At 47.1% G+C, this 286,320-nt stretch overlaps 5 protein-coding genes, 1 long non-coding RNA gene and 2 pseudogenes across 14 annotated transcripts; 3 read left to right on the forward strand and 5 right to left on the reverse strand.

Annotated features, from left to right (window-relative positions):
* Positions 1–214: 214 nt before the first annotated feature.
* Positions 215–41,534, forward strand: LMO1 (LIM domain only 1). 2 transcript variants are annotated; one of them, XM_086678049.1, is made up of 5 exons: positions 216–331; positions 4,819–5,078; positions 36,452–36,665; positions 39,555–39,680; positions 41,150–41,534. In XM_086678049.1, the coding sequence occupies exons 2-5, from the start codon at positions 5,054–5,056 to the stop codon at positions 41,253–41,255; spliced, it is 471 nt and encodes a 156-aa protein (XP_086534175.1). In that variant the 5' UTR covers positions 216–331; positions 4,819–5,053; the 3' UTR covers positions 41,256–41,534. The 2 variants fall into 2 exon arrangements, with proteins under 2 accessions (XP_086534176.1, XP_086534175.1); XM_086678050.1 differs by lacking the exon at positions 4,819–5,078 and having other exon boundaries at positions 215–331.
* Positions 28,318–62,363, reverse strand: LOC112866062 (uncharacterized). Of its 2 annotated transcripts, XR_003224042.2 has the most exons (4): positions 62,278–62,363; positions 52,852–52,990; positions 47,651–47,818; positions 45,349–47,532 (listed from the first exon to the last, which is right to left on the reverse strand). It is a non-coding gene; the product is annotated as an uncharacterized LOC112866062 (long non-coding RNA). The 2 variants fall into 2 exon arrangements; XR_015241030.1 differs by lacking the exons at positions 45,349–47,532; positions 47,651–47,818 and adding an exon at positions 28,318–28,877.
* Positions 62,364–84,627: 22,264 nt separating this feature from the next.
* Positions 84,628–149,837, forward strand: RIC3 (RIC3 acetylcholine receptor chaperone). 3 transcript variants are annotated; one of them, XM_025928585.2, is made up of 6 exons: positions 84,628–84,912; positions 115,692–115,918; positions 117,037–117,112; positions 119,127–119,220; positions 131,068–131,216; positions 147,576–149,837. In XM_025928585.2, the coding sequence occupies exons 1-6, from the start codon at positions 84,789–84,791 to the stop codon at positions 148,046–148,048; spliced, it is 1,143 nt and encodes a 380-aa protein (XP_025784370.1). In that variant the 5' UTR covers positions 84,628–84,788; the 3' UTR covers positions 148,049–149,837. The 3 variants fall into 3 exon arrangements, with proteins under 3 accessions (XP_025784370.1, XP_086534182.1, XP_086534181.1); XM_086678056.1 differs by having other exon boundaries at positions 84,714–84,912; positions 147,615–149,837; XM_086678055.1 differs by having other exon boundaries at positions 84,718–84,912; positions 131,071–131,216.
* Positions 149,838–151,762: 1,925 nt separating this feature from the next.
* On the reverse strand, positions 151,763–238,838 carry TUB (TUB bipartite transcription factor). 5 transcript variants are annotated; one of them, XM_086678051.1, is made up of 13 exons: positions 217,727–217,951; positions 217,152–217,199; positions 166,003–166,054; positions 165,369–165,531; positions 163,269–163,412; positions 161,771–161,938; positions 160,628–160,749; positions 159,970–160,167; positions 159,574–159,686; positions 158,584–158,701; positions 156,949–157,047; positions 156,557–156,728; positions 151,763–156,112 (listed from the first exon to the last, which is right to left on the reverse strand). In XM_086678051.1, exons 1-13 carry the CDS (start codon positions 217,792–217,794, stop codon positions 155,979–155,981), a joined length of 1,599 nt encoding a protein of 532 aa, XP_086534177.1. In that variant the 5' UTR covers positions 217,795–217,951; the 3' UTR covers positions 151,763–155,978. The 5 variants fall into 5 exon arrangements, with proteins under 5 accessions (XP_086534177.1, XP_025784253.1, XP_086534179.1 ...); XM_025928468.2 differs by lacking the exons at positions 217,152–217,199; positions 217,727–217,951 and adding an exon at positions 238,701–238,838; XM_086678053.1 differs by lacking the exon at positions 161,771–161,938.
* A 16,530-nt stretch (positions 238,839–255,368) lies between these two features.
* On the reverse strand, positions 255,369–263,098 carry EIF3F (eukaryotic translation initiation factor 3 subunit F). Its single transcript, XM_025927870.2, has 8 exons — positions 262,663–263,098; positions 259,096–259,166; positions 258,776–258,855; positions 258,234–258,371; positions 256,975–257,066; positions 256,419–256,555; positions 256,170–256,283; positions 255,369–255,595 (listed from the first exon to the last, which is right to left on the reverse strand). Exons 1-8 carry the CDS (start codon positions 263,060–263,062, stop codon positions 255,518–255,520), a joined length of 1,110 nt encoding a protein of 369 aa, XP_025783655.1. The 5' UTR covers positions 263,063–263,098; the 3' UTR covers positions 255,369–255,517.
* An 8,726-nt stretch (positions 263,099–271,824) lies between these two features.
* LOC112865355 (large ribosomal subunit protein eL34 pseudogene) lies at positions 271,825–272,249 on the reverse strand (annotated as a pseudogene).
* Positions 272,250–273,826: 1,577 nt separating this feature from the next.
* Positions 273,827–274,052, reverse strand: LOC147576673 (cytochrome c oxidase subunit 6C pseudogene; annotated as a pseudogene).
* A 5,973-nt stretch (positions 274,053–280,025) lies between these two features.
* On the forward strand, positions 280,026–284,183 carry NLRP10 (NLR family pyrin domain containing 10). Its single transcript, XM_025929150.2, has 2 exons — positions 280,026–280,472; positions 282,115–284,183. Exons 1-2 carry the CDS (start codon positions 280,190–280,192, stop codon positions 283,749–283,751), a joined length of 1,920 nt encoding a protein of 639 aa, XP_025784935.1. The 5' UTR covers positions 280,026–280,189; the 3' UTR covers positions 283,752–284,183.
* Positions 284,184–286,320: the final 2,137 nt, after the last annotated feature.

Genomic DNA, 286,320 nt, shown 5'->3' on the forward strand with positions numbered 1-286,320 from the left:
GGACGGAGAACGGGCGCGCGGCGGCGGCGGCTCCGGCCCGGCCCGGGCAGCGGCTGCTCGCGCGGCTCCGGCGACCCCGCGGCGGACCGACGCGCCCCCGCCCCCGGGACGCGCACGCCCTCCCGCCCTCCCTGCCCGCGGGGCTAAGCTGCCGGCGCCGGTCCGCCCGCCCCCGTCCCCGGCCGCCGCTCGCGGGGCGCGGAGCCCGCGCGGGGCCGGCGGGAGCAGCGCAGGCGGACGGCCGCGGAGTCCGAGCCGCGCGCCCCTCCGCGTCCTCGGCCCACGCCGGGCTGGAGCCATCGCGGGACCATGGTGTTGGACCAGGAGGACGGTAGGTGCCCGGGGCCGAGGGCCGCGGCGGGCGCGGGGCGGGGGCGGCGGCGCGGGCCCTGCGGAGGCCACCCCGCTCGCCTCGCGGAGGCAGCGTCCCCCCGCGCCGGCCTCGGCCGGCTCGGGCCGCCTGGCCGCTTCCCGGAAGCGCGGCGCTGGGTGTGCGCGCGGGCGAGTGTGCCGGGGTGCCGGGCTCAGCCCCCGGGGTTTCTCAGCGGGGTTGGGAAGTCCCCCGGGCCGCCCCGGACTCGCCAGCCCCGCACGCTCTGGCCCGGAACTTTCTCTCTGGCTCCTGCCGCCTCGCAGACACAGGGAGCGCCTCTGCGACCCGCGCCGCGGGCTTCCCCGCAGTGCCCACTGCCCCCAGGTCTCCCAGGCTCCCTGGGTGGGTGTTTGCACGTCCCCCCTTCCGCACCCGACTGCGGAACGGCTCCCCCAGGGGGATGCCCTGAGAACCTACAGTCAAACCGGCATGCTCCTGGGGTCGCTCAGATCTGGAACTTCATAGCTGCGGGATGGGTGACATTGCTTCACCCCTGGCAGGGTTCCCCCAGCCAAGCGTGTCGGGAGGTGCTCTGCTGGCTAGGGTAGGGCTCCAGATCCAGAATATCAGGGGCGGCTTTACCTTGAAGCTAACGAAGTTTAAGCTTCATAGTCCTTCAGTGGTCATTTGGCGTTAGTAATCTTGTATTCCTTTTCTTAAAGAGCACCCCAGCCCCCAAACTGCATAAGTAAGCTTGGCTCTCAAAAAATCTGGATCCACCCCTGAGTCCAACTCACAGCTTTCCCATTGTAGCTGCCAGTCTGGCGGGAGCACGCACAGCCACGCTGCCACGCTGCCCCCATGGGATCATTCCCCAGGGGCTAGGGCAGTTCCTTAGTGCCTGGGAGATGAAGCTCTGAAGCGTGAGGCAGGAAAATTTGAGGCTGGGAGGCAGCTGCTGGTCTGCAGGGAAGGGTCTGGCTGCCTGGCCTTTCTCTCTGGCCTCACTAGTCCCTTGTCCCAGCCTACCATCTTACCCTGGGGTAATCAACTGTCCTGGTTTACCCAGAACCATCTGGTTTTAGCACTGAAAGCCCTGTATCCTAGAAACCCCTCAGTCCTGGGACAAACCAAGACAGTTGGTCAGCCTACATCCACAACCTTCTCAGTGCTGTTGTGCAGGGGTGGATTGGCCTTCATTAAGAGGGTGGGAGAGACCTGCTTTCTGGTGTGCAAAATTGGCTTAGGCTTCCACAAGGCCTAACAAATTATAACTGCAGCTTCCTAGAGGGGTTTCCAGAAACCAAAAGAGGAAAGTTTGTCAACTGTGTACTTCTCCACTCTAGCTGGTTGCAAATTCCTGTGTTTGGACTGCTTTTTAGGGGGCAGGGCAGGGCATCTGAACTTGGCCAATAGGCATCCTGATTGTGCTGCAAAATCTGTAGGGTCACTCTGTCCTGTCAGCTGTGGCGGCCACAGGGAAGGGGCCCTTCTCACTCCAAATACCTTTCTGAGCGCCACCTGTGAAGCCAGCTTGTAACCCCACCTTGGAGACAGCTGCACTGTGTTGGAAGCAGGGCCCTTGGGCTGAGGCACATCTGACAGCCTCCACTGAGTTCTGGAATATCTGGTCTGCCCAGGCCCTCAGGCAGAGAGTCTCCTCCACTGCTCACGCGCACACACGCGCGCGCACACACACACACACACCCCGACCCAGTGCACGAACCCTTCCTTAGGACTTTCATTCCAGGTGCAGTGACAAACTGCTAGGACCTGCCCAAAACTTTGAAAGGCAGCCAGTAGAAACCCCTTTCTCCTCACCATAACCTGGGGGTTAATCAACTGGTCTCCCTCTGCTGCCCTCAGAAGCATTTCAAGGACATCCTGGAACACTCTTGGCAATGTTGGCTTGAGAGTACATGCTCATCAGCTGTGGACTGTGTTGGATTCCCACTACCTCCCCCAAGGGATTGAGGATTCCACTCTGGTGTTGCAGGTGTGCCTCTGGACCTGGAGGCGGCTTAGGTGGGGGAGGCCTGGGCACAGGAGTTACCTGCACATCCAGCAATTCCCCATGCACCGAGAGGGTGGCTGGCTGCTGGATGAGGGTGAGGCTCATGTCTGACTATGTCAGCCCAGCAGGCCCCTTCCTGGCTAGAAGCTCAAGTCACCTAAACCTTACTCCAAGGCTTGCTGGGTAGCTCTATAAAGTGGGAAGGTCTCTGCAGAGGCCCTTCTCCAGATCACTGTGGAAGCTCAGTGCTGACAACAGAGCGTGCAGAGAGAGCTGTGTATGGACATGAGCAGCCCTTCACACACAGCACCGGTTTGCTGATCTATCCTACCTGCTTCTTTAGCTCAGCACCCCAGGCCTGCTCCAGTCCCTGAGTTGGGGCACAGGGCCCCTGACTCCCCAGAGGGATGCTGGTTGGGTGGCTGCTAATTGGGCACGTTGGAGTCTTGGGGGAGCTGTGTTGGGACAGAGTCACCAGCACACCACATGAACAAGAGTGGGAAAGTGCCTCCAGCTAGTCAAGTCCTGGTTTGTGGGTCAGGGCCAGACCCTGAGAGTGAGGAGAAGCGGGCCCTGGAACTGGAGAGTAAAGCCACGGCGTTGGTGGAGCGAATGCCTCCAGGTAGCACAGAGGCATCTACAGCAAGAACCTAGCCCTTGCTGGCCTGTCAGGCCCATTGCTTGTGACACTGTCTGGCCCCCAGCTCAGGCTGGGGTGAGGGGTTGTTACTAAATGGGCCAGTGGCAGCAGTGCCAAAGCCTCCCTCAGACCCTCGGGATATAGCTCTGGCTGCGGTGGCAGGGGAGAGATCAAGCTCGCAGTCCTGAGGGACAGTGAGGCTGAGCAAAATGATATATTTAACATCAAATATACTCAAGGACTATTAGGATTAAGTATTCAAGATGAAGGGGAAAGTGAAACCCTCGGAGCTGTGGATGAGGCATCTCATTAGAAGCAGCCTCTTCTGTTTTCTCAAAGCCTGACTTCCCTGCCTAGGATGGAGGAAGATGGGCCTCTGTACTGCTCCCGCATTCCCCACCCCGGTCAAGCACCTTGCATTGCGGTCTGCCAAGGCTTAAGGGGCACAGCCTGGCCTCCAGGTCTCATTTATACCCAATGGGTCCCCCCACTGTTGGGGCGCCACAGTTTACAAAGCACATTCACATGCATTAACTCATCCCCACAGCAACGTGGGATAGCAGAACATGTCTCCCACTACACAAACAGGGAAACTGAGGCCCAGATAAAGTGATTTTCTAAGATCCACCATTTGCAATAGGCAGAGATGGGATGAAATCCCAACTGGCAGTCCTTTGATCCTCCAGGGACTTCGGCTTCCTTCTCCTTGCCTGGGTCTAGTCCTCAGAAGTGTCTGCCAGGGATGAGCCTCTGACACATCTATCCGAAGCCATCTTTGGGTTAGAAAAAAATCCGTTAAGATTTCCATCCCCTCCTGGAATTTGGTACTGTCGAGACAAAAAAAAACCAAAAAAACAAAAAAAAAACCCTCTTGGTATTTAAGAGTGGCCTTCCTAGAGTAGGCAGTCTGGACACTAGCAGAGAAGAAGGGTTCCGGAGAGAGGAGATGGGCACTGTATTCCCTCCTGCCTCGTGAATTACAGAGGAAGAATTTTCAATTCCTAAATAGCAGGAATCTTTTGTTCACTGCTGTATCACCAGTGTCTTATAATAATACATGCTCAATAAATAGTTGTGCAATGAGAAAAACCTTCAAGGCCGTGCTGCGCTTGTTCAGAGAGAAGCCGAGACAGGATACCACTTCCTATGGAATTAGGATGCTCTTGCTGGTAGGGGAGGGGGGTGCTGGGGTCAGGGGGGTGCCCTAAGACTCAAAGTGGGAGAATTTGTACCCTGCAGAGGGTTAACTTTGCCAAAAATCCAGGAAGCAACCAGAAGCCTCTGGCAGAGCAGGTAGGAAGCGAGGGCACGAGGTCAGAGAAAGATCTGCCCGGGGCAGAAACCAAGGCTGAGGGGGTGTGAGTGACAGACAAGAGTGGTACACCTGACCAAGGGTCTGGGATGAGGACCCTGGGTGCTGCGCGGAGCCACGCGCCGAGCTGGGGCCGAGCTACCTCCAGGTGGCGCTGCGGAGCCGGGCACCCGCGCGTCTCCACTCCCCATTAACCCAGGAGGGAGGGGGGCCTCGGGAAATGTGTGCATTTATTCAGTAGCAGGAGTGCAAACCTCATACATTGAGGGAGAAAGGCAGCGGGAGACGGCCGCCGAGATTCCCCCATCTCTTTGAATATAATTTTAGATTGAGATTCAGATTAAATCCGAGGGGAAAACACTTTATGAGGCTGAAAGCTGTGTCGTTGCCAGAGCCAGGGTTATGAGCTATCAAATGCAATTACATTAAGACAGATTATACTGGGCAAATTGAGCCATTTAGAAGGTGAGAATCAAAGAAACGGCTCTGATCCTCTCTTCCCTGTTCTCTCTCCCTCTCCCCCCCTCTTTAAATTGCAGTTCGTAGTTCCTTGCAATTCTGAGGCACAAAAGTAGGTGAGACTGCTTTTGTATCTGCGAAGTGCTTCACTCCTGAATGTAATTCTAGCTGAGTGCAATCTAGGTTAAGAGCCGGACAAGCGGGTAATTAGAGCCCGCTCGCTGCCCGAGGACCGGCCGCCCCGCCGAAGCGCGCCCGGAGTCGGCGCACTTCTCCCGGCCGAGCCGAGCTGCGGCTGGACACGGAGCGCCCGAGATGATGGTGCTGGACAAGGAGGACGGTAGGTGGCGGGCGGGGGGCCGACGCCCCGCACCCCTTGGCCCCCCGCCGCGGCGCGCGGGAGCACACGCCGGGACGCTGGCTCACACACGCCGGGCGGTGCAGGGCTTCCCGGGCGGGCGGCGCGCGGGGGGAGAGGGGCGGGGGCGGCCAGGTGGGGCCGGGGGAGGGGTGAGTGAGCCCGGGGCGGGCGGGCTGTGCGCCGGCCGCGTGCTGCTCTGCGGGGCCGCGTGCAGGCTCGGGTCCCCTCGGATCTCGGCGCAGTGGCGCTCCGCGCGCGGCGTTTCGTCTTTGCGGCCGCTCCTCTCACCGCAGCCATCGCCCTCGCGCCGGCCGCATAACCCGAGAGGGGAGAAGCGGCGGGCAAATCAGGGGCTTCGGGAGAATCGGACGCCAGAGCTTGCGGCCAGCGGGCGCGCGGGAAGACCCTGCTTGCCCCTGGGTGCCCGGCGGGCGAAGGGAAGGCCGGCTGGACCCTCGGGGAGACAGACGTCTCAAGTAGTGGCCCACTGTCTCCCCATCCCCGGGCGCGGAGGCGGGAGTTTGGCCCAGAGGAAGCAAGTGTCCCGCCACCGGCCAGTAGCACTCTTGCAGGAGCGGCCCGCAACAGTGCCATGACCTGCTGTGGTCGAGAGTCCCAGTGCGCCCTAGAGGTCAGAACAGAGGGGGCCAGGGTTGCTGGAAGCCTCTAGAAGGTGGTCCCACATACCCCAAAGCCTTCCTGACTGGTAGTGCCCTGCAGTGTGTGTCCTGGTATGTTTAGGAGAGGTTGGAGAACCCGTTGCGCTTGAGGGTAAAACCAAGCGGGTGCCCTGTGACCCAAACAGAGTACCCAGTGTCCAAAGAGTAGCAGTTCCCCGGCTGGCCCAGGCCCCCCTGCCCTATAGGTGAGGGTTGCCTGGTGTGTTGGTGTTGTAGGGAGATTAGTATGTAATTTTTGGCACCCCTGCTGTCACCTGACTTATGGTAAGGAACTGAGAAGGTGGCTTTGCTATGTGTCAGCAGGAATCCTCTTTGATTGACCATGGTGGCCATTCTCTGACCTTCTGCTAGTGAGTCTTTACTGGCCTGGGCCCTCTGCCCACCAGGTCAGTGGTGGTGTTGACATGGTCACTTAGTAAAAATTCCAAGTTCAGTGACTTGCTCAAGGTCACACTCACACAGGGTGTGCCCTTTGCTGCTACCACATGCTGATGCTCCTAGCCTCCCCACCGCCTCTAAGACCTTCATCAGGGAGGGGCATTTAAAGGGTCTGGTCTGGGAGTCGCGTGTGGAGGAGCCTTGTGGCCAATAAGCCCACGAAGGCTATTTCTCAGCATGTATGTAGTAAGAGAGGCAAGGGGGAACTAAGTGTTTCTGGCCAAAAGAATGTATTTGCCAGGGTCTGGCTGGGATGGATGTAACCTCCATCTCTAGTATGCTCTACTTCTCTCCAGGATCCCCATGTGGGCCGTCATAGGACTAGGCTTCTACAGGTCTGTGTAACGAAACGGAGAAGGGACCCGGTCAGGGCAGGCCAGGAGGGAGGAGGCTTTTTGTCGTGTCCATATCTAGCCTTCACTTTCCCTCTTGGTAAAATGAGGGGCTTGCAGAAGATAGTGCAGAGGATCATTCCTTGGTGTCTGGAGGTACTCTCATGATGGAAAGCATGTGGAAATCAAGGTATGTCTTCAGCCATGGTTATTTGGCATGCTTGGCTCCTCAGGCCCAAGCCAGAAATTGAAAACACCCAGGCCCTATCCTTGGGAGGGCTTAGGGAGATTGTTCTCGTGGGACAAGATGACCTCCACCACTGCCACCTAGGTAGTGCCCTGTGCAGGCATCCCAGATTTCCTTTGAGCTCTGTGATACTCAAGATTTTCAGATGAGCCCTGAATGGGAATAGATATCTGGAGGTCATTTTAGCCAGTCTCCTGCCTCCAGACTGCAGTGCACCTCAACCACCTTGGGCATATGTGTTTCCCCTAGTCTCCACCAGATCTGCAGAGGGGAGCTCAGGATGCCCCTTGGTCCCCTTCTCTGTCCAGTCTAAGCAGTGTGGTGCCCACTACAGTTCATACCACTGAGCTCTGGGGGCCCATAACAGCACAAGGAAAGTAGACAGCTGGGGCCCTGAGGAGCCATTTGATTCTTGTCCTGCCCAGCCCAGAGGTGTCCTCCAAAAGCAATCTTCCTGCTCGTAAATCTCCCCTCCACTTCATATTAGAGTCTGGCCTCCTCCAATTCCAAGAACCCCTGCGGGTGGCACCGTCAGTAGGGGAAGGGAGAAAGACTCTAGATCCGCTCACCTGCCCCTCTGTGCCTGCTGCCTAATTTCTTCCTGGCACTTACCCCTTTCAGCAGGTGGCCCTGTGAGCTGGGTGGCAGCACTGGCCCCCAGGGCCCCCAAGAAGCATGTCCCTCAGGGATGCAGCACTGCACCCTTTGTCTGGCTGCAGCAGGGACTCGGGCCCTTATTAACCACCCCCAATGCCTTTTCTCCACCTGACAGCATCTTGTTGGAAGGGGCTGGGGCTCCTCTGGTTGAAGTCAGGTCTGCCAGCTACCGAGGACCAAAGCTCTTGCTCTGCTGGGCTGCGGGGCTTTCATGTTGCACTTCTGAAAGATAATAAAATATCAATCGCTTTGCCGTAGCAACGGGTTTAAGAGACTTTCTGAACTATTGAATCGTCAGAAAAAAAAAATTTTTTTTTTTTTTTTTTTGCTTTTAAGCACAGTGCATTATTAATAAAGTAATCCATTAGGTCGAGCAGTGAAGGGCCACCACAGAGAGGAAAGATCTGTTTTGCAAATGGTTAAACTTCTGGTTTTAAGATTAATTGCTTTCATTTGGATGCTTGCTCTTGGCCTAGCCATCTCCACTTTACTGGAACTCAGGGTCCAGGCTTTCTAAATGCCGTCGGGCCTGCCTGTCAGCAAAGGAAGCCCTGCTCCAACTTTCCCGGAGAAACAGCCCTTCTTTCCCTGGCACCTGTGCCTGAGCTGGCACTAGGCTGCGGGCCTTCTGGAGAGGCTTGCAATCTAGGAGAGCAAAGGGAGCTCTGAGCACAGAGAGCCAGATTAGCCCTCAGGCCATTGGAGAAGAGACCCTTGAGTAGAGGCAGGCAGCAGAGGGTCCAGCAGCCCCAGGAGCAGTGAGAGCCTTGGATTGTGGGGGACTGGGCAGGAGAGGATGCAGAGGGCACCCTCTCAGGGGTGTTGGACCAAGTACATGCTAGAGAAGGGCAGGTAAGCTGCCTCTGCAAAGGCCCAGCCAGAAGACTGGAGTGACCACAGGGCACAGCAGGCAAATTGGAGAACTAAACACCAGACATGATCCTTAGAGCATTTTTAATAAGTGAAATTGCCTAAGGACAGCGGAGCTGGACTGAGGAGGGCCAGACAGCGAGTCTTCAATTGTTAATGACCACTATGAGTGTGACCTCCACAGTGGACCTGGTTGATCCACCAGGGCAGTCTCTTGGCTATTCTTGGGTACTGACCAGCTTTTGCTCAGCCATTGGCAAGGCCTCCTGGGATAGCCCATCATGCTCTGGACTGAGAAGAGTCCTTGGGGGTCTCTTCTAGCAGAGTGTGGCCAGGACCTTCCTGGTCCCAGAGATGGAGGCAGGGAGTGGGCCCTGGTGCTGTTCCATGCCAGAGACCCCAGTGGGTCAGCAGGAAGTCAGAGTCCAGGAGATACTGGTGCCTACTGAGGACTGGTAAAGGCCTTGTGAGGCCAGTAGCATGGGGCCCAGGCCTGACACTTGCCTGGTGCCTAGAAGAGAAGGGTCTCCATCTGTAGCTCCCATGCCAGCTCCGGCCGCAGCTACCTCCTCGCTGCTGAAAACAAGGCTTCACAGATCTTGAGCAGCATGTACAGCTGCTTACCCTTCCTGCCCCAATTCAGCCAGGCAGAGAGCCTGTAAAGATGGGTCTCCCTCACCCCCTCCCAGAGCCTTGGGTAAAGAAGCAGGTGCATTTCTCTGTTCCCTGCTCTTCCGTTCATTTGCCCACATGGAGCACTAAGGGGGGGGGGGGGTGGGGGACAGGGAAACAACATAAATTGGTCTGTCGTCCAGAATCCATGTCTCGCTAATGTACCCAGATTAACTCAACTGTAAATTGTCTCCTTGGATGGCAGTGTCTTGCTAAAAGTTTCCCATATGATTCATGATTTGGATTGCTTTTAACGGCTATTGGCTAAGCAAGCCGGTGACTGTACAAGGTGATGCAATTGGCATTAGTGAGGGGAGGCACGGGAGCGTGTAATGCAGTCAATACTGCATTAACTACTGATGCCCAATTACAGGGAGTGGGAGAGAGCCTTTCAGGAGCATTAGGACTGGGGGAAGCTGAGATCACTGGCCGCTGCTCGCCTAAAAGCTTCACCCTTTGCGTGCCGGGGCTTGGCGCTGACGTAGCCGCTCACTTGGCCTCTGTCGCTGCAGGAGCTGCCTGTCTCTCTTACGGTCTCTCTCTCTCCCTTTCTGAACATGTCCCACAAAGATGCTTTTAGCACATGGAAGTGCGCATTTTCCTAGAACCTGGGCCTGCCTTTCATCCCTCAGAGAATTGATTCCCCACCCCAGCCAGTGTCCCAGAGTCAGACCAGGTGGCTGCCCCACCCACTTCCATTTAAGGAGCCTCCCAGCAGGCCCCATTTGTGAGCAGGACCAAGAGGAGATCTATTTTGGTCTCTCTCCCTTGGAACAGATGAATGATTGCCAGCAAGCATTGGCGGCTACCCCTCTGTGGTCGTGGGCAGAGGAACATGAGGTTCGGCCTCAGAGCAGTGGGCCGCGGGCACCTGGCTGCCAGAGTTGAGAAGTGGCCATGGTTGGACAGACCAGGCCTTCTCTGAGCAGGAGACGGAGCTGGAGAGCCTCCCAGGGACACGACCCAAGCCATGTTGGGGTCCCCACCAAATGCGGGCCCCCTCCAGAGCTATATCCACCCAGGGCAGACCTGCCCATAAGTAGCCAGCAGGCCAAGGCTCTTGTTCAGATCCACCTCCAGGGACCAGAGGAACTCCTTATCAGGGGTGCTAGGAGATTGGAAGGAGTTAGGGAGGAAGGTAGAGGAAAAGGGCACTGGTTCCCCAGTGTGCCAGGCACCACTGGGCTCATTGCTGCCTCCACCATTCTGCTAAGCTGTGCAGGTCCAACGTGCCCACTGTGGTTTTGTGTTCCATGCCCACCTGATGTTGAGGTTGCTTTGCCTCCATACCATCTCATCTCCACAACGAGAACAACCATGTCTAAATGGTTGGGTTGTTAATGAGGATTAAATAAGATAATATCCGTGTATACGTTTGATAAACCAGGAGGCCTCATGCCTGTGGGAAGTGTTCTCCACACAGCTGGAGTATGATCAAATAATCTGGCACCCAATTTGGTGCCTTGTTCACTCACTCTCCCTCTTCCAGTTTACCCATCATGGCCATTGATCACTGCCATCCAGGAGGCAGGCTGTCTTCACTACTTACCACTGTCCAGATCTCCAAGGCAGGTAGCATTGTAGGAAGAAGCCTTCAAGACCACTCTTTGCAAGCCCATCCACTTATAGGGGGACGGTTGAGGAAAATGGGCAGGAGAGTTGCCCAGGGTTCTGTAGGGAGCGCAGAGCTTCAGCACCTTTCTGAGCTCTGTGCCCAGCTTCCATGACCTCTGACCCTCTCTCCAAGGCATGATGAGGTGGTAGAAAACTCTGACTAGGCGAGACATCAGCTATACCGGCACCGGGTGCCTGAGCATCCCAGTCGTGGCCCCAGCCAGCCTGCCGACAGCCCACAGGACACGATTCTGTCCTCAAATGGAAGTCCTCCTGGCATGTGCTGATGGGCTCTAACCTGGCCTGGGCCTTCATGGACCAGAGCACCCCAAAGGTGCATATGGCATGTACCCCATCCTACCTGCCCTGTCTATAATTGAAGGACACGGAGGCATGCAGGACATCCTCCCACCCTCACGTTTAAGTCTTCATGGTATTGCTAGGGTGAGTTTTCCTGACAGGTCTGCACTCAGGATAGGACCACACCAGTGGAGCCAACTTGCACTGGCCTACACATCTCTTCCCAACTCTGAGTTCTGTGGCATCAGGTTGATAGCTTGAAATCAGCCATGGTGGGAGTACTAACACCGTGGAAATCGGCAAACCATACAAATAAGGGCTTTTTCTCAGAGAGCCAATTGTTAAGTATTTATCAGCACACCCCTGGATTGCATTCATCGGGGGCTCTGGACCCACCTGTTTCTTTTCTGCCACTGCCATTCTTCCATCCCACCTAGCATCCTTCTCCTGGTTCTTGCTACAACCAGGAACCCAGCCTCTGCTATCCTGACATGATGCCTGAGACCCTCTGCCACGCTAGCTATCCAATGCGGGGCTAACGTATTCGCTCTGCTTTTGTGTTGCAGGCGGACTCCGGCATGTACCACTGTGTTCTTGTTCATGTTGTTCCCCTCGCCTGGCATGCCCTTTCCCCTGTAGATGACCTTGCAGGAGCCTGCAGGTGGTCAGAGCCTCTTACAGACCATTCCAAGCCATGCTCAGAGTCGCATCCACCCTACCTAGCAACAAGCTGGTCTCTTGTTGGAGTGTGTTCATTTTGTGTTTTGTCTAAGGCAGGAGTCCACGGTGGCTGACACAACTTGAGGCAAATTAAAGGCAGGTGATGTGACAGGAGTGAGCAGGCTGGTCTAGGTTGCAGGGACAGATGCCTCAGAGTGCAGACCTGCCGGGTCAGAGTGGGTCACTGGCTCCTAACTCCTGCCTCTTCCCAACTGAGCTGTCTTGAGTGGCCTGCTGTCTTCGAGTACAGCCTGATTCAGGAGACCTGTGTGCTAGGTCCCAGCTGACTGCTATGTGACTTCAGACAATTTACTGGGCTTCAGTTTTCATGTCTCTAGAATGGGAACGATAACGTCCACGTACACACTTGATAAACCAGGAAGCCTCATGCCTCTGGAGCAACATTGCTTTGTGCAGAGCTTACAGTCTGATCTCTTTGGCTGCAGCTTCTCAGTCTTCAGGAGTCATAGAAACACACTTGCTATTGTTTTACTGAACCCTTACTTGAAAGTGAGGCATTGTGCACTGTGTGTGTGTTAGTAAGTCATTGCTGCGTAACCAACCACCCCCAACTCAGAGGTTCAAAACAACAAGTATCCATTTGGCTCTTGAATCTGTAGGTCAGTGATTTGGGCTGGGCTTGGCTGAGCAGTTTCTCGGGTCTCAACTGAACTCTCTCATGCCTGGCAGATGGCCGATCCACTGGACACCAGGGATACAAGTCCCTCATCATCCAGCAAGCCCTTCCAGCCTGTTTTCATGGCAGAGACAGGTCAGGAGGTAGAGTGGAAGTCTACAAGGTTTCTTGAGGCCAAGGTTTGGTTCCGACAGGTTTCGCTTTTGCCACATTCTGTCGGCCAAAATAAATCACAAGGCCAGCCCAAGTTCAGGGACTGGGTTGGGGTGGTCAGATTCTGCCCTTAAAGGAAAGAGGTAGAGACTCACATTACAAAGGGTGTGCATACATACCAGCAGGAGGAGTAGAGAATTGGGGTCATTTCTGTACTCAGTCCACCAAAGCATCTCCCACGTAAGATCTCACATAATACCCTGAACCACCCTAGAAAGAGCTGCTCGTATTATCCTCATTTCACAGATGAGAAAACCGCCATCCAAAAAGGCTGTGTAGCTGGTCGCAGGTCCCCCACCTGCAAGTGCCTGAGTTCAGGCCATCTGACTACAGAGTGTGCCATCCTTCTCTGCGCTCGGCTCCCTCCCTGTTCCAACTGACAGACTTGGAGCTGGGGGAGAAGGACACCCAGGGAGGGTTCAGAGGGGGGAAGAGGTGGAGCCAGCTGGTGTTCCAGCCAGCCAGGATGCCTGGGGACAAGGTGAGGGAAGCTGGCTGTCTGGGTGGTTTTTTGGGGCTGCCATTGGAGGCGGCAAGCCTGGAGGGGAACCACAATGAGGTCAGCCCCCCTCTGGCTTCTCTGGCTTTTCCACTCTGCCCTGCAGTGCCCCTGGATGGTTGGAAGGGGTGAGAAGCTCCGTGGTTACCAGGGCTGACTCCAGCCTGGGCGTGTATGCAGATGCAGTCAGGCAGGAATCAATTCATTGGTTAGCCCTTCACCTCAAAACGGGGCGGTAAGTGGGCTGGTGAGAGGCCTGTGTACATTCATAAACCAGCTGATTGAAAAGCAATATTTCAGATAAATACAAGCCAGCGATCTATCAGTGGTTGTAATAAAACCCAGGCTTCAGGCTGTGATTTTATTTTGAAATAATAAGAATTGCTTGATTCTTTTTACTTGAGTTACCATGGTAATTCCGGCGTGGAGCAGTGTTATATTGATTTAGAAAGTGGACAGTAATATTTCTTTTGTGTTATTCTGTTTCTAGGCCTTGATTTCTAATTTCCACTTGGAGATTACTTTTATAAATTTCTTAAGTCCTTCCACTTTTTTTCCTCTCACAGTATAATTTTCCTCTCACACGCCACTATGTTCTGAGCTTATTGGTTTGCTCTTATTTTAAATTAAACTTGCTGGTTTCAAATATTGAAATGACATCTTTGTCTGTGTCTGTACTTTGGTTTAGCAAAATATTACAGTCTGACGCTTTCTGCTTAATAATTTAAGGGAGGCATTCTGTCGGCCCTCACTGGGTGCTGATAACTTATGACTCAACCAGCGCAGGCCTTAAACTCCTGACATTTTAATATTGTGTGGCGGGAGCAGCCACCCCTCCGCTCTGAGTCTCAGTGGAGAAAACCTGTGTGGCACCCCAGAAGGGAGGTTTAATAACTCAGCCTCACCCGTTAGTGTGATGACTTGATAGAGAGGGGACGGAGACCCAGTCTTCCCACGTAAGTGGCCGCCGCTCGGGCCCAAGCACCTGCTTTGTCCTGTCTCTCCCTTCCCTGAATCTTTACAAGGCCCAATTCCTGATCCCTGGTGTCTGGGAAGGACTATGCGGGGGACTGCCTGCGGGTGCCATCCGGATGCTGGAGCGCCCTGTTTCTCAGCTTTCCCTTTTGTAAAGCAAGGGGAGCTCACGTGGGCTTTGAGTCACACAGACTGGGTTCAGATCCTGCCTCTGCCGTGTGGTGATTCTGAATGATAAATGGTAATCGTAATTCCGACTCATCAAACAGGTGTGATTAAGACCGTCTGCTAGGTCCGTCGAGGCTTCAGTTGGCCAGGCTCCTGATGGTCTTGTAGATGACTGGTACGGTTCCCTAGCCTTCCTTAGGTTTTAGTGAGGAACAGGGGAGAAAGTGGAAGTGATTGTGCTTTGAAATACTGACTCTGCTCCAGACATGCGTGGGGTTCAGAGACCCAGGAGAATTGCTGTTCGGAAAGGACCTAGGGCTATAGCGTGGTGAGGTGGGTCAGCTCCGCCCGCTTTCCTGGTCGGCCCAGCAGAAAGCAAGGGGGCTCTGTCCTCTGGGCTCCCCCGAGTACTCCACAGCAAGGACTGGACTCCATAGGGAAACTCACAGCAACGTGGATTATAGGGCTGGGATGGATCTTCAGGGTCCCCTCTCTCTGGCCTGAGGAGAGGTCCCTGCCCTGTGTGGTACGCCAGTGAGGTAGTGTATTAGCTACCTATTGCTGCGTAACAAATTATTTCACAATTTACCGTCTTAAAACAACACTCATTTTTTAATCTCATGGTTTCCATGGGTCAGGGGCCCAGGTGCAGCTTAGCGGGGTCCTCTGCTCAGGGTCTTTTTTACAGACGATAATTACGGTGTTGGCCGGGGCTGTGGTCTCATGTCGGGATTCATCTGGGGATTGAGCTTTCCCATTCACTTATTTGGTTGTTGGCAGGATTCAGTTCCTCATGGGCTGTTGGACTGGGGGGGCCCATTCCTAACTGACTGTGGATCAGAGACAGCCCTCATTTCCATGCCACGTGGGCCTCTCCAACATGGCAGCTTGTTTCCTTAAAGCCGTCAAGAGAGAGTGTCTGCTAGCAAGCAGTAGCTCACAGTCTTTTATAAGATGTGACACGTCTAATCACAGATGTGACATTCCATCACTTTGGCTGCATTTTCTTCCTTGGGAGCAAGTCCCTAGGTCCAGCTCATACTCAAGGAAGTGGGAGGATTACACAAGGGCATGGATATCAGAAAATGGGATCATTGGGACCATGTTAGAAATCAGCCTACTGTGAGAGGTGAGCCTCTGGCACAGCATCTCAGGCCTCAGGTGTCCAACAGTTTAGCTGCCCCCAGAGAGAATGAAATATCAGCTCCATCCCCAGGAGGCCCATTGCCTCTGCCTCACACCCGGGAAAGCCACAGATGTCTCAAAGCCTTTCGCTTAATCTTCACGGCTCCCTTGGGAGTCTGGAAGATCAAACACTAGACCCATTTTGCAGAGGAGGACGTTGTGCTCAGAGAGGGAAAGACACTTGCCTAGGATAGCCCAGCAAGTTGGTATGTGGCAGACTTGAGATGAGAACCAGGCCTCTGCCCGCCATAAGCTTGGGGAGGTAGTGGTAAAGACACTCCTAGGCCTCCCTGACCCGAGTGGTAAGAGGCAGTAGCACTGATTGTAAGCACACACAGGGACCAGGGCTAGGGATGGAAACCTCTGGATTCCTTGTTTGACAGATGGTAAGTTTGCTGAGGACACTAGGAGCCTACAGAGCAGCTGTTCATTACCTAAGGGCCTCTCTTCTCATTCAGTGGTGACTCTGGGAGGAGGTGAGGGTGGTTCCTCCTGAGCCAGTCTTTCTGAGGCTGTTGGACTGAGGGCCTCAACCTCCCCCTGGCTGTTGCCAGGCCAGGGGGGACCAGCATCTTTGGGGCAGCCTGGGTGGAGACCACTTGAAGAGTTCTTCAATGGGAGCAGGACTAGAGGAGGCTCTCCTATGAGCTGGAGCACAGGGCCGAGCCAGGACTCCTGCACCCATAGCCTGGCTCTGTCCCCAACTCACAGTATGTCCACGGACTGGCCCCTTCCACCCTCTGGGTCTGTGCTTCACTATTTACATTGCAGGGGCTGTTGGTGGCTTGATGCCTAGTGGTACTGTGTATGGAGACATAACTGTGGGGAACGAATGTTCTGAGGCCAAGGCCAGGAGCAAGAAACCATCCTGACAAGGTTTCTTTTTCTGTGGTGTCTGGGGTCAGAGAAGTAGAGATTCCAGGCAAGGACATCTCTGGCCTCCGGCCCTCCATACTTGGTCTTGCCACATTTGAATCCAGGTGGATGGTCTGGTTTCCAGCTGTTCCCAGGCAGATCCACAACTAAGAGGCAGAGGGGACCCCTGAAGCAAGCCCAGAGCCTGGAGGCCAGTGAACACAAGTCACAGCCTCAGGCCTGAAGGGATCCTGGTTAGTTACCTCCTTTTATGGCAGGGAAACTAAGGCACCAAGAAGCATCTATTCCCTCTCTCAGCTGAATGTCTCTAAGATACTTTCTGAGTAGAAAAGTCTGAGGCCCAGCAGAGGCTGCCTCCAGCCCACGATGGGATGCCGGGGCTATACCCCATCTCTTTGCTTGTCAGTTAGAGGCTGTCTCTAGCAGTCAACGGTTCTTACTCAAGCCAGAAGCTGTTTTCCATCTGTGAGGTGTCTTGGCAGGAGCTAGGGCTCTGGAGGAGCAAAAGGCAGTGGACAGGTCTCCCGCAGGTACAGGGTTCTGACCTGGTAGTCAGCCCAAGTACAGAGTGTCACCTGTCTTTTTGTCCCTGGATGTTTTCACACTGCTCTTTGATCCTCAGAATTTTTTATCAGATCAGTGCCAAAATATGCCTTGCATGTGAGAGAATAACATCTTATTAATATTATTGAAAATGTAACAATTAAAAAATATGATCCCGGAAAAAAAAATCAAAATTGGTTGAAATAATTAACACAAAGCAAAACTGGCAGCAGTTAAGATCGCACCTGGCAAAATATGTTATTGACTAAGATTTGATGGAGGAATCAAATCTTCCTGACAAAATTTAGATCTGCCAAAGTTGGCTCAGGAAACATTTTTTGGTAGAAGTAATTACCACAAAAGAAATCTCAACCATGTCAAAAGCTCTAGTTCATAAGATTTAATATGAGCCAAAAACTGATCATGAACCAAATAGTCACTTCAAACTTAAAAATAACCAATCCCCTTAAAAATAATTCCAGTAAGGTTGTTGAAAAAAATAATTTTTTTAAGTGCTAGGAAAAAAAAAAAACAAGAATTCTAGTGAAATAAAAACAGGAAAGGGGGGCAAATCTTGGTTTAACGCTAGTGAGTAGAAAATTGATCAAGGAATCAAATTGACTTAATAGAGCTCATTAAGAACTACTTTCTTGATGAAAAATCATTAATGTTAGTATAATTATTATCAAAATATATGTGTTAGGGGCTAGTTCCTAGTAGCAGATGCTTAGCAAATACTTATTAAGTGAATAGTGAGTGAATGAATGAACGAATGAATGAACGAACGAACAGGTGAAAGAGGTTGGAGAGGAGCAGAGAAGATCACAAGGATTGCTGTGTTCTAGAGAGAGGATAGAGTTACACTTTATTAAGATTGTTTGTACTGCTCTGGTATGTTTTCCAACACCACCCAGCAGTTCTCCAGTTCTCAATGGACACCGACTAGGTGTCCTACAATTTAACTCCGTTCTGACATTCTCTGGCATCAGCTCCCACAGATGAAGGGCTCAGTCTCACAAGACTGTCCCCACTTCAGAGGCCAATCACAAATCCAGGATGTCATCTATACTTCTGGCAGGTCTGCTCTAAATCAGAGTTCCCATGATCTCCTCCTCAGGTTAGAGAATTTTGCAGGATGGCTCACAGAACTCAGAGAAACACTTTCTTATACTGACCAGTTTACTATAAAAGCTACAGATGAAGAGGTACATAAGGTGAGGTCTGGGGAGAGGGGTCCTGAGCACAGAAGCTTCTGTCCCTGGGGAACTGGGGTACATCACCCTTCTGGCACACGGATGCATTCCTCAACCTAGAGCTCATCAAGTTTTGTTCAAGAGTTTTTTTTGAAGCTTAATCTCCAGCCCCCTCCCTGTCTTTCCTGGAGGTCTGTCAGTACACAGGGCTGAAAGTCCCAGCCCTCTAATTGCTGGGTCTTTCTGGTGACCAGCCCCATCCTGAGGCTGGCTGAGGTCCTCACCTTAAGTCACCTCAATAGCATAAACGCAGGTGGGCTCAGAAGGGGCTCCTCAGGAATAACAGAAGATATTCCTATCACTCAGGAAAATCAAGGGTTTTAGAAGCTCTGTGCCAAGAACCGGAGACAAAGACCAAATATATTATTAAACCACAGCTACTCTGGGGAAAATAAATCAGAGGGGTAGAAAAGACAATGCATAATGTGAGGGGGAAGCATTTTTCCTTTTGAGCTTCCCAGAGTATCTGCTCCCCACCCCTCCAGCATCAGACTGCTCCCTGCTCCTTCCTTCCTTCCTTCCTTCCTTCCTTCCTTCCTTCCTTCCTCCCTCCCTCCCTCCCTCCCTCCCTCCCTCCCTCCCTTCCTCCTTCCCTCCCTCCCTCCCTCCCTCCCTCCCTCTCTCTCTGTTTCCTCCCATTTCCTCCCATTTCCTCCCATTTCCTCCATTTCCTTCTGAGTCTGCAGTCTGCACATGTGAGGTGATGGGGTGCAAATGGGGGTCTGGATGGTTAAGAGAGGAGGCAGTTGAAGTCCAGGAAAAAAAGGGTAGAGGGCATGACTGGAAGTGTGGCCTTGGAATGTGATGGCTCATCTGAGGTCTCCCAGTGATGAAGATCCTGGCTAGAGCCTCTTGGTTGCCAGTAGCCGGGCCTGAACTTCTGGAGTTGAGCCCGAAGGAAGGCAGACTAGAGGACCTGGCTCCAAACCTGTCCTAACCTACCTCTGTCCCAGAGGCCCTTGCTTGTCTGCCTGTCTTTGGCCTGAGGCTTCCTTTGACCCTACCCTTGCTCTCTATTGCTTCCTCATGACTGGACCAAGATCCTGACTTTCCAGGTTCCAAAGGAATGACCTGAAGCCCGTGGGCCTGAGGCAAGCAGGAGCATACCAGGATGGGGAAAAGCAGCCAGTCCAGACCTGCCCAGCCATCCATGGGCCATTTCCTAACCCCTCTGCCTCATGTGATCTTTCTGTAAAGAGTTTCTTGGCCTCCTAGCTCTGGGCCAGTTTTCTCTCTCAGACTGGCTTCCATGAAAGCTGATTCTGGGACAGAGCTAAGTATTTCTACCTTGTCTGCGTCTAATATAGTCTACTCCCCAATTATATATAGCTCAGGTAGGCCCTGAGAAGAACAGAATTCGTGTCTCAGGGCACCTCCATGTGGTACAAATGAAACAAGGTCTTGCCTGTGCAGTGAGCTGACTCTCAGGGGCATCTGTGGGTGGCGCCGCTCCTGCCTGGCTGCCCAGGGGTGACTCAAACCACCCCCACCCACCCACTCCATCCTGTCTCCAGCCACACCCTCTTCTCTCCAGGGCCCACACTCCTAGGAGCTCTGCCTTCTCTTCCAGGGTGAAGGCTTTGGATTCCCTCCCCTAAGAGGAGAAAAACCCCAAGAGCATCAGCCCAGACACAGGCAGATGTGAAATCTGTCAAATTTTCTAAAAGCAACAGCAGCTGCGTGAGGGTGTGACAGCTTACCGCAGAGGTGGCTTTCTTTTGACTTCGGAGGGAGGTTATAAGCGTGGACTTTGGATTCCAGCCCTACTCTGCCTTCCTCTGACAGTGAGACCTCAGGCATGTCTAGTTCTTCTACCTGCTGCTGTGTGACCCTGTGCAAAACCACGCATCCTTTCTAAGCCTGTTGCCTGTCCTTTGCAGAGAACTCAGATGGGAGAAAATGTTTTTGTGTGTTTTGCTCACTAGAAAGCACTGTGCCCACCTGCAGAGTTGTTAGTGAGAACATGGTGGCTGCGTAAGTGAAGGGTGCCTGCCACCCCTTACCCCTGAGACGTCCTGACCCGCAGGGCTTTGGAAGAGAAGTTTGGAGAAGCTAGGGGATAGTTTCCCTAAGGGGCAGCTTCCTGAGACAGCAGCCCATGATGAAGCCATGGAGACTCATGGAACCAGCCTCGTGCCTAGGAAATGGGTCTATGTCCTCTTGCCCCACGGCACAGGTACCCTTCTCTAGTGACCAGAGCTGTCCTGTCCCCTCTTGGGGGCTCTTTCCACATGTGGGAGACTTGGAGGCTGGTTTGTGCGCTCAGATGAAGCCTGAGGTGCCCTAACAACCTTTAACCTAACCTTGGTCATCCCTCCAGACCCAGGAGGGGGGTGTGGCTGGGTGTGCCTGTCACAGTGCCAGCCTGGTGCCCCCTGTTGGCCAGGATGCTTCATCTTTTTGAGTCACCCTCTCAGATTAGCCACGAAGGGCGCTCTCTCCCTCCAGTCGTTTTCATTTGACCCAGAGGCAGCCTCTGTGGCCTGGATCCAAGCCTTCACACCCCTGTCCCAGCGGGAGAGGGCAGCACTCCTTAACTGAATCTGGGCTGGGGGGCCTGGAGGGCCTCACTGTGATCTTACTCATTATGCACGTACCATAACTTGTGGTGCCTAATGTAGGACAGGCTCAAGGTCTGAGAGAGGCGCCGTCCCCCCACAGGCACGCCCAGTTTTTGGGTCGGGCGTAGGCCTCAGAAGATGCAGAAATTCCAACAAAAGACAAAACATGAATGCAATAGTGGAAGCAAACAGGTCAGAGAAGAGTGGTGGATCCAGTAGTGTCTGAATTTCCTGGGAAGCAGGGCTGGAAAAGTGGGCACAGTCAGGTTTCCGGATGGGGAGGGCCGGGAGGAGGCAAGGGGGCACTCTGGAGCCCTGTCCTCCCTGGGGAGCATCCGACTGCAGATGGGGTGAGCAGGGCCGGACCTCCCTGTGGGGCCTGGCTGCTGGACCTCTCAGGCCTCGTCCCCTAACCCTAGGACTTGACTTTTGTCAGCTGGTTTCTCCTGTTCTCAAAAGGGTATTTGTTTTTGTTGTTGTTTGTTTTGTTTTCCTTTATAACAGCTTTATTGAGACATAATTTGCATGCCACACAATTAACCTTTTTAAAATGTATAATTCAGTGGTTTTTAGTATATTCACAGTTGTGCAACCCTCACCATTACCTAATTCGAGAACACTTCCATCACCCTAAAAAGAAACTCCATACCCATTAGCAGTCACTCCCCATTCCCCACTCCTTGGCAACCACTAATCTACTTTCTGTCTCTGTGGATTTGCCTGTTCTGGACTTTTCATATAAATGGAATCATACAATATGTGGTCTTTGTGGTTGACTTTTTCCCTAGCCTGATGTTTTCAAGGCCCGTCCATGCTGTAGTGTGAATCGGTACTTCCCTTTATGGACCAATTAATACTCCACTGTATGTATGTATCACATTTATTTTTCTTCTCATCAGTGGATGGATGTTTGGATTGTGTTTCGTTTATAGCTGTTGTGAATAATGCTGATATGAACATTCACATACAAGTTTTTGTGCGGGCACATGTTTTTGCTTTTCTTGGGTGTGTAGTTAGAAGTGGAAGTGCCAGGTCATGTGGGAACTCTGTGTTTAGGGATATTTGTAATTTCAAATAAGCAGTACAGGAGAGTTTAGGAGAGAAATCCTTTGTTGTCTGGGCTTCCTTGCCTGGTCCTTTCTGGGCTCCTAAGGTTTGGAGGAACCTTGGGTAAGTCCTTTCCCCTGCTGGCTTCAGTTTTCTGATCTGTGAAATGGGGTTCTCCTGGATCCCTGCTCACCCTGAGAGCTTTTATTAACAATTACTGCTCACACAGTATGTCAGGGATTGCAAAGCACTCTGTGGGTTTAGCTGCTTTGGTTCCTTAGCCCTGTGAGATGGGTGCCACACTCCAGTTTTGCCGACGGGGAAGCTGAAGCTCAGAGAGCTTAAAGGACCTGACTGAGTTTACGTTGTGGCTCAATGGCAGAACCTGACCTTGTACTGGACTCTAATGAGTCCAGGTCCCTTGCCTGAACTCCTCCCTCAAATGTGTCTCTGGGTAGGGCAGGGCTCTATACTCTGGAGGGGCCTGTCTGAGTCGCCATCATGTCGTCGGCCCCGTCCTGGGCACTGGGAAATCAGGGCCCAGACATGGCTGGGTATGGGCTCTGAGGTAGAATGGTGCCATAGGAATAAGGATTCTGCAAAAAGTCCACTTTTTAGCTGTGTGTCTTTGGATAAGTTGCTCCACCTCCGTGAGCCCCAGTTTCCCATCCATAAAACTGAAACAATAATTGCTACTCATAGCACCGGAGAACGTGGTAAGATGTTGGATGTGAAGCGGCAAGCATGAAGCCAGGGAAACAAAAAGTGTCACCTATACACCTAGCACGTGAGGAGAGCTTGGAGAGGGCATGGAGTATTGTGGGCCCATTGAGAGGTGGCCATGCCAGTCAGGACCAATGTTAAGGAGGAGACATCACTTGGGCTGGCTGGGAAGGTGGGAGGTGGGCGGTCCCAGCGCTTTCCAGCCTGGGGCTGCCAGAAACCAGGAGGGGCTTCCGAGGTCTCCTGAAAGATCTCCCATCTCGAGGAGAGTTTATGGACAGACCCCGCTGGCGCCCCCAATCCTCCCCCCAGCCTGGCCTGTAGATGCCTGAGAGGGGGCTTGCGTGACTGCCTTACTTACCCCGAGTGGTAATAAAACACTTTAAATTTATTGTGACATTTGGATTTAATTAAAAAGTACACACTTAGGGAAGTAGAACATAATGGGGAGAGAGGCAGGGTGGCTTTTCCCCTCCTTTCTTCCCCAAACTAATTAGCGTTGTATTTTAAATTGTTTATGTGCCGCTAATCATCGTAATAAATCATTTATACTGAAAAAGACACACTCGGCTGTGCCCGCCGCGCGGGTTCCGCTCGCCGGGCTCTATCGCGAACAAATTGATCTGGAAGTGAATTTATTAACCACTGGGGAAGAAATCATTAGTGCTTTCTCTAAACATTCCCCAGGTACGCTTTATTGCCGCAGTTTATGCTGTAACTAAAAGGAGCATTACCCAGGCCCATGTTGTAATTTCCTTGCAGAGCTGACAGCCCACTCCCAAGCTGGGGGGGGGGGGGGGCTTGCCTCCCCTCCCATATGTGGTCCAGTAGCCCCAGCCCTTTCCCTTTGCTCCTCATTCCAAAAGGGGCTCCCTGTGAGGTCTCCGCAGGCCCAAGTCTTCGGCCACCCTTTCTGCCACCTCTCAGCTGAAGAGTCGTTCACAGTCACTCGTGTTTGTGTCTCAGGAGTGTGGCCTAAAGCAGCAGTGGCCTGAGAATTGGAGAACTGGGGAACGGGGGTTGTGAGGTCACTGGGGCCAGAGTCTCGTCACGGACCCGCTTCCCCACAGAGATGGGGGCAAGGCATCAGTAGTGGGTTGATCCTATGCTCGGAGGAACAAATGTGGCTGAGCCGGGACCCAGGCAGGAGGGTGGGGACCATAGCTGAGGCTGCCAGGAGCATCGTCTGCCCTCCTGAGCTTCCCACGGCCTTCCTGCTCCTAGCCCTGGGGCCTTTTCTGGGGTTTGGCTGAGCAGGCGGTCCCACTCAGCTTCCTGAGGAGTCCCAGTTCCCTGTGTGTCCCTGTCCACCTCACCATGCCAGGCCCAGAACTGTACTCAATACTCCACACACGGTCTGTCAGGTGACAGACAGCATGACTGTCAGCTCTTTGGCTGCAGCCACCATGCCTTGGATGATGCAGCCTGTGGCAGCCACACCAGCTCTCCCGGCAGCCAGCCTGTCCTGCTGACTCACACACAGGATACTTTCTTGTCCTTTGTACTGGGGGGACTTCGGACCACTCTGACTTCACAGGGCCTGCCCTCCAAGACACTCACCCTCACGGCAAGCTTTCTCCCACCAGGTTTCTGGGAGGGAAATTCACTCCTGAACCAAGATCTCTCTGGGAGACCGTGGCTGGTCTAAGATACAAACCCTGCCCGTCTGACTCCAAGGCTCTTATTCTAAATGGCTTCATCCACTGGTGCCCCGTGAGCCTCCTCAACCAGGTTGGGAGGTGAATAGGGATCTGGCCTTGCCTTGCAAGACCTTGCCTTCAGCTTCTCTCATCCAAGTCTATAGAGGAGGGTGGAGCAGCCCTCAAGGCCTCACCAGGGAGCTTCAGGAAGGACCCCAGACAGGCACCCCAGAGGTCATGCTGTGTCAGCAAAAGCCGAAGGGGCTCCTGTCCCTGTGGCTCCTGGGTGCGGGGCACTGGAGTCTCCCTCCTAGTCCCCTTGTCCTCCTTTCCCTCATCCAGCCCAGTGGCTAGCAGATAGGTTCTGGATGCTTCGAGAAGGAAGCAGAACCCAGCATCTGGCTAGGCTGAGCTTGCCTGGAGGGTCCCCTCCTTATGTCTGGAGAACACATTTAAAAGTTTGAATTCAAAATTGATTTTGAAGGGCCCTAATCTCTGATCCCCTGGCGCTCACGGTGTGTCTGCAGCTCCTGCCAGACTCTCGTTTTCTGGTTCAGCGCGTTGGTGCTCACGTCCCTGATGCTGTGAAATTGAGACTCGTCTGAGAGTCCGTGCTCTCCTCCTCCTCTGCAGAGATTGCAGGCCCCTTGGGAGCCCTGTTTCATTAGATGGGTGACGTGGGCTTTGCGGGTGCCCAGGGAGCAGCTGAGTTGCTGTCTGGGGAACACAGCTTCCAGACGCTTCCCTGCTGATTTCCCATAGCTGTACAGCTCCAAGCAGCATTCTGTCAAAGGACCTGGGGGCTTGCTCCAGCAGCCCTGGATGGGAGGGGGCTTGGCAGAAGCTACAGTTAGAGAAAGGCTTGGGCCTAGGGTTCTTCTGTAGTAACCTTTGGGGGCTTTTTCCTCCCACTGTCCTCAAGAGGCTCAGACTTGGCTGGGAGGTAGGAGTGGTCATATCATAGCCAAGAGGACCCTCAGGTGGGGAGTAGGGGAGGCTAGGTCTGTGCCAGGCAGGGAAGGGTGCCCAGGCCACAGGCACAAAGGGAAAGATTGAGCTGATGAGATTTCACAGATGACTGAACTTTGGGGCTCTACCTCCACTCTCTGAGGGTTGGGATGGAGCATTTGTGTGCAAGGGGACATTCAAAGGGGGACTTCATTCCTCACAGGTCTGAGGGGTTGGAGAAGAGGATTGATACCCCTTAATCTAAAGGGTAGAGGGTTTATATTTGCAAAAGAGCTGTCATTTTGCAGTTGGAGCCCTGGGTAGGCCTCTCAAAATTCCAGATTGAGGATGGCAGGACCTAGGCACTGCCACAGATCTGCCGTCTTAGGCCACATAAGTATAGGTGCCTAGCAGTGTGTGGCATGAGGCAGCAACAAGCCTGATGGGAAGGCTCCCATCTCTGGGTAGCCTGCCTGTCTGCATTTAGCCCCCTCTGGCCTGAAGACTCTTACCAGTAATATCTGGATAGAGTCTGCTTAGTCTTTTTATTCATTAACTGAACTGATGGTTGAAAAGTGCTATGAGGCTCAGTGCTGGAGACACAATGGTGAACAAGGCAGGACTGAAAAAATAGGCCTTCATGGGGCTTTCGTTCTTATGAGCAAGGCCAATCATTTGTCTTTAGTACAATCACAAAAAAATAAAACAATTACAAGTTGTGATTAAAAACTCAGAAGGAAATGACAAGGGAGTCATGTAAATAAGGAAATAAGGTAGTCAAGGAAAGCCTCTCCGACGAGGTGACATTTAAGCTGAAGCCTAAGGATGGGAAGGAGCCAGCCACACGAAGAGGCAGAGAAGGGTATTCTGGGAAGGAGACACAGCATGTGCAAAGGCCCTGAGGCAGGAGGGAGATCTGGAAGGAATGTGGCTGGTGCACAGTATTGGAGGGGGAGGCAGGAGCCAGACCACATGAGGATATCATAGGCTCGTTGAAGAGGGTGGATGTTATTCTCAACCCACTGGAAGTTATGGAAGGGTTTCAAGCTGAGCAGTGACCTGACCTACTTTGTTTTGAAAGATTTCTATAGCTGTTGTGTGAAGAGTGGAATGTAGATAGTAGACATGAGAGGCTGGTCGGGAGCTCTGCTGATGGTGTGTGAAAGATGGTGGTGGCTCTAGAAATGGGAAGAAGAGGCAGGATGGGAAGTGGGAATCAGTGGTGGGAGAGAGTGAGGATGATGGAGGGTCTGAGGGCGGCTCCCAGTCTCTGGCCTGAGCATCTGGGTGGATAATGGTGTTAGTGTGGTGAGGGGAAGCCTGGGACAAGGGTACAGGGACCAGGTTTTGGGGAGGAGGTCCAGAGTCCTGTTTTCGACCTATTGCTTTTGAGATATGTGTGAAACTTCATGGAAACCGAGAACTGGAAGAGAATGCCTACACTCGTTCTGCGGATAGCTATGCAATTAACTGAAGCATCATTGCCCATGACAGACTCCAAAGAGCACATGCAGCTTCTGATGTTTCTAAGTCCCCTTCACTGAAGAACGGCAGAAAATTATGTGTCTCTGGAGAGCAGATTCCATTTGCACCTGCTCCAGTGTCTCTCAGTGCATCATCCAGGCCCCTGCAAGGTCTACGCTGGGTCCCCTAAAGCCGTTGCCAGACACCAGGCTGTGCTGGGTCTGGCTTCTCTCAACCATGAGGGCCCATGAGATGTGTGTGGAAACTCCTCAGCCCCTTCATCTCCAAACACTCGAACGTCATTTGCGGGTTCAGGCTTTAGGACACACCATTCTAAGGAGGTTTGATCCACCAAAAACACGCTGCAAAGATGCCTGCTGCTTCCTACACCTTCACAGGAAATGGCTCCTCTGGGGGACACTGGGGACCAGAGGCTCGTCCTTCCCCTGCAAGGGATCTTTAGAGCTTTCTTCTTTTGGCAGGCATCAGATTGGGCCCGAGCAGAAGTTTGCTTTCCCCATTGCTTAGGAAAAAGATGATTCCATACTGCCTCTGGCCAGGACATAGAACAGGAAGAGATGAGGCCAGCAGCCTGGGTCTGAAGCTTACCCTTAGGCAGGTTGTGTGATTTCTCTGACCTCAGGGATCATCATGAGGAGGACAGTTAATGCATGTAAAGCACTTGGCACATAGTAGGCATTGAATAAAGGATATTATTATCATGCAGTTGAACGTGACTGTAGTGGCTGCAGGTATATGGGGACAGCACTGGGCAGTGCTTTCCTTCTGCCTTCCCGCGGTGGTGGACTGTGGAAACCTGGAGGGACTTAACACTTTAGAGAAGGCAAGAAATGCTGGACCTCCATTCTCTTTTCTTTTCTTTCCTTTCCTTCTCTTCTCTTCTCTTTTTTTTTATTATGAACTCTTTTTTTTTTAATGTATATTTATTTTGAGAGAGAGCATGTGAGCAGGGAGAGGGGCAGAGAGAAAGGAGAGAGAGAATCCCAAGCAGGCTCTGCTGGAAGCACGGAGTTGGATGTGGGGCTCAAACTCATGAACTGTGAGATCATGACCTGAGCTGAAACCAAGAGTCGGATGCGTAACCGACTGAGCCACCCAGGTGCCTGGACCTCCTTTTAATTTCTTATCCTGAGTCTGGCCCCTCTTCTAGGACTCCCTGTCTCCCTCCCCTCTTCCCTCATTCACACACAAGCCCCTGGCTGTGATTGAGGCTCAGCCCAGCAATTAGGCTCTGGGCTAGAGCCCCCAGCCTGCGCCTCACAGCTTGGCTCAACCCCCTGAGGTCATGTGCCATCTCAAGGCTTCTATGTCTCTCTCAACACTACAACGCAAACATCTTAGGTCTGCCTCTACACGGTTCTCCTGCTCCCTTTTTCATCCTTAGTTTCTGGTCCGTGTCCCCTTTCTGGCCCTGCCTAGAAGCTCTTTCAAGGTTCCACAGCAGCTATAGCTTCTGCAGGGCCACCAGGTGAGCAGAAATGGTCTATGACACACAAGAGCGTGGAGACTGTGCCCTGCCTGGGCCATCACTTCTCCTGTTCTTCTTAACCTAGGCCCTGCTGTAAGCATGCCTCCTGGCATCATTCTGGCATCTAGGCTGCAGGGGAGAACCCAGATGCTACCCCGGTGAGCTTTCCTCACCCAGGCTGTGCAGAGAAGCCATGGGACACGGGCTGGATGAGAATCTGAACTCTGGAGTCAGGCAGGTGGGGACTTCAGTCCCTGCCCTGCAGCCTTCTAGCTATGTGACCTTGGGTAAGAACTTGAACCTTCCTAAGCCTCTGCTTCCTCATCCGTTGAGTGGGTGTAATCATTTAGTACCTCAGAGTTAATATGAGGATTCACTGAGATAACAGGTGGAGTGAGTGCTGAGGAAATGGGAGGGGGCAGTTTATGAAGAGGTGTCCAAAGTCCTGACTGAGAGGTCTCCATTTTAGTTCTTTTTTTTTTTAATGGAGGTATAACATCTATGCAGTAAAATGCAGAAGTCTCAAATGTTCAGTGCAGTGAGTTTTTACATCTATGTGTGCCCCTCTAAACACCACCCAGATCAAGACCTAGGACACTTGCAGCTTCTCACCATGCTCCCTCACGCCTTCTGCCTCATGGTAATACACACCATCATTCCGACATTTCTCACCACAGATCAGTTCTGCCTGTTTGGGTGTTACGTACAAATAGAATTATACAGTGTGTACCTTTGCCTCTGGCTTCTTTCATTCAACATTCTGCTGTCTGATTCACCTATGTTGTTATGTGTATCAGTGTATGTGATCAGTGATCAGTTGTTATGTGTATCAGTGTTATGTGTATCAGTCTTTTTCGTGGCTGCGTATTATTCCGTTGCGTGACTGCACAATAGTGGATCATCCGTTTTACTGTCCATGGCCATTTGTGTTGTTTTCATCTGTGGGCTGTTACGAAGAAAACTGCTCTGGAAATCCTTGTACGTCCCCTCTGGTGGACATAAGCTGCCATTTCTGTTGGGTGTATACCTAGGAAGAGAATTGTTGGATCATAAGACGTAGATAATTTTTCATAGCTGATTTTCTTAAGCTACTGCATCAAATCCTTTTATAAATCATGTCCATTATCTCATTTAATCCTCGGAATAATTCTTTAAACTGGGCAGTCCTCATTTAGCAGGTAGGTAAATCGAGGCAGAGCCGGGAGGTGTTGGAGCCAGAATTCAAGCTGAGGCCGTCTGTCTGCAGGACCCACAGTCTTCGCGTCTACACAGCCCCTCTTCTCCCAGACCCCCTTGAGGGGCAGTGCCAGAGAGAAAGGGGCCGGTCCTCCGGTGAGCTGGCCATCACCGCCAGCCTCCCTCCCCTGGCCCAGTGGGGAGGTGGAGGCCACGGGAGCCCGGCTTCTCTCTCTCATCTCGCATGGTGAGTGCGCCACCTGCGAAGGGGTGCGCAGAGGGGTGGTAATGAACGTGCTCTAGGTGCTGTAGCCACGCGTTTCAACAGTTGTTCTCGTTGGCTTTTGATTCCAAATGAGTAGGAAATGCTATTAGTTCAGGCCTCGCCTGCCGCATGGCAAGGCCCTGGGATAGAAGTGCAGTGAGACGAGAAATTGTGGAGATAAAACTGGTGTGAAATGGAGGCCTTCTCACAAGGCTGGATGTGTCCGTGCGAAATGAAGTTACTTCTGAGAAAACGAAATTTAAAGAGATTCTGCAGAATTAGATTACACTTTCAAATTTCCTCATTAAACAGGGTTGGTGCCACGGAGGGGCTGCTGGCTGGCCCTGTGTGGGACCCAACTCTGCAGTTCCAGGCCCAGGTGCGGGCCCACGTGGGCACAAGCACCTTGCAGGTGGCAGGGACCCAGATCCCCAGAGACTGCAGACCCCTCCCCCCAGCAGCTGGAGTGGGTGTAAGAAGTGTGGGACTGACTTTCTGGATGTTCACCACCACTCCCGTGGGTCCCTGTGGGCGAAACCCAGGGGGCTCTCACTCTTCCATTTCCTTGGGAAGATGGAGTTGAGAACAGAGCACCAGGCCCCTTACTCATGGGTTTTGCTCATGTCAGAGCTTGATTTTGAGCTATGACCCATTTTTTGGAAATGTTTTTTAAAAGGCAGTAAATGCGCACGTGACTGCTTGTGCATGGATGTGTATATTTACATGTGCACACCCATCATGCGTGTGCTCAGATGTGTGATGTGTGTTTTCATAAAACTTCCTGAGTAGCTGCTGTATGCTAACACTAACGGCTTCTGGAATAAAACTTGTGGAGAGAGTCAGTAGACCCAGTTCCGCCTCTCGCAGCCCCGGTGTACACGTATGTGATTATGTGTCAGGCACAAGTACTCGTGTGCCGTTGTGCACGTTGGTAGCCGTGTCCTGCATCTGTGCACCCTCTCTGTAACGCCTCCCTCCTGGTCTGCCAGCTCCTCAGAGCTTAGCAGTGCATGGCCTGGCAGCAGGGCAGATGAATCCAGTACTTGGGCCCAGAAGGCAGACTGCCAGGATTCAAATCCCAGGTGTGTCCCATACTAACAGGGGCAAGCTGGAACCTTTCTCAGGCCTCGGTTTTCCCGCTGTTAAAGTGGGAATAATAATGGTATCCATCTCATAAGGAGGTTGTGAGCCAAGCGCTTAGAAGCCGAGCGCTGCCAGCAGCGTCAGGCGTTACCTCCCTGCAAGTTGCCCTTGGCCCCGGAAAAGCCCAGCTTCCTTCCCAGAGGAGGAGAAGGGGGGCCCATGGTGAGGAAGAGAAGCCCCGGAACTGCACTGGGTCGCTGTGTTGTGCTGTGTGGACACAGATTCAGAAGCACTACTGAGACACATGCAGAGGTTATGAGCAATGCTGAGGCCACACCCATGGCCCCAGAGGAGCCCGCCCTGAGCTGCCACAGCAGTCCCCTCCAACTTGACGGGTCACCGAAGTCGCCTGTTGGACAGACGGGGCTGCTTCCTTCTGCACACCTCTGCAGTGACCACTGGACTGTCCTTTGGGTATCGCTGGACTCTAGCCAGCGCCTGTGTGATCTTAACCATGGTGGCACATTCAAATCCGTTTATTTGCCTCAAAGTGAGCGATCTTCGCTGAGGGACCTGAGATGGAGCTGTGAGTAAGGTCACCCCTTCCCGTGTGCCAAATGGGGTGACACTGATCAGAGCTAACTTTTGACTGCCGGGTCCAGTTAGTCCTCAGCTTCACATAGATTTTCTCCCTTATTCCTTAACTGACCGAGCCACCCAGGCTCCAACTCCCTTATTCCTCCTGGAAACTCTATGGAATAGGTACTATTTTCATGTTCATTTTACAAGAAAGAAAACTGAGGCACAGAGGAATTAAAGTCACACAAAGGCATCAGACAAACCCAAATTGAAGGATGCTCTATAAAATAACTGGCCTGTGTTCTTCAAAAATGCTAGTTTCTTGAAACACAAAGAAAGGCTTAGGAAGTCTTTCAGATTTAAGTGGACTAAACTGGACAAGTAAATACAATGCATGCTCCAGAATTTATTTTGCCGTAAAATATATTATTGGGGAAACAGGTAAAATCTGAGTGAGGTCTGTTGGTAATAGAAGCGATACATCAATGATCATTTCCTGGTTTTGTTAATCGTATTGTATGGGAATGTCCTTGCTTTTAGGAAACACACATCAAAGTATTGAGGATTATAAGGCTTCATGTCCGAAGCCAACTCTCAAATGAGTCGGAAAGAATATTATAGATCTTATAGGGAGGTCTGTAGGGAAGGATAAAACAAACATGATAAAATGCCCATATTTAGGGAATCTACACAAAAGGTATACAGGAATTCTTTCTATTTTGCAACTTCTCTGAAGGTTTGAAATTACATCAAGATAAAAAGTTAAAGGAGAAAGGAAACAAGTGTCAGAACAGGGGGAGGGCATCCTGAGATGCATATTAATAATACTATCCAGTTCCGGTGTGTCCCCTGCTGGATGCCAGACTCTCCTGTGGCTTCATATGTATGACCTGTTCTGTCCTCACCGTCATCTGTGTGGAAAGAGACCTTTATGGCTCCCATTTCACAACAGCAAGTCAGAAAGATGAGGGATTTGCTCCAGAACCTCCAGCTACTTGGAACAGTTCTCAGGCTGGAAAGTAGGCTCTCAGAGTTCAAGCTCAGTACCCTGAGCCTCAGCCCCAGTGCTGACTCTGAGTTTTGGTCAAGGGTGGGATGGGCAGGACCAGGCCTTTCTTCTGGGAGCAGCGATGGAGGGAAGGTCCTGGGACAGAAGCAAACCAGGTCCATTTGCAGGATGGAGAGGGATGCTATTCCAGGATTCCGCAGGGAGCAGATCCAGAGGGCCAAGCAGGATGTGCTGGATGTGGGAGGGAGCCTCACATGCCAGGTGGAGCTGCCAGTGGTGGGTGCAGGGGCCCAAGACATAGCTCAGAGTGAACCAGGGCTGGATGGGGTGGGCATTCCAGGACAGAGGACTGGCTTTGGAGGAGCTCAGCCTGCTGTCCACGCTGGAGGCATCAGTGGGACTGGGAGCAGCGGGCTTGGCAGTTTGGAGAGGTCCGCGTGCTGAAGGTGAGGGGCAGCGTGGCCTGGGGTGGGTGGGCGGGGATTGCCGAGGACTGGGTCTGACCTGGCAGACCACTTGGGGGGGTCCCTGTGAAGAGGAGGGCTTCTCTCCTGGCTGGCGGGTGGGTGTGGAAAGAGCCAAATGACCTCTGGCAGTCCCTCCTGGTCACTGGGACTGTCTGGCTTGTCCTCAGATTAAAGAGCTAAGGGTAAGTGTCTGGCAGCCGGATGAGTCAGACTGGGAGGCTGCCTCCTTCCACTATCAGCCTGCCTGGTGTAGAGGCGGGGTAGGGGTTTGGCCGATCTCCCCTCAGATGTCATCCCCCAACACCCTGAGATTGAGGAGGAGCAAATAGGCTATGTGAACTGGTTTCTTTGGCTGGGTCCCCGTGTATGTCTGAGCTTGTGCCCGCACGTGCGGGCAGGCTCAACATCATCCATTGTAAAATATCAGTGTTTTCATGGGTGAGTAGTAATTACTGGGTAATGCTTTAAAACCTTTCCTGAAGGAGCGCAAAGCTGTTTTTTTCCTAAAGTCAGGAGTACATTAAAAGGATTACCATGTAGATTTGATTTTTAGATAACACTAAAATGGATCCCAAATGGACTTCAGCAAAGGGATGCTATCTCCTTAATGGAAAGTGCATGGCCCGAGGCTCAGCTCCCAGAGCCAGGCAGGGGAGGGAGGGAAGAGGTGTCTGCGGGGCTGACTGGCAGGCTGGGTGGGGGCTGGGGAGGCAGGGCAGGGAGGGAGAGCCCTGACCCTCTGGGGAGCATTTCACTTCATTTAGGGAGCAGGAGACCAGAGATGCCCCCTTTAAACCTCCTTGCCTTTCCAGGAGTGTTTTCAAGTCTCCTGAACTAACTCAGTGAGAGCAAACAGTATGGATGCTCCCTAAAGAAGGAAGGGGTGAGTCAGACTTCTCCCAGGACTTCAGCCTTCCTAGGCAGAGAAGGCTCAAGGTCCCTGTGCCCTGGGACCTCCTTAGGCAGGCTGGCCCTGCAGTTCTGTGTCTCAGTGGGTGTCAGAAACTGGCAGAAGCCGTATGGTTTCTTTTTTTGTTTTAATTTTTTTAAAGTTTTTATTTATTTTTATTTTTGAGAGAGGGAGAGAGAGAGAGAGTGTGTGTGTGTGTGTGTGTGTGTGAGCGCGCGCGTGTGGGCAAGAGGAGAGGCAGAGAAAGTGGGGGACAGAGGATCTGAAGCAGACCCTGTGCGGACAGCAGAGAGCCCAACACAGAGCTCAGACTCACTAACCGTGAGATCATGACCTGAGCTGAAGGCAGATGATTAACCAACTGAGCCATCCAGGCACCCCAAATCTGTATGACTTCTTAAGAGTTCTCCAGGGCCCAGGAAGCAGAGTTCAGTACCCTAGAGCAGGGTTCCCAGGCCTCGCAGAGCACTGCTGAGTGCCAGGCCCAGCCCAACCACAGGCAGGGGACAAGGGACCTGGGGGCAGCTTGTGACTTCACGCCTCATGGCCTCCCTGGGTCCTGTAGGTTCAGGGTCCCACCGGTGATGGAACTGCCAGCTCGCGCTGCAGCTCACAGCCCTGAAGGCTCTGGGGCCTGCTAGGCGTGCTGGGGCCTGAGCTTGGAAGGCCAGCCTGTCCAGAAGCCATGCCAGAGGGAGGATAGAGCAGGACAGACACTTTTAGTGCTGGAGTCCTTCCTTATTTGGGGGTATAACCTAGTGGATCAGGTGGATCCCCTGAGTGTGGCTTTTCCAGTTACTCACACACCCCCTGCTACTGAGAGCACAAGCGTAGAGCCCTGGGGGGCTCGGGCCTGCTGCCAGTCCAGGTAAGCAAGGGGCAAGCCAGCCTTAGTGGAGCTACCCTAGGGGCCTGGCCTGAGATTTCCAAGTTGGTGTGCGTGTACAGGTATAGCTGTGCTGGCTGGCTGCTTCTTCCACAGGCTCCGGGGACAATAGCCCCACCCTGGGACCCACACACCTCCTCACCTCCAGCTGTCCTGACCCCTCCCCCATTTGCCCACACCTGATTCCTCCCTGTAGGCCAGACCTTGGAAAAAACACTTCAGAGCCCCCTTAGCTCTCGGGGATGCCTGCTCCCCGGCTGGCTTCCACGACCTCCTCAGAGCTCTGTGACCAGGCTGGACCCGGCCAGAGGAGACACAGGCAGGCCTGAGGACGTAGTCATCCTGGGCCTCATCACTCTCTCAGACCAATTAACCTTTAGAGCTGCATTAAGGAAATTAGTCAGCAAGCTTCCCAGCTAACAGCCAGGCCCTGCGGGGACTGCAGGAAGGAGGAAGGAGGAAGGCAGCCTGAGCTGCCTCTCCCCTGCCCTCACCTGTCCTGCTGCTTCTGGCGGGTCCCCTCCCCAAGAGAGACGCAGGAGGCAGGGAGGACCCCCCAGGGCCAGATTGATTAGTGGCTTACACTAGATTTTACCTTCAGACCTTCTGTGCCTTGGTTTCTCCGTCATTTCTCAGAACATTTGCCTGGAAGAATTCTGAGGGCCCTTCTGACCTGACATCTGTGGGTTTTGAGACTGGGGCCCTTTGGAGGCTGGTCCTCCTCTGAAGTCGGAGGAAGGGTCACGTGCCAGGAAGGGGGAAGAGAAAGGGGGCAGTGGGCCGGGGGTGGGGTAGGAGGGATGCCAGGAGGTGGGAGCTGAGCCCAGAGCCCTGGAGAGTGCTGGGGTCGCTTGGAGAGGATGGGGCCAGGAGAGGGGTAGACTCCAGAGGCTTGGTGGGGAGCCAAGGAGGCAGGAAGGGGTGGGCTGTTCCCCTCCAGAGTGGACTCCTCCACCTGAGCTCATGTCAGGGAAGGCACCCCCCACCCCCACTGCCTTCATGAGGGGCTCTCAGGCAACTCTTACAGGCATTCCCACCTGCCCCCAGCCTGGGCCTGGCTCTGAGACTCCCTGCACGTCCCTCCGAGCATAATCTTCACCACATTCAAGCCTCAGGGCTCTACACACATGTCCAGACTCAGGACAACATCGGTCCCCACCTCCTCCTCAACTTTTTCTCCCTGTGGTCACTCCTTGTGGCCCCAAGGCCAGAGGGTAGGAGGCTGTGCCTCTGTGCACATGCCTGCATGCTACGCCTGTGTACGTGTGATGTGCATGAGTGCATATACTTGCCTACTGGGAGGTCTGCCTCTCCTTCCAGGAAGCTCCGTGCTGAAATTCCTGCCCTTGTGTTTTTTCTTGTATGTTGAGAAGCACCCATGGGCCCTGGGAGCTTCCCTCCAACCACCCCCCCCCACCTCCCCCTGGCCTGTCACCCTCCCTACCTTGGCTCAGAGATTCTTATCCTGGTGGGAGGAGGAAGGCTTGAGAGACTCTGAACCTCCCCTCCCTCAAGCCAGGGCAGGTAAAAAGTTTGAATCTAGCCAGAAGTTTTCGTAAGGAGAGCCCCAACTAGGCCAGGCCCAGCTGCAGGCATCTGCCGGATGACCCAGAGCTCCTGCACCCCACTGGGAGTGTCATGGGGCACCCCACTTTGTTCCTGATACTGCCACAGGTCTACATGAATAAACCAAGAGGCTGTCGCCTGACATTTTAGGTTAAAATGGTCAAAGGCACAAACAATGTGAGGAAGTCTTGAGGTCGCAAAAAGATCTGTGAGAGATCTGTTCTAGCGGACCCAAGCCCATTATGAGATTCAGTTCTTCGGGCCACTGAAAGAGCCAGTCAGATGGTGGCTGCGTGAGGAGGGTTTCAGGCCTCCTATGGAGCAGACCACACAGGAGGCAGTGGCAGGATGGACGGGAGACACAGCTCAGGGGGGCTGGGCCTTGGGGCTATGTGTGTGCCCTGCAGCACAGCAGATGCGGGGCTCCCAGCTGCCGCTGCAGCTTCTGGAGGGATCTTCTCAGGGCAGGGAACAGACTGTGCTGTACAGCTGGAAGGACAGGACCCGGTGCCAGGGGAGGAGGCTGCTGGGGAGAAAGTGAGGATGCCTGGGAACCCCCAGGAGAAGCAGTGGGCCCCTATTCCCAGAGGGATGGCTCCCGGGGCCTGGAGCCACAGGGCCCTTCCTATGTCCATCTGTCTGTCATCTGTCCATCCACAGGCGTGCCGATGCTCTCCGTCCAGCCCAAAGGGAAGCAGAAGGGCTGTGCGGGCTGCAACCGCAAGATCAAGGACCGCTACCTGCTGAAGGCACTGGACAAGTACTGGCACGAGGACTGTCTCAAGTGTGCCTGCTGTGACTGCCGCCTGGGCGAGGTGGGCTCCACCCTCTACACCAAGGCCAACCTCATCTTGTGCCGACGCGACTATCTGAGGTGGGCCTCCTGCCAGCCCTGGCTGCTCTGCTCAGAAAGCTCCCATCCCCCAGGACCCAGCAGGGCTCTGCCCCTACCTTCTGACCTAGGCCCTGTCTGTGTGCACTCGTCCCAGACAGTCCTGGCCCAGCCCTGCTCCGCTGGATGCTCACGGAGCCCTGAAGACAGAGCCACACATTAACTCCCTGGCCTCCATGCCCAGCACAGGTCGTGGGCAAGCCTTTGCAACCATTGGGCACTGGAGATAAGTTTCCCTAGGGCACCAGTCTGGTTTGGCCCCTGTCTTTGCCAGGTGCTTCTGACCCACCCTTTCCCTGGAATCTGGGAAGGGACACCTCAGAGGGCTTCCTGGAGCAAGTAGGGAAGCTCTAAGTCCCCTGGGTCCTGGGTTTGAACTATGAACCTTCTGGCTTTTAACTTTCTCCAAGCCTTGGTTTGCCCCTCCTAGAATAGTATGAAGACTAAAGCTTCAGCTCACATTCCTTGGAGTTCTAACCCACCCTCCCCCACAACCTGGATCCTATTCCCTGGGGCTGTCTCCCCCAATTAACCCTCCCTTAGGCCATTTATGACATCAGCAAGGTTGGAACGAGGCCACAAAGTGGGGGCCTTGGCTGAGACCCAGCATCTACATTTGGCTCCTACACAGGCTGCTGGGTAGTGGCTGGGCCTTGTGAGGAAGGAAGGCCCATTGCATTAATTAATAGGTCAGGGCAAGAGCTTTGTGGGGCTCCCTCTGTTCATGTCTGGGCCGTATGGGGCGGGGGGCAGGGTTATCAACGGAGTCTCTCCTACTTTGAGGAAGAGCCTAAGGTTTACCTGCCTGCACCTTCTCTTTCTTCTGCCTTCAGAAGTTTTTTTTTTTTTTTTTAATTTTTTAAAATGTTTATTTAGTTTTGAGACAGAAAAAGAGCATGAGCGGGAGAGGGGTAGAGAGTGAGAGAGACACAGAATCCAAAGCAGGCTCCAGGCTCTGAGCTGTCAGCACAGAGCCTGACGCAGGGCTCCAACTCACAAGCTGCAAGATCATGACCTGAGCCAAAGTTGGATGCTCAACCGACTGAGCCACCCAGGGGCCCCTGCCTTCATTAGTTTTTAAGGTATAGCAGTAATCCAAGATCAGTGAGTGACCCAGTGCTCCTCACTGGGCTAGAGGAAAGCACTGAGGCCAGAAGGAGGAGTTAAGAAAAGTTCTTTCTGGAGACTTCCCCCTTGATGACCTGGAAGGGGCCTCCAAGTCTGAAGGTTTCAGGCATCCTTGGGGGGCTGAACCTCCCAGGTTGAGGAGAGGTGTCACACCAACTGATGAGTACAGAGGACCTAGAGAGAGGGGACCGCAGTGAAGGATGGGTTTGTCAACAGAGCCAAAGCACCCAGAAGCATTCTGTGCTCTGCCAGCTACTGGAGCCTGAAAGTGTTTTTTTCTGGGCTCTGACAGAGGCCAAGGAATGACTTTGGGGCCAGGTAGGTCAGTGGGCTGGGATGGGGGCAGACTTCCTGGGGCTGCTCAGCCCCAGATAATGGCTGTCCAGAGCCTGCCACCTCTGCAGCCACTGCTCGTTGGACTGGGGGCAGTGAAGCCCCCGCCTTGGCAGGCAGATGTTGTGGCCCAGCCTTTGTCTGCCTTAATCTGAGCCACCAGGCAGCTCAGGCTGATGAATAATGGAGCCAAGCTCATCCGCAGGCGCCTGAGCTTGAGCTGGACAAATCAGGGATTAGAGGGTCTCCTGCCTGCCTCTCAGCCCGCTTGCCTCACTCAGGGCTTGCTCAGCCAGTGTACAGAAAAGGAGCAAGGAAGAGCCTGGCTGGCTCAGGCAATTGGAACACCCGGCCAAAGATTGGCCTGCACTGGGGAGAAAGTGTGCACCCCACCCCTTGCACTCTGCAACCAGCAGCTAAGAGGAGGGGCGCTTGCGTGAAAGAGGCATCATTCCAGGTGTCCTGGGAACTCTCTTTGGGAATCAGTCCTATTTTAGACTTGGAACAGGATCACCTAGCCCAGCATCCCCATTTTGAAGAAGGATAAACTGAGATCCAGGAAAAGGAAAAAGGGCTTTAGGCAGATCACCCAGTGAGTTGGTAGCAGAAAAAGACCACCCCACAGGGTTGTTGCCACGATTGAGTTGATCTTGGGGAGCACCGCAGTGGTTCAGTTGATTAAGCATCCATCCTACTCTTGATTTCAGCTCAGTTCATGATCTTGGGGTTCAAGACCCGCCTAGGGCTGCACGCTGGGTGTGAAGCTTGCTTAAGACTCTCTCCCTCTGCCCCTCTGTCCACTTACATGCGCTCTCTCTCGTAAAAAAAAAAAATAAATAAATGAGTTTATCTTGTAAAGCCCTCAGAACAGTGCATGGCACATAGTAAACACACACTGTTATAGGTGTTCACGGAATGATCCATGACCGAGAGTTTATAGAAGTTCTCACAACAAGCCTGCAAAGGATGTATTTCAGTGTCCCTGTTTTACAGTTGAAATAAGTGAGGCTCGGAGACTCATGACTTGCCTGAGGGCAGGCAGACTGCCTCTGAATTCCTGCTTGTGTGAATCTGGAGTCCTCGCTCAGGGCCCAGCCCAGTATTCTTCCAGTGGCCCTGGGTGCTAGCTGAACCCCGGTGGGAGCTGGGGAGGGGGCTTTGCCAGCCCAGCCCAGGGATGGGCGATGTCATCCAACCCCTGGAGCCCCTACGCTCCCCTCCCTGGATCGCTGTGCCGATTTCTCCAAAGCCTGATCTCTTAGCAGAATCTAGATGCTGCTGTCTGTGCTCTTTCCCCCTTGCCTAGGCCCACCTGCTAAGCCCACGGGAGTAGGGACCAGCGGGGCCGTGGGCAGAGGCAGCTCCCCTGTCCCCCAGCCCCCTACACCCTCTGCACCTTTCCCTTGGCAGGCTTTTTGGCACCACAGGAAACTGCGCCGCCTGCAGCAAGCTGATCCCAGCCTTCGAGATGGTGATGCGGGCCCGGGACAACGTATATCACCTCGACTGCTTCGCCTGCCAGCTCTGCAACCAGAGGTGAGTGCTGAATGGGTAGCAGACCCCACATTCTCACCAGACCCCAGCCGATGCCTGCTGGCACAGACCAGGAGTGCTGTGGGCATGTACATGCAAATGTGGGTCCTGCTGTGCATCTGGTGGTACGTCCGTGCTGTCCTGAGCATGCACGTGCATGCGTGTGTTTTGTGTGTGCCTGAGCCCTGGAGCCAAGTGTGTGTCCTCCAGCACCGTGTGTGCATATTTGTAGGGCACAGATCTGTATGAGTATAATGGGTCTTGCGTCAGCTTACTGTGTGTGCACGCTGTGCCATGGACGTGTATGTATTTGTAAATATCCCTGTACAAGGTAGGTATGCGTGTGTGCTCTGTGAGCAGGTGTGTGCATGATGGAGTATGCATGTGCACACGTATTGAATGTGCACGTACAAGGGTTCTGAATGCATGCCCTGTGCCCTTGTGTACGTGCCATATGTATGTGCATGCATGTACATTTCAGTGAGAAGGTGTTCCCAGACCCGGAAGGTGAAATCCATTATGGGAATGGCTACTCACTCTTGTGATTCTGGTGCCAGTCTGCCTCCTTTCTGGTGTTTGGCCCCTACACAGTGTCCCAGCCCTGTGGGAGGCCCCAGGGACCTAAGGAGCCAGAACCCTCTGGAGCCCATGTCAGGAAGGAGCTAATACAAGTGTTCCCAGAGGATGAGGTCCAGAGGGAACGCTGAGGGGATAGCTGGGGGCTTGGCCAGACCCTCTGTTACCAAGGCCTTGGTGAAGTTGCAGTGCCACCTGGTGGTTGGATTGGAATCTGCTGGGACTGGGCCTATGACCCTGGGTCCCACTAAAGGCCTAGCCACCTGGAGGACATCTTTGGGGAAGGGCTAAATCCTCCAGTACTTGAGGAGGGCCAGGGGGTGGGTGCAGCAAAGCAAGGCCTTCTTTAGGTGGGAGGGAAGATGGTGGACAGAGCCACCTCCTCCTGGAAGGATGCTCCTCCAGGAAACCTACAGATTCTGTTCAAAAGTACCCTTCACTGAGTCATTCTCTTAAGTTGGGGAAGGGAACAGAGGGATGGAAAAATCAACCATATTGCCCCTTCCTCCTTCCCTTCTTCTACCTCTCTCCTTTCTTGGTCTTTTTCTGTCTCTTTGTCCTTCTCTCTCTTTCTCCCTCTCTGGGACTGGGGTAGGCTATTCCTATACCTTCCCACCAACCCCACCCCTCCACGGAGACCTGACTGTGGCCCAGACTTGTCTGTCTGTCCTACACCCCAGACTGCAGGGCCTGGCTAAGGACTGGGCTGACCCAGGGTGATTGACCAGGTTTGCTATGAGACTTTTGGGGATCCCTTCTGGAAAATTCAAGGAGCAATCTCTCCAGGACCTCAGTTCTCACATGTCCACCTCCTGGGCTGGGCTGGGGCCTGTCTGGAGCCTCCACCATCCACTGGGACCCCTCCATGGCCTCTTTCTCCTGCTTGGATTTTCCAGATTTTGTGTGGGAGACAAATTCTTCCTGAAGAACAACATGATCTTGTGTCAGATGGACTATGAGGAGGGACAGCTCAATGGCACCTTTGAATCCCAGGTTCAGTAATGCCCGGCGCCTGGCCTCCAGGCCCGTCTGTCCGTCTGCCTGTCTGCCCGTCTGTCCACCCGCCTGGCCGGCCAGCCACTCTCCTGCCGATTAGAACTCCTCCGTCCTCGATGGGAGGGACGGCCCTTCCTCCGCCGCCCGTCTGTGTGTGACCCCTCCTGGGGCCAGGCTGGGCCTGTACAGTCTGTCTTCTGTATATAAATGGGAACATTTATTTTATGAGAAATGTAATGCGATTTTATTACTGGCGTGGATTAAACTTATGAATGTTTCCGGGGAGGTTACTGTGCGTTGATCACATGACTGACACAGACCTAGGGTCCCTCCCCTCTGCCTGGGAGCAGAACAGGGCCCTCCCTTTGACCCCTCCAGAGAGGGGTGTGGAGCAGGGCATGGGGCTCCAGCATGTGCTGTTGCTGGGTAGAAGGTGGAGGGAAGGGGACAACTCCAAGTATCCCACAGCCAGGGGTGGGCTCTCCCCCGGCAGAGCATATACCCTGGCTCCCAAGATACGGAGAGGTATGATGAAACCCTCCCTTCCCTGGGTTCCTGTGTTACATCCCTCCACTGAGACCCCCAGCCAGGAACCCAGCCCTGACCTCCCCCACAGCAGGACCCCAAATCCTGAGCCCCCTACCATGGGAATACCATTCTTAAAGCCCTCTTCCCTTTCAGGGTGATGGACAGCGTTTGCTGTCTCCTCCCTGCAGCTTGGGCCTGACCTGGGGCCCGCCTTTCTGCTCTTCTGGGTGAGCGAGAACAATCCTGCTTGCCTGTATTCAGCCCACACAGGCTAGAGGCTTTCATTCATTCATTCAGCAAACCTTAATCCACTCTGTCTCAGCCCCATGCTGCAAGCACCAGACATGCGGATGAATCATGGATCGGACATAGTCTCTGCCCTTGAGGAGGAGGGAGAAAGCCAGGAAAAGAAATGGAGCACATCACAGTGAGGACGAGCACCGCAGGGAGACCCGGGACAGGCCAGCTCCCATCAGCGGACAAGGGCCACTTCTGAAAACTCCGGAGAGTCTGAGACAGGCCATCCAGTGAATACCCACAGTCAGACAGATACGTGTGCTGGCAGGGAGGAGACACGGACACACCAGCAGTGGGGGTGGAGGCAGAAATAGGCAGGGACAGCCAGCCAGGCAGACACCCAGGGTAGTTTGCATTCACCGGCTGGACCAGACCTGCCCAGGGCAGCAGGGACGCTGTCTCACTCTTGGCCGCAGCCCCAGCACCAAGCACAGAGCCTGGGACTGTGAACGTGTCACTGAGCGGTATTAAAAATAGGGACTCCTTGGATCCAAAGCCGGCACAGGGAAGGCGGTATGGACAGACTCCTCCCACTAGCAGTCATTTGCTCTTCCTTCTCCAGGGACGGTTTTCACCCTGGCCTCAGACGAGAGCCCGGGGCTGATGGAGCCTGCCCACTGCCTCAAGCCTCACCCCCTCCTGGGCTGGGAACCTCACCTCACCCTGCCCCCGGCCTGCTCCTCCACTTTCAGTGAAGTTGGGGGTGGTGGCTGGGCCCTTTGGGCACTTGGAAGAGGCTACCTCTCCACGTTGTGGTTTTGTGGCCAGTGGCCCAGTCCATGGGAAGGGATGGCAAGGACCATGGATACTGGGGTAGGTAGGGGTCCTCAACTTTGGGACAACCACCTTCTGTGACAGAGCTGTATGACAGAGGGGAGGAGCAGAGAGCCAGTCAGCCTGGCTGCAGTAGGAATTTTTGTGTGACGTGTCTGGTGTGACTGAGACTGGGGAAGTGTGTGGTTGTACATGGCCGTATGAGACAGTGAATGGGTTTGAGTGCGTGAGTTTGAGGGCTGGAGTCTGTCATGAGGGATTTTCTCACTCAGCTTGGAAAAGCAAATCATTTTTCTGGATGTTAGCAGAGACCCCAGCACCAGCCCCTCCCTGGGCCCTTCTACCAAGGATGGCTGTGCCCCCACCCCAAGAGCCCCAATTCCTAACTTCAGAGTTTACTGCAGATGAAGTTGTAACACAAGTTAATTACATGGTTATCGAGAGATAACGGAGCCACTCGAATGCAGTTTCTGGGCAATTACAATTGTTTCCAACAGAGTCCCCATATTGCAGCCATGAAATAGCATGTCGTTTTGCAGTAATTATGTAATTAACTCGTCTCACCGCTCTAGGTTGCACAACAATTAATTCACTCACAATGAGATAGACTCGACATCAGGCAGCCAGCCTTTGAAAACTCCTGAGAGCAGAGGTGGCCTTCTAGGAGGCCCCCGGCCCTGCTCTGCCCACTGCAGACCTTACCAGGGGACTCCTCAGTTCAACATGCCATGGAACATGCCAGATCCAGCACCATGGCCCCACTTATTGCTGTGTCATCGTCCTCATCCGGGAAATGGGGACGATCTATTTCCCAGAGTAGCCACGAGGCTGAGATCTACACCGTGAAGTACCGGGCCTGCATGAGCTGGGGTCATCATCCTGGACGTCATGAGGTGCTGAGCAAGAGACTTTCACCCAGGAAATCCGTAGCAGTCCGCAGTTGCCCCCAAGAAGAGGCCACACAGGCCTTGGCTGTGGCAGGTGTCGAACCAATAGGAGGACAGAGGGAACAGAGAGGAAACCAGGCTCTCCCTGTAGCAGGGCAACCAGGGCAAGGCCATAGTGACTACTTGGGGCCAGGGATTATGTACCTGGTGAATGTCAAACGGGCTCCCGAGAAAAGCCTGACCTAGGAAGTCCCCGGCCACAGGGGCACAGGAGAAACTTAGTTAAGTATAGGGCATGCATGGCTCTGACCTGGTTCTCCTTGGGACTGCAGAACTATTGAAGATTAGGGAAAGGGAGAGACAGGAAGTACTGAACATGAAGAGTTAGAGGCTGCAGCAGCTCGAGCCTCAGCCTGGGCCATGTGGGCGGTGGCAACGTGGACGGGCATGGAACTGTAGCTGAGCGGTCGCCTCTTCCTCCAACCAGCCCATGGGACCCCATCTTCCCTCCCTGCGTTCCTTGGTGGCCAGTGTCAGAGATACCCTAACAAGGGGACTGGTACCCATGGAGTATGGTACTTGCTTATGCCCCTACTCCTTGGCCTGAAGCTGGACCACATAGTCTGCGTGTGGAAAGAAGTTTGATTCCAATCTTGACACTGCTGCACGGCCAATCATGAAATCTCACCTGGGTCCTCTCTTCTGGGCCTGGTCCCAGAAACTGTGCGCCACATCCTGAGATACACAGGATCCAGGGCAGAACCCACGTGAAATTCCTGCCTAGGAAGTCTCATCTCTGCGTGAAGACAATTGCTGTCTCCCTTAAAGCTGTCCGTGATCGTCACAGCCAGACTAACTACATCTGGCACAGAGTGCTTCCCAGCACCACCCATCTAGGGATGCTACCACCAAGTGAGGGTAGATTCAGAAAAGATGCTTTGTGCTGCAACTCTATATTACCTCTACAATTATGATTTTGCCTAAAACTCAACAACTAAAGATGGGCTGATATGAAGATCAGTTGTCCAGAAAAATAATTGGTCAAGCCTGGTTGATCATGAGAAGACAATCAGATCACACACACACACACACACACACACACACACACATAGCTGAAGAGTGCTAATTAATCAGAATCTTATGAACAAACCTCATCCCTGCCCCTGGGGCAGACTTTCATACTGCCTTGTCTCAACAAGCGTGGGAGTCTCTTGCCCCCTAGACATGAGGTTGAAGGGTATCCCAGATCTCTCAGACTCTTGGAACCTACAGAGTAGATTGTTCTTGAGCTCCCTCCTTATTGGTGCCATATTTGTCACCCAGCAATTATCCCCCAACTTAGCAGCACCTCTGTGCTCCTGCCTGCTCTCCCTGAGGCCCCCGTGGTCTCCAGCACTCAGCACCTCTCCCCTCTGGTCTGGGCCCAGTGCTCACATAAGTTTCACGTCACACTTCCGCCCTGTGCTTTCTCCTTTTCACTACCTCTGCTTACTTCATGGAGCAAGGGACCTCCCTTGCTGGGGCTTGTCTGAGGACCCTCCCTCTCCAGTGGCAGGGCCAGACCCAGGAAGGGGAACGCAGTTGCTGCTCAGGACATCCATCAGGGCGCAGGGCAGAGGCGAAAGACGCTTTACTATGGAACTTCCATAGCAGGAAGAAAAAGATTGGTGGGGGGGGGGGGGCATCAAGGGCAGGTTTAAGGGAAAAAGGAAACCTGCAGCTCAGAGACAGATTAGCTTGTAAAGCCTATTTCCAGTGAAGGAAAACAGACTTGGATTCAAATATTTTGGACTCTCCAAAGTGGTTTTTATTCTAGGGCACCATCCTTCCCCTTTATGAAATGTGGTGAAAATCCTCTGTGCTGCTGGCTTCCTCCAAACACCAGTTTCTTCCCCTCTAGAGCCCCAGGCTGCACACCTACCCAAGGTTTCCAGTGGGTGCTGCCTGGACCCCTCTTTGAGCTTACATGCTCTGAGCCCAATCCAACAGCCCATTCTCCAGACTATCCCCTTGGCATTGGGTTTTGCAGACCTTGTGGCCTCTGCAGGAAAAGCATGAGCCCCTGAGGGGCTCAGGAGCCCTTTGGCTGCCTGTGGCACAGGATTGGGGTCTCTATTCCTTTGGTCCCCGGCCTTATCTGGGGACACAACTAGATTCCAGAGAGGAACTGGTCCAGGGACTCCTGCCTGGGGCTTGATTTACACTCTTACCTCCTGAGTCTGCTCTGTGAGAGTGGGGAACCCCATTGGGACCTGTGGTTTCCTACGGTTCTGGCAAGTGCAGTTCTGTCTTTCGGAGTCTGGAGGTGCTAAGGGATAGAGGCAGTTCCCAGGCCACACCTCTTGTTGTAACAGGTCTCCCTGCTGCACTTGGGTAATATGGGGTTCTCCCCACGGGGGTCTCAGGGCTCTTCAGAGTGACCCAGGGCCCCCTACTTCTGCCCCCCTCCCTATCTAAGGTGGCACAGTTACCTGAGGTAGAGGAACAGAGAGGGAAAGACGGGAGAGAGTAAGAGAGGGGGGAAGGAAGGAAAGAGGGGAGATAGAAACAGATGGGAAGAGATGAGACAAGGTAGGAGAGCAGAGGGAATGGGCAACAGGTCTGGGAAGAATCTACAGGGGAGGGGTGGAGTGAGGACAGCTGTGGTGGCAAAGGACAGTGTGGCACAGTGGTGGCATGTGGCCCAGGAGCCAGATTAGGCGGGTTCAGACCATAGCTCCTATGCCTGACAGCTGCATGGCCTTGAGCTGCTCGCTTCACTCTCATCTTACAGGTGAGGAGTTTCTTCATCTTTCCAAGAAGGGTGCAGATAGCACCTACCCTCAGGACTGCCCTGAGCATTAGATGAGTCGTCACACGGCACCTACTCACAACTGCAGCTGGCTCGTGGTAAACGCCAGAACATGTAGCTGCTGCCGGAGCATTGACTTGATACAACCCGCATCAGGCCTGCCGCTTCTGAGGCCTGGGGCCCTCTTGCAAGAGGCCTGGGCTCCCCATAGCAGCCTCTTGCTGCACCCCATGGGCTGCTTCTGGGCCTCAGTGCGTGCTCCCTGGAAAGGGCACGGCACCCTGGGACTGGTGGGGGAAAACAGCCAGGCAGACAAATGAAGCAGGCTTTCATAAATAAAAACAGTGCCCAGTAACTCTGTGAGGGAGGTGAGATTATCATCATCATCATCCCCGATTTACAGCTGAAGAAACTGAGGCTCAGAGTAATTACTTACTCCAGTAAGTAATAGGACTGGATCTGAACTCAGGCCTGGTCTGACTCCAGATTCCAGTCAGGTAATTCCCATGTGAAACTGACACCTAGAGACAGCCCTTGTATGGGGAAGGGCCTGGGAGCTCACAGGCAGATGGTACCCATGAATAATCCTCTAGACCCTCCACTTTGCCCCTGTTTCTGTCTATGGCCCATCCCCCTGCTGAGAAGGTGGTCCTTGGGTAAGAGAGGGAGAGACGAGGGAGGAAGAGTAAGTGACTTGGATGCTTCTGTCCCTTGTAGCACATCCTAAATGAGCCTGTTGCTGGGCCTGGCTTCTGCGGAATGCTGGGTGGAATGAACGGTTCCAGATGATGTCATCAGAGGCAGTGCAGGCTGGAGCAGCGATCTGTCATGGGCAGTTCCACAATCCCTGGGCCGGGGTTTTATCGGTGAGGCAGGCCCCAGTGCACCAGCATTCAGTCAGTCAGGAAGCCAGCCTGCTATGTGCCAGCCATGGCGGCAGGTGCTGGGGAATGGAAATCCCAGTGGAGAAGGTAGACAGGGTCCTTCTCCATGTGGGGTTTATAGTCTAGTGGGGGAGATCGGCAATAAATAAATAGGTCAGTAACGAGCTGAAGATAGTGTGGAGTGGCCGGAGAGAGGCCTGCTTTAGATAGAATGGGAAAGAATGATCTTTTCTTACCCACCTTTAGAGACCATCTTATCTGATGGGCTTGCTTTGGGGAAACTGAGGCCCAGAGTGATGGACAGGGGCACACTGAAGCCAGCCTAGGTTGGGAGTTTGATCTTCTGGCCCTCAGCCTGGCCCAGAGCCATGTCTCCTGCATCCTGAGGCCTTCATTCCCGCAGGGATCCTGCTGGGGCACACAGTGCATGGAGGAGAGGAAGAGCCGCTCAATCCTGATGTCTGCTCAGTGCTTCTCTCCCTTTACTTTCTGGGTTAATAAGAAAAATTATTCCTTAAGATACCAAGAAATTGGGCTTGGGTTCTTGGCTGCCATCGCCAGTCTCCCTGCCCCATGATGCCACTAACTTGGGATATGTTGGCTGGATCGTGGTTTCTAGGGAATCTAGCCTGATTATTCTGGACACTTGGAGTTACTGTCCTCCACAGAGGATGCACCAAGAAAGTAGTTTCTCTGCAGACTCTGCATGACCCGTTTTCCAGGGGAAAAGAGGATTTGTTGTAAAAGCAGGAATTGGCAATGCCCAGAGGGCCACGGGACAATGGGGCTGACATGACCGGTCCTTCTTTCCCTTTCTCCAGACCTCACTGCCTTCAGCCTGCTGGCCTGTTCTGAGGGGGGAGGTACTCCAGGCTTAGGCTCAGCCTCAGGGCCCCTATTGGGCCTTCCTGCTTCCAGGGATCGAGAGAGAAGCCGAGGCAGGTGGGTTTCTCATGCCCACCTGATATGACTGTATCTTGGGCACGGAGGTGTGGGGGCCCCTGTCTGCTGCCAACAACACACACCATGAGGTGCCCCTGGGAGAAGGGTTGTTTTGTGTGTCCTGTGATACTTCCCTACTTCACCCTGGGCTTTCATGCAGGGCTATGGATTTCCAGAATGTGGCTGACGATAGAGCCCCTTGCTTCTAGCCTGGGGACATCAGGCCACCACCCACCCCTAGCTTCTCACAGTGAAGGAGTGAAGGGAACTTTGCCCAAAGCAGGGTTGGGGGGGCACTGGTTCTGTGGGCCTCAGGAGAGCCTGGACCCCTTCTCCAAGTTCCCATGGGCTGGCCGCCCCTCAGCCGGGGCCCTGATGACCCAGTCCTGTCCTTTACCCCTTCCCCTGCACCTGCCTACTTACTTAGGGCTTATTTGGAAGCTAATCCCTGTATTCATTAGGTGACCCCTCCTCCTGGCCCTCTGCTTTCATTAGAGACATGAGAGCCAATTACTAGCCCCTCTGAGGCTCCACCACAAGCCATTTTAGAGCCGACACCACCCTTTAAATGATTTAAAAATCCTCTTTCCCTGCAATGAAATGGGCTACTCTTCCCTCCCTGTTCAAACTAATTACTGTGCCCTTCCCATCTGAAGAGGGACCCTGCTCCTTGTCCTCCTCAGACAGTGGCTCCTCACAGAAGCCTTTTCGGGTTGCTGGGAAGGGAGGAGGTAGAAGCATCTGAGGCTCTTCTCTCTCCAGGCACACATCCCAGTGAGTTCAGGAAAGCTGAGCCCGATGGAGACCGGGCAGGACAGGCTCAGGCTGGAGAGCTGGATGGCGAGAAATCGCTAGCGAGTAGGGGGAAAAACCGGCTCTCAGTGGTGGCCACTGGCCCCTCTGGGGCCTCAGTGCTGAAAAAGGTCCCCGCCCAAATCTAAGGCTTGAACATGCCCTATGGAGACCAGGGCAGGGTCAGAGAACTCTCTGGAACTCTCCGTGGTTCTGGAGTTTTTGAGCCTGAACCCTTGGGCTCATGATCCGGTGCACAAAATGAAAGGGGTGGTGGAAATGACCCCTGAGTATTATGATGTAGGCTATGCCTGGAACACAGGAGTTCATCAACTCCAAAAGCAGCTCGATTCTATGACGGGAGGCCCCTGCTCAGGCCCCTCTGACTCCAGGAAGTGATGCCAACAGTGAGCATCGTGACCCTTGTCTTCTTCCCCTCTGGCCCAAACCAGATGGGCGGGGGGAGGGGGGAGAGAAAGACTCTACAAAGGAGTGGTCTTAATTTCAGCATATATATAAAAGCTTCTTTCAAGAATGTAATTTTATTCTGCAATTTAGATGTTATATTTATCTAAATCACATAGGGGGGGTTCCCTAACATTTTTTCTTTAACTTAGGGCCTCTAACTTGAGCTCCAAACTTCATGGGGCTCTGTTCACTGGGGGCTTTGCTATGTAATCTTAGAGGTCACCCCCCCCACACACACACATTCTGAGTCCCCTCCCCAGCGACATGTGGTGGTAGCTGTCACTACAGGCTCTCTTCCCACCCCTCCAGCAGTGGATGCACACCAATGCTCAGCCCAGAACCAGAACCTGTTAAAGTGGGAATATAAGGGGGAAAAGTGGCATGATCCACCCTCTCAGGGACCCCAAGTCCTCTGCGGTGTAAGTCCTAGGCCCTCCTCAGGTCAAGCAGGACTCAGACTCTACCTTCTGCCACTGGCCTTGTCTCTGATGGCCACTCGAAGCATGAGGCACCATACTGCTGTCCCCCTTCTTCCTGCACTCTACCAGTCCTATACCCCTTTAAGCCGTGCTTTCTTATTTTTGGTAGGGAAACAGACATTGATAAAAACTCCATACAGAGAAAGAGGCACAGATTTGAGCCCTACGATAGATTTAGGCTCCGGGCTTCTGACCCATCTGGGTGAGGATCGGATCCCGATTACACTTCTGGTTGCCTTTATTCCCTACAGGAATGCTCACATTTCCACCTACTCCCCACTGCTCCTCAGTAGCCCCTTCGTGCAGCAAAATAATGCCCTTGGGCCTGGAGAGGTTTAAGAGGAAGGATATCGAGGGCTCCTTGCTCCCTGTGGGCAGTCTAAATTCCTGAGGTCATAGGTCTGTACCGTCTGGGAATTTGCCCCTAACAGGGCCAATGACAGCTCCGCATAACAGAAAAATTTTCTGCTTATTAAAAACACGTCACCTGTTTTGCTATATTGTATCTCACAGTCTCCCTGGGAGTGCATAGGTTAATGCCCCCCCCCCCTTACAGATGAGGAAATAAAGCACATTGTAATGTAGCTAGGTGGTGCAGAGGAGAGAATTCAAGTCAGCTCTTCTGCATCTGGGGACAGGGTAGCTGCTCTGTGGTATCTCAGGAATACACATCCATGTAAGCAGTACGTGGCAAGAATGAATGGGTGAGTATGATGTTGTCAGCACTCTGAAGAAGGGGCGGCCCACGTGGCATAAAACACCTGAGAGGAACCTGATATTGAGTTGCTTCCTGCGGAAAGAATAGCCAGAGATATGAGGGAGGCCTTACAGGTACAGGGGGAAGTCTGGGATCTCGACTGGTTGAAATGCAAGAGGGGACGCTAGAAGTGGAGTGGGTTTGGGGTTGAGGTGGGGGATAGGAAACAGGAAGCTGAACAGAAGAGTTTAAGCCCGGACTTGCAACACAAAGAGCTGTTATAGGTTCTTGAGCAGGACATGGGACACGAGCCCCTGTTTTCCAAGCCATGGCCACTTTCAATGTGTCCGCTCCTGCAGGCACGTAGAAAACCTCACTGGCCACTACTCCTCAAAGCTCCACCTTAGTAAGGAGGGTGGGAGCCTGCAGTGAAGCAAGAGTACCAAGGAAGAAGGCTCTTGATGGGTCAGGTTGGGGCCCAGGAAAGCAGAATTATTTGAGCTGGGCCTCAGATTCATCTGGTGGAGACACAAGAGAAAGGACACTTGAGGCTGAGACAAAGCAAGTGCCTAGAGGTGGGAGCTCCTCCCCACCCGGGGAGCTCCAGGTGGAACAGGTGACCAGGGGTGCTGCTAGAAGTAGGGGTGGAGGGAACAAGTAAAGGGGTGCAGTTCTTGGAGATGCCGGATGGTCTCTGTCTGGGGAATCAGGCACATGATCGAGGTCAGGGGTGCCCTTTACTGGGGAGGGCTCCGAGGCCCGATAGACCAGAAAGGTTCTGCAGGTGGCAGAGTGTAGTACGTGGGGTGACATTTTTTCAATGCCACCTCTGCCAAGGAGTAATAACGCCAATTAAAAGCAGAGAGGACCATTTTCTTGGCTAAACACTGAGCATAACATGGCCCAGAGCAGAGCCCTGTGGCTGACCACTAGGCACCTCCTATCAGATTACCATTATTTAGTGATCTTTGGGGGCGGTTCTCCAAACAGCTGACTAGCACTGCGTCAAGCAGTTTTCCATCACAGGCACGGATGAAGTTATGAAAGAATTTATCAAAAGTCCAGACACCGCAAAGCATCTCTGATAGCCGTCTAGTGACCTAGGCAGAAAAAAGTAACGTTGGTTTAATTCATCGCTCCCTCCCACCTTCCCTCCTTATGTAACTCCTGTTCCTCCTTCTGCCCACCTTTCCATCTCTCCGATGTATGTTGAGTGTCTAATGTAGGGTAAGGCAAGGGAGTTATAAAAGAAATGAAGCAAAGTCCCTGCCCTAAAAAACCCTCACAGAGAGGAGGAGAGTCAGGAGCCAGCCTGTGAAAAAGTCATAACTCGGTGTGGTCGGTGTCACGACAGCTTTAGAAAGGGGAGGTAACGAACTTGGCCTGGGAGACAGGGAAGGTTCTGGGGAAAGGACACTTGAGCCATCAAACAAGGGAGGATGAGCATAGCAGACAGTAGGTACAGGCCCAGAAGTGGGAGAGAGTGGGGCCTGGGTGAAGGGTGGCCCGAGGTTCAGTGTGCCTGCACAGGGATGCGGAGGCCCTGGAGGAGAGCAGCAAGGCCGCATGGGGCGGGAGGGTTGGGAGGGGGGGTGTCTCCCGCTGGGCTGGGAGATGGGCCTTTATCCTCGAGGAACAGGGAAATGTCAGAGCTTTGTAAGTGGAACAAGGCATGATCAGATCTGCACTCTTTGAAAGATCACTCTGGGGTGATATAAAGGGAGAATCAGAGGGAGCAGACACCAAGGGTGGGGACACCTGCAGTTTCACTTGCCCAGGTGAGAAATGAGTTTTGCATGGCTCGCTCCTCATGACCCCCTGCCGGGCTTTTTTTATTTTTATATCCATTCAAAAACATATACTAGAAGCATTCTGGGGGTGCGGAGGTGAAATGCTCCACCCTGCCACAGCCTCCAAGGTCTGTTTTTCCCCTTTTCAGAAAACCCAGCCTCCCATAGACCCTCCAAGGACTTTCACCCTTGATCTGCTCCTAGGGCATCTTCCAGTACAGAGAATAAAATGGCCAAAGCAAAAGTGTACACATTGGGCAAAGAATTTCTTACGAGTTGAGATGGGCTGTGGCCACCTCCTCCATCCCGCGGTTAGCAGGGAAGACATCTCGGCCTCATAGAGAAATGAACTGAGAATGGTCCCAATATCCCAAATGACTCAGATGAGGGCATATTCTGTGAGCGAAGGGTCCTGTGAAAGCAGGGGCAGAAATGGGTCAAACACTTCCTTAACCCAATAATTCCAGGTCATAATGTTTGGAGAGAAATAAAAATCAGGTTACTAGCAGGCGTATGCATCCCTCTGGTGAGAACCCGCTTGTTGTGGTGGTGAATTTCTCTCAGGTTTACCCAGGAGGAAGCAACACAGGTCTGGTTGAGAGATTGTACTAGAAAGGGTCAAAGCGCGGACATCTTCTCTCTCATATAGACAAGGGAGCATCTCCCTGAGACACCCTCTGTGGTGGACATTTGGTTAAGGTCCAACCTCCATTCTGTAGATGATCAGTCTAAATCGAATGCTCTCTGCACCTCTTTTTTCTTATTATTCGTCCAGGGTAAGTAGGTATCCAAGTTATCCTGGTCAAACTAAGGACTTATATTTATGATTGGAGGAGAGGTTTTCTGTCTTTCTTTTGGTATGTGAATAAAGAAACAGGTAGCCCTGTTTGCCACTGGTAGCATCTTTTTTTATTATTAAATTTTTTGATGTTTATTTATTTTTGAGAGAGAGAGAGAGAGACAAAGACAGAGACAGAATGTGAGCAGGGAAGGGGCGGAGAGAGAGGGAGACACAGAATCGGAAGCAGGCTCCAGGCTCTGAGCCGTCAGCACAGAGCCCCACGCAGGGCTCAAACTCATGAACTGTGAGATCATGACCTGAGCCAAAGTCGGATGCTTCACTGACTGAGCCACCCAGGCGCCCTGCCACTGGAAGCATCTTAGGACCACAAGGAAAACCAAGAAGGCAGAATGACACCAAGGAAGGCGGGATGGAGGAATGGGAAACTCCCATGTCCTTGACAGCTTCATTCAGCTGCTGGTAGTTCGTACTTGGGGCCTGCTGTACTTCCTATACTCTTATTCTTCAAGCTCCTTTGAGTCGGGAGTTTCTGTTACTTGCAGCTCAAAGCATCTATACTAACACACTCTCCAAAGGGCTCCAAAGGCGGGGTCTTGTATCCCCTTGGTGTAGTACAAGGGAACTTTTTGGTTGCCTAAAATCTCATGCCACTGTCTTCCAGCTTCCCGTATGATTTCAGGTGCTTCGTTAAACCCCTCAAGAGCAGAACAGCTTATAACCCCGTCCACTGGAGTTAAGTATGTATTAGACCAGGAGAAGACAAGGCAGAGTAGCACTCAGAGTAGAGGCAGGACCTTCTTTGTCCTCAGATGGGCCACTGGCCCTACAGCTCCCCAGGCCTGAGGGTCCAAGGGCCAATTTCCCAATTTTCGTTTCAAGAGAATATCAACAGACTATGCGCTCACCTCACCTGAGGGCCAGAAAGGAGGGCCTTGAACAGCAGGTGAGGGGTGGCTGTTCTCTCCTTAGGCAGCAATATATTCAGTCCCATCCAACCCTGCATTTCACCCCCTCCCTGACCCTGTTGCTTGAGGGGAAGGGCCATGTACATGCAGGTAGCAACTGGGAGATCCAATGTGCATGGGCCCCAAGCCCAGCCGAAGCCCGAGGCCAGTGTCCCAATGGGTCAACTGGCAGGCAGGCAGGCAAAAGCTGGAAGCTGTTGTTCTCTTGTTCCCTCAGGCTGAGGCATCAGCTAGAATGGGCTCTTGAAAGCTTCTGAAGGGAGGAGCTTGTGCAGTCAGCCTGCCCTAGCTCCAAGGCATGGCCTGGCTGGGACTAGGAAACCTTCAAAGCTGTTCTCCTTCCCATCCCCTGCCTTGGAAACATGAAAGGGATTCTGATGCCCCATGCTGGTTGCTTTGATATTCAGCCTTGCCCACTGAAAAGACATTTCCCTGCCAATGCTCTCTGTCTCTCCCCTGTGACTCTTGCCCTGTCTCCTCTTTGTCTCTCCCTCTCTCTTTTCCTACCTTTCAGTCTCTGTCTCCTTTTGACTCTCTCTCCCTCTGTCTCTCTCTCTCCCTCCCACCCTCCTTCCCAGGCTCTATGTAGCTAAGATATTTTTTCTCCGGTAAAATCTGAGTCACCCTGTGTAAGATGGTTGGGCTCAGTGGAGAGGTTGCCACAGGGCCTTTGCTGGCCCAAGCCTGAGGCTGCACAGCCCCCACTCTCCTTTCTTAGAAAGGACGTGAGCCCTTTGATGTTTATTTATTTTTGAGAGAGACGGAGACAGAATGTGAGTGGGTTAGGGGCAGAGAGAGAGGGAGACACAGAATCCAAAGCAGGCTCTAGGCTCCAAGCTGTCAGCACAGAGCCTGACACTGGGCTTGAACTCACAAACTGTGAGATCATGACCTGAGCCGAAGTCAGATGTTCAACCGACTGAGCCACCCAGGCGCCCCAGGACGTGAGTCCTTTGAAACGTGTGTGCTCACAAGTGGTTCTGCCTAAAGAAGTGAAAGCCTCTCTATGTCATCTGGGAGGCTCCCCCAGACCCCAGAATATCCCCCAGCCCATCTGCCTAGAGCCTAAAACCATCATCATTAGTCAAGCCACTGGGAGTCCCCTTGGAGGGGTGTGGTCTGCCATATGCACAAGATTGTGTTTAAGTCTCGTGTTTTGTCTTGAAAGTTCACACACATCTTCATAATTCAGTCTTTTTAAGGTACGCTTTTAATGAAATGTAAACAGAAGTGCTCCCATCTTAAGTGCTTGGTCCCATGATTTTTCAAAAGAAGCACACCTGTGTCACCAGAACCCAGAGTAAAGGGTTCATCATTAGCACCCTAAGAAGCCCTAGTGCCCCTTCCAGTCACTGTCCCTGAAAGGCGACCTCTATTCCGCCAGTCCATAATATATGCTTTTCAAAATATATGTTTTAAACTCCTTTCTACGTAGCGAAAGTGTTGTTTGCAGAAGCCTGTACTTGTCCTGTGGCATTCCCAAGTCCCAGCATAGCACTGGGTGCTCCAGATGAAAAAGCACAGAGTCTCTTCTTGCCTGTCTTCCAGAAACTTCAGGAAATGAGGACTAGCTTTACTATTACCACCACTGAGCAGTTAAGAAACCAATGTTCAGAGGGATGTGATTTGCCCAAGGCCACTGAGCCTGAGTGATAAGTCAGGGATTTGAGACCCCTGCCAGGACCCTGAAGCTCTAGGGGGAAAGAGATTTGCTCCCTGGAGCCTGAGTTGTCCCATCTGATGAAAGGATTCCTGTTGAGAGCTTGATAACATCATATTAGAGACGTACAGGGGGTAGGGGACTAGGGTTTAAGCAATACTGACTCCTAGAATGTGGTCATGACAATGAGGGCAGGATCCCAGGAAACCTGACTGAGATGACCAGTGGGCCAGTGGGTGCTACCTTCAGAATCAGGCTCCCGAGAGGAGGTCACCTTAGTCTTCTGAGCCAAGCATGACCTTGGGCTCCTGGATCCATTACCAAATACTCAGTGGCCCTTCCCTGAGGCAGAGGAGAACAGGACATGGTCCTGCCTCCATAGTGTGGCTGGGTGACCTTGGACAGGTCTCTTCCCTACTCTTATTTACAAAAGAAGAAACTGGAAGAAATTTCCCAAAACAGCCCAATGTGGCTTGCAGCCCCCAGGCCCCTCCAGCAAGGTATGCTGCCAGGGCCGAGGGTCCTGCCAGGGTCACATTAATAGAACAGGACTCAAATGGTCTAGAAGGGGAGAGCCGGATGGTGCAGCCCCACTGCCCCCCCCCCCCCCCCCCCCCCCCCCCCCCCCCGCCCAGGCTGGAGGCCTCCATCTCACACACCCCTAACACCCTGAGGAAGGCTGCATGCAATTCTCAGCTCGCAGGGCTCAGAGGAGGGGGTCCCTCAGCAGATTCTGGGGCTGTAGGAAACCCACTTGGCGAGGATCACACCAAATTTTTCTAAAATTCAGAGAACTGGAGAAGGCGATCTTTTCGGCTCCCTTTCAGAACAATGAGTGTGAACCTTAGTGGACGGGAGGGGTTGTGGAGGGGGTTCTTGCCAAGAACCTTATTGCCGACCAGAGTATGGTGTCTAACATGTGGCACATGACAGACTCACTCTGCTCTCTCCTGGCCAGACCACTTCTGGTCTTTGGAATTCAGGAAGGAGGTTCAGGGTGGGAGGAAGAAGACAGACCATGTAGGACAAGGAGCCTGTGCTGCAGCTGAGCTGTTTTACCCTACAGGAGAGCAGCCTCGGGGGCATGGTTTTCCTGACCGTGGAGCAAAGTGGTCAGAAGCGAGGGCTCAGGTCTGGCAAAGTGGGGTTTGGTGTCTTGTGCTACTGCCCTCACCAGTGACCTTTGCTCAGGTTACGTCCTATGTCTGTGCCCCAGAAACCCACCTACCTCACGGGACCATAGGAGCACTAAATTGAGGTGATGCGTGACAGGTGCCTTGTACTGTGTGTGGCATATAGTAGTTCAGTTAACATTAGACACTATTATGGTTATTACTGTTGTGAGCTGAGTGGCTCTTCTGGGGAGTGGGAGACTCGGGGTGGGGGTCAGAGAGAAAGGAGCAGGCAGACTCTGTAATAAAGACCACCCTTCTCGGTATGAAAGCTGCCTCAGTGGCTGTCAGCTTCCCACCCCTAGCAGTGTTCAAACGGAAGCTGAATGACCCCCCTCCCCAACTCTAAGCGCCACTCCCAGCTCTTAGCCAGACTTTTGGGGTCCCTTCCACTTTTGCACCTGGCGGGGATGCCCATGACAATCTGTCTGTCTGTCCCCTGGGCTCTTATTCCAGTCCAGAGCAAAGGAAATGGGCAGGTGGTGTGGTCCCAGCCAGTGTCTGCAGCGGAGGATGCAAAAACTCCTTCCTGATTGATCTCTCTGCTCAGAAAGGCCTTCAGAATTCCTCTTTCTGAGCACAAGCAGCAGAATAGGGACAGGGATGAGGGCAGGAAGAGGTGGCTTAATAAAAAATCCCAATAAAGCTCTGCAGCCCCTGGTGGCCAGGGGCAGGTCCTGGGCACAAGCCTTCCTTAGACCCGCCCACCCGGGGGCCCTGACTAATATTCCTGGAGCCTCTGTCTGTCCTTGGCTTCATTAACAATGCTGAAGGGGCTGAGAGGTCCAAGGGGGCTCCCAAATGCTGCCTGACAATATTGCTGAGCCGCCCACACCAGCCCCACCCCAGTGCACGCACCCCCCCCCCCCAACATTCCAGACCCTCTGCTGAGGAATGGGTTTGATTCAATCAGATATTTGCCTGTGGGACCGGCCGGGTCAATTTATTATGGGCCGATGCCAGCTCCAGGGAGTCAGGCAGCCCTGGCGTGGAATTTGGAGCGAGGACTCATTAAAGAGCAGCTGAGATGTGCAGGGGTGGGGTTCTGTTCCCCCAGAGCAAGCAGACCCAAGGGTAGGCTCTAGCTAGAAAAGGCTGGGCTGGGGTAGCTGAGGGCAGAAACAGAGGCACAGCCCACAGGGAGCACTGCCCTCCTGGTCAGAGCTGGTCTTCCTCCCCTGTGAGCTCTGGGTGTGACAAGCTCGGGCCTTGTTCCCTCTACCTACCCCCTACTCTAACACTTTAAGGAGTTGGGACTCAGAAAAGCTAAGTCTGGCCAGTTTGAAGACAGCCAGACAAAGGCCTGGTGCGGGACCGCCAGGAGCGCTAGGCCCTCAGCTGCCTACAAAAGGAAGGGAAAGGGAGTGCGGACTTTGCAGTTTAGCTTAAAAAACAAACCTGTGAAACAGAGCCAGGCCCCCCTCCCTCCCCCTCGCTCCAGCATTAGCAGGAGGGGCTGAAAACATTTGTTCAGGGGGGGGGGTGAAAAACCCTAAGTGCTTCTGCTTCCTTTTTTTTGCCAAATCATGCAGAAGATGCTGGCAGCTGCAAAGATTCAATTATGCACAATGCGAAAAATCATTTACAAAAATAATGGCACTCGAAAAAAAATGGCCTCTCCAGAAATGGCGTGGAACAATAAATCCGTTAATTAGCTAATTAATATTCAATTGGGGTCAGTGGGCTTAATAGAACCTTTCTTGGAGACCCAAGAAATTCTAAACTGCCGCAAGGCGCCTGCCCACTGCCATTATCTCGGGCGAGCAGGCCCTTATCGGGCCGCCAGCTGTCCCCGAACAATGCAGGCCCTTATCAGCTGGGGCAGCAGCCCTGGCCGCTTGCTCGGGCTCCCTCCACCCAGAGGAACACACAGCCTCTTGGTAATTGATATATGGCGCAGCTTTGTCTGAGGCTGTTTGCTCTGCTGGTATTTAAGGCAGCGCGGGCCCCCTGATTGATTGCCATTGGCCAAGTTTCTGCCGTCAATGACAACCTGTCAATGAGGGACCAGCCAATGACAGTGGCTAATACTCCTGATACCCTGGCCACCTGGGCCAGGCTGGAGGCCCGACACATGGCAACATGACCCGTTGGGTTTGACTTGAGTTTGTTGCCCTCCTCAAGTGGGAACCCAAACCCTCATAGCCTTGAGTGTTTGAGTGGAGGACCAGCATCCCCTGCCCTGCTTTGCCGAGAGGTTGGGCCAGACCCTCGCTGCTCTAAGTGTAGTACATGGTCTTGCAGCATCTATCGGCTGGGAGATGGCCAAAATTCTTGGGCCTCCCTCAGATCTCCCGAATGTGGCTTTCTGGGGATGGGGCCCAGTAGTCTATGTTTCATCGAACTCCTTAGATGACTCAGATGCATACTGAAGTTCAAGAAGCAGTTGACAAAATAAGAGTTCCCACTCCTAGCTGTGTCTTAGAGTCACCTGGGATGGGGGAGAACTCAATACACACATTCCTGCGTCCTGCCATGTAGTCACTTTTCCCTTATCCGCTGAAAGCACTGGGGTGTACAAGTCACCCTGGGAACACTAGGGCTGGCCAACAAACAGTGAAACAGGCCGCCACGATCATGGCCCTTTGGGAGTCCTGTCCAGTATAGAACAAGGCAGCACAGGCCCACCAGGATAGTCAAGCTCTGGCTATACAGGATTTGAGCTCCAGAAAACCCATTGGGAAACAGTGACAGTCCATGTGGGAGGAAGGGCCCCCAGACTAGCCCCCAGATATGTGATACCCATAGCAAAGCTGAAACTCAGTACATCTCTTTAGCAGCAGGAGACATGGGCAGAGAAGGGAAGAGAAGGAAGTGGAGAAAGGGAAGAAGATTATGGAGAGGGGATTTATCTATTCTCTCCCCAAGGCTCATACTTCAGATTCAGGCCTTGGCTACTTCTGAGTGGGCAAGTGTTCCTCAGTGTCCTGCATTCCCATCCTGCCCTACCTTCTCTCTTCACCCCAATGGCCCATCCTCTATCATGTACCTTCCCAGGTCTGCCCCGTCAGGTAGGGCTCAGTGTTCCATAGCTCACCTCTCCCTGCCTTCCCCCAACCCATACCCCCATGTCCAGGGTCACAAGCACTCAGGGAGCAGCTATGGCTCTCTCCACACGTCAAAGAACAAGCCTGAGTCACTGAGGTAGAGGGCTTTAGTCAGATGTGGACTTGGAGGCAACCAAGGATGAGGAAGTGGGGAGAGTGTATAGCACTCTTCTCTCAGGTGCTATGTGGGAGTCAGTCAAGCAATAGGAACCAGGAGGCCATGGGTAGGGGCAAACACCAGGCATAGCCCAGCTCAGCTTTAAAGCCCCTGACCCCACAAAGTTGGGGAGGAATTTGTAGATCACAGAGCTTGGTGATAGGAGTTCAGGGCTCTGTTTCTCAGAGAGCCAAGGCCAGGTGCAAGGTGGACTGAGCATCAGCAAGTGACAGGGCCCCAGCCACAATGGGGCAAAGCTAGTCTGAGCAGAGGGCAGCTCTAAGTAGGAAGGTGGCATCCCTGGGCAGGTAACCCAATGGGGCCTTGAACAAGTTAGGATGAAGTGATCAACCCTAGCTGGGGCCTGAGGCAGGGACCAGCTGTGATACTGAGTGAGACCAGAGTGACATCTCTTGAGCCACACTGAGGCCACAGGTAGGTTCAGTGGCTGATGAGAGAGAAAAGAAAGAAGCCAAGGAGGCAGAGATTCATTAATCTAAGCACTTCCTTTGTTTTTAATGCGATTCCACAGCAAGGGCTCAATGTGCTGCTCCTCTGGGGTCATTCCTGTCTTGAGAAACAGGTGCCCTTAGGGCCTTGACCTCCATTGGGAAGGTTAACAGCTGCCCCAGGCTTCTGGGGAAGCTCGGCGGCTGCACGCTCTGACTGTGTGGGCTGTCACTAGCACTCAGCATGGGACCGGGCATACCTCATGCTCAGAGTCCCAACTAAACCATCTTTTCATTGGTGCCCTCCCTGGGGACTCTTGGTGCATCAAAAGGCTGTTGCATAATATCAGAGGCAGTTATCCATCATCCAACACTCTGCTGCTAGGTTAAGTGACTGCCATTCTGATATGTTAACAAACCCTCATGAGAAAAATAACCTTCCATTTAGTAAGCAAAATGTTGACTTGAGAACCCATGGATTAGCCCAAACCCTAATTTACCAAGTTAGCAAGTAACTTCTAAAGCTTCCCAGAATGTCAAAAACAGTCCCTTCCTTCTCCCACGAATGTGCACATACATGACTTTTGCCCTCATAGGGCTCCTGGGCCCTCACTGAGCAAGTCTGTTCCTTTGACAAACTCGGGTTTGGCTCAGCTTGTCAGATCTTGGGATTGAAGGCCCAAAGTAGGCTACAGTCTTGGCTCCACCCACTTTGGAGAGTGAGCATGTGATCCCAGGTTGGGGGTACTGCCCTGCACAGGATGGTGGCAAGAGCAAGATACCCCCATCCTCCTCTGGCAGATCGAAACTGTCTAGGTTATGTTTCAGGAGGCCACTGGATGCTGGTCCCCCTTGGAGCGGCTACCATAACCAGCTGGTGGTGGGAGAGAGAGACCGTGAGAGACTCAGAGACAGACTTGGGAGAGAGAGACACCAAAAGCGCTGGTTGGTTTGTGTAAGAATGAGGGGGAGCTCTAGTCATTGGTTAAATTATCTGGGACTCTCCTTTGGCTGCCACAGAGACATCCTATGTCTATGATGACAGATGCCAGGTGGTGGTGGGAGCCGGGGTGGGCTGGGACACTGGAGGTTTTCCTGACCCAAAGTCCCTATTTTGATCTTGAGTCTCTAGTGTCCTGCAAGCCCACAGTGGGCTCTTTCCTGAGCAGAGGAAAAGCAGAGCGTGTTCCCAATTCCCTCAGCCCCTTGTCCTTGAAACACCAGACATCAGACCAGTGTCCACCGTGACTTTATAGATGAGGGAACTGAGTCTCAGGGTGTGTCCAAGTACACAGTATATACATCGAGTCAGGTGTTAGGCTGGGACTCCAGGAACAGCCCTCTATCTCCATTTCTCTGCCTCCTGCCCACCACTCACTCCCCTCATCTGTCTCCATTGTGGGGGAGTCCAGGCCCCACCACCAAAGGAAAGAAAGTTTCTGCTCACCTGAAAACCAGCCATAGGAGCAGGAGGCCCTGAGTGCGCCTGCGGAGTTTGGAGCTCCTTCAACTTCACGACTAATTGCAGAGAGGCAGTGGGCGGGCTCTTGGCAGGCGATTAGCTGTCCCACTGCATGAATAATTTGCATAGAAAATGCTTTATTTTGGCAATCTATTAAAGGGCCCACAGTGCTGTGGCTTATCTCAGCCTCACAGCAAGGAGAAGGCTTGGCTATCTCGTTAAGTTCTGTTGATGCATAACAATTTGAAATGGGCACAAGCTAGTATGACATTTAAAGATGCCTTCACTTAATTATATTACACAAACATGGGGTTGTTTATCCTTGGGAATAAAGTCTTTTTGAAGTCAAAGTTGGCATGTGCATAAAGGAGGGCATTTTAACTGATTTTTCAAGAGGGGGCCTCCTCACTTCAAACTTGGGGGGTTGCATTTCCCTAAGGCCTCATAACACAGAGGGTTCTATGGCTGAGATGCAGACTTTGAGATTGGTTCTCTTGTTCTTCTTCTCTGGGGGTGGCCTACAGTTTGGCACTTAATACAAAATCGTGGAAAGAAAAGCTTATTAGAGCAAGGAAAAGAGACTTACTGTGTGACCTTGGGCAAGCCCCTCCCCGTCTCTGAGCCTCTGCTGCCTCACGTGCAACATGTGGGGTGGGGCTTTCCTGCTCTAAGGCAATGACTGGCAAACCACAGTGTATTTTTGCTTTCTCTTTGCCTCTCATCTTGTTGACTCTGTAAATAAAAAGACAGCCTCTTTGTTAAGAGCCAAAGGGAATTCAGGGTCCCATTCATGCTCTTTCTAAGGACTGGAAACATGCTAGGAAAGAGAGATTAGGGAAAACTAGGAAGAGTCTTGCAGCTGTAGAGGTATCAGGTATGTTTTTGCTCTGCCAAGCCAGGAGTCCCCAGGAGACCACAAAGCTAGCGGCCTTGCCTCACTTCCTTGAGAAGCAGGAACTGGGCCCTGGCTGGAGGGAATGAAAGGAAAAGCCCTAGTGGCATTGAGAAAATCTGCAAAGCTCTGAGAAGCCTGCTTTGCCCACAAGGTGCTCATGGAAAAGCTTATGGATCCTGGCTATCTCTTCACCTCTGAGCATTAGAGCAGAGACCAGTGCTGCTGTGGGAGGAGCTCTGGACACAAGGTTAGGTGGGCTGGTTTCTGGCAGGGTAGAGCCTTTGATGTTTCCAGTGACAGTGCTGCCTGAATAAGTCTTTCAAGAGAAAAAGATGCAGAGAAAGGAGGGTTTGTCCAGGGCCCTGACTTCCAGGCTCTATGTTCCTCCTGGAGTTAAGCTTTCTGGAAGCAGACTCGCATCCCGCCTTCCACTCCCCTTCTTGCCCCCTAGGACTGAAGACTGAACTCTCCAAAGCTCACAGACAACATGCTCCTGCTCTGCCTCTTCCTGGCACTTAAAAAAATAGATTTGTGATTAATGGACACATTATCTGTGATTAACTATAGACAATTCCCATTCCATTATGACTTCCTAGAAACATAACTCTCTGTTAAAATAATGGAGAGAGTATTAATTAGCATTAATAGTTAACCTTATATTTAACTGATGTGTGCCACTTTGAATAAAACCTAAAGAAATGCCACCTCCCAGACACAATTAGGTCACTCCTTGGCTAGTCACGAACTGTTGGTGGTCACTGCCTGCTCTAACATGATTGTCCCCCAGTCTTGGGTAAAACTAACCCATTGAGTATGTAAATCTTGAGTCAAAACCTTCCTGGTGGTTGCTAGAAAGAGCTTCATCTTCAAATGCTAGCGTGAAACTAATAGTCGAGGTGAGAGAACTCACTCTCTGTTAGGCTTGTGCCTTCTGGAGAATAAGAAGCAACATTACCACTCACTGAGCCGTTGTTCTGAACCAGACCCTGTGTTAAGCACTTGTTGAGGCTAAACTACATGAAATTAGTGTTTTTGTAGTTCAAAAATAGCCAACTGGTGGCAACTTCATACAACTCAACCTAATACCTCACTTAATCCTTACCATGACCTTACCATTGTTATTATTCTTTCCATATTACACATTAGGAAGATGAAGCACAAAGAAATTAAACAATTTACCCAAATTAACAGAGCAAGTGAGTGAGGCCAGGTGCCATGAGCTTTGACTCCATATGCATCTAGCTTTGACATTTTACTTCTTACCAAAGTGTTCCCAAAAGTATTTCACATGTTTCAATCAATGGACACATTTAAACTGAAACTGGTACATATTGTGTGCTCAATTAATGTTTATTAAATGAATGGATGAAAAAAAGGATGGATTGCAGGGTGCCCGAGGCCCCAGTATCAGAATGGTATATAGGAATGGGCTGGATACTACTTAGCCATGGAGCACTTGGCCAAGGATTCTCACATTCTCTTCTCCCAATCTGACCCCTCACATCAGGTTCTTTTCCAGAGTCAAATATGTGTTCAGATATGGCTAGAAAGGTGGTGTGGACAGGGGGAGATAGACGAGGAGCTACAGTGCTGTCAAGGCAGAGACCTAGGACAGGGGGGTCATTTGGAGAAGTAGAGGAAAGAAGAGGATAAGCAGAACCATCATGCCTTGAGCCACCATAATTAGGCTGAGAAGCAGAGCCTCCCTAGATCTGGATCCCCCTCCAGGCTACTGCAAACAGGCTGTAAAATGTCCACTAACATCAGAGAGTCCTTGTGCTGTATCCATCACTTCCTGAGCACTTAGAGTCCTTTCTTTCTGACCCAGGCCCATTCTCTGGGCTCGAGTCAAATCTTCTCTCTTACAGACACCTAAACCTCAGCTTGTCTTAACATGGCCCTGTGACAGTGCCCAGGAGACTGAGGTTGGGCATAATTAATGGCCAGCTGTGGAGGAAAGGAAAGGCATGTGAGCACTGGTACAGCAGATCCACAGGGCACCCTGTGGTTCCATGCAGGGTATGAATCAATGGGTTGTACTTAATTTATGTATTTATCAATTTTTGGCCAAACATAACTAAGAAATTGAAAACTGTAAAATGACACATAGATGCACAATTATAGCTCCCCTATTGAATAGCTTCCAATAACAAGAAATGGATGTAGTTAGCGTAATTGTTGCTTTCGATTTTGCATTGAGTAGTATTTCTGAAAGTGATTGATTAATAGGTGCTGATGCCGCACATTGCCCTCCCTTTGGGTAGCAGCCACACTGCACATAGTGATGGTTATAGAAGTCCATGGTGACAGGAGGCACTTGGTGAAGTTGGAGATTCAGATTCCAGGCTTTTTACTTGAGGCCCAGAGGGATGGTGGATGGGTGCAAAAGAAAGAACAGCTAATCCCTGGGGAATGGCAGGTGCTGGAAAGCCTTACCTTCCTTGGGCCTAAAACCTCCAGATCTGGGTCACTACTAAGGGTCTTCTAAAGAAAGAAACTCAGTCTCATTTAATGACTTACTAGGCATTCCATAGTGCCCTTATTGAGCCCTGGGGGACGACAGAGAAGAATCACCCACATGTTTTATCCTCAAAGGGATTTCATACCTTGCCTGGCCAAGACCTTATCTTGGATGCCACACCCAAAATCATTACCATCACAGTCCTAAGCCCATTCACCATGTTTTATGATCTGTAAAGCTCTTTCAATTCATTTGCTCATTTAATTTTGCAATGACCCTATAAGGGCAGAGATAATTATTCCCAGGGGAAACTGAGGCCCCCCAAGAGTAGGTGACCTTTCCAAGCTCATTCAACAAGTCAGTGATGATGAAGGGACCACAACACCAGTGTTTAATTTTGAGTCCAGGACTCCTCCCACAAGAACACACTACCTCCTGGGATGAGGTGGTGGGAAAGAGAACCCTGCTTTGCCGAGATTGATTTTTTGTGGTATAAACAGGTTAGAACTCATCTGGCCTTTGGGACTCACACACAGAACATGAGTCTTCATGAAGTCAGTGTGCAAACAGCCTCAGCTGGATAGAAGGGAGCAACAAATGGACAAATCATCTTCCAGACATGCCTACACCTGTATGGGTGTCCTGATTCATTTATCATTCATTCAACAAATATTAACTGAGGTCCTACTGTGTGTAAGACTGTCCTGCAGGATATCCTGGACATGGAAGACATCCTGTTACAATCCCCAGACTCTTCTCCCGCCCTTAGTCTGGCTGTCACAATCCAGAGAGGGAAGACAGACTTTGGTACCATGGACAGCTCAGCGCATGTGTCCTTGAGAGGAATAGGCCAGGAAGGAGGGCAGAAGGCCACACACACCACCTTTCTCAGGAACAGCCTCATTTCCTGATCTCACCCTACACCTCCCTGACATTTAAGACAATCTATACACCCGCCCCTTTAGTGTATGACACCCAAAGGCCACGAAAGATGGTCTGGATGTTCCAAGGCTACTCAGAGAAACAACCCAGACCCACTCTTCCCTTCTCCTTCCTCATCTGCTTTTCCTTGTGATACAATCTCCTAGGACTCTGTGCTCTTGCTTCATAACCCAAACTCTTGATCCTGCCACTGTCCTTTTAGGGTTCCAGTTTGTTCTGAGTGTTTCTAGTGCATGAACTTTAATTTTTCCAAAAAATGGGGTCTTATTTAGCTTGCCTCTGTCTTGCCTTGGATAGGAGCTCCCGCATTGTACCCAGACCCCCATGTCAGCCATGTGGCTGCGTTCCCTCTATGCTAAATCTGAACAGACAATCAGGGTGGCCATATCTTCAAAGTGGCTCATTAGGAGAGGAAGGAAAAGCTGGAGTTTGAGAACCAGCTAGAGCCAATTGACAGAGAGAGGTTGCAATTTGTAATCAATAGAGAAGCTCATCACAGGAATTTCCCTGTGAAGTTTCTTATTCCTTATTCTGACATGAGTGCAGTGGAGGAAGGTTTGAGGAGAGGGAGTCAATTCTGCAATAATTTCTTTGGAAAGCAGGAGACAGATACTGGGGACCGACAGAGGGATGGATGGGCAGTGCTGAAGGCTTGGCGGAAAGGAGCCCATTGTGTGTATGGTTCTGGTCTTTATGTTTGGGTAACTGTCCCCAGTAGCACTCAGCTCCTTGCATGCAGAGAAGATTAGGATAAGGAGTTTACTAACAAGGACAGTGGGAAAACAGAGGTCAATGAAGTTGAGTGTGTCGACAAGACAGTGCTCTCTAGCCCTGCAAAATCATCCATGGGGTATTCCAGAAGCTGTCACTTTGGTTCCCATACATACACTGCCATCTGCTGGGAGGATGGAAGAATGACCCGCAGGCTGCCCATATTTGAGGCCAAGCCAGAATCCTATCCTAGGAAAGCCCCTCTCTCCTGCTAGTCCCAGCCAGATGGTCCCCAGACTCCCTCCCTGACTCCCTGCCTGCTTTCTGTGGCCTCCAAAGCCCTCTCTCACACCCCATAAATGTACTGATCCCTCTCTGGTTTGGGTTCCTCTTCCCCACCTCCCCGTCTGATAGAGTTGCTCCTTGAGGACAGATTTTGTCCCCCAGGCGCAGAGCAGGGACCTTGGGGCATATGACCTCTCAGGCAGGAGATGCTACCTGTCCCCTCCAGGCCAGGCAGGAAAGAGGTGGCCGTGGGACCTGACTTGTCATAGGATGACTTACATGGATGTAACCTCCATGCTGCTTCCAGTCTGCCTGAGGGCCGTCAGCCCAGGAAAACCAGGCCTGTTACAGAGCTAGCTGCACTGAAACTGCACCTGGAACAGAGACTGCCCCTCTTGTGATCTCTGGGAGGAAGGCAGGGGAGTCAGAGCCACCTAGCAGACCACCAGAGAGAGAAGACCCTCTGAGACCTCCCATCAGAATCCCCACGTCATGGATGAGAAAACTGAGGCCCAGAAATATGGTGCACCACGCTGCCCCTCCTGATAAGAGGGACTATTAAAGCACATTCCTAAGGGACTCAGAGGACATGTAGTCTAATCCTTGCATTTATAGATGGGGACACCAGGCCTGGGGGGGGGGGGGGTTAGCAGGAGAAAAGGATGCCAACCTGCTACGCATTGCAGTGCTAGTTAGTATCTGTCCTGTGCTTTCTCTGTGCACCAAACTGCCCCCCCTTAATGGAAGATCTGCCTGAACGCAGGAAGACTCTGGGGGAGGGGATGGGCAGGGAGGCTGGCCAGCCTTCTGGTGAGGAAGAATGCTGAGGCAGCAGCCCCTGACTGCCCTGTCCTGCTGTGATGTTCCCACCATTTCCTTTGCTGCTCAGAGCAAGGCCAAGGTAGGAGGCTTATTTATTCCTGAGCTTTTATTTATTCATCTTTTATTCATTCACATCCTGTCAGTGTATATTGTTTACATTATAAATCATATGTATTCCCACACTCCCTCTTAAGGAAAAGGCCCAAGAATACAGATTGTTGCAAAGCTGTGAAAACGGTGGCGGTGGCGGCACTCCATCTCCTTCCCCCTCGGGCCTCCCGATGGGGTGTGGGAAGCCCTCATTATGGCAAGGTGAGGGCTGAGACCACCTGGACCTCCCCAGGCACCAATGGCGTGCAGCATGTACTTCTGACTCTCAACAGAGGGAGCATAAGAAGGAAGAGGGATGAGAGAAGATAGGAGTCTGCAGGGAAACCTAAGGATGGCATATTCTCCACACTCACTTCCTGAGCTGACCAGGCAGGGCTGAGCTGGGGCACCAGCTGTCTGAAGCCATCTGAAGGGAGTAAGCTGAATCCAAGCTACTCCGGAGGAAAGCCATAAGCCACCAGAGAGATGATTGCAAATGCCAAGACCAAAGGAGGAGAAGCAGATTTGTGAAGGAGAGATGGAAACAAGAGCTGGTAACCTGCTAGGGCATGGCATTGGAGCAGAAGTGGGTCAGGAGCAAATGCAGTAGGCACCCAGGGGGCCTGGCGGGCAATCACAGTTTGCATTTACAGACTGCCCTGAGTGAGTGGGAGGGCCTGGAGTTCTGGCCAGACTGGCACTGGAAGAACTGGACTGAGCAGATGTATCCTGCAGCTGCCAGACTGAACAAATGGGAAGTGGTACATATATCTCCGTGCAGTGGGGGGGAAAATCATTGTTTTAATTGTATATCAAAACCTTTGGATATGCCTAAAGCTATACTCAGAGGAAGAGTCATAGACTTAAATGTATTGTTGGACAAGGTTAGTAACTAATAGCTAGCACAACAGGCAAACCCCCAAGTTGCAGGGACTTAGCACAGTAAAGGTTAGTTCTTATCCATGCTACATGCCTGTTTCAATCAGTCACTCAGGGGTGCACGCTGATAGAGAATCTTCTGCCTTGTAGCTGGACCATCTGGAACACATAACCTACAAGATTGTGGTAAAGCAAAAGGAAAAGGAGGAAGAAGGAGGAAGAAGACATACCGGCTCATAACTGTTTCAATCCAGACAAAATATAAACCACCTTCTGCTCACAATGCATTGGCTAGGACTAGTTGCAGACCTGATGCCAAATTCCAAGAGACCCTGTGATATATAAGGGGAGATCACACATGTATCCAGGGAGCGCTGTCTCAGGAACATTAAACATTAAACAAGAAACCATTAAAATCCGTGACTTAAGCATCCAGCCAAAGAAAAAAATAACAAAATCATCCTAAGAACAGTAGTAAGAAGAAATTAATAATAAAATAGAAAGCCATTCATTAAGAACAATTTATTAACTGCCCAACTGATGAAAAGACTAACACAGATGAATTACTAGTTAATCAGATTTTTTTTTAAAAAAAGCAAAGAAGCACAAGTAGACAAAACGGGGAAATAACCGCAAATATGTAGAAAATTAAAATGATAATTTTATAATTTCACAACCCTGTGTTTCATGTATTTTAAAAACTATATGAAATTATTTCTAGGAAAATATTATTACCAAAACTGACTAAAGACTGTTAATAATCATGGAAGATATTGAAAACAAATTTATGGTTTTCTTGTATATATACATACACAAACACACACAGAGCTTCACAAGTGAATTCATTCAAATCTCTGAGGAACAAATAATTGTGGAATTGAACTGTCCAGGGCATGAAAAGGAAAGGAGATCTCCAAGTTATTTGTTACAAAGCTGGTAAAATACAGATAGTAAAACTGGACAAGGCAAAACAACTACTACAGATTAATCTCATTTTGAATAACAAAACCAAAATCTTCAATAAAATATTAGCAAATAAGACTTAGCAGCATATTTTTAGGTATTAATTACCAAGTAAAGCTATGGTATAGGAGCAACCAGATCTCAGGACATGGACAGGTCACAGGAGCTGAAATGACTGAGATACCCAGTTTGACATGCAAGAAGGTTAGATGAGTTGGGTGGGAAAATGATGCAACACACAATTATGACTCTACTTCTAAACTCCTAGCCAGAGGTGAAGTGGTATAGAGGCAGAGCTTAAATGGGGGTCGTGAGATCACACTAAAGAGAACCTGTGACGTTAGGATCCCTACTGTGAGCCTTCTGGACCTCTAGAAAGCTGAAAACAGATGAAAAACAGGCACCTAGGGCAGGGGAAATAATATTGCTGAGAGTCTGTGTGCCACTGCTCACTTGAGTGGAAGCTGTTAACTGTCTTAGCTCTCTCCTCTCCCCAGACTATTCTTCAACAATCCACTCAGTTGTAAGATGAGATAGAACCAGCTGGAAGTCACACAGGGGCTTAGCAAAGGGCAGGGGGTGAGGAACATAAAAAAAAAAAAAAAAAAGAACAGAAACAAAAAAAGCAGATGAAGGACATACATTTCAAGAGGAATTAAGCAAACAAAGGAAGGATGCAAACAAATAATTTTCGGTCGCCTTCATTAAATTATAGATTACATGATCTCTCTTTCTAAAGAAAAGTACAGAGAAGAGACACAAAGGTGTAGTGAAGAGCTTATAGGATAGCAAATAATAAATAAGGTGGCAAAAGTCAAGAGAATAAATAGAAACAAAAAGAAACAAGAGAAACAGGGGTGCCTGGGTGGCTCAGTGGTTTAAGACTTTTAATTTCAATTCAGGTAGATCTCAAGGTCTTGAGATTGAGCTTAGAGTGGGATTTCATGTTGAGCACAGAGGCTGCTTAAGATTCTCTCTCCCTCTGCTCCTCTCCAGTTTGTGCTCTCTCTCTCTCTCTCTCTCAGCAAGCAAGCAAACAAGCAAGAAACAGTGAGATATACAGAGCAACCTCCCATTAGAAGCAACAAATAACAGGAAAAAAAAAATGAATGAAAATACAGCCAGAGTCCTCATGATCAGAATTTTAGGAAATCACACTAGATAAAATGAAATAAAAATAAAAATGAAAACATGATTATGAAGAAGTTGATAAGTAAGGAAGACTAAAGAAATCTACTATGTATAATTAGTGTTTCTTAACATGAAAATGTCCCCAAAGAAAATTAAAAATACTTACCTATCTTTCACACATTTTCTCCACCCCCCCCCCACATCTATCTGTATATATGCTCAGAGATTTCTAAAATAGTGTTCATCAAGAATTATAGATGTTTCTTTCCAGGTGGTAGAATTTAGGAGTGAATATTAACTTTCTTCTTTGTATCCTGTATTGTATCTTATAGTAAGCATATATTAGTTTTATAAAAACAAAATCATTATAGTTAGAAAGGAATTCAAACAATTAAAACAACCTATGGTTCTGAAATATCAAAAATTTAAAACAATCATATACAAAAATTAACTCAAAATGGATAAAGGTCCTAAATGTAAAACTATAAAACTCGTAGAAGAAAAACATAGGAGACAGTTTTGTTGACCTTGCATCAGGCAAAGAGTTCCTAGGTATGACACTAAAAGCACAATCCATAAAAGAAAATATTGATAAATTAGACTTCATCAAAACTGAAACTTTTGCTTTGTGAAGGATACTGCTAGAAGAATAAAAAAATATCAGCCACAAGTTGGGAGAAAATATTTGCAAATCATATGCCAGACATGACTTGTATGCAGAAAATATAAAGAAACTCTCAAAACTCAACAATAAATAAGCAACTTAGTTGTTTAAATGGCAATGGTTTAAATTGATATTTCACAAAAGAAGGTATATTAATGAATAAGCACATGAAAAGATGCTCAACATCATTAGTCAGATAAATGTGAATTAAAACCACAATGACATACCAGTATGTACACATCAGAATGGCTAAAGTTAAAAAAATGAAAACTGACAATATCAAGTGCTGATTAGGACAGGGAGCAACTGGAACTCTCATACACTCCTGGTAGAAATGCAAAATATTACAGCTCTCTGGAAAACATAGTGAGGCAGTTTCTTTAAAAAGTGAAACATTTGGGGTGCCTGGGTGGCTCAGTCGGTTAAGCATCCAACTTCCGCTTCAGGTCATGATCTCATGGTTCTTGAGTTCGAGCCCCCCATCGGGCTCTGTGCTGACAGCACAGAGCCTGGAGCCTGCCTTGGATTCTGTGTCTCTCTCTCTCTCTCTGCCCCTCCCCCGCACTCACACTCTGTCTCTCTCTCAAAAATAAACATGAAAAAATTTTTTTGAAAAAAGGAAATAGAAACACTATTTACCAACACTATGTCCTTTGCATTCCATTTCTTGGTATTTACCCTAGATAAATGAAAACCTATGCTCACATTAAAAAATGTACAAAAAAGTTCACAGCAGGGTGCCTGGGTGGCTCAGTCAGTTAAGCAACTGACTCTTGGTTTAGTCTCAGGTCATGATCTCATGGTCTGTGGGTTCAACCCCCACCTCAGGCTTTATGCTGACAGTGCAGAGCCTGCTTGGGATACTCTCTCTCTCTCTCCCCCTCCCCTGCTCACACACGCTCTTTCTCTCAAAATAAATAAACAAAAAAAATTTCATAGCAAAATTTTGTAATCACCAAGACTTCAAAACAATCCAAATGTCCTTCAATAGGTGAATAGATAAACTGTGTTATATCCGTACAATAGAATGCCACTCAGCAATAAGAAGCAATGAATTATTAATACACACAATAACTTCAATGAATCTCAAATGCAAATGCATTTTTCTAGGTGAAAGAACCCAATCTCGAAAGATTACATACTGTATGATTCCATGATTCTGGAACAGGCAAAAATATAGAAACAGGGGTGTCTGGGTGGCTCAGTCAGTTGGGCATCTGACTCTTGATTTCGGCTCACATCATGGTCCCAGGGTCATGGAATTGAGCCCCACATCAGGCTCCATGCTTGAGATTCTTTCTCTCCCTCTGCCCTCCCCCCCCAAAAAAATTAAAAAATAAAAATAAAATATAGAAACAGAAAACAGATCCATGGTTGTCTGGGGTGGGTACAGGGAGAGGATCTGAAGACAAAGGTGCAACACATGGGAATTCTCGGGGGTGTTGGAATTGTTCTGTATCCCGTGTGAAGTGGTGGTTAAAAGGATACAAGTATGTGTAAAAACTCATAGAAAAAGTGAATTTTACATTTGTAAATTTAAAACCGTAAAAAAAAAAAATCCCCAGTGAACATTTAGCTTTCCACATTCAAAACCTTGTTGTGAACAAACAGCTGTATCAACCCAGACAGAGGGGGAAAGAGTATAATGCTTGGACCTACAGGTTGCCAAGGCTTTATGAAGACATAAGACTGTGCCCTTGTGGTGACACTAGTTTATTTGTTAACATAGTTCATTAGTTGCATAAGAAAAACAAACAAAACAAAACAAAAAATAGAGAAGACTGTGCCCAAAGTACCACAAATTAAAAAATAATTACTATTTCAAAACAAAATCTTGAAAGCAAGGCTACTGAGTAGAGTTTCTGCTACTTATCAGTTTTGAAGCCCAGTCGATTTCTACCTTTTGTTTTGGTCACACGGTATTGAGAACATTCTGAGGTAATGCAAATGGAAACATATTTTACGCCTTGCATCCTCAAGATTATCTTTAATTAACCTCAGAAGCTTGAAAGAGAATAGTAGAAAATTGGTGTGTTTGTGTCCAATAGAGAATCACCAAAATTACCTAACTGCTTGCATTCCTTATTAAATAAAGTGTCAAAAATGGAGAACTCCAAACTTATTATGTTTTATGGAAATATTTATAAGAAATTCAAATATGTTTGGAGAAATGAAAGAAGAATCTTTATGCTTAGGCTCTACCTTTTAAAAAATGTGTTAACATGACAGTAGTAGTTAACACATCAGGAGTTGTCAATATATTCAAATTTAACATATACTACATTTGAGTACGTGTTATTCTAAATATAGTTAGAATATATTTGGACAAAAATAAGAACAAACATTGAAGAAAGCCCTGAAGCACCTGAGTTTCTACAGAATAGCATTTAAAAACCACTCAGCATGATAAACACCATCTAAGCCAAACATGAGAATGTGGATGATCAATCATTCAATGTAAAACTGTTCCCACTTCATTTGCCCAATTGTAGTTTTCAGCTGCTATATAATATGCATGTAACTTATTTCCAGCCAGTTGAGGGGATTTTTCAAAGCATTTTATCTATAAAATCTATATGTTGTCATCATCATCAAACCATTCAAAGAATATGTATTGATGCCTACCATGTGCCAGGCACTGGTCTAGGCACTTGGGAAGTAGAAGTAAGCAAAACGGACCACATTCCCTGCCCTCGTGCAGCTTACATTCTAGTGGGGAGAAACAGGAGAGAAACCAAAGTAATAACCTATAGAATGTGATAAGTGTTGCTGTAGAGTATATGTTTGTGCCCCTCTGAAATTCATACGTTGAAACCTAATCCCCAATGTAATGGTATTTGGAGGAAGAGCCTTTGGGAGATGATTACGTCATGATGATGGTGAGCCTCATGAGTTGGATTAGTGTCCTTATGAAGGAGACCCCAGAGAGCTCCTTTGCCTCTTCTGCCATGGACACCAGAAGAAGATGGCTATCCATGAACCGGGAAGCAGGCTTTCATCAGACACCAAATCTACCAGTGCCCTGATCTCAGATGATAGCCTCCAGAACTATGAGAAATAAAGCTATGTTGTTGATAAGTCACCCGTCTGTGGTGCTTGGTTATACCAGCCTGAACTGGCTAAGACAAGTGCCATGGAGGAAAATAAAGTAGTGCAGGTGGATAAAGGAGTGTTTACCTTACATAAGTTGACCACAGAAAGTCTCACTGAGAATGGCAATGTTTGAGCAAAGACTTAAAGGAGGAGAGAGGTTGAGCCATGCAGATATTTGGGGCAAGAGTTCAAAGACTCAGGGTGGTGCTGCCCAGGCCTGTGTGTGAGCAAGGAGGCTAACATGGCTGCAGCTCGAAGCACAGACATCATAGGAGATGTGTTCAGAGAGGCAAGGACACTGTATTTACAAATGGCTGCTTTGGGTCCCTTAGCCACATTATAGTAGGGTCCAATACTTCTCTCTACCACCTTTCCCTTCCAGGATCACTGTCTTCCATTGCATTTGGGAGAAACAGCCTTTGTTTCAAGTGCATTCTTACCAAACATGCAGTAGCCTACCTTTTCTTTCACCTGGTCATTCCACAGCCCTCCATGCACATTGTTTCTTGTCACCTTTGCTGCTGGGATTAGCATTGTCTACTGATTCGATACTGCTCCCTCAGCCCTGGTCTTAGGAGATGAGAGTGCCTCGCTCCAAGCAGGGACCAATCCTCTCCCATATTCCCCAGCACCAATGGCACAGTCCATTGTGTACCACAGACTTTTCTAAAGGCTCGAAGAAACCATAAGAGGAATGCAGTGCCGGAGGAAACCCTGGATATCACTTTACTGAAATCATAATCTACCGAGCATCTCTCATCATACATACGGAGCTATTTCCTGGCTGACTCTCTCTTCTACCAACCACAGGCCCTCAAACCCTGCCCTCTCTTCCCCAGTTCCTTGCTGTTGAATTCCTGTTTCTGAGCCACCAGAGATCCCAAAGTTTACAACATAACAGCCTCTCATTGAAGGAAAACATCACTTTCATTTATTCTTAGAAGCCCCTTGTCCTCATTGTCTCAACCCCGACTCCGTATAGATGACTCAATGGACCTTGCCAGGAGATTCACAGGAGCATTTTCCCTGTGCCAACATCAAGTCTTCTGGAAACATCTGCCTGGAAACTTTTCTAAAAATGGCAATATTCTATTTCTATGGTACTTGATGCAATGAAAAACAATTATGTGTTGAATTTAAATAAATAAATTTAAAATAAAAAAAAAGTACGTGTTATAGGAAACACAAAGCAGGAGGCATGTTACTAAAATGTTTCCATTTGTCTTAAAACCAGAAGGAAAAATGAATTTTTAGCAGAAAATGCCTTGATATATAGTAGTAACATATTTGTTTTTATACCAATGCAGTCATAAAATGTAACTTTAAATATGTTTTATGGAAAATGGGACCCATCAAGGCAAAAGCACCAATGACCCATGACAATCCTAATGTGGTCCTGTGGCCAGTCAGAGCCCACCATGACTTGAACCTGACTGGGGCATTCATGCTCAGCAGTTTGTCTATGCCACTCAGATTTGGTAACAAAATTAGAGCAAAGTGAACGTGACCCTTAAGCAAAATAGAATAATATTTATTTCAAGTTATAAAAAAAGACAAAAGGGAGAAAATTAGGTAGAATTAAACTGACTTCTTTTGTGACTCTTTTCTAGGCTCTAGGATCTGGAACCATCTGCCCTTCTGGAAGCAGGTCAGACATTGAATAATAACAATATGCATTTAACAATAATAGTGATGATGGTGGTAACAATCAATCAGAGGCAAGTTTTAGTCTAAGTGCTTTGCATGCAAACTCACTTGCTTACAAAAGTTAGTTTGTAACTTGTTAGGCAAAACTCACTCATTGGGCAAAAGTTACAATACTTTCAGTTGCAAGAAACAAAACTCCAACCCAATCAGGCAAGCTTAACACATATGGAAAAGAATGGGAGGAATGTATTGACTCCTATGGCGGGGAGGTTTCCAGGAAACCCACAGAATCAAAGGAGGAGCAGGGAGCAAGAAGGGTCTGGGGCTGGAGCCTGGATTCCACAACAGGCTTGTTCTCCATTTACCTCATTCTGCTTATTTCTGCTGGTTTCACTCTGTCCTCCAGACAGGCCTATTCCATATGGTGGAGAGATCATCTGCCTGGAGACCCCAACCTTGCATCTGTCTTAGTTTAGTCTCCCCCAAAGCAGACTCCAAGGTAAGACTTTGTGCTACTTTATTTGGAAGATCATCTCAAGAAGGGAGTGGCAAAGAGAGATAAGGAAGGAGATGAAGCCCCAGAATGGGTATGTTAACAAGCAGGTTATGGTGGCAGCAGTTAGAGCTTAATCCCACCGGGATGCCCGGGAAAGAATGTGCAGAGAACCCCTCAGGTTGTCCACCCTAAGGTAGTTATCTACCAGCTCCCCTCCCTCGTTGTCTGAGAGTTGCTCTGGGGTGATAGCTTCCAGCAGGTCTAGCTTGTTCCACAGTTTAGAGAATGGCCTTATGCAGACAGATGCAGGACTCCAACCTACATACAGGAGCTATCTGCGGGGGACCTCAAAGGTGAACCACTGGGATCTGAGTGAGCACCTGTAACATTCACTACAACTCCTTGTAGCACTGTGTCCCCCAAAGCATCATGGAGCTGCTTCTCCTCCAGCTCCAGCTCCAGCTCCAGCAAGCTCTGTGAAGGATCCTGATCTAGCAGGCCGAGGTTCAAGTTCCCACCATGGGCCAATCACAGGTCCAGAGGAATGGAAGGCTGCTTCCTAGTAAGGGGGCAGCTTTATCTGTTGGAATAGAAAATGTTCCCCTAGTCCTTTCCTCCACTCTCTTCAGTAACTAAAACCGATATTCATTTTATAAGTACTGAGTCCTAAGGCGAAGCCTGGATCGCCTTTGCCCAGCAACCAGGGCACTGACAGACCCCAAACTGCCTGGTTCTCCAGTTTTCACCAACCCGATCCCCCTGCAGGAAGAAAACAGTCGTTATCAAAAAGGCCATTGTCATTCTCCCTCTTTAGAAAAATTCCCATTAAAGATAAAGCAAATTTTAATTAGATTAAGTATCCAATTACTGTAATTACATTTTTTAAAAATTCACATCATGAAGATGACCCTTTTTAAAAGGGTTACGGGAATAATTAGTGTATTCATATTAACCAAAATGTATTGGATAATATTTATACCCACAAGACAAAGTACATTACACACATTTCACCTTTGGGGAAAGCTTGCAAATGTTTTGGCAGTGGCATGAATATTTATAGGCAAGGGTGTGCTTTAGCAAGATTATGTGAGGAAGCATTTAAATGCTCACCAATTTTTACCCAGGGGTAAAGTATACAGAAAATGTAGCGCAGAGATTATGGATATGCAAAGTGTGACTTAGGCAGGGAATTTCTGTCAGTTTGCTTAATTAATTGGAGCCAAAGACTATTTCTTCTCGTTCGGGGCAGAAAGGCCCGAGGTATCCAACTGTGACTTCTCTCTGCGCTGCATCCGCCGGGGGCAGGGGCCAGTGAAGAGAGGTGGTAGCAGAGTGGTCAGGACTCTCATACTTTGACCAGCCACCAGCAGGAAGCCTGGGGCCTCATGCCCCTCGCCTCCACCCACCCAGTCCTGGTCAGGTAAAGCTTTCGGGTCCTCCCAGTGGGTTTTCGTCTGAAACTGCCTCCCCTTTTCTGATTCTAGTTTTTCTTCCTTTTGACCTGCTTTGAGCCACAGCTCCGGCTGTTGTTTCATCTCACACCCAATTGCCTTTCAGGCTCCGTCACATTTGCTAGCTCAGGGAGGGAGACGGCACAACCTCCATTTCACAGGTGAGGAAACTGGGGCTCTGGAGCTTGAAACAACTCCTAGAACTGTGCCGCAGAGCTGGCCTCTCAAGGGACTTCTGTTGCCACCGACCCCAGACCTGCTTGCGGTCACCACCAACTGCAGGAATATCCCACCTCTGCTGCCACCTGGGACCATCAGAAAAGGCAGCCCGGCATTGCTGTTTCCTCTCATAGATAACTTCCAAACCAAAGTCCCGCATGGGTGTGTCTGATTAGGGAACCAGTTATATACCTGTGCCTCAGTGGCGAGGGGCAATACCATCTGCTGGACTCCACATTGAGAAAGGGAGGTTCTTGATGCAGATAACATCAAAGAAAGGGTATTCAAAAGATTCTGGACATCCACAATTGACAGGCGATTTAGCACATTTCCTTTATCCTTGATGGAAATTCTACCCTTCTTTCAAGGTCTGGGTCCAGTATACCCTCTGTAGGCATCCTGCCCCATCTTCCTGCCTTTCTTATTTAACCTCTTCATTCTGGACTTTGGAGTTACACGCCTTGCTCCCTTCTGCTTAGTGTTCTGGATACTTGGGTCTCATTTCCCTGTGAACCACCCCAATTTCCTACCTATATTAAGGGTCCGTGACTCTTCACAATGGCCTGCTGTGGTTCTTTGGGCTTTTTTAAGAACTGTTTTCAGAGACCAAGGTGCATCCCTGGAATCTCCTCTGAGATGGAAAAGCCTCAGTTGCAGGGGGAATTCATTTTTGGAAGTGGCCAAAGTCACTGTATTCATCAGAGTTAGTTCTCCAGAGAAAGAGCCAATTGGAAGTGTGTGTGTGTGACTGAGGGTGGGGAGGGGAGGGGAAGGGAGGGGGAAAAGAGAGAGAGAGACAGAGATTTTAAGGAGTTGGCTGATGTGATTATAGAAGCCAGGCAAGTCCAAAATCTTCAGGGTGGGCTGACAGACTGGAGATCCAGGAAGAGTTGATGCTGCAGTTCAAGTCTGAAGAGCTCCTGCTGCAGACTTCTCTCTCTCTCTTTTTAATGTTTATTTATTTTCTGACAGAGAAAGAGACAGAGCATGAGTGGGAGACAGGCAGAGAGAGAGGGAGACACAGAAGCTGAAGCAGTCTCCAGGCTCTGAGCTGTCAGCATAGGGCCCGATGTGGGACTCAGACCCATGAGCTGTGAGATTATGACCTGAGCCAAAGTTGGAGACTCAACTGATTGAACCACACAAGTGCCGCCAGGATTCTCTCTTAGGGGAGATCAGTTTTTTGTTCTGTTCAGGCCTTCAACTGATTGGGTGAGGCCCACCCACATTATGGAGGACAATCTGCTTTATCAAATTCCACAGATTTTTAAATTTTTTTAATTTATTTTGAGAGGGGGAGAAGGGGCAGAGAGACATAAAGGGAGGGAGACAGAATCCCAAGCAGGCTCTGTGCTCTCAATGCAGAGCCTGACATGGCGCTCAAACCTATGGGATTATGACCTGAGCTTAACCCACTGAGCCACCCAGGTGCCCTGTCAAACTCCACAGATTTTAGTTACTCTCACCCAAAACACCCTCACAGAAACATCCAGAATAAAGTATGACCACATATCTGGACACCGTGGCCCAGCCAAGTTGACACATAAAATGAACCATCATGGTCACTAAGGGGCAAATTTGGTGGATGGGATACAGAAACCTATTGTGGACAAAATCAGTGACTTTTTGAAATGAGACTCTTTGGTTTGATTCTTCTTTTGACCATTGTCTTTTTAATTGAAATATAAGTATATTGAATATTAAAATTGACATGGAACATAATAGTTTTAAAAAAAGAACATGATAGTTTCATGTATACAACATGATTCAGTATTTGCATATATTGTGAAATGCTGACCAAACTAAGCATAGTTAACATCAATCACCACACAGTTACAATTTTGTTTCTTACAGGTACTTTTAAAAAATGTTTTTATTTATTTTTGAGAGAGAAAGAGAGCGTGAGCAGGAGAGGGGTGGAGAGAGAAGCAGACGCAGAATCTGAAGCAGGCCTCAGGCTCCAAGCTGTCAGCACAGAGCCTGATGCGGGGCTTGAACCCATGAACCGCGAGATCATGACCTGACCCAAAGTTGGACGCTCAACTGACTGAGCCACCCACGTGCCCCTTTTCTTATGAGAACTTTTAAGATTTCTCTTATCAACTTTCAAATATACAACACATTATTATTAACCATAGTCACCATGCTGTACATTACATGCCCAGGGCTTATTTATTTTGTAAGTGGAAGTTTAAATATCTTTTGGGGTGACTCTTCAAGAAAACTGTTGATTCCTAGGAAGATGTATAGTTGCTCAGAGCAGTGGCAAAATCAGTGTGTGTGGGAAACCAGCAACATCATACTTCAATAACTACCTACTGTGAACCAGTTCTGTGCTCGGCCATGTCAAGGAGAGAAGACATAACCCTATCCTCCTGCGGTTCCTGCCCAGGTGAAAAGACCCAACAAACCCATGATAAATAGTGTCCACAGCAGTCCAATGAAAGAAGAGTCAGCATGAGTTGTAGTGTCCAGGAAAGCTTCCTGGAAGAGGTTCAGACCTGTTTGGGCCTTCTATATTAGGGCAAGGTCAGCTGTGAAAGGGGCGGAGAGAAAGAAATCACTGACAGCAGCTGCAGATCAGTGGCTCCAGCTGTGGGCTCTCAAGCGCCTCATCTCAGAGAGACCTGCTGGTCATTAAAAGGCGGAGTAGAAGCTTCTAAGGAGAAGGAGACGAACGGAGGTCTTTCCTTTCCTTGGGGTTTAAGGCTGGAAGAGTCCCCTCTCTGCCTCCTACTGCACACCAGAGAAAGGTAGGTTCTCTGCCCTTGGTCTCACGATCCGCGAGCAGTCGCCTCTGGGCTGAAATTGGATGTCAAGAGTAGTGTCACAAAAGTAAATCAGGAATGCTGGAAAGGTAACTAGCATAAGGATAAGAACTCCAGCAACACAGGAGAAAGCTTCTAGGGAGCAATTTACAAGTTCTGTGGCAGTGGGACCACAGGCGGGAGGAAAAGAAGTTTGTTCAAATGTAGGAAAATAAAAAATACAATGATTAAAAAGGACAGTTATGATTAAGGGCAGGCATTTATTCAGTTTCGTATTATCATCAGTGTGTTTCTGCACGTAAAGGACTTAAAAGTATTCCTCGCAGAGCCTATTGCCGTTGTTACAACCACTCTCAAAACCAACACAAATCCTACCACTCCTTAGAAGAGCATGTCATCTGGCCACTCATTATACGTTTTGTGTCTGTCCCCTTCTAACTTTCTTATTCTAAGTTTCAGTAACTTCTTACTCAAGATTTTAACATCCAGGTCACTATCTTTTCCACCCTGTTTCTGTTCTCCTACTTGGGAACTTCAATATCATGGTGTAATCCGAGTTTCCTACTGTGGCCTCTCATCACTTTACATGAGCACTCTTGCTAATGTTATCTTCTCCCAGCCTTCACTTACTATTGATGGACTGATCGCTTCTATATTTGTTTCCGGCCCAAACATCTCTTCTTAGTTTCAGACTCACATATCCAACTGGATAGCTGTACATGGGTATTTCATGGAACTCAAACTCAACTAGTCAAAATTGGAACTCTGTCTTTTTCACAAACCTAATTAATCCATTCTCATGATTCTGTTATATGGAATCCATGTCTATCCGGTCATCCGAACCATAATTTTGGGGGTCATTGCACTTTTCCCTGCACCTCTTAGAAGTCCTATCCCCTCAGTCATCACCTCCATAAACTGCACCTGTTATCCATGAGTCCAGAGCTGCCCTGGTTCCAGAGAGTAAAACTGGTGGTTAAGAGGGCAAGTCCTGGAGTAAGCATGCCTGGGTTCAAATAATGGGTTTTGACTCCTGTGTAATTTGGGGGGAGTTACTTTTAAGTTTTCTGTTTCTTGGTTTTATCATCTGTAAAATGGGTATACAATACTGCTTAGTCCATACAATTGCTATGATATGTAAAATACCTGGAACATAGTAAGTACTCAATAGCTTTTAGTGATGTTGATGATATCGAGATTGATGATGCCAGAGCATGCTGGTAGGGGCAACCACCTGGAACAAGACTGAGGAACAAGATTTAAAGGATATCACCTGCTTCTTAACCAGACTTTCAACCAAACCTTCTTTATGCAGCCCCACGCTACATCTCTGCCTTTAAAGGAATACTCGGTGCCTCCAATTCTTAAGACTTCCTAGGTTCTGAGGGACAAATTAGTTTCCTTTTTAGGGGCTTTCCCTCTGTATGTATTTCACTTTTTATGCCATTATATGGTGGCCACTAGTCACACATGGCTATTAAGCCATTGAAATGTGACTGACTAGTGCTACACCTGTTGAAATATTTTGGGTATATTGGGTTAAACAAAATGGACTAAATGAAAACTTCACCCATTTTTCACCTTTTTAATGTGGCTACTAGAAAATTTTAAATTGCATACGTGACTATCCAATTTCTATTGGATAGTGTTGTGTTTTAACAAAATGTTGACCTTTCTTGTCCCTTGTCATATTCTCTCCCATTCTCCTTAGTCTTGTAGTTGATACACTTTATCTCCTTATTTTCATTTTTGTGAGGTGTCTGGGGGAAGCAAAGATAAATGGATGTGTTCCATCTGCCATGTTGAACTGGAAGTTATATCCAAGCCTCTCACAATCTAGCTCCTGCTTATATTTGTAGTCTTATCACTTTATATTGTCAGCAACCCTGTGGCTCAGCCAAAATGAATCACTAGCAATTCTTGGAACACACACAGGCTTTCATGCCTTTGCCTTCTTTGCATCCTTTGCCTGAATACTCTAAATCCTCCCACCTGTCTAGTGACTTATTTTTCAAAAACACACTCGAATTTCACGTACTTTGAGGAGCTTGTCTTGACCCTCTCCTTCCAGTTGAGCTGACTACTCCAGAAAATGCAGAAAATATTCTGCATAGATACCTATCCCATAAGGAAACCCATCTTATACTCTGGAGTGCCATTTCCGGATTTGATACATCAGAAGAACTGAATGTTCATAAAATGCTTATTCATTTAGCTAATAAACATTAAATAATAAAGACAGTAATGGAGGACTGTGGGAATGCAGAGGAAGGAGAAGCTGAGTGGAAAAGTTTCACGAAGAGAGTGGTTTTTTTTGTTTTTGTTTTTTTTTTTTTTTTCAGTTGTTCTATAGAGAAGTATTCACCCGGTGGAGATGGCGTTAGGAATTTTCCAGGCAGAGGGAACAGGACAAGCTAAGGCACCCGGAAAGCAAGGAATATGCTGCGGAAAGAGCAAATGATCTAGTTTGGATGTTTGGATGCAGCACTGTTAAGACCAAATCATTCAGAGCTTTCAGGGCATAGAAACCAGTCGGGTGGCTGTGCCAAGGATAAAGAGGCGTTCTTGAAAGGTTTTACGCTGTGGAGGGGGATCATTAGGCGTGCGTTTCAGCATTCGCTCCTTTGGCTACAGACTGAGAACAGCTGTGAGCAATGGGAGCTGCCTTCGGTAAGGGGACGGACCGACGGACGGACGCAGCCACGCAGTGAGCGGGATGCGCAGAAGGCCGGGACCGCCAATGCCCCGGGTCCGAAGGACGCGCCCCTGGGCGTGGGACGTGGAGAGGGAGGAGTTTCCAGTTGGCAAAGACGGGAGGCCGCGGGTGCGACTACGGAGGCCGCGACCGCGGTGCGGGGGCCTGGCGCACTTGTCCCTCGCGCGTCGCCGTCCGCGCAGCCCCGGTTCGGTCGGAGGAGGCCGCCGGCGCTGCGGTTCCGGTTCCGGCTGGCGTCGGCACCTGTGGCGAGGGCGGTGGCCATGGCGTACTCCACCGTGCAGAGGGTGGCCCTGGCCTCGGGGCTCGTCCTGGCTGTGTCGCTGCTGCTGCCCAAGGCCTTCCTGTCCCGTGGAAAGCGGCAGGAGCCGCCGCCGGCGCCGGAAGGTGAGCAACCGGGCTAGCTTCCCCTCAGTCTGCGAAGAGCACTGCTGCACTGAGGGGTGCTCCAGGTCTCCTCGAAAGGGCTAGAGAGGGCGGACCTGGCGGCGTTTGGGAGGTGCCAAGCCCCTGCGGGTCCCTTGGCGTCAGCGGACGACTCCTCCCGCTCTCTGGTCCCTTCGACCTCCTGACGCAGGAAGGGCCGGGAGTGCTGGCGTTCGCGCGCGCCTGGGCACCCTCTCGGTGGCCCGTCGCACACCCGTTCGAAGCTTTCCCCCTTGCCCTCACTGCCTTAACCCAGCTGTCGCCATCTGCCCAGGTGCTTTGAGTCAGGAGGGCTTCCACTTGCATTCCCCTCTCGGGGGTTTCCGTGTGCTTTCTGTCGTGCTTTTACATAAAGTCAATTGATATCGGTGTGGTTAGCCTTAAGTCGTTGTGTACTTCCACCGCACCGCTTGAGCCTGTTTTTGTGCCTTTTTAAGTATAATTTGAAATTTTTAACTCAAATTTCAGTTACTGAGATGAACAGATTACTACTTTCCCCTTACTTAAATTGTTTGGTAATCCTTTGTTATTGGCATGATCTTTTGTGGTGTTTACAAACCCACCGTGTTGGTTGCTTTCAGGGGCTTTTCCATAATGACTGTAAAGGGATGGATGTCCAGGTTGAGAGAAGGGACTAGAACAGTTCTCTGTAGGTCTTGAAGTTCTAGGAACTTTCTCCTGTAAATAATCTCTGTAATACCCTTGAGGATGGTTTTATAGTCTCCAGACACTTGCACTAATATTCAGCCCTTGGTGATTGGACAGCTCCTTTTGAACTGAGATCCACTTCCCTGTTATTTGTGCACACTGACTATATAGTTCCACTCTCTTGCATATCATAAATTAGAAATACTATAGAATGCAAAGCACTAAATTCTAGGGGTGGAGGACAGATTGAACCCAGAATTCTCTTGATAGAATTTGCTTGATAAACTTTATGCTTGTAAAACTATCTACCTGGAAGAGACTTCCAAAAAATTATCACATTATTTTTTTTCTTTCTATCTTGTTACAAAATCCTAAAGGTTTTGCTCACTTTGTCTAATGATCCTGTCTTGTCTGCCTTGAAGATTAATTCATGATGATCTTGAGCAGTAAAGATTCTTCTAAAATGGTATTTCACTGAACTGAATTCCATTATGCTGAATTATCTTGAATAAGTTCCATTGAATGTGAGTGGGAGATCCTCTTATACATGTTGTGGAGAGATTAAATGTGGCTCTTTCCCTTGAGAACTCAAGAGCTGATATTCAATGTTGTCATCTTAGAGATGAGAACACTTTCTGTTCTCCTTATTCCCTGGAATGTTCTTACCTCACCTTCCTTCTCCTTACTCAAGTTTCAGCTCAAATGTAATCTCCTCAGAGAGACTCTCCCTAGCTAAGACAACTCCACCCGAATCACTTCCTAGTCCTTCATGTTGTTTTATTTTCCTTTTTGAAGGAATTACTATATGGTATGAAATGTTCTTATTTGTTTACTCACTTTTTTTCTGTTTCTACTTTCGAGTATGTAAGCTTCATGAAGGCGGGGACTTTGTCTTGTCTACCACTAACTACTTCATTTAGCATTTAGCTAAAATGGCAGTCAATAAATAACGTGAATAAGTTAAGTTCATGAAGCTACTAATATTGTGAATTCTCTTTTTGCATTAGTTACTAAGAGTATAATCTAGGCAAAAACTTACCTTGAATGATCTAGGTCAGTAACTGAAATTTTGCTAACTAAAACCTCTGCCCTTTTATGGACCTAGAGGGTATTATGCTAAGTGAAATAAGTCAGGAAGACAAATACCATATAATTTCAACTATATGTGAAATGGAATCTAAAACATTAAACAAATGAGCAAACAGAAACAGACCCATAAACCTAGAGAACAAACTGATGATCCCCAAATGGGAGGGGTGGGGGAGGGAATGGGCAAAACAGATGAAGAGGAGTGGGAGGTACAGGCCTCCAGTTTTTAAATTAATAAGTCACAGGATGAAAGTACAGCACAGGTGTTATAGCCAATGGTGTCACAGGGCTGTGCAGTACAGATGATAGCTGCACTTGTGAGCATAATGTATAGAGTTGTGGAATTACATTAGTTTCAGGTGTATGACATAGTAACATTGTATGTCAACTAGACTTCAAAAAAAAATTAATTAAAATCCTCACACCGGTATGTCACATTTTTCAACGTTTATTTATTTTTGGGACCGAGAGAGACAGAGCATGAACGGGGGAGGGGCAGAGAGAGAGGGAGACACAGAATCGGAAACAGGCTCCAGGCTCTGAGCCATCAGCCCAGAGCCTGACGTGGGGCTCAAACTCCCGGACCGCGAGATCGTGACCTGGCTGAAGTTGGACGCTTAACCGACTGCGCCACCCAGGCGCCCCATGTCACATTTTTAAAATAGTGATTTCAGGGTGCCTGATTGGCTCGGTCCCTTCAGTGTCTGACGCTTGATTTTTGGCTCAGGTCATGGTCTCCTAGTTTGTGGGTTCGAGCCCCATGTTGGGATTTGTGCTGACAGCATTGAGCTTGTGTGGGATTCTCTCTCTCCTCTCTTTGCCCCTTCTTTGCGTGCTTGTGTGAGCACACCTGCTCTCTCTCAACATAAATAGACATTAAAAAAGTAAAAATAGCCATTGCTATTGGTGATAATGCTGCTGTTAACATTGGAGTGCATGTACCCCTCTGAATCTGTATTTTTGTATCCTTGGGGTAAATACCTAGTAGTAAAATTGCCGGGTCATAGGGTAGTTCTATTTTTAGTTTCTTGAAGAACCTCCATACTGTCCTCCAGAGTGGCTGCACCAGTTTGCATTCCCAGTAGCAGTGCAAGAGGGTTCCCCTTTCTCCACATCCTCACCAATACTTGTTGTTCTTTGTGTTAATCTTAGCCATTCTGACAGGTGTGAAGTGATATGTTACTATGATTTTGATTTGTATTTCCCTGATGATGGGTGTTGTTGAGCATCTTTTTATGTGTCTCTTAGCCAGCTGGATGTCTTCTTTGAAAGAGTGTCTATTCATGTGTTTTACCATTTCTTAACTGGGTCCATTTTGTTTGTTTTTTGGGTGTTGAGTTTGAGAAGTTATGGATTTTGGATACTAATCTTTTACCAGATGTGCTGTTTGCAAATATTTTCTCCCATTCTGTAGGCTGCCTTTTAGTTTTGTTGATTGTTTCCTTTGCTGTGCAGAAGCTTTTCATCTTTGTGGATTTTTTAATGTTTATTTTTGAGAGAGCATGAGCAGGGGAGGGGCAGAGAGAGAGGGGAACAGAGGATCTGAAGAGGGCTCTGCGCTGGCAGCAGTGAGCCCCATGCAGGGCTCAAACTCATGAACCATGAGATCATGACCTGAGCCAAAGTCAGATGCTCAACTGGCTGAGCCACCCAGGTACCCCCAGAATCTTTAATCTTGATGAAGTCCCAGTCGTTCATGTTTGCTTTTGTTTTCCTTGCCTTCAGTGATGTGTCTAGTAAGAATTTGCTCTGACCGAGATCACAGGTTGCTGCCTTTGTTCTCCACTAGGATTTTGATGGTTTCCTGTCTTATGTTTAGGTCTTTCGTCCATTTTGAGTTTATTTTTGTGTATAGTGTAAGAAAGTGGTCCAGTGTGTCTTCTGCATGTCGCTGTCCAGTTTTCCCAACACTGTTTGCTGAAGAGACTGCTTTGTTGAAGATGAGTTGACCCTATGGTTGTGGGTCCATTTCTGGGTTTTCCATTCTGTTCCATTGATCTATATGTCTGTTTTTCTGCCAGAACCATACTGTCTTGATGACTACAGCTTTATAATATAGCTTGAAATCTGGAATCATGATACTTCTAGTTTTATTTTTTTCAGAATTGCTGTGGCTATTCAGGGTCTTTTGTGCTTCCATACAAATTTTAGGATTGTTTGATCTAGCTCTGTGAAGAATGCTGGTGGTACAGGTATTTTGATAGGGATTGCATTAAATGTGTAGATTGCTTTGGGTAGTATAGACATTTTAACAGTGTTCTTCCAATCCATGAGCATGGAATGTTTTTCCATTTCTTTGTGTCCTCTTCAGTATCTTTCACAAGTTTTCTATAGCTTCCAGAGTACAGATTTTTTTTTTTTTTTTTTTTTTTTTTTTTTTTGCCTCTTTAGTTAGGTTTATTCCTAACTATCTTCTTGTTTTGGGCACAGTTGTAAATGGGATTGGTTCCTTGATTCCCTTTTCTGCTGCTTCATTACTGGTGTATAGAAATGCAACAGATTTCTGCACAGTTGATGTTATATCCTATGACTTTGCTGAATTCATCTATTCTAGCAATTTTTTGGTGGAGTCTTTTGGGTTTTCTACATAGAGTATCACATTGTCTGCAGAGTGAAAGTGACTTCTTCCTTGCCAATTTGTACGTCCTTTATTTCTTTTTGTTGTCTGATTGCTGAGGCTAAGACATTCAGTACTATATTAAATGGTAATGGTGAGAATGGGTATCCTTGTCTTGTTCCTGATAGTAGGAGAGAGGCTCTGTTTTTCCCCTTTAAGGATATTAGCTGTGGGTCTTTGGTATATGGTCTTTATGATATTGAGGTATGTTGTATCTATCCCTACTTTGTTGAGGGTTTTTATCAAGAATGGATGCTCAAACTTTCTGCTGTCAGTGTGGAGCTGGCTTAGGATCCTCTGTCCCCCAGTCTCTCTGCCCCTCCTCTCTGCTTGTGCACTTGCTCTCAAAATTAAACATTAAAGAATTCATGGGGCACTTGGGTGGCTCAGTTGGTTAAGCGTCTGAGTTCGGCTCTGGTCATGGTCTCATGGTTCATGAGTTCAAGCCCAGCATTGGGCTCTGTGCTGACAGTGCAGAGCCTGGAGCCTGCTTCAGATTCTGTGTCTCCCTCTCTCTCTCTCTGTGCCCCTCCCTCGCTCACGCTCTGTCTCTCTCACTCTCTCAAAAATATTTAAAAAAAAAAATCATGCTATATTTTTTTCAAATTCTTTTTCTGCATCTATTGACAGGATCATATGGTTCTTATCCTTTTATTAATGTGTATCATGTTGATTGATTTGCTAATATTGAACCAGCCCTGCAGCCCAGGAATAAATCCCACTTGATTATGGTGAATAATTCTTTGTCATGATAAGCACTGGATGTTGTATCTAAGTAATGAATCACTGAATTCTACTTCTGAATCCAATATTGCACTGTGTGTTAACTAAAATATAAAAAAACCAAAGTAAAAATTAAATAAAAAGGAAAAAAAGACAAACCACAAAACAGACTCTTACTATAGAGAACAAACAGATGGTTACCAGAGGAGAGGTAGGTTGGGGGATGGGTGAAATAGATGAAGGGCATTAAAGACCACATTTTTTTTAATGCTTATTTATTTAGAGAGTGTGGGTGCATGTGCACACAAGTGGGGGAGAGGCAGAGAGAGAGAGAGAGTGTTAGAATCCCAAGCAGGCTCTGTGTTGCCAGCGTGGAGGCTGACGCAGGGCTCAATCCCATGAACTGTGAGATCATCCCCTGAACCAAAACCAAGAGTCAGATACTCCACCAACTGAACCACCCAGACACCCCAAGACTACACTTTTGATGAGCATTGAGTAATACATGGAATTGTTGAATCATTAAATTGCACACCTGAAACTAATATAACACTGTATGTTTACTGGGATTAAATTTTTTTAATTAAAATCTTGTTAATGTTTATTTTTGAGAAAGAGAGTGTGAGCAGGGGACGGGCAGAGAGAGAGGGGGACACAGAATCCGAAGTAGAATCCAAAGCCTCTCGAATCTGAGCTGTAAACATAGAGCCTGATGCAGGGTTTGAACCCACAAACCATGAGATCATGACCTGAGCCTAAGTCGGATGCTCAACTGACTGAGCCAACTAGGCACCCCTAAAATTTTTTAGAAAAAAAATAGCAATTCCTACCCATTTTGGGGTTACATACCCCTTTGAGAATCTGATGAAAGTTAGAGTTTCTCCCTAGAAAAATTCACATACTATTTACACATACATTCACAATTTGAGTGTCAATTCGGAGAATTCACAGAACCAAGAAACCTTTGTTTTAGAGAAAGACAACCCTGATTTTTGAAAATTCTTAAAACCCATCATTGTAACTTTCATTTCTGCCCATTGGAGTATGTGAAACAAGTACAGTCCCTTTTCCACATGACTGCTGTTTAGACCATCTTTTAGTAAATACTTATGATGTGCTCTTTCACTTCGTGTGTACACAGTGTACAGATAACTGTGGATTCTAAGAAAAATGAGCCAATTATCTGCCTGAGGAATGCACAGTTTAGTAGAGGTAAATGGACAATAAATAAGTGAAGAACAATATCAGTTGCATATACTCAAACACCTTGCAGGAAGCAGTGGGAACTCATGATTAGAATGATCAGTTTTATTGGGAACAGGAAAGGTATCCTAAAGCAGGAGATTTTCTTTTTTCCTAAGGGCTTTCTTAAGATAAAGTTCACATACAGTTCATCCACTTCAAGTGTACAGTTCAGTGATTTTTGTTCTATTCCGAGTTGTACAGCCATTACCACAATCAGTGTTAGAACATTTACTTTGTCATCCCCCCCCCCCCCCATCTCCATCATACTCTTTATCCATCACCCTCCAACACACCCCACTCTGCCTTCAGCCCTAGGCAACTTACTGTATGTATAAATTTTCCTGTTCTGGAAATTTCATATAAATGGAATCATACAATATGTGATCTTTTGTGATTGGCTTCTTTTGCTTAGCATAATGTTTTCAAGATTCATCTGTGTTGTAGCATGTAACAGTACTTCATGACTTTATGACCGAATAGTAGTCCATTTTGTGGATATGCTACATTTTGTTTATCCATTCATCCATTGATGGACATTTAGGTTATTTATGTATTTTTTTTATTATATACGTAATGCTGCTTTTAACATTTGAATATAAACTTTGATGTAGACATGTTTCCATTTTTCTTGGGTGTATACATTTGGGAAATATGAACATTTTAGTGTGTCTAGAACTAAAAGTGAATTTTTCCCCCTTTGGTCAAGTTAGCTAATGTACAGTGTAGTCTTGTAGTCTTGGCTTCAGGAGTAGATTCTGTGATTCATCACTTACATACAACACCCAGTGCTGATTCCAACAAGTGCCTTCCTCAGTGCCCATCACCCATTTTCCCCAACCTCATCAACCCTCAGTTTGTTCTCTGTATTTAAGAGTCTCTCTTATGGATTGCCTCACTCTGTTTTTAATCTTATTTTTCCTTCCCTTACCCTCTGGTCATCTGTTACGTTTCTCAGATTTCACCTGTGAATGAAATCATGTGATCTGTCATTCTCTAACTGACTTATTTCACTTAGCATAATGCCCTCCAGTTCTATCCACATTACTGCAAATGGCAAGATTCATTCTTTTTCATTGCCGAGTAGTATTCCATTGTATGTATATACCACATCTTTTTTTTCTCCATTTATCAGTCAATGAACATTTGGGCTCTTTCCATAATTTTGCCATGTTGATAGCGCTTCTATAAATATTGGGGTGCATGTGTCCCTTCGAATCAGCACTCCTGTATCCTTTAGATAGATTCCTAGTAGTGCTCTTGTTGGGTCATAGGGTAATTCCATTTTTAATTTTTTGAGGAACCTCCACACTGTTTTCCAGAGTGGCTGCACCAGTTTGCATTCCCACCAACAGTGCAAGAGGATTCTCTTTTCTCCACACCATCACCAACATCTGCTGTTTCTTGAGTTGTTAATTTTAGCCATTCTGACAGGTGTGAGGTGGTATCTCAGTGTGGTTTTGCTTTGTATTTCTCAGATGATGAGCGATGTTGAGCATGTTTTAATGGGTCTGTTGATCATCTGGGTGTCTTCTTTGGAAACGTGTCTATTCATGTCTTTTGCCCATTTCTTCACTAGATTATTTGTTTTTCAGATGTTGAGTTTGGTAAGTTCTTTATAGATTTGGGATACTAATGCTTTATCTAATATGTCATATGTCATTTGCAAATATCTTCTCCCATTCCTTCAGTTGGCTTTTAGTTTTGTTGATTGTTTCCTTTGTTGTGTTGAAGCTTTTTATCTTGATGAGGTCCCAGTGGTTCATTTTTGCTTTTATTTCTCTTGCCTTCAGAGATATGTCAAGTAAGAAGTTGCTGTACCCAGAGTCAAAGAGGTTGCTGCCTGTTTTCTCATGTAGGATTTTGATGGTTTCCTGTCTCACACTTAGGTATTTTATCCAATTTGAATTTATCTTTGTGTATAGCGTAAGAAAGTGGTCCAGTTTCATTCTTCTGCATGTTGCTTTCCAGTTCTCCCAGCACCATTTGCTAAAGAGAATGTCTTTTTCACTGCTTTGTTGAAGATTAGTTGGCCATATGTTTGTGGGTCCATTTCTGGGTTCTCTATTCCATTGGTCTCTGTGTCTGTTTTTGTGCTATTACCATACTGTCTTGATGCTTCCAGCTTTGTAATACAGGCGAAAGTCCAGAATTGTGATGCCTCCAGCTTTGGTTTTCTTTTTCAACATTACTTTGGCTATTCGGGGTCTTTTGTGGTTCCATACAAATTTTAGGATTGTTTGCTCTAGCTCTGTGAAGAATGCTGGTGCTATTTTGATTGGGATTGCATTGAATGTGTAGATTGCTTTGGGTAGTATCGACATTTTAACAATATTTGTTCTTCCAGTCCATGATCATAGAATGTTTTTCCATTTCTTTGTGTCATCTTCAATTTATTAAAAAATTTTTTAATGTTTATTTTTGAGATGGGGGGGCAAGGGGCAGAGAGAGATGGGGACACAGAGTCCAAAACAGGATCCAGGCTCAGAGCTGTCCACACAGAGCCTGATGCAGCGTTCGAACCCATGGACCATGAGATCAGGACCTGAGCTGAAGTCGGACACTTAACTAAGCCACTCAGGCACCCCTTCTTCAGTTTCTTTCATAAGCTTTCTATAGCTTTCAGCATACAGATTTTTTTTACCTCTTTGGTTAGGTTTCTTCCTAGGTATTTTATGGTCCTTGGTGCAATTATAAATGGGATTGATTCTTTGATATCTCTTTCAGTTGCTTCATTATTGGTGTAATTGCTGTATAGAAATGCAACCAATTTCTGTACATTGATTTTTATATCCTGCGACTTTGCTGAATTCATGTATCAGCTCTAGCAGTTTTTTGGTGGAGTCTTTCAGGTTTCCCACGTAGAGTATTATGTCATCTGCAAAGAGTGAAACTTTGACGACTTCTTTGCCAATTTGGATGCCTTTTATTTCATTTTATTATCTGATTGCTGAGGCTAGGACTTACAGCACTGTGTTAAACAACAGTGGTGCTGTCCTGTTCCTGATCTCAGGGGGAAAGCTCTCACTTTTTTCCCCATGGGGATGATATTAACTGTGGGCTTTTCATATATGGCTTTTATGATGTTAAGGTATGTTCCTTCCATCCTGACTTTCTTGAGGGTTTTTATTAAGAAAGGATGCTGTATTTTGTCAAATGCTTTTTCTGCATCTATTGACAGGATCATATGGTTCTTATCCTTTCTTCTATTAATGTGACGTACCACATTGATTCATGAATATTGAACCAGCCCTGCAGCCCAGGAATGAATCCACTTGATCGTGGTGAATAATTGTTTGATACACTGTTGAGTTCGATTTGCTAGTATTTTGTTGAGATTTTTGCATCCATGTTCATTAGGGATATTGGCCTGTAATTCTCCTTTTTAGTCGGGTCTCTGTCTGGTTTGGGAATCGAGGTAATGCTGGCTTCATAGGAGTCTGGAAGCTTTCCTTCCATTTCTGTTTTTTGGAGCAGCTTGAGAAGGATAGGCATGAACTCTGCTTTAAATGTCTGGTAGAATTCCCCTTGGAAGCCATCTAGCCCAGGACTCTTATTTGTTGGAGATTTTTGATAACTGATTCAATTTCTTTGCTGGTTATGGGTCTGTTCAAATTTTCTGTTTCTTCCTATTTGAGTTTTGGTAGTGTGTGGGTGTCTAGGAATTTATCCACTTCTTCCAGATTGTCCAGTTTGTTGGTATATAATTTTTCATAGTATTCTGTAATAATTGTTTGTATTTCTGTGGTGTTGGTTGTGAGCTCTCCTCTTTCTTTTGTGATCTTATATATTTGAGTTATCTCTCTTTTCTTTTTGAGAAGTCTGGCTAGGAGTTTGTCAGTTTTGTTTATTCTTTCAAAAAACCAGCTCTTAGATTCATTGATCTTTGCTACCTTTTTTTTTTTTTTTTTTGGATTCTATATTGTTTATTTCTAATCTTTATTCTCTTCTGCTGGCTTTGGGCTTTCTTTGCTGCTGCCTTTGTAGTTCCTTTAGGTGTGAGATTAGGTGGTGTATTTGGGACCTTTCTTGCTTCTTGAGAAAGGCCTGAATTGCAATATATTTTCGTCTCTGGACTGCCTTTGCTGCATCCCAAAGGATTTGGACTGTCATATTTTCATTTCATTTGCTTCCATATATTTTTTTAATTTCTTCTTTAATTTCCTGTTTAACCCATTCATTCTTTAGTAGGATGTTCTTTAACCTCCATGTATTTGGGGGCTTTCCAGACTTTTTCTTGTGGTTGATTTCAAGTTTCATTCATAGTGTTGTGATTAAAATATGCATGGTATGATTTCAACCCTTTTATATTTGTTGAGGGCTATTTTGTGACCTAGTATGCGATCTCTTTTGGAGAATGTTCAATGTGTATTCTGCTTTGGGTTGAAAAGTTCTGAATATATCTGTTGTGTCCATCTGGTCCAATGTGTCATTCAGAGCTGTTATTTCCTTATTGATTTTTCTGCCTACATGATCAGTCTATTGCTGTAAGTGGCAATCACTGTATTATATATATATTTATGTTTGTGATTAGTTGATTTATATTTGGGTGTTTCATGTTGGGGGCATAAACATTTACGATTGTTGGCTCCTCTTGATGGATAGACCCCCTAATTATGGTATAATGCCCTTCTTCATCTCTTGTTACAGTCTTTGTTTTAAAATCTAGTTTGTCTGGGGCACCTGGGTGGCTCAGTCAGTTAAGCATCTGACTTCAACTTGGGTCATGATCTCACAGTTCATGAGTTTGAGCCCTGTGTTGGGCTCTGTGCTGATAGTTCAGAGCCTGGAGCCTGCTTTGGATTCTGTTTCTCCTCCTCTCTTTGCCCCTCCCCCACTCATGCTTTGTCTCTCTCACTCTCTCAAAAACATAAACCTTAGAAAAAATAAAATATAGTATGGCTACTCTTGTTTTCTTTTGATGCCCAGTAACATTATAGATGGTTCTCCATCCCCTCACTTTGAATCTGCAGGTGTCCTCAGGTCTAAAATGAGTATCCATTCTTAAGCTCTTTTGTCTTTTGATTGGGGCATTTAGTCCATTTATGTTCAGAGTGATTATTGAAAGATACGAATTTAGTGTCATTGTGTTATCTGTAGGTTTTGTGCTTGTTTTGATGTTCCTGGTCCTTTGTAGTCTTTGCTGCTTTCCGCTCACAGAGTCCCCCCTTACCTGCAAGACTGGTTTAGTGGTCATGAACTCCTTTAGTTTTTGTTTGTCTGGGAAAGCCTTTATCTCTCCTTCTATTCTGAATGACAGCCTTGCTGGATAAGGATTTTTGGCTGTATATTTTTCCTATTCAGCACATTGAATATTTCCTGCCATTCCCTTCTAGCCTGCCAAGTTTCAATGGACAGGTCTGCTACTTCCCTTATGTGTCTACCCTTGTAGGTTAAGGTCCATTTATCCCAAGCTGCTTTCAGAATTCTCTCTTTATCTTTGTATTTTGCCTCTTGGACTTGGATGCCTGTTTCCTTCTCTGCATTAGGGAAGTTCTCAGATATAATTTGTTCAAATAAACTTTCTGCCCCTTTTTCTCTTCTTCTTCTGGAACTCTTATGATAATGGATACTATTTTGTTTCATTGAATCACTTAGGTCTTTAAAATTCTCCCCTTGTGGTCTAATCATTTCCTTTCCCTCTTTTTTTCAGCTTCATTATTTTCCTTAATTTTATCTTTTACTTCATCTATTCTCTCCTTTTGCTTCTTCCATCCTTGCTGTCACTGCATCAAGTTTATTTTGTAACTCATTTACAACATTTCTTGATTCATCATGACTTTCTTCCTTGATGTCTGCAGCAGTAGATTCTCTGGTGCCTTCTATGCTTTTTTTCAAGCCCAGCTATTAGTCTTAAGACTATTATTCTAAATTCTTGTTCAGATTTATTGTTTATATTTGTTTTGAGCAATTCTCTGGCTGTCCTTTCTTCCTGGAATTTCTTTGAGGGGAATTCTTCCATTTTGTCATTTTTGGATAGGATTCTGTCTTCTCTGTATTTTAATAGCTTGTTATGTGTCCTGCACCTGTGAGTATTATTATATTAAAAAGGGATCATACATTGTCCAAGGCCTGGCCCTTCAGGAAGTGTTTTTGGAGTGTATGACATGCTCTCTGTGTAGTTGGGTGCTCTATCCCACTGGTCAGTCCTCTATAATGCTCTTCCTTGTAGTGGTGGATTATTTGGACCTTCCACCAGGTGTGCTTTGATTTGTTCATTGAAGTAACCCTAGAAAAAAGGAAAGGGCAGGGAATCTGATCTCATACAAAGAGAAAAATGAAAGGGGCAAAAAAAAAAAAAAAAAAAAAAAAAAGAGACCAAGCAGAGAATCAAACAATCTATAAGGCTTAATCCAGAGAGAGAGAAAGGAAAATAAAGAAGATATAGAAAAGGTGTAAAAAGAATAGAGTAATGCCTGATTAAGCAAACGAAACAGAGAAAGAAAGAAAGAAAGAAAGAAAGAAAGAAAGAAAGAAAGAAAGAAAGAAATATATATAAAGAATTGACCAAAAGTCAAATCAGAAACTGTGAGCCTGATTTGCAAAGGAAAAAAAGAGGGTAGAAAGGAGAAGAGAAGGAAGGAAACGGGGAGGGGGAGGAACAACAGACTAACACACAAGACCGTGGGATAGGTGTCTGTTGGTGCCTTGGACTGGTGGCTGTGCTGGTCCGGAGGTGAGGCCGTCTGGTTGGCTCAGTCTCACTCCAGTAGGTAAGCAGTTGCCGGCACAGAGGGGTGGGATTTGGTGTAAGTGGGTCCCGGCTCCACTAGGGGCCGCTGTCCTGTTCCCTGAAGCCCCACCTTGTTGGTGAAAATGGCAACAACTCAATTTCACCTCCCCCAGCCAGGGTCCCAAACCATGCTGTTCAGGCAGCCCACACGGAGTAGTACAGGCAGTCACCTTGCCCTGCTCCTCAGTCTCCTGTGCCTCCTAGACATTCAGCTGGGACTCAAAACCGGATGTCTTAAGGGGCTCTGCACTGAATAGATTCTGTTCTGGTGTAATACCACTCTGCCCTGCCGATAAAGGGCCTTTGGCGCCTTGTGTGTGGGGGGTGGGGCGGACGGGCAATAAACCCTCTTCCCACAATACTCAAGGGAGGGAGGGGACTGTTCTCTCCCAGTGTGCCCTTGAGATTGCTACAGCGCCCCAGGGCTGGCCCCTGTCCCCTGTCCCCCAGGTACGCACACACATCGATGGCTCCAGTCCAGAGAAAGTCATGCACTTTTTTTTTTTAATTTTTTTTTTCAACGTTTTTATTTATTTTTGGGACAGAGAGAGACAGAGCATGAACGGGGGAGGGGCAGAGAGAGAGGGAGACACAGAATCGGAAACAGGCTCCAGGCTCCGAGCCATCAGCCCAGAGCCTGACGTGGGGCTCGAACTCACGGACCGTGAGATCGTGACCTGGCTGAAGCCGGACGCTTAACCGACTGCGCCACCCAGGCGCCCCAAGTCATGCACTTTTGAAAACTGATCTTCAGCATCTAAGGCTGTTGGCAAAGTAGAAACTGGCACTCACTGTGTTTCTTGTTCCTGAGTCTGTGGTCTGAAGAGGTTTTCCTCTTCTCCTAACACAACTGCAATCCACAGCCTTTCTCTCTCTCTCCCTTTTGTCTCTCCACAGAAGCAATTCCCTCCCCTCCATGCCTACACTATTTAATCTCCCCCAGTTTGCATACATGCACCTCTGTCCTGCTAAACTGTTCCCTCCACCTGGGGAGATTTTTCTGTCACTCCACAGCTTGATTTCCTGGATGTTCCAAGTGTTCTGACCCTTTATGGCTGTGTTTGAGGGACAAGAGACATCCTGGTACCCCTACTTCTTCTCCACCATCTAAACTTCTCCTCTGAAATATTTGGGTCATATAATTTCTCTATTTTCAACCTTTTGAGGAACTGCTAAACTATTTTCCAAAGAGACTTGCACCATCTAACATTCTTTCCAGCAGTGTATAAGCATTCTAGTTTCTCCATATCTTGCCAACACTTGTTATTGTCTGCCTTTTTTTAAATGTTTATTTTATTTTAGAGTGTGAGCAGCAGACAGGCAGAGAGGGAGGTGGAGGATCTGAAGCAGACTCTGCTGACAGCAGAGAGCCCAGTGCAGGACTTGAACCCACAAACTGGGATCATGACCTGAGCTGAAGTCGGACACCTAACTGATGGAGCCACCCAGGTGCCCTCTTTTTGATTATAGCCGTCCTAGTGGGTGTGAAGTGATATCTCACTGTGGTTTTATTTGCATTTCCCTAATGACTAAGGACATTGAGCATCCTTTTGTGTGTTTACTAGCTTTTTGTATATCATCTTTGGAGAAATGTCTTACTCAGATCTTATACCCATTTTTAAACTGAGTTACTTTTTATTGTGGAGTGTTAAGCATTCTTTAGATAAAAATCAGTTATCAGATACATAATTTGAAAACATTTTCTCTCATTGGGTTGTCTTTGATTTCTTGCTGGTGTCTTTTTAAGAAGAAAAGTTTTTCATTTTGATGAGAGATGAGACTAGACATGTTAGCAGGGGCCACACTGAGAAGATTTTTTTTCTGCCATATTCAAGGAGTTAGGATTTTATTCTAAAAGTAGAAGAGGCCATTGTAAGTTTGTAAGTAGAAGAGAAACATCCAGTCTGGTTTTGGAAAGCACATCCTGGCCGCAGGAAAGGAGCTGCATTGTGAGGATTTCTTTAGGGAGAAGATAGTTGCAGAAGTCCAGTTGAGACAGTGTGAGCATCATTAAGTCAGTGTTGGTGAGTTCATCAGATAGAATATTCATGATAAAAGACAGAAAATTCAGCTTGAACTGTCTGAAGACAAAAAGGGGATTTACTGTGTTGTGTACATGAAGAGATTCTGTGTTAGAACTGGCCTTCAGTGTTGTTTGATCCAGAGATTGACATTCTCAAGTCTCCAGCCCTGATTTTCTGTGTCCCATTTCACTTCCAAGTTCCTTCTCAAGTCAGCTCTGTCCTGACTGCTCTCACAGGGTAGCAACAATGGTTGCAACAGTTCCATACATCACCTCTCAAATTCCATTGTCCAGAGAAAGAGGATGTCTTTTCTTTTAAACTCTTCCTTCACTCCCACCTCATTCTTTTTTTTTTTTTTTATTTTTTTTTTTTTCCAACGTTTATTTATTTTTGGGACAGAGAGAGACAGAGCATGAACGGGGGAGGGGCAGAGAGAGAGGGAGACACAGAATCGGAAACAGGCTCCAGGCTCTGAGCCATCAGCCCAGAGCCCGATGCGGGGCTCGAACTCACGGACCACGAGATCGTGACCTGGCTGAAGTCGGACGCTTAACCGACTGCGCCACCCAGGCGCCCCTCCCCACCTCATTCTTATCCCCGCCACCCTCGTTCTGTCCCATTAGTTCCAGCTAACCTATCCACCCATCTTAATGGCCTGAAGTAAGTTACTTGCAGTGCTTTGGGTAGAAAGAACATACTGATTAACCCCTCTGAAGTTGAGTGTGATTCCCAAAGGGATATAGAGGTACTGGAGGAAAGAGGAAATAGAGCAGGGGAGGCTGTTCCCATTGGGTGGGGAGGAGAACAATTTTTTTTTAAGTAGGCTTTACGCCCAATGCGGGGCCTGAACCCAGGACCATAAGATCAAGACTTGAACTGAGATCAAGAGTCAGCTGCTTAACTGACTGAGCCACCCAGGCACCCTGGGAGGAGAACAATTTTAAAAGCTGTTTTTATTTTTAGTATCTTTTATATTTCTCTGGTTTTTACTTTTATTTTTAACTTTATAATTGTAATTTATTTACCATTGTCAGAAATTTCAGTTGTTTCTTTTAAGAGCCATTTTTAGGTAGAAGTGGAAGGTGAGGGAGAAGGAGGCATCTTGGATTGGTCTCAGTTTATTGGCTTAGGTGATTAGACAGATGGTGATGCCCTTCACCAAAATAGGAATGGAGGAAAAGTAGATTAAAAGGGAAAGTTCAGGAATTTGAAGGCTAGCATCATGTCCCCTTCATCAGTCTTTTTTCCTATGTTGACATCTCTGGCTCCATCATCCATTCCTCATGTCACCTAGTTCTAGGTATCTCAACATCTCAGTGCCCTCTTAGAAGGCAAGTAATAGCAAATGGAAGCCCATTAGCTCATGGAAGAGCAACCTGTTGCCTCCCCCACCCTCCTTTAAAAAGCTCCCTACTACTTCTCTTAATGCATCCTAAGGATTGCTTTAGATTTTTGGCATTTTACTTGCTGACCTTGTGGTTTATTAGAATCCTAAACTTTTGGGGCGCCTGGGTGGCGCAGTCGATTAAGCGTCCGACTTCAGCCAGGTCACGATCTCACGGTCCGTGAGTTCGAGCCCCGCGTCAGGCTCTGGGCTGATGGCTCAGAACCTGGAGCCTGTTTCCGATTCTGTGTCTCCCTCTCTCTCTGCCCCTCCCCCGTTCATGCTCTGTCTCTCTCTGTCCCAAAAATAAATAAACGTTGAAAAAAAAATTAAAAAAAAAAAAAAAAAAAAGAATCCTAAACTTTTGTTATCATTATTGTTATTATTGTTTATTTTTAATTTTTTTTAACGTTTATTTATTTTTGAGACAGAGACAGAGCATGAATGGGGGAGGGGCAGAGAGAGAGGGAGACACAGAATCTGAAACAGGCTCCAGGCTCTGAGCCATCAGCACAGAGCCCGACGCGGGGCTGGAACTCACGGACCGCGAGATCGTGACCTGAGCCGAAGTCGGACGTTTAACCGACTGAGCCACCCAGGCGCCCCTGTTTGTTTATTTAGAGAGAGAGTGTGAACAAGGGGGCAGCAGAGGGAAAGGGAGAGAGAGAATCCCAAGCAGGCTCTGCACTGTCAGTGTGGGGCTCAAACTCACAAACCATGAGATCATGACCTGAGCCAAAACCAAGAGTTGGATGCTTAACTGAGTCACCCAGGCACCCCTCAGCTTTTTTTTTTTTTTTTTTTTTTTAAATGACTGCTGTTCATCTACTTTGTCCAATTTGTACTGTTCACTTTATGCTTTGGAACATGGGTGGGTAGGGTTAGCAGTCAGCCTCACTGTCTGCCCCTGGTCTCTCTGCTGCAGTTGCAGACACCCTAGAAGGCAGGGTTTCTCCATTTTTGCCTAGTTAAAAGGCTTGGCTGCTGGAACTGCGGGGGCACTGGTGTGGGGGTTATTTTTCCTTCTCCCCAGCACAGGATTCACTTTGCATTGGTGCTGGTCCTTGCTGGGGTTGTTTGCAGGGTATGGTGGGGCAGGAGCTGCTTTGGCGGATTGCCTGCTCAGGCTGTGCAGAGGAAGGTGGGGCCATGCATATGGAACTAGAAAAATAGGTGGAGAGTGTTAGTTAGTTTTTCCAAGCGTCTTGCTATCTATGCTTGGAGAGGAGAAGAGAAATGGCACATGTTAGCACTTATGTTGAAGTCTCCTGAAGATCCCTGCGCCTCCAGTATATGTTCTGAGGTTAGTAAATCTCCTTCACATACACCTCAGGCGCTTTTCAAACTGTTGTTTCTATGGTTTCTATGCTGTGTCTAAAGCCAGGTTATTCTGTCCCTTTGAGGGTGAGGACCCCATTTCCTATCTCCCCTCAGCTCTCCTGGAGTTAAGCCCATTGATTTTTAAAGTACCTGGAGTTAAACCCTGCTGATTTTAAAAGCTCTCTTAAGCCCTGCTGATATGCTGATATTTTTCAACGCCAGATATTTTGGGGACTCATCTTCCCAATGCAGGTCCCCAGTGCTTGGGGTGCCTGATGTGGGATTTGATCCTCTAGCTTCACCATGGGTTGTGTCCTTCTCATTTGTGGTTAGTCTTATCTGGGTTTGCTTCCCAGTTTCCTCTCTGCTCCTCTGACCCTTTTTGATGTGGTCTCCCTCTTCTCTACAATTAAATGTGAAAGTGCTGTTCTGTCAGTCTTTGGGTCATTTTCAGAGTTAGTTGCACAGTGTAGCTGTTATCTCAGTGTGTCCATGGGATGAAGTAAGTTCAGGATCCTCCTCCTCTGCCATCTTCCTCACAATCTCCAGAAGCATCCTTTTTAGAATCTAAATCTAGCCCAACAGTTACAACGTGCTCACTTCTCTACAGTTGAAAAACCCACCATGCACCTTTTGCAAACTGGGACAGTACACATCTACTCCATCTTTAAAAATGCCATTTTTATCAACGTAATTTCTTAAAATTTTAGTTTAGGAACTTTTTTGCAAGTTTTCCAGTCTTGGTAGAAATTATCTGGTGGATAGACCCATCCTCCTCACCCATCTGGGACTTTATTTTTGTCCTTAGGATTGTTAATTTTCTTTCATGTAATCCAAAATTCATTCCCTTTCATAGAGAATGTGGAAGCAAAATAGAATTTCAGAAGTTCTGCTTTCTCAGCATTAAATTTTATCAGGTAAATTGCCTTTTTTGGTCTAAAAGCACCCCTTTTGTTTTAGCTAGCCTTTTGGCAAATCTTAATTTATTTTGGACCTTGGCTGCCTCATGGGGCTCTTTATATCTTGCCACTTAGTCACTTCTGTGTCTTTCTGTTCATCTTTCTCTGTTGTTTTAGAAGAGCTACATGGACATCTGCTTTTTTCCCCCCCCTCTGCCTTTCCTATCTGCTTGAGAATTTTTGAAATGCCCAAGCAACAATGCATTTTAAGAATTTTACTCTTAGAAAGGGTCTGTCTCATGCCATGGAATTCTGTTTCTATTTTCAGAACTTAATTCTGCCTTCCTAGAGCCCGTGCTGCAGAACCCCTACTTTGCTGCCATGAATACTGAGTTGGCACAGTCCCTTTTTCCTACAGTTCTCTTTCCATTTCCCTAGCCAGTATCTTCTTTGGCCAAAGTACAGCTCCCCTACTCTCACCTTATGCACCTGTGTAACATGAAAATGTCAGCATGCCAGGTCAGGAACTTGTCAGCTATTCCAGTGTTAGCTTTCTGAGACTTCAGACAGGTGCCAGAGTAGTTGAAGTCCTCCAAGATGACAGTGTGCTGCTTCTACGCTAGAGTCGGTTTCAAGAGAGTCCTCACCACTTCCGTAGCTGGATCCTGTGGTGTTCCCATGATAATGTCCTGACATCTCTCCTCCTGACCCTGCCTGCCCATGTTTTCCAGTCATGACTCACTTTGAGTACTTATAAATAGGGTTCCTTACCAGTCCCTTTCCAGTAGCCCTGTTCCTATGAAATAACTTAGACTCTTCTGTCACCATATTTTCCTTGAGTGCTGCCCACTGAGTCTTGAGCTATCTGAGATTGAAAATATATACACATATATTTTATTATGTGTGTGTATATATATATATCACATACATGTATATTTATGTGTACATGTGTATATATACATATATAATATACATACATAATTCTCAAATTAGCTCTTTATGTTTTGGTATATAAGCTTAAGGACAAACATATTATTTTGGTCCCTTACCTTTTCTTTTCTTCTAATGAAACATTGAGAATCTTCTCTGAAGGAGCGCCCAAGAAGAGAGGAGACAATTTGAGAGCCTGTGAATGCCTGCAAATTGGGCACTTTTTCAAGTTCAGAAACTTCTAGGGGAGTGGGTATGGAGAACAGTGGTAGGTGTGGAGCACCTTTACTAGTTACCCTGATTGCCATTTTCCAGTCTCAAAACTAAAAAACATTCAGGATAATGAAGTACAAAATTATTTTCAACCCTGAGAGTAATAGTGCTGGGTCTGGAGATTCCAGTAAAGTTACTGGCAGGCACAGAAGTCTTTCAGATCAGTTCCACAAAGTGTACAGCATGCAAGACCCAGAGCTTACCCTTTAGGGGACCTGAGCATAAAGAAAACACTAGACTTTTCTTCAAGAAGTTCATAGTTTGTCCTTCAGCTACAGAGCACGAATGAATAATATTTGCAGTTAAATAAGTTGGATTTATTGTTGAAGTGCGGGAGAATGCATACCATGGGGGAGCATGCGGCATCACAGGAAGAGTGCTAGAAAAGCTTTATTATATGGGGCGCCTGGATGGCTCAGTCGGATAAGGATCCGACTTCAGCTCAGGTCATGATCTCACGGTTTGTGGGTTCGAGCCCCGCATCAGGCTCTGTGCTGACAGCTCAGAACCTGGATCCTGCTTCGGATTCTGTGTATCCCTCTTTCTCTCTGCCCCTCCCCACCCATGCTCACTTGCTCGCACACGCTCACTCTCTCTCAAAAATAAACACTAAAAAAAAATTTTTTTTTAAAAAAGAAAAGCTTTATTATAAGATGTGGGTGTGTGTTAGGTGATTTTGAAGAAGGTTTAAGGGTATGGGGCTTTGCTCTGCATTGGATGCCATCAGAAAATGGGGAAAATTCAGTGTCTGGATAGCTTAATAGAGTTTATCTAAAGGGAGAGCAGACCAGAGAAAGGCTACAGCTATAATTGGTGAAGAAGCAGCAGTCCTTCATTATCCAGGAATGGGGGCTATTGATATTTTTTTAGCTTGGATGGATGTTGTCTTTGTTCAGGCAGATTACAAAGTGGTCTTACTCTTTTGTCTTGATCCACGATGGTCACAGAATGGCCTTGTCTAATGTTGATATTCTCAAATTTCTGACGTTTAACCTGAGAACACCAAGACCTAATTGTGAGTGCCAAGCCAGCTCATACCAACACCAAGGCCTAGCTGATAGTAGCACTCCAGCTTCTGGATGTCGGAGGCATATTTTCTTATTCTCTGATATGATTTATAGGTTTCAGTCAGCACTGAATAAAATTGGGTAGAAATGGTTCTTAGTGGAAGATTCTCAGTCCATTCAAGTAGCAGCTGTAAGACCTAAATACAACTCTTGAATACAGCCAGTTGTGATAAGTACAATTAGAGAGGTTCAAGCAGTATGTTCTAAGTGCATGGGAGTAACTAGAGAAAAAGCATTGGTGGTGAGGGCAGTATTTGGCTTGGGTCTTGAAGGATAAGCTGGATTTAAACACGTGGAGTTAGAAAAACAAAACCAGTAGTCAGCAAAAAGCAAAGGCTTAGTGGTAAGAAATCACAAGGCAGGCTCCAAGCATAGTGAGAGGTCTAGTTAGGCTGAATCAGGAGTATGTAATGGGAAAGAAATGTAAAGAGGTACTTTTGGACTAGATTATGGAATTCAGTTGTTTAGAAATTCAGTTTTGTAGGGAAGCCAAAACCAGAATTTACCCACTGTGCATGCCACATGCTTTGTATCTGATATTTAATCAGTAATCCTTGTAAGAACCCTGAACAGTCCTTGTAGCAGCCCCAATTATATCCATTTTACAGATGATGAAAATGAGCTCAAGAAAGGTTCATTTAACCTCCATTTAAATAGTTGGAGGCACAGCCAATATCTTAACTAATAACCCTGAGTGAAAAGATAGTATTGAGCTTACTCACTTGGCTGCCTCCTGTGTAACAGTCTCTTGTCCTCGGTGGGACCCATGAGAGAAATGGCAAGACCAGTTAGAAATGTGCTTTGGGAAGATGACTCCTATCAAAACTGTAATAATTAACATGTGTAGGGTATATGGACTAGGCCTTGTGCTAATAAGCAGCTTAGACACACAAGTATCTCTTTTAGTAGTATGTACAATGATTTGGGGGTGAGGAAGTTGGTAGAAGATGAAGAAAAAAATCCCAAACTAGCAGAAAACGTCAAAGCAGCTGTCAGAGCAGAGTTAAGTAGAGGAAAAATGTAATAAGATGAGGGGCCCTTGGAGACTGATCAGGAATAGTCAGCTGTGGTCCCAGCCTCCACTTTAATGCTGAGTTAAATTTGGCCTCTAGAATTTCCTCAGTATTTAGTGAGAAGCTTATGTATCTTAAGGGATTGGCCTATTAAGATCTTTCTTAAACTGCAGTAATCAAACATAAACACAACCAGTTCTGTATTGATTTATTTGTCTTAAGAATGAAATATTGCGGATGGTTTAATTCTGCTTTCAGAAAGCTCTTTTGTTAACAGTGCTAGAGTTTTTGTTTTTAGCAATAAGGATGGTTAATAACAAGGGAAAGTAGAGCTTCACTCTATAAAATCCATTAAGTTTGTAGTCTAGTTTAAATGATATGCTAAGTGAAATTTTAATAAATAAACCTAAATATGGGGAAAGCTTTCAATAAACAATTGAATTTAATCAGATTCCATTTCAGAGACTACTTAAGTGCATAGAGAGATAGTGAACACAGCTGTTTTCTGTTTTAAAAAGTGCAACTTTAGGGGCGCCTGACTGGCTCAGTTGGTTAAGCGTACAACTTCAGCTCAGGTCATGATCTCACAGTCTGTGAGTTCGAGCCCCGCATCAGGCTGTGTGCTGACAGCTCAGAGTCTGGAGCCTGCTTCGGATTCTGCGTCTCCCTCTCTCTACCCCTCCCCTGCTCACGCCTCTGTCTCTCTTTCTCTCAAAAGTAAATAAACATAAGAAAATTTTTAAAAAAAATAAAAAAAAAATTAAAGTGCAATTTTAATGTTCTGATCTCTTCAGCTGTTTTTTTAAGCAAAAAAATTTAAAAACCACAAATCCTCTTTGTAATGTAGCTATAAAGTAGAACGTTTGTTGTAGTGAAAAATAGAAAATAACCTAAATGTCCATCAGCTGGGGAGGAGGTAAATACATTGTGATAATGGACCTACAAGGAGATGCTATATAGCAGATGGAGTGAATGAACTAGAGCTACATACATCAACATGGTACATTTCTAGGCCAAAATACTGATCCCCACCCAGAAAAAAAGACAAACAAGGGAAGTTGCAGAAGAATGAGTACAGTGTGATACCATTGTATAAAGGTTTTTTAAAAATTGTGGTAGGGGCGCCTGGGTGGCTTGGTCGGTTGAGCGTCGGACTTCAGCTCAGGTCATGATCTCACGGTCCGTGAGTTCAAGCCCCACGTCGGGCTCTGTGCTGACCGCTCAGAGCCTGGAGCCTGTTTCAGATTCTGTGTCTCCCTCTCTCTCTGCCCCATCCCCACTCATGCTCTGTCTCTCTCTGTCTCAAAAATAAATAAACGTTAAAAAAAAAAAATTTTTTTTAAATTGTGGTAAAATACATTAACATAAAATTTCCCATTTTAACCAGTAGGTGTACAATTCAGTGTCATTAAGTATATTCATATTACTATATAATTGTCAGTACTTGCCATTCATAACATAAAATTTTAAAACTCAAAACAATATTGTGTGTAGTTTATGGATATGTACTCATGTAGTAAAGTATAAAGCATACATTCTAATCGCCGAATTCAGAGCTGTGGCTATCTCTGGGTGGGACCCAGTACGTAGGTGTTCCACTTATATTTATGTGGTAGGCAGGTATGCAATTGCTTAGACATTATCGTTTATACTTTTGTGTACACTTGGATATTTCCCTTTAAAAATTTCTTTTTAAAAAAATTATTTCAACTAGACATTTGCAAATGTTTTATAGCCATTGAATTTTTAAACCTCCCGGGTTCAGTTCTAAGAAATGTGGTACCAAGATCTAACACATGAGGTTGTTCCCTGTTGAGGACAGTTAATTTTATGGAAAAAAACAAAGAAACAAATCTCTTCCAAATTGAGCATTCTGACCCCAGCATACCATCTCAAGAGTACCTTTGGTCACAGGTAGCAGAGGTTATAGGTCTCAAGCCTAAAAGGTCTGGGAGAATGACTCTCTTTAGAACACATACACACACACAAGGAGACACCAGGTTTTGGAAGGTGAAAATGAGTCTCATTTTTAGGTTTGACATGATAGTCATACAAAAGGACATATATACTAATGGGATTTAGAGATAAGAGGAACTTGAGAAGGAAAGGTCAGAACTAGAGCTATACATTTTGGAAATTATAATGGATCTGTGAAAATGAATGAATTTGCCAAAGGAAAAGGATAAAGAGCGAACATGTTGAAACAAAAATCTCCAGGAGAGGATTAAAGAAGAACCTATGCAAGAGACGGAGAAAGAATAGGTTGAAAGACTAGTCAGTAGGAAAAGAAGAGCTCAGGAGAGTGATGTGGCAGGAAAGTTTGATAAGAATTTATTCAGATTAAGCACACATTTATTAAATGAGTAGTATGTGATAATCACTTTCTTGTATTTTTTTTCATGTTTATCTTTGAGAGACAGAAAGCAAGCAGGGGAGGGGCAGAGAGAGAGAGGGGGACAGAGGATCTGAAGCGGGCTCCGCGCTGACAGCAGAGAGCCCCATGAGGGGCTCAAACTGGTGAGATCAAGATCTGAACCGAAGTTGGATGCTTAACCCACTGAGCCACCCAGGTGCCCCCTTGCCAGAAGAGTCTTAGAGTGAGACCTGACAGGGAAAAGTTATTGGATTTGATAGTTAAGGCATAGTTGCCTTGTTTGCTGTAACTATATTGCTTGTCTGTAAATTCTTTAGAGATAGGAGCTGTTTTATTTATCATTTTAATCTCTGTGTGTGGTACATTAAGTGTTTAGTAATATGTGAAGTATTACACCAAATACAAAATAAGTATTTGCATTTCTCCAAGATATAAAACCTATTTTTACTATCTATCCTATCTGTTCCATTGCTCCCCAATTCCTTCTCTTCCTTACCTTTGAAAAAAGTATTCCTCTACTTTCCAGTCTGCAAACCCTATCAGTCATGTGTCCCTACTTTTTTGCCATATCACATTCAGTGTTGCTTTTTGAAACCCTATAGTTTATTTCCTTCTTATTCCCATTACTCACTCATTAACTCAGTATAAAGAAGACCATTCTAACAGAGCTGTCCAGAGGTGGCATGAACTGCCTGGGGGCAATACTGAGTTTCCTGCTTAATGGTATTCAGCAAAGTCAGGGCCTCCACTTAAGGAAGGGGAGGGTATTGAACACAGGTGGTTAGAGTAGATGACTTTTTAAAAAGCTTTATTGAGATATAATTCACATACCAGGCAGTTTATCTGTTTAAAGTGTACAGTCAGTGGTTTTTAATATAGTCAGAGTTATGCAACTATCACCGCAATCAATTTTAGAACATTTATATCACCCTCCCACATACACACAAAAAACTTCATACCCATTAGCAGTCACTCTCTTTCCCCCCTCACCCTTCAGCCCTAGGCAACCACTAATCTACTTTTGTCTTCATAGATTTGCCTATTCTGGACATCTCATATTATTGGAATCATGTAATATATGGTCTTACATGACTGGCTTTCTTTTGTTTTACTTAATGTTTGCAAAGTTCATCTGTATTATAACGTGTCAGTACTTCATTCTTTTTATGGCCAAATAATATTCCATTTAATGGATATACCACATTTTACTTACCCATTTGTAAGTTGATGGACTTTTTGCTAAGTATGAAAAAGGCTGCTATGAACATTTTTGTACAAGTTATTGTGTGAACATATTCTTCTTGGGTAGATATCTAAGGGTAGGATTGCTGGGTCCTATGGAAACTTTGTTTACCCTTCTGAAGAACTGTCAGGCTGTTTTTCAAAGTGACTACACTATTGTACAGTCGCATCAGCAGAGTATGAGAGTTCAGTTTTCCTCACATCCTTGCCAACACTTTATTATCTGGGTTTTTTTTAATGTTTATTTTTGAGAGAGAGACAGACAGAGTGTGAGCAGGGGAGGGGCAGAGAGAGAGACACACACACACAGAATCCAAAGCAGGCTTCAGGCTCTGAGCTGTCAGCACAGAGCCCAGTGTGGGGCTCAAACTTGTGAATGGCGAGATCATGACCTGAGCCAAAGTTGGACGCTTAACCAACTGAGTCACCCAGGTGCCTCTATTATCTGTTTTTTGATTATAGCATCTTAATAGGTGTAATGTAGTGAATCTAATTGTGGGTTTAATTTGCATTTCTTTGATGACTAGTGGTGGTGAACATCTTCTCGTGTGCTTATTGGCCATTTCTATATCTTCTTTGGAGAAATGTCTATTAAGAGCCTTTGACCATTTTTGATTGGATTATTTCTTATTGAGTGGTAAGAGTTATTTATATATTTCGGATACTAGAAGCTTATCAGATCTGTGTTTTACAAATATTTGTTCCCATTCAGTGTTTTGTCTTTACTTTTTTGATGGTATCCTTTGTAGCACAAAAGTTTTAAATTGATGAAGTCCAGTTTGCCTATTTTTTCTTTGTTTGCTTGTGGTTTTGGTGTCCTGTCTAAGAAACCTAATCCAAGGTCACAAAGATTTAGGTCTATGTTTTCTTCTAAGAGTGGTATAGTTTTCTCACATTTAGGTCTTTAATCAATTTTGAGTTAATTTTTAAAAATAGTGTGAAGTAGGGGTCCAACTTTACTCTTTTGCAGGTGGATATCTATTTGTCTCCATACCATTTGTTGAAAAGACTGAAGATGATTTTTAAGACTCCTTCTGACTCTGCAGATTGTATGATGCTTTGTAGTATATTGGTTTCTGTTATTGTCTAAATAGGTGGACAGTCAAGATTTCATACAGTAGCCATCCTTTCTCCCGAGGATACACTGTGTCTAAAAATGGGGGTTGCCATTAGTCTTTTATCAGTTTCTTCTAGACTTCTCTGTTGCTTTCAGTTCTTCTTTGTTTTTTTGTTTTGTTTTGTTTTTAAGGAAACTGGTTTGCTTCTAGTCTTCTTTGACAGCTCCATTGTCTTTTCTTACTCTTGTTGCACCTAAGTACACCTATCCCACCAACACTTTTAGTATGGGAATAATTCACTCACTTAATCTTTTAATTAGCTTTTTCATTTAGGTAGTTTAGAGTTTCTTCTCAAGCCTAACTGTGGTCCAATAACAATTTCTTCTGAATGTGCCACCAACACCTGGAACTTAGTGTGTGAAAAACGTGTACCCAGTCTTCCCCTTGCCATAAACCCACCCGTGGTTTTCATTCTTCTCTTCATATATTAAACTCCTAATCTTGGAGTTTTCTGACCTCTTCCCTCATTAGCTCTTTGTTCTTTTCAATATTAAATGCTGCTGATCACTTCATTCTAAGAGCCCTTGGACTTATTCCTTCCTCTTTATAGCTGTAGCCAGCACCTTAGGCCCTTGCATCTCAGAGCTTAATTACTGCCTTCTTGCTGATTTCTCACACCCTAGTTTCTCCCTGCATTAGGCCCTATACTCAAATGCTAGATTTAATCCCTCTCAGACACACTTCTCATTAAGTCATTTCCTTGATCTTAGACCCACAGTTACCAAATTTATACACCACAAGTTAGCATGTAAACCCTCCCCCTCCACTTCCCTCTCATCTCTTGTTACTTCCCCAGATGGAGCCAAACTAATTTGGTAGTTAGCCTTATTTATTCTTTGTTCTTATTTCTTTGTTCTCCTCTCTTTATTGTTGGAGGTGTTCTTCTTTCCTCCTGTTCTGCTTCTCTGCTATTCTGTGTCTCATTCTCTTCAACGATTGATCCCCTTTGACTCCTTTTTATTTTTTCTTTTGCATTCTTTTAATGCTTAGACATTTAGTTTGTCTAGTAATGAGGTCCATGATACCCTATCCTTTTGTGGTGGTGTTTGTTTTGAATATACTGCTTTTTAAAAGCATTGTTCAATGTGTGACTGTTGTTTATTATATGTACGGGCTCTCTCCTACCTACTGAACATAATAGCTGCCCAGTAGCAGTATCTTCCTGGCTGACAGACTATAAAGGTTTTGGGGAGAGATGTACAGTGTACAGCATTGTCATCATTTTTCAATTTTAGAAATGCAAAATAATGCCTTTTGTGCTATTACCTGATTTTAATGTTTTTTGCTTTATATGAAGTTTTGAAGCCTGTGTTCTCAGTACAGTAAAATGAAGTTCAACAAGGTATTACCACAATTACTAAATCTAGTATATTGAACACTAGCCATCTGATAAATCAGATTCTCTCAAGAGAATGGTTAGCTTCTTGAATACTGGCTAGGCATTTTTTGAAGGTGTATTATAGCCTTAGAGCCATTACTCACCACTTAATATATTAAGATCCTTGACAATTTAATAGCTACATAGTCACCAGCACTCAGAATACGGAGTGTTAACCTGGCTTCACTCTACTGTCTGAAGCTCTGCTTCTGTTGCTGACCTACTCTTAAAAAGCATTTCTGGCATAATTTTTATGTCCTCCAAAGTCAGTATTGGGAGGGAAAGCAGGACCATTGGAGTGGAGTAGGCTGAGAGAGGATACAAGGCAGATGGCAGCTTCCAAACCTAGTGGCTAGCTGTCTTACCTCTCTACCTGGCCACCCACCTTCTTTCTAGCCTCAGGAGCACAGTTGACTTAAAGATAGTCATCAGTTGATAGCAGCTTTTTGACATCAGGAGTGCAAATTTCCTTTCTTATTCTTTTCTTTTTAACTCTTTATCTTCAGTCCATATAGCCATTCCCTTCCTCATTTATATGTGTCCATTCTGTGTTTTATGTCCTTACACTTACATATTTGCTAAAATATGTAGTATATATGTAGGGCATATGTAGTATAATTATGATGCCATCAGCTTACATAATGGTATTTGCTTATTTTTTACTCAATTTTGTGCTTTTTAAGATGTTCATGTTGCTGTAGGTACGTCTGAAGTCGTCTGAAGTGTGATTTCTAAAAGCTACATAGAATTCCGTATTTGTATCCACTTCACTTTGATTTTCCATTCTTCTAATTATCAAAATCAAAGTGACTTTAAGATCCCTGCTACATTATCATCCCAGCAAATTCTCACACAGCTCTATAAAGTCTGTAATTTGCATATAGACCATCCAGAATTCCTCTGGAATTTACCCACCAGAGTGGGATCACTGGATCACATAGGACATAGATATACTTGATGTCACTAAGTACTTCATGTCACTAAGATCTCTTAGCAAAATGGTTAGATCTGTTTACCTTGTTACAGAGCATGAGAGTTCTTCCCCACCTTTGCCAACCTTTGCTGTTATCCACCATTCTAATTTTTGCCCTTCTGATTGGTGTGAACAGTGCAATCTCATTGTTTTAATTTGTATTTTACTCATTGGGTTTTCTTTGAATTTGATCATCTCTTTATTTACTTGCTAATCCTTTAAGCTTCTCTTTCTGTAGGTGCTTTCTATTGGGTTTCTTAGGATTTTTTTAATAACACATTGTAGAAATTCCACGTCTATTTTAAATATTTAATCTCTTGTCAATTGTAGATGTTGCATAAGCTTTTCCTTGTCTGTCATCTATTTTAACTCTGTGGTTGTCTTTATCGAACAGAAATCTGTAATTTTGTTAAAATCAAGTCCAACAGTATTGTATAGTTTGTATTTTTACAGTCTGATTTATGAAGTCTTTCTGTTCTCTAGTGTTTTCTGCTCTGTAGCGTTAGCTCCTGTTGGTTTTTCCCACACAAGCTTGTTTATGTGGCCTTTTGAAGAAAGGACTTACCTTTCTCATCTATGGCTCTCAGGAGCTTGGCAGTTGATGTTAATGTTTGCCCCTGATGGAGGAAAAAAATGGAAGAACATTGATGCACACTCCTTTCTCCAAGCTCTGTGCTTCCACTCATGGAACCCTGTGACCCTGTTTTTGTGCCACATGAATCCTGTCTGCTCAGTTATAGCTGATTGGAAAGGGATGCATACCTACCCAAGCTGAGTGTTCAAAATCTTCCTCCAGGGAATTTGGGACTGTGACGAGTCTGTGCTGGCCTCTTGAAGGATCTGCAAATTGAGGGGCTTGGGGGTGACTCTCTTCCTCTGTGTTCACAAAGAAGCTAAAGAAATGGTCTCCACAGAAGGGAGAATGAAAAAGATCCGCACAGAGAAACACAGGGGAAAAAAAAAAAAGCCTCATGGCCCCATAAAAAGGGAGATTGAAGTGGAATGTGAGAGTAGCTGTCCCAGATCCTGATGGCTTTCCGGCTTTCCAGTTTGGGTTCTCTCTTCTGAGACCAGATCACATTTCCTTTTCTGTAGTAGTTGGTGGTGGCTAACTGCTGTGACAGACTCCAAAGTGTATAATGGCTGTAACACGATTGAAGTTGATTTCTTACTCGCGTAAACAAGTCCAGATGGTTCTAAGTTGGTGGGGTGGTAGCCCTGGAGGGCTCTGTGTCACCCAGTTATTCATGAACCTAGATTGATGGAAGGAAGCTTTGTCATTTTCATCACATGACTTCAGAGGTCTCCCTAGGTATCAGCATGAAGCCTGCAGAAGGGAAATGAATGTGGAATTTAATACATGGAAAGTTTTATAGGCCAGGCCTTGAACCAGCACATATCACTCACATTCCTCTGGTCGGACGTCTGTCACATGGCTTCCTTTAACTGTATGGGAAGCTGAAAAATGTTACCAAGCTATGGGCCTAGAAAGGAAGGGAAAATGGGTTTGGGTGAGCGGCTAGAGATTGCCACATTATGTTTATTTTCTGTGTGATACCTCTGTATCCTTATAATCAAGTTTCTGTTTTTTCTTAAACTTGAGTTGGCTTCTGTTATGCCTTAGTGCATGAAGTATTTTCATAATAGCAATATTTAAAATAGTAGAAGACATAAATACTGATTATTTTCTCAGGAAAGTTGGGTCGATTTCCACCTATGATGCATCATCACCAGCCACCCTCAGATGGCCAGACCCTTGGGGCTCGTTTCCAGAGGTCTCACCTCGCAGAGGCATTTGCAAAGGCCAAAGGATCAGGTGGAGGCACTGGAGGAGGAGGTAGTGGAAGAGGCCTGATGGGACAGATTATTCCAATCTATGGTTTTGGGATTTTTTTATATATACTATATATTCTATTTAAGGTAAGTGGAATCCTCTCGATCATATTATATCAGTAAAATCCAATATCATAGTAAAAATCATTGTTGGTATTAGAACTCTTTACAGTTCATAACCTTTATTAAAATCATCTTTAAGCCTTGCTTCCTCTTTATGAGGTACTTAGGATAACTGTTATTCCAGTTTTATAGAAGAGAAAATCTTCTCTCAGAGTTTAAACAGTATGCCCTAGAATTCACAACTAGAAATGCAGAATCCGGACTTGAACTTGGGTCTTCTAGTTGCTAATACAGTGAGCAATAAAGTTCAAAGGCCTCTCCCACCCTAATTTTTTTTATTGGGTATCTTTGCAAGCTGAAAAGGCATAAAGATATTCTAAGAAGACCTTCGTCATTAGGATTAGCACAATGATTTCCAAGCAGCCACTGTGAGGCCAAATAATGACCGTACCAACACCACTTTGTCCTTCTTTCCCCTTCTAGGAGTATGAGGTGCTGTTTTTAACATCCTCTGCAGTAATTCTGAAACAAAACTGCCACATCCTGAAACTAAGCCTGCTGTTTCCTAGCTCTAGGGAGACATGGTTTGGGTCCTTTAAAAACAGATTCCCAATTAAGTTCCACCTCCAGGCAGGCCTCAGCAGGTTATGGGCCTAGAGACCGTGAAGTGGAGCAGAAGTCACGTTCTGCATCCTTTTGGGAAATCTTAAATATTCACTGTGCCCCTCTAACCAGAGTAAGAGGTGAGTTCCTTCTTGCCCAGGAACTCTGCAGGGGGCCCGAGTTGCCTCTGTAAGAACATCCCCGAGGGCTACACATCCCCTTTTTAGATGAGTGTGGGCAAGGCAGATGACCTGGAAAGAGATTGATTGATTTTCTTTCTTTCTTTCTTTCCTCTCTTTCCTCTCTTTCCTTTCTTGTGCATTGATGGTTTTTCACTTGGGAACCTTCTATTGGCTCTCTCTCTACTGTTTTTTTTTTTTTTTTTTTTTTTTTTTTTGAGATGTTTCTCTAATATTGCCGTTTGATTTCCGACTTAGTTTTTGTCTCCCAACCTTTTCTTTTTTCATTTAATATGAGGAGTTCCATGACTTTGAGTTTCTAAGCTGCTGTTGATGTGCTGTACCTCCTTCAATTCTCAGCTTTCAAAGGGGAAAACTCCTGCAGAGGATCGGAAATGCTCTACTGCCACAGCTGGAAACACCCACAGGAAAATTAGTAAGTGCTCCTTTTCAGTAGGTGGACAAGTTTTATTGAGTCAGACCACCATAATTTAGCCAGAGGAACAGTCTGTGGATATTTCTTTAAAGCATTTCTCAGAAATTGCCCCAAATTAATCTGATGCCATTTTTACCTAAGCTCTGAAAATTCTCAAGTTTCCATATTGACGTTGGGCTTTTAAGAGAAAGAGTTATGAAAAGTACAAAACTGTCAGTTTACTTTTTTATATTAGCAAATTAATAATGCACATTTGGAATGGGTTACTTCTCATTTCCAGACTTTAGAATATTGGTAGCAGATATCTTTATTTCACAGAGAGGAAAACTAAGGAAGAGAGATCAAGCCATTGCCAAAATCAGTTGTGAGATCTAGGGACAGAGTTTAACCCTTCTGACTCATGAGACACGGTCATCATATGTTTACTGACCAAGTAGAATATTCTGTGCTCTCTGGGTAAATGAAGTGTATATGGCATGGCTCTCCCTTCTAATAATTCAGAGTCTGGGATGGAGGTTAGGAAAAATAACTTGTGAAAAGTTTACTATCTGGAATGGATTTGGCAAAAGCCTTGCAGGGAATGATCTCGAGCTGGGTCCTGTTTGATAGATGAGATGACTTGAGGAAGACCCAACCTGATATAAGACGGCTGTAGGAAAGAAGGCCTGAAGAGTTAGGTAGGTTATGCCATATTGTTGCAGGTTTGGAGGCCAAACTGCTTTATCCTGTGGATAATGAAGCCTCATCAGGAGTTTTTAAAAGAAAGAAGCAAAATGAAAGGAGGCTGAGCCACTGAAGCCTCTGCCCTCCGATGTAACTTCTTTTTAGATTTACTCTAGATTCTCTGTGGAAGTAGATACCCCAGTCACAGTCTGCATCCTTTTTAGAAATCTTAAATATTCAAGGAATCCTTTAAGAAAGCTTTTGTGATAACATCTAACCAACAGTGATGGTAAATGCATCAGAAAAATAATTTTGAAAAGAGCAGCAAATTCTGTATCCAGTCACATGTTTCAGTTAAAACAAAAGTAAATAAAATGAATTCCTGAGAGCAGCTGTTTTAAAATGTAGCAGTTATATCTACTTTTTATTTTTCAATTTTGAATCATGCAGAAAATAAAAATGAACATTTACATGGCACAGTTCTCTAGACACTTTTCAGATGTTAACTGCATGTATAAGAATTTGTTTTAGAAGTATTAAAAGGCCTTTGAGATACTATATTTTACAGTGACCTCCTAAATATATCTCAGTAGAAGGGTACTCATGTATGAAACAGAAAAACTGGATTGTCTGCATAATAAACAGCATTTTATTTTCCTGCTGCCTTAAAGTTCATTTCGTGTACTCATTGACTTATTTTTTTCTGATTTACTTTTAGGGTCTTAATGTTAATTTTGGTAGATAGATGTGGTCTCTGTTGAACTTTATTGAGAATATTGGGAGCCACGGTTACACCATTTCACCCCAAAGGAGTCGTTTGGAAACCTTGGGCAGGGAGGTTTCAGCCCTAGCTCAAGACTTCCCTTACTGAAGAAGCATAATATTTAAACCATTATCTTCTAGATAGGTTTTCAAACTTTGGGTGCAGGTGAAATATTGCTCTTTTCAGGGTCTTAACTCCTTTTCTGAAGGACCTTGCAGGTTTGGTACTTTAACCCCCAGCATCACTTGGATTAGAAGGACTATGTTTATCTTCTTCATTTCTTCTTGGGTGACCATGTAGGGGTATTTTTTTCACTCCCAGGTATTTTCTTTAGCTGGGTCTGCTGTGTTTCTGTGTGTAAGAGAGTGATTTGTTCATTACTCCCTAAACACGAATCCTTGACGTCTCACCTCTTTGTGAGACCCTTTGTGTCCTGATGGGACCAGCTGGAGGGACTCGGAGCCTCTATTCTGAATTTCACAACCAGGTGGAATCCCAGTAGGGTGGGGCGTCCCAGCCAGCCAGTTTCAGAAAAGAGCTTTGGAGGTTGTGTATGATTGGTTCTTAAGAGTGATGCTTGTTTTTCAGCCAACTTTGAGCTTGTTCAACTGCAAGAAAAACTGAAGGAGACTGAGGAAGCCATGGAAAAATTAATCAACAGAGTGGGACCTAATGGTGAGAGGTAGGTTTTCACATAAGAGGACTCAGGCTATTTCCCATTTAGAGAATCAATTCAAAATTTTGCTTTTGATTTCTGGACGACTTACTTTCATTTTATATAATTGTTAACTTATTTGTCATTTACATATGATTTCTCACTAAGCACTTCCATTTTCACTCCATCTGCTTACCAGAGTCTCAGCTTTCAAGAGTCTGTGTTCAGTGTGTGCACATTATTGTGAGGGGCAAGTTTAGGAGCAGTGCTGCAGGGCCAAGTAGCCAGGTTCTATTGAAGATGATTTCATAGCTGTCTAATAATCTGGTTTTACTTAAAGTTATGCCCTTTTTTAATCTGCTTGAGACAGAAAAAAGAGATTACGTATCATACTTAGCACAGTATCCATCCCAAGGACACAGCTTAAGGAAAGAATCCAGGAGTCAGAATTGAAGTGTCCTTATTTCTGTCCCTATGATCAGCAAAATTTCCTTCTTGAAGCAGTATATCCAGTTGTAATCATTCACCTCCTGGAAGCATGGCATGGCCTGAAGGAGAAGTGAGGGTGCAGCCTTGGGCAGAAAACAGCTGTAGCAGGCATGTTGAGGATGCATGTGGGACTGTGGATTCATGGCATGCATTGCTGGGATATGAACTTATTGAGGACAGACTTAGTCTGTTTTGTTCACTGTGTTCACATAATAGATACTAAGGAAATTCTTACTGTTGAAAAATAATACTTTTGATATAAGCATTTGTATACATGTATTATCATGGTAGAAGAGTAAATCATGGCATTCTTTGCTAAGATCCTTCACTTCCTGACCTCTGTATTTAGGGTCCTACTGAACACATCTCCTCGATTAACTGCCCATCTTCAATTGATAAATGTTTCTTGAATGAATGAATGAATGAATGAATGAATGTGCAAAATGAAAATCCTCATCTATCCCCAGCTGACCCTACTTCACCTTTAATAGGAGCAAATGGCTCCACCATCTATTTAATTGCCCAAAGCAGAAATCAGATATTGTTCCTGATTTCCCTTTTCCTTCACTTCTGTGTCTTACCAATCACCGTGTCTTATTATTTATTCCTAGTTAATAATTCTGTCTCTGTGCAAAATATTCTAAGCTCTGCTAGGGCAGGGATTATCTGTATTATTCCCAGAGCCTAGCATAGGCCAACAGTAGGCCCTAAAAAAGTATTAGCTGAAAGGGAAGAATGAGTGAATGAATGAAAATGAATGAATGCCTTTACCTTTTTTTTTTCTTTTTTGAGGTTGGCATACAGTGTTCCGTTAGTTTCAGTATAAACACAATGCCCACCATAATAAGTATAGTTACCACCTGTCACCATAAATCATTACAATATTGACTAAATTCTCTGTGGTGTACTTTTCATCTACATGACTTATTTATTTTATAACAAAGTTTATACCTCTTAATACCTTTACCTATTTCACCTACTCCCCCACCAGCAACCACCAGTTCTGTGTATTTGAGTCTGTTTCTGTGTTGGGTTTTTGTTTTTTTTTTTTTTTAAGATTCCACATGTAAGGGATATCATGGTATTTGTCTTTCTCTGACTGATTTCACTTAGCATAATAACCTTCTAGGTCCATCCATATCGTGAATGGCAAGATCCCATTCTTATGGCTTAGTAGTAACATTCCTCTGTGTGTGTGTGTGTGTGTGTGTGTGTGTACATATATACACACCACATCTTCTTTATTCATCCCATTGATGGACACTTGGGTTGCTTCCATGTCTTGGCTGTCGTAAATAATGCTGCAGTAAACATAGGGGTACATACTTTCTGAATTAATGGTGCTGTTTTCTTTGGGTAAGTGCCGAGTAGTGGAATTACTGGATCATATAGTGTATCTATTTTTAATTTTTTGAGGAACCTCTGTACCGTCTTCCACAGTGGCTGCATCGGTGTACATTCCCACCAACAGTGCAGTAGGGTTTCTTTTTCTCTACATCCTTGCCAACACTTGTTACTTCTTCTTTAAAAAAAATTTTTTTTTTAACGTTTGTTTATTTTTGAGAGAGACAGAGACAGAATGCAAGTGGGTTAGGGGCAGAGAGAGAGAGGGAGACACAGAATCCAAAGCAGACTCCAGGCTCTGAGCTGTCAGCACAGAGCCCGACGCAAGGCTCGAACTCACAAGCTGTGAGATCATGACCTGAGCCCAAGTCGGATGCTCAACGAACTGAGCCACCCAGGTGCCCCGACGCTTGTTATTTCTTATCTTTTTGATTCTAGCCATTCTGACAGGTGTAAGGTGATACCTTATTGTGGTTTTGATTTGTATTTCCCTGATGATTAGTGATGTTGAGCATCTTTTCATACGTCTGTTGGCCATCTGTATATCTTCCTTGGGAAGATACCTGTTCAGGTCCTCTGCCTATTTTAAATGGATTGTTTGTTGGTGGTGGGGAGGTGGTTTGGTGTTGAGTTGTAAAAGTTCTTTATATATTTTAGATATTAACTCATCGGAAATATCATTTGTAAATATCTTCTCCCATTCAGTAGGTTGCTTTTTCATTTTGTTGATGATTTCCTTTGCTGTGCAAAAGCTTTTTATTTTAGGGTAGTCCTGATAGTTTATTTTTGCTGTTGTTTTCCTTGCCTGAGGAGATCTATCTAGAAGAAAGTCACCAAGGCTGATGTCAAAGTGATTACTGCCTATGTTCTAGGAGTTTATGGTTTCAGGTCTCACATTTAGGTCTTTAATCCGTTTTGAGTTTATTTTTTGTGTATGATATAAGAAAGTGGTCCAGCTTTATTCTTTTGCATGTAGCTCTCCAGTTTTCCCAACACCATTGATTGAAGACTGTATTTTCTCCGTTGTATATTCTTGCCTCATTTGTCATCATAGAGTAATTGACCACATAGGTGTGGGGGGTTTTTCTGGGCTTTCTATCCTCTTCCATTTATCTATATGTCTATTTTTGTGCCAGTACATACTGTACCATAGTGGATAACTACAACTTTGTAGTTTATCTTGAAATCTGGGATTGTGCTACCTTGAGCTTTGTTCTTCTTTTCAAGATTGCTTTGGCTGTTTGGGGTGTTTTGTGGTTCTATTCAGATTTTTATATTCTAGTTCTGTGAAAATGCCATTGGTGTTTTGTTCTTGAAAAAAAATTTTTTTTTAACATTTATGTATTTTTGAGAGACAGGGCATGAGTGGGGGATGGGCAGAGAGAGAGGGAAACACAGAATCTGAAGCAGGCTCCAGGCTCTGGGCTGCCAGCACAGAGCCGGACACAGGCTCCAGGCTTGAACTCAAGGACCAAACCATGAGATCATGACCTGAGCTGAAGTCAGACGCTCAACTGACTGAGCCACCCAGGCGCCCCGCCGTTGGTGTTTTGATAGAGATTGCATTGAATCTGTAGGTTGCTTTGGGTAGTATAGACATTTTAACAATATTCTTCCGTTGGTGACTGTGGTATATCTTTCCATTTGTTTGTATTGTCTTCAGTTTCTTTCATTGGTGTCTTATAGGCTGTAGAGTATAGGTCTTTCACCTTATTTATGAAAGGGAGATATATGCAAAATGATCCCCAAAGGCCTGAGGTGACATAAGATCGAAGAGGAAGGATGAGGAACCCAGATGCCAATAAATGGTTTATTAAAAGGACCTATGAGCAGAAGTGTGTTGTGGGTGGCTGCAAAATGAGTAGATCTACACAACCCACTTCCCATAAGACCTGCTTTTATAGCCCTGGAGATTGGGCAGTATTTCTGGGAGAACTGGGAAGAAATGTTTCAGAATCACAGTCCTATCTCCAGAGAAGATTCAAGGATTTTATACCCCAAGGGTCTACTTAAGGGTGTGTCCAAACAAAAAGAATATGTGTGTGAGGGTAGTGCTGTACTGAAGAAGGCTTCAGGTCACAGAGTGGTCATCATAGTGGATTTGTACAAGATGGTGTTAGTCTTGTTCACACACACTTCCTTCCTTAAATGTATTCCTCGGTGGAATAAATTTATTCCTGGGTAGCTCAGTTGGTTAAGCATCTGGCTCTTGGTTTCGGCTCAGGTCACAATCTCACAGTTTGTGGGTTCGAGCCCTGTGTTGGGATTCGTGGGATTCTTTCTGCCTCTCTCTCTCTGCCCCCTCCCCTGCTCTCATTCTCTCTCTGTCTCTCTCTCAAAATAAACAAATAAATAAATATATTTTTTAAAATTTATTTCTCTTTTATTCTTTTTGGTGCAATCGTACATTTTTCTTTCTGCTACTTCATTATTAGTATATAGAAATGCAGGTTTCTATAAAACAGATTTCTGTATGTTTTGTGTCTTGCAGCTTTACTGAATTCATTTATTAGGTGTAATAGTTTTTTGGTGGCGTCTTCAGGGTTTTCTGTATATAGTATGTCATTTGCAAATAATGACAGTTTTACTTTTTCCTTACCAGTTTGGATGCCTTCTATTTATTTTTGTCTGATTGTTGAGGCTAGGACTTCCAGTACTATGTTGAAAATAAGGGGCAAGAGTGAACATCCTTGTCTTGTTCCTGATCTTAGAGGAAAAGCTTCCACTTTTTCACCATTGAGTATGATGTTAGGTGTAGGTTCATCCTGTATAGCCTTTATTATGTTGAGGTATGTTCCCGCCAAGCCCACTTTGCTGAGAGTTTATCGTGAATAGATGTTGAATTTTGTCAAATGTTTTTTCTGCATCTATTGAGATGATCATGTGGTTTTAATCCTTTGTTTTGTTAATGTGATGTATATGTTGATTGATTTGTGGATACTGAACCATCCTGCATCCCTGGAATAAATCCCACTTGATCATAGTGAATGATACTTTTAAAGTATGGTTGGATTTGGTTTGCTAATATTTTGTTGAAGTTTTTGCATCTTTGCTCATCAGGGATCTTGCCCTGAGCCTTGACTTTTGACATAGATCAGGACTGTCCTGTGTGGTATCTCATGTGGTTTCCTCTTCTCTAATTTTGCCTCTCTTTGATTCGCTTTCTCTTCCAAACAAATGGATTATCTTTTTTTCTCTTAACCCTTTAACGGGTTCCTATTGCTCTTGTTAAAGTACATAATCTTTAACCTGGCTTACATGGTGTGGGTGACATGACTCTACCTACCTTTGTTGCTTTCTCCATCACTCCCTCTGTGTTCCAGCCACAATGACTACTTGCTTTTCCTCTAAAATACTGATCTGCTTTTGCTTCTAGGACTTTGCATATACTTTTCTCCTTTATTCAATGTCTCCCTGACCCCTATCCCATATATCCTCATTTTTAACTCTCTCTTGTAGGTCTCAACTTAGACATCATTTTTTCTCAGCATCCCTGAACCTCAAACTCAAACATCCCTCTGGCGTGCTCCCATGACCTAGGTTTGCTGAATATATTAAGCATCCTATTACTTTCTGATCTTCCATTAACGTTTCTGTCCTCCCTAATGCCCTATAACCTTCTTGAAGACAGGAAATTTTTATTGTTCAAATTTTTATTCCTAGTGCTGGTGCACTGACAATGTCAGTATATGTTGAAAGAATGAATGAGGTAGAGATAAAGTACTTTAAATAAAGCAGGCCATTTCAGCAATAATAAGAATATCTTCTTTGGCACCTAGCTTGATTTGTTCTGTGCAGCCCTGTGTGGTTGTCAATGGCAGGTATTATTTTCTCTATAAGGAACTATATCTCAGGCAACTATACTCCAGGGATGTATATTAGTTTTCTATGGCCACTGTGACAAATGACCACAAACAATGCCTTAAAACCACACACAATTATTATTTCACAGTTCTCTATGTTAGAAGTCTTAAACTGGGCTAAAATCAAGGTGGCCGGACTGCATTTCCTTCTGGAGGCTCTGGGGGAAAATCCATTTCCTTGTCTTTTTCAGCGTTTAGAGACCACATTCCTTGGCTCAGTGGACCTTTTCTTTCATCTTCAAGGCCAGCAATAGTGGGTTGAGACCTTCTTACATCATATTACTCTGACCTCTTCTGCCTCTGTCCTCCATCTCTAAGGACCCCTTATAATTACATTGTGCCTTCTCAGGAAACCCAGGATAATCTCTCTATTTTAAGGCCAGCTGATTTGCAACCTGAATTCTATCTGCAACCATAAGTCTCCTGATATATAAAGTAGTATCATTTTAGGTTCCAGGGTTAGGATGTGGACTTATTTGGGGAGTGGAGAAGGGAACATCATTCTGTCTACCACAGAAGCTCTATGGAAAAGAAATAATTTGTATAAGCCTTTATAGGATGAAAGGATTTCCACAGGCAGAGTTCGGGGGGTGGGAATGTTTCAGAGTGAGAGGGTGGCATAAGCAGCAAACAAGGTGAAAGAGTCAAGACATGGTTTTGGAATAGCATGTAGTCCTAGGTAACTAGAGTGGAGAACATCAGGGCTGCGGTAAATGGGTAGGGAGGTAAGTAAGGGGAGAAGAAATTAGAAAAGTAAACTAGGCCCAGACTGGAAGGCCCTGAATGGTAGGCTGAGAAATTTGGAATTCTGTCTTTATAGTGGAATGCCTCTGAAGGCTTTTGAAGAGAAATGTCATGATCTTCTGTGCTTTAGAAAAGTAATTCTTCTAGTGATATGTAGAATGACTACATGTTAGAAGGTTACTGAAAAAGTTCTAGCAAAAGGTAATAAACAGGCCAGTGGGAGTGGAAATGAGGGGCCAAATTAAGGGGACTTGATGGAGGGGGGAAAATGTCCTAGGCTGGGGGCACCTGACTGGCTCAGTCAGAAGAGCATGTGACTCTTGATCTCAGGGTTGTGAGTTCGAGCCCCATGCTGGGTATAGAGGTTACATAAATAAATGAGTGAATAAAAACTTTAAAAAAAAAAATCACAGGCTGTTTTCAGGATTTCCTTGATAGCAAACAGCCAACTCTGGGTAGCAAAAACTTGGAGAAGGTGACAGAATTTATTGGAAAAGTATGGGGTACGTCACAATATCAAAAGAATAGCTGAAGATCCAGGTTTTAGAGTGGGAACCAGAGCAGCTCTGGGGATTTAGAGGAAGGAACAAATGGACAGTCTCTTCAAGGACTGATGCTAGAATGAATTAATATGAAAAGTTTTGATCTGGCTTTGCTGCATTCAAGACCGAGTCTTAGGAGAAAGTACAGTTACCCTAACTTGGATCCTGTATATATCACTGAATCAGTCACTGCAACCAAGGGATGGAGTGTGATGATTGTCTATGGGCCATGTGGCCACCCTTGAAGGGGAGAGGTGAGGGGATGCATAGCCTCATTGTAACCTTTGCGCTATGAGCAGAAAAGGAATTTGTTCCCCCAAAGGAAAACTAGGTAAGAGCAGTGAAGGAGAAGAAAGAACTAAAGAGGAGTTGGGAGGACTTATAGCCCAAACTATAAGGAAGGTTATGATATCAACCAAGATAAAAACACAGAAGAGGAGAAAGAAGATGAGACTTTGGGATTGAGATCATGAGTTCAGCTTTGAATTTGGTTGAGGTGCCATCAGAACATGTTATGTATGATCTACAACAATAGGAAACTTGGGTATTGAAGTCAGGAACAATGACACAAATTTGGAAGTCATTTGGTTGGAGGTAAGAGTAAGGGCCATGGGGAAAGATGAGATCAGATTCGTAAGGCGCATCACATTCGTAAGGCTACTGTGGCAGTAGCCTGCAGTCTTTTGCTGGTCTGAATTCTGTTCTAGTCCTGAATGGTGTTATAAGAAACTGTTTCATTCTCTCCATGCTTTACTTTTGGATTCAGAATTTGATGGCTCCTCTGATTTTATAAAACTTAAAAGTTCCAACTTGAACTTCCATTTTTCTAGCATCTTAGAATCTGCCATTCCCAACTTCTCCAAACCTGGCTGCTCATGCAGCTTTTCCTTATCCTGGGCCAACTAGGACCTGGAAGAGTGAATTTAAGGTTAACTTCATTAACGGCAAGACCTCTAAGTGGAAATGCCTAGATGATACTGGTTTTCATGTGAAAAGTCAAGATTAGAGGTAGAGTTTGGGCATCATCTATGTAGAGGTGGTGGTTTAATTTGTGATACTGGGTTAGCTTCCTGAAGGCATGACTATAAGAATGAAATGAGAGCCCAAGGATCGATCCCTCAGGAAAACCATGTGTTTAGGAGGTGGATGGGGGAAAGTGAGCCAGGATCAGAGATCCAAGGGATGGTTAAAAGAAGTGGGAGGAATTACGAATGTCTCAATGGTCAAGGGAAGAGAACATTTCAAGGAAAGGATAGTTCACAGTACAGAGAAGTCGAGAAGAATGAGATGTGAAGAAAAGATTCTTGGACTTGAGTAAAGTATCATTGATTATTTTCACAAGTTGTGGTAAAATGATGGAGTGGAAGCCAGATTTCTAGAAGATGGGAGAAAATGCATGGTAAGGAAATGGGGACCAATTAAACTAACACATATTTATTGAGCACTTGCAATGTTCATGGCACTGTGCCTACACCATCCTGAACTTATCAGGGCCTTCCATGACTATCAAACCAAATTGAGACAATGAGGAATCTATGAAAACATTCATTACATAAATTCAGAAGATGTAAGGTGGGCCATGATTAATTGCCTAATACATGATATGTACAATAGGAATATATTTGTTCAGAGGTAAAAGAGGATGCTTTAACTTAGATTCTGAGAATGCTTCACTTGCCTGTTTCTGCTTCTAGCCTAGCAATTCCTTTTAAAATTAGGGGTTCCAGGGGCGCCTGGGTGGCGCAGTCGGTTAAGCGTCCGACTTCAGCCAGGTCACGATCTCGCGGTCTGGGAGTTCGAGCCCCGTGTCGGGCTCTGGGCTGATGGCTCAGAGCCTGGAGCCTGTTTCCGATTCTGTGTCTCCCTCTCTCTCTGCCCCTCCCCCATTCATGCTCGGCCTCTCTCTGTCCCAAAAATAAATAAACGTTGAAAAAAAAAATTAAAAAAAAAAAATAAATAAATAAAATAAAATTAGGGGTTCTGGTTTTCTAAGAGTTAGGAAACATAGTCCAGATTGTTTCATTAAGTAAAAACCAAAATGCCCTGGGTACAGTCCAGAGAAGTAACATGTGCAGCCCAAGAGTAAGAGCTTTGTGATAAACACATAGGCTTTTTTTTTTCTTCCAAGTTTTTATTTAAATTCCAGTTAGTTAACATACAGTGTAGTATTAGTTTCAGGTCTAAGACTTAGTGATTCATCACTTAACATAGAAAACCCAGTGCTCATTACAAGTGCCCTCCTTAGTACACATCACCCATTCAACCCATCCTCCCATCCATCTCCTCTCCAGCAACTCTCAGTTCTCTATACTTAAGAATCTGTTTTATGGTTTGCCTCTCCTTGCCTCACCATGTTCCTCTGTGTCTTAAATTCCACATGTGAGTGAAATCGTATGGTATTTGTCTCTCTGACTTACTTTGCTTAGCATAATACTCTCTAACTGCATCCATGTTGTTGTAAATGGCAAGATTTTATTCTTTTTATGGCTGAATCATATTCCATTATATACATATACCACATCTTCTTTATTCATCAGTTGATGGACATTTGAGCTCTTTCCATAATTTGGTTATTGTTGATAGCGCTGCTATAAACATCAGGGTGCATGTATCAGTATTTTTGTATCCTTTGGGTAAATACCTAGTAGTACAGTTGCTGGATCATAGGGTAGTTCTATTTTTAACCTTTTGAGGACTCTCCATACTGTCCTCCAGAGAGGCTGCACCAGTTTGCATTCCCACCAACAGTGCAAGAGGGTTCTCCTTTCTGTGCATCCTCACCAACATCTTTTGTTTCCTGTGTAGCTAATTTTAGCCATTCTGACAGGTGTGAGGTGGTATTTCATTGTAGTTTTGATTTGTATTTTTCTTACAATGAGTGATGTTGAGCATCTTTTCATGTGTCTGTTGGCCATCTGTACGTTGTTTTGGAAAAATGTTTTTTCATGTCTTCTGCCCATTTTTTAACTGCGTTATTTGTTTTTGGGGTGTTGAGTTTTATAAGTTCTTTATATATTTTTAATACTAGCACATAAGCTCTCTTAGCTAGGGTAGGGGTGCCCTAGCTGCCCCAGATGCCCCCCACAGACGGGGGCATCTTGTTTTAATAGTAAGAATTAGGAGTTACGTAGAGCTGATGAGCAGTTGTGACAAGTCAGGACTCCTGTACTGATAGGAGGAATAGAGCTGTAAGAGGCCCAATAAATGTAAGATTTTAGCTGAATATGTAACAGGCTTCTTCAGTTCATGGCTTTGAGGCCATTTAGTGTAGAAAAAGTAGAGCTCATGGTGGTTTTGTTTTCCTCCCACTGAGGTCTGTGAAAATGTTGCACCGTCAGTTACCATCTTTTTTTTAAATTTTTTAATTTTTTAATTTTTATTTTTTTCAATATATGAAGTTTATTGTCAAATTGGTTTCTATACAACACCCAGTGCTCATCCCAAAAGGTGCCCTCCTCAATACCCATCACCCACCCTCCCCTCCCTCCCACCCCCCCATCAACCCTCAGTTTGTTCTGTTTTTAAGAGTCTCTTATGCTTCGGCTCTCTCCCACTCTAACCTCTTTTTTTTTTTTTTCCTTCCCCTCCCCCATGGGTTTCTGTTAAGTCTCTCAGGATCCATCTTAACACTGGAGGGAGAAACACTTTTTTCCTGTTAGTCATTAAGGTTTAAGTTTGTTACACTAAGGATAAAAACACAGGCTTCAGACTAGCTGATTAGAAAAATTGATGGCACCTCCATGAGGCCAGTATTGAATGTCATTTTTCCTTCAGGAGTGTTATATGGCCTCTGAATGTTCTGGATTTTTAAGAGAATAAGTAGCTTCTGTTAAATCCTGCTTAATACCGGTCCCAAACCAGTTCTCCATCTTCCAAGTAGAACCTTGTCTGCCTATGAGTGTGATGCAGTGTCAAAGAAAATAGTCCTGCCTTTATCCTTGAGCCTCATCTTATTTTTACAGACATGTACCTAGAACTGTCCAGTTAAATTGGGACTCAAATCCAGGTTTTCTAAACTGGAACTCGAGCACTATGCTTTAAGAATTGCATAGAGGGGTGCCTGGTTTGCTCAGCTGGTTGATGTCCAACTCTTGGTTTCAGCTCAGCTCATGATCTCACAGTTGATGAGTTTGAGACCCGCATCAAGCTCTCTGCTGACAGCATGGAGCCTGCTTGGGATTCTCTCTCTTCCTCTCTCCCCCTCCCTCTCTCTCTCTCTCTCTCTCTCTCTCTCTCTGAATAAACTTTTAAAAAAAATTGTATAGAATGCTATCAGAAGTCAGGGGACTTCAGTCATAGTTCAAGTGCTGACATTAACTAGACATAAGAATAAATGTGGAATTCCCCCTCTGTGGGCTTCAGTTTCTCTGGTCTAGGTGATTTGATTCAGAATGACCTAACTCTGAAATGTTAGGGCATATCTTTATTTCTGCACAAATAGATGCAGCCTGGTGATTCCAGGGTTGGCCTAGTAGCATATTTTTCCCTAGTTAAGGCTAATGGGCCAGCATATTTTCTTTTAATGACCTTGCTTCAAAGAAAAGTGGCTTGTAGTAAATGGGTAATAAGAGTAATGGTGAAATTTCTTAGAGATTGAACTGAAACTGAAAGCTGAAACATCTGGGTCTGGTCCCAGTATTGACCATAATTCATTGTGAGACCTTGAGCAAACACTTGATCTTTTCTGGGCCTTAGTGTCTGCATTTGTAAAATCAGAACACTGAACTAACATACCTAGTCATCAGCTATGTAATTCCATAATCAATTCCTAGAATACTTATCTGTTGCTGTTGGACTTCCTATTCTAGGATCCAGACAGATCATAGTATTGTCTATATTCATTGCCCAGCAGTATTTACCATTAAATGGCTGGGTTGTCTGATATTTCTAAGCAGAGCACAGACTGTGACTTCTGACCAAGAAAAACGTTTGCTGCATCAGCTCCGAGAAATCACCAGGGTCATGAAAGAAGGAAAATTCACTGACAGACCCACTCCAGAGAAAGAAGCTGAGGAAGCCCCTTACATGGAAGACTGGGAAGGTAAACAATGTCTTATCATTTCTTGGTTAGCTGTCAGCCCAGAAAAGAGCTCTTAGAAATTTTTAAAAAATATAATGTAGGGGTGCCTGGGTGGCTCAGTCAGTTGAGTGTCCAACTCTTGATTTCGGCTCAGGTCATGATCTCATAGTTAAGTGGGTTTGAGCCCCAGCATCGGGCTCTGTGCGGACAGTGTGAAGCCTGCTTAGGATTCTCTCTCTCCCTCTCTCTCTCCCTGCCCCTACCCAGCTTGTACTCTTTGTCTCTCTGAAAATAAATAATAAATGAAAACCTAAAAAAACATAAAATGTAAATACAATAAAATTCACCAGTTTTAAATGTGTGGTTGGATGAGTTTTGACAAATGTGTCAAGTGGTATGATTATACCACAATCGTGATAACATTAACATCTTCTCAGTAAGTTCCCTCCCCCTTGGCAACTAATCCCTTACTCTGCCCTGGCAACAACTTAACCACTTTCTGTTCCTACAGTTTTACCTTTTCTATATAAATGGATCATATTGCACATGTGCTTTTGTTTCTGGCTTCTTTGATTTAGCATAATGCTTTAGAGATTCACATGTTGAGTGTATCAGCACTTTTTTAAATTGCTGAGTAGTATTCTGTTACACAGATATACTGTGGTTTGTTTCTCCAGGCACTAGTGTAGGAACATATGGGTTGTTTCCAGCTTTGAGCTGCTATGAATCAAGCTGCTATCAACTTTTACATACAAGTCTGTGGACGTATGTTTTTATTCCTTTTAAGTATATACCCAGGAATTAGGTTTCTGGGTTTTTATTTAAAAAGTTAAGTGTGTATTGAACATTTTTAGAAACTGTCAACCTGCTTTCCATAATAGCTTCACCATTTTGCCTTCGGCCAGCAACGTATGAGTATTGTAGTTACTCCGCATCCTTGGTAACACTTGGTATTGTCAGTTTTTTTAATTTTAGCCATTCTAGTGAATGAATGGTGGTATCCCACTTGTGATTTTAATTTGCATCTCCCCAGTGATGATGATGATGATGAACATTTTTTAATGTGTTTATTTGCCATCTCTATATCATTAGTGAAGTGTCTGTTCACATTGGTGGCCAGTTTTTTCATTGGGTTGATTGTTTTTATTGAGTTGCAAGAGTTCTTTACATATTCTGGATATGTTTATTATCAGTTATGTATTTTACAGATATTTTCTCCTAAACTATGGTTTTGCTGTTTATTTTCTTAGTGGCATCTTTCAAAGAGCAGAAGTTTTTTTTGATGTTCAGCTTCTCATTTTCCTTTTATGATTTTTGCCTAACTGAAGGTTTGCCTTCTATGTTTTTCTTCTAGAAAAGTAGTTTTAGCTTCTGTTTAGGCCTATGATTTCGAGCTAGTTCTTCTATCTTGTGTGAGACATTAGGACTGAGGTTAATTTTTTTCCAAGTTTATGTCCAATTATTCCTACTTATTTTGTTAGATTTAATTACTCTGGCATGTTGATATTCAGTTGACTGTGTATGTGTGGGTCTATTCTGGATTCGCTTTTTAAGAATTCTTTTATTCAAGTATAATTAATACACAGTGTGATTAGTTTCAGGTGTAAAATACAATGATTGAACAATTCTGTATGTTATTCAGTGCTCACCATGATAACTGTACTCTTAATTCCCTTCACCTATTTCATCCATTGCCCGCCCACCTTTCTGGCAACCACCAGTTTGTTCTCCCTAATTTAAGAGTCTGGTTTTTTTGTTTCTCTTTTTTATTTGGTCATTTGTTTTCTTAAATGTCACATGTGTGAAATCATGTCTATACTTAAACCAGTATCACAATGTCTTTATCACTGTGTCTTTATATTAAGTCTTGAAATCCAGTAGTGTAAATTCAACTTTGTTTTTTTCCTTTTATTACAGAATTATTTGGTTATTCTAGCCCTTCATTTTCACATAAATTTAGGATCAGTATGTCAATTTCTATGAAAAAGCCCAGTGAGATTTTGATTGGCATCACATTGAATCTTTAGGTCAATTTGGAAGAATTAACATCCTGGCAATACTGAATCTTCAAATCCATGAACATTTTATATTATACCATTTATTTGATCTTTAATTTCACAGCAGCATTTATAGTTTTCAGTGTATAGGTCTTGCACATGTTTTGTAAACTTGTGCTTAAGTAGTTCCTATTTTCGGTGATAGTGTAAAATTTCTAATGGCTTACTGCTACTACCTAGAAATACAATTTATTTTTGTATTCTGACCTTGTTTCCTATAACCTTTTTAAACATACTTAGTTCTAGTAGCTTTTTTTTTCTCTTTAGATTTCTTAGGATTAGATTTTGTAGAATTTTCTACATAGAGAATCAAATTGTGAATAAAGACAGCTTTACTTCTGAGTTTCCAATCTGTATGTCTCTTATTTTTCTTGCTTTATTGCATTGGTTAGAAACTCTAGCACAATACTGAATAGAAGTGGTGAGAGCAAACATCCTTGCTTTCCTGATATTAGGGGGAAGCACTCACACATTCTCCATTAGTGTGATGTGAGCTGTTTGTTGGTTTTTCACGATGCTCTTTTTCAGACTGAGGAAGTGTCCTTCTAGTGTTACTTTGCCAAGAGTTTTTAATCATGAATAGATAACGGAATTTTTGTGAACACTTTTTGTCAACTGAGATCATATCATTTTTGTTTTCATCTGTTAATCCAGTGAATTACATTGATTTTTGAATGTTTAAACAACTTTATATTCCTGGGATAAACTCTACTTTGTCATGATGTTCTATATGGCTAGATTCAACTTGCTAAGGACTCTTTATTTCTGTGTTTAGGAAAATTGGTCTATAGTTTTTTATTCTTGTAATCTTTTTGGTTTTAATTTCATTGTAATGCTGGCCTCATAAAATGCATTGCAATGTGTTCCTTCTTTTATTTTCCAGAAGACTTTGCATAATTGCTATTTTTTTCTTAAGTATGGAATTTTCTGATGACACCATTGGGGCCTAGAGTTATCTTGGTAAGATTTACATAACTATGAATTTAATTTCTTTTAAAAAATTTTTTTTTCAACGTTTATTCATTTTTGGGATAGAGAGAGACAGAGCATGAACGGGGGAGGGGCAGAGAGAGAGGGAGACACAGAATCAGAAACAGGCTCCAGGCTCTGAGCCATCAGCCCAGAGCCTGACGTGGGGCTCGAACTCACGGACCGCGAGATCGTGACCTGGCTGAAGTCGGACGCTTAACCGACTGCGCCACCCAGGCGCCCCGAATTTAATTTCTTTAATAGATACAGTGCTGTTCAGGTTATTTCTTCTTGACTGAGCTTTGATAGTTTATTTCTTTCAAGGAACTTATGTATTTCATCCAAATTGTCATATCTATTATTAGTATAAAGTTGTTTATATTACCTTATTATTCATTTAATGTATGTAAGATCTGTAGCGATGTTCTCTGTTCTGTCCCTGATACTGGTAATTTGTTCTTTCTCTAATTTAAATTTTTTCTGGTCAGACTGGTGACAGGTTTGTCTTTTCAAAAAACTATGTTTTGGTTTCATTTGTTGTTGTTTTACTACTTTTATGTTTCCTGTTTCATTGATTTCTGTTCTTTACTATTTCCTTTCTTTTGGTTTAATTCACTATTTTTTTTCTAGTTTCTTAAGGTGAAAACCTAGATCCTTGATTGATTCCCCTGCCCCAACCACTTTGGCTGTTATTAATGACCTCTCTTTCTCTCCCTCTCTCTCTCTCTCCCCTCCTTCCCTCCTACTTCTGGTTCTTTAGTTGTACATTTGTTAGACCTTTGATATTGTCCTTACAGGTCAATATCAATGTATGGTCCATTCTTTTTTTTTCATGTTGTGCTTAATTTTGAATAATTATTCTTACTGTGCCTTTAAGTTTGTTAATCTTTTCAGTAGTATATGATCTGCTCTCCATCTCATTTAGTGTATTTTTAATTCAGATATTATTTCTAGAAGTTCCATTTGGATCTTTTTTATAGATTTCATATTCCATTTCTTATATATTCATATAGTCTTCTACCTTCTTAAAAATATGAGGCATATTTGTAATAGCTTTTTAACAGACTTGGCTGCTGATCTTATCTTCTGGGTCTGTTTCTAGTGAATAATTTTTCTCCCTGCTATGGCCCCTTATTTCATTGCCCTTTTTGCATGCCTGCTAAATTTTGACTGGATGATAGATATTGCCAATTTTACACTGTTGGATTCTGTATTTTGTTTTAGTACTTTACATAGCTGTTGGACTTATTTTAACACACAGTTAAGTTACCAGAAATCCATTAAAGTACTTTTAACACAGTTAAGTTACCAGATTCCTTCAGGCTTGTTTTTAAGATTTGTGAGAATGGGTCCAGAGCAACCTTTACTCTGGCTAATTTAGCCCCACTAGTAAGGCAATAACCTCAAGATTCTGTTTGATGCTCCACAATGTCTTTCTACTCTGGCTAGTAGGAACATGAACTATTCCCAGCTATGTATGAGCTCTAAGAATCTTGAGGCCTTTCAGTAGTTTTTTCCTGGCCTTGGGTAGTTCCTTCACATAGATGCACAGATCAGAACTCCATTAAAAGCATGCAGAGTTGTCTCTGAAGATCCCTGGGGATCTTTCTCTGCAAAGCTTCTTTCTTTCTAGTATTCTTCGCTGTAAATTCTAGCTGCCCTGGTCTCCCTAAATTGTAGTCTATCTTCCCAGCTCAGTGAGACCACTGGGCTCGGTTTCCCTTTTCTCGGGGATCATGCTACACTACTTAGTAATGCTTTGGAAATCAGTGCGTCATATTTTTCATCTGGTTTTCTAGGTGTTTGAAGAAAAGGGTCCCCTTGTCTCCATCATTGCTAGAGCTGAAGAGCCTACACATTTAACAGCGGAGTGATTCTGGATATACTAAGTTAGGGATAGAGAAGAACCTTTAAAAAATAGAAAAAATGGTAGTGAATATGTACTGGCTTTTTAGCAAGAAAGGATTTCTTGAGCATAAAAGTATTACAAGACCCATTCATAATAAAAACTTTCAGAAAACTAGGAATAGAGGGGAATTTCATCAACTGGATAAAGAGAATCTACAAAAACCTACAGCTAGCATTATGTTTAATGATCAAAGATAAATGCTTTCCCCCTGAGATTGGGAACAGGCAAGGGTGACTACTCTTATTCAGCATAATCCAAAAAAATAGGTAGTGTAGTAAGGCAGGTAAAGGAAATAAAAGGCATACAGATTAAAAAGGAAGAAACAAAACTGCTCCTCTTTGAAGATTACGTGATTGCCTTTGTAGAAAACCCCAGGGAATCCATTTTTAAAACTGCCAGGGTGCATTCAGCATGCATTAGATTACAAGATAAAAATACAAAAATCTTTGTATTTCTACATAATAGCAAAGAACATGTTGATATCAATTTTGAGAGAGTGCGCATGAGTGAGAGGCCAGAGAGATGGGGAGAGAGAGAATCCCAAGCAGGCTCTGCATTGTCAGCACAGAACTCATGAACTGTGAGATCATGATCTGAGCTGAAATCAAGAGCTGGAGGTTAACCAACTGAGCCGCCCAGGCTCCCCTGGACAAGATTCTTCTAAAATGTATACGGAGGAGCAGAGAAAATAGAATAGCTAAACAATTTTGGAAAATTGGAGGAATTAGTTTACCTGATTCCAACACTTATTATATAGCTACAGTAATCAAAACTGTGTGATACTGGTATAGGACCAGACACCTAGATCAAAGAACTGAGAACCCAGAACCACATAAATATGTACAGCTGATTTTTGACAAAGTTACAAAACCATTTCAGTGGAGTTAACAAATGGTGCTCTAGCAACTGGATATCCGTAGCAAAAAATAATCATCAAACCAAGGTCTGCATGTTACACAAAAATTAATTAAAAACGGGTCATCAACATAAATGTAAATGGTAAAACTATAAACCTTTTTTGAAAAAATTTGCCTAATCCTAGGTCCCAAGGATTTTCTAAAGAGTTTTTAGGCTTGACATCATAAACACAATTCATAAAAGGAAAAATTGATAAGTGGATGTCATCAAAATCCAGAACTTTTGCTCTGCAAAAGACCCCGTTAAGATGATGAAAAGACAAGCTACACAGTGAAAGAAAATATTTGCAGATCACATGTCCAACGAAGGACTTATATCTAGAGTATATAAACAACTCTCAAAACAGGGAAAAATAAACAATCCAGTTAGGAAATGGGCAAAAGATATGAACTGACTTGCACCAGAGAGGAGATGCACAGATGGCAGATGAGCACATGAAAAGATGTTAAACATCATTAGCCACTAAGAAAATACAAATTAAAATCACAATAAATACCACTACACATCTAGCAGAATGACTAAAGTAAAAAAACAGTAACAACACCAAATGCTGACAAGGATGTGGAGAAACTAGATCCACTGTGCAACCTGAAAGTTGCACTCCTGGGCATTAACCTCAGAAGGGAAGACTTATGTTCACATAAAACTTGTACATTAATATGCATAGCAGCTTTATTAGTAGTAGCCCCAAACTGCAAACAACCCAGACATCCTTCAGCAGGTGAATGGTTACAAACTATGGTACATTGATACTTTGGTATACTACTCAGCAATAAAAGTAAATTATTGATATATGCAACAACCTGGATGAATTTCCAGATAATTATACTGAGTGAAAAAGGCTAATTCCAAAAGGTTCCATACCGTGTGATTATAGGACATTCTTGAAATGGCAAAATTATAGAAATGGAGAACAGATTGGTAGTAGTTGCCTGAGGTTGAGGAGGAAATGGGGCAGGAGGGACTAGGTGTGGCAATAAAAGGGAAAGGGAAATATAAGGAATCCTTGTGGTGATAGAAATGCTCTGTATATTAATTTCATCAATATTAGTATACTGATTGTCCTATTGTAGGATAGTTTTGCAAGATACCATCATTGGGAGAAGCTGGGTAAAAGGTACACGGGGTTTCTATATTTCTTATAACTACATGTGAATCTACAATTACATTTTTTAAAAGCAGTGAGAGGATGGAGAACTGTCCTGCTACTGGAAGTCAAAAGAAAGCTGGAGTTGCCATACTTATATCAGACAAACTAGATTTTAAATTAAAGGCTGCAACAAGAGACGAAGAAGGGCATTATATAATAATTACAGAGTCTATCCATCAGGAAGAGCTAACAATTATAAATGTCTAGTGCCGAATATGGGAGCCCCCAATATATAAAACAATCACAAACGTAAGCAACCTTATTGATAAAAATGTGGTAATTGCAGGGGACTTCAATACCCCACTTACAGCAATGGATAGATCATCTAGACACAGGATCAATAAAGAAACAAGGGCCCTGAATGATACATTGGATCAGATGGACTTGACAGATATATTTATAACTCTGCATCCCAAAGCAACAGAATACACTTTCTTCTCGAGTGCACATGGAACATTCTCCAAGATAGATCACATACTGGGTCACAAAACAGCCCTTCATAAGTATACAAGAATTGAGATCATACCATGCATACTTTCAGACCACAATGCTATGAAGCTTGAAATCAACCACAGAAAAAAGTCTGGAAAACCTCCAAAAGCATGGAGGTTAAAGAACACCCTACTAACGAATGAGTGGGTCAACCAGGCAATTAGAGAAGAAATTAAAAAATATATGGAAACAAACGAAAATGAAAATACAACAATCCAAACGCTTTGGGATGCAGCAAAGGCAGTCCTGGGGGAAAATACATTGCAATCCAGGCTTTTCTCAAGAAACAAGAAAAATCCCAAATACAAAATCTAACAGCACACCTAAAGGAACTAGAAGCAGAACAGCAAAGGCAGCCTAAACCCAGCAGAAGAAGAGAAATAATAAAGATCAGAGCAGAAATAAACAATATAGAATCTAAAAAAACTGTAGAGCAGATCAATGAAACCAAAAGTTGGTTTTTTGAAAAAATAAACAAAATTGATAAACCTCTAGCCAGGCTTCTCAAAAAGAAAAGGGAGATGACCCAAATAAAATCATGAATGAAAACAGAATCATTACAACCAATCCCTCAGAAATACAAGCAATTATCAGGGAATACTATGAAAAATTATATGCCAACAAACTGGACAACCTGGAAGAAATGGACAAATTCCTAAGCACCTACACACTTCGAAAACTCAAACAGGAAGAAATAGAAAACTTGAACAGACCCATAACCAGCAAAGAAATTGAATCAGTCATCAAAAATCTCCCAACAAATAAGAGTCCAGGACCAGATGGCTTCCCTGGGGAGTTCTACCAGACATTTAAAGCAGAGATAATACCTATCCTTCTCAAGCTGTTCCAAAAAATAGAAAGGGAAGAAAGACTTCCAGACTCATTCTATGAAGCCAGCATTACTTTGATTCCCAAACCAGACAGAGACCCAGTAAAAAAAAGAGAACTACAGGCCAATATCCCTGATGAATATGGATGCAGAAATTCTCAATAAGATACTAGCAAATTGAATCAACAGCATATAAAAAGAATTATTCACCATGATGAAGTGGGATTCATTCCTGGGCTGCAGGGCTGGTTCAACATTCGCAAATCAATCAATGTGATACATCACATTAATAAAAGAAAAGAACCATATGATCCTGTCAATCGATGCAGAAAAAGCATTTGACAAAATTCAGCATCCTTTCTTAATAAAAACCCTCAAGAAAGGATAGAAGGAACATACTTAAACATCATAAAAGCCATTTATGAAAAGCCCACAGCTAATATCATCCTCAATGGGGAAAAACAGAGCTTTCCCCCTGAGATCAGGAACACCACAGGGATGTCCACTCTCACTGCTGTTATTTAACATAGTGTTGGAAGTTCTAGCATCAGCAATCAGACAACAAAAGGAAATCAAAGGCATCAAAGTTGGCAAAGATGAAGTCAAGCTTTCACTTTTTGCAGATGACATGATCTACATGGAAAACCTGATAGATTCCACCAAAAGTCTACTAGAACTGATACATGAATTCAGCAAAGTCGCAGGATACAAAATCAATGTACAGAAATCAGTTGCATTCTTATACACTAATAATGAAGCAACAGAAAGACAAACTGATCCCATTCACAATTGCACCAAGAATCATAAAATACCTAGGGATAAACCTAACCAAAGATGTAAAAGATCAGTATTCTGAAAACTATAGAAAGCTTATGAAGGAAATTGAAGAAGATACAAAGAAATGGAAAAACATTCCATGCTCATGGATTGGAAGAATAAATATTGTCAAAATGTCAATACTACCCAAAGCAATCTACACATTCAATGCAATCCCAATCAAAATTGCACCAGCATTCTTCTCGAAGCTAGAACAGGCAATCCTAAAATTTGTATGGAACCACAGAAGACCCAGAATAGCCAAAGTAATATTGAAGAAGATCAAAGCAGGAGGCATCACAATCCCAGACTTTAGCCTCTACTGCAAAGCTGTCATCATCAAGACAGCATGGTATTGGCACAAAAACAGACACATAGACCAATGGAATAGAATAGAGAACACAGAATTGGACCCACAAAAGTATGGCTGACTAATCTTTGACAAAGCAGGAAAGAATATCCAATGGAAAAAAAGTCTCTTCAACAAATGGTGCTGGGAGAACTGGACAGCAACATGCAGAAGAATGAAACTAGACTACTTTCTCACACCATTTGCAAAAATAAACTGAAAATGGTTAAAGGACCGGAATGTGAGACCGGAAACCATCAAAACCCTAGAGGAGAAAGCAGGAAAAAAATCTCTGATCTCAGCCGCAGCAATTTCTTACTTGACACATCTCCAAAGGCAAGGGAATTAAAAGCAAAAATGAACTATTTGGACCTCATGAAAATAAAAAGTTTCTGCACTGCAAAGGAAACAATCAACAAAACTAAAAGGCAACCAACAGAATGGGAAAAGATATTTGCAAATGACATATCGGACAAAGGGCTAGTATCCAAAATCTATAAAGAACTCACCAAACTCCACACCCGAAAAACAAGCCAGTGAAGAAATGGGCAGAAAACACGAATAGACACTTCTCTAAAGAAGACATCCAGGTGGCCAACAGGCACATGAAAAGCTGCTCAACATCACTCCTCATCAGGGAAATACAAATCAAAACCACACTCAGATACCACCTCATGCCAGTCAGAGTGGCTAAAATGAACAAATCAGAAGACTATAGATGCTGGTGAGGATGTGGAGAAACGGGAACCCTCTTGCACTGTTGGTGGGAATGCAAACTGGTGCAGCCGCTCTGGAAAACAGTGTGCAGGTTCCTCCAAAAATTAAAAATAGATCTACCCTATGACCCAGCAATAGCACTGCTAGGAATTTACCAAAGGGGATACAGGAGTGCTGATACATAGGGGCACTTGTACCCCAATGTTTATAGCAGCACTCTCAACAATAGCCAAAATATGGAAAGAGCCTAAATGTCCATCAACTGATGAATGGATAAAGAAATTGTGGTTTATATACACAATGAAATACTACTTGGCAATGAGAAAGAATGAAATACGGCCTTTTGTAGCAATGTGGGTAGAACTGGAGAGTGTTATGCTAAGTGAAATAAGTCATACAGAAAAAGATAGATTCCATATATTTTCACTCTTATGTGGATCCTGAGAAACTTACCAGAAGACCAGTGGGGGAGGGGAAGGAAAAAAAAAGGGAGGGAGGGAGCCAAACCATAAGAGACTCTTAAAAACAGAATAAACTGAGGGTTGATGGGGGGTGGGAGGGAGTGGAGGGTGGGTGATGGGTATTGAGGAGGGCACCTGTTGGGATGAGCACTGGGTGTTGTATGGAAACCAATTTGACAATAAATTTCATGTTAAAAAAAATAGTAAAAGCAGTGAAAAAAATTTAAGGGAAAGGATAGTGTACTCTGAATACATAGAACTTTTACTTTCTGTAGATTAGAGAATACCACAAAACTTAAAGCCAACTCTAAACAGGAAATATATTTGTGACAAGTATGACTGAAAAGAAGTTGATACCTTTTAGTATATAAAGAATTCTATAATTTATAAAACACTGAAATCCTCCTACGTAAGCAGTACACAAAAGAAAAAAATGCACCTTGCTAACAAAACACTAAAAAGTATTTCAGTCTCACTAGTAATCAAGGAAATAAAAACTGGAATTCATTTTATCCTCCAGATTGCAAATCTCTTTATATAACCTTGTCCTGATATCCCGTTCATTTTCTGTCTACCTCTCAGGTGTTGAAATTACATAGAATTTAGGTCCAAGTGATATTAACTTTTAAATATAGTAGCCTGTTTTAAGTATTTCTGAACAATGGCATTAAATTTCTAACCACAGTTTCAATTATTTTACATTGATAATTTCTACCGATTCATTGTTCAGTGCTTTCTCATATGCAGTATGTTCTTTCTCAATTTTTTTGATTTTTTTTCTTTGTATCAGAGTTCCTAAGTGTTTCCACCCCTACCCTGTCAACCCCCAAGTGTACTTGGATATCTGCATATGCCATTTTTCACTTTGATACAGGTAATTTTGTGCTCTTTTTCCTTACACATCTGAAGACGATTTGCTTCAAGATGACTTGCAAATAAAGTTGCTTTATTTTTCTTTGATGTTGAAAATGAGAAATCTTACCACAGTCTGATTCTTCTTCTCTGTAGGGAACCTGCTTTTAGTTAGCTAGTTTGTTTTCTGTCTGAAAATTCATAATCTTTTAATCCTTACACATTTGAATTTGGGCAGGTTCATTAGCATATCTGAGTGTATATGAAAATGTGGATTTTTCATAGTATTTCTGCCTAGCATTTAGTGAGTCTTTTCCATCTGAAGACTTGAGTCTGCAGCTAAGTGATCTTTTGTACCTTTTTTTTTTCTGGTTCTTGCTTCCATTCAACCTACTCTGCCCTCATTCTGGAATTCCAGTGATTTGGAGATTGGGTAGTCCTGGGCCAGCTTTCAGTGCAGTGTGTATTTTCTCACAGTTTCGATCTCCTTTTCATTTTTACCTTTGTCTTAGAAGAATTTCTGGACTTTGACTTCTAATATACTAATCTGCCTTTTAGCCATGTCCATTTTGTTTGTTTATTTAAAAAAATGTTTTTTTTTTAATTTTTTTTTTTTAACATTTATTTTTGAGACAGAGAGCATGAACAGGGGAGGATCAGAGAGAGAGGGAGACACAGAATCGGAAGCAGGCTCCAGGCTCTGAGCTGTCAGCACAGAGCCCGACGTGGGGCTCAAACCCACAGACCGCGAGATCATGACCTGAGCCGAAGTCGGACGCTTGACTGACTGAGCCACCCAGGCGCCCGTTTTTTTTTTTTTTTTTTTTTTTTTAATGTTTACTTTGAGACAGCAAGTGGAGGAGGGACATAGAGGGAGAAAGAGAATCCCAAGCAGGCCCCATGCTGTACATGCAGAGCCCAGTGCAGGGCTTGATCTCACGTACTGTGTCCATTTCAGTCTATTTTCTCCCTTTCTCAAGTTGAAATATTTTCTTTTTTTTTTTTTAATTTTTTTTTTAATGTTTATTTTTGAGACAGAGACAGAGCATGAACGGGGGAGGGGCAGAGAGAGGGAGACACAGAATTGGAAGCAGGCTCCAGGCTCTGAGCCATCAGCCCAGAGCCCGATGCGGGGCTTGAACCCATGGACCGTGAGTTCGTGACCCGAGCCGAAGTCGGATGCTTAACCGACTGAGCCACCCAGGCGCCCCAATATTTTCTATTTCTAATAGTTCTTTGTTTTTTTATTTGTTAAAAATTTAAATCCAAATTAGCATATAGTGAAACAATGATTTCAGGAGTAGATTTCTTAATGCCCCTTACCCATTTAGCCCATCCCCCCTCTCCCAGCCCCTCCTGTAACCCTCAGTTTGTTCTCCATATTTATGAGTCTCTTCTGTTTTGTCCCCCTCCCTGTTTTTATATTATTTTTGTTTCCCTTCGCTTGCATTCATCTGTTTTGTCTCTGAAAGTCTTCATATGAATGAAATCATGTGATTTTTGTCTTTCTCTAATTTCACTTAGTGTAATACCCTCCAGTTCCATCCATGTAGTTGCAAATGGCAAGATTTCATTCTTTTTGCCGATTCTTTTTGATACTCCATTGTATATATATACATCTTTATCCATTCATCCATCGATGGACATTTGGGCTCTTTCCATACTTTGGCTATTGTTGATAGTGCTGCTATAAACATGGGGGTACATTTGTCCCTTCGAAACAGCACACCTGTATCCCTTGGATAAATGCCTAGTAGTGCAATTGCTGGGTCGTAGGGTAGTTCTGTTTTTAGTTTTTTGAGGAACCTCCATACTGTTTTCCAGAGTGGCTGCACCAGCTTGCATTCCCACCAGCAGTGCAAAAGAGATCCTCTTTCTCTGCATCCTCGCCAACCTCTGTTGTTGCCTGAGTTGTTAATGTTAGCCATTCTGACAGGTGTGAGGTGGTACCTCATTGTGGTTTTGATTTGTATTTCCCTGAGGATGAGTGATGTTGAGCATTTTTTCATGTGTTGGTTGGCCATCTGGATGTCTTCTTTGCAGAAGTGTCTATTTATGTCTTTTGCCCATTTCTTCACTGGATTATTTGTTTTTTGGGTGTTGAGTTTGAGAAGTTCTTTATAGATTTTTGGATACTAACCCTTTATCTGATATGTCATTTGCAAATATCTTCTCCCATTCTGTCAGTTGCCTTTTAGTTTTGCTGATTGTTTCCTTCGCTGTGCAGAAGCTTATTTTGATGAGGTCCCAGTAGTTCATTTTTGCTTTTGCTTCCCTTGCCTCTGGAAATGTGTTGAGTAAGAAGTTGCTGCAGCCAAGGTCAAAGAGGTTTTTGCCTGCTTTCTCCTCAAGGATTTTGATGGCTTCCTGTCTTACATTTAGGTCTTTCATCCATTTTGAGTTTTTATGTATGGTGTAAGAAATTGGTCCAGGTTCATTCTTCTGCATGTTGCTGTACAGTTTTCCCAGCTCTAATGGTTCTTATTGCCTGTTTGCTCCCCCTTTTATACTGAACCCTGGTTGGGTTTTATCAATGCAGTATTATTTTTAATATTACTGGGAATATCCATTATAAGTTGATATTAACTCCTGTTTCCTACATTGACTATTTTGTTTTTGTTTTTGTTTTTGTTCTTTTAGGGCTGTTTACATAGTTTGCTTAGTTTGGCTCCCCTGCTGACTTCCTCTTAGGATCAGTGAGTTTTGCTCATATTTTTAACGAAGTTCTTGAATAGCAAGTAATGTTGGCAGGTAATGGGCTACCTTAGAAGCCCATTTGTGAGCCTATTTGATTTTCAGCAGGCCTCCCCCTCTTAAACTAAAGCAGATAGCCATGGAACTCCAAAGGTAGGCTTTGTTCTTGGTGTAAGGAGAAGGCAGGAACATGCCAGAAAATGGACATCTCTTAAGCATTCAGTGACTAGGAGCTAACTAGCAGGTAAGCCTCCCCAGGACCCCCTGCCCTTGACCAAGGAGGCAGTGAGGGCCTTGGGTAGCTAAACTCTTTTACCTAGCATTCCACCCACACACAGTAAGTTAAGCTTGGGAACTAAGATAGCATTGGCAAGATTCTTAACCTACTACTATCAGTGATGATGAGGGTATAAGATGGACAGTTGTATTTTTGTGTGTGTGTTTGTTTTGTTTGTTTTGTTTTTTTACATTACTGGTAAAAAAAAAAAAGTGTATACATTCTTCTGGAAAGTAATTTGGCAGGGTGTAAAAAAGGCTTTTAAAATGTCTAATCCTAAACTTTAGTTCTCATATTTCTAGAAGTGTATCTTTTTTTAAGTTTCTTTTTGAGAGAGAGAGAAAGAGCGAGAATGCACCCACATGTAGGAGAGGGGCATAGAGAGAGGGAGAGGAAAAGGGGAGAGAGATTCCCAGACAGAGCCCAACTCGGGGTTTGATTTCATAAACCGTGGGATCACGACCTGAGCCGGAATCAAGAGACGCTTAACTTAGCCACCCAGACACCCTCTAGAAGTGTATCTTAAAGAAATGGGGAAGTGGACATAGATTAATATTCAGAGATCTTAGCTGCTGTGTTACTTACAATAAGGGAGCATAGGAAAGAATCTACAGGTTTTACAGAAAAGGCATGGTAAGGCAGGTGAGTTATGTAGCTGTATGATGGGATATTTTGCAGACTTTAAAATGCCTAATGACATGGAGAAGTGCTCATGATGTAATATTGAATGAAAAAATGAGTATAATATATGATAAAAAGGCCAGAAGCAACACAACAAATTATCATCAATGGTGGGATACTAGGTGACTTGTGTTTTCTTTTTAAAACTTGTCTGTGTTTTTCAAAATTTTTACACTGAGTCTGTATGATTTATGATCAGAAAAAAAAAAACAGTTCATGTTGTTAAAATATGTCTCTCCACACTCTACACTGCATAAAAAAAAAAAAAAAAAAAAAAAAGACCCTTTTCAGAATTTGCAGGCAAAAAGTGGTTTGTATTAGGGTTGAAATTTGCCAATTATCATAATGTGCAAATGGATTTTGAATTCTCCGGCTTTTCACATCGTGTAGCGTGCACGGCTGCTGTTGCCAGCTCTGGCATATGAGCTCCAGCGAGGCCCATCTGCCGCTCTGGCGCAGCTTGCCTGACACAGATTTATTTCATTTCGTTCTTTAATTTGGCAACATTTTGTCTTTTCTCATTATCATAGCTGGAATTCAGTACCAGTACTACTTATTTTGTTTACCAGTTTGTTGTCTCTTTTGTTCTATTTTGTGAAGACGAAGAAGCCAACAACGGGGATTGTGTCTTGTGAAAACCCAGTTCCTGTCCTTCGGGATCTTGGGCATGTCTTGCTGGAGTGTGCTCTCTCTCTCTGACACTTGCAAGCCATTTCAGTTCTTTTGATTAGTGGAAGCCTTCGTGGTATATTTTTTCAAAGAGCTTAGTGTTCCTTTTCTTCTCCTCTGCCCACCCAGGAAGATTTGGAAATGGTTCCAAATAGAAATTATAAACATTAGCCTTGAGCTATGCTCTCTGGTGTTTGGTACTTTTTGTTTGTTTGTTTTTAACCGAAGGCTCATGTTTGTTTAATCTTCATCACTACAGCAGAAGTTGGTGGTGTGAGACTTCCGCTCCGCCCTAAGCACCCTGCACTTAAGAAGAGTTTTTCTTCTGAATTGGTTTGTATTTCAAAGAACACGGGGGTAGTCTGCCAGATTGCTAAGAATTTACTCAAGTGAAACTTTAGAACTGTTAGAGTCCTCTTAGAGATTTCTTGAATGGATTTGTTGGGACAGGATAGCTGCTGCCTAAGAAGCCTCTTTGAGCCTAATACAAAGAATGTCTCTTCAACACAAAGTAAGACTTTCTGCTGCTTTTTTCTCTAGGTTACCCTGAAGAAACTTACCCAATTTATGACCTTTCAGATTGCATCAAGCGTAGGCAAGAAACCATCTTAGTGGATTACCCTGACCCCAAGGAACCGTCTGCTGAAGAAATAGCTGAAAGAATGGAATTGCTAGAAGGTGAAGAATCAGACCATTTGGGGTGGGGAGTGCCTACTGACCCCAGAGTCCAGGAAGATAATTCTGTTACCTCATGTGACCCAAAGCCAGAAACATGTTCCTGCTGTTTTCATGAAGAGGAGGATCCTGCAGTCTTGGCAGAGAATGCTGGATTCAGTGCAGACAATTACACTGAACAAGAGGAAGCCACCAAAGAAGTATGGCCCCAAGACTTCAGGGATAAAGGGTTGGGCATCAGCACTGATAAAGCACATACAGATGGTACATTGAGGAAGCGGAACCCCCAGGGTTTGGAGTTGAAAACAGCTGGTTTGGGGAAGTATCCATTACTCTAGTCCCAAGGTGACCTTTCTCTCCTTTCTCCGATTTCATCCTTGGCCCTGTGCCCTATACTTCATTCTGTGTTTAAATATCCTAGCTAATCAGGCCACTACCATGGATATCATGTATCCTTCCTGGTGCTCAGACACCTGTCACCTTGTAAAACACGATAGCAATTAGTATGAACATAATACAGCTTCACTCTTTATGCCTTTCTTCCACCAGAGAGTCGATCCACTGAGTAATTATGTTTGATCTGTTGTACACTCAGGGACAGGGGTCTAACTCCTCGTGCTAGGAGTAGCAGATGGTTTACTTGTGAACGAACATCCGTTTACACGTGATGAGGACTTATGGTTGCAAAAGTGAAGATTTCAGAGTCCAAGATGTCTTATTCTGTGGGCCTTGAGCAGGTTAGTGGTCTCCTGGGTTCAAGAAGAGAACATTTTTTGTGGGTATGATGGGGCCAGAACAGGGTAGGACTCTGCTGTGTGCGCTGAAGCCCGTTTGCCACAGCAAGGGCCTTTTTAGGAACACTGTTGCTGCCTCAGATACCTGCTTTTCTTCAGAGTAGCAGAAGACCCCAGTGATTTGTGAAGGAGCCTGGAGACCTGTTGGGGGACTGTTTTGCTCCAGTATTGCCTGGATCTCTAGCTTCCTTTATCCCTGTTGTGTTCACAGAACTGCCAACCCAGAAGCACCTTTATACCTCTGGCCCTCAGTGGCCAGAAGAAGGTTTAAATAGAGACTTTTTAGGCCTTGCCCTCCAGATCCAAGGTTTGAGGCTGTTAAGGCTACAAGAAAGCCGTGTGAGAATGCTGGTCTTCCATGAGATGCTCAGGTGGCCAGAGAGCCAGGGATAGGGAAAGAATCCATGTGTTTACAGCAGTCCTGGCCTGGAAGCTATTCTAAATGTTGTGCCCTCTGCAACCACATGAATTGAAACAGAAGTGAGGACGACTGAGCTTGTAGACAAAGTGCCAGCCCCAAAGGGAAGTTGCAGCGTGTGTCTTTTGCAGAGAATCAATATAGCAGGGGCATATAGCCCCTATAGCTATATAGGCCAGGGGAAGAGACTATTTGTTCTCTATTCAGGTATCTGGGTCTTTGGAGAAGGGTCGGGAAAGTAGGAGGTAGGTTATGACTGGAAGGATTTTGACCAAACTAAAGACCTCATCTCTAAGGTGCCATCTGCCATGTGTCTTCTGGAGATAAAATGGCACCCAGGTATCCTGGCTAGTAAAGATGAGTGAATTCAGTTTACATGTAAGACCTGAGTTTAAAGAAGACACATTCCCAAGAACATTCCCAATCATAAAATGCAGAAGACGTGAAAATTAAATTATGTGAGGGTAGATAGAGCTTTTGGAGTTCCATTGTTCCTAGTTGTCTAAGATGCCAGGAAAATAGTTAAAATCACACATCTAAGCCTATAGACGGTCAAAAGGTATGGGATCATATTAATATGTCAGCTACCACTAGGCATTTCTTGTTGATGAAATTAACATTTTTGTTAGAGAAGTCATTGAAGACTGAGTCTGTAGGAAGTATATTGCATCTATCTCTGTGTAGAATATTTGATTCACTTTAAAGAATGTAGTTTAAAATGTACTATAAATGATCTAGATGTAATGCTTAAGGTAAAAAATAATGTAGGTGCTCTGAACTGTTTTGATAAATTGTTTTCCATTATTTCCTTTTATTCACTGTGAGGGGTTGATTTATGAGGAGTCCTGGGTCCCTGGTTCTAATTTCTTTTTTGCCTTAGTATATAGGTTTCCATTATTAAGATGTGTTTGTTTCCAGCTTGTTCATTCATGTGTTCATTTAGACACTGCCCAGGGGTAGGCAGTGGGAGCAGGGGCTCAATTCCTAACTTTGAGAAACAAAATTTGGTGTGGGAGCCTTGTCTAATTTATTATTTTCAGTGAACTATTAACTATAAAAGGGCTCAAGATGGTGAATTCTGCAAGCAGAGAAATGTCGGTCATGATTCCACCCATGCCTATTCTGTCCATAGAGTCTTGTTGGGTCCTTAACCCTTCTGAGTCTTGGTTTTCTCCTATCTAGTGCAGGGGAGTACAAGTCCAGGTCTCATAGGGTAGTTAGGAGGATTAAACCTGAACTCCTCAGTGCATATAAAACAGCATTAGCCCTCCTATCTCATACATAACCACTCAATAAGTGGTAGATAATTTACTTTTCTTGTACAAGGCTTTATGCTGTAATTGAGACATGGACCCAAATCTATAGAAACATAAAGATCATTTTGGCCAAAGTACTTCCAAGACACTTGACGGGCGAGTTGGATCTTGAGGCGTGCTGGGAACTTCAGGTGGCCAAGGAAGAGAACATTCTTGGCAGAAAGGGCAGTGTTAGACAAAACTGGTGTGAAAAGTGTATGGATGTTCAGGTATTTTTGAGGATGGTGTGTAAGGTGTTGCCTAACCAACTCTTTAATTTTGAATGTTAATCTTTGGGGGAAATGGCTTATGGGAATAGTTCCTGCCAGAAGTACTAAGAGCTCATGATGGTTCTTGCTGCCCTAGCTCTTGGTTGGCTTAAACAGCAATAATAAATATTAACACATTTATATTTTAGAAATTTTGATTATTCACCAGTTGTTTAGTCTTTTGGATTTTCCAGAATTATTTTATCCTTCAGGGATGACAATTATGTGTACATACAACTCAGGATGACCAAATCCTAGCACTGGTTTTCGTTGTCATGCCTGCTCTCGCTCTCACCATTGTCTTCATTTTTCAGAACTGGTCTGGGCTGTGAACTTGGATGAGCCCCCAGGTACTAGTTTTCAGTGACCTTTGAGCACTGTGGCAGAGCATGGAGGACAGACAGTTGGCCTAGGAAGCCACTGCGTCACCTGGGACCATGCTTGGTTAAATCAGGTGGGTGATCCAGCCAGGAGATGCTCTTTCCTGTCCAATAAGAGCAAAAGAAAGCACCTTCCTAGCTCTAGGACTGGCAGTATACACACTCCAGAAACTACACCCAGGAAGGAAGGCGTGTTGAAGAATGGAGGCATAGTTGACCTTTAGAAGAGATGGCCTAGAAGAACCACACTCTCTGTACCTTCTAGGACTTGGGTGATCAATGACTCATGGTACAAACTAAGACACTTTGGGGAAAGGGGACTTTAATTATAATTATGCCAGCACAATAGGTGTAAACCAGGACCATCCTGGATGTATTTAAAAGACTTGTTTTTAACCTAACGACTAAACAAAAACCTCTTCCCTTTTTAGTAAGAACCTGTATTGTTGTTTTCCACAGAGGCAGAGCCAAGGAGGTATAGGCCATGATTGAGGCAGGAAATTATCTTAGCCACATAAAAACTCCAAATCTAGGGTAAAAAATAAACCAACCCTATTTTTGTTCCCAAGGGCCGGGCCCTCAGGGCGACACTCGGGAACCAAACAGCCCATTCTTGCAGAGGACTGTGCTAACCTAAGTAACTTCTATCCTTAACTATTCTTCCAGCCTTTCCCAGCCTGTGTGTGTATGTGTGTGGTTCTCACCATCCTTAAATTTGAAGAGCACAGCCAGAGACAGGACAGCCTCAACCCACATGATAGTGTTTCCAACCAAGCCATGATGCCTTCCCACCCACCCCCGAGGCTCTTAGGACAGAAGGAAATGAATGGTGTAGGAAAAAACTTTAGGTAAGAAAGGTTTTTTTTCTCCTTTTCTACAAAGAAAAAAATGCACAGTCATGTTGAAACAGTTCAAGTTTAATTTGTTGATATATGGTCTGTACTTAGACAAACACTAAGTTCTACAACATATATAATGTCAACATGGGAAAATACCAACTTTGTCATTGCACATACCAGTAAATAAATACATTTGCTCAAGAATACCAAAGAGTTTATTCAAAAAGTCACTTAATAAAAGCACAGTTTTGCAAGTTTGTCTAAAACTCCAGATAATTTTGAACAAAAATGTCTGACCACTCCAGAATAGGAAAAGACAATCTTGTGCAAACAGACATACACATTCTAGGCATTATGAAAACTGGCTAAATGTATATTCCCAGCAAGAGAAGTGCCACCCATCCTGACCAAGTCCTCTTTGTAACTCTGGCCTTCATGAGGCCCTTTCTAAGCCCCTCAGAATTACTCTCTAGGAAACTCTGGATCTTGGCCTTATCTATAGCTCTGCCTGGACCTTGATGGGGGGAAAAGGAGAGGGACAGGAAAACAGAAGAGAAGAAAGGAAAGAAAAAAGGCACAGTGATGAGCCAGAAAAGGTAGTGATGAAAGCAGGGATCAACTTTAATTCACCCTCTTACTGAAGGCTTGGACAGTCCAACCTCCTCAGCTGTAGATGAGAAAACCACCTAGAAAAACGTGCTTTGCTCAGAATCACCTAGCTACTAAGTGCAATAGTGCTCTCTATAAGACCAACTTGCCTCTCAACTTGGGTCAGAAAATTAAACCTATCCCCAGTACACTTCTGGGGTATTGCTTCTCCCTCCCCCTAATCCTGAGATGACAGAATTGCAAACTGGAGGTACAGAAGGACAGATAACCAGTAAACTCAAAACAAGAGCCCATCCTGTTCCTGGGGGCTGCTATAGTTCAGTGCTGGGCACAAGATCGCAGACTCCTTAAACTATCTGGATAAGTGTGCTCTGAGGACCACCTGGTATCCTGAGGTCACAGGTATAGCTTAGCAAAGAATTCTAGAAAGGGAAGGCCAGTGTTAGCACAGTAAGGGAAAAGCAGGGACTCCAGATAGGAAATGTCATTTGTGCTTGCATAACAGAGCCATGGTCCTGGCTTACTGCAGACCCCACTGTGAGGAAGCATGTACTTACTAGGTTTGAAGTCCTCACTGCTGCTTATTAAATTTAGAACTGCCTCTAAATGTAAACTGGCAGAGCATTTATCTGTAAGTATTTCCAGACCCAAGACAAGCTTCTGCTTCTATAATTTTGCTGCCCTTTTTTGTCACTGAAGGATGCAGGCTCCGAAGGTCCTCTTCTAGCTTGTGATTATTACACTTGCTCGCTTCCAGTGCCTGTCCTCAGCATGAGTCTGGACCTTACCTGCTCCTCCTAAACTAGTGTCGTGATTTTTAAGGCACATTCACTAGAGTATGTTCAGATTCATCCAAAAGCATGCATATTTCTTCAGGTAATGCAAAATGGAACTGAAACTAAAGTTTCTTGGATGGTATCCTCCCAGTCAGAACCCCTGGGAGAAGGAGCTGCTACTTTCCCAGGTCTACTTTCTGATCAAAGAGCATGAAATGAAAAAAAAAAAAAATCCACAGGTGATAACATCCTTATTCCTTTCCTACTCAGAACTATGATCGTAGTAAGAAACCTCAGTTGGTGATTTGCAGATTGCCCTTTTCCCCAGTTACACACAGAGACACAGACACACACAGACAGACACAGAGCACCTTGGAGCCAGAAGGAAAGAAAAGCTAGATTTGGAGAAGAGTGGGGAAGTGAACATCACTGCTCTGTAGAAGAGCTGTTTGGGGTAAGAGGGAGTAGAGTTTTGGGGTGTGGCCCCAGGAGCAGTACAGAGGAGCTGCCGAAGGTCCCAGCTGCCCACCACCCTCAGGGCCTGCTCATTTCATCATCCAGTCACCAGGTGCATAGAGGGTATGAAGGGCAAGAGCTGTTCCCGTGGGAGATGCTGAGCCCAGATGGTTTCCAGGGGCCCTGGCAGCTTTTTGAGTCTTTGGGCCCATGGAGAGGCCAGTGGACAGGGAAACCCAGCATCACCAGGAGTGGGGCCTTAAGAAAAGACCTTGTGAGGCTGGAGCTCAAGCACCCCTCACCCACTGCTCACCAGAGCTTTTTTTCCCCAGGCCCGGGCCACACCAAGTTCCTGACCCCACCAGACTATCCAACCACCCTGCTCTCCTGCACATTTGCCACTGGGCTTCTACCTTTTCCACATGGCCACCTGGATTCCCCCCTCCCTAGGATCTAAAACAGCTCATTCTACTTTAAAATCAGAGATGCCGCTTGACCCAGACTTGGGAGATCTAGTTTTCATCATCCCAACTGTCAGCAGGTCTCTTCCCAAAGTGAGGAGAAGAGCCAAACTAGAACTACGGAAAGGAGGAGGGCCCCACGGTACCTCATCAAGAAGTGGATCAGCCCTGGTAAAAGTCTCGTGCCCTCAAGAGTGGTCTGGAAACTAGACCAGTGGAAGGGCCTCACACATATTCACACTAGAACAGGTGTCCCTTGCTATGAGCACTCAATGTAGGAAGTCCTAGATTAGAAGGAAATAAGAACTCAGTACCTTCCACTTAGGTCAGAACAACTCCCCCTCACTACAGAACCTCACTAGAGTAGTTAGGACTTATTTTAAAAAAATTTCTACACCACCTTTCCAAGCACACCTACTCTGAAGGGAGAAGCTATTCCTCCTTGCTTCCCCTTGACTTCTGACCACCATCTGGGCGAGTAGCCGGGGGAGGGGGGGGGGTGGTGGTAAATGACAAAACAGGTAAGGGCTTGGCTTAGCGTTTCCAAGTCTTCAGGGTAGATGGTGCCATCCCAAGAGGAGGAGGATGGAGGGGGGAGATCAGGCCCAGCCCTGGAACACTCACACCCCACCCATCACACCCGAATAGAGAAAGGGGCAGCAGCCTTGCTAAGGCCTGCCCCCTGAGCCAAACCCAAGCCAGTCTCAGAGTGATACCCAAAAAGCCAGCTTTCAGTCTCTGTAACCAGACAAAAGGGTGAGGGTATGCAGACTGGGTCCCAGGAAGGCCAGAGAACCAGTTTCTTGGGGGATGGTAGGAAAAAAGAAATCAAGGGAGCTGAACTTTGCCACTAACCAGCCAGGTGACCCAGTGCAAGTCCCATTCCTGTTATGATTCACCTAAAGTACTACTAGTTCATCACTAAAGGCCCTGCCATCTCAGCTCTCGTGGTTCTAAAATACTCCCTGCTTTCTTCACCCTGCCCCACTCCCACCCAGGAAGAACCACACCTTGACTGACCATAGGAGGAGCTGAAGCACAGGCAAGAGCACTGAGCTGGAATTTCTTCCCGGAACATGCCAGGGTTCAGGAGTAGTGCTCTGCCCACTAGAGTCCCAGGCCCGCCTACCTGTGTGCACTCAGGCTGACAATCTGGTCCCCGTCCACATTTACTGGGGATAGTGCAGGAACTGCTCAGTAGAAAGCTCCTCTGGCAGTTGACAGGACTCCCAAGACAGCCCTGGTCCAGGGAGCCTTTCCGTGTACCTCTTACACGTGGACCTGTGTCCTACAGGCCCCATCCTCTAAGACATCTGGCCTGGAGGCCCAGCTTCCTACTGCCTGTCTCTGTGCACATGGAGAAAACCTCCCACAGCCAGGCCCCTACAGTCCTGACAAGGTCCTGCCACTCACCTTTCCCAAACCCCTATAACTCCTCCCAGCCTGGCTGAGGCCTTCTGAAGCCAGAGGACTTTCTGTAGTTAGCAAAGGACTTGGTAGCCGATCCTTGCCCTTCTGTGTAAAGTTGATGTACCCAACACACACAAACACTGTGCCCTTCACTAATGGGGGACCCGTCGTCCCCTGACTCCTAGGCTGAGGGGATGGCTGGGCCACAGGAGCCCTGCATTGTGCTTCCTCTCCCTCTACACGTCTTCCTACCTTCCAGCTGAAGAGGCCGCCCAGCTTGGCAAACATGATTGCAGCAGGATACTAACCCAAGAGTTGGGAGTGTGTGTGTGTGCGGCCCTTGGGGCACAGGAAGAATTCATTCTGGTCCATTCACACACACCTCCCCCATCTAGTCCTCTGTCTCAGCAGTGGAGGCGGGTCTGAGCTGGCTGGGCCAGGGAGCCACCGAGAACAGAAGGTTCATCTGGCAGGAGGCCTATGTACAGAGGGTAGGCAGGGCTGTCTCTGCAGGCAGCTCCACTCCAGGCTGGGCAACCCCAACGGGCACAAGGAGGCCCTCTACTCGCAGGCCAGCTTGCTGTCGAAGCTGGACAGGGCGATGGCGAAGGCCTGCAGCGCACACAGTGGGTAGTTGTAATCCATGGTGAACACATCCTCTGCTACACGGCCAAACTGCATCACAATGTAGTCCGCTGGAGGCAGGCACAAGTGTGCACAGAGAGAGAGAGAGGACAGGGCAGGGATAGTAGAGATGAGGAAGCGGGAAGAGAAGGAAGCCGAGATGCCAAGGGAAATCCCAAAGGAGGTAAAACACAGACCAATGGGGAGAAGTGGTGGGAAAGAGGGAGCAGATGACACAAGGAGAAAGACGTATAAACACCAGAAGACAGAAGAGAAAAAGTCCATTCAGAGGGTGTTTCCGCACCTGAGACTGCTGACTAGGGTTAGGGCTCCAAAGAAGGTTCTTCCAAAGGCCTCCCCGTCATTATGGTTAGAGAGCTCTTGACATCTGACCTAAGCCGTATGACCCACGTCCTTAAGCTCTGGCCTGTAAAGGCTGGGCTGGGTGAGTGAATCCTGAGCTACAGGCCATGGCTACCACGTGGATGATAATGAGTAAGGGCAGAAACACTCACGGTCATTGCCATGGATGATCTGGAAGTTCTTCACAGAGGCCTGTGTGACGCGCCCGTGGAAGTTGAGTACGTAGGACTGTGTGTCGTCATTCCAGACAGGCGTCTTGTTTTGCAGCTCAATGATACTCTCCGTGTTCTTATTCTGCCAGCGTGCTAGCAGCGTCTCATGCTCCTGGGAAGGCAGCCTCCCCTGAGCCAGGCCCAGCCCTGTGCTGCCGCACCACAACCACCCTGAAGAGGGATGTGCCCTGGGGGCGGGGTTCTTAGATTTCCCTAGACCTCCACGGCTTCTTACAGTGTGTCTCCTCCACAGACACAAGCCAGCTACAGTTCTGTCCACAGAAGTGCATGCAGAGGCTGGGATGATGGGGAAGGGGTGGGCAGAGACTCACGTTTCGGGGCCGGATGGAGACTCTCTCATGAACCATGTTCATGCCTGGGACAATCACGCTCATCTTCCGTGGCCCCTTGAAACCTAAGACGTTTGTCTCCTGGGAAACAAACACAGAGCGAGAACTCAACACTGGAGAGGACTCTACTTACCTCACGGAGAGATGGCAGGGGCGTGGGGAGAGGGAATAAAGATGATGAGCTCGTTTCCAGCCTCTCCACTTGAATGTCTAACAGGCATCTCTAAACTTGACACATGCAGAACCAAGCTCCCCAATCTCCACTCTGCCTAAACCAGCAACACCTACAGTCTCTCACTTAATTCTTCCATTTGTTCATTCTTGACTCCTCTCTTTCACTCACAACCCACTTCTAATCCATCAGCAAATGCTGTCAACTCGACCTTCAAATTATATCCAGAACTCAACCACTTTCTACCAGCATCACGTCTCACCAAGATGACAGTAATAACCTTTATCTGGATTCCTTGTTTCCAACCTTCCCTGCCCCCCATCTTTTGACACAGCAGCAAGCAGTCAAGTCCCATGCTTTGCCTCCACTGTTCATTCACATTAAAAGCTGAAGGCCTTACCCTGACCACAAGGCCTCACATGGTATGGCCCCATCACTTTCCTCTCCACACCATTTGCTCTCCTCTGCACTCACTCTGCCCTCCTTGCTATTCCCCATACATGCCAGTCACTCAGGACATTAGCACTGGCTGTGTTCTCCCCTACACCTACATGGCTGGCTCCAACTTCCTTCCGGGCTTTACCCAAGTGCTACCTCAGGGAGACCCTCCCTACCATCCTTCCTAAAAGCTTACACACACCTAATATTTCATATCCCTCTTCCCTGCTTTGTTGTTTCCTCTTCACATTCATCAGGAACATTATTTATTTTGTTTATATGTTTTATAGCTTGTCTCCCCTACCAGAGGTTTAAGGTATAAATTTACATCTCTCTTCTTCACTATTGTATCTTCAGTGCCTCAAACAGTACCTGCAACCCACAGCTGGGGCTCAGAAAGCATTTGGAGTTTTGGGCTGCCTCCCCAAAGGTGACCAGCAGGTGGCAGCACAGGATCATACAAAACAGCTACAGAGCTTCCAGACTGGCCGCCTTAGAAGTATCCATGCCCAGGTTAATGGAGGTACCAATTCCCCATTTTAAAATGGAGACAAACCCCCTGTATTTATATTCCAGTTTGGTCATTTAGAATCTATAGGACACTGGCAAGTGACCCAACCTCTGAGCTTCAGTTTCATCTATATGATAAAAGATAGAAGACTGAGCTCTTAGGTTGTACATTCAGTGAGATGATTATGCAAAGGGCCTTGTAGTCCATGAGGGCCTACATACCAAAGGGAGGACATGAGGGATGACCCAGGCCTCCTGTCTCCTTTCCCAGAGGCTCCCAGGCTGGGCTATATAGAGCTCACCTGGTTCCCAAGGCTCCCTGGCCAGATGGCCATCTGTGGTCTGAGCTCTGAAGACAGGGGCCACTCCAACAGAGAGCAGCCCAACTCTGTACAGTCTTGTCTACTCACAAAGCGAGATGGGAAAGCCCACAGGTTGGGTAAGTCCTCCGTGTCATGTCTAACTTGGAGACTAGAGACCAGGAATGCAGGACTCACATAGCACACGGCTGCCAACTCCTGACGCAAGGCTCCACTTTCCAAAGTAGAGGATGATGCCTTCTGAGGGTTGACTCCATTGTCATAAACAGTGAACTTAGTGCCCATGAGGTTAGACCTGAAGGACAGGCAATCGATAAAGGATCATGCACCTTCTGCCCTAAGGCAGGGAAAAGCTCAGTCTGTCCCATGAGGAGCCTGCAGAACATACTGGATTGAGCCAGGAACAGACCTGGGTGGGGGGGACCCCGCTCACTGAATCCCCATGTTTGATCGTGGGCACAAGGCCTGGATTTGCTCTGAAGAGAATCAAAGGGCATCTTAGTTCAGTGAGGGAAATTCCAGGAGGTAAATCTGGGATCCACAAGTTTCCCTCAAGGAACAGGAGTGCTCCTCTCATGGGAGGTGAGCAAGCACAACGGCATGTGGCAAGACTGTAAAGGGGACTCAACATCCTGTAGAGAGTGGATATCACAGATGAACTCCTCTGTCCCATCCAGCCCATGGTGTTGGTCCAGCCCCATCTCCAGCATTACCTCCTCATCTCTAAGCTTGACTTCTGTTTCCCCGATCTGGCACTCTGCTCCTCAGCAAACATTCCCCAAGAACTAGCTCAGAGCCCTTCTCCGATCCCAAGGTTGCATTCTCTTCCCTCAAGGGCTCTAGCACAGACCATGGGGCCACAGCAGCTCTTCCATGGTGGCCTACATCTTCAATGACTTCCTGAGATTTTGATCCACCACTCTTGGCAGACCTGTGCCCCACTCGCCTGGGAGCAGCTTAGGGTAGGGTGCGCAAGGTCCATCCCCAAGTCTGGCTCTAGACTGGCACAGACCTGGGCCTGTGGTTAGAGCTGATGGACAGACGGAATTCCATGAGCAGATCTGACCCCTAACCTAGAGCTCCTTCAGGGACAAGACATGCTCTGTCCAGGGTCTGGCCCTGCCCCTCCCTCCCACCCCTGCCTGCTTCCCAGGGGAGCGCTAGTACCGCAGTTTCCCGATGTAGCTGTCCCCTCCTCGAGACAAGTCTGTTGGGTCCACAGAGATGAGGTAATTGGAAGTTTTACTCTTCTTTCTCTTCCTTCCCGCCAAGAGGAACACCTTGGGGAATGGAGCAAAGTCACGTTCCAGGCCCAGCCTCTGGTCACAATTACGGGTGCCCCTCACACACACGACTCTCCCTTGCGTCAGCTCCTGAACATATGTGTGTGCACGCACACATGTGCACCAGCAGACACAAAGGTACGCACCGACCAGGTACGGAGGCTTCTGTCCCTTTGGGGGAACTGAAAGGTCAGTGTTGGATCTGAGGCTTCCGGTCACATCCCAGCCCCGGGACCTCAGGCCATCCCCCGGCAGAACTGCAGGTGCAGGCCAACCTCACCTTCTTCCCATCCTCGCGGTCCAGGTGCAGGAAGTAGGTGGGGTACATCCCCCGGTCCATCCCCTTCTTGTCCCGCGTGATGCGGCACTTGATGGTGATACCTTGGGGGGCCGGCCTCAGTGCAAACTCCTCAAGATCCTGGACCTCAACATCCCCCGAGGGTTCTGGGGCTGTTGGGCTGGGGGCCGAGGCTGCCTCCTACCGGGGAGAGAGTAGGAGCCTGATGCCCCAGAGATCTGGAGCAGGTGCAGTTGGCAGTCTGGGATCCAAAGCTGCCCTCTGGGGTGGTGGTGGTGGGAACTGGGGCAAGGTCCTTGGGACATGGGCCTGGCCATGCTGGCCCTGGGGTCAGCAGCCAGCACCTCAGCCCTTCTCCCACCTCAGTTGTCCCTGGGGGTGGAGACGGAGGATGTGGGCAGGTTCTCAGGGCCATCCTGTCCAACTCGAGCCCTCCCCCTCCGCCCCCCGCTCCTGGCCTGACTGGGGAGGAGGCAGGATAGGACAGAAGAGCCCTGGCCCAGAGAAGCTCCTGGTGGGCACCTAGGCCTAGTCCCAGGAGAGCCAACTATCATTTCTTCACACCCATTCCCCTGCAGCCCGGATGATCACCCTCCGAAGACTGCCGTCCACACCCCTGCTGGGCAGGAGAGCGCCTCACCCTGACAGACTTCCTGCTGGTAGCAGAGCTGGGGCGGGTGTTGCTGTTTAGCTGGGAAGAACTGGAGCTATTCTCATCCTCATCCTCCTCTTCTTCTTCAAAGCTCATGCTGCTAGAGACACCTGGGCCAGGCAGGGGAGCAGGCAAGGCCGAGGGGTCACATATACACCCCTGGACAAACACCTGTTCAGAAGCACTGAGCCACCCGTACACGTACAGCCATATGTACACACGTGGGTACACACACACACCCAAATATACGCAAGGACACATTCTCTCAAGCGCACGCGTGAGCTGGGGATGCTCACAGTCAGTGTGTGACCCCGCCCCAGCTTTAGCTCAGTCCCCCCATGAGTTTCCCCCAAACCCCCAGTCACAGTGCCCAACTCCTGGGTAGTGAGGCCTGAGCAGAGCTGACCCTGTGCAAGGGGTCTTCATGACCACCAGAGGCCTCAGCTGGCACAGGCAATGGCATCTGCTTGGGGGAGGCCCAGTTCCTCACCCAGCCTGATGTGCAGGGGCTGCCGACTCCCCTCCCAGCCTGTCTGCGGCCTTCTGTCTACGCATCGCTCCCCACCTGGAATGCTGTCCCCAGCCTCACGCTGCCTCAGTGGCCCTTTCTCCAGGAAGCCGGCCCTGATCTGACTTATTGGAGCATGTGGCACTGCCAGGCTTCCCTCTACCACCGTGTGCCAGGGACTCCCTCAGGCAGGGCTCACGGAGGTGCAACTCTGGGCAGCAGGTTTCCCGGGAGGATGTGCCCTGCCTCTCGGCATTCTGGCTCTGCTCCCCGAGCTGAGCAGGTACAGGGGAAACATTGTGCAAAAGGAGCTTTTTCAAAGGAACCAAAGGGAAAGGAAATCTGTCTCCAAACCCGGACCTCCCTGGGGACAGGAGATGGAAGTAGGGAGAGAGGGCTGGGCTGTGGACAGGTTGCTCACTCCAGTTCACATCTATTTCCCTTAACTTGGCCTTATCAGGGGCCCCTACACCCAAGTTTCTCATTGGTGTCCAACTGTGCTCCCCTACCAGGGCCTAGAAGGGACCGCAACAGACACAGGAGGACCATGCTCCTCCAGAAGGGTACATCTATGAACCTGGGACTGAGCTTCCGGGGTGTCACTGAAACCCCACAGGGCTCACCCTTCCTCTGCATCGTGGCACGGAGGTCCTGCCCGCTGGGCTGTGCGCCCCCACCAGCTGCCGTCTCCCCTGCATCCTGGGCGTGGTCTGACTGGCCCACAGTCAGGATCTGCACCGGGCCTCGGGCCTCACACTTGTCTTCTGCCAGTGCTGCTGGCCCGCTGGTGCCTGCAGGCCACGGACACTCCTGAGTTCCGTGGGGATTCGGGGGGAGGGAGAATCTGGATTCTCAGACATCCTTAAAGTGGGTGAGGGACGAGTGGGGAGACTCCCTGCAAAACTTTATTTGCAAAACTGATCTTTAAAAAAAACTAATGATTGCTGCCAGCCTGTTAATTAATGATCGGTAAGCTACGAAGGGACATGGACTTCGTTTCTTCTGCTGTTCCCCCAAGTTAGCTGCCGAGGGTTGGTTTGAAATGCTTCACATCCCTATGGAAAAACAGCCATCTACAAAACCAACTGCACAGTGAAAAGGACAAGATGGAGAACAAAGATCAATGGTGACCAGACCCAAGGCCACCACTCGTTCACACGTGACCAGCTCCTGGTTACCAGTGCTGATCTCTCTCTCTCCAACACAGACACACCCATGCTGCTCGCTCGCTCGCTCACGCGCTCTCTCTCTCTCTCTCTCTCTCACACACACACACACACACGGTAACTCATAGACATCATTCGAAACATATGGGGCCTCCTGAAAAAGGTGGGGTTTGGCATACACTTGCTTTCCCACATGGAAGATCTCCCGTCCCACATCACCCAGCCCCAGGTGCCCAAGTAACAGAAGGCCTGGCCCACACAGGTGGCAGCTGCCCTGCCTGGTTGGGCTGTGCTCCAAATGCTGCTGTCAGCTCCAGAAGCCTAGGAACCCGGACATACCACTGTCCAACCATGGCCCACAGGCCTGGCAATCACTGGCCCCTGCCCAAGGGTTGAGGACACAGAGTGTCTAGCCAGCAGAGACAGGACTCGTGGCAGGAGCCACTATAAAACTGTCCTCGATCTCTGGGGATCTTTTCTGGAGAGAGAGGAGCACAGAGAACAGACTGGTTTGTGGGCCCGGAGGCTGGAGTCAGGACTCGAGCAGAGAGTGGAGGAAGCCCACAGGGCAACCATGAGCGCTGCACAAGGATGGGCAGGCGGCCCGGGAGGCTGTGACACCTGCTGCAGGGAGCGTCCTGGGGCAGGACACAGGCAGCTGGCCAGGCAGGCACTCAGGCCGGGTGGGGGAGGGACTTCCCAGGCCTAACCCAGCCGAGATGCACGTCACTTCTGGCAGCAGGCAGAGCTTGCCCACACCCACAGGCCGGCGCAGGAACCCCATGAGCTAGACGAAGCCTGTGAGCCAGCTGGGTGGGGGCCTGAGTGCCATTCCGGGCCTTCGTGGAGGCCTCCCGCCCTGTCCCTTACCTCCAAGTCTGGAGGAGAAGCCTCCCCCCAACCCTCCAGTGGGAGCCAGGCCTCCTGAGGAGGGCTGTAGTGGAGGCAAGCCAACCTTTGTGCTTCCCCTTCTTCTCCTTCCTAGAGGCCCCGCCCTGGCCTCCTGCTGCTGCGGCTGCCTTGGTTCTCTTGGCTGAGGCTGGTGCTGTTGGGCGGGCAGCTCCCAGCTGTGCACTGGTAACTGGGTCGGCCTCTTGAACTGCTCAGGAGAGAGCCAGAGAGAGAGCAATGGGTGAGATCTAGGTGAGAGCAGAGGTCCAAGTGGAACTCACTTCTCAGCACAACATTTCCCAGGGCTGCGCCACCACCTGAGCCTCACCGGGGCCTCTGAACCACCCATCTTGACAAGGCACAGGGGCCCAGGGCAGGCTGGGCCGGAAGGAGGTGGCACCCCCACTCCAGTGTGATAAAGTCACAGCAAGCTGGCCCACACCATGATCCATCAAGAAGCACTGCAGTCAGTCTCTGGGCCAGCAAACATTCTGAGCCTGGGCAGGGGAAGGGAGAAGATCTGGGAGAATGTGGGTCACTGAAAATGGTGAAGACAGAAAAGGCTGCATCTCCTAGAAGAGCCCAGAACTAGCAGGACAAGCACGGCGGGGAGCCTGCGCTGGCCCTCACAGGACAAGTCCACAGGAGCCTGGATGCTGGAGCACCCGCAAGGCAGGAGAATAAATCTGGGACATGAAGAGTTGCACACACTGACAGAGAGGCCTCACAAGGATCACAGCTAGATGGCCTCCAAAGTCTCCACACATCAGGACCCCAACCTGCTCAAAGTCCCTGAATGACTTCTCAATGCTCATAACATGAAGATGACCAACATTCTCTTGTGAGTCTGGCCCCTCCAGCTCCCCTCCACTTGGCCTTGGCCTTAATCTCACACTCCTCACTTCTCAGGAGACCCAAGTCCCGGCCACACCAGGCTCTTTCAGTGCCTTGTGCACCTGGTCCTCCCTCTTGCCACAGAAGCCTTGCTCTAGCTGCCTGAACCGCCCTCACTATTGACTGTCCCCTAACTCCAACTGAACTCCCACTCAACCTGTGCCCTCCTCAGGGAGGCTTTCCCTGACCCCAGTCTGGGAGTAGGCTCTCTGCCATTCACTCCCGGAGCCTGGTTTCTTTCTGCAAAATACACCTGTGACTATCTGTTTAACTCTCTCTGCCCTCCAAGACCTTAAGGTTCATGTGTGAACAGAGACCACACCTGTTTTGTGCTTACCCAGGACCCTCAGCCTCTAATCCAGAGCCTAACATAAACCAAGCCCTCAAAATATATTTAGGAAACAAATATTTAACATGAACGAGCATGGCCAATAAATCAAAAACCACTTGCTGGGATAAACACTTCTGATTTACGTCAAACTCCCCAATCATCCTCTGGAAACGATCCCATTGTACTTAACACCAAGAGCCAGCAGAGGGCAGGGCGGAGACAGCTAGGGCTGCAGGTGGGGGTGGCAAGTACTCTAGGGCATCCCTAGCCCAGGCCAGCCAGTCACCTGTGCGGCCGCCTCCTGGGGCCCTGCCCGCTGCTCAGAGCTGGGCAAACACTGGCCCTCCCGGGCAGCAGGAGGCAGGCAGCCTGGTCTCGAGTCTCAGCAGGGAACAGCACTCAGCAGACTGGACTACCATGGAACACACCATGGCCGCTTCAATGTTTCAAAGCCCTGAGAAACAGAATTATCCTCACTTTGCAATGGGGGAAAACAGACCCAGAGAGGGGAAATGACTTGCTCACAGTCACAAGTGAGCAGGTGACCTATGGTGGTGCAACCAGAAGCTGTGTCTTGTCACATGGGAGGCACACTCCCTCCGGAAGGGCTGCCGTCCTTCTGCGAGCCTGGCCCTGCCCCGGGCACACAATCTGTACTCAAGAAAACAGCTGCTGAAACAGCTGCATGGCAGTGACTTACGAGACTCCCAAAGCCTCAAGATGCCTGAGCATATTCAGGGGCCCCGGGCTCCAGGCCCCTCCCTCGGCCCGCCTCCCTCCACCTGAACTGGGAGCCGCAACCAGCCTGAGCACACCCTGATGGGGTGAGCCCCTCGCCTGCGCAGGCAGGCAGAAAGTCCCTGAGGGGCTCCCCAAAACAAAGCCAGGGTATGAAGCCACAGCACGGGGGCCTGCGCAGGCTGACCCAAGGGCAGATACCTTGGTAGCTGGTGCTGCCACTGCTGCTGAGGTAGGACTCCACCAGGGGGGCCTGCTCCTCCGACTGCCGGGCCCGCCGGCTCCGGGGCCGCCCATCCGCATTGGCCTGCACCATCAGGGGTTCCTGACGCTTCTTCTTCTGCTTCTGCTCCAGCAGGGCCCGCTACAGAGGCACCGGACAGGCAGGGAAGTTGGCGGGCCCTGAGAGGGCAGCCTATCACTTCCGCCCAGAGGGCAGGCTCCCAACTGGGATCAAAGAGAAGGCCCTGCTCGTTCAGCTCAGTTCTAGAGGTTGCGATGGGATCCACAGCCCACTCCGGACCAAGGTACCTTGAGACTCAGGGTCCAGGAAAAGGAGGCAAAAGTGAGCCCGGGGAGTTGCCCTGGCAGGACCCCAGCACAGATGTCCAGGGTTCCACCTGCAGTGGTCCAGCTGCCTATCCCACAGAAGCCCTGGGTTCTGGGGCAATACTAATGCTGAGCTGGCAGAGAGGGCTTGCCTGTCTTCTGTGAGAGCCTCCTCCTCCCCAGAGCCACCCCAGGAAGGGAGACAATCCTCCCTCCCCACCCTTGGAGACTCAGGCCAAGACGGCAAATGCTGACCACGCCTCCACCTGGCCCCAGCCCCACTCACCTGCCGGTCAAGCTTCTGCTGCCTCAGGTTGCTGCCCTCATCATCTAAGACACTGCAGAGGGAGAGAGGGGCACTCAGGGCCTGCCTACCACATGCCAGGATGGAGCCCAGAGCCCACCCCCAGCACATCTGCATTCTTTAAACCCCTCCTGTCATGACTCCTGGGTACATAGGAGAGGGAGGAAGGGTGGAGCCACCCTCTGGAAATTGGCTCCAGACAAAAAGGTGTGAGCCATATTTTAGCCACTTTAGAGCTTTCTCCTGCTGGGATCCTTGCTGATTCAAGGAATTCCTAGTCAGCCTGGACCCAGTAAGTACAGGAGGAGACTTTCCCTTTGCGCCCATGAGCAGGAACATGCCTGAGATCCAGGAAACCTGTCCCAAGGCACCAGGCAGAAGCCGGGCCCAAGGCCGGGCTTCAGAGTCAGGCGCCCGTCCGTTCCAGGTGCCTCTCGGATCTCACCAGCTCTTCCCCTCTCTTTCCATCCTTTCTGGAGGAGGCTGGATCCTCTGGGGCAAACACCTTCCCCTTCTGTTCAAACTCCTGGCTCTCCGGGTGGCAGAATGGAGGTGCTAACACTGCCCACTCCCCTTCCCCACTTAAAGAGGGTTGAGGGTCCCCTCATTTGGGAGAGTGAAGCTAAAACACCAACCAGTCCCTCAGGGCAGGGCTGGGTGGGTGGGCATGTCAGCGCATAGCCCAGCAACCAGCCAATATGGCACCAATATGGCGCAGGGGGCACCAGGACATCAAATCCTTGAGTCCCTAAGGTCTTAGAACAGGTAGCATCACCTCACGTACACCAGACCTGCCTCGCGGGAAGGTAAGCATAATCAGCGAGCTCCAACCACTTAGCCTTCCTTCTCATCCAAGACACATACATGAGACCCAAGCCCAAATTCTATAAAAGCCAAGGTTAAGGGGTAAGACTGGAGCCTGAGGATCTGAACCCTGGGAATCCCCAGGCTGCCCTGGCCCAGTTATGCTGGAGCCTGCCCCTGAACCAGACCTGTGTGGGTACCTGCATAGGCTTGCCTGAGTGCATCAGGTCTGTGTGTGAAGCTCTAAGTGTATCTCATGCATGTGAACACACGGGGATGTGTGCAAATATAGGAGTACATCTACGTGGATAAGCACATACCTGGATATCAATGCATGTAAACACCTGCGTAAGAAGTGGGTGTGCTTGTGTGCAGGTGAGTACAGTGTGCATGTAACGGGGAAAGATGAGGTCAAGTCGCCCCACAGACAAGGTAAAGCCATTTCCACCTCCTCCTGACAACAGCAGTTCTTTCTAGCTAGACCAATCATTGACTTGAAAGGACCCTTCAGCTCAAACTACCTGTGCATCCATGTGCTGGGGCAGCCGGCCCGGGGGGAGAGGCAGGAAGTCCACGGATTACACAGCTCACTGCCCACCTCTGGCGTCACCCACACACCTCCCTGGCCACAACCTATAACGACTGCATGTTTTTAACTGGCAGCTGTCCTACCTACTGGAAGGCCTTTCCTGATACCCAGGGACTGCTGTACACTCAAGAGGAGCCCCAACTGTGATCTGGGGCCATGCACAGCCTTATTCACCAAAATCCTTGGCTGCCAGAGCACAAGAGAAAACACTACTAAACAGACATGCTCGAAGTCAAGGGCTCGGTCCACCTAAAATAGTCTAGAGCTGCATGTGGGACTCCCTGAAGGCATTGCCAGGGCCGAGGACAGGTTAGAAGCTCCTAAAAACGCAAGCTGTCTGGGACAGTGAGTGCCCCATCAGAGAAAACAGGCATGACGGGAGAGTGGCAGCAAGGGTCTTGAAGAAAGGATGACGGTACTAGAGTGAGCAAGATGCCTGGGGGCCCTGCCAGGTCTGAGAGGCTACATCTCTGCCACTGGTCTCTCCACCTAAGTCAGTGGTCTGACTGAATAACACCAAGGCAAAGCGTCTGCTCCCACAGACTTCAACAGGTCAGTCCACAAACACCACTGTCTACCCAGGGCTGCTGCACGAGCAATGCATATTCATTTATAACTTCCCGGATACAGATGGAGACTGCAGTCTGGACTCCATGTGGCACCTGGCTGACAGAAGCGACGGGGCCTGAAATCCACCCGTGCTCTGCTTGCCAAGCTCTGTGCCTGGGTGCACACGGGGCGGCCTGTGATCTCAGTCACGTGCCAGTGGCCTGGCTACAGGCGACCGTGTCACCTCTGCCAGACTGCCGGCTCCACCTCCTGCCAGCAGGAGAGGCAGTCTCATGGCTTGCTGGGATGATGCGAGTCGCTCGTACTTTCACAGGGCAGGGCAGAGGGCACTCATCTGGGTCATCCTGGCACTGGGCTTGCTGAGCAGGGCAATGAAGATGCCTCCCATGGTGCTGACACTAAAATCTAGGGTCATTTAGAAAAGGGGACATCCAGGGGCACCTGGGTGGCTCAGTCAGTTGAGAGTCCGACTTTGGCTCAGGTCATGATCTCACAGTTTGTGGGTTCGAGCCCTGCGTCGGGCTCTGTGCTGATAGCTCAGAGCCTGGAGCCTGTTTCAGATTCTGTGTCTCCCTCTCTCTCTGCCCCTCCCCTGTTCACACTCTGTCTCTGTCTCAAGAATAAACATTAAAAAAAAAAATTTTTTTTTAAAGAAAAGGGGACATCCATCTGAGGGTTAAGCTGACATTAGCAAAGCCACCTCCAGAACTGCTGGGTCACACTGGCAGCCGGATGGACAAAAGGTGGCTCCAGCCATGGTGGCCTTGCTGCCCAGTGCCTCTAATGTCCTTATTCGTGCAGGAGGGTACATTCCTACCCCAGGCTACTGTCCACTGCCACGGTCATTCTATAGTCACACCCAGGTAAGGAAGCTGCCTTCCTCTTCCTCTGGCCCCATCTCCTTTCCCTGATGGAGGAGAAAGATGAAGAGCTGCAGGCTTTAGCAACAGTGATAAGATTATAAGCAGAATGGACTTCACCACCGGAGATGGATGGATGAACAGAAAGATGGATGAACTAGGGGTAGGCTTCTGAAGAGATTCCAGAAACTCAGCCTGGAGGTGCCTAGAGAGCCATCCACCATGCCTGTTGGAGCAGCCGTGGGGGCGGGGGGGGGGGGGGGTACGTGCAGGCTGGGGGCGGCAGTTGGGAGAAGCAACTTGTGCCCGGTGAGTCACAACGTGCCTGGCTGAGCAAGACCCACCCAGGAGGGCTGGCAATTAAAGGACCTACATGGAGTGGCTCCGACAGCAGGCAGCAGCAGGTACAGTGAACAGGCTCCTGGCACAGCACTGTTTCTAGGAAAGCCGCAAAGGCACGAGGCGAACCACGGTCCCCCAGCAGGGATAGGCTTGCACTGCCTAACCGCAATGTATCCGGGGCACACGACACCCGTCCCTGGTGGATAACGGAATCCCCGCAAACTCCAGCTGCTGAGGAGCACAATGACAACAAGGATGGCTGTCTCCAGGGAGTCAAGGAAACCCCTCTCACCTCCTCAGCAGGGCCGGGCTCCACCCCTCCAGACAGCCCTGCCTCTCAGCTCCCGCTTCAGCACCTTCCTTTCTCACTGACACTGCCTCTGTCTGATGGGCACTACTCTAGGCAGCATTAAATGATAACCACAGAGGAGACAGTAATGGCTTTTTAACAACTCGGGCTCCAATTATGGAACCACTGCCAAGCCCAGGCTGCCAGCTGCAGCCCCGCCAGAAGCCTCGGACAGGAGACAGGACACTGATGGATGGGGCCTCCAGCTGACCCTGGTGTCTCCTTCATTATAGGCGTCTCCTGCTGGGGACGAGACCAGGGAGACCCAGGAAAGCACCATAAAATGGCTATGGGCACTGGGGCCTGACTTGGTAATCCAGAACTGCTGGGGAAATTACCCCAGAGTCAATCCCTCACCTCACCCTCGCTTCTAAAACAAGAGATGTAATGATGCTAATGCTCAGCCATGCAAATGAGGACCACGAGCCACACTGGCTCATGAGGGTCAGAGAAATCCAGGCTGCGGTGTCCATCAATCCATCCACTCTGCCCAGGACCAACAAGGTGGCCCCTTCACCTCCCAAGGAGAGCCCCTCCATACCCTCTTGCTTCCCTCCGAGATGCCCAACAGACATCTGGAGAGAAAACTGTGCTTGACAACAAATGAGAGCGAGGCACTTCTTCTCCCATGGGATGGAAGGGCCAGACAGGGACAACACATTTAGGAAGCCGGTTCCCTGCCTCTCATCTCAGACGCCACCCTACATGCTCAGCTGACCCACCAGAGCTGACCAGAGGCCTGGGGGTCAGGCTACCCAGGGACAGGCCCGTACCCCATGGCCAATTCACTCTCCCCTTTTACCCCCTCATTCCTTCCACTCAATCACAGTGGAAACTGCCCCTGTCGGACCCAGGGAATCAGGGAAATGGCCTACCAGAGTGGGAAAGACCACCCAGGGGGCCAGGCCACAACCCCTGTACCCAATGCCAGACTCCCCTACCCCCACCCCGGCACATTCAGATCTGTGGCTTTTGTTGCTTAGTGGCTGCTTGGAACATCATGGAAACAGTACGGCTGGGAACAGAGGGAGCCCCAGAAGGAAGAAGAGTCCCAGCCTCCCCGGATGGACCCTCTCCGTTCCAACCGCTGATTCCCAAACTTAGCAGGTGCGTTAAAACTGCTATGGGCACTACGGCCTGACTTGGTAATTCAGAACTGCTGGGGAAATTACCCCAGAGTCAATCCCTCACTGCACTCTCTCTTTTAAAACAAGAAACGTAGGTGATTCTAATGCTCAGCCATGCAAATGAGGACCATAAGCCACAGCTGGTGCTCTCTAAAGAACAAAAAAGAAATTGGAGAGTTGCTGGAAGTATGCAAATGCAACCTTATGTTCAGATGGGGGAAGAAATTATCGCCTGCAGATGAAGGAGTCTTATGTAGGCCCCAGGTTAAGATCACGGGACAGGCCAAGTGAGCAGCTACAAGACCCAGTGACCACCAGGAGCAAGCCCAGGCCACTGACAAGTCAGGGCACATGCCCCCAGACCTATCAGGGAAAACGGGAGGACAGCGCAGCCAGGCTTCCACATGGACTCGCAGGGACCAGTGATGGTCACCCATGGGCACGACGAAGCCACATGAATGGCATGCTTCTCCAGTAAGACAGATACTCAAAGATCTTTGCAACAATAGGGCATGCCATAGTCAGAAAAGGTTTCTAGCATCCTGCTTGCCCTGGTTGGCATGTTTACTGATGACCTAAAGACAAGGCAGGCCTCTCAGCAGACTTTAAATGACGCAAAGTAGAAGTGATACTAAACTGTTCATTAAGACAGTAGGGCTTCAGGGGCACCTGGGTGGCCCAGGTCACGATCTCACGGATCCTGGGGCTCTGTGCTGACAGCTCAGGCCCTGGAACCTGCTTCGGATTATGTCTCTCTCTCTCTCAAAAATAAACATTAAAAATTTTTTTTTTTCTTTTTAAAAAGACAGTAGGACTTCAGAAGACACTGGAGAGCTAACAGAGTCTAACTAACAGAAACCTAACAGGAGAAGGTCATGTCTCACATGTGGGTCCCCGAACCTAGGTCTTCCTGACACAGGCAGAATGGGAGAGACAGGGCTTGACATCAGCCTGATGAGACTTCAGGGTTCTGTTTACAGAGGTCTCAAGGTGACTAGTCAGTGAGCCAAAGCCATTCCCCGAGATGGTGAGGACTCAAGGTCAGCCACGGCCCCGGGCCAGTAAGTAACAGCCTCCCTCCACTGCTGTGGGACAGGCCACACCCTGCAGGCTGCAGGTGCCTCTAGGCCTGTGCTGGAGGAGGGCAGAGACCAATCTGAGTGTACCAACAGGATGCCTGCTCCCCAAGTCCACTCTTTCACCCCTGTGTTTCCTTCTCCTTCTGCCCTAAGCAACATCAGGAAGACTTCCCAGGGGGGTTTGGGCGGGGAGTGGAGAGAGATTCTGCTCCTCGCCCCTGCCGCCACAGGCGAAGCAGCAGGCCACAGCATCCAGGGCGCCCTGAGGCTCCCCACACAGGCAGAACTGAAAGAGTCAGGTCTTGCTTGGTCAGCGGCCATTCCACTCTCCAGAAAGCATAGTGAGAAAGTGGTGAGAGGACCCCAAAAAGAGCCAAGAGGAGGGAACACCCAGAGGCATGCTGAGGCTCACCCCAAGGAAGAACTTTCTACTGGTCATAGCCATCTGATGGCAGGCTACTGCACAGAGCATTCGCACCGAGGACTGGACAGCAAGGGCCCTTCCAGCCGAGCTTCTCATTCTCTAACCTAGGCCCACACTCTTCCAGAAGTATTCCTTTTTCTGAGAGGGGAGTACTACATCCCTCGGGTGTGCTGACAACCTGGGTGTGGAGCCAGGAAAGCCGGGAAGTCCTAAAAGCTATCTGGGGATGCCTCTTTGATTCAAAGTAGCAGGCATCTTGTCTATGCTGGCTCATGCCAGGCACACAGCCAAGAACCAGATGAGGTCCCTGCTCTCCAGGAGTTCAGGGCCTGGCTGGAGACACACCAGACAACGGCCGCACGACCATGCGGACAGAGCACTGAGGACAGGGGCTGGCCAGCACGCCCCACTCTGAATACTCCACCTGCAGCTCATCGAAGGCTGTGAAGTCAGGAATGAAGGGCATTTAATACTCAAGAACAACACAGACGGACAGAAAATGGCAGAAGTGGAAATTATTAGTAGTAATAACAGAAACATATCAAAAGGCAAAACGCTCTTCTAATTGTTCAACTTTATAAACTAAATGGCTCCCTTCTGAGTCAGAATGTGAGATTAATCCATAATCATTGTAAACTGAGCCACAATTACCCTTAAGAAGATTATCACCAACTGGCGTCGCTTAGAAGAAAATGAGCCAGGCCTAGGGAACGCAGGTGCAACCATCACAGAGGGAATAAAACCCCCACCAGGAGAGCTAATAAGAAATCGACCGGCTTCTCTCCCCCAAACCAAATAACACATTCCAGTTCTGACATGCTGTGACATCGGGGGGAAGCCTCATACCAAAGCGCGTGCACACGTGCCCATCCCCCTCATCTGCAAGTAAACTGCCTTGCCAGTCTCCTGCCCCAGTTTTCTGTGATCACACAGGCATGTGGCTTTAACTGCAATCAGCAGCCCAGTTAACGCAAGGAGGCAATTTGCATCTCCTCCTCTCAGCCCAGGCCTCCCCATTCTGAAAGTCTACACCCAAAGTCCAGTGCCGTCCCAGGCTCGGTGCACGCTCAGAAAGACCCCAACAAGGCACGAGAGATTCGGGCAACTTCTGACTGTAGCCTGCTCCCAGCTTGAGACCCACCCTCTTGGCCACACAGCAAAAAGGCTCTGTGCCTTTTTGGGTGACAAAGCAATGGGACAGCAAGCAGGCAGGGCCACAAGGGTGCCAAGCTGCTCCTCAGGGGTAGTCTGCCAGGGTGATAAGATTCTGTGCTCCAGGTGCAGTGTGCGGGCCCAAGAAGGGGATGGGGTGATGGAGTGGTTGGACCTGGGCTGGAATAAGTGCCAACTCACTCCTCGAAGGATGCCAGTGCCCTGGGGATTGCTGGAGGATAATGCCACTTCCCAGAGACAACCCCACTTCTCCAGGGCCCCCTTTCCTAGGGGCAGGATTAAGCCTCCCCTATTTGAGACAGACTTTCTCTAAGACCTATGCACTTACTCTATGCATTGCTTTGGTCTTTGGCTCCTGGGAGAGGCTTCCTTGAACCACGATCTGGCCCGGCCCCCAGTTGGCCAGACCCTAACCGCACCGTCGTGTCTGTAAGTGCTGTCCCTTCCCTCCCTCCGAAGTTAGTCTGTGGCCACCACCTGCCACCTGCTCCTCCATACTCGTACTCCCACAGCACTGGAGGCCACTCAGCCCACAGGCACTACCCCAGGCACCTCTGCTGGGTGGCTCGGAAAGGTTAATGATACTCCTTGTGGCTGCACCCCCTCAGTACAGGTGTGTCAAGAAAGCCAGGATGTTCCAGAAACTACCTGTGCCCCTAGCCTGGATGCCCAGTGTAGGGTAGCAGCTCTTCTGAGTCAGCAAAGCCCCAGTTTCCTGATAGAAATATCTCCCTGATATATGGGAGACTCTGAGGTGTGACTGCATTAGGTCTTCAGGAAATCCTAGGAGTGACTTGTGTATGTGTGCACGTGGGTATGTCGGTGGGAGGAGCACCCACAAATTCTAACTTGGGAAACCCTAAAGCCCCCAAAGGAGCTGAGATTAGAGATAACAGTTCTTAAGAGAAACCCTGAATCCCCAGGCCAGTTGACAGGTGCTTGTTTGCAGAAGGATCTGCTTTTAACAAGCCTCAGGCGGTTTCAGCTGGTTTCCATTTTGGATGCTGTCTGGACAGACTATAGAAGAGCTCGGTCAGAAGTATTTCCTATCAGTGACTGGACTCAGGTCCGTCCCTCCCCAAGAGCTGGCTGTTACAAGGCGGGTCCTGAGGGTCTGTTCCTACAACCCACGGGCCTGTGCACCTAAGCAGACACTAACATAGTGGACCCTAGCAGTCCAGCACCTATTTTACACACATGCCTCTCTGGGAGGCCTAGAGACAGCCCCGTAGCCCATGGCAACCAGGAGCCAATAGGTGGCCAAGGATCTGGCGCTGCCATGACGATGAGATCTATTCCAGTGGTAACGGAGAGAATGGAGTGCATGGGGGAAAGGCCTGCACCTGTGTGAAACCCCCCACACTCCTCCCCCACCCAGACCTCCACACAAGTAGCAAAACCCAGCTGTCCTTGGGACAGACCAGAGTCTGGGAACACAGGGTGGCTGTGCTTTCTGTGTTTTCATGAGTGTTCTTATGCATGTAAAGGCAGTTCTATGTATTGTGAGTTAGTGTGCGTCCAGGTATGGACCTGTTAACAAGTGGATTTCTGAGTCTCTGAAAGATAGGAGTAGAATCTGTGAGTGGGTAGCAGGTGTCAGGTATCGTCCCATACAGGATGTGTATGTGCACAGATAGTAGTACACCCGTGTGAGCCCAAGAATCAGTGTGGGGGGAGACGTACAGGGTGCATGTGTATATGAGCAGCCAGTGATCTTGGTTCAGAATAACTGTCTCCAGGAATTCATGCTTTGAGTGTGTGAACCGACCAGCAGGATCATCTTTGGCTGGATGCACTCACGGAAGGTGCATGCCTGCAGCTTGTACCGGGGGTCTGTCCACGGCTACACTGGCATGTGACCTGGTGCGCTGGGCCTAGGAGGGGGCTTAGAGCAGTGCGCTCCTTCCCCAGGCGGCCACATGGCGCTGCCGGACCCAACAAGGGCCCACACAGGCCCAGAGCTCTGGACCCTTTCAGCAACCCCGGCGGACGGGAGATGAAGCAGGGCAGCCAGGTTCAGTCCGCCCGGGGCCCAAAGTTGGGATAGGAAGGCCCAGCGCCTCCAGCCCGCGCCCGCAGTGTTGGATGGGATGGATATGGGAGCCCTGCGCCCCGGGTCGGGGTGGAGGGCACCCTCGCCCTCAGCGCTGGAGGGTAGTGGGCCGGGCCCGCGTCCCGGAGCCGAAGGGGAGGTGGGACGGGCTCCCGCGTACCTGTAGGGAATCCAGTCGGAATGCGGCTTGGAAGTCATGTCTCCCGGGGGCGGGGCGGCGGCTGCGGCTCTGGAAGCCGGGGCCCGCGGGGGCCAGCGCGGGGACCCTGCTCAGCTCCCGGGCCGCCCCGGGCCGCATCCTCCCGGGCCGGGGCGCTGGGCCCCTCCGAGGCCCGCGCTGCACGCCGGGGCCCCGGCCGCGGGCTCGGCGAGCGGCTGCCTGCGCGGCGCGACGGGCGAACCGGCGGAGTGCGCGGGGCCGCGGCGGGCGGACGGGCGTGCGCGCGCGTAGAGGCGAGAGAGGCCGGCCTCCACGGCCCGGCGCTGCTAAAGGGGCTCGGTCCCGCGCCGACCGCCGGAGTGCTGCGTGGCGGCCCGCCCCCTCCCCCCTCGCCCCGCCCCGCCCCCCGGCGGAGACCCCACCCCCGGGCCGGCGCTGGCGTTGCGAACGCCCCCGCCCCCGCGCCTTCCCGGGAGCCGCGGGGCTCCAGCTCCACACACGTGACCGCGCCCGCGCCCACCCGAGGCTAAGACCAAAGCCGCTGGGCGGGTCCCTAGACCTCCGAGCGTCAGTTTCTTCCTCTGTGAAGCCGAGATAATTCTAACTCCTACCTGCCTGCCTAGCATACCTATCTCCGCTAAGAGATGGGAACCGCTGCTCAGATCGGGGGTGGGAAGAGGGATGGGGGAGGGGAGGGGATCCTTCGGTGCCGGAAAGGATTGCAGTCTGGAACAGAAGAGGTCCCAGGGAACCCGCTGGTCCAAACTCTGGAGGCTGGCCTTCCCTTCTTGGCCCCTTCCACTTCCCCACCCTCCCCACCCCCTCACAGGTCCCCGGGGAACCTCTGGTTTTCTGTGAAGGAGCTGCTTCCTAGCAGCAGTAGTCTTTCCCCTCTAAGCTACAGCAGTCAAGGAGAACATAAACCGTCTATTGCATTCCCAGCCCTTATGAATTTATATTATTTAAGCTACACAACAGCCTTGAGAGGCAAGTGTTTTATTTCTATTTCTGGAGAATAAAGCCTCAATAGTGCTAAGATGCCCAAGGACAGAAAGCTACAAAGCGATGGAGCTGAAATAGAACCAGGGTCTCTGTCTTCCAAAGCTCTTTCTAGGGGCTACACTTAAAAGAAAGCAAAAACTTCTTAACAAAGGTCATCTTAAAGTCTCTGAGTGCTGAGAAAGTCTTGGCTGTGACTCACATCAACTTTAAAGCAAGCCGTGGCATGATGAGGTGAAGGCTAGTGAATCCACAGCCGGCTGACAGAAGCAGGGAAGCGAGGACAGGTGATCTGGCAGCGGTCTGCTGAGGGGCACTTTCTTCCCACTACATGTGGGTGTCCTCATGTGCACCCTGGATTCAGCAGCGCACACACCAGGGTAACCATGCCAGAAGAGGGTCTGGGTGGTGACTCCACGACACGGCGGGGGGGGGGGGGGGGTGTCGGAGGTGGAGAGTGTGAGAAGAACCAGCTCCGCTGAAGGAGGGCCCCATCCTGCTGCCCTAGGTCCACGGCCAGGATTTCCCATCCCAGGACTCTCCCAGGCTTTCCTCCTGGTGGCCTTGCCCATTAACTATAAAAACAATAACCAAATGTGTGGAGCATTTGCTGAGCTCCAGGTGCTATCTCTACACTGTAACTGATTTCATCCTCACAACCACCCCAGGAGGGAGATGCTATCATCATACCCATTTTATAGCAGAAGAAACTGGGGCACACAGAAGGCAAAGATCTTGCCCAAAGCCATAGAGCTACTCAACGGTGAAGCTAGGATTCACACACAGCAGTCTGGGTCCACAGCCCTTGCCTTTCGCCTCCTTCCTCCCTATCACCGTTCGTGCAGTGCACATGGATGCACACCCAGCCTCTTTCTTCTGGTTTCTGCAGCGCACGACAGGTTAGATCCATCTCTGTCTGGTACAGCATTGACACTCTCTGAAGGCTGTGACCTCTGATTATTTATCAACCTCCAAGAGCTATCCCTGTCACAGGGGACAGAGGGCAGACAAAAGAAATCACCTCAGAGTGAGTGCAAGGGGGCAGAAAGCAGGGCTGTTTCCTTGCCTGCTGGGACATCTGGCATAGGCCTCGGTTCTGCTGATCAGGCTCCCAGGAAGGTCAGCAGAAAGGGACTGGTCCTTGCCTTGGAGGCCAAACAAAGCACTACCCCGAGGGCCTCTGTCCTATAGGACTGGAGGACGGAGCCCTGCCCAGCAACAGGAGGCTGGTCCCACCATCCAGACCATGTTCCCCAAACTTCCATCAGCAGCTGCCACTTTGGTGATGACTAGAGCCTAGAAGATCTCCCCTTCAAGAATTTGAGGCTGCTTTCCCCCATTCCCAAATTATCTGACACCTTAAAGCAATCAAAATCAAGTTGGAAGGTCTCAGGAGCCTGAAGTAATTGAATCTATTAAATAGATACTGTAGATTCTGTCCTAAGGGAGTAAAATCTGGAGGCAGAGTGAGGTGCAGAAATAAGACAGCTCCCCATGTCCTATAGAGGCTGTGTGTGCCCATGGGATGTGTGGGAGCCAGTGGGACTGTGCCATGTACGTATGAGTGTGCGGGAGAGAGAGAGAGAATGTGTGTGTGGTAAGGTGTCCCTGCATCTGAATGGGTCTGCATAAGAATGTTTGTTGGATAGGGGCACCTGGGTGGCGCAGTCGGTTAAGCGTCCGACTTCAGCCAGGTCACGATCTCGCGGTCCGGGAGTTCAAGCCCCGCGTCAGGCTCTGGGCTGATGGCTCAGAGCCTGGAGCCTGTTTCCGATTCTGTGTCTCCCTCTCTCTCTGCCCCTCCCCCGTTCATGCTCTGTCTGTCTCTGTCCCAAAAATAAATAAATGTTGAAAAAAAAAATTTAAAAAAGAATGTTTGTTGGATGGTGTGTTGATGTGTGTGCATGGGGAGGATCTAAGTGTGTGCTTCTGTGAGTTAAAAGGGGTATGTGAGAGTTCACACTCAACTCAGAACTGCCAATGGGTTTTCCTGCTCAAATAGCTCCCCTGGTTGACATTTTATGTGTATGCCCTTGGCTTCCATCGAAAAGCCACTTCAGAAAGCCACATGAGGAATACTGTACTAGGCCATGGTTAAAATACAACTGTGCTATACAATGACCCTTGAGAAAGGGCCTAAGCTTTTCAAATTTAGCCCGTGGAACAAGGTGATCTCTATCGAAATGCTGCCATGTAGCAACCCCCAACGGCCTCCTCACCACTGGCCAAATCCTGCAAGGGTGAGATATTTTCTGTGAATTTAAATTCTCCTTGTTGCCTTTCAGGCATTCTCAGACAGGGCCATGGTTTGTGAGGGGAGTGAAAGAGTTTAGCCCCAAGGAGACCCTTATATCTGCCACCCCAGCCAAAGGACCCCAGTGCAAGCTGCTCTCAGCGACACTCATTCAGCCAGGGAAGAAAGTTAGCACTTCTTCTGGCACTTTGCTACTTCCATGTGAAGTCTTAAATTTTCTGTTTCTAATTTAACAGTTTTATTGAGTGTGGCTCACCTCTAATCAATTTTAGAAACAAACGGATATGAATAATAAGTGAATACCTATTCAGATTGGGCACTAAGTCCCAAGGTGCCCTGTGTAGTAGCTTGGTGTTGCATCCTTGCAGGGTGAGAAAGGCAATTCGAATCAATCATATATCGACTGGACCCGACCAGGCTCGCAGGTCCACGCAGGGCTTGGGCAGGTGTCAGGCCGGCCCAGTGCTGCTCTTGGGGAGCATTCCATCTGGCAGGAGGGACTGAAAGCACCAAGGTGCTGGGGTTACAGTACAGGTGTACAAAGTACTGGGGGCACAGAGGAGGGGCAGCCAGTGGTACCAGAGGGAGGGGAAGTCAGGTTAGGACAAATCTGTCCTGAGAGTGAAAAAGATGACATTGGAATCGGGCCTTGAAGGATTCTGAGAGACTAATAAGAAAGGAAGGGGGAAGCTTACCAGTTACTGAGATTTTACAACTGGCCCAGTGCTGTGCTGGTCTCTGACCAAAGGACGTTCCAGACAGAGAAGATGACGTGAGCGAAGGCATCAGGATATGAGAATATGTGACCGATGCACTTGAAAACCAAAATGCAAACCCATGTGGTGGCATGGACGGTAGCTGTTCCACGTGGCAGGAGAAGGGCCTAGAAAGTTAAGGTAGGGCCAGATCCCCTGGCACCCTGGACACCAGGCTGAGGAGTGTGGATTTTATTCTAGAGCTAATGAGGCATCACTGAGGGTTTGAAGCCAAGAGTAACCTTCCCAGATGTACTTTTAGAAAGAGATAATTGGGAGCAAAATGGCGGACAGAGGGAGACAAGGCCAGAGGTATTGGCAACTGCTAGCAGGCTATTTGGAAAGTCCAGGACAGAAATGAGCGGACGCTAGACCAGAGCCCAGTGTCTTTTCAAAGCCATTGGGCAGACATCATGGCAAAACGGTAGCATATGTGGACAGCCGGACAGTGCCCACTGCCCCATTTCTCCACGATTAAAGTGAGGCAGATAGGCTTACTGACATATTTGAAAAAATGTAGGCTAAGCACTAGAAGAATTAAAAACAAAATGTGTAGGGGCGCCTGGGTGGCTCAGTCAGTTAAGCGTCTGACTCTTGATTTCGGCTCCAGTCATGATCTCACGGTCTGTGAGTTCAAGCCCCACATCGAGCTCATGCTGACAGTGTGGAGCTTGCTTGGGATTCTTTCTCTCTTTCCCTCTCTCTCTGCCCCTACTCCACCCACCTGTACTCCCTCTCTCTCTCTCTCTCTCTCTCTCTCAAAATAAATAAACTTTGAAAAAATAAAAACAATACGTATATTTTTCCAAATAACTGCAGAAGATAATAGCAAATTAAAATCACTACCAACATCACCACAACCAGCACAGTCCACAGGAAAAATAAAATTGTAAAGCATAAAACAAGGTAATAGGGATAAAGTCAAAAGGAATAGTGATGAAATGAACGTAAGTGGGGAGCCTGTGAGCTGGGGTCACACGAGACCATCACTTGTTGAGTACATGCTATGTGCCTGGCACTTCTCCACCTGTTCCATAAAAAGCAAATAAGGGCAGCAGGTAATGATGAAATGCAACTCTCCAGTCGAGGCTCCGCATTAACAGATACCACATACCAAAGTGAGGTGGGATAGCCCCAAATGGGACTTGGAAGAGAGGCAGTGAAAACCTGGGTCTGTGACCAGGTGCCCATCACCCGCCTCTAATACATAAAAAAATATGCAAGTCTGCAAAAAATGTTGCTGGAGGTCTAGGAGGAATTTTAGAAGGAGCCTCGGGGTCCAGCGGACTCTCAGTGGGAGCACAGCAGGGTACATGGCCTTTGCCTCAAGTCCAGGGAGTGGGGCTTGGAGACCCCCCCCCAGGATGGCTTCATATGTGGCCATAATGGTCCTGAGGCCATGGGGCACAGGCAACTGATTCATGCCTGCAAATCCAGAGAGCGGGCGGGGGGTGGCTGCCCTGATGGCCAAGAGGACTCTGCCGCCTCAGGGTCAGGTTTGTGGGCAAAGGATACGTGAGTATTTCGGGGGGCCCACGCGGGTCCCAGCAAGAGGACCAGATGTGGTTGTCTTAGATCCCAGTCAAGAGGACCCCCTTGTGGGAGGAGGTGACAGTGGGCAGAGGGGACAGGCCCAGGCTTCCCAGGGCCTGAGAAAGGAACCAGAGTGTCCTATGGAGGATAGAGAGCAAGCATCACTCACATCGAGGGAGCTGTGCTTACGGAGACACCCCAAACGATGGAATGGTCTCCAAGAACCTCAAAAGGCACTCACGTGAGAGAGAGGAGGAAGAATTTTCCTGCCCCTCTCCTCTCTTCTTCCCCTCCTTCCCTTCACCTTAGACCTTAGAAAGAGTCAGAACTGCAAACTGGACCCTCTCCTGCAGGCAGCTGGCTTTCAGCAGATCATGACGGGTAACTCCGCAATTTAAGATTTGCTTATTGCAAAAGACAGGACATATTAATTACTCACAGGACAACTTTTGGTTCCCTGAAAGTGGCCAGAGAAGTCATGGGACTTACCGTCAATTTCATCTAGGTTTCCGGGGGGGGGGGGGGGGGGGAGCAGCCCCATAGAATAAAATTAAAGAGACCGTGGGAGACAAAAATAAAGTTTGCTTTATGATGACGTCTCATGAGTCATGCCTATTCACACACATGGTTCCTCTCATTGAATCCTAACAACACTATGAGGTAGGTACTATTATTATCCCCATTTTACAGGTGAAGAAACAGGAGGTTACATAACCTGCTCGAAGTCACACAGACAATAAGTGGGAGAGTTCAAATTCAAGCTCAGGCACCAGAGAGTTCTAGAGCCACAGGCTTAACTGCAATCCTCTACAGAAAACCAAATGATGAGAGCCTTAGCCCTTTGACTCATTAATTCCTGTTCTAGAAATCTAGCCAGGGGAAATATGCAATGGAATCAAAAGTTTATGTGGTAGGATCCCCTCCCTAAGGAAAGAAAAAAAAAACAACCTCAAGGCAACCTGACTATTCGTGTATGTGACAACATTCCTCACAACCTTGTAACATGAGACCACTTAATCAGACTGCATATTTGTGTGTTACCATATATGGGAGACAAAAAAATAGAAAATGTATAAAAAAACTATGCCACGTGGCATTCAGGGCTCAGTTCTTCGGGGACGAACCCAACTGAGTGGTGTTGGCACGAATAAAGTTGCTTCCTGGAAAGAAAAGCCTTGGTGTCACGACTCTGTGCAAGAATCCTGCTACATTTATGTACAAATAGTCATGACAGCTTTATTTCTAATAGGAGAAATTGGCAGGAGTTGGGGGTACAAAATGTCTATCAGTTGGGACTCGGTTAAGTAAAGAATTCTGTGTTCACAGGAGGGATCGTTAAGCACCCTTTATGGGGAGTTTTTAACGACAGAGGAACAGGTTTATGGGATGGGATCCGCTATTGCAGGAAATAATGTCCTATAAAGAAGCTCCACGTGCTGGCACACACATGAATGGTCTCATAAAAAGTTGCCCGGGGTGAGAGAGACACAGTCTAGTGCCATCAGCTAGGCCACCCTAGGACCACAACCTTTTGACACGTGGCTCCTCTTTCCAGGTGCTGGGTTTCCTATAAGGTCTGGTTTTCAGCTCCCATGAGCGCCTAGTAACCCCTAAAGAGCACAGAAAATACCCCTGCCCCCGTTGGGGGAAATGAACAGTAAATAAATACTGTCACCGTGGATGTCATAAACAAATAAATAATATTTTAAAAGCTGTGCAGTTGAAATATCCTTAGTCACCTAGTGGAGTATGATATAGCAGGAAGATGACACCCAGGTGACCACACTCTAAGCATGCAGGCACAAGAAACGCCTGCAATTTGGGGCCATGTTATTTATCTTGCAGGGGCACAGGGGATGTGCAGGAAGGATGCTGGATCTTAATACCTGCTCGGTCCCCAGTTCCCTGGCTCCGCTCTGAGAACCTATAGAGTTTCCTGCTCAGAGGGCCCCCGGACTGGGGCTGGGGGCGGGGAGACCCATCTTGGGAAAACTGTCACTCCCAGACGAGTTCTCCTGCCCACTTTCTGACAGGGCTTCTGAGCCCTGCTCTCCAGGGAGCAGGAACTGAAGTTATAAACACAAAAAGGCTTCTGAGGAGCATCCAGGCCCCTGAGCTCAGCCTGCCCGAGGGGTTTGTTTTACTGGCATTATTGGATTTGCAGATAAGCAACAAGGAATTAAGCTGATCAGGAAGAGAGGGACACAGTTCTCATTTGTTCATAATGCAGGATTTATCTAGCAGAGCCCTCTCCTTTGTCAAACAGAGAGCCAGTGCCTTCATATCCTCCAGCAAAGAACATTTTATATTGTAACCTTTCAGAAAAGCCTATGAGTGTGCGTTTTTGACCTGTTATTCTTTCTCACCTAAGAAAACCATGGTTATTTAAAATGTGAAATGCATTTTAAACAATCCTACTCCGAATTCATAAACCAATCTCTCTAGCAAGAGGAATCAGACCCTGAAATGCAATTTAAACAATTTGCAAAGCGTGTTACTTCCAATACGGCAACATTTCACTCCACGGCCTTCCCTTTTGCTGCAGATGGTTCACAAATATCAGACTAGAGCCACCAGGTTACTGAAGAAGCAGTGTCCTGAAAGGCAGTGCTATGGGACTGGAGTCAATAGTTTTACCTCTATGGCTCAGTTTTCCCATCTCTGAAATGGGGATAAAAGTTCCAAGACCTATAATAGTAGCTAGTATAGAGGAAAGAACACCTTAAGTTCCAGTGCTGGCTCTGTGCTGTGTGACCTTGAGTGAGTATGTAGCCTCTCTGTGCCTCATGAAAATCAGTGGGTAGAACCATTTTGAAGGCTACCTTCCGGTACTAAATTTCTCTGACATTTTGACTTTACAGGAGGACTGGTAGCAGACAAAGGGTTATGGTTTGCTCTACTCTGAAATAAGGATTAAAGTCTTATATTGTATAGAAGAAAGTGAACATATGCTAGACTTAGGAGAGCTAAACTCTTGTCCTCTCTGTACTGCTAACTCACTGGGTAGCTAGGGACCATGGGCCCAGACTTGCCTCAGTTTCTTCATCTGTTAAGTGCACGTCTTATACTGCACAGGGTGTGTGAGGCTGAACTGAGAGAAGGAGTGTGAACCCGTGACCGCTGGGTCGAAAGTCCAAAGCACCACGAAGAGGTGCCAACAATTAGTAATTAGAGCTCCCGCTTGCTGAGCCCTCACCTGGGACTGGCACTGTGCTAAGTGTTACTGTATTCTCTCACTGATGCTCACAGCAACCCCGAGGGGCCACCGGGCCCTCAGAACAGCGAGGATTTACTCAGTCCAGGCCAAAGAACTATGCCTCAGGGCCCGTGCCAGGCTTTGCTGAGGATGAGAACAGGAAGTCCCAGAGGCGGCCGCTTTGCCCGGGCCGCCTACCCCCCGGCACTGCCCAGCTCTGGCACAGGGAGGAGGTCACGTGTAGCCCCTTCCAGGCGATGAGGGGAAGTCTGGAGAGCTGGTGGCATTGGGCGGGGCAGGATCCATTGTTGCCTTTCTCCAACTCCAGGCTGCTTCGGACCTCTCTCTTCATCTCTCCCTGATTCCTAGTCCCCACCACAGCCCACCTTCCTGCACGTCTCCTCTGCAGGCACCACCCTCCCTGCTGCCAGAGAGCCTGCGCCTTCCTGATCCTGCCACCTTGAGGCTGGCAGGGAGCGGGGGCCCTGGAGACGGGTTCCACTCAGCAGCACGAGGCCCTGGATTCTGACCTGGTCATTGTAGGTCATCGTTTTTGGTGGGTTTTTTTTGTTTTGTTTTGTTTTACATTTGACTTTTTAAAATTGTATTTGAGAGAAAGAGAGAGAGTGAGGGAGGGAAGGGCAAAGAGAGAGAATCCCAAGCAGACTCCTGTCAACACAGAGCCCGACACAGGGCTGAACCCACAAACTATGAGATCACGACCTAAGCCGAAGTTGAATGCTTAACCGACTGAGCCACCAAGGCACCCTTACAGTTGACTCTTGAACAATGGGGGGTTAGGGGCATTGACCTTCCCACACAGGCAAAGGTTCACATATAACTTTTGATTCCCCCCAAAACTTAACTGCTAATAGCTTACTGTTGACCCTTACTGATAAGGAGTCAATGCATGTTTTGTATGTTATATGTATTATATACTGTATTCTTACAATAAACTAGAGAAAAAAGATGTCAAGAAAATCATATACGTTTGCATTATTACACATGACACTTACAGTACTATACTATATCCGAAAAAAATCTGTGTATGACTAGACCCACACAGGTCAAACTCATGCTGTTCAAGGGTCAATTGTATACCCTGGATTCTGACCTGGTCATCGTAGGTTAGTCGGCCCTGTCCTGGCTCTCACATTTGTAGGGCTTCGGGTGTCTCTCTGGAGACAGGCAAGCTGGGCCTGCCCTCCAAATGAACTTCAGAGGTCTCCATTCCCCAGTGGGCAGGACCCTGGGAGGTGCCCAATCACACACCCAGTCACCCTCTGCTCTGCCCCAGCCTCCTGACCACCTGCTCCAAAATCCCCCAGGTCTCTATAATGTGTCCCCGCTCCCCATACCCACACCTCAGCCCGTCTGGTTTTCATGAGCTATTGGTACCCATTTCTCTGTCTCCACCAACCTGTCCTCAGCTTTGCCCCACCCCCACCTCTTGGCTGTGGCACACTGCGGGATCCTCCTCTGGCCCCCCACCAGGACAGACCCTTGCTGCTCCCTCAGTAGCACTGAAGATGCCGCTAATGTCTTGGATGTTGGGAAACCTGAGTTCCAGGGCTCAGTCCCTGGCCTCCTATGACACCAGACAAGTCCCGTCCCAGTTTTCTTGGCCTCAATGTATCAATTTGTGAGATTAATGTCCGGGGCCTTCAATATCACTAGAGTTCCATTATCTAGGGCCCCAACGGTCAATTTATATGAAAAGGACACACATTTCCAATTGCCCTTGGAGAGTAGAGTAGAGAACACTCAGATCAGGCTCACCTTGATCTCATACCCCCCGAGCCAAAGGTATGATGAGCAGACACCTATCCCTTATCCAGTCACACGCCCAGAAGACACACGGACGGTGCAGAATGCACCCTGGCAAGTGAGTCTGATTTCCCTCCCTCCCCATGAAAAAAAGTAGGGGTGAAGTGTGCATGTGAACAACCCAGTGGAAAAGTGAACATCCATGTCCCAGAGAAACTCCAAATGGCCACGAACGTGTGGTAGAATGGGTACTTGATATCTCCCCCATCTTGATATCCAATCCATCACCAGGTCCCGCTGATATTAAGTACTAAGTATCTCTTTAGCTGGTCCCCTTCTCACCACAGCCAATGCCATCACCATCATCCAAACTACTTTGTCTGTGGATGGGACAAGCTGTGGTGCTTCAGAGTGGACCCTGGAGCCGGGTCTGCTGGTTCCAGACCGGGCTGAACCACCAACTACCTGCGTGCCTGGGAACTTGATAGTTAATATATATGAGCCACCGCAAACAGCGCCTGGCACATAGTGAGGAGACGTGTGACTTAGCTGCTGTTACATAATGCTGTGCACCCCCTTTCCCTCTGGCCGCCCTGCAGTCTGTTCTCACATGGCAGCAAGAGTGATCTTTTCACCGAGCAAATCTGCCATTGCACCTGCTGCTTAAAATCCTTACTGACTTCCTTGCTCACAGACCAAAAATTTTAAAGTGTTACCAGGCTGATCATGCTCCTGTTCCCCATACTGGCCTGCTTCCAGACAAGCCAAGCTCGTGCTCTTTCCAGGCCTGCAGGTGCCATCTCCTTGGTCTGGAATCTACCTCTCACCCCACTGCTCCCGGGCCCTGGGCCCTGTTGCCGAGCCCAAAGTTGTGGTTATGTATTTTTTAAAAGTTCCTGAGGGCAACACTGATGAATAGTCATTAGTCTACTGTATTAGAAAGGAGGAGTCATAATTTATGTTATTGCAAGTGATATGCTGTATGGGGATCCTGAAAAAACATAAGGGGATCAACGAGAAGATCTCTAGAATCAGAAAGTTCAATAGAGTTGCCAGATAAAAAGATAAAAAGGGGAACCTGGGTGGCTCAGTCAGTGAAGCATCTGACTTTGGCTCCAGTAATGATCTCATGGTTTGTGAGTTCAAGCCCCCCATCGGACTCTCTGCTGTCTGCACAGAGCCCGCTTCAGCTCTCTCTCTGCCCCTCCCCCTCTTGCACCATCTCTCTCTCTCAAAATAAATAAACTTTAAAAAAATACATAAAAAAGAAAAGCCAATAACATTTCTGTTATTACAAAATAATAAAGTTTAACAGAATGATAATGAAGACGATATCATTTACGACGGCAAGACTGTGTGTAAAGGGTTTTAAAACAATATTGATGAGACTTACTTGTGATTCATATGCAGAAAATGACAAAATAATGGAGATTCTCAGTATATTCCTATGTGATTAGAAGACCATTTTAAAGACAGTACTTCTTCCTAAATTACATTTCATTTAGTTCCAAGCAAAATACCAAGGGGGTTCTGGAACTTGATAAGGTGCAGGGATTTCTTAAGGTTCCCTTGGATGGCGATCTAAAGAAAGGTGGCTGAACAAGCTGGTTTGTGAACGTGGGCTCTATGATAAGAAAGCCAAGGGACCCCCCCCCCCACCCCGCCTTGACTTGCTAATGTCACTCAACGGTGTTTCTAAATTTTGTCTCACAAAGCAGTTGGGTCGGTGATATAATTAGGTGTCCACTCTGTACCTCAACTGAGTGTTTTCAGCAGTAACAGCCTCTTAAGAGGAAAGGTAACAGCCCTTTGGGAGAGCGGGCAGTGAGAGGCAGAGCCTTGCACCAAAGCAAAAGGATCGAGGGGTGCAGACAGACTCATCAGGAAGTCAGGCCCGGGCCGGGGAGGTGGGGATGTGGCCAGAGACAGCGGTGCATGTGCAGAGCTCCCGTGAGCCAGGCCCCCTCCCTAGACTTCCCCACTACACAAGAGGCTGCCCAAGGGGTCCTAGTCTCAGGAAAAGCCACAGTCCCAGGAGAGCAGAACAGGGGACGATGGTGGGGGGGTGGGGGTAGTCAGGGAGCTGGTGCCACTACTTCCTTGATTGCCTGTTTCACCCAGTCGAGGGGCCTCTTCCGTTTTCAGAGACATGAGCTAAGAGTGCTCAATACAGGGGCACCGGGGTGGCTGTCAGTTAAGTGTCCGACTTCAGCTCACGGTTTGTAAATTTGAGCCTCTCATTGGGCTCTGTGCTGACAGCTTGGAGCCTGCTTGGGATACTGTCTCTCCCTCTCTCTCTGCCCTTCCCCTACTCTCTCTCTCTCTCTCTGTCTCTCCTCTCTCTCTCCCTCTCAAATTAAATCATTAAACTTAAAAAAAAAAAGAGTGCTCAATTCAGGGGCATCTGGGTGGCCCAGTCAGTTAAGCATCTGATTTCAGCTCAGGTCATGATCTCATGGTTGTAGTTCGAGCCCCGCGTCTGGCTCTCTGCTTCGGCGTGGAGCCCACTTTGCATCCTCCCTCTCCCTCTCTCTCTGCCCCCTCCCACAAAAATAAACAAACACTTAAAAAATTATTAAAGAGTGCTCAATTCAACTGACCTATGTGAATACTCCAGATTAGGGCAGCCTGGGATAAAGTAGTCACTGCCCTTAATTCCTCTAGAAAACCAAGGTGAAGACATTCTGGAAGCCAAAACAAAAGTAGGTAAGAAAACAAAGAAATTCTGATAATGACAGTTAACGAGTGGAGGACCAGTTCCACTAGATAGTAAAATACATGCTAAAGCTACCACGACTCAAACTGTGTGGTGATGGACACGGATCACACAGCAAACTTCAAGGGAAGAAAATAAGTAACCCAGAAACACACCCCATTCTCCCCAAGAACTTAATTTAAATGTCAGTTACCCGAAAAAGGACACTCAATAAGATAATGAGAACGCCCAGTGGTGACAACAAAGGGGTAAGGTGTGCACGCAGTTATCTGGAAAGCTGGGAGGACGCTGCTGCTCTAAGGAGACGGGTAACTGCTGTTACAACGGCAGGTGGCTGATGTAGAGAAAGAGCAAAGAGAAAATACAGCAGCTCAGCAACACAGCCAGGACTCTGGCTCAGAGGCCGGGCTCTGAATGCTGCCAGCTTCCAGGGCTTGCCCCCTTTCTGGGCCTCAGTCCAACGTTGCAAAGATAAAGGATTAACGCAGATGACCTCTACTGGCCCTTCCAGCTCAGCCATTCTGGGACCTGACAAGGTGGGAATCATTCCCACTTCTGGTTTCTGCAGCAGGACTCGATGGGAGAACAGAAAGACGTCTGGCCCTTTCCTGCCCCAAGTCACCAAGTGACGCCATAGGCCGGCTCTGTTCATTCAGCCTTGGGGCTCGCTCGGCACCCAGCCTGTCGGTCACCGGGACCCAGAGATGAATGAGACACGGCGCCAGCGTGTGAAGCCCACCGGGCAGTGGAGGACACGGCCTGGGTGGACGCAGACACAACAGAGGATAATCCCAGGTGGACAGAAGTCGGAGGTCTGGGCCAGTGAAGGTCCAGAGCTGTGGGGGCACAGGGGAGAGGGCGGTGGGGTCTGGCCGGGGTGGGGGGTATCAGGCATGGCTTTGCAGCAGAGGTGGCATTTGAGGCTGCATTGAAGTTCTGTTTGGTTTGTTTGTTTTTAAGAATGTATTCTTTTTATTTTAAGTTATTTTTTTATTGTAGGGAGAAAGAGAACAAGCAGGGAAGGGGGCAGAGGGAGGGAGACGGAGAGCTAGAGGGTGAGGGAGAGGGAGAGGGAGAGGGAGAGGGAGAGGGAGAGGGAGAGGGAGAGGGTGAGGGAGAGGGAGAGGGAGAGGGAGAGGGAGAGGGAGAGGGAGAGGGAGAGGGAGAGGGAGAGGGAGAGGGAGAGGGTGAGGGAGAGGGAGAGGGTGAGGGAGAGGGAGAGGGAGAGGGAGAGGGAGAGGGAGAGGGAGAGGGAGAGGGAGAGGGAGAGGGTGAGGGAGAGGGAGAGGGAGAGGGAGAGGGAGAGGGAGAGGGTGAGGGAGAGGGAGAGGGAGAGGGAGAGGGAGAGGGAGAGGGAGAGGGAGAGGCAGAGGCAGAGGCAGAGGCAGAGGCAGAGGGAGAGGGAGAGAGAGAGAGAAACTCCCAAGCAAGGTTCACACACACTCAGTGAGAAGCCTGACACGGGGCTCAAACTCATGAACCGTGAGATCATGACCTGAGCTGAAACTAGGAGTCGGACCCTCAACCAACTGAGCCACACCCACATGCCCCCAGACTGAAGTTTAATAAAGGTAAAGGGGGAGACACAGGAGGCAGGAGGGTGTTGAGGTGGGTGGTGTGGCTGGAACCCGTGAGCAGGAACTGAGGGGGAGGATAAAGGGGAGGTTATTTGGGGCCAGGCTGAGTGCTTGGCCTTGAATCTCTTACCAATGGGAAACCCCAGGGGTTGCTGGCACTGGGGACATGACATCGTCTAGCTCTGTGAGGGAGAAGATCACAGCAGCCCTTGGAGCAGGGATCTGGGAGCGGGCTCACCACTCCAGAGTGGCCTGGCCCGTGGCAGAGAAGGGGGCGGGGGCGTGAAGGGTCCAGGTGAGCCCGCGGGACCAAGGCAGGATTACACAGGGGTAAGAAAATCACAGCCTTTGGAGACAATTTCTGAGGCCAGATTGCCTGGGCTTTTTTCCTGGCCCTATACTAATGGGGTCTTGGTCTATTTATTTAACCATCCTGGCCTCAGTTTTCTCATCTGCAAATAATGGGAACTATTTCTTAGGCATGTCAGGAGATTAATGATTTTATAGAGAAAGACAAATATCATATGAGTTCACTCATATGTGGAATTTAAAATACAAAACAGATGAACATAAGGGAAGGGAAGCAAAAATAAGATGAAAACAGGGAGGGGGACAAACCATGAGAGACTCTTAAATACCGAGAACGAACTGAGGGCTGCTGGAGGGGTTGTGGGTAGGGGGATGGGCTAAATGGGCAAGGGGCATTAGGGAGGACACTTGTTGGGATGAGCACTGGGGGTTATATGTAGGTGATGCATCACTAAACTCTATTCCTGAAATCATTATTACACTATATGGTAACTAACTTGGATGTAAATTTTTAAAAATTAATGTAAAAAAAAGAAAGCCTTCAGAATCGTGTTGACATAGTAAGTGCTCTGTAAGAGGTGATGCCCTGATAATGGTGATGATTAGGGGACAGCTGCATATCTGAGGTGGGGCTGGAGTGCACGGGGACCCTCTCCAGGAATGTGGTGGGAGGAGCAGGTTTGAGTCCCTGTTTGGATGTACTAGGTTCCAGCACCTATAGGACACGGAGCTTAGTGGGGGGGGGGGGGGGTCAGAAGATGGAAATTCAGGGAGTCGTGGGGGAAGGTGCAGACTGAGAGCTGGGGAGGGCTGACGGCAGAGGTTTGAGTTTGTAACTGTGGAAACAAGAAGAATCGGAGCTCCCTGAGGGCAGGCATCTTCCCTGTTTCGCTCCCTGCTGTATCCCCTGTACCTGGGATAGCGGCTGTAACAAGGCAGAAGATTGATAAAAAGTTGCTGAGTGAATAAGTGAGCGGAACTGTTCCAGTCATCCACTCCAAATATTAGGCACAGAGTGATAACAGGAGCTAGCATGTATTAGACACCTACTATGTGCTAGGCACTGTGCTAAAAAGCTGCATGTGCAAGGTCTCATTTAATCTTTATGGCAGCCCTACAGAGAAGGTTCCCATTTTACACATCAGGAAACAGGTTCCAGAAGGTGAACTTGCCCAAGTTCTGGCACAGCTAGTAAGGAGCAGAGCAGGGTCCGAACCCAGGGCCATGTGATCCCTGTAGGTGCTCTCCTTGACACGGGTGAGCAAGAAGGAATCTGGGGAGAAAAGAGTTCGCTGACGATCCCACTGTGCTAGAGCCCCAGTGCTCAGTAAAGAGTGAGTGTTACTGATCTTGTTGGTGGAGGAAGGAGCCAGAAGCAGGAGCTGGAGAAGCAGGACCTAGTTAGTGTCAGACTTACAGACCAGTGTCTTCCTGGAACCAGATGCTGGGCGAATGGGGAGCAGATGAGGAAGTGGGAGAAGAGATTGTTGGGGTTCCAGGTTCAGAATGGACGTCAGCAACACAGGGAGAGCAAGGACGCCCACCTTTCCACGGGGATAGCTGTGCACAGGTGTGTACAGGTGTGCACATGCTGTCAGGGGATCCAGGGAGCCCACAAGATCCTGGGTCTTCCCAGGAGGTGGAGACAGGAGGCCATTTGCAAGGTGCATGTCTGTCTACCCAGCAGGGACCGAGCTTGCACAGGCAGATTTACACGCCTTCAGAATGGTTTTGTGACCACAGCCAAAGTCCCGAACACTGCCGGTATTATTGGTGTAACAAGTAGTCTAGTTCCTAGACCATAAACTCCATGGGACCAGGTCCAGCTCTGCCCCCTGCTGCACGCCCAGCACAAGCACAACATCTGACACATGAGGGCATTTTCCAGAAAGGGGCTCAAAGAGTCAGACAGGCTAGATCGCCTCAGGTCTCCAACTTGCAGGTGACGGAATGGGATTCAGAAACCCGGAATCCTCTTGCCCCACAGCCCTGGTGCCTAGAGCAAGGTGGCCCTGGGGGAAGGCTGAGGCCGCTTCAGGGCCTGACTCTCCAAACATCTGCATCCTTTACATGGTCCTCCTGCCCTCAGAGAGGAGTAAGGTCCAACCCCTGTGCACAGTGAGGCACCAGGTCTGGGATCAGGCCCAGGGCACTGGCAGATGACGCGTCCAGAGACAGAGCCCAGGGCCAGCTCCCTCTGGACTGCACGGACTTGCTTGGTACCCCTATCCTCACCTACTCCTGACCTGTGCTGGGCACTCCCTAAATCCATCACCTCTCTGCTGCCTGCCTCTGGTAACGGCTCCTGCAGGGAAAAGGCTGTCCCACCAGGGGCCAAACCAGATCTCGGCCCAGCGCCTGAGCAGACTAGCTGGCACTTGCCACCGTCAGAATCCCCTCTGTGAGAGAGAACTGCTGAGTGTCCCCTGGGCCCCCACAGGTTCCAAGGACTCCAGGACAGCTTCCTCCTGGGCCCTCCCTCCTCAGCCACCTCTAGGATGACACGATCAGGCAGAGTGAAGACTAACCACCATGCATGTGCCCTGTTCCGTGTCTGTCAGACCCCAAGCTGGGCTCGGGGTCACAGAGAGAAACTCCCCAAGTCGATATGATTCTGGAGTCAACAGAGGTGTCAGCAGCCACAGAAACCACACTGCTACGAAAGTACGGGCCCCTGCTATGTGCATGAGTGGTGCTAGTGAGTGGCACATGTATTCTGGCTACTCTTCACCCAACCTCTGGGAAGTGAGATGTGAATATACCCGGTTTTCAAATAAGGAAACAGAGGCTCAGAAACCTGCCAGCATTTAACCCACCAACTTGCTGCTTCCCATGTTGTACACCCAACCTGAGCCCCAGGTCAAATTAACCCAGAAGCTGAGGTTCTATTCCAGCTTAGCAGGGAGCATGCTGCCCCTTCCACCATGCCCCCCCCGCTTCCCCACTCCCCCACCCGAGGACCTCCTGGCCCAGGGAGGAGGTGTACCTGGGCCTAGCAGACATTCAACCTCCTCTAGGTACGTGAAGAGGCAAAAGGAAGGAAACCGGCATTTGCTGAGCAATAACTATGTGTGCTGAGCACTTTAGTGTATTTTTTTTTTTTTTAGAGGGAGAGAGACAGAAAGAGAGAAAGAGAGAATCCCAAGCAGGTCTATGCTCAGTGTGGAGCCTGATGCAGGTCTCGATTCCACGACCCTAGGATCATGACCTGAGCTGAAATCAAAAGTCAGACACACAACCGACTGAGCCACCCAGGCACCCTCATGTATTCTTTGCTAATTTAATCTTTTCAACCATGCTGTAATGAGTATCTCCATTTCACAGAAGAGGAAACAGAGGCTCGGAGATGTTAAACTGAGGTCATGTGTAGTACCAGGATTAGACCAACTTATTTGAATCTGAAGTCCATACTTCTGCTGCACCAAACCATTTCTCAACTCTGTCTGGTTGCCACTAGGGGATTCTGGGGTACCTACACGTCTCCTCTGTCCATTAGCACCTGCCTCAGCCCCGCCAAGCTGGCCCCATGAGCAGCAGGCCAGGAAGGAGAGGGAAAGGGGATTTGCTGACTGCCCAAAGCCTGGAGGACCTAGGTGGGCCCAGGAGATCTCCCTGTTACCCAATGACATGCTTGCCTTACCTTCAGCCTGACGCCCACGATCTGGGCTTGCCCTCTGCAGACAGGAGCCCTGGCCAAACACAGCTGTTGGGCTGGAAAGTGGATCCCCTGGCCAGCTTCTGCCGATTCCCCTCTAAGAAGCTTGGCCCTCTTGTCTGTACCATACACTGACCCTGTGTCCTACCCTCCCCCAGCATCCTGCTTCCCCATGGAGAGGCCCTTAGTACAGAAACTGAACCCCCGTGGTTGTACAAACTGCCTACTGCTACTGCTCCAGCCTGCCCAGAATACCCTGGAATGTCCATATCTGTCTCTCTGTTCTCAGGGTTTCTGAGTCCTTTGACACTGTGACTTCAGCCTCACGTGCTATGCAACTCGCCACTGCCCACCACCCACGTCTGCTCACACTTATCTTCCTCCCTCATCTGGCCTGTTCCGAGATCAAAGGGTGCACCGTGGCCCTGCCTGTGACAGCTATGGCATCCCGATTTCTTTACTGGGTATTGTGCCCTGAACCTCACTGTCCCTGACTTGAGTCCCTGATTGCATGATGATTGCATTGACCCTGTCTGCATTATCTTCAGGCCACAGTCTGGGACGCTGAGATGAGGCAATGTTCCCTAATGCCTATCTTGTCCCAAACTCCCCGTGCTTGGACCTCGGCCAAGACCGAAGGGCCCAGACCTCAATAAACACTCCTGATCTTACCCAGCTGACCTCTGGTCAACATCCTGGTCTGACAGGCAGTGGACAAACTCTGGGTGCAGCTTCCCCAATGATCTTCAGGATCAAGACAATAGGCAAGTGTGCTATAAAGCCCCACACCTGGTTTATCTCCACGCCCACAGCCGCAAGCACAGCATGGTGATCTGTGTACCCACGAGGCCACGGCCAGGCAGGCGGCTGTGTAGTTCCCCCAGCAGAGCATGCCAGGCCAGCGACAAGCATAGGGCCACGGGATTTCCCTCTTCCCTTCATTTCAGTCTTCTCCCCAGGACAAGTGCTTCTGCTTCCAAAGCGCACCCAGCATCAGAGCGTTTGGAACAGTGGTCCCGGGGTGCATGCTGGCCTCCTGCTGGGGGCTGTGAACTGAGTTAAGTCTGGAGAAAGAAAACTTTCTGTTTCCAGGCCCCGGGCCAGCTCTTTGAAATGACCGCACCGTAATTCCTGTAGAGCAAATGATGCCCATCAGGTTCTCGGGGTCCTCCAGGGAACACCACACTGAAAACAAGGTTATAGCGCCACTCCTGACCAATATGGCAATGGGGACAAATCAAAACAAAGTAATACAGCTCCCAACAAGTAAAAACAATGAACCTTAATATTGGAGGGCTGTAGGGACAGCCATACATAATCGGTGTCATGGTAAACAGGCTCAGTATTTCTGGAGAACCATCTAGTAATATGTGACAAGAGCTATAAAATTGCCTGTGCCCTTTGACTTAGTAATTCCACTTGGGGAATGCTTCCCAGTAAAATACTAAGAAAGTAATTTGCCCAGAGATATTCATAGCAGTGATATTTATAATAGCAAGGAACTGGAAGGAGCCCAGAGGTTCAGCACTTGGGGACTGATGCAGCAAAGTGGGTCGAGTGAGCACCTCAGATGCTCCACAGCCAGGAGGCCGGGAAGTGTGCAGCGTGGGGTGATGCGAATGCATGCCCCTGGACAGGCCGGACAGGAAGGAAATGGGCTCAGACCAACTCCGACTCCAGCTTCACCATGCAAATGTCCTGGAAGATACCTCATGTCCATTCAGTGAAGTCAGTAAACTTCGTGTTAATGATGAGGGCTTTAAGGGTCATTTTAAATTAAGTGGATTCCTTTTTTTTTTTTTAATGTACTAAACATGTTAAAAAGCAACTCCACCAACTAAAATCCACAACTATCCTTGGGCATGCCTACCTTCTAGAAGTCCACTCTCCGAGCCCTATTCTTAGTCGTGTCTGTCCTAAAAGAGCCAGGCTTGTCCACAGGACTAGATGGGGGGCCATGCAGGGGTTGCCCCATGGGTGCCCCGGGCTCTGAGCCACCGGTCCATGAACGTAGCCCCAGACACTGGGATGCAAGGGTCCTTCCTCCTGAGACCAGCCCTTCCTGAATTTCTTCTCCTTCAAGGGCCTGCCCCATTCACCATGCTTTCTCTTCTTGTGCTCCAGGAAGAGGTTACTGAAAAGCACGTGGGGTCTTCCCCTCATGTGAGATTCTGGATTGTCAGAGCATCTGTAAGGGTCAAAGCATGAGTGTCTAACGGTTCTGTAGGCAGAGGCCCGAGCCACCACACGCCTAAAATAAGACTGGCCCAGGGTAGGCGTCCCTCCAGAGCAATGGTTTCCTCACTCAGCTACAGCAGTCTATCAACATCACCCGGGGCGGGGGGTTAAAATGGAGATTCCTGGGCTGCATTGTAGACACTCTGGTGGTAGGGTCTGGGATATGTATTTTTCAGACCCTCCCATAGGTTCACATGAGACAAACCACTTTTCTAGAGACTTTGATGTCTAAGAAAGAAGTCATGGGCCTGCCTTCCTAGGCTTCTGAGTTCAGAGGGTTCTTAATTTGGGCCAATGGAGTCAGAAATCATGGCAGATACCACAGCCCCTCATGTGTGTGAACACACACACACACACACACACACACACACACACTGCTCAAGGGAATACCCCAGCCCGGCAGCCTTGAACACTGGGGAGCACCTGGCCTCCCCCATTCCCTAGAGGCCCAGAGCCAGCCTCTGCCTTGGCCCAATCATTTGTGTTTCCTTGACAACAGCAGCCTCCCATCTCTCCAGGGTCCCCCACTCCCTGCTGCAGGGTCGCCTGCAGCAGGTGCTCCTGGTCCGTGCCCATGTCCCAAGTGGGGCAGTGGGGGCCTGTGGCCCCGCCTGCCCAGGCCATACTTACGGAGTCATTTTATAAAGCTGCGTCCTCCTCTCAAACAGCGACCCTCCCCAGGCCCAGGGCCACACCCCAGCCACCGGCGTGGCCTGGGCAGACTCCGTCTCACCGCCCCCTGTCTCCAGGACACTCTTCAGCTTCACATTGGTGCTTGAGTCCCCCAGCCTGTTGTCAGGAAACACCGAGAGTCGTCACCCCTGCCCCCATGCAACCACCCTGCCAAGCGAGAACTGGTTGAAGTGGACCCTGTGGTCTGGGGAACCCTGAGAACATGGGCAAGAACAGGGAGGGACTCCAGGGTGGGCTGGAGGGGACTCTTCTCAGGAGCCTTGGAGAAACTTTCTGAGTCCATCTAGGATACTAAGGAGAGCACAGGGAGGAAGCCATTCTGCTGAGCTCTTCCCCCAAACAGTTCCTAAGGTAGCAAGAGACCCCAGAGCCTGGAGCACCCCAAAGGCACAGTTTGAGCCTGGAACCCCGTGTGCTCTAGTTTGAGGGACAGACCACAGCCCCCCCCTTAGGGGGTAGGGTCAGGGGCTGAACCACCTTCCCAGCAATGGGAGGGGCGTATATGCTGGGACAAGATCTTGGGCTGAAGGGGCATGGGATCTCTGGCTCCTCTGAGTTGACTGCCCCCCATCCTGCACCCCCTGCCGCAGGATACCAAAACCAAGGTGTGGGGCAACTGCCCCTCCACAGCTCCTACCCCGAGGGAGGGGGGCCATGCCTGGGCTTCTCGGGGATGTGAAGTCACACAGGCCTGTTTCCCCCGTGGAGGCACTGGAAGGGCATCCTGTTCCCATTTGAAGGTCTCGCCTCTCATTGCCACCCCCCCCCCACTAGTCTGGACCCAGCCTTGCCTCCAGTTTGCTGATAGTACCTGGCTGTCAAGGGCATTTGGGGATGCCGGGTGGGGCTGGAGGGAAGTCAGGGCAATACCCACTGAGGCCTCCAGCACAACAGTGGGCATCATCACTGAGGCCAAGCTCTGGGAGCAGCCCAAGTGTTTTTTGTGCCCTGTTCTGAGAACCTTTGCTCTGTCTAGGTAGAGACCATGGACAGAGCACATCAAGGGACAGGGAAGCTGACATGCTGCTTCACAGCCAACCTCACACTGCATTTGCCCTGGGAGCAGTAGAGAAGGGCTGGTGTCACACAGATTTCTCTAGGGACACACTAATGGCTGAGACTGGTGACCCGCCAGCCAGGAAGAGGAAGTAAACTGAACTGCACTGACGGCTGAAATCAATCCACAAGCAGGCAGGGCTGAGTCCTATGTGACTAGGCATGACCGTGACTTTGCTACATGGCAAATGGGTGCTGAGGCCCACACAGTGCTGTAGGAGGATACTTGGTTTTCTCACTGTGTTTTATTTACTCTTCATTCTCCATCAGTGTCTATGTTGACAAGGCTTCACAGACTTGGCATCCTCTAACCCAGTGGTTTTCAGCCGGCAGCCAACATAGAAAACATAAAAGCAAGTGGCTCTGGATGAAGCTGGGGGTGGGGCAGGGGTGGGAATGCCCCACAGAGAGCTCCCCTTCCCCCCAGCACTTCCCTGGGGATACTTCTGGGTGGCCCTGGGGCTCCAAATGTCATTTGAAAGTCACTGGTCTGGTCCCACCTTCTCTTTGGCAGATGGGAGAAGCTGAGGCCCAGAGTGAGTAGTGATTTGCCAAAGGTCACACAGCAAGTTGATAGCAGAGCCAGGACTGGAGCTGAAAATGGGGCCCTGTGACTCCTAACCATCATGGCTCCCAGCTCCTCACAGAAGACAGCCAGCTGCCTGCCCACAGTTCTGAACTCCTCCGACCCTCTCCAGCCCACTCTTCGGCTCTCCTGCATGGAGGACTGGTAACTGCCCCCCAACACCCACCCGCTTCCAGAAATGAGACCAAGATAAACACCTGGGTTCCCGGCCCTTCAGGACCAAATCTGGATGGCTCTCTGAGACACTTCTCGTTCTGTGTTCTCCCAGGCGACCTCTCCACTCCCAGAGCCCCACCACCTATCTGCAGGGGCTCCCAAATCTACTTCCTGGTGGCTTCTCTGAGTTCCTAATGCCTCTGGGCTCCTCCAGAACCACCAAGTAAGTCTCCAAGTCCAAACTGCAACGTCTCTCACCCCAGATCTGCTCTTCTTCTGTTTCCAGCAACATTATGAGCCCTGCCATCGACTCAATCACCAGCCCAGAAGCCCAGATTCACCCTACCTCCTCTTCCTTCTAGCCCAGTTTATTGGACCTACGGTGCCCTCTTTTGGTCCCCTCCCCCTGTTCCGATGCCTCTGGGTTTAGGCCTCATGTGTCTCCAGCCTCTTCCAGGCTCCCTGCCTCCAGTTCTGCCCTCTCTAAGAGCATACACTTTCCAAAGTCAATCTGAGCCTATCACCTGACAAGGATCCATCGACGGCCCCTCATTCTACAGGATAGACTCCAACCACCTTCACACGGCCTGCTGCCCGCCTCTGTCGCCTACTCCTCTCTGCCCTCCCACCAGGCTGGCCAGCCTCTGGTTTGCTCCAGCCACCCCCACCTCCCAAAGGAACTTCATCCTCTCAGTTCACTGGAACAATGTTTCTCCAAATGTGGCCTAAGGGCCACCTCCTTCACCATCCCCTAGCATACTGCAGACTCCTGGGCACCGCCCTGCCTAGACGTGCCAAAAGAGTCTCTGCATGTTTAACAGAGAGCCCTTGCACACTCAGTGCTGAGGACCACTGCCCCAGGTGGCACACTCCCAGCCCAACTAACCTGTCCCAGTCTCCTTCCTTCTCCAGCCGGGCGAGGTATATCCTGCCTGCCCCACACTCTCCAGGGAATGACTGGCTGTGACTCGGTGTGTCCTCCCCCGGGCCATGGGCTCCAGGCAGGCAGTGAGCACTTCTTCCCCCTACCCATGAATCCCCAGCACCGGGCACAGGGAATGGGCTTAGGAAGCCAGCACAGAATGAATGTGCTGCAGGTGAGCTCTGACCACCTGGCCCAGGACCAGGACGAAGTCACAGCTGAGCTGGTGACAAGCCACAGCTTTTCTGGAAGCTGCTCCAATGCCTTTGCAAGTTGCACCTGCCCTCCTTCATCTCCTTCACCTAGAATAAAGGAGACCTGTTGGGGGCTTGTGAGTAACTAGGACCTACTGAGAGCTTTCAACGGTGATGTTTAACACTCAGCTCTCCAAAACATGTTTGCATGCATACATATGTAAGTTTATTATAAATTTTACTGATCTAGGGATGTCTGGCTGGCTCAGAAGGGCATGTGACTCTTGATCTCAGGGTGGTGAGTTTGAGCCCCACACTGGGTATAGAGACTACTAAACTACAATATAAGTGAAGACAATATAGCAGCCACAGACAAGATACACTTTGAAGTTCATCTGCTCTCGTAGCATCTCCCCCCATCTCTTTCGTAGATCTAGATAATCAACAAAACAACTCCGGTCTTCATTTGTAGCATTTCCTGACTACTATGGAGTGACTACACCCTCTGTGGCCAGTTGTGTGACACAAGGCAGAGCTGGGCAGATTATTTCCACTGCACAGATACAACAGGCACGAATCACCTCAAGAGCACAGATGTAGTCAAATGCAGTTTAAGAAAAAAAGGGGGTGAGCTTTGTGTACTTGTCACCTTTGTTTTAGATCTTAATTTTATACTTTCACTTATTTAAGTGCATATAGTTTAAGCTTAACAGCAGCTACGTTTAACAACTGGCTTGCACAAACTCTCCTTTAAGGCTGGGGAGGCCACGCGGGCCGGCTGCAGGACAGTGACCCTGAAGAACTGAACGTGACCTGCCGTAACCCACCAGGCCACCAGAGGGGCCAGGCCCAACCCCCACCCTCTAGAGTCTAGGCTGTGGGCTGCCAGAGATGGGGTCCCCTGTGTGAGCCTCGGATTCTTCAACTTTTAGTGGGAAAACCATGCCCACCAACTCTTGAGGTGTAGGGAGGGTTATACGCCCACTTCCCCTTCTCCACACACACTCTGCCCACTCACATACTAGCTCATTTGCATCCCCCCCAACCCACACACACATCGCCTCAGACATACCATGCACGTATCTTGAACCCACACGCTGCCCTCCCCCTTCCAAGCCACACCACATACATTAACGTGTCAGCCCTTCCTATGCCACGTGCAGACAAGTTTACGTGTATACAGCTGCCTCCCATCCATAACCTCAGACACTCCGCATACATATTTGCCTCCAGCTGTGTCTCATACACACCCAGTATCCACCTGCCCAAACCACCACACAATACTAATACATGCGCATGTACTTGAAACGCCTTCACATGCTCCAAACATGCACACCCCCCAGCAAGTACCTATTACCCCCCAATTCAAGGCATTTCACGTATCAATGGATATGTCACCTTACCCACCACGCGGCCCCCATCACTCCAGACCTACCACACACAGTTCTCGGCCTCCACAAAACATACACACACGCCACGCATGCATATATACCATCACCTACCTCTACTCCTCTCCACACTCACATATCACAGGCACCCACACATGCCACCCCATAGGCTGAGCTCATACACTCAACACGTCCCCATATCACCTCCATGTTCCAAGATGGAAGACCCCCCCCCCCACCAGCCCTTAAGCCTACCCCCTGGATCAAGGAGCATGAGGGGAATCCAGGCAGCAGGAGTTGGGAAAGCTGGGGTGAGCTTCCCTGGGTGACAGTTTGCTTTCCTGGGGGTCAGGCTCTGGTCTGAGATTCAGGGGAAGTAACAGGACTGGTAGGCATAGGGGAGTAAGGTGGGAGGGAGGGGACAAAGACTGCTGGCTAAACACCTTGGTTTCCTTTAGGCCCAGCCTCAGGCACCATGGGGGGCTCCAGCAAACAAAAATGCTGCTCTCTCCAGCAAACAAAAATGCCCCACCTGCTTCTGGAAGCTCCTCCCACACCCAGCAACAGCAGGCTTCCATGGAGATACGTGGGCCTTGTTCAGAGGCTGTGCTCAGGCTCTCCTGGGCTCATGGGAGGGATCAGGAAGCAAGAGGCACAGGATCCTGGGCGGGGGACAGCTGGCAGGAAGACAAACAGGGAAGTCAGGACTCCCAACTACAAACCCCGCTGACACTCTCCGGACTCCAGGCCATGTCCCCTTCTCATATCTTGCTAGACTGAGGTAGTGGCAGAGGCACATCCTGTCCTTGGCTGTCCCAACTCTGAGCTCCATCTGAAGGTTGGGGCCTGTCCAGTCCATCTGACTATCAGCCTGTACTCCTGCACTGCCTTTGCCACCTGGCCCACCAGCAGCGGAGGGGAGTCCTGGGGTGAAGGGTCCCATCACCCCAGTGTCTACGTGGCCTGGGTGAAGTCCTCTCTCCTGGAATACCCCAGATGAAGAGGAGGAGAAGCCAGTGTCCAGCAGATGCCAGGTGGGCTCCAAGGCACACAATGGGCAGATGTCAGCACACCTCCCAGACTTCTTCCAGCTCACTCTGAGAGCAGCCTCAGACTGGACCCCGATGAACACAGGGAAGCCATTTAATGGCACAGTGCCTCTTCTTACAGCATCACCCAGCACTGATAGGAGTAACAGAGCAGGCCTTAAAAGATGGGGTGAGCACCTCCTTCTTTAGAAAGCATGTACTCATTTTCACTCTTGCATCCATGTGATCTCTCTCTCTCTCTCTCTCTCTGTCACACACACACACACACACACACACACACACACACACACACACACATATGCCCAGAGACAGGGCATCCCTAGACTGGCCCACCCTAGTGCAGTGTGTCTCTCTGGACAATGCGTCCTGGTCCTCCCAGAAGACACTGCCTTCAGGTTTCCATGGCAACAGCAGTTGGTTCCCTGATTGATGTGTTACAAGTCTTTCCCTCTGCCTAGCTTGGGGGGTTTCAAGGGGACACGGGCTATGTATCTAGGTCTGGGCTTCAGACTTGGCTAGGCCATGACTCATCTTTGGCCTGGAGCAAGTCCCCAGTCCTCTAGCCTCAGTGTCCCTGGGGCTCAGGGAGGGTAAGACTATACTCTGGCCCTTTCATCTCTGACACACTGAATCTAAATAATTTTCCTACATATCAGAAACATCTAGTTAAAAAGAAAACAACCAGAGATCTTACCCACAAAAGCAACAGAAGAAATAAGATATCCTGGGAAGCTTCAGAAGAAACATCTCAGATATATATGAAAGCACACTAAAATCCTAATAAATCAAACTAGAGATCTTACCTATATGAACACCCATGATAAAAAGTGAAACGCCCTCTGTTCCTGTACGGTATTGTCATTTGGTCAAATGAATTTATGGATTCAATTGCCATTCTAAAGATAAGTGCGGTAGGATTTCTGTTTTCAATGGGACAAATTTATTCCAAATAAGTCAATTTTCCAAGATAACCAAGAAAATGCAGTAAGAGAAAAAGAATAAGGACTTGCCATACAGGCTACGAAACCGTACTATGAATCTGAAATGACCCAAACAGCAGCACTGGCTCGAGAATGATCAAACAGGCCCATATGATGTGTAAACATACCCACGTCTGCAGAAGAAATTGGGTTGTGATGAAGATGGCCTCACAAAACTCTGAAGAAATGTTGCACTATTTAGTATATGGTTTCAAGATCAGCTTGCTATCCACATGGCGGGACAAAAGTATACCCCTACCTCGTGTGACTCACAAAAACACCTAACAGATGGATTAAAGACTTCTTGTAAAGAAAACAAAACAAAAACAAAACAAAACAAAACAAAATAAGAAGACTACAAGTAGAAGATGTTGGAGAATATTCCTCCAATCATGTGTAGGAGCTCTTCTAAGCACGTTCCTAAATCCAGAAGCCACACAGATTTATTAAGCTAAGAGGAACAGTGTCCTATACGGCGAGAGGCACCTTGAACTGAACTGAATGTAAAGATGGCAGACGGCACTGAGGGAGGCACTTTGCAGGCACTTGCTGCGAGATGTCCTCGTGGGGAGTCCTTCTGGAAGGAAATGTGATCCTAGGAACATATCAAAGACCTTTACTGAATATCTTTGAGGCACTCAGGCCTTTTGAGCCATGAATTTCACTTCCCTGAAGCTAGTCTAAGTAAGCAAGCAAGCAGGTAAGCATGGAAATTTATGTACAAAGATGTTCATCATTGAGGATTTTGAAATTACTGAAATAATCCAAACAGGAAAATGGCTAAATAAATTTCGATTAAGTCTATAAAAAGAACTGTTATACAGCCATCAAAACAATATTCGTCTAACAATATTTAATGATATATTGGGGTGTCTGGGTGGCTCAGTCAGTTAAGCGCCGCACTTCGGCTCAGGTCATAATCTTGGGGTCTGTGAGTTCGAGACCCACATCGGGCTCTGTGCTGACAGCTCAGAGCCTGGAGCCTGCTTCAAATTCTGTGTCTCCTTCTCTCTCTGCCCCTCCCCTAATCACTCTCTCTCTCTCTCTCTTTCTCTCTCGAAAATGAATAAATGTTAAAAAGTTTTTTTAATTAAAAAAAGAAAACAAAACAAAATAGTACCTTAACAGAACTGAAACCCAATTTTTTTAGTGAAGAATTTGCTGCAGCAACAACACAATACAAAACCACCTCACTCTTGCCATGTACCTTGCAAGGCTTACAGCTCGGCTCTGGGAAGCTCCCTGCCACTCAGGGAGCTTGGCACCTGCGACCAGACCCGGGCATTAGCTACCCGAGGTGCCCTTCCTGACCCTGACTGGAAGCTTCTCCTTTGTGACAGCAGCGTTTTTCTGAAGACTATCTGTGCAAAGTTCATAAAAACGCCTCCTCCCCAACCATCCTGATGCTGTTGGCAGAACAAGTAACAACTAAATGGCTGAGAAGAGCATAGGAAGAAAGAGCTAAGAGACAGAACAAGAGCAGACCAGATCTTTTCTTTAAGGTCTAAGTTAGACAGAACTTACTTTTAAGTAAGTTACTTAAACTTACTTTAAGCCCACTGAAAGGGAGAAGAGCATACGACTTTATCCAGATGCTTCTGCTTTATGGTTTACCTTACTCATTCTCCTTTTTCTTTTTCTTTCTTTTTCTACCCCCTCCTAGTGAACTAGAGGTTTCCAGGGTGGGCACATACGTAAAAGATTTTTTAAAAAATGCATGAGGGGTGCCTGGATGGCTCAGTTGGAAGAGCATATGACTCTTGATCTCGGGGTTGTAAGTTTGAGCCCCATGTTGGGTGTGGAGATTACTTAAAAAGAAAATCTTTAAAAAAGCATTGGGGTGGGGGACACCTGGGTGGCTTTGTTGGTTGAGCATCTGACACTTGATTTCAGCTCAGGTTGTGATCCCAGAGTCATGGGATCAAGCCCCATGGCAGGCTCTGTGCTGAGCATGGATTCTCCCTCTCTCTCCCTCTGCTCCTCTCCCCTGCTCATGCTGTTTCTCTCTTTCTCTCTCACTACAAAAAAAAAAAAGGTAAAAAAGAAAAAATGCATGAAGGAAAAGATGTTCAACTTTATTATTCACCAAGGAGATGCAATACCAATACCGCAATCAATACCACACATTCACCAGAATAAGCTAAGATAAAAAGACAGAAAAACCTAAAGTCTGGTGAGGATATGGAGTGACCAGGACTCACATACTGCTGGAGAAAGAGTATCTGTAGAACCACTTTGGCAAACTCTGGCAGCATCTACTAAAGGTGAACACAAAACTCTACAATTTCACTCCTGGGTATATACCGCACAGAAATGCACACACGTGTGCAAAGGACGTGTACGAAACTGTTCCTGGCAGCACCATGTGATGATTGCCAAATACTTTAAAATTCCAAAATTCCATCAACAGTTACGTGGATATATAAATTGTGCTATCGCCACACAATTAAATTCTATATAGCAGCAAAAAATGAACTACCGTGTAAGTATATACCTAACACAGATGAATCTCCCAAATATAATATTGAGCAAAGCAAGACACATTCAAACAGGATATAGTGAATTATTCCATTTATATAAATGCTGAGCACAAGCGAAATCAATCTATGATATTAGGAGTCAGGGAAATAGCTTTGGGAGGGGGCAGTCACCAAAAGAGCTCAAAGGGAACTTGTAGGGTGCTGGCAACATTCTGCTTCTTAGTTTGGGTTTTATGAACATGACTGTTTTCAGCTGTGGAAATGCATTATAAGCTGTGCACTAAAATATGTGCTTTATTTTTTTAATCGTTATTTATTTTTGAGAGAGAGAAATACAGAGCAGAAGTGGGGTAGGAACAGAGAGAGAGAGAGAGGGAGACACAGAATCCAAAGCAGGATCCAGGCTCTGAGCTGTCAGCACGGAGCCCGATGCGGGTGTCGAACCCACAAACCACGAGTTCATGACCTGAGCTGAAGTTGGACACTTAACCGACTAAGCCACTCAGATGCCCCTAAAATATGTGCTTTAAAAAAATTATTTTTAAGTAAGCTCTAGGTCCAATGTGGGGCTCAAACTCACGACCCCAAGATTAGGAGCCAGCCGGGTGCCCCAATTTGTGTTTTTTATATATACCATATATACTTTGAAAGGGTAAAAGATAGAAATAAAAAGTTAACAGGAGTTATGTTTACATATTGGGATTATAGATAATTTAATTTTTCTTCCTTATATTGTTCACGTATTCCAAATTTACTACAATACTTCTTAAAATATTTTAATGTTATTTTATAATATATGTTCACACCACGTAATACAACCATGCTTCTAAAAAAGGTGTTGTGAAGTTGTTCTGGGTAAGAAGCTATCACTTCTTTTCCTGAGGAGTATCTACTTCCTTTCTCCGGAGTCTGGGCCAGTGGTTCCCAAATCTGTCTGGACATCAGAGTTCCCTGGGGAGCTCTTTAAAAATTCTGTGTCTAGGACCCTGCTCCCAGAGATCTGGATTCAGTTGATCTAGGATGGGCTCTAATATGGCACCCCGCATGCTCTAAAGTACTGGGACTATGTGCCACAGTATCTGAAGAGCTCTCCCTGCTGGACAGGGGCTGGGAAAGGCTCCCTGGGGCACCCATAGTCCCTCTTGGTAGGGCTGGGAAAGCCCAAGGTAGCCCTGCTTCAGCCAGACTACAGGACAGGGAGTTAGGCAAAGCCCTTAGGATCTACTTACGTGACAATGTGACCTTGGGCAACTTACTTATCCACTCATGTCTCAGTTCCTCCTTTTGCAAAATGAGAATGATAATAGTATGTACCTTGCAGGGTGGTTGTTACCATTATATGAGCTAATATATGTAAAAGGCTTAGAACAATCTGTGATGTGCTGTAAGCCCTCAATAAATCTCAGCTGTTATTATCCATTCGACAATTATTTATGAGTTCTCAGTGAGTTGAGGACACAACAATGAAAAAGACAGACATGGCCCCTGCCTTCATGGAAGTTACAATCGAATCACAGTATACACTTTTTTAAGTGGCTGAGCAAGCAGGACCTTTCCCAACAGAGTTACACTGCATGGCCACACATCCCAGTCATCAAAGCCCTGCCCCACACCCTATTCAAAACCTCTTTTCAATAAGAATTTCCTGTGACACAGTAGGCTTCTTGTGCCATAGTTTCTGACCACCATGCAGGAGATGGTGGGGAGCCATAAGTCCAGCCCACCCCAAGACCCTCCTGGGACCCACACTGGCTGGGATGATGTCACAGGGCTCCCTCTGAAGCAGGTACAAATGCAGCCACTGGAATGCTCACATACATCTAGCCCCTGTGCGGCAGAGCAAGGAAATAGCCTAAGCCCTCAAGCCCAGTACTGTCCAACTCTGGAAGGAAGGCTATCCTACACTGAGCCCTTCTGCTCTGGGCCAGAGAGCCTGGGGACATCCAGATCATTGGAAGGCAGCTGGTCTCGGGTCTCCTTGTTTCCACCAGCCATGGCTCCATACCCAGCTTTCATTCATTCCCCGCACTTATACAGAACACCTACTCTACACATAGCCCTCCGCTACCAGTACAGAGCCAAGCAAGACAGGCCCTTAGCCTCAGAGAGGTCACAGCCAAGTAGCATATTTGGATATAACCCATGATTAAAGTTGAGTAAGACTTGGGGTGCCTGGGTGGCTCAGTCGGTTAAGTGTCTGACTTCAACTCAGGTCACGATCTCGCGGTCTGTGAGTTCGAGCCCCGCGTTGGGCTATGGGCTGATGGCTCGGAGCCTGGAGCCTGCTTCTGATTCTGTGTCTCTCTCTCTCTCTGACCCTCCCCCGTTCATGCTCTGCCTCTCTCTGTCTCAAAAATAAATAAACGTTAAAAAAATTTTTTAAAAAAAGTTGAGTAAGACTTAGGATAGAATTTAGCACTGTGTGTGACTAGGACAACTGAGTAAGCTTCCTAGCAGAGGTGGTACTAAGTCCTTCAGCATGATGGGAAGTTTACCAGGTGAAGATGGGGAAGGAACCACAGGTACAGGCCTGAAAAGGAAGACAGAATGTGAGTTTGCAGGACTGGTGCAGGTGGGGAAGAGATCAAATATTTGGCTCCGTGCTGACCAGCTCATGCATGTGAGGGGACTATGTGAGGCTGGGTAACGAATCACCAGAGAGGAGCAGGCCAAAGATTCCCAGAAACTCACAGAAAGCTGGGAATAGGTTGTGTTCCTACCAGCCAGACTGCAAGGACCTCCTAAAACGTAGGACATCAAGCAGAGTCCTCAGAAGAATACTGCTTTAGTAGCGAGGTTAAATTAGCCCCTGGCTAAAGGCTGCTCTGGACCTACCCTAACAAAGATGAAAAGAAAACCTCAAAAGGATCCAAATTCTAGATAATTTAACTGTGTCAGAACAAAGCCCCAAACAGAGTCCAGCACCCAACAATGTAAAAATGTAAAATTCACAGCATCTATCCTTTAATAAAATATGACCAGGCATGCAAAAAAGCAGACTAGAACACATAATTAGAAGAAAAATCAATCACAAGGAGCATGCGTAGAAGTGACAAATATGATAGTATTAGTGGACCAGAATGTTAGAAGAGCTATTGTAAACTTACTCCATAGAGCAAAGAAGGTAGAAGAAAATATGCCTATAATGAGGAGAAAAATGGAAGACGTAACTAAGATCCAAATCAAACTTGCAGAGTTGAGAAACACAATACCTAAAACAAAAGTACACTGCATAGAATTAGACACTGCAGAAGAAAAGATTATGAATTCAAAGACACTGCAATAGAAATATTCCGAAATAAAACTCGCAAAAAAGTACTGAAAAAAGAAAACCCAAAGTATCAGTGAACTGTGGAATATCAAGCTATCCAACATACACGTAAATAGAGCTCCAGGAAAAAAAGAAGGAAATAGGAGGGAGGCAGAAAAAAATATCTGAAGAAATAATGCCCCAAATCTTTTCAAACTGGATGAAAATTATAAACCCACAAGTCCAACAACCTCAAAAGACCTCAAGCAGGAGAAATATAGAGAAAACTATGCCAAGATCCCTCATAACCAAATTGTTGAAAACCAGTGATAAGGAAAAAAAGCTTAAAAGCAGCCAGAAAAGGGCAAAACCGTAAGAGACTCTTAAATACAGAGAACAAACTGAGGGTTGCTGGAGGGATGTTGGGGTAGGGGATGGGCTAAATGGGTGATGGGCATTAGGGGGCATTTGTTGGGATGAGCACTGGGTATTGTATGTAAGTGATGGATCACTAAATTCTACTCCTGAAATCATTATTACACTATATGTTAACTAACTTGGACTGACGTTAAAAATAAATAAATTTTACTTTATATGGAAAAAAAAACAGCCAGAAAAGGAGAAGGGAATGCACACTGCAAACAGGAACAAAGAAAAGAATGGCAGCACACTGTTCATGGAATGATGCAAACCAGAAGACAGTGCAGCAACACCTTCACAGTACTGGAGGGCGGGGGGGGGGGGGGGGAGGTGGGGAGCCCTGTCAATTTTAATTCTATTCCTGGTCAAAGTATATTTCAAAAATGAGAGCAAGATAAAGACTGCTTCATACAAATAAAATCTGAGAGAATGCATCACCAGCAAATCCGCACTATAAGGAATGTCAAGTCCTTCAAGGAAAAGGAAAATGATACTAGAGGATAATTTACATACACATATGAAGAGCCTAAGAAAAAGTAAATATGTAGGTACTCATGAAAAATTTTTATCTCACAAAAAAAGAAACAAAAAACACTGAGTCCAGCAATGTATAAAAAAGATACATCTTGACCAAGGAGGACTTATGCCAGGGACGCAAAGTTGGCTTATCTAAAAATCAATCTTGGGGGCCACCTGGGTGGCTCAGTCAGTTAAGAGTCCAACTTTGGCTCAGGTCATGGTCTCACAGTTCATGAGTTCAAGCCCCATGTCAGGCTTTGTGCTGACAGCTCAGAGCCTGGAGCCTGCTTCAAATTCTATGTCTCCCTCTCTCTCTGCCCCTCCCCCTCTCGCACTCTGTCTCTCTCTTAAAAGTAAATAAACATTAAAAAATTTTTTAAAAATCAATAATATCATATACAATATCAAAAGAATAAAGGATAAAAATCCCATTATTGTCTAGGCAATGAAGAAAAAGCCTTTGAAAAAATTCAATACCTCTTCATGATAAAATCGTTCAACAAACTAGGAATAGAAGGGGATTTCCTCAGCCTGATAAGGGGCACCTGTGGAAAACCAAAAGCTGAAATCATACTTAACAGTGAAAACCTGAATGTATTACCTACCCCTAAGATCAAAACAAGGATGCTCGCTCTTGACAAATCTGTTCAATACTGTATTGGAGGTTCTAGCCAAGGTGATCAGGTAAGACAATGAGATAAAAGACATGCAGATTAAAAAGGAAAAATTAAAACCATCTGTCTTCATAGATGACAGGATCTTGCATAAAGAAAACCTAAGGTATCTACGCTAAGAACTATTAGAGCTAACAAACGAGTTCCACAAACATATGGGATACAAGATCTATGCACAAAATCAGTTATATTTCTATACACCTGCAGTGAATGATCCAAAAATGAAATTAAGAAAACAATTCAATTTTCAAGAGCATCAAAAGGAATAAAATATTTAGGAATACATTTTTAAATAGAAGTGTAAGACTTTACAATGAAAACTACAAATTTCTTTGACAGAAATTAAAGAAGACCTGAGTAAATAAAAAGACATCCTGTTCTTATGGATCAGAAGTTTAACTACTGTTAAGATGGCAATATTCCCCAAGTTGATCTACAGATTCAACACAATCCCCATCAGAATACCAGCTGGTTTCTCAGCATAAATTGACAAGCTGATCCTAAAATTCATATGGAAATTCAAGCACCCAGCATAGCCAAAACAATCTTTAAAAAGAACAAATTTGGAGAGCTCACACTTCCTGAATTCAAAAACTTACAACAAAGCTATAATAACCAAGACTGTGTGGTCTTGGCATAAGGACAGACACGTAAATCAAGGCAGTAAATTTACAGTCTGGGAGTAAACTCATGTATAAATCAATCAATTTGTAGCAAGAATGCCAAGACCATGTAGGGGAGGAGAGAATAGTTTTGTTCAGCAAATGGTGCTGGGACAACTGAGTATCTAAAATGAGAATGACCTGGGACCCTCTACTTCACACTATACACAAAAATTGACTCAAAATGAATCAAAGACCTAAACATAAGGACTAAAACCATAAAACTCTTAGAAGAAAACCGAGACACAAATCTTCATGACCTTGGATTAAGCAGTGATTTCTTAGGACACCAAAAGCACCAGCAGCAAAATAAAAAATAGATAAATCAGACTTCATCAAAATTTAAAACTTTTGTGTTACAAAGGGCATCGTCAAGGAAGTGAAAAGATAAGCCATAGAATTCGATAAAATATTTGCAAGTCATTATCTGACAAAGGACTTGTATCTAAATACCTAACAAATGGTTATACCTCAACAATAAAAAGACAAATGATCCATTTTAAAAATGGGCAAAGGATCTGAATAACCATTTTTCCAAAGAAGATATACAAATGGCCTATAGGCACATCATTAGTTATGATTAGTCATCAGGGAAATAGAAGTCAGAACCACAATGAGATGCCACTTCACACGCACTAGGATAGCTATAATAAAAACCACAGATAAAACATTTATTGGCAAGGATGTAGAGAAATTAGAAACTTCATACATTGTTGATGGGAATGTGAAATGATGCGGCCACTTTGGAAAACAGTCTGGCAGTTCCTCAAAAGGCTGAACATTAGAGTTTCCCAGAAGTTCTACTGCTAGGTATATACCCATGAGAAATGAAATGTGTGCATAAATCTTCACAGCAGCATCATTTATAACAGCTACAGAGTGAAAATAATCCAAATATTCATCAACTGACGAATAGATAAGCAAAATGTGTGTGCCCATACAGTGTAATATTATTTGGCAATGAAAAGAAATAAACCATCGAGACATGCTACAACATAGATGGACCCTGAAAACATTCTGCTAAGGAAAGAAGCCAGCCACAAACAACCATATAGTATGTGATTCCATTCATATGAAATGTCCACAATAGGCAAATCTATACAGAAAATAAGTTAGCAGTTGCCTAGGGCTGGGGGAAGGTAAAAGAGAGGAGAGTGATTGCTACCGGGTATGCAGTTTTTGGTGGTGGGGGGTATAGGTAATAAAAATGTTCTAAGATTGATTATAGTCTGGGCTGCACAACTTAAAACCCATTAAATGGAACACTATATATAGGTGAACTGTATGGTATATGAATTACATTCCAATAAAGATGTTACTTAAAAAAAAAAAAAAAACAACTGGGGTGCCTGTGTGGCTCAGTCGGTTGAGCATCCCACTTCAGCTCAGGTCGTGATCTCATGGTCCATGGGTTCAAGCCCCACATCGGGCTCTGTGCTGACAGCTCAGAGCCTGGAGCCTGCTTTGGATTCTGTGTCTCCCTCTCTCTCTGCTCCTCCCCTGTTCATTCTCTGTCTCTCTCTGTCTCAAAAATAAATAAACATTAAAAATTTTTTTTGAATTGTTTAAAACAACAAAAATAATATTGTATTGTTGGGTTTTTACGAGAAATAAAAGCAAAATACATGACAACAGTTCAAAAGACAGAAAGGAGGAATGGAATCATACTATCGTAAGGTTCTTATGATACTCATGAATGGTATCAGATTATTTAAAAGGTGAAGATATATCATGTAAATTCCAGAGCAATGACTAATAAAAACAAATAAAACATAAACATAAAAAGAGTTACAACTAATGAGCTAAGAATGGAGATAAAATAGACCCATAAAAACACCCAATCTAAAAGAAAGAAAGAAGACAAAGGAACAAAGAACAAGTAGGACAAATAGACTACTAATGGCAAGATGATAGACTCAAACTCAACCATAGTGATAATAACATCAAACGTATATGGTCTAAATACTCCAATTAAAAAGTCAAATATGGCATATTGGATAAAAATGACACAATTATATGCTTTCTAAAAGAAATCCTCTTTATTTTTTTTTTAATTTTATTTATTTAAGTAAACTCTATGCCCAACATGGGGCTCTAACATATGACCCCAAGATCAAGAGTTGCATGCTCTTCCAACTGAGGCAGTCAGGTGCCCCAAGAAACCCTCTTTAAATATAAAATCAGAGAGGCTAAAAAGATAAGGATAGAAAAATATATGCCATGCAAACACTAGTCAATAGAAAGCAAGAGTGATTACACAAACCAACTGGAAATATTACCAGGGATAAAGAAGAACATTTCGTATTAATGAAGGGGTTAAGGTCTTGAGAAGATATAACAATCTTAAATATTTATGCACCTAGAACAGAGCTTCAATACACATGATGCACAAGGTAACAGACCTGAAAAGAAAAAATAAAACAAAGGACGAATGTCTAGGTAGCAGCTGTAGTCATCAGCTTCGAGATAGAGGTTGAAGCCATAGCAATCAAGTAGATCAGCAGAAACAAGCGTAAGGGAGAAAGAGATCAGGACAGAATTCTGGACCAGTTCAGCATCACCAGGGTGAACAGAAGAAAAAACTCTCATGAAGAAAACAGAGAAACACCTATCAGAATAGGAGGCAGAAAAGGAGAGTGTGAGGTCATGGAGCTCAAGGGAAGAGTGCTTGGAAAGGCAATGTGCGCTCAGCTACATCAAACGCTGCACAGATAAAGTAGGACCTCACAGGCTGCACCAGGATTTACAGTTAGAATCATTGGAGACATGGGCATGAGAAGCATGGGTAGAGTAGTGGGAGCAGAAGCCAGCCTGTAGCAGATTGCGTACTCAGCAGCAGGACCTGGGAGATGGAGATCATAAGCACTGGTTTTGATTTCAATAGGCTTGGCTGAGAAAAGGAGGAGAGAGAGGGGGTTGTAAAGTCAAGGTATTTTTTATTTTAACTGGGTTACAATGGAAGGAGCCAGGAGAGTTGGAGTCAGTGAAGACACAGGGGACAAGGAAAGAGCAACAGAAGGAAGTACTCAGGCAGGGGTCAAGGGGAGGGTTACCAGATCTCTGGGGGAGAGGTTGACTGGAAGAGGGACACCTATCTCTCAGTATGATGGGGGCCAGAGGCACGGATGGGCATGGATGCAGGTAAATTTGGAACCCAGGGCAGAGGTTAAAGAAATTCCCTCCTGAATTTTCCTTGTAAAATTTTCTTTTCCTTGTAAAGAGAAAGTCTGGGTTGGCTGCTGAGAGTGAGTGAGGAAGCTGTGGTGTGGAAAAGAAGAGGGTTATACGAGAGCTTTGAAACGGCTGGGGGGTGGAGTTTGGAGCAGGACTGCTGGGCACTGCTGAGGGCTCAGCTGGACCATGAAGTTGCACTAGCATCAATTCATGAAGGGATTTCCACCCACCCCCTCAGCCCTATAATAAGCCAGGACTAAAGAAGGATGGCAGTTACCATGTTCTAGGGGTGAGGTCGGAGGCTGAGGGGCCAGGTAGTGAATGGTGAGCAGTTCAAGTTATAGGTCATAGCATCCAGATTGGAGGGGACCAAGAGCTGATTCAGGGTGAGGGGAGAAAGTAAGAGGCAGGAGCTTGAAGGTCTCTGTAAACAGTCATAGTGGAGGCAAGGGAGACGGACAGCATAAGAGGGACACAGAGATTAAGACTTCAGAGGTGGAATGGTTTCAAATGATGACAAGATCATGGTAATGGATAGCTGAAATAGAGGTGACAGTCAGTGAGCTGAAGACAAGTACCTCAGAACCAGGGTTTGGAAGAGCTGTTTTCACAGATATGGAAGCTCCTGGTAGGATGGTAGAACCTAGCATATAAACACTGGGACCAGATTCTTTTGCTTTGGCTGCGTCCCTAGGTGGCTGGACCATCTAACTTTGCCATTAATTATGACTACTCCCAACCTGCAGAGATATGTCCTTATAACTCAGCCTTCATCCCTGAGGCTGCCTGGGTCCTCACCTCCCTTGTTCATCTAGTTACAGCCTTGTGTGCCCTTCAGGACTGGTCAGCATGGGTGAAACATCATGTTTGTTGGCACCATCTTGAATTACACAGCTTTAAGAAATACTGGCAGAGCCTTTAAACACGGAAGAGCCAGAGTGGTATCGAGAGCCCTGTATAAAGTAGAGGCACCAAATCCCAGAAATTAGCCATCCCAGAAACCCCGTATGACCAGAAGTCCCTGCTAGCTAGCCATCAGCTGTAGATAGATGGTCACAGTATGCTCAGAGCTTCTGTTCACATGAAGCAAGGTCACAACCAAAAGACCACACGCTCCCAGTAAGCCCCTTGACTTCCATACAGTGAGGCTGGCTCCCTGGCCTGCAGTGTAGAGAAAGAGCCTTGAGTAGGGGGCCTGAGTTCTAGTCCTGACTCTGCCATGAACTTGCAGTGTGACCCTGCCCTGAGGCCTCGGTTTGCTGGAAAACAAGGGACTGGCTGTGGGATCTCAAAGCTTCTTGCAGCCTTGATGGTCTATGGGTTGTGGATGCAGGAAGGAGACGCTCATCAGCTCACAGCGCTCAAGATGCATGAGCTGCAGAAAACAAATGAGCTGAAGTCTTCAAGCTTCATGAGAGTCATACTGTATAGTCCTCCCCCTAGGGTTCACTCCTTGTATCCTCCTCTTCCTCCTTCCTGAGAGCCTCTGAATTAAGCTCAAGGGATACATACCACCACCTCCATGCCTCCCATCTTCCTCTTCATGAGATTTTCTTTAAGCTAAAAATTCTACCTGGTTTGAAGCTCTGTGTTGAAAAGGAGAACATAGGAGGCCAGCCATGGGGCCATACCAGAGACCACTGGCTCTCTACCCTCTTAGGGCACCATCATCACAAACCCCATCAGAAACCCAGGATCAACATCCATGAGAGCTCCAGATGCTACCATATTTGTCTGGCCTGGTGCCTGGGAGGCAGGCAGATTCCTCGGGTCCCAGGGATCCTCAGCACCCCGTGCTGATGCTGGTGAGGGGATCCCATCATGTTGCCTATCTGCACCCAGCACTGAGCCCCCTCTTTCACAAGGCAGCTATTTCTGCCCATCGTTTGGACCAACAGTATGTCCTAGGGCTCCTGTCATGAGTGAAGAACAAATGAGGTCCTGTCAAGAGTCTTGGAAAAGACCCATTTCGTGACTGTAGAAGACAGGCCTGGGATGTCAGCCTGGTGCAAGTAGCATGTGGGTCTGGGGATGTGGACAGTGGGAAGGAATTCCCTCAGTGGTCCTGGGCCACACCTTGAGGACACCTCCTCTCTGGGAAAGGCCTGGCTGAGAGTCCCAGGATAGGCTGGGGAGCTGGGCCCTCTAGGCAGCTGGCTAGAGTCAGGGCAAAAAGACCCCAGAAGAATCTAAGAGGAACAAACCAAGGCCACAACAGCCATAGTGAGTTCAGCCTTTGGAGGGGTCACCCCTCCCCAGGACCCCATTTCACACACACACACTCAGTACATATGGGGTCCATAGCCCCTGAGCTGCTCATGTCCTTCCCACCACCTCCCTGCAGTGTCCCGTGAATGGCCCATTCCAAGCCAGCGCTCCCTCCTCCCCTGCCAGCTCACCTAGCGATCTCCCTTCCTTCCTTCCAGTACTTCCTCCTGGTTGTTCTCCTGGGGGGGGAAAAGAAGGGGTGACCCCACGCCCTGTTGTCTCAACTTCATCATTCCTGCCCCTTGCCTGGCCAGACCAGGTCTTTCAGGCCTCTTTCAGGGCCTTGGTCTTGGCCACTTCAGATGGGGACTCAACGGGATCAGGGTGGAAGAGCTCTGGGACAGCAAGCAGGCAGCCCAGAATGGGGGCGGTAATGAGACCTGGGACGAAACAGGGGGCCAGGTGCAGACCAGGAGGAGAAGCCCACCAAAAGAGGCAGAGAGCCGGAGTGTGGAGCTGCCAAGGGCAGAGGCCTCACCCCCATGGCGGAGGAAGCCCCTCTGATCTGGGGCAGGTGGAGGAGCAGAGCCTCCCTGTTCACCTGCCTAGCTCCTGAGGCTTTGGGAGGGCTGTGGGGGCCCGGCGTGGTGATGGGGAAGGGAAGGTCTTGGAACTGCAAAGGGGTGAGGTCGGTGAGGGTAGGTGGGTGGGGTGGACCCGGGGGGTGGGGGTCCACGGGCTAAAGGCAGGGGTGTTGAGTGCTTACCGATCTCTTCGGTGGCCCCGTTTCAGGGGCCCAGGTTTCCTGTGTTGCTTTGAATGCTGAGATCCCATGGGCCGGGGAGTGCCTCCTGGGAACAAAATCCCTGTCTCGGCAAAAGAGTGCAAACCCAGAAAGAAAGGAGAGGGTCCTTCCCTCCATGGCAGCCAGACGATGGGGTGAGTCTGGAGGCTGGGGCTGCTTCAGGCGGCACACAAAGACCTGGAGCCTGTTGCAGTTCCTTATACTACTCAGCTCCGAACTGAAGCTCGCGCCGGTGTCTCCCCCCATCACTGTGGCAACAGTCACACTAACAACCACTGTCACTGATTCACTAGGACACAGAAACCCTCTCTGCTGGTCACAGTTCCCCCTTGCAAGCCCTTCGGGACCAGACTGACTCCTCAAGGCCTCCATGGCCCTGCCACTCAGGGATACCCAACCGCTCGTTTCCATGGCAACACAGAGACCAAGTGTGCCTGCCTCTGTGGTTGCTATAGCAACCCCAGCAGAGCCAGGTGCACTGAGGACAAAGTCCCCATCTGGAGGAACCACAGCCGGAAAACACATCCACTGCTGCTCCCCGTGGCCTGCCCTGTGTTGGTAGCAGTCTCTGTGCTGGCAGCCTCCCACCTTGTGTCTTTGAGGGACTCGTGGGGGATCCAGGATTTCCTTGTCTGTGTCCTCAGCCTCTTGTCTTCTCACTCCACCTAAAGGGCACGGGAGTGATCTTCCCCCTCACAGGGCCTCACCTCCCACAACACTTCTATCAAGAACATACACTGCCTGCATTGTGGGCCCACCCCTCTTCCAAACTCCAGAACCCTCCCTCCACCTGCTCTCTGGACACATCTCCCCAGATGTCCTACAGCAGCTCGCACTGAGGTATGTAGCTTAGGACTTCCTGTGAGTCCGAGCACTTATCTTCTCCATTCTGTCTCCATGAGTGACACGTCTGGTCCCCAAGGTGCCAGCATAGCTTCCAGCTCTTCCTGTCCACTTTCCCCTGCCAAGGCCGGCAGGTGATCATCCAGCCCTTTGCTGCCGGCTGGCAAGCCTCCCTCAACTCCACCCCCTTCCTTAGGTCCACATCCACAGCAGGGTGTCCCTGTCACCTGGATCTTGGCATCAGGATGGTGTCTGCCTCCAACTTGCTCCTCTCATAAGGGCCCTCCTCCACTGGAGTCAGAGTGAGCGTTCTCAATGCAAATCTGATCATGTCTCCCGACACTGCTTGAACCCTCCAGAAGTTCCCCACTGACAGGACAGAAGCTAAGCCGATGTACTCTGCCAAGTCCTACCAACCCCTCCAGTGTCCCCGCGGTCAGGTGCCTACTGGAACTCCCAGATCATGTCACCTCTGCCTCTCTCCCCCCTACTCCCACCCCACCTCTTCCCCTTTCTTGCGTAACCCTGGCCAAGTTCTTGCGAAAATGACACCCAGACTTTCAGTGAGTGCCTAGATCAACAGTTAGAAATCTTTGGGATGTAATTTCAAATATCTGAAGGGCAATGATGTCTAGATGAAAAACCGCACATTGCTGACCCCACTCGGACTAGATCTGAAGACCTCAGCTCCTAGCTGTGCCAAGCAGACAGACAAAGACTCGTAGAGACACCGTAAGTAGCTGTGGAGGAGAGGCAGATCTCATGGCCTCCAGAAGGCAAGAGAATCACAGACCATCAGCTGAGGAGGGCACCTCAACCCCTCCCCTTCATGTCACAGATGGGCGAACCGGGCTCAGGGGAAGGAAGTGTCTGAGCCACGTCTCCCAACTCTCGGCCTGCGGTTCTCTCCACTTTGACACGTGCCACAAAGCTCCAAAGCCAGCATGGAGCCATCAGCACAAAGGGTTCGTGCACAGATGTGTTGCAGGCGGCAGTTTCCAGGTAGGGGAGCATATGTGGGTGCCCACCTGGAACTAGAGACCTCATCCCTCCATCTCTTATAACTTGTCTTTCAGATGTCTTCTGTCCTACTGCGGGCAGAATGGAACTTTCCAGTCAGAGTCAAAGGGCATCTTAAACCAATGTTCAGGTCAGCACTTTCTCAAACACTAGGTCCTCCCCCACTCCCCCACCCCTTCCCCCCCACCCCCATTTGACTGCCTGCCCAAGTTCTCCGGTTTATACACTGGTCCATACGTTAAATCAGGGAACATGGAACAGGAAAAAGCCGTATCCACTGTAAGAGAAGCCAGCTTCCTCATTTCCAGGGTGATGGGGATTGGGGTGGAGTGGGGCAGCTTCAGGACACCCTGGGAGAGGTCACAGTCAAGGTCACAGTCAAGGTCACAGCCAGGGGCAGGAAGTCCTTTGGAAGCAAAGTGGATCGACTGGTGATTATGAAACGTCTCCGTGCACACTTCCAGCATCAGTGCGCTCACTCCTAGAGTGGTCCCTCCTTCTCGGTGACTGGCAATTTCTTCTTCACTTCAAGCCCAAATACACTTCCCTTTGGTTCCAGTTCTGACCTCCAGGGCCCCACCGAACGTGACTTTTTAGTCTGTCTGTCCTGGTGCTTTGCAGCTCAAAGCACTTTTACATATGTTAGCTCTTAATGGTGAGCACAACCCTCTAGGGAGGGCACTGTCATCGGTATATCACAGAAGAGGAAACTGAGGCCCCGAGCGGGCACTGGATGGCAGACTGCAGGTCTGGGTGATGGAGAGTGGGCCGACTCTGTGGGGCTGTGGAGAGAGCTCGTGGAGCAGAGGACCAAGGGCAGGGGCGCTTCTGACACATTACCTCCAAGACCCTCAGTGACAGCAACCGGACACTGAGTGGCCCAGCTCCCTAGGCCTGGACCTTGACGTGACAACACCCCAAGTCCCGGATACGATTTGGCATCCTGGGCACCTCTTCCACATTGCTTTTCCTGAAATGTCTGTTTAGCCCTTCGACAAGCCGAGCACAGCCTGGGGGAAGGGACAGGGGAGGGCGGCATCCTCTGGTGCAGGTGCGCCTCAGCTCACATCCAGCTCAGCAAAACAGAAGCCCTTCCGGGAATTAGACCTGTCCTCTGCAGGAGGCTGGTCAGCGAGCACCCCTGGTTACTTCAGCGCTTCCTCTGCCTCCCCGTCACAAACAGATCATCACAGCCTTCCTTTAGTGACCTGCTGTCCTCTCCCTGGGAGGGATTCGGAAACATGTGACATTCTCCATCCCTATACACGGGCAGCAGTGTGTTAGCTGCCTTTGAGATTCATGCGTCAGGGACTCTGTCAGGCATGCCTGCGCTTATCCAGCCCTGACTGGACCCGATCTGGGACAGAAGCAAGACCTGCACGTTCTGTCTGCCCATTAATGCAGCAGTTACCATGGCAACCTGCGGCCTCTCAGAGGGATCTGAAGGCTGAAGCAAGTCCAGAGGGATGCAGTGGAGGAAGGGCACCAGGAAGGCCAGCTTCTGGTGGGGGTCCCAGCTCAGAGAGAAGCTGAAATGGAGGGAGCAGGGGTTAGCGCCCAATTAATAGTGAGGGGGAGTTGAATGAGGAGCCAAATTTAAGGAGGTACCAAAACTCACTGATCAAGATAACCTTTAAGTCAACTTGAATGTAAAAATACTCTTGATAAGCAAAACATTGAAATTTTAAACAAAGACAGGTTCTGTGGGACTGGAATTAGAGTGAGGCAAGTGAGGCCAAATCCTGCAATCAAGGGTTGGATCCTCTATTAAAGTTTTGATTTTGTTCATTAGGGATGTTTTTGCATTGATTCTGATTTTTAAAAAGGATTGCATTGAAGGGGTGCCTAGGTGGCTCTGTCGGTTAAGTGTCAGACTTTGGCTCAGGTCATGATCTCATGCTTCATGGGTTCAAGCCCCACATCGGGGTCCCTGCAGTCAGCACAGAGCCCGCTTCAGATTCTCTGCCCCCCTCTCTCTGCACCTGCACTGCTCATGCACACACACACACACACACACACTCTCTCTCTCTCTCTCTCTCAAAAATAAATAAACATGTAAAAAAGTATTGCATTGAAATATTAGTTACATCAATTACTGAGCTTTTTGGTGGTTCCTTAAATTTCGTATCTGAGGTAAATGCCCCGATTGCCTCACCCTAGTCTCAGGCCTGAAGGGGAGGACAGATGGAACCGGGGGCAAGAGGGACCCTCATGCAGTTGAAAATACATCATATGACAAGGCGCCAGGACACATGAGTTCCTGTCTGCAAACTGCAGGGATTCCTCTCAGTTCTGACAGGACCAGATTCAGATTTCACAAGACTCTGCAACACAAAGATTGCTGTTGAGCAGCACAGATTCCCAGTGTGCACACGGGCCCCTACATATCGGGGTGATGGTGACTCAGAAGGTGGCTCCCATCTCCTGCCCTTCCTCAGTCTGGCTGCTTAGGAGAGAGGAGGGGAGAAGAAGAGAGGGGAAGAGGGAACAGAGGGGGCGGGCAGGGAAGAGGCTGGCAGTTCTGCACGGTGGGGAGCAGGAAAGGCAGATTAGCTGTAATTGCCTGAAGCTGAGAGAGGCTGTTGATAAATGTTACTAATAATCAACCTTCAGATCTGACACCCAGCTCAGACTGGGATTACTGTTTTGAATGGAAATTGAACCCAAACCAGTAATTACCCCAGTGAACGATGCCAGTCTTACTGTGGAGCCTGTTCCAGGCAGGGAAATGGCACCTGCATGTCAGTGTCAGTCCATCAGGGAGAGGATTCTGCAAGGGGCCCCTTCCCAGGGTCACACCCAAGAGCACAGGCTGGCCTGGCCTCCACTGACTCAGTGGGACAGTTTCCACCCTTCTTCCTAGGAACTACAGTGGGTGAGGGACACTCAGCAATCACCCATAGTCTCTAGGCAGAGTCCAGACCTCAGACCTCACTCACACTGTCCGTCTGTCCTTGGGCTGGGTGGAGGTCCCTTGCTGACATCATCCCTGGCTATCAGAAGCAGTTGCTCGGGGAGGGGCTGGCTCTCTTCCCCAAAACAGATGCGGCCCTCCAAACCTCCATCGGGACCCTAGGACGACCACGCAGCTGCTCCCTGTTACACCAGGAGGCTCCTGAAGGGCATGAGCTGGGGCCAGGCGAGAGGGCAGGACCACCATAGGTTCTAGAGGCCTTCCCAGCCCCTGTCTCTGTTCTTGGCGAGTGTGTGCCTGCTCCCAGTGCCAGACAAGGCCAGGTATGCCTGGACATTCTCCCCAGAAACAAGCAGCATCCTACAGCCCTAGCCTGTGTCCCTCGGCACCTCCTCCTCTCTAGAGGCCCCCTAGAATGCTGGCACCAGCAGAACCAGGCCAGAGGGGAAAGGCTACTCTTGTGTCTGAACCAGCTCCCCTCCCAGGGTCTACATGTGCCTGGGTACCTCCCCCCCCACACACCCCCAGCTTCCCAGCAGATAGGACAGCTGGATACTAAAAAAGCATTCACTAGATGAACTGCAGCAGGGAACAGTGATGGCAACACTCTGTCTGGCTCACATCACTCACCACCAAACACCCTCTCTGCTGTGACAAAGACAATAAGACAATCCCTGCCTCCAGGGAGCCCTGTGGGGGAGGAGGATAAGTAGGCAGATAATGACAGATCATTAGGACTGCAGGTTATCCCTAATGATCCCTTCTGACTCTTAGGTAAAAATGACCCGAAGTACAGAGTCTGGAGGTATCGATGAGCTGCCTCAGTGGACAGACAGAGCTGGTCAGGCCTGGTGCGATTCAGAATGTGGAGGACCACAGCCTTTCAGGCTGTAATTAGACTGGGCAAGTGTCAGAACACTCAGCCCTCCCCAGCTGGAGCTGGTACCTCGAGGGTGCCACCTAGTGATGGCACAGCAGAAATGCAGCTGTCTTCAGGCCCTGGGGTTTGTTTCCCTCTGCTCCTCTCCTTCCCCTCAACTCAGCTGTGCAGGAACTCAGGAAAAGGATTCAATTTTGTTCACAAAGGCTTGAGGCTTGGCTTAAAGAGGGCACAATGGGTCCCAGGGTCTGGAAGCTACAGGACAGCAGGCAGGGGAGGGGCCCTGCATCCGGAGCTCCCTGGCTCCCTCCAGAGCATTCTGGTGCCCTATAATTCTCTGTTCACACAGCACTGTCTTCCCACTGTTCCACTGGGACCTCAGCTGTCACCTGCTCCTGGCCCACAGGGAGAGGTGACAGGAAGCCCCTACCAAGAACTGGTCTGCTCAGCCTCTCAGGTGCCAGACTTAGTGGTCCCAGGAAAACTGTGCTCACCATCAGCTAACCCATCTTGCTCCTGTGACCTAGGAAGGGGCTCACTTTCAGTCTGGGGTCAGGCAAGGATGCCGCAGGGGCTCCACCCTCAGCTCTCAGATATCCTATTGGATTTGGGAACACCTGCTGCCCCCAGTTATTTTCCTTTCTTGCCAGAGAAAGTGATAGTGACAAGATGTGAGGTAGCGGTCCCCAAAGTCCGTGTTCCCAGGTGTGGAGAGCACTCAGCCTGGGCCAGCCCTCGGTGTGGGGCATGCAGAGGGAGGCAGGCAGGAACCAGCTCAGGGAGAGGGTGAAAAGAAGCAAGGACTGGAGAATATCTGGGGGGGGGGGGTGGGGGGGGTGGGCAAACATTTTCTTAAAGGGCCAGACGGTATATATTCTAGGCTTGCAAACTGAGCTGTACTCCACTCTGAGTTGTAGTGCGAAAACAGCCAAAGACACTATGTAAACAAATAGGCAGGCCTGTGTTCCGTTAAACTATGTACAGAAACAGGCTGCTAATCTAATTCAACCTCACCGCCCACCAGAATGGCTGCCCAGGCCCAGCCACCCAAGGCCACAGCTCAGTGACTGCCCACTTGTGCCAGATGCTCAAGGACCACCAGCCCACTTGACCACCGCTGCCTCGCAGGGCCAGGCTGGGTGTGGTGTCACAAGGGGTAAGGTGTGGGGGCTGGAGTAGAAGAGGTCAAGGTGGTGAGAAGCATGGCCAGCCGGGACCCCCAGACCTCAGTCCTGCCCTCTCCCTTTCCCAGCATACACTCAGGGCTCCCGACACTCACCTGCAGCGGGAGGCTCTGCCCAGTTGCCGCTACTCCCCTTCCTTCCCCTAGGGGATCTCTGTCCGTCTAGCTGATGCCCCTCCAGCCCGTTCCTGAGCAGGAAACCCCCAAATCCGGGAGGGGGGATGGGACTGAACTGCCCCAAGGACAGGTCACTAGACAGATGACACCCCGGAGAGGGCGACGTGGCCCGAGGGGGGAGGAGGTGTAACCCGGCACTGGGATCCAGGGGCCTAGGAGAGGCCAGGCTGGAACCGACGCCCCTGTCCAGAGAGGCCGGGCCAGCAGGCCCCAACCCCGTCCCGGGACAGTCTACCCCAGCTGGCGCCGGCCTCCCCACCCCAGCTGTAGTCCCCCCACAGGTGGCGCCGTCACGAGAAGATCGCCAGTCGCAGGCCGGGGCTGGTCCCTGGGCTCTCCAGTTACACTAAAAGTGAGACCGAGGAAGATGGTATCGAGGCCCTGTGAAGGCGGCGTGGGCTCATCCAACATTGATGCGGCCCCGGATTGCCTCAGCAGCCCCTCGTGGCAGAGGCGGGGATCCCGCTCCCAGCTCCTCTGGGGCAAGCCAGGAGGGTGGGGCAGGGTCTTCTGCCCACACAGCTCATCATGCAGGGTCACACAGACAGCTATCAGCTCCGAGATCTAACTGGCCCCTCCTACTCTCCAGAGGTGCTTCTGCAGCCCTCCACCCCTGAAGAAACTGCCCAGGCAGGGTGGGGCAGGCTCATGACCCTGACCATGCCTATCTCGCACTGGGAGAAGGGCAGTGTACCTGTCCTCCCCCCACCCCCACTTCCAAGGTGCAGGGGAAGAAGACAGAGAGAGCAAGCCAGTCTCTCTCTCCCGCCTCTCGCAGTCACTTCTCTCCAGTGCACCTGCTTTCATTCAAATACCTGCCACTCACACACATCCACATAGCCACTCTTGTTGGCACATGTGCGCCTCCCTGAAAGGTGCACAAGCTCAGTGGTGCATACACGCCCTGGCACAACACATTCATACCCCACATACACAATTACTGGTGCACACGCTCAGCTGCATGAAAAACACACTCGCAGAAGCCCTCTCCCAGAGGAGCCCAAACCATCACTGCATCTGCTCTCTGACATTTGGTGATGGGGAGAAGGGAATGCCACCCAGACTCTCCCACCCAGGGCAAACCAGACTGTGGAGGGAGGGGCAGGTGCAAGGACAGTGCCCTCCTGGTGCACTGTGGAATTCCTGGCCCGATTAGTTGGTCTGCAGTGCTGGAGAGGGCACAGAGGCAAAGCCAGGTTGGGATTAAATCTTTGCTGAGGAATGTGACCTTGTAAGAAGATAATACTGGGTCCCTCTTACCCTGATGCAGGCCCTGCCTGATTCCAAAGGTTCTTAGATGCTAGGCCCTCATCTGCCTAGCCTGAACTCTGGGCCCTTCATTCCGATGCTAGGTTCCAATCAGCCGGCACAGCTCTCTAGCATTGTTCACGTGCAGAAATCTGCCTCCTCTGGCAACAGCACAGGCAAGCTATTCCCTAACACCTGCTAACTTCCCCACAGCCTGGCCTGGCACTCATCAACAGACCCTCCCCACCCACACACATACACACAACCCTAGGATTTGCTCTGTCAATCTTCAGATTAGAGGTGACCAAAACATATGCCCAAAATATCAGAGGCTGATTGGGAACACACACCTGAGCTAGGAGATCTAACTTCTCCAACTGCAGCACAGCCCACACTGCTCGGGATGGAGAAAAAAGGTGTGCGTCTCTCCCAAGCACACGCTGGGTAAGAATGCCCCAGATGAGAGCCAGGCTCGGCATTTATCTATCATCAGGGCTCAGGATATTTCAGAACGAAGGAGTCAGATATCAGTGGGTTCCTGTGAGCCCCTGCTTAGCAACTGTCCTCCACACTGTGCCCCTCTCTCCACCTTTGGTCACAGAAATGATGTCGCTGCTCCAGGGTCTTTCTACCTTTGTTTAAAAGCATCCTGTCATCCTACCTGGGAAGCCACACTGCCTGATGACTTCAAACCTCAGTGTGGACAAGTCCCAAAAGACTTGAGAAATCTTTGTCTCACCTCCATGACTTGCTCTTCTCTCTAATCCTTATCACCCTGAGCCCCAACCACGCCGACTGCATGGGAGACAGACCACCCCCCACATTCCACCCTCCCCCAGAACTATTGCTTCACTGACCCTAGACCACCACTCTCATTTGCCCTACCCAGCACAGTCATTTTGGTCCTACACTGCTATTAAATCTGCCAAAAGGATAGTTATATTCCAAAAGTTCTGGAACAAAGCAGGACCTCCAACCACCTGGCTTTGGTGTCCACCCCAGCCCCCCCCCGCCCCCCCCCCCCCCCCGCACCCTGGAAGCTGGCACTGCCTTGGCCAGGACCTCCAATCCCAGCCTGCCCTATTCTCATCCCTGCACCTTGGCCTTTCCAATCACAGAACACATAGAAGGCCCTGGGTCACGCACTCACAGAATACCAGAACTATAAGAGTGCTCAGTCAACCAGTCCAGCCTCTTCAACTTCAGAGGAAACAGGCCCAGAGAGGCAAGTGACTTGCCCAGAGCCAGAATGGAAATTAATGGAGTAGCCAGAATGAGATCCTTGATTCCTAACTCCCTGCACAGTGCTTTTCCCAACATCTTTCCCTGCTTCATAAAACTCAGTGTACAGACAGTAAAAGCATCACCACTTTGTCTCAGAAGAAGCTGCTTGTGAACTTACATGCCACAGTGGTCAGTCTGGCTGTGCCCAAGCCTGATCTTCCCTGCTACTGCCCTGCTCTCCCAGCCTCTCTGGTGGTTCTGACCCACCAGCAGTAGGGACTGGAGTTAGTTGGCTCATCCCTATGGTTCCCTCTGTGTAGTCTCTCAACAGCTGTGGCCTGAGTCCAAGTGCTAAGGGAAGGGGCTGTTTCAGTGTCCTGATCTGCTTGTGAATTCTCCACTGGGGCTAAATGCTTGGCCCCCTTGAGGAAGCTAGACCTTGTCACCCACACTTCAGGCACTGGCTAAGGTCCCCACCCCCCAAGTTCTCATCTGACTTCGCTTTTCATCCCTAGCCCGGGGGTCCTGCAACTATGCCCCTCTCACCCAACTGGTCCCAACTGGTCTTCATCAGCCATGCCTCTTCAGTCCCTGGACCGCTTCCCTAGGTACCTCGGCCTCCTTCCCTTACCTGCCCTTACACTCTCCTCACACAGCTCCACCTTGGGGCAGAGCCTGCCTGGGCCATGGCACCTATCCCTGTATCTAGGAATGGCCTAACTTTCAGATTCAACTGGACAGGAAAATGCCGATATTGTAGAGGAATCTCGTTCTGTGCTGGCTCGTAATAACAGCAGCCAGCACAGAAATAGCACTCACCATGTGGCAGGCACTGTCCCGGGCACTCTACATTTATCAAGCCTTACAAACATCAAGTCATTTACTCCCTACGACGGTAGGTACTATTTCCTCTAATACTATTACTTCCATTTTAGTGATGAGGAAATGGAGGCTCATGGCAGTTAAGTAGCTTTCCCAAGGTCACACATACACTGCGCAGGTGATTTGAATACTGTGAAGGAACAACTTTCTGGAACGTTAGGGGACAGAAGCCAGAGCCATTGTTTGGGAACGTCCAGACACTGACTCGCTTCCCCTTCCGCCTCAGCCTCGCCCTGGCCAAAAGTAGGTGGCTCTGCGGACACCAAGCTGCTGGCTCTAAAGAACCAGGAGAGCCTCGACATTTTTTTCTCGTGGCAAGAGAGTCTACCTTTTGAAAACAGAATATATTTTGTTAGGGTCAAGTACTCTCAGAATGATGAAGTAAGCCTTAAGTACAAAGGGCTACTTTTACAATAAGGATTTGGGTACTCTCTCAACTTGGCAGAAACCTGCCTGTGCACAGAATGTCGGCCAGCACTGCGCGCCCTGGGTGGGAACCAAGGGGCCAAAAGAAAATCGCAGCAAGATGTGCTGTGGAGACTCCTGGCCGGTGTGGTCCCTGGTCACCAATAAGCTCTGGGCCAGTTAAATTAGGAACTTCATTTTACCTAATCCTATAGTGGGTATGTGTGTGGTCTGTTTCTAATCCACAGCCTACCTGAAAGGGTATACAAACATCATCTCATTCAAGTCTCACCATGACCCTTCGCTAGAAGAAAATCATCACCCCCATTTTACAGACAGGGAAATTGAGACTAAAGGACATTAAGTAACTTGCTACTTGACACACTTCTAAACTGTTTAGACTTTGCTTCTTTTATGTCTACAAGTGGCACATAGGATTTTTATAATCAACCAAAACAATAAAGATTTCCCATACTGTGCTACATGTACACAGCTAATAAGAGGTGGGGCTGGGATTTGAACCAGGTCTGACTAATAACAAAGCCTGAGCTCTTTCTACTGCCCCCTCTGTGCCATCTTGGCGACCTAGTCTCTTGGGAGTCACAGCCCTCCCTAGACATGTTTAATACAGGTCATGTCTTGCTTCCTTGCCCGTCTCTCCTATTCAAAACTTATTACAAAGCTGCAATTAATCAAACAGTGAGGTGCTGGTATAAGGATAGATGCACAGACCAATAGAGTAGAATTGCAAGTCCAGAAATAAATCCATACATCTATGGACAGTTGAATCTTGACAAGAGTGTTAAGTCCATTCAATAGTCTCTTCAACAAATGGCAATGAGACAGCTGGATACTGGATTTCTACATGCCAAGGAATAGAGTTGGACCCACATCTCACACAAAAATGAATTTAAAATGGATCAAAGACCTAAATATATACCTTAAAATCACTTAGGAGAAAACAGTGGTGAATCGTTGGATTTGGCAATGAATGTGTAAATACTACATCAAAAGTATAAACAAAAGAAAAAATAGAGGGGAATCTGGTGGCTCAGTCGGTTAAGTGTCTGACTCCTGATTTCAGCTCAGGTCGTGATCTCAAGGTTTGTGAGTTCAAGCCTTGCATCTGTCAGGCTCTGCGCTAATGGCATGGAGCCTGCCTGAGATTCTCTGTCTCTCTCTCTTTCTGCCCCTCCCCTGCTCTCTCTCTCAAAAGTAAATAAATAAACATTTAAAAAAAAGAAAGAAAGAAATAGATAAATTGGACTTCCTCCAAATTAGAAACTTGTGCTTAAAGGGCATTACCAAGAAAGTGAACCTTTGTTCACTGTTGGTGGGACTGTAAATTGGTACAACAACTATGGAAAATCGTATAGGTTTCTTAAAAAGTAAAAACAGAACTACCATATGATCTAGCAATCTCACTTCAGGGCATACTTCCAAAGCATATATATATATATATATATATATATATATATATATATATGGCTGAAATATTATTCAGCCTTAAGAAATAAGGAAATTGCTATGTATTCTTTTATGTCTACAAGTGGCACATATGAGCTCAGTCAGTTTAGTGTCCGACTTTGACTCAGGTCAGGATCTCACAGTCATGGGTTTTATGTCTACAAGTGGCACATATGAGCTCAGTCAGTTTAGTGTCCGACTTTGACTCAGGTCAGGATCTCACAGTCATGGGTTTGAGCCTTGCGTCAGGCTCTGTGCTGACAGCTTGGAGCCTGGATCCTGCTTCAGATTCTGTGTCTGCCTCCCTCTCTGCCCCTCCCCGACTGACTGACTCTCTCCCTCTCTCTCTCTCTCTCTCTGTCTCTCTCTCTCTCTCTCTCTCACCCTCTCTCTCAAAAATAAATAAACATTAAAAACAATTTTTTTAAAAGAAGGAAGACACAAAAGAATACACCTGGTACTCTTAAATTAAGTTAAAAATCAGCAAAACTAACCTCTCCAATTTGAAGTCAGCCTAATGGAAGTCAGGATGATGGTAACCCTCGAGTTAGAGGGCAGAGATAGGACGGTTTCTGATTATAAGAGTGTATTCACTTTGTGAAAATTCACCAAATTCTTCACTTATGACTTGTGTGCTTTTTCATATGAGGTCATACACTTCAATAAAGAGTTTATTTAAAAACAAACAAAAAAATGGGGGCAAAGGACTTGAACAGACATTTATCCAAAGAAGATATACAAATGGCCAATAAGCACATGAATAGTCATTAGGGAAATATGAATCAAAACCACAGTAAGAAACCATTTCACACATCCTAGGATGGTTTAAAACCAGAAAATAACAGGTGTTGGTGAGGATGTGGAGAAATGGGAAACTCATGTGTTGCTGCTGGGAATATAAAATGGTGCAGTTGCTGTGAAAAACAGTTGGGTGGTTCCTCAAAAAACTAAACGTGGACTTAGTATCTGATCCAGCCATCTCACTCCTACGATCCACGTAAAAGAATTGAAAACAGGGACTGGAACAGATGCTTGTATGCCAGTGTTCACTGTAGCACTTTCACTATGGCCAAAAGGTGAAAACAACCCAAGTGTCCATCAACAGAGTAATGGAGAAACAAAATGCGGTATATGCATGTAATATATTATTCAGTCCAAAAAGGAATGACGTACTCATATATGCTACAACATGGATAGACCTTGAAAACATCACGGGAAGTGAAATAGCTAGACACAAAAGGCAAAATATTGTATGATTCCACTTATAGGCATATATCTAGAATAGGCAACTTCATAAAGATGGAAAGGAAATTATAGGTTACCAGGGGCTGGGGAGAGGGGTCAATGAAGAGTTATTTCTTGATAAGTACGAAGTTTTTGTTTGGAGTGATGAAAAAGTTTTGGAAATAGTGGTGATGGTTACACAACATTCTGAATGTACACTTAGCAATTAGTAACATGGCCAATTTTATGTTATATATATTACTACAACGATACAAACTGTATTGCTATACATTGACAATTAATTATTGGAAACTGAACTTAAAGATATACCATTTACAATATCATTGAAAAGTATGCAATACTCTAGGATAGATCTTATGAAAGGTGAAAGACTTATACTCAGAAAACTACAAAATATGCTTGAGAGAAATGAAAGATGATCTAAATAAACACAAAGATACATTATGTTTATAGGTTGGAAAGCCCACCATTACCAAGAGTCAACTTTCCCCAGATTGATCTATAGATTCAACACAATCCCAGTCAAAATCCCAGCAGACTTTTGTCTTTTTTGGTTTTTGCAGAACTTGAAAATCTGATTATAAAAGGAATGTGAAATTAACAAGGACCCAGAAGAGACAAACAGCTTTGAAGAAGACCACCCTGGTTTCTCCAGTGCTTGGATGAAACAGCCTCTCCCAGGCATTTCTTTTGTCTTGTTTTGGCTCCACACTCACCCAGAAACCTTTGGATTTTACTTGCCAAGTAGCTTGATTCTGGCTTGGGGATGGGCCCTGGGCAGGGCCGCCAACATTGCAATAACTACAAAGAGATCTTCACAATTCTAGGTTAATAAGTGGGTCTTCAGATTTGAAAAGAAGGAGGAGGAGGAGGAGAACAGCAACAACATCAAAGTTGAGGATCCTAAACTACCTGATTTCAAGACTCTTTGCAAAGCTATAGTCACCCAGATAGTGTGGTGTGGGCATTGAGAAAGGCAAATAGATCAGTGGAGCAGAATAGAGAGTATAGAAATAAATACAACGACAATCCAGTTTTGATAAAGGTGCAAAAAAAGCAAAGTCCTTTCAACAAATGGTGCTGGAACAATTAAACTTTTTTTTTTTAATTTTTTTAATGTTTATTTATTTTTGAGACAGAGCATGAACGGGGGAGGGTCAGAGAGAGAGGGAGACACAGAATCTGAAACAGGCTCCAGGCCCTGAGCCATCAGCACAGAGCCCGATGCGGGGCTCGAACTCACGGACCGCGAGATCATGACCTGAGCCGAAGTCAGACGCTTAACCTACTGAGCCACCCAGGCGCCCCATAACTTTTTTTTTTTTAAGTGAACCTCATTCTACATACAAAAGTTAATTCAACTGAAGCACAGACCTAAAATATTAAGCCTAAATTAGAAAATCCCTAGGAGAAAACCTTTTTCACCTGGAGTTAGGCCATGATTTCTTAGATGAGACACTAGAAGCACAATCCATAAAAGAACAAACTGTTAAATTAGACTGCACCAAATGTAAAATTCTGCTCTTCAAAATACATGAGACTGAAAAGAAAGCCACAGACTTGTAGAAAATATTTGCAGGTCACATATCCGATAAAGGACATGGATCCAGAAAAAGCAAAGAATTCTCAAAACTCAATAATAAGGATGCATATAACCGAGTAACAATTGGGGAAAAGACTTTAACAGATACTTCCCCCCCAAAAGATACATAGATGGCAAATAAGCACATGAAATGATGCTCAATGTCATTAATCATGGAGGACATGCAAATAGACTCACAATGACACATGATTACATACCTATTAGAATGGCCAAAATTTAAAAGACAGAACATACGAAGTTGTCCCACAGATGTGGAGGAATTGGAACTCTCATACCCTGCCCATGGGAATGTAAAGCAGTACAACCACTTTGGAAAAGTGGCAGTTTTTTAAAAAAGTTAAATGCATACTTACCAAGAAAACACATGTGCCTACCATGTGATCCAGCCATCCCACTCATAGATATTTACCCAAAAGAAATAAAAACATATGCCCATACAAAGACTTGTACATAAACAATCACAAAAGTTATATTTGTAATAGCCAAAAACTGGAAACCACCCAAGTGTCTACCAACAGAGGAATGGCTAAACAGACTGTGGTATCTCCATATAACGGAGTACTATCAGCAATAAAAAGAAATGAATGACTGAGTCATGCAACAACATGGAGAAATAGCAAAATAACTATAGATGCATGAAAGAAGCCAGACCAAAAAAAAAAAAAAAAAAAAAAAACCCCAAAAAAACAAAAAAAGAATACACACTGAATGATTTCAATTATATAAAATTCTAGGATATGCAAACAAATCAGATCAGTGGTTCCCTGAGGATAGGAGGAGGGTAGGGTTTGGCGGAGGAGCAGGAAGGAAGTATTATAAAGGGAAACAAGGATACACTGGCCTCTTTGCTGTTCTGAAATACACTAGGCACACTTCTACCTTAGAACCTTTACACTTGCTGTTCCCTTCTATAGAACATTCTTCCCCATTCACTCCCTTGTTTTTTACCTGTCTTTGCTGAAATATCACCTTATCAGAAAGAGTTTCCCCAACCAGATAACATAATACAACATATTCACCTCCACCCCAACCTCCATGTAGTGAGATTCTCTTCCTTTTGCTCAGCTCTATTTTTCTTCTTTGCACTTAGCATATTAGGTAAATCACTTAGCACTGACATATTATATACATGTTTTTGTCCGGGTCTATCTCCCCCCTCTAGACAGTAAGAGTTGTGGGACCAGGGAATTTGTTTTGTTCACAGCTCTGTCTCCAACATCTATAATGTTGCCTGGCATTTAGGAGGTGCTCAGAAAATACATATTGAGTGAATGGACCACGTTCAAAGGCAGGTATCATTATTATCATCTTTCTGTATGCAGAAGTTAAGTTGCTTGTCTAAAGTCACACAACCAATTATTGAGGGAGCTGGGCTTCAAAGTCAGGTCACTGTGACTCCAAAATCCAAGTTCCAAGCAAGTTGTGTACACTGTCTCAGAGTCTGGGGGGCCAGATTCAAAACAAAGAGATCACCATGAAACAATGCAGTTAGAGCCTCTGAGCGTGAGAATACACATCAATCCACTCCTTCTAGAGGATAATCTGGCAACAGTCACCCAAATCTGAAACTAGCAATCCCTCTTCAAGAAGTTCATTCTAATCAAATAACCAGATATGAGGAAAAAATGTTACGTATATAAGGTTGTCTACTGTGGACTTATTTATAACAAGAGATTTGGAGATGACAAAAAAGTCCCCCAAAGGGTGTGACTGAGGTGGCGTGGCAGTGATGTGGAATCAAGAAGTTACAGAAGATTGAGCCCCATGTGAAGAGTTCTCAAAGGAGCAGGAGGCAATATCATTTGCTTAGGGCCTGGGGGTGTGGAGTAAGGGTCAAGTAAGAGGGGCCCTGAGAGTGATGCAGAAGAACTGCTGTGGGGGATGGGAGTGATGCTAAGCCAGAGAAGGGAAAGACTGTTAATGGCACAGCTCAAGATGAAGCCCCAGAAATTGGCGACGATCATCACGGTCCTGCAGTTTTTGTGGCAGTGCTCTGATGCCCCGGATAAGAGAGGGGGTGGGGATCCTAACGCTGGCCCACACGGGGCTGGAGTTGTGGCAAGCATATGCAAGGAAACAGAAAGCGATGGTAGCGAGTGGTTCAGATAATCTGCCAGGTGGTCCATGATAGGAAAGGAAGAAGAGAGGCCAGGAAAAGGCTGGCAGGAGAAAAAGCAGACATGAAAGCGCTAGATAACTCGATAATGTGGTGGGAAGAATATACGAGGGAGACGCATGAGGCCAGAGATTGGGATAGTAGTGTGTATGATATCAGGGGTGAGGTGATCCCAGGAGCCAACATGTAGGAATGTATTCTGTGAATAGCTGAAGAGAAGTTTCTAGAATGGGAAGGTCCAGAAATTGTGAGTGAAGAGGGCTAGTTGGTAATTTACATAAACCCTGAAATCTTTGGGATAATGACTAGAGCTTGAATGGAGGCAAGACGGTTAACCAAGTGCCAAGCTCTTGAGAACACAGGGACTTGATGAGATGTACTCCAGGCCACTCATCTTTCATAGTCAGTTCATTTTATCTTCATAACAATCAGTGATATACATAAGAATAGACAGAATGGTTACCCTTGGAGAGTCCAAAATCACTGTCAGAGTTTTGAGGAGTTCATTGGCTAGAGGGATGCTGGATAGAGAATACAGAGTTACCAGTGAAGGATCTGGCTTTGAACCCATTGAGTTAGGGGTGTTGGTGGAATATCTACAGAATACCCACATGGAGATGTTTACAAGCCTTTACAGAGGCATGGTTAGGGCTCGACAAAAAGAGTGGAGTTGAACATATTGATTTCTGTGTGAAAAGCACTGAGGTAATAACTGGGACCAGGGTGTAGCCTGAGAATAGAATGGAACACAGCAGAATGGAAGAGAGGGGAGCTTTGGCATGTGCTCACGTTGGGACAGTGGGGACCAAGAGGAGTGAGCAATTAAAGAAATGCAGGCCTCATATTGTGGTAGATTGCAAAAATGGCCATGAATTCTTTGCAGCTCCTCCCTTCAAGAGGTGAAGCTTATTCCTCTATCCTGAACGTGCGCTGACATTTTGACTCACTTTGACCAATACAGTGCGACAGGGTGATGTGCACGTCCTAAACCTAGGCCTCAAGAGACCTCGTACCTTCTGCTTTCTCACTGGGAAACTTCTACCAGCATGTGAACAAACCTGAGCGAGACTGCTGGAAGACGAGAAAGGATTTCTCTCTTTTTGGGGAGAGAAGCTTCAGATGTGTTAGCTTTCACAGCTGAGGCACCACACACGTGAGTAAGCACGGCCAAGAGAAGCCAAGCCTAGGCCAGACCACAAACACTGCCCAACCGAGCCCAGCCCAGATTCCTGACACACAGAATCTCGAGTTAACTAGAACAATTATTATTTTAGGCCATTAAACTTAAGAGTAATTTGTTACACAGCAATAGATGACTGATACATACATGACCTGAAAAGCAAAGAGGGGAACAGATTAAAAAGAACACGCTATATAATGCAGAGAGGCCAACTTCTAGGGGGGGTGTGAAGGAGAGTTCAAATGTTCAGAGATGTGGTGGGGGCAGAAGTCAAAGAACAGAGTCAGAAAGTGTGAACTGTTAACAGTGGTTTGCTTCTAGGGGTTAGGGGTGGGGACGGGGACAGCACAATCACAGAATTTCACTTTTAATATGGGGACTACATATATGTGTAGCTTATGTAGTGTTTTTAAAAGTTTACTGAGGACTGTGCAATTTTAAAATAATTCAGTCCTTATGCTTTAAAGACTAAGCACTAACTGGAAAATGGAGGTGAGTGATATAGACCAATGGTTCCAGAGTAAAAGCCAAACCAGCTGTATCCGAAACACTGACTCTTGAGTTCCACATCTGGAGATTCTGATTCAGTTAGCTTGGATACGGACCAGGGAAGCTATTTTCTTCCCATGGCTCCGCAGGTGTTGAGATGGTGTGGGTGAGAAGAAAAAGGTTCTGAGGGTAGAACCCCAGGAAAGGTCTTTATTTAGGGGTCTAAAAAGGAGAACACTGCTTTTCAAACTAAGCATCTACGGAAGACAGGGTTCTCAGAGACATTTACAATATTTATTAATACAACAGTGATAGATACCACTTATTACTATGTTCCCATCTAATTCTTATATTACTTCCCATTTCACAGAAGAAAAAACTGAAGCCTAGAAAGGGAAAGTGACTTGCTGCAAGTGAGCTAGGTGGAGTCTGGATTTGAACCCAGGCTGTCCGATTCCAGTGTCTTGCTGTTGTTTGTTTTTACAGGAAAAAAGTCTAGTTACTATATAGAATTGTCTCAATTTAAAAATTCCCTCCTATACACGTATTAGGTCGTTGGCATATGTTGCCACTTCTTTCTACTAGGATCTAGACTGGGAGCTCCTCTGGGGGAAGGAATTATGTCTTGTTATCTCCTTGTCTCCAGGGCCCCACACACAGTTTGCAGTCAATACATGTTTGCAGAATAAGCAAATGCATGTGTGGTTTGGGATCTGAAGGCAAGCTCCGAGGGTTTGTTATTTTAAGTTGAATACTCCAATCATTTTAGAGTTCCTCTCCATAGGAAACACTATTTTTAAAAAGGGCACGTTCGCTGCAGTTGTGAGCTGGACAGCGAGCAGAAGGCTAGGACTGTGCAATGCAGGGTTGGTGAGGAAACAGAATCAACCAATTTAGACATGTTCTCCCAAAGAAGGCGATGAAAGCAGAGAGGTGGACCAGTTGCACCCCTCTTGGGGGAGGCGTCACAAACTTGAATAGATTTACAGGCTGAGAGATCACCAGTTAAGAATGGAAAAAGATGGAATCAATTGGAGGGCGAGTTAAAGGGGTCCTAGGGGGACCCTGTTCTCTGAATCTCCGAAGGTAGGGGTGTCAAAGATGCAGGAAGGCTTTTAGCAGTGAAGGGAAGGAGAGCACAGGAAGCAGGACTTCAGGGAGAAGAGAGCAGCCCAGTTAATGAAGTTTCTCTTCCAGCCCTCCCCAATTAGGACCATGGATCAGAAAATGTAACTCCAGAGATCCTCCTGGGGTTGTGAACTTTAACAACAACAACAATCTACTATCTACTATCGTCATGGTTTCATTTTTAAAAGAGAGGGGACATTTAACACACCAAGAATAGGTAGAAAGGACAAAAATCTCAGAATGAGTCTCCGCTTGATGACCGACTCATTCTGTTGTCCTCATTTTTCTCATTTCACCTGGAAGGATGATTCCTCCCGGCAGGACGGGTGCGTGGGGAGCGCGACTCCCGGCCGCCCACGCCCGCAGCCTCTCCCGGTGCCCGCGGGGCGGGCGGGGCGCCTGGCAACACTGCGGGCGCCCCGACAGCCCTCCCCGGGCCGCCCTTCCGCTCCGCCCAGCCCGTGGCGACCCGCAGGTCCCCGGCAGCAAGCTGGGGCGCTCTGGCCGGCCGGCAGTCCTCACCCACCGCCCCGGGGCCCCTCCTCGCCCCACCGCGCGGCGCCGCCCGCCCCGGGGCCCCTCCACGCTCCCTCGTGCGGTTGCGGCGCGGGTGGACACCGCAGGGCAGCCGGGCTGGGATGGGGGCGGGGTGCGAGGTGGGGAGGCAGCTCGTCGGACCCGGTGCCCTCCTCCGCCGGCTCTGCCCCGCAGGTGTGAGGACACCCTCGCTCCGCTCCGGCTTCGCATATCCGCCGCTCCCGGCACCGACGAGCCGGACGCTCGAGGGTCCGGGTGCAGCCGGGGGTCTGAGCGCTGGCGGCCGCGCTCCCCGGGAACTCTGCTCCTCCCGCCGGGGTGGGCGCAGGGGAGGGCGCCCACGCAGGGCCACGCGGAGAGCCCGGAGAGCCCATCCTGCAGGCGGCCGCCCTACCTGTCGTAGCTCCAGCGGCTGTAGGACAGGGTCCGGTGGCTGCTGACTCCCTCCATCGCCACCTCCGGGCTCGGCTCCGGCTCCGCCGCGGCGGCAGCGGCTGCGTTGGGCTCGCCTTTCGCTCGCTGCGGGCCCGGCCGGGGCGCGGGCGGAGGACTGTACCATTCGCCCCCCCTCCGGGGGGGGTGACCCCCCCCTCCGGCTCTGCCAATGGCTGGGACGCGCAGGCTGCGGGGACCCGGGCCCACGGGGCCCCCTCCCCCGCGCTCCAGTCCCGCGGGGGCGCGGCTGCTGCAGCCCGCACGGCTTATTTATTTATTTCCGATGTGTGCTCCGTGTCGCCATGGCAACTGCTCCATCTTTTCCGGCGTCACTGGGGCACCGCTGCTTTCAAACCTTCCCGGGACTAGGATTGCTAACAGGCTGTCTCCTCTCCTGCTCACCGTACTCAGGCCCCCTCTGCAGAGCCGCCCCCTCCTTCCTGGCATGGAGTGTCATCCATTGACTCCTCTCAACCTTCCGCTTAGTTTGACCCCCTTCTCAGGAATGGAAATCCCCATCCCCCGAATTTTGAGGACTCCCGCCATCTCCCAGCCCCTTTTCCCCCAGTAAGTCTTTTAATTACCGGAGTCCCCCTCGCCTAAAAGTGGTGAGACTCAGCCCCCTCCTTACCCGAAGGAAAACCCACTTCTTCCTCCCTCTTCCCCCACAGGATTCCCTTGGCCCCGCTATTCAACATACAGTGGCCCCCTTGGGTTCCGAGGACCGGGCTCTGTAAACACACCCATTTCTAGGCCATGTCTGTTTATTTTCCTTGTGCTTTCTCTTCATTACTACCAAAAATTCTTTGGAAAAAAATCCAGCCTTGTTGGTTCAACTAGCGGAGAGTGTCTTCTTCATGTACACCTGGCAGAAAAAGGCCCAGGGAGGGCTATGGGGAGAGGGGCGCAGACGTGGAGAGGGAAGACTGCCCCCTCCTTCTCTTCCCTTCCCCCACCCTGGCTGCCGGCTGCGGGGATTTACAGGTATAATCTTCTTGCAGAGGTCACGGAAGCCTAAGAAGGACCTTTCAGTGCAGCTGTTGTGACAGCAATAACATGCTGAGACCCGGGTCAGGGTGGAGGCGCCAGCGGTGGGGAGGAGGAGCGCAGGGCAGTAGCCTTTGAGCTACACTAATCCAAGGATCAGGGGCAACTCTGTGAAACCAGACCTTCTGTGAACCCTGTGGGTTCCTGGCTTGCAAGGGACAGCACACCTGTTGCATCCAGCCCACAAATGTGGTTGTGTTTGTTTTCATTGACTAAATTGACAACAATTAATGGAGAGATTTAATAGATTGGACCTTTTGTCCTCTCTTGAAAACTAAGAAAATCTGGCAAGCCTTGGGCCGGCCTTCCGCATGGCGGGCATACGGCCGAGAAGTGGCTGCTCTCCTTACAGGGAGCATGTGTTCTCCTATGGGCCTCAGGCCCCAGCCAGCCAGTTTCTTCCACTTATATAACTGGTCCCTGTAGCTTTGGAGTTTGCCACCCTGGGCAACAGTCCTCTCTGTAACCAATGGTTTCCCTGAAGCCCTCAGAGTTGTGCAAATGCATCATTAAGCAGTATTTACCAAGGATCAGCAAGATGCTGTAAATAGCAAGCAGACACTGTCACTCCCCTGTGGGGTTTATAGACTGACATGCATGGACTGACTCCCAAAGAGAACCACTGTTTCGGAACCACATCTTGATGGTGAGTCTCTTGGCCATGGGAGTGGTGGATTGGGACTCCAGAATCAACTCGTTACAAGTGCGGGAAGCCTTATTTCATTGTTTGGGTAAAGTTGAGTGGAGAACACTCCTATCTGGAGAATGTGTGGTGTTTGTGGGACCTCCCACAGACACTGCAGAACCAGAAGCCACAGCTCCTGACCCATATGTTATCAGACAAGCATCCAAGGATGTTCTTTCCCCAAAACACTGATGGAAGAGCAGTAGAACCTAAGAAGGATATTCCCTCAACAAGAGGAGTCCTGCTCCAGCAGCATCACCCCACTCCAACACATGCTCACAGAGACCCACTGGGGCTGACGTTGGGCACTGGCTGCCAGGCCCTTCCTTGCAGCCTGCCTTGGAGGTCACTGGGGCCAGTGGTAATAAACACCTATTCTACATCACCAGGGAACCAAGTAGTTGGTGCAAGACAAGAGTTCTATAGCTGTAAGAGTCAGTAGCAGGTGTACTGGATTACCAGACCCTCATCTCCAAATCCTGACACCCTTAGGTACAAATAAGAAGCCCAAAGTCAGGTTTCCTAGGCCTGGGCTGTGGAGAAGCTGCATCCCAGACATGAGCCCTGAGCTAGGCAGATGGAAGAGCCTACCAAAGCCCCAGAGAATGGACCTTTGACCCTTATCAATTCCAGAAGTCATGTGTCAGCATTCTGTTGGGGGGAGATAGTGGCAGATTTAAAGTACAGTCGCCGAATCTTTGACATTCCTCCTATTGAGCGGGAAGGGTTGTGTTACCTTTCCATGAATCTCTATGCTATGTGATTTCTGAGGTTAAGTAATAGATGGCCTTTTAGTTTACCATAAAGGCCACCACGTAAGAAGTCCCACGACCATGTAGCCACTACGCTGTGAGGAAGCCCAACCTATAAGGGAAGGTCATATGTAGATGCTTCAGTTGATAGTCCCAGCTGAGCCCAGTCTTCAGGTCACCCAAGCACCAGACATGTAAGCAAAAAACCCTTCAGCAGATTATAGCCCCTAGTCCGAGTCATTTCCAGCTGCTTGAGTGTTCCCAGCTGAGGCCCCAAACATTATGGAGGAGAGATAAGTCACCCTTGAGTGCCCTGCCCTGACCCAGAAAATCGGTGGGGACATAGAAATGGTTGTTTTACAACAAAGATACCCAGGCAGGCAGAATTCATCTCAGAGGAGCTGGTTCTTTTTCCTTGAAAGCTCATGAATGGGGCCTTTTGGTTATGATAGGAAGGGTCCCGGTTAGTTTACACAGAAGAGTGGCAACAAAGAAACTCGATTGTTCTGCATAGTAAAGCACTAGGAAAGTGGGAGTTGTCCTCTGGTGGCTAAATGATGAGTGGAAAGAAGGAGGTGCCAGCTGCCTAACTCTTGAGTTCTATGACTTGACAGTCCATTAGTGCCAGAGGTCTCTGTTAGACAAGAACACTATATGGGGTCTGTGGAAAGTTCCACTATGACATCTTTCTGGCTTGAGAGCTAAGCCTTGCCTTGCACAGCACAGAATTACTCATATTTGAAAAAGCAGCTCATGGTTTGCTACAGGGCTCAAGCAGAGTCTGTGAATACCTGATAGCAGGGATATCAAGACACTATATGACTAGAAATGTCTGCTGTAATCTGGGCCACCAGTCATAGACTGGGTAATTTCTGTTGACTAGTTCACCAGTCATAAGTGGGTAGTTCATTGTATGATGGGAATAGTACATTTGGGATTGGATCCAGACAGAACAAGAAGTGAGCTGCATGGAAAGATGACTCTATGTGTACAGCCCTGTTGACCAACCTGCCTCCACAACTCACATTCATGCTTGTGGGGCGTTCCTTACGACCACTGTTATAGGAGGAAAAAATGTGGAGCCTGGAGTCTGTTTGGGTTGACTTCATACAATGGTACAAAACAAAAATGAATTGCGGCCATACCACATACTCAGGACAAGTCCTAAAGGTGAGCAGTGACGGAAATCCTTCTACTGAGCAGTACACTTGTCCATCAACTTCGCATGTAGGGAGGCATGGCCTGAGGCAAGGATGTACATGGACTTCTGGACAGCAGAGAATAACTCAATCGCATGAAGCAAGATTGGAGTACTGGAGAAGGAAGCCTGGGGAAAAGGTGCATGAATGGACTCACAGGAGAGATGTCAGATTGTGCAGATCTTTACGTGTCATGTCAATGCTCATCAGAAAGCTTCTGCTGCAGAGGAAGGATCAATAATTAGGTACACAGAATGACTGGTCTGCTGGTTTCTGTTTCAACCAGCAAAGTGCAGGGGCCCATGAATGGAGTGGGGGTGTGGCCGAGAGGGAGGCGCTGCAGAGTCTCACCACCAGGGGCTCCCTCTCACCAAGGCTGATTTATCTACTGCAGCCACTCAATGCTCAACCTGCAGTCTCAGTTTCAGGGGCTGGATCCTCATTATGGTGTCATTTCTTGAGTAGATTGCCCCAGCACTTGGTGGTAATTTGATTACATCAGACTCCTTCCACCCTGCAGAAGGCAATAATGTGTTCTTACTGGAACTGAAATCTTTTTGGAATATGGATTTATCTTCCATGCCTGTCGTGCTTCTCTAGTGGATTATTGAACATCTAATTATCAACCTGGGATTCTGTATCGTGAAGTATCAGTTGAAGGGTACATTTTATGGTAAAGGACATGTGACAATGGTTTTGTAAAAGAAGGGGTCTTATCATATACTTCATTGCCTGGAAACGAATGGTAGAAAGTGGGAATGGCCTTGTATTATTATTTTTTTAATGTTTGTTTATTTATTGAGAGATAGAGAGAACACACGCACAAGTTGGTGAGGGGCAGAGAGGGAGAATCCCAAACTGGCTCTGTGCTGTCAGCACAGGGCCCAACACAGGGCTCGATCTCACGAACCATGAGATCATGACCTGAGCCAAAATCAAGAGTCAGACGCTTGACCAACTGAACCACCCAGACACCTCAGGAATGGCCTTTTAAATTAAAGGCTTAGCTAAGAAGCCAGCTTTGGAGTGACATCCTGTGGAACAGCTGACATATAGTGCTATGTCCCCAGTAGTTAGAAGACACAGGGTCAGGGGCGCCTGGGTGGCTGAGTTGGTTGAGCGTCCGACTTCAGCTCAAGTCATGATCTCACACTCCGTGAGTTCGAGCCCTGTGTTAGGGTCTGTGCAGACAGCTCAGAGCCTGGAGCCTGCTTTGGATTGTGTGTCTCCCTCTCTCTCTCTGCCCCTCTCCCGCTAGTGCTCTTTCAAAAATAAAATTAAAAAATTAAAAAAAAAAAAAAAAAGATGACACAGGGCCAAGTAACCAAATGGTGAAAATAGGATTAGTCCCTTTCATCATCACTCTGGTGAGGTCCTTACAGAAACGTTTTCCCATTTCTGTGACTGGCTCTGTTGGATTTGAGATCCAGATTCTCAGGGAGACATTGTCAACTGGTTAACACAGGATTTTTCCACTTTGGACCCCTCAAGGCAGTGGACCATCAAGTAAAAAGAGTTTTATTATACTGAAGGGAGCAATCATCCCTGACTGTCCAGAGGAGCTAAGGATGCTGCTGCATAGTGGGATCAGTGGAGAGTCATCTGGAACTGTGTGCTGGAGTGTCTCTTTGCACTTTCAGCCCTGGGGATGATGCTAACTAGGCAATCACAGCCAACAAAGCCTGATAATGGCAAGGCAGACAAGGGCTCACCCCCTCAGGATGAGCCATCCAGACCAGCTTTGATGTTAGGGTTGTGGGGAAAGGAGATGATGAATATTAATTGTGGCTTAGGAGCAGCTGCAGGAGGGGAACTATAGTTTATTCCACTAACCCTCCTGTTGAAAGTTTTTTTTTTTTAAGGAGCTTGCAGCTGACCACTGCCTTAAAAGAGTCAATGACAGAGTGGACTTATGTGGGGCAGGAGATCTTAGCAATGCAAGGGGTGTACCTCTGCAGAATCTTTTGGTGCCCTGTGTCATAGCACGTGGCCTCCTGTCTTCTGCCTGGTGGTAGTGGACAGTTTCATGCATATTACTCTTATCTCAAGTTCTCCTTATCGGCCAGGAAACGACACGTCGTCCACCTGTGGATGCAGTCTACAAGTAGGAGGAAGTTAACCTTCTAAGACATTCTTCAACCAGTGGAAGAACTGATTAAATGTCCCAGCTTTCAGGTCTTTCAGAATTCTGAGGGGTATTTTACACAGTTCCTAGAGGGTTCTCAGTGGCACGTAAATAACCAGTTTAATACCTTAGATTGTATTGATTCTCCTCCCTTGTCTTCACATCTGCTTCTTGGATCATATTATGGGTTGACTGTCTCCCCCCAAAAGATATGCTGAAGTCCCAAACCCTGGTTCTTGCGAATACGGCCTTACATGGAAACAGGATCTTTCCAGATGTAATCAAGTTGAGAACATTAGGGTGGGCCATATCCAATATGACTGGTGTCCTTATAAGAGGCAAATTTGGACACAGATGCACAAGGAGAGTGCCACATGGTGACAGGCAGAGACGAAGCGCTGCAGCTCTAAGCCAAGGAACATCTGGGGCTACCAGCATTTAGGAAAGGCAAGGAAGGATCCTCTTCTAGAGGCTTCAGAGGGAGCATGGCCCCACGAACACCTCGATTTCAGACTTCTAGACTCCATAAATTGTAAGAGAATAAATTTCTATTGTTATAAGATAATAAGTTTGTGGTATTTTTCTAATACAGATCACCTTCCACATAAACTACCTTCTTCCCCCAAGTCCCTGTCACATGCTCTGCTTTCAGGGGACCCAAATTAAGTATGTCCCCCCTTCAGCTGAGATTTTAGATCTGGATTTGGGGTTTCCACCCTCAGCTAACCCTTACCTCAATCCTTCTCTTGCTCTCTCAATCAGCTGAGTGGTCTTACCTGGGATGGTTTGGACAGGATACCGCCTTGCACCTTCTTCCAACCTTCAGAGTTGTCGAGGGTTCCTCATTCACCTGCCAAAAACTAGTACCATACAGAAAGGCCATCTTATTTTGTAGGGGTCCCAGGGCTATACACTAGCTCTGGCACCATCCCTTCCCTGGATAGAAAGCCCCAGAAACCCCTTCTTGATCGTTAGGGCCTGGGTCAGGGTTTCTCCTGGGAATTGGCAGCTCCAGGATTTTTGTATAGAAGGGCTGTATATTATAATCTGATTAGAAAGGGAGTGGTCCCTATGAGTTTCATTTAAAACTGTGTTTCTAAACCATGTTTTGAAAACTATTATGTGTTTATAGTGATTTTGTGGTGGGGCTACAGTAAGATAGTTTGGTGTCTTCACTCTGTAACCACATCAAAGGTAACCAAAGGTGGTTCTGGAGGCGAAGCATATCTGTGAGCTTTGGTCACTCATTTTGCACCAACCTAGTCTTTCCAAGGCAAGAAGTGCTTTTTCTGTACCAGGCCCTTAGAAAGCTGCCCGGGAACAAGGAGTGTGAGCTGGCAACCAAAGGCTGTTAAGTGGTGCAAGGGAGCCCTCTAGTGGCCTGACTCAGGCCTCAGGCATAGAGCTGGGTTCCATATGGACTATTGGCCCATCCATTATAGACAGAAGGACCAACATGGTGGGAGAGACCATTATTAAACTGATGACCACCAACATGGGACAGAAACATAAGCATGGGGCTGGCATTCCCAATGAAGCAGAAGACAGACCTGGACAGATCAGGAAACAAGTAACCCTAATTACAGCCTAGATCACCACCAAACAATTATCTTCCCATCTGGGAGACACACTGGTGTAGCCGGGGACAACTGGAATTTTGTTAGCCCTGTAAAGAATTGCATTACTGATCATGCATGGATTCCTAGGCATTGCAATGAGAAGCAATGCAGTTCCAGCAGTTTGGCACTGTTTGAACATTCTTGGAAATGCTGACCATGGCTAGTATGTAGGAGAAATGCTACTTTTTTCATCAGATATGCTAGAACCCGGTATCACAGCAATAAGCTGTGAAGTCAACTGGAGTATGAATGGATCCCTTGATTCCTCAAGGAGGACTGAGTGAAGCTTTTTGGGGTTAAGTCTGGCTATTGTTAGCAATTCTGTGGGTGTTGGGAGGTGAAATGGTCTTGCCATCCAGGATGGGCCAGGTAGAACCAAGCAAGACGCCAATCCCCTGCTGAAGGCCTTGTCTCATACTCCCTGCCTCAGGGGAACAGGAAGACTCAGTTTACCTGTTCAACTACTCTTGTCCAGAGCAAGTATCCAGTAAGAGCCCACACCTGCTTCCCTCAAGGGTCCACAGATCAGTGGACCATGTTCTCCGCAGGAGCCAGATCCTTGCTAGAGACCCCTCTGTACCAGCCTCCCAAGACTTCCCTGGCCCACCACAGCCAAAGTCCTAAAGCAATCCTCTCTCAGGACTCCAGCAGAGCCCAGGGCCTCTCTTGCACCCAAGCAGCCTATAGGCTCAGGAGAGCAGATAGGTTGGGGTTGATTAAAGGGAACCACATTCAGGTTTCAACATCCCTAGAATCCTTTGCTCTCCAAAGCTACTTAGAGTTTTCACAGGGGCTCTAGTTTAGGCTGATGGAGGCAGACAGGACTGTGGCACTTATGGACCCACAGAAGGCAGAGGATCAGATTTTCTCTGGTTCCCTCTCAGCTTCCTACCCCCTCCCTCCACAGTAGAAAGAGGGTAAGCAGAAGCTGGAGATGTACTTTCGTAATGGCCTCCTTCCCATGCAGTGGTTTGGATGGTTTCTCAGGTGAGAATGTGCGACACAGAGTAGGGGATGCAAATTATTCTAAAGAAATAGAAATGTAGACATTTGTGTTTACACACACCTGTTCACCACGGAATGATGTATTAGCACAAAATTGGAAACTCACGTGTCCAACACTAAAAAATTGTTTAAATAAGTAAGTTTGGCTATGTAATAAAAACTTATGAACCTATTCAAAATAAGGTTTTTGAAGATTTAATGACATGGACATTATTTTACAATGTTTAAAAATTATTTTATAAAATTCAGTTAAACTTTCAAAACACAAAGTTGACCGTAGGTTCAAAGAACTTCTAAGATACCCCACATGACTTTTGGGAGGACGTGTAAGCAGGTACATAGGAGCAGGACAACAATCTGTTTCGTGGCTGTTATTGCTACCTTATTTTACCTCTGGGCTGCTGTATCCTTTGAAGCACGATACTCCATACACGCCCCGAGTCCAGCTGTAGGCTGACAGCTCAACGCCTGGAGCTTGTTTCGGATTCTGTGTCTCCTTCTCTCTCTGACCCTCCCCCACTCATGCTGTCTCTTTCTCTCAAAAATAAACATTAAAAAAAAAAAGTGGCCAAAATAGAGTCTCTTACACCAAGCCCATTTAGCATATGCTGGTCACCAAACCAAGACTCAGTTATAGTTTTCACCTTTCCTGGAAACAGACTTCAAAACCGAAGCACCTGGTCAGCACTAGTGAGGTAATCCGACAGATCCCTGCCATCTCCTAAAGGAAAGTGACCTTGCCACAACCAATCTAATGCTTGCTAATATAACTTCGTTGTTCTCACCTCCTTCTGCCTATAAAAGTCTTTCATTTTGTACAGGCCCTCAGAGCTCCCTTCTATCTGCTAGATGGGATGCTGCCCAATTTCTGAATCACCGAATAAAGCAAACAAGATCTTTAAAACTTACTCAGTTGAAACTTTTTTCCTCTCCCATCCCTGAATTTATTTATTTTTAGTAATCTCTACACCCAACGTGGGGCTTGAACTCACAAGCCCGAAATCAAGAGTTGCATGCTCTTCTGCCTGAGCCAGCCAGGCATCCCTTTGAATTCTGCTTTTTAACAAGAGTAAACACACAAGTCCAAAATGGTGAGATGAATGCTAAGATGTAATCATGGTACAGGAGCACCTTCCAAGAGGAGGTTTTCAGTTTAGACCAAAACCTAAAGGAAGAGCAGAAGTGAGCCAAAGGGGCATGTATTTTAGGCAGAGGGCAGAGCAAATGCGGAGGAAGCACGATACTCCATATGAGACCCTCCCAGCTATGGAGGTGGAAGATCAGTCAAGGCCATGATGAGCTTTACAGGCTGTAGTAAGAAGTGTGAACTTTATCCTCGTCTGTGAGGGGAATAGATCAAAGAGAGTGAAGAGGAACTGTTTTTCTCTACACTTACTACTCACATCAAACAATTCTGCAACCAGATGTGCAGGTAATTTTCCCACACCAAGCAATTCCCAGATATCAGCTGAGTGTCCTATAGTTTAACTCAATTCTGACACTATGATAGAAGATAGGATTCGGTAGGCAGGGAGGGTAAGATTAGGGCCTGAGGTCCCTGGGTGGGGGAAAAACACCTATTTTGGAAGGATGCTGGGCGTGTCTGACCTCAAGAGGCATTAAGGTTCCTCTTAAGGATGTAACAGACCCCCCCCCCCCCCAAACCCCTGCCTCAGATTTCCCCTCTGGAATTTGACAAAAGACCTAAGTATGGTCACAGATAACCCCTCACACAGTGGAAAGGAGCCAATCAGGAATGGACAACCCAGCACCTGGAACTATCAAGCCAATAAGGGTAGAACCTGAAAAGGTACAAGGGGGAAGGGATGGGGGTGGGCTGACCAGAACCTTGTAAAACAAGGACCCTGGCCTAGAGTCCTGGGGCATTTATTTGTGAATGTCCCCTCTGTAAAGAGAGCTTTTCTACTATTGTTCCTTTCTAATCTTATATGCTAATAAACTTGTCTGCTGCTCATTTTGTGCCCACCTCTTCATTCTTGGAAGCAGCAAGACAATGAATCCCAGGTATTGTGGTAAAAAAATATCCTGCAGTAATACTACAAATACCTGGAGACAGTATCAGATTCCAAGGTTAGGGGCTCAGTACTACAAGACTGCCTTCCCCTGCCCCTTCAGATACACGTCACAAGTTCAGGTTGTCACCTGTGCTTCTGACACACCAGATATAAATTGGACCTCCTTCTTGGGTTTGAGTAATTTACTGCAGCACCTCACAGAATTCAGGAAAACAGTTTACTTACCATTACCGATTTACTAAAAAACATTAAAGGATTCGAATGAACAGCCAGATGAAAATATACACAGGGTGAGGTCTGGAAGGGTCTAAAGGACAGGAGCTTCTGTTTCTGAAGACTGGGGGTATACTACCTTCCTGGCATGTAATTGTTCCTAGATACATTCTTATTCACCAACCCAGAAACTCTCCAAACTCTGTTGGACAGAAGGGCCACTACATAGGCATGACTGATTAAATCATTGGCCATTGGTGATTAATTCAATTGGTGACTTTCAGCCCCTCTCCCCTCCACCCAAGCTGAAAATTCCAAACTCAAATCACTTCATTAACATAAACTCGGTGTGGTTGAAAGGGTCTGGTTAGGAATAACAAAAGACTCTTTACACCATTTATAGCTCTTATCACTTAAACAAATTCCAAAGGGTTTAAAAGCTGTGTTCCAGGAACCTGGATGAAAAGTCAAATATGTGTTTCTGTATTTTTGGTACAGTATCACAGAGGGCAAGACTGAAGGCAGAGTAGTAATGAACCAGTTGAAGCATGGAGGGGAGAATCAAGGATTCATCCAAGTTTCTGGTTTTGACAACAGAATACCTGATGTGTCATCACCTGAGAAGGGAAATTCAGGTGTTGTGGAGGAGGAAGAGACAACCAGTTCAATATTGAACATGTTGAATTTAAGATGCTTCTGAGACACCCAGGGGAAATCTAGTGTTCATTTACCTAGTCTGCAATCAGCTCTGAATATGGGCCAGAGCTAGAGCTGAAGACGGCACCTTTAACAAACTGGCAATAATCGCAGTCAAAGGCTTCTATGAGACCTTCCCAGCACAGTGTGTAGACTGTGAGAAGGACCCAGGATGGAAGCCTGGGGAATGAAACCTTAAGGGAGGGTCAGAGAAGGAAGGATGAAGCAGAAGCACAGAAAAGGGGAACAGGAGAAAATAAAAGAACTGTGGTGTCTTAGAACTTACGCGACACATACGATCTCACTGAGACCCTTTCTGAAATGTTTCTAGCACATGCACAACCACACACAAAGAGAATGTGTGAACACACATTCACAGTAAAAACAAACTTGTGCACACATTAGCACAGGCTGTAAGGAAAAAAGAGTTCCAGTATCATCCATTTTCTGTCAACCTAGGCATAGGGTATTTCTTTCCCTACAAACACCTCCCTAGCCAAGAGTCAGCAACGAAAGAGCCACGTGGTCGACACGGTCTTTGAGCCTTTGGCAGTTTTCTGTGCCTACAATGCAATTTCCCTCTCCTTTTTCAGTCTGTTGCTTCTTCATTCTTCAAGTCCAGCTTGGATCTTACTTCCTAGATGGAAGACTTCCATGACCTCCAATGCCTCATGACTCCCAATGCAATCATCTCTTTATTTGTCTGCCCCCCCAAAAGGTTCTAAGCAGGATTCTTGCTTAGCACCTCGCTGCCATTTGGTATTACATGAATAAATGAATAACTTCATTAACTCCATTGAGTAAATTCTTCAATCTTTCCTTAAAAGATTTGGTGCAGCCCCATAGTTGATCAAATAAGTCACAATTACTTAGTTGCATTTAAGACCTCACCATTTGGTCTGCTAAAGAACAAAATTCACCTGAGCAAATCTGAAGATCTAATTGGCTTTGCTAAACAATTCATAAATTGGGCAACATCCCATCTACCAAGCAGAGATGCTCCCAGGAGTTGTACAAAATGTAAGGTCTCATAGGAAAGGGGGAGGGCAAGTTACTGGCGAGGTTTTTATCATGCAGACTACCTCACTAGTGTTGGTCAGAAAATTTCATAGTTGGCTGTTAAAAGGTGACATTCCTGGGATAGGCTGAAACTAATTAAATCTTGGGGGGCAAATGACTTCACTTTGGGCTTTTTAAAACAGGTCCCAACCTATCCCTCTAACCTTAATTCTGGACACATCTCCACATGCTGTAAGCTTCCACCACTCTGGAGTAGCCAGCTTTTCCATATACTATCCCTTCAATCATCTTTATAAAATACCAGGTAACGTCTTAATTCCCATATCTCACCATTCAAGTTCAACCAGTCTCCAAGCCCTCCTGAGTCTGCCTCTTAACATCCTCTTCAATCATAGTCTTGTCGCCATCCTTGTTGCCACTGTCGTGTCCTCTGAACAGTCACAGTGGCCCCGATTCACCTTCCTGTCTTCTGTTTCTCTCCCTTAGCAGGGGATCTTCCTGAAATGCCTGATTAAATTATGCAGCCTCCTCCTCCCCCAAATTCTAGGATAATGTCCAACCTCCATAGTCTTGAGGGCTCTTATGGTCTGCCCCCAGAATATGCCTCATTGGTTTTTGAACAGGTGTTTGCATGTTTCCTTTGCCCCGTTTTTCCTTTCCCAAGTTCCTCGTAAAAAAGACTAGCCCAGGTATTTATGTCCTGGGTGGAATCTTCCCAGACTCCCTAGGACAGACCTGGTCAACCTTTGTAATGTGCTCCTGTAATGTTTCATTTTTGCCATATTATCTTACTGAGTCACTAAACTGTGAAGCATAGGGCTACAGAGAAAATAAAGAAAAATCCAGACCTGAATTAAAATCCCATTTCTTCACTTCCTAATTGTGTAGCCTACCTCGAGTAACATACTCCACTTCTCTGAACCCCAGCTTGTTGTGTGATACGAAGAGAAGACTGACCGAAACAGAACAGGTGCTCATTGAGGGCTAGATCCACACTCATTTTCTATTTTGCAACTACTTACTCTTCTGTTTTCTCCATCAAAATGTGAACTCCTTAATGCCAGTAGCATGGAGTGAACACTTACTGACCTAGTGCTAGCATACTATTTGGCAAATACTAAACACTTAATGCTTAATTGAGTAAACAATATAGAGCAAATGGTATTAGTGTACACAGGGTTACTACCCACTATCAGCGTCGACATACTTTCAGAGACTCATTGCCATTTGGCATCAGTCTGCCCATTGGATTAGATGCTCCAGAGGCTCAGTGTGCCTGAGGATGCATTCCTGTGGGATCCATCTGTTCTTAAGATCAAGATGTCCCCGGGCTCAGGATACTTTATTTAGGGTTAGGCCATCCATTGATAAGGACTCTCCAAAGGTCAGAATGTTCATTGAAGCCCATCAGGGGAGGTACAGGAATATGCCATTTATGTCTAAGAAGCTAATGCTATCAAACCAACCATCAGAATGAAGCTCATGGACACTGGGTAACTGGTATTGCCCAGCTTCTGCAGGGAAGAGGGAGTAAGTGAGAAATGGAGAGGTGGTGGGGCCATCACTTTAGTAGGGCTAGTTGGTTGCACAGTTCGTTGGATTGATTGAAAGGACTAATCAGTTTGGGTGGCTAAGGTCTGTGGAATGTTTGGACAGGATTTGGGGGATAAAGAAGATGGATTAGTATTTGAAAGTTGCAGTCTGGGAAACGCTTTGAACTCGCTAGCGGGGTTCTTTGGAAAGTTGTTTGAGGAGTAGGGGAAGGGAGACTTCTGCTAAAGATTGAAGAGCCCTGAACAGGGAGCCTCTTGTGATAGGATGGCCAGGTGGGGTGGGGTGGGTAACTCGCCAGTTGCAGTGCATTATCTTCACTGGTGTAGGCTTGTTCCATTTTTGCTTAGACTGTACAAGTCCCATCTTAGCTGTAACTTCTTAACTGTCCCCCATGGCTTGTTGCTGCTTCTCCCAGTCATGGGATCCTCAGAACTGCTGGGAATCACTGCTCCCACTCCCCACTCAGTATGGAATGATAACGTGAGGGGGGCAGGTGGTAAAAAATCCTCGATGTGTGCTGAACCAAGGCATGTCAGGCCATGGTCTCCCATGCGTTCTGCTTCATTTCCTGGGCCTCTTATGGTTCTAATTCAGGTTACTTGCAGTTCTCACTTGGACCACTCCAGCTACCTTTCTGATGACGAATGGCATCATCCTGAAAGGCACTCCTGCTTCTTTCAGAAACTTTTTTGCAGTCTCCCTTAGCTATTCTGGTGGTGACAAGCCTTCACCAACCATCTCTTGCTAGCTGCCCTTCGCACAGACCCGCCACACCATGTCTCTTCACTGTGTCCAGGCCAGTCTATCTCTGCCTCGTTCAGCTTATTCTCACCCCAGGGACAGCTGTGGTCATCCTTTAAGCTCCATTCCAGGGTTCTAGGTTTACCTCGTCAGTGAAAATCTTCTCCAGTGACTCTTCTGGGCTTCTGCAGCAGTTTATACTCTCAATTCCACAAGGGATGCTTTTGGCTGCCCTTGGCTTGAAGACCGCATGCCTCCTGAGAGATGGTATTTCTTTTGTCCCCTGTCCTCTACTTCTCAGGAGGGTCAAAGCTACCAGGCTCTGGGCAGCCTCGAAGGAAAGAGGAAGGATTAGATTCTGCATTCTGACCCTATAGTATGCACTGTCTTCTGAGACTAGTCTTTTTCATTCAATGTTTTAAGATGTCCTGCTTACAGCTGCATGACAATTTTCTGTGTCCATATTTCAGGTGTATCTCACACCTAAAATATAGGTGGGATTTGTTTTAAAATTCAATCTTTTTTTTCTCTCATTAGTTTAACCCTTTTTACATTTAGTGTGGTTACTATATTTGGATGTATATCTGCCATCTTTACTTGCTGTACCCAGTTTTCCCATGCTTTCTCAATTAAAAAAATTCTTTCTTTTTTCTTATTCTATTATTTCCCATCATTTTCATTTGGAGATTATTTCCAGTGAGTAACCCTGGAATTTTATCATGCATATTTAAAAAAACTGAAGTTGGTATTAACCACCCACCCCAAAAATAAAACACAAACACTCTGAACTCTGATCAACCCTCTTCCCATTGTGCATGCTATTTTTAACCTCACAATTTGGCATAACTATTGTCATTTCATGCCTACGTGTAAAAATGTATCATTACTATTCATAGCTTTTGACCCCCAGAACTTGTCACATGTCTCAGAAACTGAATTACAATCTGGGCCTTTTTGATACCCACTTGCTTTCATTTACCTTTCCACTCCAACACGTAACATAACCCTAAGTCCCTGAATAATGACCCATTTCTTCTCAACCTAAGGTATTTCGCAGTGGCCAGGCAGAACACTCCAGCAATCAGATGAAAGGGCTGTTTGAAGTCTACAAAATCCCTGGGAAATATCATCTAGTCTTTGCTTAGATTCAGCCATTGGCAGAGCCCAACACAGCCCGATGGTGCTCTCAAGTTACACATAGTACCGAAGGAGTTTGCAGTTTGGGGGACATCTCTTTAAATTTAAGCTATAGATCCTAAACTTGCCTCCCCGAACCATAGTGGCAAATAGCTCCATTCTACTATTCAAGTAGTTTATGACCCTGACCACACTCTTTACTCTTTCAGTTCAGATCAAGCATTTAATTCTCTTAATTATTTTCCCTGCATGGATTCTCCTTTCCACTTCCTGTGGAAACCCCACATGATCCATCAAAAAATGGTTCAGAGTATTGCCAGTGGACACCTTTCCAGACTGAAAGCCAAAAGAAAAATTTGGTAAAATGCAGTTAATCCTCAGAAGACTTTCTTCCCACCAGCATGTACTCATGGGTCCCAGGACTGAGATTTGTACCCACTCCTTTGTTCCTCTCCACGCACCCACCAACACATGCTCTAGGTCCTCCTAATTGTGCATAGGGCAACACTTTGTACTGTCATTCATGTGAGGCGGAAGAGAAGTGACAAAAATGTTTTTTTGAAGGTCCAGTTTGCTCTAATCATAGGCAAAAGAGCGGGAAGAAAGTACCTCTGTGAAACCACTGTGCAAAGAAGGCTGTCTGGTCTGGGGGCAGGTGAAAAGTGGCTTGGACTTGGGTTATGGGTGCAACTACTGATGGCGAGTCACCAACACACAACCAACTTCTACCCAAGTATTCACTTCCTGGTTTTTGCATGAGCTCTCCCTCCACCCAGCAGTAAACTCATATAAGATGGATTCATTTACAAAAGGTAGGCTATGTTTATTTAGAGTCACAAGCAGTTGACTGACTCAGTGTGACTCAAACCACAAGGAAACCATCCTACAACACTCCATTCTGAGTCCTGGGGTGGCCCAGATTGGCAGGAGTGCTGCTTGGGGCCCATTCACAGGTTTACAAGTTTCTCATTGAGGGCAATCTGTGACTGCGTGAGATTGGCCAGGTAGGTCACCATCAGCAGGTCCTGGAAGAGGAAGAAGCCACAATAAGAGAGGGGTTGGGCAGAAAGGGAGAAGAAAGTCTGGGGTTGGCCAGCTCCATGGTGAACACTGGGTAGAGGGCAGTCCTGGATAAATAACAGCTCAGAAGAGGTTGAGCAAGACTCAAAGGTGGAAGATAAGAATGAAATGTTTGAGAACACTTTCTCTTCTTTACTGATACACTTCTAAAAGTGGGGTGCTTTAGCCAAGATCTGGGGTAAGATATGGGGGGCGGGAAGTCTGTGAACCCAGATGGGGAAAATAAGAAATTGCATTTTCGTTAACCTCTGAATTTAGCATTTCTTTTGACCATGAATCTAGATAGCAAGTCATAGTAGTATCAGCAGTTCCTGAGACAATGGAATCAAAGAAGAGAAGGCAGAAGACCTCCCCAAACACATGTACCACCTCTTCCTTCCTCCCAACCTGGACTGCAAGGGGCCAACGGCAAAGCCCTTTCTCCTCTGTTCCCCTCTAGGTCATCTCCCTTCACATTTGTGTGCATGAGCTGAGGTGGGGGAAGACACAAGCTCCCAGAAGCCCAGGGATGGCACTTACATTGATGTTGCTATTGAGCATGGTCTCAAAGTCATCAGGAACAATCTTGGGTACTTGGTTAACCAGACTCATCAAGAAGCGGCCCACAGTATTGTCAGCGGACACCTTTCCAGACTAAGCACCAAACAAAGATTCAGTGAGGCACAGTTAATTCTCACCACCAGGGACTGTCACTTCACCAGTACACCTCTCAGAGATCTCGGAGTGGAGATCTATGCCCTCCTCCTTTCTCGCCTTCCCCCTCCTCACCAGCACATCCTCTGCATACTGCAACACTGTGCTCAGGGCATCCTGGATGCGAGCCGATGCCCCTCCTACTTGCTGCAAGTCACTTGAAAGTCCGATCACCCGGTTGGGGCTAAAACAGGTCTTCATGATCAGGTCAACTGTGGGAACAGGTTGGGGGATAGAAGAGGCACAGACATTTCAGTCATTCCATCAGGGAAGAGACGATCTCTAATCATTCTGCTAACTTTCCCACTTCCCTCTGGATACAGCCAACTTCTCTGAAACCCTGCTCTGCTCTTAGCTGCTTCTCTTCCTCCTGCTAGAGCTTAATCACTGGTTTTGGTCTTATATGAATGGCCACGTAGCCTCTGGTGCTGATAATTTCCCATTCTAATTGCACAAATAATTCCTGGAAGTTCGTTTATAATGGAGAACGATTGTGACTTTAATCATCACAGACTTTAGATGAACGGTTCCTCTTCAACCTACCTAAAGCCCTCCATTCTCGTTAGAGAGCAGCTACCCTGTGCCCTGAAAAGTGTCAGACCTCAAAAAAGGGTATGGGAAGGTTACTCACCTCCAATGCGTTCAGTGTCATAATACGCGTATTTCACGGTCAGAGGTGTGAACATCACCCCCATGGTCCTCCCAGGGACACCCATTAAAGTGCTGGGGAGAGAGACGTCAAGGTAAGTAAATAGCCTTGGGAGAGGGCTTCCATGTCTAGTCCAGGCTGGGAAAGCAGTCACACCAAGGTTATGGGTTCCAAGGTTCTGAGACAAGGCTGAAACCACCTGAACCTGAGGTCTCATGGGAGCAAGTCACATTTTTCCTTTAGCTCACTTCACACACAATGAAGCCTGGCCTGCGAGAGGGGACTCAGCCTGCAGATCTGACTTGGTCCCTTCAGATGAATGTTTCACTCACTGCAGTATCAGTGATGAAACAGGATGCTGCATTTCCCTGTGGAGCTGGCTGCCCAGATATCCACCCATAGGTCTTCTAAGAGACTGTGCCCTTCATTAGCACTGAAAAAAGCAAATTGACTCCAGCCCACCAAGACTAGATTAGGTGCTTTAAGAAATCTCACTAAAGGTGACTGCCTTTACTATGTCAACTATATATTTTCACCTGGACCAAAGTCTGTTACATTATGTCACACACAGAAAGTGCACCAAATCAAACAGCGTAAGAGATACGCTAAGAAATGCCTTCATTCTAACCAGAAAAGATAATCTTTCCAACTCTCCCAGCAGCCCCTTCTTCAGCATGCCTCCCCTGTCAACAGGAATTTTAACTGCCTGCAAGCTCAACGTGTCAATGCTATAATGTTATTGTCACCAAAACTGTACTCGACCCTGGGGTAATAGATGTAGTCACAAAGGACAGCCATCCTTTAATCTGTATGACTCTGAGTCCTGTGTATCCAGGAATAACGATTAACAAAGGGTTACTCAGAAAAGCAGTGAACATGACCAAAATACCAGTGAGGATCAGCTATAGGAACCGTGAAGAGTTAGCTTATAGAAACGATGACAGGAAAAACATGACAGTTTGCTCAAATACCTAAAGGTCTGTCATCTGAAACTGGTTAAGAGAAATAAGTAGAAATCTGGGGTACAACTGGTATCAGCAAGTGGATATTTGAGGGACAAATTTTGTTTCAGAGTAAAACCCTTCTAACGATAACTGTTGAGAGGGAGGAATGGGTTTCCTTATGAGGCAATGAGTTATATACTGAAGGATTAAACCTGCTTGGGGTGGAGGTGGGTGTCATCCAGGCATGGTAGGAACCAGACAGCCTTTTATGGCCTTGTGCCCCAAGACACCGGTCACCTGACATAGGCCTTGATGCTCATGCGGCCATTCTGGAGGCTTGTGTCCACGGTGAGGTGAATGGGGTTGGGGGCTTCCCGGCTATAGTACTCATGGATCAGCACGGAATGCTCTGTAATGTCATGGCCTGTAGCATACCTGGAAAATGAAACATAGTTGTGGATTCAAGTCTACATGTAACATTAATACCAAACGCAATGGTAAAATGGGTGTCTCTAGGTAGCGTTACCTCCAGTGCAACCTAAATGCAAAAAGACTACACTGAAAACTGTATTAACTCAAATCAAAGGCTGACTCAGAGCTCTTGAAACATTACAAGTCATCAGCAAGGCAAAAATACTTGGCTCAGTAAAAGCTAAAATTCAAAGTAAATATTCTTGGACTCATAAGATTAGAACTGCCAGCAAGACACACTAAATTCACAGATCCCTGAAGTAATACACTTTCAATACTCTGTCTCCAAAAGGGAGTAGAATAACTAGCCTGGTAGCAAAAAACCTTGGCAATCACCAACACTTTCCATTCCCCCAACTCCAACTTACCAGCCCAGAATGAGCTCATTTGGAGAGACTTTCTTGTGTAATTCATACATGTTCTTAGCGAATTCCATGTCAACAGCCACCTTAGAAGAAAAGCAGAAAAGGAAGCTAAGAAGCTAGAAGCCCATAGAAAAAATGGATGAAAAGGACCAGAGCCCACCCCAGCAGACAAGAGGCCCAGGAAGTATATACCCATAGAAAGAAGGTTCTTTGTTGAACTTTTAGTTATAGAAGCACAACGTATTGTGCAGGAGAAGCCTTAAGGAGAGCCTAGCAAACGAACAGTTATAGACCACACAGTGGCAGCTCAAGCTCCCACTCACCTCATCTTCTGACTCGTTGTGTGGCACTGAAAAGCAGTTAGTGACCTCCACTGAATGCTTGTCAACGGTGCCTGTGAGAGAGAATTGTCCACGTGTTACAAGACCCTAGGGCACTCGGCAGCCTCCGACCACTTTCCAAATGCTTTCAGAGGCCTCCTCAAAGTCAATGAACAAATTGAATTCGTAAATTCTAAGTTAGCCATATGCATCAGTGGGACCAGGATTCTCCAGAGAGCTGAAGCTCTGAAGCGATCTCTCTTTGCTTTAGCCATCAACATATGGGTCTATTCTTCCTTCACAAGGTCTTCTGCTTATCTGTTCCATTCTGCTACCAGTCCTACTCCAGGTCTTTTTTCTATGACCTTCATTTTCAGCCTCTAGATTTTCTCCCTATAATTCAATCTGCAGAACTACCTGGAAAATTCTAATAATGTCTACACAGGGCACCCATACGGTAGCCTAGTCCCAAAGCACAGTGTTAGGGAGCTTCACCTGTACCTCCCTTCAGTCATCTAGTGCCATGGTTAGCCCCATCACCATCCAGAAACCTTCTAACTGTGAACCTTAAACATCAGTATCAGTCTTTTACCACAATCTCCTATTCTAGTTTTGATACCCTTACTCCCATTACGTTTGTTTCTTGACCTAAGACTGCTGGTCCCTTGGGTTCTCCATTTTTTCTAACCTACTGGCACTGTCCATACCAGGCTTCAAGCCCTGCCCTCTATACTAGTGACCACAATGCTGCCCACACCTGTGTCTGTTTAATTCCACTTCACTATGGTTTTTGCTCCCTTAGGTGAAACTATGTCCGCAAACCCAGTGGGTAAATACTTTTTCTCTTATTTGACCTCTCATCAGCATTCAATAGACTTGACCATTTCAGACTTCTGAAGCAGTTTTGAGTCTTCTATATTTCCATGCTGCTATGATAACCTTCTATTAGAGCATTTATCATATTGTATTCTAATTATTTGAATGAGTAGATCTTCATCTTGAATTGAAGGTTAGAGTAGATGTTGTTTTATCAAACTTTGAATTACAAATATTTAAAACAATTTTATGGTACTTAAAAGATACCACTGACTTCTTTTAGCCAAATTAAATGTTTCATGAATTAATGTCTGAGAAAATATATAAGCTCCTAGTAAGAAGAGTCTGTTTCATTTTTCAGTAAGTACTATCCCTGTAACCACCTAGCATTGTACCATGGTCCCAGTCCAGAAGAGAATCTTAAGATGTAGATTACAGGTCACTAAATAAGGTCACTATAGTATCTGGGGTACTTAATACTCTCCCTCAGTGGAGAACTGTTTCTTTAGTTAAATAGCTCATGCATGTGAGTTTGGAAAATTTGGCAGTGCAGCTGAAAGAGTAGTCTTTGTCAAGTGCCAAGTTAATGTTGCAAAAATCATTTGTTACAGAAACTCAAAGCAGGACATGGTTACAGAAAGCTATTATACTTTGGGAAGTTAGGAGTGGGGGTGAGGGTGGTGGTATGGGATGAAGGACTGATACTTAATTAACACTTTTCCTGGGAACCTGGAAGATGAGAGGAACTTGGAACAAATGAGGGAGATCAGGGAAGGCACTTGTGGCAAAGAGAATACAAAGTCTTGGTTTCAGAAAAACTTTGGCAATGTTTGGAAGATAATGGATCAACTGAAGTTCCTGTAAAATGCTAAACCTTCAAAAATAAGTAAAGAGAGACTATGTTTGTGTGTTGCAGGGGTAGAGCCCTGATGTGGAGGATGGCAACTAATGGCTGTTTTGTAGCTCATGTGTCCCAGCAGTTAGATGCTCTTGGTAATAATTTTGCTCTTGCAAAGCCCAAGTCTAAGTAGCCCCCCCCCCCCCACCCCCGCCCCCGACAGAACTAGACTTTAGGTAATTTGTTCCAAGGCACATGGTTAATATTTGGTGCAATCTACCTACAATCTTGTCTTCTTTGCAATACACCAATTGTCTTCTATGGTGGAAGAACTATTACATGTCACAAAGGTATCTAAAATTGGGGACAAAGATGGAATGAAAATGAATTTGATGGGATCAGCAGTACCCAGAGAAAGAGGCATATTATCAGTAATCTCTCTCTAGTGCTTCTCCATTTTACAAATTACTTTAACATATTAGGGAGACTAATGGACAGAAGATCAGGCTTAACTCTGGAAAATAGTATGGAGGTTCCTCAAAAAGTTAAAAATAGAACTACCCTATGACCCAGCAACTGTGCTACTAGGTACTTATCCAAAGGATACAGGTGTGCTGTTTCAAAGGGGCACATGTACCCCAATGTTTATAGCAGCACTATCAACAATAGCCAAAGTATGGAAAGAGCCCAAATGTCCATCCATGGATGAATGGATAAAGAAGATGTATACACCCCTATATACATACAATGGAGTATTACCCAGCAATCAAAAAGAATGAAATCTTACCATTTGCAAGTACATGGATGGAACTGGAGGGTATTATGCTAAGCGAAATTAGTCAGAGAAAGACAAATATCACATGACTTCACTCATATCAGGACTTTAAGATACAAAAGAGATGAACATAAATGAAGGGAAGCAAAAATAATATAACATCAGGGAGAGAAACAAAACATATGAGACTCTTAAATATGGCAGACAAACAGAGGGTTACTGGAGGGGTTGCGGGAGGGAGGATGAGCTAAATGGGTAAGGGGCATTAAGGAATCTACTCGTGTAATCATTGTTGCACTATATGTTAACTTAGATGTAAATTAAAAAGATAAATAAAAATAAGCAAATAAATTAAAAAGATCAGGCTCGGGGCGCCTGGGTGGCGCAGTCGGTTAAGCGTCCGACTTCAGCCAGGTCACGATCTCGCGGTCCGTGAGTTCGAGCCCCGCGTCGGGCTCTGGGCTGATGGCTCGGAGCCTGGAGCCTGTTTCCGATTCTGTGTCTCCCTCTCTCTCTGCCCCTCCCCCGTTCATGCTCTGTCTCTCACTGTCCCAAAAATAAATAAACGTTGGAAAAAAAAAAAAAATTAAAAAAAAAAAAAAAAAAAAAGATCAGGCTCAAACGTTTAGGAAAACAGGATTATTGAAGCCCTAAACGAGTTTCTGACAAACCGGTTTACTTGTTCAAAGGGATGTCTTTTTACAGATCTCCCCACTCCTTTCTCAAGTGGTTAAAAATGTCTTTGTAAACACCGAGAAAATAAAGAAATTTAGTCCGTAGGAAAGGGGGGGAAAACGTGGTCGTTGGGTTTAGGGAGTCATATATTTCTGACTTCCTACTCCGCATCTGAACTCATTTTTGGTCACACTTGGCCTGAAATGCTACTGGGCAGATTAAAAATAAAACGTAAATCATTCCGCATACGGTTTTTACTCAATAACTAACTACTGCTTACGTATTTTATACCACCCGAAGTGACAGAAATGTGGCAGGGAAGTTCAAGTTCCTTAAGGAGGTAAGTCGCGGCAGGAAGGTGGCATGGAAGAATAGGTAAGAGGTCAATGGGGATGGGAAGGGAGGGGAACAAGCGAAAAAGGAGGTGGGAGGAAGAAGATTCAGACGATTGTGTCCGACCACTCACCCAGCAGGGTGCCGATAACTCGGGCAGCGCCCTCGTTGCGTCGCTCGTAGCTGTCCACGATGGAGGCCAAAATGACCGGGTGCAGCCGGACCACACGGCCGCCGGGGAAGGGGCCTGGAAGAGCAGGACCGGGCAGTGACTGCGCAGGGGTCTGCGCTGGGGCCGGCGCTGAGGCCGAGGTCTGGCCCGGAGCCGCGGTCGTAGCCGCTGCAGCCGCCGCGTCTGAGGATGAGGCTGGAGCCGGCGTTGGAGCCGGAACCGGCGCTGGAGCAGGAGACGGGGCTGGCGCTGAGGCTGGGGTTGGGGACGGGACTGGGACCGAGGGTGGGGCCGCAGCCGGAGCTGCGGCTGGAGCTGGAGTGGCAGCAGACGCACTCGCCGGTGCTGCCGGTGTAGCCATCTTGTCGAGAAAGAAGGAGCCAGGAACCGAAGGGAGTGAGTAGAAGAATATTAGGGGCACGATAGGCTGAATATGCACCACGTGAACCAGATCTTTGTGCCTATTGGTCACTGATGATGTTTCTCACGGCACTACAATTTCCTGCTGAGTTTGTGCTCTTTAATTTCTGTCCCATGAGCACTCAGTGAGAGGCGAGCTAAATAGTTCCGAGCAAACTTGGGACCCCCGCTGAGAAAGGGAAACAGCTCAGTCTGCGCAGCTGCCGCCAGATGGACCCAGAGAGCGGAGAATGGGTTGTAATTCCTGTTTTCGGACTTCAAAAAGGCAGTGAATTGTTAAAAAAATTTTTAATGTTTATTCATTTTTGAGAGAGAGAGAGAGAGAGAGAGAGAGAGAGAGAGAGAGAGAGAGCGCGGGAGCAGGGGAGAGTGAGAGAGGGAGACACAGAATCCAAACAGGCTCCAGGCTCTGAGCTGTCAGCGCAGAGCGGAGGCGGTCGAATTCTTCAACCGTGAGATCACGACCTAAGTGGAAGTTGGAGACTCAACTGACTTAGCCACCCAGCACCCCAGGATAGTGAATGGTAAAGTGCCTTTAACGGCACTTCTTGACAGAGTCATAAGAAGACAATGCGGTGGCTTATTTTATTCAGCAGTTTGAATATGTGCCAGATGCTGTTTTAGTCCCTTGGGATATATCAGTGAATGAAACAAGGATTGTTGTTCTCCCAAAATTCACCATCTAGTGGAGGGACACAAATAAGTACATTATATAATATGTTAGAAGATAATGAGAACTATGAAAAAGGAAAAATTAGCGGGGAGTAAGGGGGAATCAGAAGCTAGGGTAGGTCACAATGAGAATGCAAGGTTTGAGTTGATTGAAGGAGGTGAAGGGGGTGGCTATAATTGGGGAGAAGAGCCTTCAGGTCGAAGGAACAGCAATGCAAAGGCTTTAAAGACAGGAGCAGGCCTGGAGTATGTGAGAAGACTATTTGGTGGCTGGTGTGTTCAGATCATGATGGGGAATAGCAGAGATGGACCCTTGAATAGGAGTTGGGGAGCACATCATTAAGGACGTACTAAGCCATGAAAAGGATTTTGACTTTTACTCTGAGAGAGGAGGGGAGCCATTGCAGGGTTTGGAGCAGGGGAAGGCCATGATCAGTCTTAGTTTTAAAAGGATCATTCTGGATGTTTTGAGAAGAATAGAATGGGCCAGGGAGAGGTGGTTGTTGAGGAGAGGAGGGTGAGAGAGAAAGAGCAAGAAGACTTTTTAGGAGATTAGCAGGTAGCCTAAGTGAGAGGTGACGGTGGTGGGAACCAGGCCAGTAGCAGTGGAAGTGGTGACAGGTTGGTAGACTAGGGACATATTTTGAGGATAGAGACAACAGGATTTTCTGAGGAATTGTATGTGAGGTATGAAAGAGAAGAGTCAAGGATGACTCCATTTTTGTGTGTGTGCTGAACAACTAGTATGAAGAAGTTGTCATCAGTTGAGATAGTAAAAGCTACAAGTGGAGCAGCTTTTTTGGAAAAGATCCCAAGTTCAATTTGGGAGGTGTCATCCTTGAGATGTTTATTAGACATCCAAGCAAAACTGTAGTGTGATCAGGTGGAGATACTTGGGAGAGGGTTAAATGAGGAACCCTCTGTAAATCTCTCAGCATATGCCTGATATACAGCAGTTATTATTATTATTATTATTATTTTAAAGTTTATTTATTTTGAGAGAGACAAAACACAAGTGGGGGAGGGGCGGGGGATGGTGGCAGAGGATCAGAACCAGGCTCTGCACTGACAGCAGGGAGCCTGATGTGGGGCTGGAACTCACGAACCATGAGATCATGATCTGAACCGAAGTCAGACGCTTAACCGACTGAGCCACCCAGGCACCCCCAGCAGTTATTATTAAGTGGTAGCTATTATCACTGCTATGTAATGGGAGGAGCTCTGATTCTAGTGTACTATGTAACTTTGGGCAATCTATAATTTTTTCTGAGTCTTAGTTTCCTTCTCAGTACAATGGGAATGATAATATCTGCCTGTTAGGAAACCAATCAACTCCCTTAATTAGGTCAAGTCCTGGCAGCTAGTTGGCAAGGTGGGTGGGTGAGGTTGGACTTCTCAGCCCTTACTCTCATGTCCAAGAGCTGCTTTCTCTTGGAACTATGTTCCGTAATTAGAATTTATATGATCCAGCTCCCCTGTCAATATTCTGGGCAGACATATGTTCTTTCTTTTAATTCCCCTAAACACAGGTGAACAGCCTATCAGAGGAGGATTGAAAAGAGACTTGGATTTTTTTTTAATGCTTTATTTATTTTTGAGACAGAGAGAGACAGAGCATGAGTGGGGGAGGGGCAGAGAGAGAGGGAGACACAGAATCTGAAGCAGGCTCCAGGCTGAGCTGTCAGCACAGAGCCCGATGCGGGGCTTGAACTCACCGACTGTGAGATCATGACCTGAGCTGAAGTCGGACGCTCAACTGACTGAGCCACCCAGGCGCCTCGAGGCTTGGATTTTGTAACTGGGATCTTTAACAACTCTAGCAGAACAGTATTCGAGGAATTGATGGTGGGGTGGGCATGGAAATCAGAATTCAGGTGGGAGAGAATTGTCAGTGGGAACTGATGGCAGTGAGTGCTGGCTGCTCTCTCAAGAGAATTGGTGGAAAGGAGAGGAGACGTTTAAGGCAGTAGCAGAGGGGAACAATAGGACTGAGAAGGGGACACTTCTCAGTCCCCTGGACTGGAAGAGTTTTAAGTGTACTTTAAACTAAGGGTGAAGATCTAGAGGAAAGGAAAGAAGAACCATCTAATGAAAGAAGGGAGGAAAGAGGACCTGAATGGAGAAGTCTAGATGAAAGAGATGTTCTTGCATAGAGTGAGGGACATGCAAGAGAGGCTGCCCCCAGGCTGTGGCCTCCCTTATGGATGCTAGTGGATCTGCCTTAGCAAGGGCTGATCCCCTGAGATCATCCCATGGGAAGAAGGCCAGAGGAGAGAATCACCTGTGACGAAGAGGTGTTGTTGCTCCGAACTGACCCTTGGGACCTCTATCCACTTACTTGAGTTGGTTGTGGATACTTCATCACCAAGAACTTTACCTTGATGTCAATGTCCTGAAGACCTTTCTCTCTGGAAGGAAAAGAGAAAGGGGTGGGTGAAGAATCAGACATGGGGCACCTGGGTGGCTCAGTTGGTTGAGCGTTGAACTTCAGCTCAGGTCATGATCTCATTGTTCATGAGTTCAAGCCCCGCATTGGGCTGTCTGCTGTCAGTGTAGAGCCTGCCTCGGATCCTGTGTCTTCCTCTGTCTCTACCCCTTCCTTGCCTTACACATGCTCTTTCTCTCTCTCTCAAAAATAAGTAAACATTAAAATTTTTTTTAAAAAGAATCAGACACTTTGAATTGGGGAATGAAGGGAAGTTGCAGGACCTCCTGTCAAGTGACAGTTTTCTCAGGGAAATGAAGCCATGGTGATCTGTTGAGAATGGAAGTGCAAGGGTGCGACTCAGTCTTTGGGCAGTGGAAGAGGGGCCAAGAGTGAGTCATTAAAGGCATTGATCAATTATGAGAGAGCCCAGCTAAGCCTGGAGACCTCAAGGATCTGGTTAGCTTTTGTATTTTTCTCCAGCCACATGGCTAAGAGGCAGGCAGGGAGAGATCATTGGCATGGCCTTCCTAGGAATGCTGACCAGCTAGGATAAGGAAGTACATACATCCAGGATGCTGACTTTTCAATCACTGACTGAGGGATCCAGGCAGGCTGAACCCTATGAATAGAAACTCTGAGGCCTAGGTTCATTATGAAAGGGCAGAAGGCATGGGGAGAGAGAAAAATGAGCTGTCCCCTTGAATATGGGAATTGTGTTGTGCACATAGCGTACTGGTCAGGATATATATACATATATGTATATAATGTTTATTTTATTTTTTTATTTTTGAGAGAGAGAGAGAGAGAGTGAATGGGTGAGGGGTAGAGACAGAGAGGGACAGAGGATCTGAAGTGGGCTCTGCACTGACAGCAGGGAGCCCAATGTGGGGCTCGAACTCATGTACTGTGAGATCATGATCTGAGCAGAAGTTGGACACTTAACTAACTGAGCCTCCCAGGCACGCCATACATATATAATATACATATATACGATGTATATATATGTATATATAATATATTTTAAATATGTATAAATATAAATAAATGTATATGTTAAAATTATATATATATATATAATTTTTTTAATGTTTGTTTTATTTTTGAGAGAGAGAGACAGAGTGTGAGTGGGGAAGGTGCAGAGAGAGAAGGAGACACAGAATCCGAAGCAGGCTCCAGGCTCTGAGCTGTTAGCACAGAGCCTGTCACGGGGCCCGAACCCGCTAACCATGAGATCATGACCTGAGCCAAAGTCGGACAGTTAACCAACTGAGCCACCAAGGTATCCCTAAATATATACATATATTTAAATAAGGGATTGGCTCATGTGATTATAGAGGCTAGGAAGTCCTAAGATATTTACTTAACAAGCTGGAGACCCTAGAGAGCCAATATGTAGTTCTAGTCCAAAAGCAGGCCGACCCAAGACCCAAGCAGAGCCTATGTTTCAGCTTGAATCTGAAGGCTAGAAAAGACCAATGTCCTGCTCAAGCCTTCAGGCAGATGAAGTTCCCTCTTACTCCAGGTGGGGATCAGCTCTTTGTTCTATGCAGGCCTTTCACTGATTGGACAAGGTCCAGCAACATTAGGCATCACATTCTGTTTAATTCAGCCTATCAATTTAAATGTTAAACCTATCCAAAAGACACACCTACAGTAATGTTTGACCAAATATCTGGAGATCCTGTGCCCTAGTCAAAATGACACATAAAATTAACCATCACACCTGGGATCCTGGTCATCTTGAGGAATATGCTTGATAGTCCTTCCTGAAAAGAAGGTCATAGCTACAGGCTCATGTTAAAATTGGGGACTGTAGCTTGATAAACCCATTCCACCTCTTCAATGACTGGCTGGAGTGAAGGGAGGTCTGACTACAGCTCCAACTACGGGAAGGCCGCAAGGGGGAGCCCGAAGCTCGCTCAGCGCTGCAGGTATGACTTGGGACTTATGGAAGCAGGGCACTGCAGGAACCATACCTTGGTGGCCGACCACCTGTCCTTCTGCAGACTGGGCCTGGCACAGGCAGGCTGGTAGGCTGCCTCCCACAGTTTGTCTCTGCTCACTGCCAGCAGGTTTCAGGAAGTTGTGCACCTTACGCAGGCTCCACCCACTAGTGCCAGGATGCTACTTTGCTATGCTAGACTTCTACACAGTTAAGGCTCTCTGCCTGGATGCCCTTTCAGACTGAGGTGGTGAGGAGCAGTGGCCACAGTTTGAAAGCAACAGTGTCACAGACCTCAAGCCTCATACCTGCCTCCCTGCATGGCAAATGTTCTCTGTTCTGGAGGGAACCTGGCCCCACCAACTGGTTACCCACCCTGTCAAAAGCCAGCCTGATCAGGCAACTCGTCACACGTGAGATTTGCCTGTCTCCAGTTCATTCTCGACTACTTGGCTAGGCATGCTATTTTCTTAGTTCTCTGATTTTCTGATATCCATATCTTAATTTCTGCACTTGATTCTGGTCTTCCCTCCCTCCACCTGGTTTTGGTCACTAGAGCTTCTTTCTCTGGCTTGCTATTCTCAGCTCATCCTTAATTTCTGCCTCTCCAGATTCTTCAGATTCTAGTCGCAGTGGACCTGGCCAACCCCCTTGACTTCATGCCAAGGTGGGGGGCAGGAAATCACAGAGAGTTGCTGGCGTTTTCTGCCCTTTAAAAAATCTTATTTAAATTTTATTTAAATTATAGTGTAATAATGGTTTCAGGAGTAGAATTTAGTGATTCATAACTTACATATGACACTTAGTGTTCATCCCAACAAGTGCCCTCCTGAATGCTTATCATGCATTTAAACCCATTCCCCCACCCAACACCCCTCCAGCAACCCTCAGTTTGTTCTCTGTACTTAAGAGTCTCTTGTGGTTTGCCTCCCTCTCTGTTTTTATCTTAGTTTTCCTTCCCTTCCCCTATGTTTATCTGTTTTGTTTCTTAAATTCCACATATGGGTGAAATCATATTTATCTTTCTCTGACGGACTTATTTCGCTTAGCATAATACATTTTAGTTCCATCCACGTCATTGCAAATGGCAAGATTTCATTCTTTTTGATCGCTGAGTAATAATTCCTGTGTGTGTGTGTGTGTGTGTGTGTGTGTGTGTGTGTGTGTCTGTGTTTCACTTCTTCTTTATCCATTCATCAGTTGATGAACATTTGGTCTGTTTCCATAATTTGTCTATTGCTGATAGTGCTGCTTTAAACACTGGGGGACATGTACCTCTTCAAATCAGCATTTTTGTATCTTTGGATAAATTCCTAGTAGTGCAATTGTCAGGTCATATGGTAGTTCTATTTTTAACTTTTTGAGGGACCGCCATACTGTTTTCCAGAGTGGCTGCACCAGTTTGCATTCCTACCAGCACTGCAAAAGCATTTCCCTTTCTCTGCATCCTCACCAACATCTGTTGTTTCCTGAGTTGTTAATTTTAGCCACTCTGACAGGTGTAAGGTGGTATCTCATTGTGGTTTTAATTTGTATTTCCCTGATGATGAGTGATGTTGAGCATTCTTTCATGTGTCTCTTAGCCATCTGGATGTCTTCTTTGGAAAAATGTTCATGTCTTTTGTTCATTTCTTCACTGGATTATTTGTTTTTTTGGTGTTGAGTTTGATAAGTTCTTTTTAAAAAAAAATGTTTATCTATTTTTGAGAGAGAGAGACAGGGAGAGAGAGCGGGGGAGGGGCAGAGAGAGGGGGACAGAGGATCCAAAGTGGGCTCTGAGCTGACAGCAGTGAGCCTGATGGGCTGGAATTCACAAACCTTGAGATCATGACCTGAGGTGAAGTCAGACGCTTAACTGACTGAGCCACCCAGGTGCCCTGAGTTTGATAAGTTCTTTATAGATTTTGGATACTAACCCTTTATCTGATATGTCATTTGCAAATATCTTCTCCCATTCTGTTGGTTGCTTTTTAGTTTTGTTGATCATTTCCTTCACTATGCGGATGATTTGTATCTTGATGAAGTCCCAATAGTTCATTTTTGCTTTTGTTTCCCTTGTCTCTGGAGACATGTCTAGTAAGAAGTTGCTACAGCTGAGGTAAAAAATGTTGCTGCCTGTTTTCTCCTCTAGGATTTTGATGGCTTCCTGTCCTACATTTAGGTCTTTCGTCCATTTTGAGTTTATTTTTGTGTATGGTGTAAGAAAGTGGTCCAGGTTCATTCTTCTGCATGTCGCTGTCCAGTTTTCCCAGCACCACTTGCTGAAGAGACTGTCTTTATTCCATTGGATACTCTTTCCCACTTTGTCAAAGATTAGTTGGCCATACATTTGTGGGTCCATTTCTGGGTTCTCTATTCTGTTCCTTTCATCTATGTGGTTTTGTGCCAGTACCATACTGTCTTGATGATTCAAACTTTGTAATACAGCTTGAAGACCGGAACTGTGATGCCTCCAGCTTTGGTTTTCTTTTTCAGGATTGCTTTAGCTATTTGGGATCTTTTCTGGTTCCATAAAAATTTTAGAATTGTTTGTTTCAGCTCTGTGAAGAATTCTGGTGTTATTTTGATAGGAATTGCATTGAATGTGTAGATTTCTTTGGGTAGTATTGATATTTTAACAATGTTTGTTCTTCTGATCCACGAGCATGGCATGTTTTTCCATTTCTTTGTGTCTTCTTCAACTTATTTCATAAGAATTCTATAGTTTTCAGAGCACAGATCTTTTACCTCTTTGGTTATGTTTATTCCTAGGTATCTTATGGTTTGTGGTGCATTGTAAATGGGATTGATTCTTTGATTTCTCTTTCTGTTGCTTCATTATTGGTGTATAGAAATGCAACCAATTTTTGTATGTTGATTTTTATATCCTGTGACTTTGCTGAATTCATGGATCAGTTCTAGCAGTTTTTTGGTGGAGTCCTTTGGATTTTTCACATAGAGTATCATGTCATTGGTGAAGAATGAAAGTTTGACTTCTTCCTTGCCAATTTGGATGACTTTTATTTCTTTTTGTTGTTTGATTGCTGAGCCTAGGACTTCCAACACTGTGTTGAACAACAGTGGTGAGAGTGGACATCCCTGTTGTGTCCCTGGCCTTAGGGGGAAAACTCTCAGTTTTTCCCCATTGAGGATGATATTAGCTGTGGATCTTTTCTGCCCTTCTTGCCTAAGCTACGCTTAGGGGCTGGGTCTTGCCTGGCCCAAGAACCATGACCATATGGCTGTTGCTTATAACTTCAGGAAAGGAGACTTTAGGGTGGCCCCAGATCTTTCTGTGAATATCACAGGAGACATAAGTCTACCCTGCCTGGGCCAGTGTTGTAGCCCAGAGCTGACCTTTGAGAGGCTCTCTCAGTGAAGGAGCCAAGAAGAATCACCTCCATTGGGCTAGATGTGCCCATCTTCTCATTCTTGCATCTGGTGTGTTGCTGTGAAAGTGAGGTGGTTCTTTTCAGGTGTCCATGGACCACACTCATTAGTGGAGGTTCTTTTGATACTTGATGTCCTCCAGAAACTTAGTGCTCTTTTTTCTATCGCAGGTATACAAAATTGTAATAATCATACTCTTTGGTTCATGACACTTGGGTTCATTCATGAACTGCTTTTTTAGTTCCATTCATTCATTCACTCATTATTTTTTATTTTTTTATTATTTTTTGCCTTTGATTGTTTTATTACTCAAAAAAGCTTCATTTCTTTATTTAGCTTTCTGACTCTGTGTTTGTGCCTTCAACACTTTCACAATGATTTTCTTCTCCTCAATAAGGAATGCACGTTTGATCCTGTCATGAACACACTCAGCACACATGGAACCACCGTAGGCCCTGCTGACATGTTTTTTCATTTTGGACAGCCTCATAAGAACTTTAGGTCTCACAGCACGAACTCCTCGAAGTCAGCCTGGGCACACGCCACATGCAGATTTTGGTGCTTTCCCAACCTTCTTGGTATAAAGGTAAACGATTCTATTACCCGGAGTTCAGGACAGCCTAGTTTTGTTAGAGGCTGTGTTGTAGGACAGACTACGACGGTATGTCAAACGCTGGACCATTCTGAATGCCTACAGACGCCGTCCCTGGAAGAGGCACTCATTATTTTTTAAATAATGTAATGAATAGGACTTATTACCCAAACCAAGAACTAGAACATTCATTCATTTTTTAAAATGATGAACAGAACCTACAACCCAAACCAAGGATTAGAAGATTATCAACAGTAGTATTATGAATTAATATATTAGAATATGAATTTATTGGGGCGCCTGAGTGGCGCAGTCGGTTAAGCGTCCGACTTCAGCCAGGTCACGATCTCGCGGTCCGTGAGTTCGAGCCCCGCGTCAGGCTCTGGGCTGATGGCTCAGAGCCTGGAGCCTGTTTCCGATTCTGTGTCTCCCTCTCTCTCTGCCCCTCCCCTGTTCATGCTCTGTCTCTCTCTGTCCCAAAAATAAATAAACGTTGGAAAAAAAAATTAAAAAAAAAAAAAAAAGAATATGAATTTATTAAAATAGAATTATTTACAATAGAATTTATTACTATGAAAATTAGAACATTATAATAGGTAATATTATCATGAGTATTAGCATATTATCATTCAGTGGTATGCTAGTAAATGTTTAACAACCAGCTCCCTTAAAAAAAGTGACCCTAGTTTTGTTATCAATTTCCATAGTATAGATATTCCTATCATGGTTGATTTCAAGCTACTGGCTCTCAAAATTCCTGAAAATTTGCCAACTGGCTTTCAAGAGCTGGTATGGGTTGGATCCAGCACTGCTGCTTTACATATACCTATTGCTCATGCCCAAGATCTCGTTGCCTTCCCACCCCACCCTGATAAGTGACTATTCACCTGAATTTGTGTGTAACATCATTTGCTTAAAAATTATGGTTTATTTCAAATATATATGGGTTGACTAAGTAATATACTCTTTAATTCTTCTAGTTTTTGAATTCCATAAATATAGCTATACCAGATTTCCCTCGATAAGTGTATTCTTATATATCTTTTTTCCATTCTTTTGATTTCAAGAATTCCATATCTTTATGTTTTAGGAGGATCTCTTGTAAATAGCATATACCTAAATATTTAAAAAATCCAACTGCCCACATTTGAATTCTTTGGATTCCCATACCTAGACTATTATTTGGGTTAATTTCTAACATTTTATTATATTTTTAATTTTTTGATGTTTATTTTTGAGAGAGAGACAGACATACAGAGCACAAGCGGAGGAGGTCATAGACAAAGGGAGACACAGAATCTGAAGTAGGCTCCAGGCTCTGAACTGTCCTCATAGAGCCTGACATGGGGCTTCAACAGGCGCTTAACTGACTGAACCACGCAGGCACCCCTCTAACATTTTATTCTTTATTTTTGTTACACTTTCCATTTTCTTTTTTTAGCTTCTATTTGGCCTTATAATGTGGTTATTTGTCTGATTGTGTTTTCTTAAGGTTCTTCTGCTAGTTAAGAAACACATTCTAATTTTAGCATTTTAATTATTATTTTTGATTTTGCCATGCATTTTCTTTTCTTATTTGTTAATTACTTATCAAGGGAAGTGATTCCTTAGTGTACAATATTCATGTTTCATAGTTAAGGATTACAGGTCAGTGACAAACTTCTATGGAACTCAATCCAAATAAAACCTTTATATTCCAATATCATTTTGCACTCTGAAAGACACCTGCCTTCTTCATCTCAAAATCTTTCATGGAATCAAAATTTCCGTAGAAATCCATATACGCTTCTTTTTGTGGCTCAGGCACAACAAACTTAAAAAAGAGTGGAACCCCAAAGGGATACAATGAATGCTCTAACAGTATGGAATTGCAGAGGCTTGGCCAGAAGGGTATACATCTGAAGTTTTGTCAAAGCACTGGAAGCCATTATAGTTATTCTCCTCAACATCAACTCCCTGACTGATGGAGTGGTGGTGTTCCAGCAGCACACAGGTGCCGAAGTTACCATGCATTTTAACTCATTTGTTTTGAGTTTAAATAGCTGTACCAATGATACGAGGACTTTGAAATGTTCTAGCTCTGATATTTCCCATTCTGATTTGTGCATGTACTTTGCCAGCCTGCCTGTTTTTCTGACCGCCATCTTGCTAGCAGTTGCCAAGTCACTGGGGACAATGTAGTTCTCCTTCTCCTCCAAGGCCATGTGGGAGTACTGTTGAGAAAAGGCAGCCTCTCATAGCAGAGATGGATACTTCCAAATGGCTATATGGAGTCAATCTCAAGAGGACATTTAAACTTACCAACCCCATATGCTAACTTTGTTAGAACTGACCAAAGTATAAAAGAGAATATGGTGACCACCATAGGGGCCAGAAGGCACCTTTTCAAGGGGCCTTTGCATGGAAGGGATGGTCTGGAGTTGGAGCCCCTACCTCTATTAGGCAGGCCTGGAAGCAGGGGGGTGATGATGTATACTGAACTTTGCCTTGGCATTTGCCTCCATGGGTGAGGAAAGATTATAATGCAGGCACGGAATTCTGGTAGCTTGACTCAGAGACTTCAATCCCTCCACACATATTTCTAGTTACTCTTGTTTCTTGAGAGTTTGCTGTTAAGAAAAACCCTCTTTACAGAATAAGTGTATAAATGTGTGTGTGTGTGAGACAGAGAGAGAGAGAGAGAGAGAGAGCTTTCTGTTTCATCCGCTTATTTCTCTCTTCTGTGTTTTGTATCTCTTTTCTGACTGTTTCCACCCTTGGCCTCTGTCTCTTTGTCTCCACCTCTTCCCTTTCGGATTCCATTGCTCCAGTTTCAGTTCTGCCCACAGCCAAGACAGGGTTGCCTCATTTCATGTCCTGTCTCCACCCTTCAATCAAAACCAGTCTTTTTACATCTCATTTCTATTCCTTCCAGTGTGACTTTCAATCCCTGACCCATCATCTCCATACTTGGATCCTTCTAGGGAAGGCCAGTCTGAGAGTCTTCTCAGTTAGTGGACTCAGTTTTTTGTGTCATGCTATGTATGTGGCTTTGTCTCATTCCATTTTCCCATTTTATCTCTTGGGCTTGATTCTTTGCTGTCTTACTTTGGTCTCTAGCCTCAGCTTGGTTAAGTCTCTGGGAGAGACCAATTCCCATTCCTTCCTGTTCTCCTGGATTCTGGCAGAACTCACTGAGCACTGGGCACGAGAGGCCTTGGGGAGGTAGGGGGAAAGGTGCACAAAAGAGGCTCCAAGCTGCTCCCTTATGGCTTCTCCCCTCTTCACCAGCAGCCCTCCCACCCTTAGGAGATGCTCTTACTCATCACTCAAAGAGAATCCAGGGACCACCAGACATGAGTACCCTCACCTGACCACAAAACTCACAGACCCGCTTTGCTCTGCCAAATGACCCTGTCAGTTTCCTCAGGCATGGATGGAAGATGTTCCCTCCATTCTCCTGTCAAAGGCCAATCTTTTGCTTTTGCTTTGAATCCTGCCTCAATCCACAGCTCAATTCTCTCCTCTGGTACTTCTCTCTCTTGCCTGTATTTCTTTTTTTTTTAATTTTTTTTTCAACGTTTATTTATTTTTGGGACAGAGAGAGACAGAGCATGAACGGGGGAGGGGCAGAGAGAGAGGGAGACACAGAATCGGAAACAGGCTCCAGGCTCTGAGCCATCAGCCCAGAGCCCGATGCAGGGCTCGAACTCACGGACCGCGAGATCATGACCTGGCTGAAGTCGGACGCTTAACCGACTGCCCCACCCAGGCGACCCGACTTGCCTGTATTTCTAACCTGATTCCTGTGTCAGATGATTTTTTATCAGCATCTAAATCCTTCCCATACTCTCTCACATTAAAACAAACAAGACCTTCTTTTGGCCCCACATCCCCCACATCTTCTCAGGACCTCTCAATTCCTTTTGTTGCCAAGCTTCCTGAAAGATATGTCTATATACACTAGTTAATGTACTTTCTTTTGTACTGAGGTTTAGTTGACATACATCATTATATTTATTTCAGATATACAACATTATGATTCAATATATGTTTATATTGTGAACTGATCATCACAACAAATCTAGCTAACATCCATCATCATACATAGTTCCAGATTTTTTTGTGTGATGAGAACTTTCAAGATTTACTCTTACTAACTTCCAAATATGCAATACAGTATTACTATCTCTACTTCTACCTCCTGTTCTTACTTTGCTAATTTTTATTTTATAACATATATGCTCATGGTTTAAAAGATCAATTAACATCAAAAAGCTTATGCTCCAAATCCAGTACTTTCCTGGTCCACTTCTCCAACCCCCTCCCTACTCCACTACCTCCATTCTCTCTTTCCTGAGGCAACTGCTTTTATATTTAAATTGTTTCCTCTTGCATCTCTGCACTTTTATTTTTTTATTTTACTATATTTACATTTATTTATTTTTGAGAGACGTAGAGAGACAGAGCACAAGTGGGGGAGGGGCAGAGAGAGAAGGAGACACAGAATCCAAAGCAGGCTCCAGGCTCTGAGCTGTCAGCACAGAGCCTGACGTGGCGCTCGAACCCACAAACTGTGAGAACATGACCTGAGCTGAAGTCAGATGCTTAACCAACTGAGCTACCCAGGTGCCTCTCATCTCTGCACTTTTAAATAATAAATGTCTACTGCTACCTTTTGTCTCATCAATTTTATGCACTATCTCTTGACTTCCTATGCCATAATATTCCACCACTGTCCTTTCAATATGGTTATATTATACATTTTAGTTAGATCAATATTCAGCGGTTCCATTATTATTTCTATGCAAACATTATTTACAATGGAGTGTTGTAGTTTATTATTATGTAAAATTCTTTCTTATTTTTTGTTTTTCCTAGAGCTAGAATTTCTATATTCTAGTTATTTGTTTAGTTTTCTTGGTATTGAATGTTAGTTTCTCCATACCTTCTAGTAGCCTCTCAGTAGGATCTTCCAGAGGGCCTAGAAGCATCTGTTATTCTGTCAATTCTTTTTTCCCCCTGGAGATGATCTGAGAGCCCTATTCTCCTCAGTCAGGGCTTCTGTCCTGTCCCCACTCTAGGCTCTCTGACCAGGTGCCCTGGGCAGAGTGGGGAGGGTGCTTTGTTTTCCTCCTTGTTTGGATTCCTGTTTCATGGAGCTCCTGTCTTTCTCCCTTTTCACTTTGGTGGAGCACATCCTCCAGTGGTTTAAACAATGTGAAGAAATGGTGCAATGCATGGCTGAGGACATGGTGGTGACAGTGCCTCAATTCCTTTGCCTCACGAGTCAGACTGCCCCAGCCTGGCCCTGTGTCAAGTTGTAGGAGAGTGCTGGGGTTTCAGAGAGGGAGAGGAAAGGGCTGCTGGACTCTTTTTTTTTTTTTCTTGGTGACAGAATAGGTCATCCCTTTGGCCATTCCCTTGTTTTTCAATTTACTATGTGCAGGAAGGAAGTCAAGTTTTCTTCTGATGAGCAGCACTTATCTACTGAATGTTAGATGGAATGTGTGGGTGTTTCTGCTGCTCTGAGGCCCCGGGGTGCTTCATCTCTCCCAGCCCCAGATGGGCCAGGGCCTATTAGGTATGAAAGGTGAGGTGACGGGATTGTCCCACCCACCCTTTTAATCCCAGCACCACCAAGAAGAAGTGAACTAGTGGGTTTGGGCTAAGTGGACCCAGGCTTGGCTGGGGTCTGACTAGAAAAGAAGATCTGTTTCCCTCAGTGCCCAGGACCCAGCTTGTTGGGCTCCTGCTTAAGGGAGGTGAGTCATCCCTAACTCACCTCCAGCTCTTTGAGTCCAAATGGCCTGAAGCCTAGATAGCAGATCTCCTTGGCACCCTCTAGCGCTATCTTTTCTTGCTGTCTCCTGAATTAGCTCTGCCAACAGCAGAGACTTTCAGGGGAGCCTGAGAGTTTATTGTAAATCACTCCTGTGTCAATAGGCTTGCTTTTCCAAACTACCCCAAGACTTGCACCCAAAGTCCCTTGTATCCTAACATACTCTGAAAATTTTTTTGTCACTTTTTGGTGCATAGTTAAAATGCTGGCATTTGAATCTCAGTGGCTTTCCCCATTCCCAAATACCTTTTTCTAGCTCTCAGACATTTTGCTACTGAGATGGATTTCCCATTGGTTATAGATCAGAGGGGTAGTTCCGGACTCTGAAGTCTTCTGCTAATTGTTGCTTCTCTTCTTCTGAAGACTGCCACCCTGTCAACATATTAGCTGTATATTTTAAACACAATTCAAGATCCTGTTCTCTCTAGTGGGGGATAGCAGTTAGTCTAACGACATGGTTTCTGCATCTGTCTTCTATGGTTTTTCTTTTCACATATTTCTGTTCCTATTTACCCAGGTCATAGACAATGATTTAAATCCTGCCTCTTTGCCCACTGGTCCGGCTCTGGAAAATTCTGGAAAACCACTTTTCTCTCAAATTTCTTATCTGGAGTAATCCCTAAGATAGTTTCTGTGATGATTAAGAGAGATAATACTTAGAAATCATGGGGAAAAATAACCCAGTGAAGAAATGGGCAAAAGACATGAATAGACACTTTCCCAAAGAAGACATCCAGACGGCCAACAGACACATGAAAAGATGCTCAACATCACTCATCATCAGGGAAATATAAATCAAAACCACATTGAGATACCACCTCACATGGGTCAGAGTGGCTAACATTAACAACTCAGAAAACAAAAGATGTTGGTGAGGATGTGGAGAAATAGGAACCCTCGTGCACTGTTGGTGGGAATGCAAACTGGTACAGCCACTCTGGAAAATAGTGTGGAGGTTTCTCAAAAAATTAAAAATAGAACTACCTTATGACCCAGCAATAGTGATACTAGGAATTTATCCAAAGGATATAGGAGTGCTGATTCATAGGGGCACATATACCCCAATGTTTATAGCAATGTTTCAACAATAGCCAAATTATAGAAAGAGCCCAAGTGTCCATCAACTGATGAATAGATAAAGAAGATGTGGTTTATATATACAATGGAATACTACTTGGCAATGAGGAAGAATGAAATCTTGCCATTTGCAACAATGTGGATGGAACTGAAGGGTATTATGCTAAGTGAAATAAATAAAAGAAAACCAGATATCATATGTTTTCACTCATATGTGGAACTTGAGCAACTTAACGGAGGACCATGGGAGAAGGGAAGGGGAAAAATAGTTTCAAACAAAGAGGGAGGCAAACCATAAGAGACTCTTGAATATGGATAACAAACTGAGGGTTGGTGGGGGGGTGGGGGAGGGGGAATGGATGATGGGCATTGAGGAGGGCACTTGTTGGGATGAGCACTGGGTGTTGTATGTAAGCAATGTATCATGGGAATCTACCCCCAAAACCAAGGGCATACTGTAAACACTATATGTTAGCTAACTTGACAATAAATTTTAAAAAAAGAAAAGAAATCATGGGGGACAAAGTGAGCCCTCAAAGTGACTGTTCTTTTATTATTTGAACGTGTCTCCTTATCTGAATTAGAAAACTTCCAGCTTTGAAATCCTGTGTGTGCTTGAGTCCATGAGGCTGATTGCGAAGCCAATGGGTTGATGATATAGAGTTTCTACCTTCTTGCCAGGACTTCTCAGCAGTCCTAGCCAGTATGCTTCAACTCTGGATAGGTTCACAAAGTCAGGGAAGGGCTCACTTTGAAAACTTAAAGAAGTATATATTTTTAACCCAACTGTCTTAAGTAGGCATTTAGGGCCTGATAGTGTGTGTGAGAGGGAGAACGGGGGCGGAGGGAGAGATGGAGAGATAGAACCTATACACCCACATCCCTTCCTTCCTATTTGCTGGCACAGACACACGTCAGCTGACAAAGAGGCACAGCTGGGAATGAGTAAGAAAATTCCCTGCTGTCCCACCTACTCGCTTTTCTTGGAATTTTGCACACGTCTCTCTCTCCTCTCTCCTTGGCCTGGGCTCAGCAGCTTGCTAAACACCTAGAAAGGAGAGTGGCTGAGGTGCCTGCAGGCTGCTTTTCCCTCAGTGCTCACCTCTCTTCCCCTCTCCCTTGCTTCTCCAGGTCACTGGTCTCAACTCGACCCTTCACCCCAACACCATGGCCCTGGCCCACAGCCCCCGAGAGGCATTGCTCTGGGTTTTGAGTGACCTTGAGGAGAAAAGCTTCAAGCTATTCAAGTTCCACTTACGGGACAGAAGCCTGCTTGAGAGGCAGCCGCAGCTGGCTCGGGGGAAGCTGGAGGACCTGAGCCCGGTGGACCTGGCTTCTTTGCTGATTTCCCTATATGGAGCACAGGAGGCCGCAAAAGTGGTGCTCAGGATCCTGAAGGTCATGAACCTGTTGGAACTAGTGGACCAGCTCAGCCACATCTGTCTGAATGGTGAGTGCAGGAGGGGATGACAGGAGGTCAGGGTAGCCCCAGGACTATGTATGTAAGCAATGTATCGTGGGAATGATACCCCCATGACATTTCCAGAGACTCCCACAGCCTGTGATTTATGCTGTCTCTTACTCTTGCCCTCTGTCCATGCCTAGGAGCACCAGTGCCCAGGGGCCTGGTGGTCTCCAGCCCAAGGCTCTGACAGCCTGAGCCGAGGGTGGAGATTTATTTACAGAAAGATTACTATTATCTTGTGGCCATAATGCCCCCACCTCCTGCCTCCAGTTGTAGTGCCACAGAAAAGAAGAGGAGAGGAGAAGGACTTAGAGATCGGGGAAGATGTTGGTGAAGGGGATTCCGCTAAGCAGCAGAAATGGCATCAGGTGGTGGGGGTCTGACCTTGCCTTAGCTGCTGTCCTAGCAGGCAGCTCAGGCTATTTCCCACAGAGGACAGTCTGCTTCTGAGTCCTTCTCTCTCAAGGAACTGATGGATTGATGCCGCCCTAGAGTGCAGGATGGGCATGGAGCCCAGAAGGTCTCCTGTCCCTTCTCATGGGGTGATGGGGGGGTGGTGCCTGTGCTCCATCCATAGACCCCTTTCACACCTGAGACCTCTTCTGGCACAAAGTCATGGCTTCTGCTCAGAAGCTGGTTTATCTTGAGCACCTGGTTTGATTACCAAAAATAGGTTTCTATTACTTCACTATCCTCCAGCTTCCCTTCCCTTTCTCCCCTCTCTGTCCTTATCATTTCAATTTTAAAAAAGTTTTTAATTGTTTTTTTAAAGTTTATTTATTTATTTTGAGAGAGAGAGAGAGAGAGAGAGAGAGAGATAGAGAGAACAAGGGGAGGCAGAGAACCCCAAGCAGGCTCTGCACTGTCAGCACAGAGCCCACACAGGGGCTCAATCCCACAAATCGTGAGATCATGACCTGAGCCAAGTCAAGAGTCAGATGCTTAACAAACTGAGCCACCCAGGCGGCCCTGTCTTCACCATTTGAAATGAGGATGTTTCATTGGAACACTCAGTCACATACACAGAGACTTTTACACATATACATATTCTTACAAACACCTACTTGCTGATGCACACTGACATGCCTTCCTCACACAAAGATACACAAGCTTTTGGGGTGCCTGGGTGGCTCAGTCAGTTATGCATCCAACTTCAGCTCAGGTCATGATCTCACAGTTCGTGGGTTCAAGCCCCACATCAGGCTCAGAGCCTGGAGCCTACTTCTGATTCTGTGTCTCCCTCTCTCTCTGCCCCTACCCTGCTCGTGTTCTGTCTCTCTCTCAAAAATAAGTAAACATTAAAAAAATACATAAGCTTTCATAGGCGTACTCTCATGGGCATGTGTGGATATAGTCACTCATACCCCACAGATACCCACACACACAAAACACACCCTTGCACACTCATATGGGTGTACACATGCACACCAGGCATGTAAATGTGTGCAGGTACACACACATACACATCTGTAGCAGTCACTCTCCTTGTGGCTGGAAGTATAAACTTCAGGAAGATAGAAGTTAGCATACAAAATGAAACTAGAGATCAGGATCTAGAGTGTGAATGGCCCTCTTGGTCCTTCTTTATCTCCATGTCACCCGCTAACACCCCATGTGTCTGGCTCAGATTACAGAGAAATATACCGAGAGCATGTGCGCGGCCTGGAGGAGAGGCAAGAGGGGGGACCCTGCAGCAGCCACAGCCAGCTGCTCCTCGTGGCCAGGCCTAGCCCGGAGAGACCAGAATCGTCTGCCCTCCCCGTTCTGGAGCAAGAGCTGGACTCTGTGTCGCTGCAGGCTCTGTTTGATCCAGGAGAAAGGCCTTACCAAGCCCCGCCCACAGTGGTACTACAGGGGTCTGCTGGCACTGGAAAGACAACACTGGCCAGAAAAATGGTGCTGGACTGGGCCACTGGCACCCTTTACCAAGGCCAGTTTGATTATGTCTTTTATGTCAGCTGCAGAGAAGTGGTCCTGTTGCAGGAGGGCAGACTGCACCAGCTCCTCTTCTGGTGTTGTGGGGACAACCAGGCACCTGTGGACGAGATGTTGAGGGAGCCAGAGCGGCTGCTGTTTATCCTGGACGGCTTTGATGAGCTGCAGAGGCCCTTTGCAAAGGGCTTGAAGAGGCTGAGTCCGAGCTCTATGGGGGAAATCCTGCACTCTCTAATTAGGAGAGAGGTACTTTCCACATCTTCACTTCTTATCACCACCCGGCCCCTGGCTTTGCCGAATCTGAAGCCCTTGCTGAAACAGTCGCATCATATTCACATCCTAGGCTTTTCTGAGGATGAGAGGAGGAGGTATTTCAGCTCCTATTTCACGGATGAGGAGCAAGCCAGAAATGCCTTTGACATTGTACAAGGGAATGATGCTCTCTACAAATCATGTCAGATTCCAGGCATCTGTTGGGTGGTCTGCTCCTGGTTGAAGGGGCAGATGGAGAAGGGCAGGGAGATCTCAGAGACTCCCAGTAATGACACAGACATCTTCATGGCCTATGTCTCTACCTTCCTGCCGCCCAGTGACAACGGAGGCGGCTCTGAGCTTACCCGGCACAGGGTCCTGAGGGGTCTGTGCTCCTTAGCAGCTGAGGGGATCCAGCACCAGAGGTTCATGTTTGAAGAAGCTGACCTCAGGAAGCACAATTTAGATGGGACCAGGCTTGCTGCTTTCCTGAGCAGCATGGATTACCAAGAGGGATTTGACATCAAGAAGTTCTATACCTTCCGCCACATTAGCTTCCAGGAATTTTTTTATGCCATGTCCTACCTGGTGAAAGAGGACCAGAGTCAGCTGGGGAAAGAGTCCCACAGAAAAGTAAACAGCCTTCTGGATGAAGAGGGGCAGGCAGAGAACGAGGAGATGACCCTCAGTACACGGTTTTTATTGGACATATCGAGAAAAGAGACCTCCTCGAACTTTGAGCTAAAGTTCTCCCTCAAAATTTCTCCCTCGGTACAGCAGGATCTGAAGCATTTTAAAGAAAAAATGGAATCTATAAAATGTAACAGGGCCTGGGATTTGGAATTATCTCTGTATAAGTCTAAAATAAAGAATCTGGTAAAGGGCGTTCAGATGAGCGATGTATCGTTTAAGATGGAACATTCAAATAAAAAGAAATCCCATGGCAAGAACTCATTTTCTGTCAAAACCAGCTTGAGCAATGGATGGAAAGAAAAGCAAAAATGTCCTTGTGACAATAATATAGCAAAGGCTCAAGAGAAGTCTTCTAATGGAAAAGGCAGAGAGGCAGAGGAATGAACGACGTGGAGGGTAGGAGCAGCATTTATCTGGGAAGCAGATAGAACTGAAGGGTTGGGAAGGTGGTGGGGGTAGGGACCGGAGGATAGGGGAAGACAGGGTGTAAAAAGGAATGGATAGATGAGAGATTACACTAATGGGTACTAGGAGTGGAAAAGCAGAGGAACAAATCGAAAATAACATTGGATAATAGGGGATCAGAAAACTTGGAACATAAGATGTGGGGAAAGTCCATGTGGAATGAGTTCCCAGGAACAACCACATTTACCATCAATGGCTCAAAATCAGTTATTTAAAATCCCCTCCTCCTAGAGGCTGTTTATAACCTCCTATACCGTAGAGTTTCAGTAACCCCTCTTACGTGTCAATGTCAGTCACCAAACATGTGATTTGACTCTTTGTATAAAATAAACTTCTAAATATAATAAACTATGGATTGTGCTTATTCTATAAAATGGGATAATGTGAAACATATCATATCAACATTGAAAGGAAATAGTGTACTGTGTCATACTGGAATATCCCTTTGACTTTGTATTTGTGATCAATTGCTGCTTAAATAGTAGCTCCCCATCTTTCTAGAAACTTCTAGAGTTTCCATGTTGGAAATAAGCCATATCTTGTTACAGATCTTTGGTCTTGGAAGGTCTACTGTGACTTGACTCAGCTTTGTACTAATACCATGTCACTTGTCCTCATTGGTGCCATTACCTCCCTTTTATTTTTGTAAAGACCAGTCAGTTCTAAGCGGTAACTCATAATCTCTTTTTCTTCTTTGGCTCCCTCTGTATAGAAAAGAAGAAGAATCAAAGGAATTCCAGATGTAGTTCGTGACTCATTTCTTAGATGAGGAAATTAAAGTTCAGTTAGGGGCCCTGTCAATTTCTGGGGTTCCTCAGAGACATCTCTTAGTTCCCATACCTCAGTCAACAGTGTAGAGGCACCTGAGGACCTTGTGCCTAAGCACTGCAAACCTACCCCCACCCCAGCTGTTGCTGCTGGTGTCAGCACAGCTGAGAATGTCGGTGCTGCCTTGGACCGTCAGTGCCCCACAGAAAGGTTATAGATACCCCTCGTTTTGCTTTTTACACATTTTTATTACTGTCATGACTCCTCACAAATTGATTCCATGTGTACCAATTCCAGTAATCTGCTGGACATGCCCAGACGTCTGAATCCAAGGGAACTCAGCCTTGGATGGTCAACTTGGGACATCATAACACTAATTATTATTAATTCTTTTTCACACAGGAAGGTTGGTGGCTCCACATTTGATAATTAAATAGATAGCATACTGAACACCTAGATTCAGGGTATGTGTAACAAACCTTATGTGTGTGCATGTACTTATTTGAAGAGTAATTTGTACTACGTTCCTACAGAGGCTGGTTGGCATCCAGTGAGAAAGGCTGTGTTGTCCCCTACAGAGCTTAGATGTTCACAGAGACCAACTCCCAAACGTCATACAGAATTTGGGCACAATGAAACAGGTGCTTAGCTACACTGCTGGATTTTCATGGGGCCAAGGAGGCCTGCTTCAAAAAACATGGATCTAAAAACCACTGAGGTTTAAACATATTAGGATTCACGTTCAATCCAAACTAGCTTAAGCAAAAATTAAATGACCCACTGTATTTACTTTTTAAAAAGTAATGATTTCTAGTTTTAGGTATGTCAGGCTCTTTCTAAACAATGACATCAAGATTTCACTCTCTCTCTTGTCTGTTGCTCTTTTTATAGTCACCCTTTCTTATTTCAGAGAGTGGTTCTTACATGTCGGAGAAAATGGCCATAAGAGCCATTTCTCTTATGGTCTGCTTAAACCATCCTTACAGTCAATGACCCTAAAGGAACAGAATCGTCTTTACCAACAGGTCTAGCAGAGAAGTTGGAAGAGGTTTCTGACCTGACTCTAGATATGTACCAAGCCTTGAACAATCACTGTGGTCTGGAAGATGAACTTCTCTGACTGGAGAGCCCTAAGTCTCATGGTCTAGGCCACACCCCCAAGGCTAAGTAAGAAAGGATCAGCACTTCCTGAAATGCATGGAATGGGAGAGTAGCTCCCCAAAAGAAAGGATTCTGAACAGACAGAACAATATGTCACACAGACTTTACACAAATACAAGTGTGTCTGATGGTCTGGGATTCCCTGAGGGGGCTGTGTAAGAGGGAGATGCAATGAAATCCCTGTGCATAGAAGTCTGAAAGAAAGGGTCCACTGGGCTTCAGGACTTGATGGTCAAAGGGAGGAGTGATTCCAGGTACAGAGAGGGGCTGGTCTTACCTGGTGCTTACTTAGCCTCCCTCTGGGGAGTGGGAGGTGCCAACCATGGGAAAGAGAAGGCTGTGGTCAAAGGGAAGAGCTCTGTCCCGAGGGAACAGCCATGGGGACCCCCTCTGAAGGGGTGGGGTTCAAGAGTGGCAGGAGGAGGAAGGTAGTGAGACAAAATACAAGATGGCCAGTTACATTTGAATTTCAGATAAACTATATATATATATTTTTTGCGTGAGACACACTTATACTAAAAGTTTACTTGTTTATCTGAAATTCAAACTTAACTGAGCA

This window comes from Puma concolor, chromosome D1 (assembly GCF_028749965.1).
Source record: "Puma concolor isolate L17-30 chromosome D1, mPumCon1.1.hap2, whole genome shotgun sequence".
In the NCBI taxonomy this organism is placed as follows: Eukaryota; Metazoa; Chordata; class Mammalia; order Carnivora; family Felidae; genus Puma; species Puma concolor.

What these genes read in the sequence shown, in the direction of transcription:
- LMO1 (XM_086678049.1), top strand. Translation starts at nt 5,054, where the DNA reads ATGATGGTGCTGGACAAGGAGGACG. An exon ending in GGTGCTGGACAAGGAGGACG is followed by an intron (nt 5,079 to 36,451) that starts GTAGGTGGCGGG and finishes GTCCATCCACAG; the next exon opens with GCGTGCCGATGCTCTCCGTC. An exon ending in TGCCGACGCGACTATCTGAG is followed by an intron (nt 36,666 to 39,554) that starts GTGGGCCTCCTG and finishes TTCCCTTGGCAG; the next exon opens with GCTTTTTGGCACCACAGGAA.
- RIC3 (XM_025928585.2), top strand. Translation starts at nt 84,789, where the DNA reads ATGGCGTACTCCACCGTGCAGAGGGTGGCCCTGGCCTCGGGGCTCGTC. An exon ending in TACTATATATTCTATTTAAG is followed by an intron (nt 115,919 to 117,036) that starts GTAAGTGGAATC and finishes TTCAATTCTCAG; the next exon opens with CTTTCAAAGGGGAAAACTCC. An exon ending in TTACATGGAAGACTGGGAAG is followed by an intron (nt 131,217 to 147,575) that starts GTAAACAATGTC and finishes TTTTTTCTCTAG; the next exon opens with GTTACCCTGAAGAAACTTAC.
- EIF3F (XM_025927870.2), bottom strand. Translation starts at nt 263,062, where the DNA reads ATGGCTACACCGGCAGCACCGGCGAGTGCGTCTGCTGCCACTCCAGCT. An exon ending in AGCATCAAGGCCTATGTCAG is followed by an intron (nt 257,067 to 258,233) that starts GTGACCGGTGTC and finishes CTCTCTCCCCAG; the next exon opens with CACTTTAATGGGTGTCCCTG. An exon ending in TGACACTGAACGCATTGGAG is followed by an intron (nt 256,556 to 256,974) that starts GTGAGTAACCTT and finishes CTGTTCCCACAG; the next exon opens with TTGACCTGATCATGAAGACC.
- NLRP10 (XM_025929150.2), top strand. Translation starts at nt 280,190, where the DNA reads ATGGCCCTGGCCCACAGCCCCCGAGAGGCATTGCTCTGGGTTTTGAGT. An exon ending in CAGCCACATCTGTCTGAATG is followed by an intron (nt 280,473 to 282,114) that starts GTGAGTGCAGGA and finishes TGTCTGGCTCAG; the next exon opens with ATTACAGAGAAATATACCGA.
- TUB (XM_086678051.1), bottom strand. Translation starts at nt 217,794, where the DNA reads ATGGGATCTCAGCATTCAAAGCAACACAGGAAACCTGGGCCCCTGAAA. An exon ending in GAAGAAGGGGAAGCACAAAG is followed by an intron (nt 161,939 to 163,268) that starts GTTGGCTTGCCT and finishes CGTGGCCTGCAG; the next exon opens with GCACCAGCGGGCCAGCAGCA. An exon ending in CCAGCAGGAAGTCTGTCAGG is followed by an intron (nt 160,168 to 160,627) that starts GTGAGGCGCTCT and finishes TCTCCCCGGTAG; the next exon opens with GAGGCAGCCTCGGCCCCCAG.